This window comes from Leucopleurus acutus (assembly GCF_964270905.1).
Source record: "Leucopleurus acutus genome assembly, chromosome: X".
NCBI classification, from domain to species: domain Eukaryota; kingdom Metazoa; phylum Chordata; class Mammalia; order Artiodactyla; family Delphinidae; genus Leucopleurus; species Leucopleurus acutus.
In genome coordinates, this window is record NC_139148.1 from 61,862,635 (window position 1) to 62,134,093 (window position 271,459).

The 271,459-nt window shown below is 39.9% G+C and overlaps 3 protein-coding genes and 1 pseudogene across 5 annotated transcripts in view; all 4 read right to left on the reverse strand.

Moving 5' to 3' along the window:
* Positions 1 to 23,941: 23,941 nt before the first annotated feature.
* HDAC8 (histone deacetylase 8) lies at positions 23,942 to 243,552 on the reverse strand. Its single transcript, XM_082864933.1, has 10 exons — positions 243,322 to 243,552; positions 242,749 to 242,801; positions 240,045 to 240,175; positions 237,720 to 237,861; positions 164,326 to 164,438; positions 160,472 to 160,549; positions 159,775 to 159,883; positions 138,486 to 138,658; positions 135,873 to 135,967; positions 23,942 to 24,130 (listed from the first exon to the last, which is right to left on the reverse strand). The coding sequence occupies exons 1-10, from the start codon at positions 243,544 to 243,546 to the stop codon at positions 23,972 to 23,974; spliced, it is 1,278 nt and encodes a 425-aa protein (XP_082721059.1). The 5' UTR covers positions 243,547 to 243,552; the 3' UTR covers positions 23,942 to 23,971.
* LOC309978307 (eukaryotic translation initiation factor 1-like) lies at positions 86,655 to 86,996 on the reverse strand (annotated as a pseudogene). The gene has a single exon. The product of its transcript is annotated as a eukaryotic translation initiation factor 1-like (transcript).
* On the reverse strand, positions 100,299 to 101,558 carry LOC309977924 (ADP-ribosylation factor-like protein 4A; the record flags this gene model as incomplete). Its single annotated transcript, XM_082864295.1, is given in 2 exon segments — positions 100,299 to 101,357; positions 101,359 to 101,558. Coding segments are annotated over 2 exon segments (600 nt in total). The 3' UTR covers positions 100,299 to 100,957.
* Positions 243,553 to 248,903: 5,351 nt separating the features above from the next.
* PHKA1 (phosphorylase kinase regulatory subunit alpha 1) overlaps positions 248,904 to 271,459 on the reverse strand; it is a 130,676-nt gene continuing 108,120 nt past the window's right edge. The window contains exons 22-32 of one of the 2 annotated variants that reach the window (XM_082864922.1): positions 270,657 to 270,813; positions 270,103 to 270,182; positions 268,856 to 268,934; positions 268,586 to 268,715; positions 265,424 to 265,525; positions 264,387 to 264,502; positions 264,210 to 264,257; positions 256,780 to 256,950; positions 254,568 to 254,621; positions 252,653 to 252,853; positions 248,904 to 251,446 (exon numbers count right to left, since the gene is read on the reverse strand). In XM_082864922.1, the coding sequence (XP_082721048.1) occupies positions 251,273 to 251,446; positions 252,653 to 252,853; positions 254,568 to 254,621; positions 256,780 to 256,950; positions 264,210 to 264,257; positions 264,387 to 264,502; positions 265,424 to 265,525; positions 268,586 to 268,715; positions 268,856 to 268,934; positions 270,103 to 270,182; positions 270,657 to 270,813 (1,312 nt within the window). In that variant the 3' untranslated portion in view covers positions 248,904 to 251,272. The remainder of the gene's footprint in view (positions 251,447 to 252,652; positions 252,854 to 254,567; positions 254,622 to 256,779; positions 256,951 to 264,209; positions 264,258 to 264,386; positions 264,503 to 265,423; positions 265,526 to 268,585; positions 268,716 to 268,855; positions 268,935 to 270,102; positions 270,183 to 270,656; positions 270,814 to 271,459) is intronic. The other variant, XM_082864921.1, reaches the window with a different exon arrangement.

Consider the following 271,459-nt stretch of genomic DNA (forward strand, 5'->3'; position numbering starts at 1 on the left):
TAGATCCGCAATCCTGAAAACAACACGGGTGGGTTTCTCCCCACCTCCCAGTCTGCTGACCAGCCCCCCTCCCCCACCCCCCGAGGCTCCACCTGGATGGTCCTGAGGCCCAAACCCTGCCTGTCAGCTCCCCCCGCCCCACAAACTGGCAATCAAATCTCCATGATTTCCTCCAGCTTCTGATCTGTCTCCTTTAAGAAAATAAAAATACCCCCTCCCCAACTTGCTTAAAAATAATTTTCAAAGATTAAAAACGGCATCTGTGTGTTTTTAAAAAATAAACACTTTAAGTGTTGGAAATCTTTGTCTTCCCCTAGGTCTAGTTGAGGCCTCTGGGGTGCCTGCCTGCCTCACCCCAGGAGGCCAGCTGCCACTTGGTGCCCCTTGGAAATTTTCAGGAAGTAAAATTCCTCCAAATTTCCCCTGCAGTCACAAATTCCACACACTGCTCCCATAAACACGCTGTCTTCATTACAGGCACTGCTCCTCAGCTCTGGAAACCTGATCTCTTTTTGTCAACTAGACCACATGCTTCAGATTCCCTACAAACAGGAGAGAAAACAAAAATCAAATTCAGGTAACATATGTGAATTATACCTCAATAAAGCTGCTAAGAAAAGGCACTTTCATTTTGGGGCTAGTTCTTTTGCTGCCCTTGGGAACCCTGAGACCCCCAACATATGAACAAGCTCAGGCTAGACTGCTGGATGGTGAGAGATATCTGGCCCAGTTATGCCAGCAACCACCAGCCACCCACCAGACATGTGAGTGAGGCCTTTGACAGCTGGCTGACTGCAGTGCTGGGTGAACCCAGCCAAAACCAGCAGAAGAACCACTCAGCTGAACCCAGCCCTGATTGTTTTAAGCCACACACACACACACACACACACACACACACACACACACACACACACTCCAGCAACACTTTTCAGAGTTCGCATCTCACTAACTGCATCAGATCTTCCCCTGCCCCCAACCTTTCTTCCCCCCCACCCCCACCCCCCACCCCCCACCCCCGCTTAGCAAGGCACAACCCTCCTAGCATTTTCTCTCATGAGTACCTGTGAAATACGAATTGGGGATTTCCCCCAGCCCTCAGGTCTAAGAATCTTGGAAAAGCAATCACTTGAAATCCTACAGGACTGGGCTCTAGGAAGGAAAAGTTTGCTCCCTTGGTCCCTCCACAGTCTTCTCCTTGTCCCACTTCCCCAAGCAGAAATACTGGGCTCCAAACCCTACTGACCACTTCTCCTCTAAAACAGGAAGGATGTTCTATGAGGGCAGGGACATGGGCTGCCTTACTCTTGGTTGATCTCCAAAGTCTAGCACAGTGTTTCACACATAGTAGGTGCTCAATAAATGGCTGAATAAATGGCTGAATGGAACAAAGGAAGGAAAGAGAAACAAATCAGCACCCACATGTCTATCTGGTTTAATTTTTTTTTTCTTTTTTTGCGCGGTACGCGGGCCTCTCACCGCTGCGGCCTCTCCCGTTGCAGAGTACAGGCTCCGGACGCGCAGGCTCAGCGGCCATGGCTCACGGGCCCAGCCGCTCCGCGGCATGTGGGATCTTCCTGGACCGGGGCACGAACCCGTGTCCCCTGCATCGGCAGGCGGACTCTCAACCACTGCACCACCAGGGAAGCCCTATCTGATTTAATTTTTAATTTTAAATTGACATACAGTGGAATTGACTGTTTCTGGTATGTGCAGTTCTGTGATTTTTAACACACGTAAAGATTCATGAAACAGACTGGTCCCATTACCCACCAAAATTCCCTGCAGTCACATCCTCCCCTCCCCCTCTTACCACCTGGCAACCACTGACCTATTCTCCATCACTATAAGTGTTGTCTTTTCCAGAATGTCATATAAATGGAATCAAACAGTATGTGACCTTTTAAGACTGGCTTCTTTCAAGCAGCATAATGCCTTTGAGTTTCATGCAAATTTTTAGGTTCATGCAAATTTTTCAGTGTATCAGTAGTTCATTCTTTTTTGGTACCCTTCACCAAGTTTCTCCAAGTGGCAACATCTTACATAATTATTATTTAATATAAAAAACAGGAAATTGACACCGGTATAATTCACAGACCATATTTAGGTTTCACCAGTTTTATATGCACTCATGTGTGTGTGTGTGTGTGTGTGTGTGTGTGTGTGTGTATGAGTGTTTGTGTGTAAGAGTATATTCTATGAAATTTTATCACATGTATAGGTTCGTGTAACCCCCACCACAAGAAGATACAGAAATATTCCATCACCACAAAGATCTCAACGCTACCTTGTTAACTCCCCTCCACCCCCTATTTGTAAGCCTGACAACCATTAATCTGGTCCCGAGGTCTATAATTTTGTCATTTCAAGAATGTTATCTAAATGGAATCATACAGTATATAATCCATTTTGAGATTTTTTTTTCTCTCACTCAGCACACTGCCCTTAAAGATCTATCCAGGTTATTGGGTGCATTAAGTTCCTTCCTTTTTGTTGCTGAGTATTGTTCCATGGTATGGACATGGCACAGTTTGTTTAACCACTCACCCACTGAAGGACATCTGGGCTGTTTCCAGTTTTTGGCTATTACACAAAAAGCTGCTATGAACATTCACGTACAAGTTTTTGTGTAAACACAGTTTTCATTTCTCTGGGATAAATGTCCAAGAGTGCAATTGCTGGGTCCTATGGTAGTTGCATGTTTAATTTTATAACGAACTGACAAACTGTTTTCCAGAGTGGCCATACCATTTTGCATTCCCACCAGCAATGTATGAAAGATCTAGTTTCTCAGCATTCTTGTCAGCATTTAGTGGTGTCACTAGGTTTTATTTTAGCCATTCTGATAGGTGTGTAAGGATCTCTTATTGTGGTCTCAATTTGCATTTTCTTAATGGTCAATAATGTCGAATGTCCTTTCATGCACTTATTTGCTGTCTGTATATCCTCTTCATGTTGTTTGTTAATTGAATTTTTTTTACAGTTGAGTTTGGAGAGTTCTTTATATATTCTAGATAAAAATCTGCTGTTGCACATATGATTTGCAAATATTCTATCTCAGTATATAACTTGTCTTTTCATCCTTTTTTTTTGGCTGCAAACCGTGTGGTTTGCAGGATCTTAGTTCCCTGACTAGGGACTGAACCTGGGCCCTCGGCAGTGAAAGCACAGAGTCCTAACCACTGGACCACCAGGGAATTCCCTGTCTTTTCATTCTTCTAACTCTTGCAAAGCTAAAGTTAATTTTTTGGATCATGGTTTGGGTGTCTTCAACCTTTCAGCTCACAATCTCTGGATAATCTTTGATTCTTCATCTCTTAGTTCAAGCTCCCTTCACATTTTATGAGTTGCCAAGCCTAACCTCAAGATGTCTCCCAAATCTATCCTCTCCTTTCTGTTCCCCTGTCTCCACCTTATTAACAGTTGTCATCACTCAGGTCACTGCAACAGCCTCTTAACTGGTGCTCGCACCTCTGGAGCTGTCCCCTGCACAATTCTAGCTGTGACCACGTGCCTCCTCTGCTCTGAAATAACTTTAGCAGCTCCCGACCACCTATGAATGAAGTTTAACACCTTAGCTTACATGTGCCCCATCCATACTTTCCCATCTCCATGTGGGCCTGTATATCTTGTACATCAGAGATAGGGTGACGATATAATTTATTGTTGAAACCAAGATACTTGAGAATGAAATGAGGTGCCATGGGTGTAAAGCAGAGCTGTCCCAGAGATCACAAACTGGGAGCCCGTGACCACATCTTGCTTCCAAAATTGTTTTGTTTAGCTCCACATATTGACGTGCCACATGATATTCTTTAAAAATTTAAAGTAAGTGTCTACAATGCGGTATCACCTCACACCGGTCAGAATGGCCATCATCAAAAAATCTACAAACAATAAATGCTGGAGAGGGTGTGGAGAAAAGGGAACCCTCTTGCACTGTTGGTGGGAATGTAAATTGGTACAGCCACTATGGAGAACAGTATGGAGGTTCCTTAAAAAACGAAAAAATAGAACTACCATACGACCCAGCAATACCACTTCTGGGCATATACCCTGAGAAAACCGTAATTCAAAAAGAGACATGTACAACAATGTTCATTGCAGCACTATTTACAATAGCCAGGACATGGAAGCAACCTACGTGTCCATCAACAGATGAATGGATAAGGAAGATGTGGCACATATATACAATGGAATATTACTCAGCCATAAAAAGAAACGAAATTGAGTTATTTGTAGTGAGGTGGATGGACCTAGAGTCTGTCATACAGAGTGAAGTAAGTCAGAAAGAGAAAGACAAATACCGTTTGCTAACACATATATATGGAATCTAAGAAAAAAAATGTCATGAAGAACCTAGGGGTAAGACAGGAATAAAGACACACACCTACTAGAGAACGGACTTGAGGATATGGGGAGGGGGAAGGGTGAGCTGTGACAAAGCGAGAGAGAGGCATGGACATATATACACTACCAAACGTAAGGTAGATAGCTAGTGGGAAGCAGCCGCATAGCACAGGGAGATCAGCTCGGTGCTTTGTGACCGCCTGGAGGGATGGGATAGGGAGGGTGGGAGGGAGGGAGATGCAAGAGGGAAGAAATATGGGGATATATGTATATGTATAACTGATTCACTTTGTTATAAAGCAGAAACTAACACACTATTGTAAAGCAATTATACCCCAGTAAAGATGTTAAAAAAAAAAAAAAAGAAGAAGGAGCACTGAATTGGGACCCAGGAGGCTTGGGTTCTATTGATTCATTGACTGACTGACTCATTTATTCATCCACTTATTCAATCAACACTTATGGAGTGTCTATTCTTTGCCAGTACTAGCTGCTGGTGAGCACTCTAGTCTTTTGTTGTTGTTGTTGTTGCTATTTTTTTCTTAAATTTATTTATTTATTTTGGCTGCACCGGGTCTTAGTTGCAGCATGCGGGATCTTTTAGTTGTGGCATGCGGGATCTTTTAGTTGCAGAATGTGGACTCTTAGTTGCATAATGCGAACTCTTAGTTGCAGCATGCGAACTCTTTAGTTGCGGCATGCCTGTGGGACCTAGTTCCCCTACCAGGGATCAAACCTGGGCCCCCTGCATTGGGAGCCCGCAGTCTTACCCACTGGACCACCAGGGAAGTCCCTGTTGCTAATTAATAGACTTTATTTTTGCTAATTAATAGACTTTATTTTTGGAGCAGTTTTAGGTTTACAGAAAAACTGAGCAGAAAGTACAGAGAGCTCTCATACCCCCCTGTCCCCCTCCTCCCCTCAGAGGCAATTTCCCCTATTATTAACATCTTTCATTAGAATGTACATTTGTTACAGTTGAATGAATGTTTATACATTATTATTAAGTACAGTCCATAGTTTACATTAGGGTTCACTCTTGGTGTTATACAGGTCTATGAGTTTTGAAAAGTGTATAATGTTACATGTCCACCATTACAGTATCATATGGAATAGTTTCACTGCCCTAAAAATCCTGTTCTTCACCTATTCATCCCTCCCTCCCTTTCCCTAAAGTCTTGGCAGCCACTGATCTTTTTACTGTCTCTATAGTTTTGCCTTTTCCAGAATGTCATATGGTTAAAATCATACAGCATGTAGCCTTTTCAGACTGGCTTCCTTCACTTAGCAATACACATTTAACGTTCTTCTACATCTTGTTACTTAATAGCTCATTTCTTTTTAGCAGTGAAAAATATTCCATTGTCTGGATGTACCATAGTTTGTTTATCCATTCAACTGCTGTAGGACATCTTGGTTGCTTCCAAGTTTTGGCAATTATGAATAAAGCTGCTATAAACATTCATGTGCAGGTTTTTGTGTGGACATGAGTTTTCATCTTATTTGAATAAATAGCAAGGAGCATAATTGCTGGACTGTATGTTAAAACTATGTTTAGTTTTGGAAGAAACTGCCAAACTGTCTTCCAAAGTGGCCGTACCATTTTGCATTCCCAACAGCAGTGAATGAGAGTTCCTGTTGCTCCAACATCCTTGTCAACATTTGGTGGTGTCAGTGTTTTGATTTTAGCTCTTCATAGGTATGTAGTGGAACTCATTGTTTTAATTTGCAATTCCTTAGTGAATGATAGTGAGCATATTTTCATACACTTAATTGCAACCTGTACAGCTTCTTTGGTGAGGCGTGTGTTAAGAGCACTGGCCCATTTTTTTGATTGGGTTGTTTTCTTATTGTTGAGTTTTAAGAGTTCTTTGTATATTTTGGCTAACAGTCCTTTACTGGATATGTGTTTTGCAAGAATTTCTCCCAATCTGTGGCTTGTCTTTTTATTCTTGTAATCTTTTGTCTTTTTAATGTAGAGTGGCATTGTCCAATAGAACTTTCTGGGATGATGGAAATGTTCTATATCTATGCTGCCCAATATGGTAGCCACTAGTTACCTGTGGCTACTGAGCACTTGAAATGTGGTTAGTGCAAGTGAGAAACTGAATTTTAAATTTAATTTTAATAACTTAAATGTAAATGGCCACACGTTGCCAGTGGTGACCATATTGGACAGTACAGATATAGAACAGTTCCCTTTTGCTTTTTATTTTCTTCATGACATTGACTGGGGTCATTCTTATTTGCTCTTTCATTTACAACCTCCCTATCGATCCATTAGCAAGTCCTGTCAATTCTACCTCCACAATATTTTCCAAATCCACCCACTTCCCTTCAACCTTCACTGCTATAACTTTACTCTAAGCCACTGTCACCCCTTGCATGGACAACTCTAATAGCCTCAACATTGGTCTCCTTGCTTTCATCCTTGTTGCCTACACCTTTTTCTCTATGTAGCAGCCTGAGTATTTCGTTAAAACTTAGGTCAAACCACGTTACTCCTTTGCTCAAAACCCTCTATGGCTTCCAATCACACCTGGAATAAAATCCAAACTACTTAGCCACCAAGCTCTGCAGGGTCTGACCCCGTCTCTGGTCTCCTGTCTGCCACCACCTTCTTTGCTCACTCTGCCCTGGCCACACGGGGCTTCTTTATGTTGCTGGAACACACAAATCATTTTTCCCTCTTAGGGCTCCCCCTTCTTGTCACGTGTTATTCCTTCCACCTGGCATGCTCTGTTCCTGGATATTGTCATTCCTGACTCTTCTCATCACTCAGGTCTCAATCCAAAAGTCACCTCTGAGGGGCCTGATGACTACCCAGTCTAAGTGGCCACCCCCAGTCACTCATTTTCTGTCACATCATCCTGCTCTATTTTCTTCAGTATCCTTAGCACACTGAACATATCCTGTGTGCTTATTTGCTAACTTGTCTGTCTCCCCTCACAATCTCCATGCGGGCAGGGACGTGTCTGTCTTGCTTATCACTACTGTTAGCCCCCTCAGCAGCGCTCAGGAATTGATCAATCAATATTCACTGAAGGAATGAACATCTCTAGAGCTACAGGGCAGCTGATAAAGCACTATCCCATTTAGGCCACAGAGGCTTAAAGCTTGCCCATTGCTCTTAAAGCCCTTAGAAACATGGTTGAGGTAAGCTGACATATGCTTACAAAAAGAGCCTCAATGCCACCAGGCTAAGTGGCAAATAAGTTCTGAAGATTGTCAGCATCACAGCAGTTTGGAGGAATGTTGGGGGCGACCCCAGAACCCTTGGAGGCTGAGTGGCACCATAGAGGAACAGAGATGTGAATTTAGGACTGCTGAAAAGTGTTCCAACTTTCATTATAGGAGTACCCCTTTCAGGAATGTTGTCATATTGACTTAACATCTGTATTCATAGTAACTCTTTTTCTTTATATCAACTTACTTTAAACATTTTAATACTTATTTTGGCCTCATTTATCCTAAGTAATGATAACAATAATGATAACAACAATAATGTTGTGCTTAGATTTTAAAACATACATTAAAATAAATATGACTATTAAATGAAAAATGTCTTTGTGTCACCTCAAATTGTCTCTCACGCAGAGGTATATGAGGCACATTTTGGGAAAAATTATAAAAGGGATCACTTCTGGCCAGCTGGTGCTTGGGCTGCTTTGCTGCCATGAGCCTTTAGTATCTGCAGATCTTGGATGTGGCACCCCCTCCCCATGTCTACAGTGGGCTGGGCCCTATGCTGGGTGCTGGGGCCACAGAGGAGAACAAGACACAATTCTTGCCCTCAAGGAGCGCTCAGTCTAGCAAGGAAGGCATATATGGAGACAAACACATCATAGTCCATAGCAACAAGCCCATATAATACCAGTCTGTACAGAGTGCTGAGGGCATACAAAGAGAGGGCATGGAAGGCTTCACGGAGGAGGTGGCATCTTGAAGGGCAAAGGGAGAGAGAATGTTCCAGGCAGCAGGAACAGAGCAGGATGTATAAAGGCACCTGCAAAGTTTTTGTGGCCAGAGCACAGGATGAGGGTCAGGGACAGGGGTGGGAGGTGTGCTATGAAGCTGCAGAGATGGTCAGAGGCCAGATTATCAAGAGCCTAGAAGACCATGGTCTTACCCTAGAGGCCATGGGGAGCCTCTGAACAATTTTAAGATGGGGAGGAGGCCCATCTAGTGTGATCTAAGGCTAGAGCAAGTTCCCCAGCTGCTGCCCCATCACACCGGGCTTCAGGGTCCCACTCTTTACCTGGGAACAATGGCAGAACAAAGGATTTCTATGAAGCCTTGGGCATGTGCTGAAATGGATCGCTGACTTTAGTTTTTAGCTCTAAATTGTCAACTATATTGTTTTTCTTGGAATATAGATCCCCCCTGTTATCAGAAAGCCTTTCAATGACAATTAAGTATAACCACTAATTACCACTTTCCTGCTTCTGACCTGAATTAGAACCTGAGGCTGTGAATTAATCCCCCAGGCTTCTGGCATTTATAGGATGTCAGCACTTAAAGGATGTTACCCTGATGTTTCGGGTGCTCTGGTCTTAACTTGCAAGGGACTACTGCAGTCTCAAACGGAATCGAAGCGATTTCTAAAATAGCCTATGATTCATTTTTTCTCCCCTCCTGTGCCTAAATCTGCTGGCTCCATGTGGAGGGATAGGCACAAGTAACTGGAGAGGTGACATCACAGGAGTGTGCTGCATGCCTGCCAGCCAGCCAGCTCGTGGAGCTCAGCCTCGAGCAGTCTATCTGCCGGTCTGGGCGATGCCTCCTAGCCGCTTTGGAGTCACAGCTCCAGGTTCTTTGGTCCATGAGCTTTCTCCACATTTCTTTTTCAGACAAAAATTCTGGGCCGGGAAATCCAGGGTAATGGGAATAGCAGCAGTAGGAAGAATAATACAGCCTTACATCTGTATAATGATTTAGAGTTGTGAAAGCCATTTGCTCCATTTTCCTCCACCCAAACACCAGTGGGAAATGGAAGCTGGGATTTTAGGCCTGCACTGGAGACAAACTCTCGCTCTCTTACACAAAAGAGCGAAGTGCTAACATTCCCTGTTCCCCTCAAAGTACATCCTGATTGGGCCTTGGATGCCACCAGAAGGTCATAGAGATTCCTTTCAGCTTCTAGGTGCTTCCTGGAAGAGAAATTCTCCAGGACAAATTTGCCTGGCAGGCACAATCTATGAACCATGCCATCCTGATGTAGCTAGCAAGTAGTGCCAGTCCCAGCACTGCCAACTTGTTCTGCACACCCTGGCTTACAGTCCCTATGGTCCCGAAGACCTTTACTGGAGCCAAAGGCATAGCCTCTAACTGTGGAGCCCCGAAGGTAGGGTGTGTCATGAACATCTGGAAGTGCCAACAGCTGCCACGGTAGCTCAAGGTCCCGTGAAAGGAAAAAAACACCACTGTATCAGCCATCATTGTGGATCCTGCAGTGAAGCGCCACTGAGCCCACCCGTGAACAGCCGAGGAGTGGGGTGGAGGGATTCCTTCCTTGGAGGAGCCATAAAAATAGTTCTGCAGTGGTTTCACGTTGGCTCTGTGATATTCAAGCACCTGGTCTCAGCATAGCTTGGTGTCCCCAATGCTCTATCGCTACTGCCAGCATAAGAAGTCTCCCAGCCTGGCTTCCTTCCCCTGCTCCTCCCTAGCATTGTGGCTGCCAGGCTGGACACCAAAGGGGTGGCATACTCTTGCTTGGCCTTCTTGGTTAAATTTCCGTGTCACTTCTGTGTGTGTGTGTGTGTGTGTGTGTGTGTGTGTGTGTGGTGATGGTGGTGGTGGTGCGCCCGGAGTGGGGGTGGAACATGATGATAGAAGCAATGACCCACAGATGCTTAGCAGTATTGCGAGAGTGGCAGGTGCTGTGGCTGCTGTAGCTGCCACTACCACCACCACTACGTGAATTCAGAATGACCCAGTGCAAGACCATAGGTGCCGGTTAGTGCCATGAAAACGTCATCTTGGTAAATCAAGATGCTGTACTCATGCAATTCTGTCTGTTGGAAACCTTGGCGGGGTATAAAAGTGATCCTTTGGAAAGTTGAATCGGTAAACCTATATGTGGAAAGTGACGGCAGAGCAGAACATCATCACCTCCAAAGCGGAGAGGCCTCCCAGAACTTGTTTTCCAGCTCATGGGGGATATGTGCACCTATGAAAATAAAGGATCACCGCCTCAGCCTGTTTTAGAGATGTGAATAAAAATCTTGGCTGGGGACCACCTCCTCTCTGGTTGACTGATTTTCCAATTGATTTGTATTTATTAGCTAATGAAATTAAAGTTGTAAAAATGATAACAGAAACATAATAAATCTCTCCCACAACTGGCTGTTTCTATGTCACTATGGTGCATTCCTCACTTTGATTACTTCAAAGTCTATTATTTTGTTCTCAATTATTCTGTTTTTCTGGCACTGGAGAAAATCAATTTGTTTTATTTTCTCTTATTCATGCACTCAATTATGCTCTTTGGGCACATTTAATCACTTTGATGTTTTCATTTTATGGCCCGTCTCTAGGCACTTCAGCTGCATTGCTGCCAACGGGCAAGCAGGACTAATTTGCATGTCACAATAGACTTGAAATTCTAACTCAATTTAGAAATCTTTATGAAATCTCCCTCCAAAATATGCTTGGAGCTTCAAAGAGGGAGAAGGATGTGGGTAAACCAGGAGCCTATAAAGATGCTTTCTTTTCTCAAACACTGAGATCTCTTTGGTGTCCTGACTGTAGCTTGGGGATGTCCCTGTCCAGGTACAGCAGAGCAGTCCATGGGATGGGATGTCTGCAGAGTTTCCTCTGGAATTCTGTGGTGAGAATCTTGCAAAGGCTGTCCCTTGGCAGCAAGGCCAGGGAGGTTGGGCCTGCTTACTCTGGCATACACTGCCCCTCAGCACTGCTGGATTTGGCGGCAGTGCTAAAGACAGCACCTGAATTTCAGTTGGTTAAAGTGCCTCCGGGTAGATGGAGACAATTGTCAACAGTTAGTCATTCCAGAACCCTGAGTGGTTTACCTTATTTTCTCTAATAAGTTCCAACACCCCTTTTGCCCCTTGATTATTTTAGAGCTAAAGGCTGGAGAGGACTAAAGTGATATAATTGCTTTAGGCATGAACTTTGGACAAACAGGAAAAAAAAGCTTAATTAAACACATTAGAGGCCTCCAACTATTCTTCAAAAGTTTTTGGTTTGTTGCATACAACAACCATCAGCTCTACCTGGCAGAAAGAAAATTCTGTATTTCTTCTTCTGAACTTTGGGTATGATCTTCAGTTTCCCATGTGGAATTCCAGCTCCCTTCCTTACTTGCTGTGTGACCCTGTACAAGCTAATCAACCTCCCTAAGTTCTTTTCTATGTTAAATGGGGCTAATAATTTTATCCACTTCAGGGATAGGTTTGTTTCCTAAACTTCAGTACTGTTAAGAATTTCACCATGTTCACATATCACTTATGTGGAAACCTCTCTTACACTGTTAAAAAAAAAACTTAAATTCATCCTAAGCAAGGTGTCTGTGAAATCAAAGTGTTTGATGTGGTAGTTATATTGATATTTCTTTTTTTTTTTTTCTTTTTTGCGGTACGCGGGCCTCTCACTGTTGTGGCCTCTCCCGTTGCGGAGCACAGGCTCCGGACGTGCAGGCTCAGCGGACATGGCTCACGGGCCCAGCCGCTCTGCGGCATGTGGGATCTTCCCGGACCGGGGCATGAACCCATGTCCCCTGCATCGGCAGGCGGACTCTCAACCACTGCGCCACCAGGGACGCCCCAATATTTCTTTTTAATACACATTAAAACATACATACATGAAATACACCAAATTCATTCCTGCTTAAGAAGCTTTGATCCTGCTCTCCCCTTCATCTAGAATGTTCTTCATCCCAATTTTTGCAAAACTCCTCCCCTTACTGCATTAAACTCTATTCCCAAATGTCACCTCCTCAGGGAGGCCTTTACTGGCTATCCTATCTAAAATAGCACTCTTTCCAAATTTATCAGTAACCAACCACTAAATATTTATTTATTTGCTCACTGTCTATCTCCCCCATTAGAATGTAAGCTCCGTGATGGGCAAGGCCTTCACCTGTCCTCTTTACATCTCTATCATGTAGAACAGTGCCTAGCACATATTAATACCAATTACATGTTTGCTGAATGAATGAAACATAAAAATTAAAAATCAGCCTAGTGGTAACCAGGCTTCCCTTCCACCCCATGAGGGTGGTGTCAGAAAAGGAAGAGTGAAAAACCACGACTTTCATCCCTGCTCAATGGCAAGGAGGCCCACCCACCACTGTGTCAGTGGAGGCCACATGGGGAGCAGTAACAAGGTGCCACTGCCATCCCTGGCCAGGGTGGTACCTTGAGGTCGAGTGAGGACCCTGAATTTCCACCCCTGCCCAGTAGTAATGAAGTGCCCCTCCTTCCCCCAGACTGTCAATGACAGCTGAGTGGGGAACCTAGACTTTTACCCCCACCTGGAGGTAATGGGGTGGTGCTTCCCTTCCCTGCCAGCATGGTGTCAGAGGAAGCCTGCTGAAACAAGATTTAAATAAGGTGCAGGATTTCATAAAAATATCTAAAGTGTTCAGGATATAATAGAAAATCACTCATACCAACAACCGAAAACTCTTAACTTGAAAGAGAAAAAGGAAAACAAGAGAGGCCAACATAAAATGACAGCAATGTTGGAAATATCCGACAAGTAGTTTAAAGCAGGCATCATAAAAATACTTCAACAGGCAATTATAGACATGTTTGAAACAAATGAAAAAAAATGTCTCAGCAAGGAAGTAGAAGAAATAAAGAAAAACTAAATGGAGATTTTAGAACTGAAAAATTCAATAAGTGAAATAAAAAAAACAGATGGGCTCAACAGCAAAACAGAGAGGGCAGAGGAAGAATCAGTAAACTGGAATATATAGAACAATAGAAATTACCTAATTTGAACAAAAGACAAAAAATAGTAAAAAAAAATGAGCAGAACCTCAGGGATCACATGGGACTATGATAAAAGATCTAACCATCATGTCACCAAGGTCCCAGAGGAAGAGGAGAAAGAAGGTGGGACTGCAAGAGTATTTGAAGAAATAATGGCTAAAGATTTCCCAAATTTGGCAAAAGATAGAACCCTGCAGATTAAAGAAGCTGACTGAATTCCAAACTGCCTAAACTCAAAGATCCAAACCAAGATCTATCATAATCAAATCCCTGAAAACTAAAGTAAAAGAGAAAATCTGGAAAGCTGAAAAACAAAAACAAAGGCTTACCTATAAGGGAAACATAATTCAAATGACAGTGGTTTTCTCATCAAAAACCATGGAGGCCAGAAGGAGGTGGTTCAGCATTTTTCAGGTGCTGAAAGAAAATAAATGTCAACCCAGAATTCTACATCCAGTGAAAATGTCCTTCAGGAATGAAGGGGAAATGAAAATATTCTCAGAGGAAGGCAAACTAAGAGAATTTGTTGCTACTAGACCCACCCTAAATGACTAGCTAAAGGAAGTTTTTGACATGGAAAGGAAATGATGAAAGAAGAAATACTGGGACTTCCCAGGTGGTGCAGTGGTTAAGAAGCTGCCTGCCAATGCAGGGGACACGGGTTCGATCCCTGCTCCGAGAAGATCTCACATGCTGCGGAGCAACTAAACGCATGCACCGCAACTACTGAGCCTGTGCTCTAGAGCCTGCGAGCCACAACTACTGAAGCCCACGAGCCTAGAGCCCATGCTCTGCAACAAGAGAAGCCACCGCAATGAGAAGCCCACACACTGCAACGAAGAGTAGCCCCCACTTGCCACAACTAGAGAAAGCCCGCATGCAGCAACAAAGACCTAATGCAGCCAAAAATAAATAAATACATACATAAAATTAAGAAAAAAAAGAAATCTTGAAGGAAGAAAGAAGGAACTATGCAAAGGGTAAAAATATGGGTAAATATCATAGATTTTTCTTCTCCTCTTGAGTTTTCTAAATTATGTTTGATGATTGAAGGAAAAATTAGAACATTCTCTGATGTAGTTCTGAATATATATAGAGGAAATATCACTAGATTATATAATAACACAATTAGATTACAAATTGGGGAGGGGAAAGGGACTTAAAAGTAGGTAAAGTTTCTACACTTCACTCAAACTGGTAAAATGGCAATACCAGTAGACTGTGATATGCTACGTATGTATAATATATACCCAGAGCAACCACTCAAAAGCCTATACAAACATATACAGTCAAAATTACTGCAGATAAATCAAAATGGAATTTGAACAAAGGTATAAGTCGCCAACAGTAAAGGTAAAGAAAACAGAGAAACAAAGAATAGAGGGAACAAAGAGAAAACACAAAATAAAATGGCAGATTTAATCCCTAATATCAAAATTGCATTGAATATAAAAGATCTAAATACACCAATTAAAAGACAAAGATTGGCAGAGTGGCTAAAAAAATGACCCAATTACATGCTGTCTACAAGAAACTCACTTCAAATATAAGTAGGTTGAGAGTAAAAGGATAGAATAATATATGCCATGAAACATTAGTAAAAAAAGGAGGAGTGGCTATATTGATATTAGATAAAGTAGACCTCAGAACAACAAAAAAATTACCATGGACAAAGAAGGACATTACCTAATGGTAAAAGGGTCAATCTACCAGGAAGATACAGCAATCCTAAATGTGCATGCACCAAACAACAGAGCATTAGAGTACCTGAAGCAAAACCTGATACAGCTATAAGGAAAAACAGATAGATCCACAATTAGAATTAGAGAATTCAACATCACTCTCTTAGAAATTGATAATAGAACAACTAGACAGAAAATTAGCAAGGATATAGAATAACTCAACAATACTACCAACCAACAGGATCTAAGTGACATTGATCAAATAATCCACCAAACAACAGCAGAATATATTACATTCTTTTCAAGCACTCACAGAACACATGCCAAGATAGACCATACACTGAGTCATAAAACAAGCCTCAACAAATTGAAAATATTTGAAATTATACAGAACATGTTTTCTGACCACAGTGGTATCAAAGTAGAAATAAAAAAAAAACCTCCTGAAAAAAAACCTTCAGGTCCAGATGGTCTCATTGGAGAATTCTACTAAAGATGAGAATTAACATCAATTCTATACTCTCTCTTGCAGAAAACAGAAGAGGAGGTAACACTTCTGAACTCATTTTTATAGGGCTAGTATTGCTCTGATACTGAAAGCAAATGATGGTGTCACAAAAAAGAAAACTACAGACTAATATCCCTTATGAATATAGATGTAAAGTCCTCAACAAAATATTAGCAAATAGAATTCTTAGCAGTGAATTCTTAGAATTAGCAAACAGTTCCTAGAATTAGCAAATATATGTATATATATGTATGTATGTGTGTGTATATATATATATATATATATATTTTACACCATGAACAAGTGGGGTTTATCCCAGGTATACAAAGCTGGTTCAGTATTTGAAAATCAATCAATGTAACCTACCATATTAAAAGGCTAAAAAGAAAAATTACATATATACTGGTATTAGCGTCAACTGATGCAAAAACAGCATTAAATAAAATTCAGCATCCATTTATGACATAAAGTCTCAGAAAACTAGGAATATAGCAGGGTACTGCCTCAACTTTTAAGGAAAATCTACAAAACCTATAGCTAACATCATGCTTAATGGTAAAAGACAATGTTTTCCCTCTAAGTTCTGGAACAAGGCAAGGATGTCTGTCCTCACTGCTCTTATTCAACATAACACTGGAAGTCTAATCCAGTGTAATAAGGCAAGAAAAGGAAACAAAAAGCATATAGATCAGACAGGAAGAAATAAAACTGTCTCTATTTGCAGATGGTGATCTATGTAGAAAATCTTAAGGAGTCTACAAGAAAACAGCCAGAAATAATAAATGAGTTCAGGAAGGTCACAAGATACAAGAACAATATACAAAAATTGTATTTCTATATACTAGCAATGAACACATCGAAACCAAAATGAAAAACATAATAAATCAATAAAAGAAAAACTTAGGTATAAAACCTGTTAAGGATGTGTATGCTGGAAATGACAAAATGCTAATGAAGGAAATCAAAGAAGATCTAAATAAATGGAGAGACATACCATGTTCATGGATTGGAATTCTCTCTAAATTGATATATAGGTTAAACACAATTCCTAACAAAATCACATCAAGTTTTTTTTTTTAAAGATATAGACAAGGTTATTCTAAAGGTTATATGGAAAGGCAAAGAAACTAGTATAGCTAAAACAAGTTTGAAAAAGAAAGGGGAATCACTCTACCTGATTTATTATATAGCTACTACAGTAATCAAGACAGGAATAGGTACATAGATCAATGGCGCAGAAGAGAAAACCCAGAAAAAAGACTGAGACAGTTGCCTTGGAGTGAATGACAGTTTTGGAAAGGGAGGTGGTCCTAGGGAGCTATCTGGATTTTCAGCCCTTCTACTAGATTGAAGAGGCTTTACATCATGACATGCTTTTCAAGACAAATGGAAGCACCCTAGAATTACTAGAGGTACCTAAGAAAGGAATCAGTACCTCAAACATGTAAAATAGTCCATCTCCAGTCCCTAATTTTTCCAGCTATGTGCAGGTACAGTGACCAGATTTTGTAAACCAAAAACTGGGACATAAGGTCTGATAAAAGATTATTGTCTTAAAAAGCTCCAACATGTATTTCTTTTTTTCTGACTATAAAAGCAATACACGTTCATGCTAGAAATTTTGAAAAATACAGAAAAAGAATACAGAACAAGTAAAATATTACCCATAATTTCAATCTTACCATCAAAGATAACTACTGTTAGCACTTTTGGTATATTTCCTTCTAGTGTTTTTCTATGCATATCCACACACTCACTCACACACACATTATGTATATTTACAAAATTGAGACTATATGGTATTAAATCATTTCATATCTTTTTTCACTTAAGATTGTTACCATGAGCATTATTCTCTTGTCATCAAATTATCTTTAAAACTTTATTTTTAATTGGCTGCAACAAATTCTTCCATGTAGTTATACTGATATTGTATCATACCTCAAACTCAATGTATTGAAAGAGAACACATCAAGTATATGTTTCTGTAAAACTATCCCCCACCCTCAATGGCTCCCCATCCCAGTTGGTATCCAGGCTGGAAACCTCAGAGTCATCTTTACTCCTTCCTTTCTCCTTGATCCCCTATAAATGACATACCTCTAAGTGCTGTTGATACTCTCTTCTTAACAGCTCTCAGCTATTCGGGAGGAATAGGATAGGGAGTAGCCTACCACCACTGTTCTGGTCCAGGTCTTTGCAGGCTCACCCTTGGAATACCACCATGATCCATCCAAACATCACTGCATCATGGCATGTCCTAATTCCAGAACCTAGAATGGCTCCCAATTTATTGTATCTGATATGGACAATTCAGCCTGAAATTCAAGGAAACCTGCCAACTGCCCCGGGCTCCCACCTATCCAAGTTTCCGCTGCATATGAGCACTTCCCTATTCTATCTATTCAAAACATCCCAGCCTTCTGAAAGCACTCTCCTTCTCTTCTCACTTCTCTTCTTCTTCTACCTTGCACCAGCCCTTATTATGTCCTGATCTGTCTAAGGGGGTTAGTTTTGTCTCCTCACCTAGACTTCTCAGCTGTTTTTTAGAAGCAGGGTTCATGTCTTAAACTTCTCTTATATCTCCCATGACACCAAGCACACGGGAAGTTCCAAAAAATATTCATTGATTGATTTAGCTGGGCTTTAAAGTGGAGACACAATGATACTTCTTAAAATTGACCTCATTCAGAACCTCACTTTGGGAGACATTGCAAGGTGGGAAGGGTTTACTAGGGGCGACTGGAAAGAGCGGACAGGGATGATGAGTAGACTTGACTGAGCAATAGTGCCAAGAAGAGGAGGGGCACCAGGCCTAGATTCAAATCCTGATGTCACCACTTACTTGTTACGTGACTGTGGGCATGTTACATTAGCTCTGCGGGCACCAGTTTCCTACCTCATGAGGTAATAGTGAGGATGAAATGTAAAGAATCCAGCATGGTGACCCACAGTAGGCTTTCAATAATGGGAGTTCCCACCTCCTGGATTTAGGTAGGTATTTCAAGTCTTCAAAAGTAACCTGCCAAGGGTTTTCATCCTTTGTTAAAAGCCGCCGTCAAAGTTACTAGAACTTTGGGGAGCAGCCTTCATTTTAATTTTAGAATTTCTAAAATTTTCAGCATGATATATTTACAACTTTTTTGCTTAACAATGACAGTAACAACAACAATAACCAACCTTTCCAATTCTTACACACTTTAGTGAAGCAAGCGAGGCTCCTGGAAGAGACCACAGGGGGCTGAAGAGGGATGAAGAAAGGATAGGGGATGGCAAAGGGAGATAAGGGATGGACATCACAGAGATCCTCACCTGAAGTCATGCAAATTGGCTCAGAGTAGCCTCCACAATCCTGCTCCAAAGTCCTTCCAAGAAGCCCTAAAGCAAATGGTCAGTCTGTCTTGGGACCAACCCTGACTTTCAATTTACCCTCATGGCTTCTCAGGAAGCAAGAGAAGGTGTGGAAGTAAGCCGAGTTTCCATGGTGTAGAGTCCCACAGGGCAGGAGCACTGCTTCAAGCTGGGGGCTCCAGCAGGCCTTGGACATGCCCAGACCTGATGCCCCAATTGCTAGTCCCTAGAAGAATGTCAATCCCAGACTTCAGGCTGCTAGAGGAGATGCTGCTTACATTCAGCACAGTGGTTCTCCAAAGAATATTACCGGTAGATGTGCAAAGGGTCTCAGCTTGGGGCTGTGGAACTGTAAATAGACTGGGCCTGGTGACCACAGCACACTTCAGGCAGCAGGAGTCACGTGGTCTGGCTTCTTCCACCTTCTGTCCTTCTCTTTTACTTCTCTACTCATCTCAAAATGGAGTGGAAGTTTCAATTACAGTATGGTGGGGTGAGAGGGGCATGGCTAAAAGACCTAGGTCAGGGACCAGAATTTCAAATGTTGTCCATGGCTGATTTCCTCCCATTTCCAGAGAGACATCAGATTTCAGGTGCTTTGGATCAGCCACAAGGAAGGAGCTGGGTGTGTAGTACAAGGTGGGAGGGGTTTACCAGGGGTGATTGGAAAAAGCAGATGATGAGTAGCCTTGATAGGGCAACACTGCAAAGGGAGGAGGGGCACTGGAAAGGCCAAACAGCCTGACTCCAAAGTCTCAATTCAGACAGACCCGGGTTCAAATGTCTGCTCCAACACCTATTAGCACAGTGTGTGGCATAGAGTAGGTGCTTAGTAATTCCTTGCTGAATGACTGAATAAAGGTGACCTTGGCCAAGTCATTTATCCTCTCTGAGACTCTCTGAATTCCTCATCTGTAAGATAAATAGTAGCTATTACTCTTATTATTTCTCCTGTGGTGTCTCTCCCCACACCCATATCAGTTTGCTGGCCCATCTCCCCAACCCAGCACCATAGAGGCTGCCATACTAAGCCTCCTTCATTAAGGGTCAGAAAGGGCAGATGGGCACAAGGCCTGCTCTTTCCTCTTGTGTCCTCCCCCCACCTCCTCCTCTCCTCCTGCTTCTTTCCTCCTGGTCTCATTTGTTTACTTTTCTAACTTAGGCAAACTTGGGGTAGAATCTGGGAACACAGAGCCAAGTGTAGAAACCTCCAGTTACAACTGCAACACATACTCACATATGTACAACTCACCTTCCCCTCCCCCTCCCCCACCAGGTCGGGCCTGGGCTGCAACATGAAGCTTTTGGCCCCCTAGGGACTTTTACTTGATTCAAATGTCATCAGTACCAGGGATTAGAAAACCTCTACCCCTGTTTCCCCATGCAGAGCTAGGCAGGCTCAGGGAGCTAGCTGCCTCTGGGGATTGATCACATCAGCACTGTTCCAACTCTGGAAGGTTCACTGTGAGCCAACTCCTCTGGAGTACGTCAACCAGAGAGGAAAGACAAACAAGTCTGAGCACATGAAGATGGTGTGAGGGTGATTTTACAGTAGTGGTCATGAGCTGGGCTGAGCGATCCACTCTGTAACCCACACTTCCTTGTGAACAATGACACATATCTTCAAGATTCATTGGCACGAGAAGAACGATTTGTGGGAGCAACACATAGCTTTTCTCTGTATAAAGCTAACAGCTTGAATGGACTCTCCATAGCTTTATTTTTGTCGTTTTTCTCTCTTAGAAAGTCTAATGGGCAGTAAAGATGGGATAAGGTGAGGTCCAAATCTGCCTGTGCCTCCAGTCATCCTGTGGCATATGGAATGCATCTCTATACGATGAACCTCCTCAGGTTTCATCTCCAATAGGTTAAAAATCCCACCTTTTGTGCTTCTAAGGGATGTGAGAAAGAGAGAAAGCCCAAGCTCAAAGGTTAAACAAATTCAACCAGATATGCTGGTGAACCTCCTTCCCATAGAGTGGAGCTTAATCCATCCACTCCCTCATTGCCATCCACCTCCCCCAAATAATCCTTGCCTCTGCCCCACTACCTTTGTGTTTAATGGGGGGTGGGAATGAGTGGGGGGAGGGAGGCACTGAGAGAAATGGCCAGCCTCACAGAGGTTTTATATGCAAGAACAAATGATAGTCTTGTAGGCAGGTTCAGGAAAATCTTTCAGAATGCAGAAAATTCAGCAGCCTTTCCACACTGACCATTGTCATGGCAACACACTATCTGATGGCAGCATGCGTCACCAGGCTGGAGGGGCACGGTCTCAGTATAGCAGGTTAGCCTGGCCATTTTTAGCAACATTTGGACTTCTTTCTAGCCTCATTTCTTCTAGGTTCAACTGAATTTCTTTTCGCTTCTGGACTTATGTGCTCTGCTCATTTGCATGGCTAGAACACAAGACTTTATCAATATGAAAGGGATGGCTAAATGGAAAAATCTGAAGATTCCTAGTATTCTATAGCCCTTCTACTTGCTGTCCTGGCTCCCCACCCACTCTCAGCCATCTAGTTTCTTTTCTTCTCCTCATCAATTCTTTCCTATACACAGCATTACCTCCCCCGTGCCCCCCCCAACTGTGACTCATCTACCAACCCCTGCACTCTCATCATCTTCTTTTTATTGTTTTTCTATTTTCTCATTTTAATGTACAGCATCCTAGAATCTTAGGATTGGAAGGAACATTGACAATAACCTAGTATAATCACCCTCCTCCAAATGCAGGAGTCTGTCTACGATATGACAGTCAAGTGACTGTCTTGTCTCTGTTTGCATGTCTCCAGCAATAGAGACCTCATTCCTTTCTGGGCAGTCTGTTCCACTTTGGACAGCTCTAATCGTTAGAAAATTCTTCTTCCTCTTGAATGAAAATCTGCCTTTTAATAATATCTACACATGGATCCTAGATCTGTGCCCTGTGACCACATAGACTCTGTCTATGCCCTCTGCTCTGTGACAGCCTCTCAGAGATATAGGACCACATCCCCTTGGGTCTTCTTTTCTCCAAAAGCCCAGCTCCTCCAACAAGATCTCTTGGAGCCTGGGCTCCAGTCCTCTCCCCATCCTAACTGACCTCCTGGAGCATACGCTCCTATTTGTCTCCAGTTCTTTTAAAGTGAGGCCGATACTGCATTAGCATCTCTGGAGGCCACCTTGCCCTGGTGACTCACACTGACGAAACTCCCTAACTCTCTTGCAGACAAAATGCTGCAAAGCCATGTTTCCCATCTTGTGTGTGTCCAGTTGCTTTTGAGGACCCAATTCCTAGTCCATATATTTCCTCCCAGTTTAATTTCATGGCGTTGCAGCCAGAATATTGCTTTAACCTATTAGGATCTTTTAAAAAATCTTGACTTCCATGTAACTTACATATCCTCTAAGACTTTCTATTATTATTATTGCTATTTTTTAACCAACCCTCAAACTAATCCTTTATTTCAAGTCTTTTCAAAATTTATTCTTCTTTTGGGTTTCTTAACCTTTCCTAGTTCTCTTCCCTTTGAATTACCTTCCTTACGTCTTCTCTCACTTGTCATTTCCATTTCCTCAATAGCAAGATGTCACCAGTCTCTGGAGATAAGTGCTTGGGTATGTGCGCAGAAAAGCATGAGAGCATACAGATATCTGCACATACCTAGGTTTGAGCAAGTAGCTGCAGAGCCTTGTTTAGTTTCTCTGTTTCTATTGCTTTGTCTGTGCTCTACCAGGATTTAGAGGCTGGATGAGGGGAAAATGGCAAGGTAGAAGGAAAAGGGGTAAGAGAAGTTGGTCCAGGATCTGAGAAGGGCAGTAGGAAACTAGGGTGGGAGCACGAGTGTTAATTGGGGCTGCAGTGCAGTGAGAAGGGCTGAAGAAGGGCCAGGAAAAGAAGGATTTTAAAGGCCTTAAAAAGGTTGGAGGAGGGAGGAGGATTTGGTTAGGAAGTGAGGACTTCTGAGGCTGGTAGCCATTGAGAGGCCAGAGGCAGGTGGCTTGAAACTGCAGGGTCAAGGAAAGGCTGAGGGATGTGGGACACCTGAGAGGGGCAATAAGCATTGCTATGAGCACAACCTTATGAGTCTATGACTCTTGAGCTTAGAAACTTTTCTCTGGTCAAAGGAGCCTGGGACGTGGAGTCCCTGTGTATGGACTCAGCTGTTGTCACAGACTTGGCTGCACTAGAGGATGAGGCCTTAATATCACCATCGGCAAAGACGCCCAGGATACAACGTGTTCCCTCAGACTAACTCTGACACAGAATAGGCCTCCCTTTCATGCTAGATTCTATTCCAATGAGGGAGCCAAAGTTAGGAGAACTGGTGCTATCTTGGTTGTTAGATGAATAAACATGGGAATTTCACTCTCCAGGATAGGCAATGTGATACCTTTGGCCTCTTAACTTTGCAAATAATTAGGATCCAAAAAAATATGCACACGTACACACATTCAATTAAACAGGAATGTGGGTGCCAAAATGACTTTTAAAAAATGGTAGATGAAGTGAGTTGAGTTGAGAAGCAGCAGCTGGGGTTGGGAGGGGGGCTCTACCAATAGTGTCCCCAAACAGCTAGTGGACAGTGTGATCAAGAGGGTGATAACCCGATGACTGCCATTTTCCCTCTGTCCAGAGGCCAGAATAATTGGAGGCCAGCCTCAGGGAAGGGAAGAGTAGGGCAGCAGCCACATCTCCAGTGCTCTAAGTGAGACTGGGGAACCCACTCCCAGGGCTTCAGAATCACTGACTACTCACTGTGGGCTCACAGTCACTCGAGGCTCTACTGAACCAAGGAAACGCATTGGAACAGAATGTCTGTGAGCACCCTTCACCCCTACCCCCAACCCCAAGGCTGAATTGACTTGATTTTCCCTCATCTTAGAGAGGATTTTACTGTTGCCCTTTTCAAAGGGAGAGTTCCAGGGCACACTTTAGAACTGGCTTTCCACTGGAGGTGCCTAAAGTTGAACCTTTTGTTCCCCTGAAGGTGACATTAGCTGGCCAAATGACAATCCCAACCAGAGTGACCAGTGCGGAATTCCAACAAGCTCTCAGGCCAAGAAGAGGTTTCCCTTCCAAGTCGGTGTAAAGATTAGCCACCAAATGACAAATGGTATTGGGGGAAGCCCCCACTGATGGGTCACCACAAGCTGGGTGGAATGAGGAGGGCAGGACTCGAGGGGTGGTGCTCACCTTTGATGTAGTTCAGGATTTGCTGGACTCGGTGGGGCTCATTGCGGTCTGGCCGGCAGCTTGGCGTGATTTCCAGCACATAATCAGGACCATATGCTGTGAAAAACTGTAAGGAAAAGTGAAAGGCCAAAAAACAAACTAAACCACAGAAAACCTCCAAACCAAACCACATACAAACAGAACAATCAAGAGAAATCCACCGCTACTGACAAGGTAAGGGAGGCCCAGGTGGGCAGGGCAGGAGGATGCAGCAGGAAACCGTTCCCCATTTTCCAACCTCCCATGACAGTCCACTGTGAAATTCTTTGGCTTGGTGTTCAAGGTCCTCTCTGCTCATGTCTCAACTTTTCTCTCCAGCCTCTCTATCCCCCTGCTCTCTAGCCACACTTGTCTGCTCCGGGCTCTCCCAAATGAGACCGGGCTTCGTTCCCCCACCCCCTGCCTCCCCCCCCGAGGATCTTTGCCATTGCTCTTTCCTGGGGTCTGCAAAGGCCCTCCCCCAACCCCTGCTGCCTGTGAAAAACCTCCCCATCCTTCTAGGCACAGCTCAAATGTCGCCTCCTTCACAAAGCTGTCCCTCATTCTCCACCAACCCCCAGAGTGTTCTGTTGGTACATCTCTTATGGCCCTTGTTCAACAAATCGACAGTGCTTGCCGGCATGTCACATACAGGTCACTGTGCCTGCTGCTGCGGGGGCTGTGAAGATGGACAAACCCTCCTCTGGGGTCCTCTGGGTGTTCCCAAGCACGTTCTGCAGTGTGTAGAGATTTTTCAACAGCGACCTGATCTCCCTGCACTGGATTATCAACTCCTTGAAGGCAGGCAGCACCTGTGCCTTAGTCACCTCCTTGGTCCTCACAGACCAAGGCAGCTGCCTGTTAGTTTTGGTTGTCTTGAATTCCCTGACCCGGGAATGTCAAATGAGCCTGGTTTCTCTAGTTTTTCTTTCTCCGTAGTAGAGTTTATTTGTTTTTAAATTCAGGGAATCAAAATAAAGGTCTTTGGATTCTATTTCTAGTTCACTAGATGATTCCTTGTGACCTTTGGTAAGTCACAATATCTGATTCAGCTCCTCTATTAGGGCCCGCTTGGGGAAAAACACCCCATGACAAAGGGAATCATTCAATTGGGATAAGCCTTTGAATGGGAAATATGCAAAGCTACTATTTCTGTTTAGTTTTTAACAGAAATAGTATTTGTGCACACTCTCTGGAGAGAGAGCATATGGTCCTTAACATTATGTGCTTTCAATAGTGATATTGTTAGGTGGTAAGTAAGCCAGGGAAATTCAAATTCTGTGGAAAAAAATGGTACAGAGGGCATGAGCAAAAGGGATCTTGCTGTGTGTCATGAATTTGATGTCATTCAAAGAGCCTCTAAGAAAATAATCCAGGGTGATTGCCATTGCCACCAAATTATCCTCGTTAAGAGTCTGGATGTACATTCTGGATGTACATCTGGCACCATGGGAGAGGTTGTGGAACAATCTCTAGGGATTCTAACAGCGTCTTTGTGGAATCTATGGGAGTAATTTGATGGGGAGATGGCTTTTGCACATCCATGACAGAAGACTCCACACATCTAATTAAAAGAAAAATGACCAAGACTGTGCCAATGCTTATAATGCTTTTTTCTTTTTTGGTCTGAACTAAAAAGGAAAGAGGGGTCTAGTTCCTTCCTGCTGGGGTTATTACTCTCTGATGCCTGAAGCCCCGAATTCTGTAGATTAGAGATCATCTTTACCACATCCATATATGGAATGGACAAGAGGGGTTACCTGGGGGACACATCCAGAAACGAACTCTCCCATTCTGATCAAAGAAACCTGAGAGGTTTGTATTTTTAGCCAAGGAGGGCCCCTCAGTCCAAGCCCGAGAACCTCGTGGGCTTGACTCTGGAAGAGAAGGCTTCAAACAGGTGTGGCCCTCTCTCCTTGGACGGCCTCTCCTCCTCCAGAAGGTGTCAAGTAGTACACTCATTTCACGGGTATGGAAAGACAGGTTTAGAGAGAGCAATAGAAGAAAGGCAGCTGCAACGAAGAAGCCACTCTGGGGGACCCAAACCCGTGGCATCAAAGTGCTATAAAAATCAGAGTCAGGGGGCCTTGCTGAGGTCTCGGAGGAGGGAATGTTCTGTCTCCATCTACGAAGATAACACTGCTGATCCTCTGTCAGCAAGGCATGTTGTGAGCTATCTGTTTCGGGCTGAGCGTCTGGAACAACGTGTCCTCATTGTGAGGGCCTGCCGCACGCTCAGCCGCGTTCTCCGGCTTTAGCCCCCTCTTGGGCCAAGAGCACATGGTTGCAAGACGGTCAGCTGGGGCCAGAACTGACTGCCACGTGAGAGCTCAGCTTGACTGGGATCAAGGCTCCTGTCCTGGCTGCATGAGCACCTGGCTTTAACTAACCCATAAATAACCCATTCTTTGCTGAAGCAGGCTGGCTGCAGGTAAGCGTGGGCTCCTAAACTTCTTCCCACCTTTGCCAATCAAATATTATCCCCAGGTCCTGCTTATTCGCACTATTCTTAGGCTAGGGGACCCAGATGATTTAAGAAAGTCCTTGTTTTGTGATCCAGTTCCACATGGCAGCTGACTGGTCCTAGCCTTGGGAGGCTCTGCTTGGGGCTGAGGGAAGTGACAGGCACCGGGAAGGCAGAGGCTGTATCTAAGGCAAAGGTGGTGCGGTGCCCTCTTCCCCTCTCTGGCTCTCTCGTGGTATTTCTGTTTCTGTGTTATATTAGGCTTTTAGTTTTGCACTCGTTAACTCCTTTCTACGGGACCATGAACTCTGCAAAGGCAGAAACTTCTGTCGCATTCTCTTTGTGGAGCCTGTAGAGTTGAATTTCCTTCAACCTTTACTTTAAAATTATGTTGAATTACATTAATTCACAAAAGATTTAGCTGGTCGTTCAGTTAATTCTGTGGAATAATGCAAAGAGCCAATTTATGGCATGAACAGTTTTTCGGCTCTTGAGGAAGCATGAGGAAGCATGATGAGGCGGCAAGAGCCCCGGCCTCGGAGTTAGGCAGAGCTGGATTTTCATACCCAATAGAGCTGTGTGCCTCAGGCGAGCTTCGTAATCTCTTTCAGTCCTTGCTACCAGAGGAATGATAAATCCTGACCTGGCTGGGTTGTTAGGAATCACAGAGATAATATACATTAAAGGGCCGACCACAGGGCCCAGCACAGGGTAGGATGTCAGTACATGTGAATTCCCTTCTTCTGAGGCAAGAAGCTATTGCCTAACCAGTGCCTCACCCAGACCCTGGGGGATGTTGGGCCAAGCACTGGGGGCCCCCCACGATGCAGAAAGAAGAGCCTGTTCCTCCTGCCAGACAAAGCCCAGCAGTCCCAGTGGCTTCCCGCTTGTTTAAACCATGAGCTCCGCCTAGAGCCGGTGGAGAAACTGACTTCTCTCATAGTTTCCTGCCCTGTGCTCAGCCACTTGTTACTTACTGGCAAGGTGGAAAGGAAATCTGATCAATAAGACAAAGATGTTGGGGTGGAGGGATTTGGCCAGCAGTAGAAATAGCTCAAAGCCCCACCCTGAAATTGCCCTCCAGTGTTGAAGAGGAAAGGAAACAGGCAAGCGGCGATGCCATTCCCAGACAGGTGGAGCAGGGTATGAAAGAGCCCAGGGGGCTGGCAAGTGCAAACGGCTGGCTTTGATCTCAGCAAAGGAAGAAGGGAGGTGCTAACCCTTCTCCACCCCTTCCCCTTTTTCCTCAGTGCTCCTTTTGCTTTCTGGGTTTCCATTTATGCGTGTTTGAGGGGAACATGGTAGCAGGAATGGGGCAAATGGAAAGGATGAGGTGGGGCTGAAGGATGGGAGTGGAAGGGAATAGCACTTGAGGGGAGCTGGTCCCTTCTCGACCCAAGAGTCAATGAATAAAGAAAGGAAAATAGCTCAGTCTTGCTCGGTTCAGGCCAGCTCAATGTGCCTTTCTTGCTCACTCCCCTCCAGCTCTTGCTCATGCAATGCAAACAGCATACGCTTAGATATTTGGTCAAGAAGATATTCATAAGAAGCCTTAATGTTGTTGTTATTCCTTCCTAATCCTATGTGGTCACAGGAAACCAAACCACAAACCCGGCACAGCCAATCCTTTTATCCTTCCTTCAACATTTATTAAGTACCTACTAGGTAGGTACTTAATAGATACTTTATTAAGTACCTAACCTGATTAGGTTAGTCACTGGGGTGCAAAGATTGTAAGATATGCTTAGTAGGAGGGGTCAGTATGATGAGAACAGTATGATGAGAGGTATAACAATAATACTAAAGTCACAACAGTTAATGTTTTTTCTCTTTTTAAAAATTGAAGTATAGTTGATTTACAATGTCGTGTTAGTTTCTGATGTACAGCAAACTGATTCAGTTATACGTATATATGTATATATATATTCTTTTTCAGATTCTTTTCCCTTATAGATTATTACAAGATATTGAGTATAGTTCCCTGTGCTATACAGTAGGTCCTTGTTGGTTATCTATTTTATATACAGTAGTGTGTATATGTTAATTCCAAACTCCTAATTTATCCCCCTCTTCCCCCTTTGGTGACCATAAGTTTGTTTTCTATGTCAATAACAGTTAACAGTTAATATTGATTAAAGGCTTCTTATGTGTCAGGCACTTAAAGTGTCTGCGCACTTTTTATGGACTGACAATTCTCACAACCAACTCATGTGGAGGTTCTAGAATTACTTCCATTTTAAGATGAGAATCTGAAGCACAGAATAGTCAGATAACTTGACAGAGGTCACACAGCTAGCACGTGTGGTGTGAGATTTGAACCCAGGTCATTCTGGAGATCAGCACTACCCATAGGAGCCTCTAAACTACCCCAGAGGAAGTGACTGTGTAGGGCGGGGTCTGCAAAGGGGGCCTGGTGGGTGGGAGGGAGGCATTCCCAAGAGAGCCTGGGCAAGAGCAGGGACTGTGGAATGGAACAGCATATTTAGCACAATTTGATGTTGCTCGAGGGTAGGGCATAAGGAGGATCAGGACACGAGGCTGGGGAGGCAGCATGAGTTTCACGGTAGGCGCTGCGTGTTCCCCACACTAAGGCATTTGGCCTGATCCCAGACTAGAAGGTCCACGAGGGCCGAACACTCTTTTGCTCCCCAATGTCAGTGCCAGTTCCCAAAACAGTGCTTGTCCCTAGGAGGTGGCAAGTAACTATTTGTGGCATAAGTGAATGGAAACTTGGGGGAGCTTGGAAATGAGGGGATGAACAGGTCAGCTGGGCACTTGAGAGGACTCAATGGCTACAGTGTAGAGAATGGAATGGAATCTGAGGGGAGGAATGCAAATAGGGAGACCAGTGACAAGGTTGGTGCTAGAGCCATGTTGAGTGGTAACAGGGCCTGAGCCAGAACAGTTGTGGGAGGAACCGAGAGTGAAAAACTTAAAAGATAGCATCAATAGGACTAAAGAATGAGTTGGATGTGGGAAGTAAGGCAGAAGAGAGAGTCAAGGATTTCCCACGGTGTAGGAGGTACAGTGACAGGATGAGGAATACAAGCAGAGGACAAGGGTTTGTGGTGGGGTGTATATGTGTGAGGGGGGTTCAACGGGGAGCATGTTTAGGGTCAGAATTGTGATGATACAGTGGTCTGTAATTCAGGTGAGAGGTTGGGCCTAAGATACAGAATATGTGTTATAGATTTGGGAGTTATCAATGACATAAAGGAATTGGATGAGAATTGCCAAGGAATTGCCTTGGCCAGCATGGGAGGCTTCCTATAGAGTAAGAGAAGAGAAGAGAGGTGAGGAAAGAATCATGGGGAACAGCCAACACTTCAGAGGTGGACAGAGGGAGAGGAAACAGTTCTGGTGATGATTTGAGATGTTGCAGACAGCTGAAATAAAAGGAGGGTGGTCTTCCGATTTGTCCATGGGAAGATCTTTGCTGCAGCAAAGTCAGTGGAGGGTGTGGACAAGGCCTGACTGGAGGGGGCTGAAGAGTTGATGGGAAGAAGTAGAGGTAAGAATGATGGGGACCTCCCTGGTGGTCCAGTGGTTAAGACTCCGCCCTTCCAATGCAGGGGGTGTGGGTTCGATCCCTGGTGAGGGAACTAGGATCTCACATGCCATGTGGTGTGGCCAAAAATATATAAATAAATAAAAATTAAAAAAAAAAGAATGACGGTAAGAATACACACATACACTCTCCTTTTTTTAAGAGTTTGGTACAGGGGTGGGACTGGAGTAGGGTGGTATTTTAAGATGGGAGGGTCTTAAAAGTATATTTATAGGCTGAGGGGAAGAGCCCACAGGATGGGAGTCAGAGGCAGCCTGATAGGGATTTTGAGTTGTTTATATCTGTCTTTCTAGCTCCTTAGCCAGAGTGCCACAAGGGAAGAATACTGTTGTATTCATATTTCTATTACCTACAGCTCCTAGCATAGGGCTTGGAAAATAATAGGTACTCAATTCATGTTTGTTGAAGGAATGAGATTCTGAAGACATGCACATCCAGTAGGGAGAATCAGGGTCTTGAAGGATGGGCGATTGCAAATAGGCAGGGATGGGGTGGGGTTGGAGGGTAGTTAGTGGAGGCAGGACAAGTCTGGGAAGTTGGCTAAAGTTCTAGAAGGAGAGCAAGGGAAGCCTTGAACCCCAGGTTGAGGAGACAGGACTTGATGTGACAGGCATATCAGGACTGGAGCTGTGCCTTAGGACACCTGGGAGCAGTATACAAAGGCTGGATGACCAGTGTGGAGGCCACTGCCATAGTTCAAGGGGGAGATAGCAAGGGCTTGAACAAGAGTGATTGCTGTGGGGATGGAGAGGATGGGAAAGAGACATTATGAAGGTAGACTTCCGAGGACTTTGGTAAGTGGTTGGCTGTGGAGGAAAGAGAGCAGGGGAGGTCAAAGTTGACTCCTAGGTTGTCGGGGTAAGTAGGAGAATCAGTGCCACTGATAGAGCTGGGATAAAGTAGTAGGAAGAGCTAGTCTGGCTCAGGGAAGGGGATGGGCTTGGGTTTCGTGGGTTTGAGATGACAGTAGGATATGTGGGTCACTCCGTCTAGCAGGCAGCTGGAGATGTGATGATGGTGTGTGGAAGTGAGGTCATGGCTGAGGACTAATGTAGTAGGGGGATAAAAAGAGCCAGTGACTAGGCAGAAAAAGAGCAACCAGAGAAGAAGAAACAGAATGGTAAAGTAAAATCTCTTAGAGCCTTAGGGATGACATTCAGCATGAGAAAGATGCCTAAAGGAATACACTTGCCACACTGGCAATAGACTCCTGCGGCTAAACTAACATCCCTCCCTCCTAGTCAGTATAAAAAGCCAGACCCCTTTTTATAATATTCCAAAAAACTCTCAAAATTTTTATTGCTAACTCAAGGTTTACCCCTTCCTAGAAGTTAGACTTGATCCTATCAGGGTAAGCCCAAGGTTGATGCCAATCCCTCTTACAGACCCCTGAGGCTTTGCTCTGTCATCAGCTAGGGAGGTCGTGCTGGTGATTGTGATGTGGGCCCTGGCCAGGAAGAGCATTTCTTGTCTTGACTCACCCTGGGAACAGAACTCATCACAACAAGAGTGACAGAGCATCAGCACTTTGAACCATAACATGGTCTTGTAAGATGCTTCTCAACCTTTCTTATGTCACCAATTACTCCATCAAAGAACCTGGGCCCAACCATGATGGAAACAAAAAAGCCCTCTTTTCCCCAGAAAAACATTTCTATTTACAGGAAATTCAGTTATTACATATATCACTTATGGTACATTTTAAGGACACAAAATTGCAGTGGTATTATTGGGAGTAAATTTTATTGCCATGGCTTTACAACACAAACAAACAAAAATAATAACCCCGTTAGTCGTTGGACTGAACTGGCAGGAAGCAGCACATCAAAGGCGATTGCTTGTAGGCAGGGGAACGGGGAATTAGGATTGTCCAGAGCATGACTGAGAGGTCAGGGAGATGTGGGCTACTGGAGACAAGATGTTACATGTGGAGTGGACACGAGGATGGAAACCCAGAGCCCTATCTAGACTGTATCTGTATCCCACCTGTGGAGCTCATCTCACAACTTGAACAGGGTCCCTACTTAAGAAGGGCTTCATGGTGAGGCTCATACACCAGTGCCAAGAACTGTTTGAATGAATAAGTGAATGAATGAATAAGGCATGGAAATAGTTTCATTATCCAGAAGTTTTAATGGTATTTTAACTATTGGTATAAAAAATTTTATTAAGCAAAATAATCAGGTAAACCTGGGAACTCTTAGCTCATATGAGCACCGATTATATTTAAATGAAGAATATGCCCAGTATTAACTAGTCTTATCTCATTAGCTAAAGTACTTAGAGGCTTCATGAACACACACACATATATAGCCCTTTAGTGTACTGTGTATTCAGTAAGGTTCCTATGTTAGTTAACCCACAGTAGTGTGTGTGTGTGTGTGTGTGTGTGTGTGTGTGTGTACACGCACATGTTCTATTAGGTGCTGAACATTATTCTAGGTTCTTGAGGGGAAGCTGAGTACAAACAAAGAATAAGTTCTGGTGACTGCTCTTCAGGAGATGAAGATCTAAATGAGAAAGATAATTACAGGAAGGGCAGAGGAATAAATCTAAGCTTAAGTGTGTGGTACTGGCTAGAGTACAGTAAACTGTCCTCACACGTGTGGGTCACTGGACAAGTGAGGTGACTTGTAGAAAATCACAGTGCTAAAGTAACAGATGTGAACTTGAACCCATGGCTTAGGACTTTCAGTCCAGTGGGCTTTCCATCACAACAGGAAGCAAAAAGCATAGTGGTTAAAGAATGAGATTTCTGGAGTCATAGGGGATGAGCCCTAAATCTTTGCTCCACCATTTACTAGCTGTGTGACCTTAGGCAAGTTACTTAACTGTTCTGTGCCCTGGTTTTCTTTGTAAAATGGGGATAATAAGAGAAGGTACTTGTAGAGTTGGTGTGACAGTAAGTTAATTCATGTAAAGCACATAGAACAGTGCCTGGAGCATAGTAAGTGCTCAGTAAATGTTATTATTAAATGATAGATATTATTATTATTACTTATTGTGCTTTATCAACTGTACAAAGAAACAGGAGTTCTACATATAATGGATAGTAGCAAAACTGGATTTCTTTACTAATGTCCATTCAGAGTGAATGAGGGCGAACTTGTGAAGAGCTTACCCCGTATTCCAAAACTCTGAAGCCAGAAAGAGGGTAGAGAGAACAAGAAGAGAAGGATCCAAATGAATGAGACTAAGAAAAATGGAAGAGGACTTCTCTGGTGGTCAGTGGACTCCACGCTTCCAATGCAGGGGATGCAGGTTCGATCCCTGGTCAGGGAACTAAGATCCCACATGCCGCACAGCCAAAAAAAATAAGCAAATTGCAGAAAAAAAAAAAAAAAAAAAAAAAAGAGAGAGAGAGAGACATGGAAGAGAGGAGGAGGGAATGGGAACTTGGAAGTGGCAGGAAAGAGGCAGGGGGACAGAGGTGATAGAAAGGAGAGGAGATACAAACGTGTGTATGGGGTAAATTGGCAAGGAAGGGGAGGCACAGAGGAGGTGGCAGAGGAGACAAGGGCAGGGTGGCTGCCACTTCACTAGGGGGACTCCCTGCAGGCCAAGGCTTTCCTTCAGGGTGTGGTTTCAAGGGGTTTGGGGGAAGGGCCCTGGCCAAGACTAATATCTTCCCCACATTACGGCTGATCCTCAAATTTCCACTATTAGAGAGAATTCCTCCTTCATAAATATGTGCAGGGCCAACTCTGGTTATACCATATGTCTCTGTTGATCAAATGAATATTTTGGAAACAAGCCTACACACAAAGCTTTTTTACATCAATTTTTCCTTTAGCCAAGGGTGGGGATAGAAGAAGGAAGAGTACAGGGATATTGCTTTACCTGGCTTGCTGCTGGACAAGTACTAAGATGACCTGAAGAAAATGGATTCTGGGACTTCCCTGTGGTCCAGCGGTTAAGATTCTGCGCTTCCACTGCAGGGGGCGCAGGTTTGATCCCTGGTCGGGGAGCTAAGATCCTGCATGCCGCGGGGTGCGGCCTTAAAAAAAAAAAAAGGAATGGATTCTACTAGAGGATTGTAAGTGCTGCCTTGGCCCGATCCTTACACTACTTCAAGCAACTGCCCTCTCTGTTCCTTCACTGCTAAACTTCTTAAGATCTCTTTTTTCTTCAGCGCCTTGACCTCTTCATTTCTCAGACACTCCAACATGCTGCTGTCTGAATTCTTCCCCACACCTCCACTGAACTGTTTTCTAGAAGAATGGCAAAGAGATTTTAGCTTGTTGGCAACTCTGATTGATTGGTAGTAGCTGCTTGGGGGTACTATGTTGAGAAGGATTCTGAGGCTGTGTCTAGGTTCAGCAGGAAAATGTGCCCAAATCAGTTTGTCAAGTAATTCATGGGAATACATGGTAGGCAGGGTGGAGGCTGGAGGGATGTAGTCATACGTGCCCTATATTTGCTATTCCTGCCTTAGGAGACCAAGAGCGACCCCCTAATTACCCAACCTAATGTCTTCTTTTCAGTGATCGCTCACCCTATTTGATCTCTCTGCAGCACCTGTCATCAACTACTGCCTCATCTTTGGCACTGTCTTCTCTCTCATCACCACTCCTCTCTCTGTTCCTTGTCAGTCTCCTTCCCTGGATCATTTTCCTTTACCTATCTCTTAAACGTAGGTGCCCTCAGGTTGTCCTCTCAGCTCTTTTCTCTCTCTCTGCAAGCGTTTACACTCTCTGCTGTGGTTTAAATCACTTCCATGCAGAGATCCTAAATTTTTGGGTTCAGTGTTTATCCCTGGCCTCTGACTTGAATTTATAATTGTCTGCCGGACATTTCTACCTGGAAAACTTGAATTCTTGGTACCTGATGCTTACTGTGTTCTAAGTTGAGCTAATTCAGTATAACTCCTTCAAAGAGAATGTTCACCTTCTCTTTTTGTTCACTCAGCACCATAGGTGAGACCCATCATACGATAAGCTACTCAGCAAAGATTTGAATTTATGACCCTGAATGGATCAGTGTGCTTATGTTTTGTTTAGAGGCACTGGATTTTGTGCTTTCAAAATACCCCAAATGATATGGGATTAGGGGATAGAGATTAGGGGATTTCTATCTCTGGGAGATATTCCCATTGTTTGATGAACAATGATTTTTCTTCTGCCATTTGTCAGATGAAGAAAAACATATCTCACTGGGTGCAAGAAGATAGAGAGAGGCATAGGGTACTCCCAAGACTGGCACTATCTCTAAGGGTACAGCCAGACAGCATGCAATATGCTTGGGGTATTATTTGAAAACACTCACTGGTTATCTTCTGAGGCAGGATGCAGGGTGGGGAGATGCTAGGGAGACAGTGATGAAGCAGACAATCCCTGGCCTTGAGGAGCCTGCAGTCTAGTAGAGAAGGCAGAGAGGTGCAGGAAGAACTATGATGAGATGAACACTACAGGTGAGTCATTTCTCTGGAGCTATGGGAACTCAAGTGGGAATTCTGAGTGTGGGGCTGGGTGATGCGTGATGGGAAGCAACTGAACTGGCCTCGAAGGACGAACGAGATTTAAATAGGAAGGGAGAGAAGGTAAGAAAGGCAGAAGGAGCAGAATGAAGACAATGAAGATACGTTCTAAACAAGTCATCAAAAATTAATTTATGAGAAAGAACAGAGTACAGGGTCATAAGTAGCACCAGCACAGCTCTGTAAGCAACTTTCTTGTCTTCTCTGAATAGCACATCCTTCCTTTGTGATGGACAATGATAGGTTGATGGGCTTGGCAGAGGCAGAGGAAAAGTCATGGATGGACTTGATATTCTATCAGAGTAGGATTTCTGTCTGATATATCCATCACAGTGGTTAATTGGGAGCAAATCAGAGTTGAACTTGCTTATATCCTATTGATTCATTTGTTCCCTCATTCGCTTGATCCCAATGTCTCCCAAGGACTCCTGTGTACCAGGCTCTGGGTGCGAAGAGATGACTGAGACTCAGCCCCTGCCCCCAAGGAGTGGATGGGGAGGCAGCTGTGCAAACAAGCAGCTCTAACGCTCTGCGGTAAGTGCCATAATAGACATGCAGGCAAGAGCTCCTGGAGTCCAGGGGGAAGATAAAGCAAAGCTGTGCTCTCTGAGTCAGCCTCTAACCGATTTCCCTGTCTCCCCTCCCTCCCTGAGTTTTCCGTCCGAAATTCAGATCTGATCATGTCATTCCCCCTGCTTAAAAACCGTGGTTGGCTCCCCACGGACTGTAGGACCCAGTCCAAACTCTCAGGCAGGACATACAAAGGCCTTCACAGTCTGGCGCAACTGACTCCTCCAGTCTTATCTCACACCACGGGCCAGGCTCTGGCCTCCACACTGTAGCCACACTGCACTGGAGTGTCTCTCCTACTCCTCCTTATCTGGTCAAGTCTTCTGCTTCCCTTGCACTCCTGCTAAATGTTGCTTCTCGGCTGCACTGGCCCCAACCGCCCCCGATGGAGAAAGTTCCTCCTCTGCTTTCCCACAGCTTGCTGTCAACCTCTCTATTCTAGTACTTATCACACCATAGTGTAATTGTTTCTCTATGTGCCCATCTCCCCCACCAGGCCATGGTCTCCTCAAGGTTGGGAACTGGGCATTATTCTTTTTCTTATCCTTGAGATTTTGTCCGGGCCTGGCATATAGTAGGTGCTCCATCCATCTTGGATGAGTGAATGAATGACTCTGACACTGGCCACTTGGGTCTGGTCATTGTCAGCAGCTAGCATTACTTAACATGAGAGATGCATAAAAATATGAAGGGCAGCCAGAGTAGCTAAAAAACAGGCGGCTCTAGTCACATCATGAAAAAAACAAGAGATGGAGGAGACAATGCTCCCACTCAGGCTTTAACTAATGACTCTCCCTTCTGAGCAGCCCCTTCTTGTCTGCCCTCCCGTTCACTTTCAAAAACCCAGTGATTGAAATGATTCTAATTATTCATGGTCGGTGGCATATCCAGGAAACAGTTTACAAGCAATTAAAATACGCCAAAATAGATTTATGCAGGTTGAACCTGATCCTGCTGGTAAAAAGGGAGTAAATGACTTACATCTTGGAGGGGTATTTGCTTCCTGAGGTTGCTCTTTATCGCTCTTTACTGTACTAGCGTGGGACTAACACGGGAAACATTTGGAGGTCCTTCTTAAGGAGAGTGTGCAGTGAACGGTGCAGGGAGTGTGTAGACTGCATGCATGATGGCAGCTAGCTGTCCTGTAAATGTGGGAGCGCTGCCTCTGCCCACATTCCATCCCCCCCGCCTCCCCCCAGCCATGGGGGGAGGATGGCTCAGCAGCAGGTAGCTCGTGGTAGTAGGAAAGCTCCCAGCACCGTGATCATGACGGTTCCAATAACGTTGGAACCACTTGGGATCATTTAACCCCACAAGGTTCAATCTCCCAGTTGGTAAAATAGGGACACAGATCTCCACCCTCCCAACTTTAAAGGGTTGTTTATGAGGATCAATGGAAGAAATGTTGTGAAAAGCTCTAGAGGCTACAGAAATGGTGGCGGGGGGGTCACTTTCATTACAAAAACTCTAACTCGTGGGCCCTTTCAATGCTCTAGAAGTGGCTAATGCTCATCAGCAGATTAGTAAAGGTGTACTGGGGCAAGTCCCCTAATAGTTTACTTAAGAGTCCACACAAGAACTATTCATTACCTTGCTACACTCAAACCAAGTGTTTTAATGTCCCTTTAATGAAGACAGCAGTCAGCAGCTAAGCAAACAGGCCATTTGGTTGAGAATAGACATGGGGCAGCAGAGGCCTAGCACATGGAGTCCAGGGGTCTCCAGAGATTTTGTGCCATCCCTCCCCATGGCAGGCAGGCTCTGCTTCCTTGGGATTGACTCTAGAGAAAAACAGCCTCCTTTTGCTTCTCCGAGAAATCTAGAACATATAGCTAAGCCATTCAGTGGGCCAATGTGATTGGTGCAAAATTTAGAATGAACAAATTGAAATGGCATGTTTCACCACCAGCTTTTGAGCTAAGTGCAGAGGACTGCAGAAAGGCCAAAAGGCTGGCACAGAAGCAGAGGCGGGGGTGGTGGTGGGGTGGGGAAGCAAAGGCCATGGAAAATCAGTAAACTGGAGTGATAGTTTACCCGGAAGTCTAACTTTAAATTATTAAGCCCTTGAGATACCGTAATGGAAAGTTATATAGCTTACATCTGCAAAAGGATCCTGGGTTTCTTCATGCTCTGTCACACTTCCCTGCCTTTCCACTCACCATTCCTTGTGCAGAGAATGCCCGGCCCTCCCTTCTTACTCATCTTTCAAGACCCAGCTCCAATGTAACCTCTTTGAAGTCTTTGCCGACTCCCCAAAAGCGAGATCCTTGCTCCCTGTGCCGTCACAAGGTCTTTTACAGCCCTAAGGCCCACTCTGACACATTTGTTTACACACCCTTCTTCCCCATTCGGCCAGGAGTGTAGCTCTCAGAAGCAAAGACCAGATGGTAGCTTTACCTAGCACAGAGCAGGAACAAAGATGGGCCTCACTCAAGGCCAGCTGAATGAATGAGCATTTGAGCATACGTGAGCCGGCCACATTTATCAGGTCTGCAGAGGACCCAAAAGGAAGGCTCATTTGGCAATGATTTGATATGGTAGACATGCTTCTTCCACACTGGTTTACCTGATTAGTGACTGCCTCGGTGCTGGCAAGCAGCAAGAAACCTGCCAGCAGAGGCAGCCTGACAATGTACCTATGAGGCAAGGTATGGTCCTGGCTATTAGCTTGGTTCCCACAACTTGTAAACGTGAGCTGGAAAAGTGCTGCCCTCCCCCCCACTCAACTCTCAGGTGCCTGCTTCTCAAGAAGTTGCCCAGCAGCACAGACAGCATCATCTTGTACATCTGAAAACTGAAAATGCATCTTTACCATAGAGGAAGGCCTAATGGACAGAGCCTGACCCAGCCTCGGCTCCCACAGAAGCTCCGGCTCAGCAGCCACAGCCTCCAGTTCTCCTTCTGGTTCTGCTAATGATGAACTCGATGACTTTGGACACATCGGCTCATCTCACATTCTCCATTCCCCCCAGTGGGCAGAATAATGAAGATGTTGCACGGATTGAGTCAATAAGAAGCTTGACTGAGATCCCTGTGGACGGGGGAATCAGCAGTTGATGCTGGCAGAGCCTGCAGAGTTCTGTTGTTTTCGGTATTTCTGTTTGTAAGTGAATCATTCTGCCTTGAGCCCAGATGTGCAGCCCGTGGAGAGGAAGAGAGGAAGGGCAGGCGGGCTGGCACCTCCGGCCTAAGCTGCAGCAGTCAGAGCACACGGAAGTGGACGGGACTGGACGGGACAGGATGGGATGGGATGGGATGGGATGGGAGGGATAGGACAGGACGGGAAAGGATGCTCAGCTGCTGGCTTGCCAACAACTGGTCCCCTGCTCCCTGATGGGGACCAGAAGCAATAAGCTCTGAAGGCTGTGTATACTGAAGCAGTTTTGTATTGAAATCAAATCAAACTCATGGCAAAGTCAATCTGACACATCTTTAATGATAAACATAATGATTATTGTGCTGTACTGTAATTAGGCATAATGGTAAGCAGCTCTCAGGAATGACTGCAATTACGATTACTTTTACACGGCTGAACCAAATATTTCTGAGGTCTGCCAGGATGGGGGTGGAGACTGGGGGGTCTGGATAGGAGGCAGAGCAGAAATCTAGTTGCGAGGCATTTCTCTGGTTCTCCCCTCCCCATCCCACCCTGAGGCAACAATCCCTCCATCCCTTATTGGGAAACAGAAAAAAGATCTGATGAAGGGTTGGATGGCTAGCTCCTTTCTCCAGCTAGGGAGAGGCCACACTGAAGTTCCTAGGGTTAGAGAATCTGGAATGTTCAGAGGTGCTTTGAGGTGATTTCCCATGAGGCTTGAAATTCTACCAAGTGGCCTTAAGCCTAAATAGTATATGCCTAATGTGTAAACCATGTTTGGATCCTGGTTTGAACAAGTCCATGCAGAAAGATATTTTTGAGACAACTGGGTAAAACTTAACAGTGACTGGTATTAGATGGTATTAAGGAATTATTAATTTGCCAGCTTTGATCATGGTATTGTGGTTATTTAAGAAAAGGTCCTTATCTGTTGGAGAAACTTACTGAAATATTTATAGTCCAGCAACTGTGGAATGGTACGGTCCCTGGGATTTGCTTTCAACTACTTCAAGAAAAAAATGAGGAACAGAAGAAATAAGAAGGGCAGAATGTCGGTAATTGTTGAAGCTGGGTGATGGGTACATGCGGGTTCATCATACTCTTGTCTCTGCTGTGTATATATTTGAAAGTTTCCATAACAAAAAGTTAAAAAATTCATATACCCTAGACTGCTCTGACAGTGATGCATACATTAGTGAAAATTATTTTGATCATGCTAACAACACCTAGTAGATGCAGACAGATCTCAGGACTGGGATTTGGGATGGGCAGAGCCAGGAGGGTGGGCAGTTTGGGGCATGGGCCACCGTCAGGGAGTGCAAAGTCCTGGCTGGGGTGGAGAAATGTGTGTGAGGGAAGAGGAAATTTGAATGGACAGGGGGTAGTCTGAAAGTTCTGGGAGAGAAGGCAGGAAGTGTAGGAAGAGAGGAGACAGAGTGTAATAGGGGCTCACGTCCACCACCTGTTAGGCCCCCTCTAGTCTGTAAGCTCCTAGATGTTGAGTCTGTATCGTAATGCTCTCTATCTTACCTAGAGCCCTCAGGACATGAGTTTCTGCATTTTATTTCACTCATTCCCTTGAGAATATTTATTGCATGCCTACGGTAGCCAGGCAATACAAACATGTGCCTGTGGTAGGCAAAGGAGATGGAGCAGAGAACAAACGTGAACAAAACCAAGTCTCAGTCCTCAGGGAGCTCACATCCCAGTGGGAAGAGACACAGTAAATAAACAGCAAGGATGTACATCAGACAGTGATACGTGTGGCAAAGAAAATAATGTCGGGTAAGGTGGAGAGGGAATGCTGAGTAGTTGCTCAAGACCAAACTTGCATGGCACTTAGGCCCTTATGAGCTTTTCCAGGTCCCCCCTGCAGCCTGGCTTTTGGTCATGTTGGACCCTGTGCCTGGGGGTTTTGCCAAGGGCTCCTGGGCCTCTCGGCCTGTGTATACACTTTAACCTCATTCTTGACTTAATTGTCCCCTCCTACTCCTGATTACCCCACATTCCTCTCTAGGTACCACTTCCCCAGGAAGCTCTCACAGGTCCTTCCTTCCTCCCACCTCCACACTCTGCCCTTGGTCTTCTCCACTTCCACAGCATCCTTTAACGAATCTCTACTACAGCCCTTACCACCTGGATTATGATTCTCTTCCCGTCTAGACTTTGTGCTCCTTGAGGACAGAGAATCTGTCTTTTTTTTTTAACATCTTTACTGTAGTATAATTGCTTTACAATGGTGTGTTAGTTTCTGCTTTATAACAAAGTGAATAAGCGACACATATACATATATCCCCATATCTCCTCCCTCTTGCATTTCCCTCCCACCCACCCTATCCCACCACTCTAGGTGGTCACAAACCACCGGGCTGATCTCTCTGTGCTATGTGGCTGCTTCCCACTAGCTATCTATTTTACGTTTGGTAGTGTATATATGTCCATGACCTCTTTTTATATTTATATGGCACAGGGCCTAGAACACAGTAGGCCAGATACTATGCATGTTTAATGAATACACGAATGAATGGACGGATGAAAGAATGAACATGCTCCCTAGCAGAACACTGGAGGCTTGGGAAGCATCCTCACCCTAAATCAAATGCTAGGGAAGCAGAGGTGCTAATATGTGCTCAGATACCAAAGGGAGAAATGGGATCAGTACACTTGGATATGTATTAAACTCAATGATGATTTTTTATAACTATATATATATATATATATTAAAATTTATTTATTTTTATTTATTCATTTTATTTTTGGCTGTGTTGGGTCTTCGTTGCCGTGCACAGGCTTTCTCTAGTTGCAACGAGCAGGGGCTACTCTTTGTTGCAGTGCACGGGCTTCTCATTATGGTGGCTTCTCCTGTTGCGGAGCACCAGCTCTAGGCGCACGCGGGCTTCAGTAGTTGTGGCTCGTGGGCTCAGTAGTGGTGGCTCGCAGGCTTAGTAGCTCCGTTGCATGTAGGATCCTCCCGGACCAGGGCTCAAACCCGTGTCCCCTGCATTGGCAGGTGGATTCCCAACCACTGCACCACCAGGGAAGCCCTCGATGATGATTATAATCATGTTCACACTCAACATTTATTGCATGGACTCTGGACCAGATCACCTGGGTTTTAATTTTGTCTCTATCACTTCCTAGCTGTGTGATTTTGGGCAGGTTATCTATACTATCTGTGCCTCAGAGTTACTGTACATATCACCATTATATAAAGATAAGTGAGGGTTAAAGCTGTTAAGTAACTTGTTCTAGGTCACAGAGCTCATAAATTGAAAATTAGGATTCTATATCTAGTCTGTGTGACTCTAAAAATCACTGCTCTAGACCAGGACTTGACAAACTATGGCCCATGGATCAAATTTGTCCCTCTGTCTATTTTTTTCCCTTGCGGATATAATTCACCCTTTTAGAGTACACAATTCAGATATTCACAAGTAGTATGCATTTACAAGGTTGTGCAACCATCACCACTGTCTATTCCAGAACATTTTCATCAGTCCAGAGAAAACCGAATACCCATTAAGTATTAATTTCCCCACCCTTCAGCACCCTAGCAACCACTAATTTCCTTTCTGTCTCTATGGATTTGCCTATTCTGGATAGTTAACATAAGTAGAATCATATACTATGTAGTCTTTAGTATCTGGCTTTTTTCACTTAGCATGTTTTCAAGGTTCATCCATGTTGTAGCATGTATCAGTACTTTATTCCATTTTATGGCTGAATAATATTCCATTGTATATATATACCAGATTTTGTTTATCCGGTCATCAGCTGATGAACATTTGGGTTGTTTCTACTTTTTTGGCTATTATGAATAATGTTGCTATGAAATTATGTGTACAAGTATTCTTCTTCTAAGGGTATTATAGTTTTAGCTCTTACATTTAGGTCTTTGATCCATTTTGAGTTAATTTTGGTATATGGTGTGAGAAAAGGGCCCAACTTCATGATCTTTCACATGTGGATATCCAGTTGTCCTAGTAGCATTTGTTGAAAAGATCATTCTTTTCCCATTCAGTAGTATTGACATTCATGTCAAAAATCAATTGGCCACAGATATATAGGTGTATTTCTGGACTTTCATTTCTATTCCATTGATCTATATAGGTCTCTGTATGCCAGTACCACTGTCTTGACTATTGTAGCTCTATAGTAAAATTTAAAATCAGGAAGTGTGAGTTCTCCAACTTGGTTCTTTTTCAAGATTGTTTTGGATATTCTGGGTCCCTTGCACTTCCATATGAATATTAGGATCCGTTTGTCAGTTTCTTAAAAAAAGGAAAAACTAGCTGGGATTTTGATAGGAATTATGTTGAATTGGTAAATCAATGTTGGGAACATTGCCATTTTAAGAATAGTAAATCTTCCAATCCATAAACACGAGATGTATTTCCATACGTATAGGTCTTTACTTTCTTGCAACAATTTCCAGTAGTTTTCAGTGTACAACTCTTGCACTCCTTCTTTTAAATTTATTTATAAGCATTTCACTCTTTTTGATGGTATTGCAATAGGATTTTTTTCTTAATTACATTTTTGGATTGCTCATTGCTAATGTATTAAAATACAGTTGATTTTTGTATATCGATCTTGTATCCAGCAAACTTGCTGAACTCATTTTTTGAAAAGACTTATTTTTTTAGAGCAGTTTTAGGCTCACGGCAAAATTGAGGAGATACAGAGATTTCCCATATACCCCCTGTTTTCACACATGCATAGCTTCCCTCATTAATGTCATTCCCCACTAGAGTGGTACATTTGTTACAATTGATGAACCTACACTGACACATTACTATCACCCAATGTCCATAGTTTACCCTATGGACAGTCCATAGGTTTGGACAAATGTATAATGACATATCATTATAGTATCACACAGAGTATTTTCAATGACCTAAATATCCTCTATTCTCTACCTATTCATCTCTCTATCCATCCTCGACCCCTGATCTTTTTATTGTCTTCATAGATTTTCCTTTTCCAGAATGTCATATAGTTAGAATCATATGGTATGTAGCCTTTTCAGACTCCTTCTTTCACTTAGTAATATGTGTTTAAGGCTCCTCCAAGTTTTTCATGGTTTGACAGCTCATTTTGTTTTAGTGCTGAATAATATTCCATTGTCTGGATGTACCACAGTTTGTTTATCCATTCACCTACTTAAGGACATCTTGGTTGCTTCCAAGTTTTGGCAATAATGAGTAAAGCTGCTCTCAACATCCATGTGCAGGTTTTAATGTTGACGTAAGTTTTTGACTCCTTTGGGTAAATACCAAGGAGTGCAATTGCTGGATCCTGTGGTAAGAGAATGTTTAATTTTGTAAGAAACCACCAAACTGTCTTCCAAAGTGGCTGTACCATTTTGCATTCCCACCAGCAATGAATGAGAATTCCTGTTGTTCCACTCCTTGCCAGCATTTGATGTTCTGGATTTTGGCCATGTGAACTCATTTTTTAAGTCTAATAATATTTTTGTATGGATACCTTAGGAGTTCTATATACAAAATCATGTCATCTGAAAATAGTGGCAGCTTTACTTTTTTTTTCTTATCTGCATGCCTTTTATTTCTTTTTCTCCAATTGCCCTGGCTAGAGCTTCCAGCACAGTGTTGAATAGAAGTGGCAAGAGTGCACATCCTTGTCTTGCTCCTGATCTTAGGAGAAAAGCTTTCAGTCTTTTACCATTAAGTATGATATTAGATGTAGAGTTTTCATAGATCCCCCCCTTTATCAAGTTGAAGTTCCCTTCTTTTCCTAATTTGTTGAGTGTTATTTACTATGAAAAGGTATAGAATTTTGTCAAATAATTTTACTGTGTCTATTGAGATGATCATGTTTTTGTTTTTATTTTATTGATATGGTTTATTTCATTAATTGATTTTCAGATGTTACAACAACTTTGCATTCATGAGATAAATCCTATTTGGTCATGGTGTATGGTCCTTTTTACGTGTTGCTGGATTTGGTTTGCTAGTATTTTGTTGAGGACTTTTGTGCCCATATTCATAAGAGATGCTGGTCTGTAGTTTTCTTGTGATGTTTTTGTCTAGTTTTGGTATCAGGGTAATACTGACTCATAGAATGCATTGGGAAGTGTTACCTCCTCTTCCATTTTTTAAAATGAAAGGATTAGTGTTAAGTCTTTAAATGTTTGGTAGAATTAACCAGTAAAACCCCATATGTACCTGGGGTTTCCTTTGTGGGATTAAAAAAATATTAATTAAATCTCTTTTACTTGTCATAGGTCTAGTCAGATTTTCTATTTTTTCTTGAGTTAGTTTTTGTAGTGTGTGTCTTTCTAGGAATATGTCCATTACATCTAGGTTATGCAATTTGTTGACATACAGTTGTTCATAGTATTCTCTTATGCTCCTTTTTTAAAAAAATATTTACTTATTTTTGGCTGCACTGGGTCCCCACCACTGCTTGCGGTCTTTCTCTAGTGTCAGAGAGCAGGGGCCACTCTTCATTGTGGTACGCAGGGCTCCCACTGCGATGGCCTCTCCCATTGTGGAGCACGGGCTCCAGCCACACGGGCTCCAGTAGTTGTGGCCCACAAGCCTAGTTGCTCCGCGGCATGTGGGATCCTCCTGGACCAGGGATCGAACCCATGTCCCCTGCATTGGCAGGTGGACTCCCAACCACTGCGCCACCAGGGAAGCCCTATGCTCCTTTTTATTTCTGTAAGGTTGGTAGAAATGTTCCCACTCTCATTTCTGCTTTTAGTAATTTGAATCTTTTCTCCTTTTTTTTCCCCCTTTGTCAGTCTACCTAAAGGTTTGTCAATTTTGTCGATCTTTTCAAAGAATCAGCTTTTGGGGCTTTCCTGGTGGTGCAGTGGTTAAGAATCCGCCTGCCAATCCAGGGGATACGGGCTCGATCCCTGGCCCGGGAAGATCCCACGTGCCACGGAGCAACTAAGCCCGTGAGCCACAACTACTGAGCCCGTGTGCCACAGCTACTGAAGCCCACGCGCCTTGAGCCCGTGCTCAGCAACATGAGAAGCCACCGCAATGAGAAGCCTGTGCACTGCAACGAAGACCCAAAGCAGCAATAAATAAATACATTAAAAAAAAAGAAGTCTGAGGCCATTCTGATCCATGATCTTTCCTATCAAATCTATATAAAAAAAAAAGAATCAGCTTTTGGTTTCATTGATTTTTCTCTATTGCTTTCCTATTCTCTTTTTCACTTATTTTCCTCTAATTTGTATTGTTTCTTTCCTTCTGATTGTTTTGGGCTTAGTTTGCTCTTCTTTTCTAGTTTCTTAAGGTGGAACATTAGGTTATTGATTTGTGATCTTTCTTCTTTTTAAATATAGGCATTTGCAAGCTAAAAATTTCCCTCTAAGCACTGCTTTCACTACATGTAATAAGCTTTGGCATGTTTTGATTTGGCTTTCATCCATCTCAAAGTCTTTTCTAACATTCTTTGTGATATCTTCTTTAACCCTTTGGTCATTTAGGAGTGGGTTATTTAATTTACACATATTTGTGAACTTCCCAATTTTCCTTCTTTTATTGATCTCTAATTTCATTCCTTTCCATCTAATTTCATTCCAAAGTACTTTGTATGATTTCAATCCTTTTAAATTTATTGAGACTTGTTTTATAGTATAACATACATTCTATTCTGGAAAATGTTCTATGTGCACTTAATGTGCATTCTGCTGTTGTTGGGAGGCATGTTCTACAGACGTCTGTCAGGTCTAGCTGGTTTATAGTGTTGTTCAAGTCTTTGATTTCCTTGTTGATCTGTCTAGTTGTTTTACCCATTATTGAAAGTGGGCTATTGATGTCTCCAACTATTACTGTTGAATTGTTTATTTCTCCCTTCAATTCTGTAGTTTTTATTTCACGTACTTTGGGCCTCTGTTGTTAGGTGCATATATATTTATAATTGTTATATTTTCCTGATGCCTGACACTTTTATCATCATAAATGTCCTTCATTGTCTCTAGTAATAGTTTTTGTTTTATAGTCTATTTTGTTTAATATTAGTATGGCCACCCAGCTCTCTTTTGGTTACTGTGTGCATGATATATCTTTTGCCATCTTTTTACTTTCAACCTATGTGTGACTTTGAATTTAAAGTATTTCTCTTTATGGACAACATATAGTTGGAGTATGTTTTGTTAATTTATTTTGCAAATTTCTGACTTAATGGGAGTGTTTAATTGATTAACATTTAATGTAATTACTGATGAAGTATGGTTTACATATGCCACATTGCTATTTGCTTTCTACATCTTATACTTTTTTGTTCTTCTATTCCTCCATTACCACCTTTTAAAAACTAAATAGATAACTTCTAGTGTACCATTTAAATTCCCTTGTTACTTTAAATATATTTAAATGTATTACATATAAATATATATGTGTGTATATATGCGTGTAGTTTTTGCCTTAGTGGTTGACCTGGAGATTACAATTAACATCTTAACTTTTAACAATCTAGTTTGGATTAATACCAACTTAACTTCAACATTATGCAAATACTTTGCTATTACTGATATATAGCTCCATTCCTGCACCCCTCCTTTATGCTTTTATTGTCATACAAATTACATCTTTATACATGGCACACTTACCAAAGAAGATTTATAATTATTACTTTATGCAGGTGTGTTTTAAATCATGTAGGAGAAAACAAGTTACAAAGAAAAATAGGCTTGTACTTTTATATGTACCTATGTAGTGACTCTTACTGGTGGTCTTAATTTCTTTATATAGATTCAAATTATTGTCCAGTGTCCTTTCATTTCAGCCTTAAGGATTCCCTTCAGTATTTCTTATAGCATTAAATTCTGTCAGTGTTTATCTGTGTCTCAATTTCCCCTTCATTTTTTAAAAATAAATTTATTTATTTCATTTATTTATTTTTGGCTGCATTGTGTCTTCGCTGCTGCATGCAGGCTTTCTCTAGCTGCAGTGAGCAGGGGCTACTCTTTGTTGCAGTGTGCATGCTTCTCACTGTGGTGGCTTCTCTTGTTGTGAGGCATGGGCTCTAGGCATGCAGGCTTCAGTAGTTGTGGCACATGGGCTCGGTAGTTGTGGCTCGCGGGCTCTAGAGCACAGGCTCAGTAGTTGTGACGCACAGGCTTAGTTGCTCCACGGCATGTGGGATCTTCCCAGACCAGGGATTGAACCCGTGTCCCCTGCATTGGCAGGCAGATTCTTAACCACTGAGCCACCAGGGAAGTCCCTCCCCTTCATTTCTGATGAATAGTTTTGCCAGTTTTAGAATTCTTGGTTGACTTTGTTTTCTTTCAGCACTTTGAATATCTGGTTTCTGGTTTCTGATCAAAAGTCAGTTAATTTTATTGAGGATTCCTTGTATGTGATGAGTTTTCTCTTGTTGCCTTCAAGTTCTCTCTTTGTCTTTTGGCAGTTTATGATGTGTTGCAGTGTGGATCTTTTTGTTTTATCCTCCTTTGAGTTTGTTGAGCTTCTTGGATGTGTAGATCAATGTCTTTATCAAATTTGGTAAGTTTTGTTCAAATTATTATTTGAACAAAATAATATTATTTTTTCTTCAAATACTCTTTTTGTTCCTTTCTCTCTCTTCTCTCCTTCTGGGACTCCCATTATATGTATGTTGGTACACACAGGTGGTACACCTGTGTGATATTGTCACACAGGTCTCTGAAGTTCTGTTCATTTTTCTTCATTATTTTTACTTTCTGCTCCTTAGACTGGATGATATCAATTGACCTATTTTCAAGTTTACTTCTTTCTTCTGCCTACTCAAATTTGCGGTTGAGCTCCTCTAGTGAATATTTCATTTCAATTATTTTACTTTTAGACTCCAGAATTTGTGTTTGCTATTTTATTTTATTTTATAACTTTTGCCTCTTTATTGATATTCTTTATTTGGTGAGAAACTGTTCTCATAATTTTCTTTAATTCCTTGTGCATATTTAAAATAGCTGATTTTAAGTCCTTGTTGAGTAAGTCCAATGCCTAGATGTCCTCAGGGACAGTTTATATTGATTAATGTTTTCCCGTATATTGACCATACTTTCTCATTTCTTTGCATGTCTTATAATTTTTGTTGAAAAGTGGACATTTAAAATTACATAATGATAGGAAAATAATTTGAAAAAGAATAGATGCATGTATATGTATAACTGAATCACTTTGCTGTACATCTGAAACTAACACAACACTGTTACTCAACTCTACTCCAATATAAAATAAAATTAAAAAATATATATATAATGAGTTAACTCTGGAAATCAGATTCTCTCCCTCCCCAGGGTTTATTGTTAATGCTGGTAGTGTTTGTTTAGTGACTTTTCTGAAATAATTTTGTAAAGTCTGTATTCTTGTCAAGTGTGGCTACTGTAGTCTCTATGTGGTTAACTTTTTTTTTTGCCACACTGTGCAGCATGCAGGATCTTAGTTCCCTGACCAGGGATCCAACCTGTGCCCCTTCCAGTGGAAGTGCAGAGTCTTAGCCACTGGACCACCAGGGAGTTCCCTCTACTTGGTTAGCTTAGTGATCAGCTAATGGTTGGACAGGGGTGTCCTTAAATGCCTGGAACTTGTAAGTTTCCCAGTCTTTGCCAAGAGGTTCTGTGTGCATGGTGGGGGCACATCATCAACGTTCAGCCAGGCAGTTGATAACTCTTTACATTTCACTTGTGCACAGCTTGAAGGTCAGCCAGAGGTGAGAGCTTAGGCCTTTCTCAGGTCTCTTCTGAGCACGCACATAGCTCTGGGCATGCACATAGCCCTGTGCATGCATGTGTCCCTCTAGATTCCCAGGAATATGTTGAAGCTTTTCAAAGACCCTATAGACATCTCATTCCCTAGCTTTTCCTTTTGAGTGTTTTGGTTAGCCTACTGTTTGCCCCAACTGTTATCCACTGCCTCAGGCAGCTGTGAAGTCAATCATTTGCCTCTAATTGTTTCTGACAAATGCCCCAGAGGAAAAGTTTTGCACACTGAATGAGCCCTTGAGTCAGGTCTAATAAAGACAGTCTTGCAAGTGGGGTCTTCCAGGGAACCACCAGACAGGTCAAATAATAATTCTCTGGGAATGAGGCTTTGAAGGAGCTCCAACACTGTTCAGCCCCCTCTGGTGGCTGCTAGGCTGATGGTTTTCACCATGATTGTGGGCAGTCAGTTTCCAAGGCTACTACCTCTACCTGTTTGAGTAAATAAAGTTTTATTGGAACTCAACCATGCTCATTCATTTATGTATTCTCTAAGGCTGCTTTTGTGCTTACAACAGTAGAGTTGAATAGTGGGACAGAGAGAACATAGGGCTTAAAAGGCCTAAAATATTTACCATCTGGCCCTTTACTGAAAGTTTTCTGACCTCTGCTCTAGACTAATGCTGGTTAGTAGAAATATAATGTGAGCCACATATATAATATATATAATTTAAAAATTTTTGAGTAGCCACATTAAAAAAGTAAAAAGAAACAGGTGAAACTAATTTTAGGAACATATTTTATTTAACTCAATATATTCAAAATATTACTTCAATATATAGTCAATATAAAATTATTAGTAAGATATTTTACATTTTTTCTTACTAAGTCTTTGAAACCTGATGTGCATTTTACACTTACAGCACATCTCAATTTGTACTAGCCATGTTCCAGGTGCTAGTGGTTACCATATTGGACAACATAGCTCTAGATCCTTGCTACTCAAAAGTGTGATCCCTGGATAGGCAGCATTGTATCACCTGGGAGCTTGCAAGAAAGGCACAATCTCAGGCTCCACCCTGGACTTACTGAATCAGAATTTGCATTTAACAAGACCTAGGTAATTCACATGCATACTGAAGTTTGAGAAGTAAAGTTCTAATTCACTATACTACCTTTCTTTGGGATTAAAAACCCAGTGTCCCCAAGGTATGATTCTAATAGAAAATGTAACTCTCTGGTTCAGTTGTCATTCTATTCAATAGATCATGGTTGAATTGTCTGAAAATCAGTCACGTAAGGTGACTGTGTGTCAGACGCTATACTTGGCACTGTGGGATTTGCTGAGCTGAAGAGGATATTGTTCCTGCTTTCAGGGAACTTACAACTGCCAAAGGATGCCTGGAGAATAATACAAGAAATCCAGTCTTCCACACTAAATCCTCTAAATAACTTCTCCGTCTCAAACGTAAATGTGGCAACTAGGCACTGGATTGCTCAAGCAGGCATTCAACTCAAGAGGTTCATGGGACAGAAACAAAACAGTTTCACTCCATTTGAAATTGGCTCACGGCAACGGTCTGAAGCAAACACTCAGGCTTTAGGACATGAACTCAATGGGTTCTTCTGAAAGGGTAGCAACCCTGTGTTTGTATAACAGGAAAGTTATAACATTCATCATGTTCAGATTCAGGAACTGTGCACTCAACTCAAGAGAAACCTGACAGTCTGATTTCCAGGTTCCAGTGACTTAGAATAGGAATTCCCATTTAAAGCAAAGAAAATAAGAAAAGAGGAAGTGCCAGTCCTTGTTTCTCTGTGTAGGTGTTGACAAACTATTAAATCATTAGGCTGTCCCTTGCCAGAAGCAGCAGAATAAATCTTGGAAGCTGACAAATGGTCAGCAGCTCTGTGTGTGCCTGCACACTCAGAGGCACACACAAAGGGCACACTGTTTCCCTTGGTTTATCTCCTGGCTGTGTAAATATTTCATGTGACATTTGGATTGGATTCTGAGCTAGTTTCCCACCAAGCTGATGGTTTTTTAATCTGCTTTCATCAGCCTACAATAAACTGTCTAACCTGTCTGCACAGTGCAGTGTACTCTGCCCACTGGCAAACAGAACAAATGGAACCAGGAGATCCCCGACATACTTTTCTCAGATGTCTGAAGGTGAGGAATTGCACCCAAGCTCTGCCCAAGCCAGAAACACAAGCTATGAGGCACTTGCCTCATCCCGTTATACCAGCACCCATGAGACCTTCCCAGACTAGACCAGTGCCAACGGGAGGTCACAACACATAACTCTGGCCTGCCATCCCGTTAAGACAGATCTTTGGCTCAACGTAATTGTGCCACTGCCAAAGATGAGGATGGCCGTAATCTCATTCATTCTGGCTTGTATTCATGCTGGCTTCTCTTCAGTTTCAGATGAATTCCTTTAGTTGTCCAAAATGCAGGAAATGCTGTGATAACCTAAACCACAAATTACTGGTTCAGAAAGCTCCTATATGGTAAGAAAAAAAAAAAGAAAGGAAGTACTGATACACGCTGCAATGTGATGACCCTTGAAAACTATGCTAAGTGAAAGAAGCCAGTGATAAAAGAACACATATTGTAGAATTCCATTCATAGGAAATGTCCAGAATAGGCAAATCTATAGAGACAGAAAGTAGATTAATTGTTGCTAGGGTTGTGAGGAGAGCAATGCAGATTGACTGCTAGTGGGTATGGGATTTCTTTTAGGGGGGACAAAAATGTTCTGGAATTAGATAGTGGCAATGATTGCACAACTTTGTGAATATACTAAATACCACTGAGTTTCACACTTTAAATGGGTGAATTTTGTGGTATGAGAATTATACCTCGATAAAGCTGTTTTTTAACAAAATTAAGGCTCATTAAATGATTTCTTCCATCTTCCACCCCCAAGCTCCTAGAGACCAATCTTCTTAGCCTTGCTATTCTGTATTCTACTTATAGGAGAAATAAGCAAAAGCAAGACATGCAAGATGGCACTAGGAAAGCTAAAGTATCAGAAGAGTCTATCTACTCTACTGCCACAGTTCTCTACCATCCATCCATCCACCCACCTATCCATCCATTCATCCACTGAAAGTCTGCTATGTACTAGGCACTGAGGGTAGATAGAGCATGAGTAAACCCTGCCCTTTCTATTAGGAGCTCATGATAAAAATGTTCTTTTTATTTATTTATTTTTTGGCCACGCCATGCGGCTTGTGGGATTTTAGTTCCCCGACCAGGGATCAAACCTGGGCTCTCATCAGTGAGAGCTCGGAGTCCTAACTGCTGGACTGCCAGGGAATTCCCGATAATGATGTTCTTAACATTGACCATGACACACCCTGGATTCATGAATTGCCTTTTGAATCATCAAAGATTAAAATATGTTAATTGCAATGTTAGTGTTATTCATATTCCAATTGTTTTGGAAACTGGGAATTTACAGATGATACTCTTCTTTAGAAGTTTCAATATCTGAAGTATAAGTTATACTGGGCAATTTATACTAATAGTAAAGCAAAATATTTAAAGAACGAGGAAGGATGCAAACTTCCTGTTTCCCCAAGATGTTGTTAGCAAGAGTACTTAATGAAAATAGCCAAACCAGAAAGGTGACAGCATGTATTTCAAGGTTTCCTCCTTTAAAAGGAATTGCTTTTAAATTTCTGAATCTACAGAATTTCTTAAGAGGTGGCCTTTTCCTTGTTGTTTCAAGGTAAATGAAGACGTATATCTGCTGGTAATACTTCTGGTGTTAGTGTGGGGAAAGCTGGTACAAAGGAACTCAATTGTTCATTTCTTCAGGCAGTGTGTCACACGGAGAAATAACAGTTGACCTTTGGAGCCAGGCAGGCCAGGGTTCAAATCCTAGCTCACACTTCTTTTTTTAAACATCTTTATTGGAGCATAATTGCTTTACAGTGGTGTGTTAGTTTCTGCTTTATAACAAAGTGAATCAGCTATACATACATATATATCCCCATATCTCCTCCCTCTTGCATCTCCCTCCCACCCCTCTAGGTGGTCACAAAGCACCATTAGCTCACACTTTTAATTCAGGCCTTCATCATCTTTTAGCTTCTCAGCTGTTCTTCCTATCTCTCAAAGTCATCCTTTGTACAGCAGCCCATGTAAACTTTCAAAAATTGGATCTTTTTACTACTCCCTTACTGAAAACCCTTTAGTGATACCACATCTATGATAGGAGGGTCTAAGCTCCTTAGCATGACCCATAAAACACTGGCTTCATAGCCTGGCCTCTAGCTACATCTTCTACCATTCTCCACCTTACATTTTTCACATAGCTGTTTGTAGTTGCACATAGAGAGACACACACAGGCACCCACTCCTCTACTCAGGCTGTTATGCTCTCCAAGAACCACTTTCCATCCTTTGGTGCCTGGATAATGGAATCATTTTTGCATTGGGGGTGGGGCGGCAGCATAGCTGTTATGAGTACATGCTCTCAAGCCAGATGCCAGGGCAAGTCAGGGCCCTGATCTAACCTCTTCCCCTAACTTTGGAAGCTAGATTAAAGGCAGTTGAGGAGATATTGACAATTGTGAAAAGCCCATTAAATTCTAGCATAAGCTACTTAAAATTTTTTATTTAAAAAAATCTGAGTAATAGATGCATACAGTATAAAATTCCAAAGGTAGGAAACAGTAGTTAGTAAAAGAATAAGTCTTTGTCATGCCCTAGACACCCAGTTACCTTACCAGCATTTTTGTAACTCTTTCAAGAGATAGACTGAATATGTCAGCATAAAAATATAATTTTGACACAGTATGGTAACATACTTTATACATTAGCCTGAATGTGTCCTTTTTATTTAATCATTATCTTGGAGTTCATTTCACAATGACCAAGCCTCTATTGATAAGCATTTAGATTGTTTCTAAATCGTTACAAAACTACTCCTTGAGAATTCTTTTACTATTCTTGCAGTGCCCTGCTCACCAGAAGAGAAATTCTTTTTTTTAAAAAAAATTTTTAATTAAAAAAACATTTATTTATTTCTTTGGCTGCGCCAGGTCTTAGCTGTGGCACGTGGGAATCTTCATTGCAGCATGCAGCTTCGTTAGTTGCGGGATGTGGGATCTTTTTAGTTGCCAGTATGCGGGATCTAGTTCCCTGACCAGGGATCAAACCCGGGCCCCCTACATTGGGAGCATGGAGTCTTAACCACTGGACCACCACGTAAGTCCCTTCTTCTTTTTTTTAAAAAATTCAATTCCTTTATATTCTTTTTCATTAAAAATTGCATTTACTGTGATTTTGTTTTCTAATCTCAAAGGTACTACTTTTCATTTGTAGAAAACTTGGAAGACATAAAAAAGCACACAGGAAAAAATCACTCATTTCTAATGCCAGTTATTTTAATGAATGTCCTCTAGTATTTTTTTCTATTCACCTATCTGTACTTTATTTTTTATTATTTTTTAAAAATTTTATTTATTTTTATTTTTGGCTGCGTTGGGTCTTCGTTGCTGTGTGCGGGCTTTCTCTGGTTGCGGCATGAGGGGACTACTCTTCATTGTGGTGCACGGGCTTCTCATTGCAGTGGCTTCTCTTATTGTGGAGCATGGGCTCTAGATGTGTGTGCTTCAGTAGTTGTGGCACACGGGCTCAGTAGTTGTGGCATGCGAGCTCTAGAGCACAGGCTCAGTAGTTGTGGTGCAGTCTTCGTTGCTGTGTGTGGGCTTTCTCTGGTTGCGGTCAGTGGGGGCTACTCTTCGTTGTGGAGCACGGGCTTCTCACTGCAGTGGCTTCTCTTGTTGTGGAGCACGGGCTCTAGGCACGCAGGCTTCAGTAGTTGTGATACGTGGGTTCAGTAGTTGTGGCATGTGAGCTCTAGAATGCAGGCTCAGTAGTTGTGGCACATGGGCTTAGTTACTCCTCAGTATGTGGGATCTTCCCGGGCCAGGGCTCAAACTCATGTCCCCTGCATTGGCAGGCAGATTCTTAACCACTGCACCACCAGGGAAGCCCCATATCTGTACTTTATAAAAGGTCTATTCTTATATTTGAGGGGAAAATATGTGATAAAAAATAGTAAAAAAGAATAATAGCTTGCCATGTTTTAGTCACTAAAGCACCTTAAATTTAATGCACACAACAACCTTATGAGGTATGTACTATTCTCATTTTACAAATAGGGAAACCGAGGCACAAAGAACTATCCAGAGTCACACATTTTAGGAAGTAATAGAGCTGGGATCCGAGCCTAGATCCATTGGACCCCAGGTCATACTCTTACTCACTGTATCCTATTGCCTCTGCCAGTCTGCAGTGTCTAGAAAAATTGAAGATAGATAGATCCTATGACCCAGCAATTCCATTTGCAGTTCTGTGCTCTACAGAAACTTGCCCATGTGCCCAAGGAGACAAGTATAAGAATGGTCACTGCAATTGGCTGAATTCAGTGGCAAAAAATCAGGACTGATCCAAAATGTCCATTCAGATGTGAATGGATAAATAAAACAGAAGAGCCATACAACGAGATACAATAGAGCAGTTAAATGGACTAAACTAGATCTATGTGAATAGATCTCAAAAAAACATTGAATGAAAACAGCAGGTTGCAAAATGATATGCACGTTATAGTACCTTTTGTGTAAAAAAACCCAAACATACCACTCACCAACCCCTCCCTTCCCCTGATACCATATCTTATTTCTGATTACTGTGAAAATGGACTGGGAAGATACACATCAAATTCATGATGATGGATGCCTTTGGGGAGTTGGAAGTACAATAGGACTGGGATGAGGGTCACAGAATATTCAACTTATCTGTAAATATTTTTAAGAAAAGACATACAGCTAAGATAAAATCTTAACCAATTTCATTTCTGAATGGTGGGAATATGTGCATTTGTTATATTCTTCTCTGCTACCATACTGTTTTTAAAAATAATATTAGCTAATGTTTACTGAGCCCTTACTATGTACCAGGTATAGTTCTAAGTGTTTCACATGGGTTGGTTCATTATATCCTTACAAACACCCTAAGAAGTAGGTACTATATTAGCTCCATTTTACAGATGAGGAAATTGAGGCACAGAGAGATTAAATAACTTCCTCAGGTCACACAGTAAGTGATGGGTATATCTGGCTCCAGGAACCATGCTTTTACCCTATTATCACCTTTTCCCTTCTAAGAATTCTCAAAATCTAAAAAAAAAAGCACAAAATCAAGTTCCTAAATGCTGAAGGAATGCAAAGTGGGGGAATAAACACAACTGTGCCATTGTTACCTTGCCTGCCACCTTCTGTTTGTATGTGCTATCTCAGTCTGGGAGGTGGTGGTGAGGGCTCCACTCTAGCACTAGCTCATAGTAGAACGGCAGGGATCTCTTCCTCACGAGGGAATCAAAACCAAAAATTCCACTGGGCCTCAAAACCAAAACTAAAATAACCAAAATATCGGGCAGAGCAAAATGAGATAGGCCAGTTGGGGGCATTACAGGGCACACACTCAATTTGAGCCTGTGTGTGAACTAGAGTTCACAGGAGTTAGCTAAGCCTAGTTTCTAGACTACAAAATGTTGGGCAGGGAGGAGACGGCAGCTAAGTAGGTAGAAAAATGAGACTGGGAGGAAAGAGGAAAACCCTTTGGCTTCTTCCTACGGCAGAAGAAAACAGCCATCTGGTGCTTGAGCAGTGGGGTAGTAGGAAAAAGGGGAAGGATGGAGGGGGTGGGCAGGTGTTTCTCTAGCTCTCTTCCTGCTGTAGCCTCTGGTTTTAGTAGAGAAGTCCCCTTACTTCCTGGTGTAAGGGGAAGCAGCTCCCAGGCTCCAACTAAATAATAGGTAGGGAAACGGTGGAGTGGGAGGAGATGAAGACTGCCCTGCTGGAAAGAGAGTCTAAAGAACAGCAGTGAACAACCCAAACACTGGGAGGCTGTACAGTGCAGCGGGGAAGAGCTTAGACTCCAGAGCCAGCCTGCCTGGGTCTGAATCCTGGATCTGCCACTTATTCATTCTGCCAACTTGGGCAAGCCACCTGTGAAATGGGGCTATAATAGAATTGTTGACACTACAGATGTGCGAATGCATCTAAAGCACTTAGAACAGTGCCAGGCACGTAGTAATCACCCTATGAGTGTTTGCTATTATTATTATCATCATTATATATGAGTACCTACTTGTTTCCAGGCACTGTGGTAGGAATTGCGGATGGAGAGAAGCATCACAGGTTTTGATGTCTTTTTGAAAAAGATACAGTTTTTGCCCTTGCATTTAGTTTAGTTGGAGGAAACAGCTGAGTAAATGAATTACAATGCCATATGATAAGGTCTCAGATAACTACAGATCTTCCTCAACTTACGATGGGGTTACATCCTGATAAATCCATTGTAAGTTGAAAATACGTTAAGTCAAAAATGCATTTAATACACCTATTGAACATAGCTTAGCCTTGCCTACCTTAACCATGCTCAGAACACTTACATTAACCTACAGTTCGGCAAAACCATCTAACGCAAAGTATATTTTATAATAAAGTGTTAAATATCTCATGTAATTTATTGAATACTGTACTGAAAAACAGAATGGGTGTATGGGTACAGAATGGTTATAAGTGTGTCAGTTGTTTACTCTTGTGATCGCATGGCTGACTGGGAGCTGTGGCTTGCTGCCACTGACCAGCATCACAAGAGACTATTGCACCGCATGTTGCTAGCCTGGGAAAAGATCAAAATTCAAAATTTGAAGTATGGTTTCTACTGATTGTGTATCACCTTCACACCATAATAAAGTTAAAAAATTGTAAATTGAACCATCGTAAGTCAGGGACTGTTAGTATGTGTCAGGTGCTATAGGATCCCAGAGAAAGAAGTGATTGACTATGGAGGGGAGGGGTGGCCTGGGAGGACTTCACAGACAAATGACATGGGAGTTGGAGCTTGAAGGAAGAGTAGGATTTTATCAGGCAGTCACGTGGGAGGAGGGACGTTCCTGGTATAGGAATATCTCGGTCAAAGGCATGGCTGGAACCATGTTCAGGGCAGTGGGAAAAACAGATTAGGGTACAATCTAGAAGGATCCTGTGTACTCTACTAAGGGGAATTTTGGATCTGTAAGCTCTGGGACGGTGAGGGTGTGTGTGTGTGTGTGTGTGTGTGTGTGTGTGTGTATTTGAAACAGGGGGATAAATGATTAAAGATGCATTGCTCAAAAATAACTGATATGGGAGATTGGTTCAAGATGGTGGAGTAGAAGGACGTGCACTCACTCCCTCTTGCGAGAGCACCAGAATCACAACTAACTGTTGAACAGTCATTGACAGGAAGACAATGGAACTGACCAAAAAAGATACCCCCCATCCAAAGACAAAGGAGAAGCCACAACGAGATGGTAGGAGGGGCGCAATCACAATAAAAACAAATCCCATAACTGCTGGGTGGGTGACTCACAAACTAGTGAATACTTATACCACAGAAGTCCACCCACTGGAGTGAAGGTTCTGAGCCCCACGTCAGGCTTCCCAACCTGGGGATCTGGCAATGGGAGGAGGAATTCCTAGAGAATCAGACTTTGAAGGCTAGTGGGATTTGATTGCAGGACTTTGAAAGGACTGGGGGAAACAGAGACTCTACCCTTGGAGGGCACACACAAAGTAGAGTGAGCATCGAGACCCAGGGAAGGAGCAGTGACCCCATAGGAAACTGAACCAGACCTACCTGCTAGTGTTGGAGGGTCTCCTGCAGAGGTAGGAGGTGGCTGTGGCTCACCATGGGGACAAGGACACTGGCAGCAGAAGTTCTGGGAAGTACTCCTTAGTGCGAGCCCTCCCAGAATCTGCCATTAGCCCCACCAAAGAGCCAGGTAGGCTCCAGTGTTGGGTCACCTCAGGCCAAACAACCAACAGGGAGGGAACCCAGCCCCATGCATCAGCAGACAAACGGATTAAAGTTTTACTGAGCTCTGCCCACCAGAGCAACAGTCAGCTCTACCCACCAACAGTCCCTCCCATCAGGAAGCTTGCACAAGCCTCTTAGACAGCCTCATCCACCAGAGGGCAGACAGCAGAAGCAAGAAGAACTACACTTCTGCAACCTGTGGAAGGAAAACCACATTCACAGAAAGATAGACAAAATGAAAAGGCAGAGGACTTTGTACCAGACGAAGGAACAAGATAAAACCCCAGAGAAACAACTAAATGAAGTGGAGACAGGCAACCTTCCAGAAAAAGAATTCAGAATAGTGATAGTGAAGATGATCCAGGACCTCGAAAAAAGAATGGAGGCAAAGATTGAGAAGATGCAAGAAATGTTTCACAAAGCCCCAGAAGAATTAAAGGAGAAACATCTAGAAGAATTAAAGAACAAACAGAAATGACCAATACAGTAACTGAAATGAAAAGTACACTAGAAGGAATCAATAGCAGAATAACTGAGGCAGAAGAATGGAGAAGTGACCTGGAAGACAGAATGGTGGAATTCACTGCTGCGGAACAGAATAAAGAAAAAAGAATGAAAAGAAATGAAGACAGCCTGGGAGACCTGAAGACCTGAAGACCTCTGGGACAACATTAAACACAATAACATTCACATGATAGGGGTCCCAGGAGGAGAAGAGAGAGAGAAAGCACCCGAGAAAAAATTTGAAGAGATTATAGCCGAAAACTTCCCTAACATGGGAAGGGAAATAGCCACCCAAGTCCAGGAAGCACAGAGTCCCAGGCAGGCTAGACCCAAGGAGAAACACGCCGAGACACATAGTAATCAAATTGACAAAAATTAAACACAAAGAAAAATTATTGAAAGTACCATGGGAAAAATGACAAATAACATACAACGGAACTCCCATAAGGTTAACAGCTGATTTCTCAGCAGAAACTAACTCTACAAGCCAGAAGGGAGTGGCATGATATATTTAAAGTAATGAAAGGGAAGAACCTACAACCAAGATTACTCTACCGGGCAAGGATCTCATTCAGATTCGATGGAGAAATCAAAAGCTTTACAGACACGCAAAGGCTAAGAGAATTCACTATGACCAAACAAGCTCTACAAGAAATGCTAGGAACTTCTCTAAGTGGGAAACACAGAGAAGAAAAGGACCTACAAAAAAAACCCTATAACAATTAAGAAAATGGTAATAGGAACATACATATTGATAATTACCTTAAACGTGAATGGATTTAATGCTCCAACAAAAAGATACAGGCTCGCTGAATGGATACAAAAACAAGACCCATATATATGCTGTCTACAACAGGCCCGCTTCAGACCTAGGGACACATACAGACTGAAAGTGAAGGGACGGGAAAAGATATTCCATGCAAATGGAAATCAAAAGAAAGCTGGAGTAGCACTACTCATACCAGATAAAATAGACTTTAAAATAAAGAATGTTACAAGAGACAAGGAAGGACACTACATAATGATCAAGAGATCAATCCAAGAAGAAGATATAACAATTATAAATATATATGCACCCAACATAGGAGCACTTCAATACATAAGGCAACTGCTAACAGCTCTAAAAGAGGAAATCGACAGTAACACAATAGTAGTGGGGAACTTTAACAGCTCAATTACACCAATGGACAGATCATCCAAAATGAAAATTAATAAGGAAACATAAGCTTTAAATGACACAATAGACCAGATAGATTTAATTGATATTTATAGGACATTCCATCCAAAAACAGCAGATTACACTTTCTTCTCAAGTGCACATGGAACATTCTCCAAGATAGATCACATCTTGGGTCACAAATCAAGCCTCAGTAAATTTAAGAAAACTGAAATCATATCAATCATCTTTTCCGACCACAATGCTATGAGATTAGAAATCAATTACAGGGAAAAAAACGTAAAAAAAACAAACACATGGAGGCTAAACAATACCTTACTAAATAACCAAGAAATCACTGAAGAAATCAAAGAGGAAATAAAAAAAAACCTAGAGACAAATTACAACAAAAACACGACGATCCAAAACCTATGGGATGCAGCAAAAACAGTTCTAAGAGGGACGTTTATAGCAATACAAGCTTACCTCAAGAAACAAGGAAAATCTCAAATAAACAATCTAACTTTACACCTAAAGGAACTAGAGAAAGAGAACAAACAAAACCCAAAGTTAGTATAAGGAAAGAAATCATGAAGTAGAAATAAAAAAACAATAGCAAAGATTAATAAAACTAAAAGCTAAAACTAAAAGCTGGTTCTTTGAGAAGATAAACAAAATTGATAAACCTTTAGCCAGACTCATCAAGAAAAAGAGGGAGAGGACTCAAACCACTAAAATTAGAAATGAAAAAGGAGAAGTTACAATGGACACCGCAGAAATACAAAGCATCACAAGAGACTACTACAAGCAACTCTATGCCAATAAAATAGACAACCTGGAAGAAATGGACAAATTCTTAGAAAGGTATAACCTTCCAAGACTGAACCAGGAAGAAATAGAAAATACGAACAGACCAATCACAAGTAGTGAAATTGGAACTGTGATTAAAAATCTTCCAACAAACAAAAGTTCAGGACCAGATGGCTTCACAGGTGAATTCTATCAAACATTCAGAGAAGAGCTAACACCCATCCTTCTCAAACTCTTCCAAAAAATTTCAGAGGAAGGAACACTCCCAAACTCATTCTATGAGGCCACAATTACCCTGATACCAAAACCAGACAAAGATACTACAAAAAAAGAAAATTACAGACCAATATCCCTGATGAATATAGAAGCAAAAATCCTCAACAAAATACTAGCAAACAGAATCCAACAGCACATTGAAAGGATCATACACCACGAGCAAGTGGGATTTTTCCCAGGGAGTAAGGATTCTTCAATATATACAAATCAATCAATGTGATACACCATATTAAAAAACTGAAGAATAAAAACCATATGATCATCTCAATAGATACAGAAAAAGCTTTTGACAAAATTCAACACCCATTTATGAGAAAAACTCTCCAGAAAGTGGGCATAGAGGGAACCTACCTCAACATAATAAAGGCCATATATGACAAACCCACAGCAAACATCATTCTCAATGGTGAAAAACTGAAAGCATTACCTCTAAGATCAGGAAGAAGACAAGGATGTCCACTCTCACCACTATTATTCAACATAGTTTTGGAAGTCCTAGCCATGGCAATCAGAGAAGAAAAAGAAATAAAAGGAATACAAATTGGAAAAGAAGAAGTAAAACGTCACTGTTTGCAGATGACATGACACTATACATAGAGAATCCTAAAGATGCCACCAGAAAACTACTAGAGGTAATCAATGAATTTGGTGAAGTTGCAGGATACAAAATTAATGCATAGAAATCTCTTGCATTCCTATACACTAATGATGAAAAATCTGAAAGAGAAATTAAGGAAACACTCCCATTTACCATTGCAACATAAAGAATAAAATACCTAGGAATAAACCTACCTAGGGAGACAAAAGAACTGTATGCAGAAAACTATAGGACACTGATGAAAGAAATTAAAGATGATACCAACAGATGGAGAGATATACCATGTTCCTGGACTGGAATAATGGATATTGTGAAAATGACTATACCACCCAAAGCAATCTACAGATTCAATGCAATCCCTATCAAATTACCAGTGGCATTTTTTACAGAAATAAAACAAAAAAAATCTTAAAATTTGTATGGAGACAAAAAAGACCCCGAATAGCCAAAGCAGTCTTGAGGGAAACAAATGGAGCTGGAGGAATCAGACTCCCTGACTTCAGAATATACTACAAAGCTACAGTAATCGAGACAATATCGTACTGGCACAAAAACAGAAATATAGATCAATGGAACAGGATGGAAATCCCAGAGATAAACCCACACCTATGGTCAACTAATCTATAACAAAGGAGGCAAGGATATACAATGGAGAAAAGACAGCCTCTTCAAGAAGTGGTGCTGGGAAAACTGGACAGCTACATGTAAAAGAATGAAATTAGAACACTCCCTAACACCATACACAAAAATAAACTCAAAATGGATTAGAGAGTTAAATGTAAGACTGGACACTATAAAACTCTTAGAGGAAAACGTAGGAAGAACACTCTGATGTAAATCACAGCAAGATCTTTTTTGATTCACCTCCTAGAGTAATGGAAATAAAAGCAAAAATAAACAAATGGGGCCTAATGAAACTTGAAAGCTTTTGCAAAGCAAAGGAAACTACAAACAAGATGAAAGGACAACCCTCAGAATGGCAGAAAATATTTGCAAATGAATCAACGGACAAAGGATTAATCTCCAAAATATATAAACAGGTCATGCAGCTCAATATTAAAAAAACAAACAACCCAATAAAAAAATGGGCAGAAGACCTAAATAGACATTTTTTCCACAGAAGATATACAGATGGCCAACAAGCACATGAAAAGCTGCTCAACATCACTAATTCTTAGAAAAATGCAAATCAAAACTACAATGAGGTATCACCTCACACCAGTTGGAATGGGCATCATCAGAAAATCTACAAACAACAAATGCTGGAGAGGGTGTGGAGAAAAGGGAACCCTCCTGCACTGTTTTTGGGAATGTAAATTGATACAGCCACTATAGAGAACAGTATGGAGGTTCCTTAAAAAACTAAAAATAAAATTACCATATGACCCAGCAATCCCATTACTGGGCATATACCCAGAGAAAACCATAATTCAAAAAGACACATGCACCCCAATGTTCATTGCGGCACTATTTATAATAGCCAGGTCATGGAAGCAACCTAAATGCTCATCGACAGATGAATGGATAAAGTAGATGTGGTACATATATACAATGGAATATTACTCAGCCATAAAAAAGAATGAAATTGGGTCATTTGTAGAGACGTGGATGGATCTAGAGACTGTCATACAGAGTGAAGTAAGTCAGAAAGAGAAAAACAAATATCATATGTTAACGCATATTTATGGAACCTAGAAAAATAGTACAGATGAACCGGTTTGCAGGGCAGAAATAGAGATACAGATGTAGAGAACAAACGTGTGGTCACCAAGGGGGGAATGTGGCAGGGGGATGGTGGTGGTGGTGGGATGAATTGGGAGATTAGGATTGACATATATACACTAATATGTATAAAATAGATAACTAATAAGAACCTGCTGTATAAAAAAATAAAGAAAATAAAATTCAAAATAAAACTGATATGAAACACACACACATAACACACTGCTACAGGCTAAATTCAACATGTTTTGAATCCTTAACCTTCAATGTGACAATATGTAGAATAAGGAAATAATTAAGGTTATAGGGGTAAGGCCCTGATCCCATAGGATTAGTGCCCTTATAAGAAGAGACATCAGAGCTTGATCCCATTCTCTCTCTCCCTCCCGCATTCCCCCTCTCTTTTCCTCTCTTTCCTTCTCCCTCTCCCTGTTCCTTTCCCCTCTTTGTGCATGTACTGAGGAAAGGCAATGTGTGGACACAGCAAGAAAGTGGCTGTCTGCAAGCCAGGAAGAAAGTTCTTTCCAGGAACTGACCCTGCTGGACTTTGATCTGGGAAAACTAGCCTCCAGAACTGTGAGAAAATAAATTTCTATTGTTTAAGTTACCCAGTCTGTGGGATTTTGTTATAGCAGCCAGAGAAGACTAATACATACATGTGCACATCTTGGTTTTCCCTTGCTTAAGACACTTCAACAGCTGCCCATTACTTGGTGCTCTTAAGTCTTAAGTCTTTGCCATGGCCTACAAGGTCCTATAATAACCAGTTCCACGTCTATCTCTCCAACTTCACCTACTCTCCCTGGACTTCCCAGCTCTGGCCTTACTGCCTCTCATTCAGCTCGTCAAAGAAGCACTGCTCTATTCTCTCCTAGGGCCTTCATACATGGTGTTTCCTCTGCCAGGAAAGCTCTTCTTCCAAGATCTTGCCTTGTTGCCTCTACTTGGTCTTCAGAGCTCAGCTTTAATCTCATTGCAGTGAATCTGATGCTTCCCAAGATTAGAGAACCTTTTCATGTCATATGCTCTCAACTTCCTCTACTTCTACTTGGTAGCACTCATCTCAGTTGGATTTAAATAATTAATTTGGTAAGTGAGTTTTAAATGTTGTCCCCGTGGCTGAAATATAAGCACCTAAAGGCAGGATTCACACCAAGCTTCTTAAGCACTGGATTCCCGAGTGTGTAGCACAGAGTAAGCATGCTACTTGTTGAATGAATGAATGAATGAATGAGACTATTGCAATAGTACAGGCAGGAGTTGATATGGGTACAAACCATAGCAGTGACACTACAGTGACTAGGATACACCTTGTTTAAAAAAAAGCCTTAATGACTACACTATGCATTAACATTTTGAAATGTTAGTAGTGTTAGTAAAAATTTTAATTAAACAAAGAGAAGTCATGCCCTCATGGTTATAACACTTAGTGCTATAGACTGAACCGTGTCCCTCCCAAATTCATATGTTGAAGTCCTAATCCCCTTGTGTGACTGTACTTGGAGATGGAGTCTTTGGCAGATAATTATGTTTATATGAAGTCATGAAGGTGGAGCCCTCATGATGGGATTAGTGCCCTTATAAGAAGAGACACCAGCGAGCTTACTCTCTCTCCCTCCCATGTGAGGACACAGAGAGAAGGCAGCCATCTATGAACCAGGAAGAGAGCACTCATCAGAAACCTACCATGCTGGCATCTTGATCTTGGACTTCTAGCCTCTAGACTGTGAGAAAATAATTTCTGTTATTTAAGCTACCCAGTCTATGGTATTTTGTTATGGCAATCCAAGCTGACTGATAAACTTAACTTTGGCTATAGTACTGGTCCTTATTTATATGCCATCTTAAGCAATTTTTCTCTAATTGTTTGTTGGGTATAGCTTCTGCCTCCCCACTAGGCTATAACTTCCTATAAGTCATAGATCATGTCTTTTAAATCACCAGAAGCACCTACAACCAAGTTGGGCACATGGTGGTAGTCAAAAAATCCTTATAGAAGGATACAACTGCACAAGGAGAGATGCTGAGTGTTCATAGCTAGAAAAGGACACTGAGACTCTGGAATTAGTGTCAGCTTTGTCACAGATGTCCTAAGTGTCTCTAAACAAATTAGCATATTTCTTCCTTTCTATCCATTTGCTTCTTCAGCTGTGGTATTTCTTCCTTCCCTTATGGAGTTTTGGTGAGACTTAAATATAAGCCAGTATTTTCAGACCCTTTGTAAGGAAGCGGAGAGACTAGGTTTCTGAGTCAGAAAAACTTGGGTTCAAAATCTAGTTTTCTCACTTACTAACATGGATTGGAGCACCAACCTTGTGTGAGGTGCTTCATACAAATGGACTCCTTCAGTCTTCACAATCACATTGCATAGTGCGTATGAGAAAACTGAGCTTCTGAGACACTGGGTAAATTACCCAGGTCCCACTGCTAGTTAGAGGATCAGAATCCCAAACTGGCTCAAAATCCCACATTCTTTCTACCATACTACAGGCTCCAAAAGAGGATAAAGGTTAACGTCTAGAAAGAATAACCTCCTACACTGGATTTCATGACTCCATTCAACAGGGACAAAAGTTTTTGCTTTTCTTTGGGAAAACAGGAAGCTGCCACCTTAATATTTAAGTAATGTAGTAAGGCCAGTTGGAATCAGATTTTCAAAAGGACTATGACCCAAAAGAGGATACGAGCCATTTCACTAGCCTTAGGGCGCCATGGGGGCAGGGATGCGGTTGTCTTATTTACTTCTGTATTCTTAGAACCCAGCACTGTGCCTGGCTCTAGGAAGCACTCAATGACTATTTGTGGAAAGTATTTACCTAGTGCAATGGAGGGGCTGAAAGAGAGTACATTCTGTGGCCTGGTATTGTGGCTTCTAGAAAGGTGTAGCTATAGAGATTAGGCCTGAAAGAGCCAGTCACATGGCTGCTAAGGCTTGGAACTGAAGTATTTTTCTCATACATTTTAGATTCACAATGAAACAAGATTCACTGGTGGGAATTTTCCCAAAGACTGGATCCAGACACCCAATAAAAGGGTTACAAGTGTACTTGCATATAATTTGCAAATGGTTTATATCTAACTACATTCTCTGTCATCTATTCCCTGGTGATTTTCAAGGCAAAAATTTATTGCTATCCTAAAGATTATTGTTTTTTTTTTTTTTTTTGCGGTATGCGGGCCTCTCACTGTTGTGGCCTCTCCCGTTGCGGAGCACAGGCTCTCGATGTGCAGGCTCAGTGGCCGTGGCTCACGGGCCCAGCCGCTCCGCAGCATGTGGGATCTTCCTGCACCAGGGCACGAACCCGTGTCCCCAGCATCAGCAGGCAGACTCTCAACCACTGCGCCACCAGGGAAGCCCGTATTGCATAATTTATAAAAATAATAAAAATTTATCTTCTCTTTTTAAGCAAAAAAGAATAGACAGTACCACGTTACGCTGTCAAGGCTGTTCAGTGCAGACAAGTCACATCTTTATTACTGCCATATAAATTGTTTGATCAATCATGTTTAGGTTCTATTATAAAATTTAAAATGTGAGGTGTACCTGTCCATATTAGCTATTATCACGACTGTTTCTAGTATAGCAATCCCCTATGTCATCAACACGAGCACTGCCCCATTCAAAAGGCATTTTGGAGGGATTTCAATTAGATAGAGGCCCTCCAAGTAGAAATCTGTGTTACTGAGGTTTCAAAGCAAGGGCAGTTTTCCCTACCACTCACCAACACAATTAAGGTTCAGTTGCAGAGACATACTTCTCAAGGGTAGAGGAGGCTGAGGTGACAGAGAGCAGAACTATGAACATCCATTCCTAAGTCACAGGCAGAAGTTTTGCTCTGTAAGCTGATTCTTGATAGAGTAGTAATTTATAAATGGAAAGAGATATGGGATTTATCATTCAGTAAGCATTTATTGAGGGCCTGCTATGTGCAAGATACTACATAAGCATCACAGCTTAATAAGGAGAACTTTCAAATCTATCAGGTCTTTTCTTGTCATTACCTTAAAATATCATGTCCTGTACTTAAAAATGGCAATGTAATCATGAGAAAAAAATCCAAGCTCAACATTAGAACAACTTACATTTGCCCTCTCAAGTGATGATAAAAAGAACAGTCTAATGTGCTTTAACAAGCTTTTGCACATGCTGTTCCCTCTGCTTGGAATTCTCTTTCCCCCTCTCCTGTCTGCCTGGTGAAATCCTACCCATCCTTCAGGATATCAGCTGAAATATCATCTCCTTGGTAAGCCCTTCTGATGTCCTCCTGAGAGAATCATTCCTTTCTCTACACTCACAAAGCTCTTTGCATAGAACTTCCACTCTCATACTCCATTGTAATTTTTTCTTTCTCACACTGTACTCTGAGCTCCATAAGTCAGGGAACACCTCTGATTCATCTTGGTATCCCCAGCACAACGCCTGCATATAGTAGTCAGTAAATGATTGATGAAATTCCCTGACCACTTTGGAAAATAAATCTAGTAACACATTACAGAGAGTGTTACAGAAACCTAACAAGGCTTTGCACATAGTATGTGCTTAATGAAGGTTTGCTGACATTGAATGTGGTACAAATGGTGCTTCTCTTAGGTCAAGGCTATAGACAGCAATTCTTGCTAGCCCCTTTATGGCACCACACAGCAGGCACAAGCCCTTCACAGACAGACATCCTTGTGATGTTCCAGTCACTGAATGGTACATGTGCCCCAAACCATCACCCCCACTGGCTTGCCAGAGGGCATGAAATGGTCCATTATTAGTTAATTCTTGGGGTTAAGGCATTTGCTACAGAAGTTCCCTGCTGGATTGCTTTCAGACAGAGGAAAAATTCATCAGAAGCCACCTGAAAGATTTTGCACCTCTTAGAAGACCTGTAGATCATTCATGCCCCTCTCCTTCTAATTACAATCTGCAGTCCAGAGAAAATTCAGAACACAGGAAAAGGTCCTTAAAGAGTCAAGATCTCACACAGCTTAAATTGTACCTTATAATCACAGTAGACAATCCCTGTCAGCTTAGAGTTACAAATTTTGCTGTTTACAAAGTCCTGTGAGGCACAAATCTAAAGAAGGTAAAAAACCCACAAAAACCGAGTCAACATTATTAACCTTTTTTGTATCAAAGCACTAAAAATGTCTAAACTTTGGCTTTTAATCATAGCCATTTGCAAGATCCTACTAATTTTTCTCTGGTTGTTGGGGAATAAAACCCTTTTTCTGTTTCTGATGACGGTTGTGTAGAAGGAAACTCACTTTATAGTTTGCAAATGCTACTTTCATTGGAAATACACCTATCTTGTAGACCTTTAGTATATAATCACCAAATATCAATACTATACATATATATATTTTTTGGTCAATACAGGCACAAAATGGTCAATCACTCCTGTGTTACCTAGAAACCAGTTAGGCCAACTCCACATTTTCTGAGCATTCTAGTTAAGAGTAACTGAGGGGACTTCCCTGGCGGTCCAGTGGTTAGGACTCTGTGCTTCCACTGCAGGGGGCACGGTTTCCACCCCTGGTCAGGGAACTAAGATACTGCATGCCACATGGCATGGCCAAAAAAAAGAAAAATTGAGATCATCTTTCCCTAATTTTGAAAATCAGGAGGTTTTGTGACTCATTGATTACTTAGGGAGTTCTTATTCAGCATTGGTAGTTGAACATATTTAGTAGAAGGCCAAAGCTAAACTCTGTTGTATTTAGCTGGAACAAAGACCAGTCTTGCTTTCAAATCTTTGTTAGCACTGTTTGAACAGTAAAATAATCAAAAGCCCAGAGATAAGCCAAGTTTCTCAGCATAATCCTCTTCCACGTCTGTTAGCTTGGGGAGGGATGGGTGAGAGACGGACAATGCCAACACAAATGGAAGTGTACAGCGAAGAAAGAAAAGGAGGGCCAGAACAGTGGGTGAAAAGTTAACTTACTTCACTTAGACCACCATATGAAAACCAGATGTGTCGAAAATGTTGGATGAGAAAAACTGGTGTTACTGATATAGCGTGAACAAACCCTTTGTGCTTTCCTCCCAACACAGTATCATTACAGGGTGCCAGAGGTGTCATTTTATTTCATTTCACATGTAGCACATTCTCAACAAGTTAAACCGTTTCTAATCTTGTGTAATTAGATAGGTCTCGCTACATCCCTCAGTTGAAGGATTTTATAGGCTGCCTTGTTCTGTCTCCTTTTTGTGACAGCTTCTTTGGGGCTGGAAACTAACATTTGCTAACATTTCTTCCCTTCTGGCACCTGTCAGCTGGATGGGCTCTGGGAAAAGGAGGATGGGGAGGGAAGGAATGCAACCTTCCTCCCCCCCACACACACCACTGCCCTGGTATTAGAGCCATCTTTGTCTCTACATAGGGATTACTCTGTTCTGGAAAGTGCTGTTAAGTACACACTCAAAATAAACAATGGGCAGATGGGTGAATGGAATGATAAAGTTCTTGTTTTTTAATTTAATTTTATTACAAATTTCAAGTTCCTTTGTTTACTAAATATAGAGTCTGGGTGAGGTTCTAGCCAGAGATGGAATCCTTTAATACAGTCCAAGGAGTCACCAGTCCATGAAGTGGATGGGCCTTGGCTCTTTGATCTTACCATCTGGTTACTGTGGGCAGAGCCTCCCACTGGAGACAGCGACCACGTCACGACTGCCTTCTCTCCACCTCAAAGCAAAGTTGTGAGGAGTCATCAGATATTTGACATTGGAACCAAAGGCTATACGAACACCAGGGCTTTTACTTCAATGCAGGAGTAATAATAGCATCTTGAAATTGAGAGTTTTTCCTTCAAGACGCTTTAAAGCTATCTCCCCACAAAAAGCTTTCTTAGGGTCATTCCTTGACCATTCTATGACGTCTTTGTGAGGTTGCTGGCTGGCAAATGCTCTCCATGTGTAGACTAGGAAATCCAGAATTAAGGCCTATTTATGCTTCTATGCCTTGGGACTTGTGCATGATTGATTATATGCAGGGCCTGACCTCTCACCACAAAATTCTGTGGTTTTTGTCCAATAATGAGAAAAGACAACTGAAGGAGTGCAGTATACAAGAGAATGGGTGAGTGACAGGGCCACCTGACGTCCCCTGGTACTTTACAGTTTATAAATCGCTTTCAGAGTGGTCCTTTCATGGAGAGGCAGTGTACACTCCTATTTCACCAAAGCAACTGGACTGCAGAAATAAGAGCCAGGGTGCTGGCACAGTCCTGGAGGCCCTAGATTTCTCACGCTGGGGGTGGGGCAGTGTGTGGGTAAGCACTTTGCCTTCCAGGAATAGTACTGCTCTGAGACTCCTCTGTAGACTGACTGGAACGGAGATTAAGCCCAGGGTTCTCTTTGCATTCCATTTAGCAGTTTGCTCATGCTTTTACTACAGATCAGCCTCAAGAATTCTTCTGCCAGCTGAGAATCTGAAATGTTGCCTTGGCTGTAAAACAGTATCTTATTTATTCACATAAATCCCCTCCCCCTCTTGTCCATGATTATTTTCACCCTAAAATGGAAAGAGGGGCAAATTATGTGAGCGTTTGGGTGCTGGACTGCAGCCACCCTTGGCAATCTTCGTTAATCTTTGAGATTCTCACCAGCATTGACTAAAGAACAGTGACTCACCCAGAGTAACACATAGTCTCTCTTTCCTTTAGAAAAGCAGTTCCTCAAAAGTGCTGCTAAGAAAAACAAAACAAAAAAACTACAGTTCAAGGGAAAGAAAAAAGCGCTAAGAGCAAAAGATGGCTTTAAACAAGCCTAGAAGATTTTGAAGGAGGGGAAGGTGATTATCTACAAGGGATGGAAAAGTGGCTTGTACATTTTCAATTTCCTTTTCAGTTCCAAGTTTGAGACCTAAACATCTTTTGTCTAGGGGAAGTTATGACAGGAGGACGTTAGGTTCCCTTAGCCCCAGCTCACTACTTGAAACTTCCCAGTAGCTCGGGGAGGCTTGCTGCTCAGCAGCCCTGGCCAGAGGGGTGGAAGGGAGACAAACAGCAGGAAGGAATAAAAGTAAGAAGCAGCTGGCACAAATGCGGCCGAGCCCTCCCCTCATTCTAGCCAGTTGTATAGACAGCTGTCTCTTTAATTTAACCCTTAGTCCAACCTCCAAATGACAAAGCTCATTTTACTCATACAAGTCGCTTCTGGTAGAGATGGTGGTTGGTTTAAAACGAGGAAAAATGTAGAGGTAAGGGAGGTTAAGTGGGGAAAACTTGACAAAGACAAAGACGGGAGTTTTTTCCCCCCTCAAAACATGCATGTGGGGAAGAACGCCAAAGGAAGGCTGTGAACGAAGAGACAGAAACCTCTGTTGTCAAAGGCAGTCTGGAGGAGGGAGGACAGGCTTGCACAGGCTTGGGGACAGTTTTGCTTCTACTTCTATTTATATTCTCAAGGCTAATTGTGTAAATGGGAGTTTCTTACTCCAGAATGGCCATTTGTAGCTGCACGTGGGTTTGTTTTTCCACACTATCAGACAGCCAACTCAGCATTACTGTCAGCAGCTCTGATCAATAGAGAGAAGCTTAATTATTCACCAATCTGGAGACTAGGAGTGTAAATGTGCAAACGTTTTCCCCTCAAGTGGCCTTAGAATTGGAATCCTTGGGTGTTCGGGCTGGAAGCAACTTTATAAAGTATGTTCCAGTTAAACCCCGAAGAAGACTGGGGAGGAATTGGAGCCTGGAGAAGGGAAGTGAATTGCCCAGGGTCACACGAGCCATTGAAAGCAGCCTGACCTCTCTCTACTGGCTCCATGTTTCCTGTCTGCTCTCCCACCCCCACCTTCAGAGACCCTCAAATGTATCTGCCTTGGCAAAGTCTGTGTGTTTTCCTCCTGGCTGTTTCAATTGCTATCCCATGACAATGTTGGCAGGCCCAGTGACTGAGCACAGCCTTAATTATGAGAGAGGGAGTGCTTATTCCTGTACTCCTGACCCAGCTGGGAAAGGGCCATCCTGCCATTTGCAGCCTACCTTTGGTTCCAAGGCCCGCAGGACGAGGAGACCGGGGAGCACTGTGCCCCCAAAGGCAACACTGCTGCTGTGAACAGAGGCAACTGCTTAAAAGAGTTTTTTTCTCTTCTGCAGCTTGTAGCCTGAAAGTTTCAGAAGGAGCGGGAGAATCCCCTCCTTCTCCAGCCTTCATTTAAAGAAATGATGCAATTGATATATACACAAAATGCTTAATATATGTAAATCATATTTGTATGTAATTTCTACCTGAAATATACTTAATATATAAATCATGAAGCATAATAATAGAATCAACACCTGTGAGCCCACCATCTGCCTTAACAGAACATTACCAGCGCCACTGCGGCTCCCTGCAGGCTCCTCTGCAGCCCATCACCCTGCCTTTCTCCCAGAGGTACCCACGATCATGAACTTAAGTCACTCCCTTGCATTTCTTCATCGTCTTCCTACATATACAGGTATCCCTAAGCAACAAACTCTTTAGTTTTGCTTGCTTTCAAACTGTAAATATTGGTATCATGCTAAATTTTTTTGCAATTTGTTTTTGCTCAGAATCGTGCCTGAGAACCTCTCCCATGGTTATCTGCAGTGGTGTTTTATTCCTTTTCATTGCTGCCTAGTATTTCACCGTTAAGTCTACTACAAGAGAGACACACTACTGTTGATGAACATCTGTTGTTTCTAGTTTTTTTTTTCTCCTATTCTAAACATTGCTATAAACTTTCTTTACAGTACACTTGCCCAAGTTTCTCTAAGGTCTGTTTCTAGGAGTGGAATCAGTCAGTTGTAAAGTACACACATGTTAAAATTTGTTAGATAATGCCAAATTGTTTCCTGAAGAGGTCTTTCAATACATACTCCCACCAGAAGTGTAAGTGTTCCACATCCTCACTAACGGCTCCACATCCTCACTAACACTTAGGATTATTTAACTTACATCATTTTTTGCAATCTGGTGGATCAAAATGGAATTTCATGATGTTCTTTTTTGGTCATTCCTTTTTTTTTTAATTGAAGTATAGTTGACTTACAATGTTGTGTTAATTCCTTGTGGTTTTATTTTGCATTTCCCTGATTACTAATGAGGTTGAGCACCTTTTCATGTCTCTTGGCATTCAGATATCCTCCTCTGTGAAAGGCTTGTTTATATCTTTTGCTCATTTTTCTTCCAGATTTTCTTTCTTATGTATTGGTATATGAAATTTGTATATTTCAAATACTAAGACATTGTCAGTTATATGAGCACTAAATATGGTGTTCCACGTTGTGCCTTTTCACTTTCTGGGGTTTTTTTGGTGAAAAGAGGCACTTCATTTTAATGTCACTGAATTTATTACTTTCTCCCTTTTTTTTTTTTTTTTTTTTTTTTTGCGGTATGTGGGCCTCTCACTGTTGTGGCCTCTCCCGTTGCGGAGCAACAGGCTCCGGACGCGCAGGCTCAGCGGTCATGGCTCACGGGCCCAGCCGCTCCGCGGCATGTGGGATCTTCCCGGACCGGGGCACGAACCTGTGTCCCCTGCATCAGCAGGCGGACTCTCAATCACTGTGCCACCAGGGAAGCCCACTTTCTCCCTTTATGGTTGGTGCTTTTTGTATTTCTTTAAAGAAATTCTCCCCTATCCCAATATCACAGAAAATTTCTCCTATCATGTTTCTTTGTGACCAAGAGTTTACTGGCATTTGGGGCAGGGCACTTATTCTTTATGTGGGGCTGGCTCTTACATTGCAGGACACTTTAGCATCCCTGGACCCTGGGTACCAAATGCCTTTAGCACTATTCCTGTCATTATAACAATCCCAAACACTCCCATACATTTTCAAATGTTCCCTGGGTGGAGGTACTACCAGTTGAGAACCTCTGAATTATATTTTCTTCTAAAAGTTTAAAGTATTTAGTATACCCAGAATTGATTTTTGTGTTTGATGTGAGATGGGAATCTAATTTTATTACTTCTTTATGGCTAACCAATTTTCCCAACACTAGTTATTATAGAATTAATCATTTCCCCCACTGATCTGCAATGCTACCTGTCATACATCAAATTTTCAAACAGGTATAAGTCTATTTTTGAGTTTTTTATTCTGTTCCATTGGCCTATTTGTCAAACCTCTTTACTTACACTCTTAAGTACTATAGCTGTATGATAAATCTTAATATCTGAGAGAGTAAGTTTTTCTACCTTGTTCTTCAAGAATGCCTTGGCTTTTCTTTGCACTCCCATATAAATTGTAGAACCAACTTGTCACATTCCATGAAAAACCCTATTGGGATTTTGATTGGAATTATACTATGATTGACTCAGGGAAAAGGATATCTTTACAATATTGATTAGCCCTACCTGTACAGAACATGGCTCTCTATTTCAATAAAGTTTTATAATTTTCTCCATAGAGGATCTCTGACACATCCTTTGTTAGATTTTCTACATAGATACCTTATATTTTTATTGCTACAGTATCTTTTTAAAAAATTGCAGTTTTGATTCTTGTTGTTGGTTTATAGAAATGACTTATCTCCTTATATTCTCTCTTAAATGTATTCCAATCAGACTTTTTCACTTAGTTACATCAAAATTGTTCCTGGCAAGGTCACCCATGACTATACAGCTACTAAGTCCAATGGTCACATCTCAGTCCTCATCTCATTTGATTTCTCAGCAGCATATGACATAGTTGGTCACTCCCTCCTCCTCAAAACACTTCTTCACTTGGCTTCCAGGACAGCACACACTTTTGATTTTCCTCTTACCTCACTGGTTATTCCCTCTCAGTCTTCTTTGCTGGTTCTTCCTCATTTCCCCAACATTTTAATGTTGGACTGTTCCAGGGGCCAGTGCTTAGACCTCTTCTCTTCACTAGCTATCCACACTCCCTTGGTGATCACATCCATTCTCATGGTTTTAAATTCTATCCATATGCTAACACCCTATTTTGCAATGCTAGTTCAACTCACTCTCTGGAGCTATCATGCGTGTGTGTGTGTGTGTGCGTGCGTGTGTGTGTGTGTGTGTGTGTGTAAGGAAGGAATATATATATTCCTTCCTCCTGCTTGACATCTCCAACTCAATATGTCCAAACTGAACTCTTATTACCCGAAACTGAGCTTCCCACAGTCTCTCTCTCAGTTGCTCACTCCATCATTCCAGTTGCTCAGAGCAAAATCTTTGAGCCCTTGCTTTCTCTCACAGCACTCACAATATGTCAGAAAATCCTCCTCTACCTTCAAAATATATACAGATTCTTATCACTCCGCACAGTCTACACTGATACCACACTAGTTCAAACCACCATTATCTCTTTAAGAAACAGCTTTATTGAGATGTAATCTACATACCATACAATTTAACTATTCATAGTATATAATTCAATATATTTTAGTGTATTCATGAGTGGTGTGACCATCACTACAATCTACTTTTATAATATTTTTGTTCCCCCTAAAAGAAAACAGTACTCATTAGCAGTCATTCTCCATCCCCTCACTTCATGTTGCCCTAGGCAACCACTAATCTACTTTTTGTCTCTATACATTTGCCTATTCTGGACATTTCATATGAATGGAATCATAGAATTTGTGGTCTTCAGGTACTTCATTCCTCTTTATTGACAAATAATATTCCATTGTATGACTATACAACATTTTACTTATATATTGATCAGTTGATGGACATCTGGGTTGTCTCTACTTTTTGGGCCAATATGAACAATGCTATGAACATTTGTGTCCAAGTTTTTGTGTGGACATATGTTTTCATTGGGTGTACAGGAGTGGAATTGCTGAGTCATAATGTAACTCTATGTTTTAGCTTTTGAAGAACTACCAGCCTGTCTTCCAAAACAGCTGTACCATTTTACATTCCCACTAGTAGGTAGTGTGTGAGGGTTCCATTTCTCCACATCTTGTTACCACTTATTGTTATCTGTCATTTTGATTCTAGCCATCCTAGTGAGTGGGAAATTGTTATCTCATTGTGTTTTTGATTTACATTTCCATGACGACTAATATTGTTGGACATCTTTTCACGTCCTTGTTGGTTATTTGTATATCTTCTTTGGAGAAATGTTTATTCAGATCCTCTGCCTATTTTTAAATTGTTATTTGTCTTTTATTATTGAGTTGTAAGAGTTCTTTATATATTCTAGATACAAGTCCCATATCAGATATATGATTTGCAAATATTTTCTCTACTTCTATGAGCTGTCTTTCCACTTACTTGAAGATATTGCTAGTAACAGAAAGGAATTTCAATGAATTCCAATGTATGTATTTAATTTTGATGAAGTCCAATTTATCTATTTTTTTCCTTTTGTTGCTTACGTTCTTGGTGTTGTACCTAAGGAACCATTGCCTAATACAAGGTCATGAAGATTTACACCAACGTTTTCTATGAGTTTTATAGTTTCAGCACTACATTTACATCTTTGATGTGTTTTAAGTTTTTTATACATGTTGTTAGGTAGAGGCCCAACTTCATTCTTTTGCATGTAGACAACCATTTCTGAAAAGACTATTCTTTCCCCCACTGAATTTTCTTGGCACCCTTGCCAAAAATCAATTGACCATAAATATGAGGGTTTATTTCTGGACTCTCAATTCTATTCCATTGATCTATATCTCTACCCTTATGTCAATACCACACTGTTTTGATTAGTTTCGCTTTGTAAAAAGTTTTGAAATCTGAAGTAATTATGACCTCATAAAATTGTTAGGAAATGTTCCCTTATTTTCTATTTTTTGGAAGAGTTTGGAAGGATTGCTTTTGATTCTTCTTTAAACATTTGGTAGAATTTACCAGTGAAGCCATCTGGTCCTGGACCTCTCTTTGGTGGGAAGTTTTTGATTACTAATCCAATCTGTTTAATTGATACAGGTCTATGCAGATTTTCTATTTCTTCTTGAATCTTAAGTTTTGGCAGTTTGTACCTTTATAGGAATTTTCCTATTTCATCTACATTATATAATTTGCTGGCATAAAATTATTCATAGTATTCCTCTTATAACCCTTTTTTTTAACATAGTTACAACATTTTTTTCCTGCAGTGAGGACTTTTAAGACCTACTTTCTTAGCAACTTTCAAATATGCAATACAGTGTTATTAATTATAGTCATCATGCTATACTTTACAGCCTCATGACTTATTTTATAACTGGAAATTTGTACTTTTTCACTCTCCTCACCCATTTCATCTATGCCAATCCCCCAGCCCCCCTCCTCTGGCAAGCAGCAATTTGTTCTCTGTATCTATGAGCTTGGTTATTTTTTGTTTGTTTTTGTTTTTTAGATTCCACATATGAGATCATGTGATATTTGTCTTTCTATGACTTATTTCACTTAGCACAATGCCCTCCAGGCCCGTCCAGGGTGTCACAAATGGCAAGATTTCCTGCTCTTTATGGTGGAATAGTACTCCATTGTATACACAGTCAGCCCTCTGTATCACTGGGTTCCACATCCACAGATTCAACCAACCATGGATCAAAAATATTAGAAATATTTTTATTCCATAAAGTTCCAAAAAGCAAAACTTGAATTTGCTGCATGCTAGCAACTATTTACATAGCATTGACACTGTATTAAGTATTACAAGTAATCTAAAAATGATTTAAAGTATACAGGAGGATGTGCATAGGTTATATGCAAATATTATGCCTTTTTATATAAGGGATTTGAGCATTCGTGGATTTTTGTACCTGTGGGGTGTCCTGGAACCAATCCCCTAAGGAGACTGAGGGATGACTGTATATACCACATCTTCATCCACTGATGAACATTTGGGTTGTTTCTATATCTTGGCTATTGTAAATAATGCTGCAGTGAACATGGGGGTGTATATATCTTTCTGAATTAGTGTTTTCATTTTTTTTGGTAAATACCCAGAAGTGGAATTGTTGGATCATATGGTAGCTCTATTTTTAATTTCTTGAGGAATCTCCATAATGGCTTTCCATAATGGCTGCACCAATTTACAATCCAACCAACAGTGTATAAGTGTTCCCCTTTCTCTACATCCTCTCCAACATTAGTCGTTTTGGTAATAGCCATTCTAACAGGTGTGAGGTGTTATCTCATTGTGGTTTTGATTTGCATTTCCCTGATGATTAGTGATGTTGGGCAACTTTTCATGTATCTGTTGGCCATCTGTATGTCTTCTTTGAAAAAATGTCTGTTCAGATTCTCTGCCCATTTTTAAATTGGATTTTATTTTTTTGCTATTGAGTTGTAGTATAATCCTTTTTATTTCTGTAAAATTGGTAGTAATGCTTCCACTTTCATTTCTGATTTAAGTTATTTGAGTCTTACTTCTTTTTTCTTAGTCATTTTAGCTAAAAGCTTGTCAATTTTGTTGACATTTTCAAAAAACAAGTTTTGGTTTCATTGATTTTCTATTTTTTCTTTTTCATGTATTCCCTCTCTAATCTTTGTTATTTCCTTCCTTATCCTTGCTCTGGATTTAGTTAGCTCTTCTTTCTCAGATTTCATAAGATGAAAGGTTGGGTATTGAGTTGAGATCTTTCTTTTTAACATAGGTGTTTACAGCCACAAATTTCCCTCTGAGCACTGCTTTAGCTACATCTCATACATTTTGGTATGTTGTTTCTTCATTTTCCTTCATCACAAATTATTTTCTGTTTTCCTTTGTGGTTTTTTTTTAAATATAAAATTTTTCTTTTGGCTGCGTTGGGTCTTCATTGCTGTGCATGGGCTTCCTCTAGTTGCGGGAGCGGGGGCTACTCTTCGATGTAGTGCGCGGGCTTCTCATTGCGGTGGCTTCTCTTGCTGCAGAGCACAGGCTCTAGGCACATGGGCTTCAGTAGTTGTGGTGCGCAGGCTCAGTAGTTGTGGCTCATGGGCTCTAGAGTACAGGCTCAGTAGTTGTGGTGCACGGGCTTAGTTGTTCTGCAGCATGTGGGATCTTCCTGGACCAGGGATTGAACCTGTGTCCCCTGAATTGGCACATGGATTCTCAACCACTGCGCCACCAGGGAAGTCCCTCCCTTGTGGTTTTTTCTATGACCCACTGGTCATTTTAGGAATGTGCTTTTTAATTTCCACATATTTGTGAATTTCCCAAATTTCCCTGTTATTGATTTCTACTTTCATCTCATTGTGGTCAGAAAACATACTTTGTATGATTTCACTCCTTCTATGCTCTATGGCCTAGCCTATGGTCTATTCTGGAGACTGTTCCATGTGCATTTGAGAAGAATGTTTATCCTGTTGTTTTCCAGTGTAGTGTTTCATAGATCTATGTCAGGTCTAGTTTAGGTCAAGTCTTCTATTCCCTTGATCTTCTGCCTAGTTGTTCTATCCATTATGGAAAGTGGGCATTGAATTCTCAAACTATTATTGTTTGTCTATTTCTCTCTTCCACTCTGTCCAGTCTGTCAATTATTGTTTCATGTATTTTGGGACTCTGTTGTTAGGTACATATACGTTTATAATTCTATCTTCCTGATGGATTGACCCTTCTATCATTATGAAATGTCCCTATTCATCTCTAGTAATTTTTTTTTGTTATAAAGTCTCTATTTTTTTTCCTTTTTTTTTTTTGGCCACATCGTGTGGCATGTGGGATCTTAGTTCCTTGACCAGGGATTGAACCCATGCCCCCTGCAGTGGAAGCATGGAGTCCTAACCACTGGACAGCCAGGGAATTCCCTATAAAGTCTATATTTTGATATTAGTTTAGCCACTCCAGCTTTTTAGGGTTGTTGTTTGCATGGAATATCATTTTTGATCCTTTTACTTTCAACCTATTTGTGCCTTTGGATGAAAAGTGTGCCTCCTGTAGACAGCATATTGTTGGACCTTGTCTTTTTTTAAAATCCAGTCTGATAATATCTTTCTTTTGATTGGATTGTTTAATTCAGTCACATTTATTGTTATTATTTATATGCTTGGATTTACATCACCATTTTGGTTTTTGTTTTCTATATGTCACATGTCTATATTTGTTATCTTACTTAGTATTAGGTGGATATTTTCTCATGTAACATTTTAATTCCTTTAATGAATTTTAAAATTATTTATTTTTGAGTTATTTTCATTGTGGTTTTTCTAGGGCTTATAATATACATCTTATTAGAATCTACTTCAGATTTATACTGACTTAGTTCTAGTGAAATACAGACATTTTATATAGCTTCATTGCCTCCCCCTTTTTGATATTATTGTCATACATACATATACATTTATATATGTAATAAATCCAACAATATATGGCTGTAATTATTACTTTATATAATTTTATGTCTTTTAAAACGGCTGAGAGGAGTTCCCTGATGGCCTAGTGGTTAGGATTTGGCCCTTATACTGCAGAGGTCCAGATTTGATCCCTGGTCAGGGAACCATCCCTCATGCTTCACAGTGCAGCCAAAATACAATAAATAAATAAACGAATAAATAAATAAATAAAGACTGAGAATAAATATATATTTATAGTGTTCACTAACATTCTTACTCTTCTGGTTCTTTCCATTTCTTTCTGTGGATTGGAATTACCATTATTGTCATTTCCTTATTTCAGTACAGCTTTCTTCCCATTCCCTTCTGTTGTGCTGTTATTGTCAAATATGTTATGTTTCTATATATTATAGTCCCAATAATACGATCATATTCATATTGCTTTATGTAATTGATTTTTAAATCAGTCAAGAGGGGAAAGGGGAAGAAATATGCAATTACACTGCCTTTTCTAATTACCCACATAATTACCTTCATAAGCATTCCTTGTTTTTCATGTGCATTCAAATTATTGTCTGACATCACGTGCTTCCAGCCTGAAGAACCTCACTTAGTATTTCTTTTAAGAAAGGTATCTGGGCTTCCCTGGTGGCGCAGTGGTTGAGAATCTGCCTGCCAATGCAGGGGACACGGGTTCGAGCCCTGGTCTGGGAAGATCCTACATGCCATGGAGCAACTGGGACCGTGAGCCACAACTACTGAGCCTGCACATCTGGAGCCTGTGCTCCTCAACAAGAGAAGCCGCGATAGTGAGAGGCCCGTGCACAGCGATGAAGAGTGGCTCCCGCTTGCCACAACTAGAGAAAGCCCTCGCACAGAAACAAAGACCCAACACAGCCAAAATAATAAAAATATACATAAAAAAGGTACCCTATTCCCGTCTTACCTCTAGGTTCTTCATGACCTTTTTTTCCCCTTAGATTCCATATATATGTGTTAGCATACAGTATTTGTTCTTCTCTTTCTGACTTACTTCACTCTGTATGACAGGCTCTAGGTCCATCCACCTCACTAGAGAATGGACTTGAGGATATGGGGAGGGGGAAGGGTAAGCTGTGACAAAGTGAGAGTGGCATGGACATATATACACTACCAAACGTAAGGTAGATAGCTAGTGGGAAGCAGCCGCATGGCACAGGAAGATGAGCTCGGTGCTTTATGACCACCTAGAGGGGTGGGATAGGGAGGGTGGGAGGGAGGGAGATGCAAGAGGGAAGACATATGGGAACATATGTATATGTATAACTTATCAATAAAGAAATCGATTCACTTTGTTATAAAGCAGAAACTAACACACCATTGTAAAGCAATTATACTCCAAAATAATAAATAAATAATACACTAAGTCAAAAAAAAAGAAAGGTATCCTAGCAATGAATTCTCTGGGTTTTTTTTTCCATCTGCGAATGTCTTTAATTCACCTTCATTTTTCCCAGATATATGATTCTTGGTGTTTTTTTTTTTAACTGTCAGTAGTCTGACTATATCATCCTTCTTGACTCCATTGCTTCTGATGGGAAGTCAGCTGTTAATCTTATGGGGGTTCCCCTGTATGTGATGTGTTTTTTTTCTCTTCCTGCTTTCAAGATTTTCTTTTTGTTTTTCAACATTTTACTATGATGATACTGGGTATGATCTCTTTGGGTTTACTTAGAATTAATTGAGTTTCTTGGGCGTGTAAAGTTTTTTTAATCAAATTTGAGAAATTTTGGAATTCCCTGGTGGTCCAGTGTTTAGGACTCTGTGGTTTCACTGCTGGGGCCCAGGTTTGATCCTTGGTCAGGGAACTAAGATCCTGTGAGCCGTGCAGGCAGTGTGGCCAAAATAAGGAAAAAAAAAAAAAAGGAGAAAATAAGAAATTTGAAGAGTTTTCAGCAATCTTTTTGAATATCTTTTTCTGTCCTTTTAATGCTCTCCTCTCTTTTTAGTACTCCAAGTATTCATATATTGATGCACTTATTTATATCCCACATTTCGCTGAGGCTCTGTTCATCTTCAGTTTTCCTCTCTGTTCTTCAGATTGCATAATATCTATTGTTATATCCTCAAGTGGACTGATTCTTTCTTCCGCCAACTCAAATCTACTGTAGAGCCCCTTCTAGCAAATTTTTCATTTGTTTCTATACTTTTCAACTCCAGAATATACATTTGGTTCTTTTTTATAATTTCCATTTCTTTCCTTTTTTAAAAAAATAAATTTATTTATTTTATTTTTGGCTGCATTGGGTCTTTGTTACTGTGTGTGGGCTTTCTCTAGCTGCAGTGAGCAGGGGCCACTCTTTGTTGTGGTGCATGGGCTTCTCATTGTGGTGGCTTTTCTTGTTGCAGAGCACAGGCTCTAGGTGCACAGGCTTCAGTAGTTGTGGCTCATGGGTTCTACAGCGCAGGGTCAGTAGTTCTGGCGCATGGGCTTAGTTGCTCCGTGGCACGTGGGATCTTCCTGGACCAGGGCTTGAACCCGTGTCCCCTGCATTGGCAGGCAGATTCTTAACCACTGTGCCACCAGGGAAGCCCTATTTCGATTTCTTTATTGATAATTTATATTTATTGAGACATTGCCATCACACATTCCTTTACTTCTTTTAAGCAAACTTTAGTTCTTTGAGCATACTTATAACAATCGTTTTGAAATCTCTGTCTGCTACATCCTCCACTTGAGCCTCTTTAAAGAGAGTATTTTTATTGCTTTTCTTTTCTTTTTTTTTCCTTCTGTGTATGGGTCATATTTTCCTGTTTTTTGGAGGAGGGGCAGGAAAAAATTACTTTTCTCATAATTTTTTTGTTGAAATCTGAACATTGTAGACAATATATGGTAGGAACTATGGGATACTGATTCCCCACCCCACCCCAGGCTGGTGGCTTTTAATTTCTTGGTTATTTGTTTGATACCTTGAATGAAAATTGTAAAGTTTATCCTCTCTATAGTATAAAGCTTGATGTCCCTGCTCTGATTTTTTCCCCTTGTTTTAAATTTTTTGCTTGACTACCTAGGGGTTACTCCTGGGTTGGCACAAGCCATTTATTGTCAAGGTTGTGCTTAAGCCTCCCAAGTCAGTTAGATTTTTAACCTTTATTGTTGGATATCTTTGTGGTTTGGAGGCTACTATCACAGTTCAGGGTTTATATTGGGTTGGCCAAAAAGTTTTGCCCAGGTTAGAGTGGGAGCTGGGTGGAGGAAAAGAGATCTGGTTTTCTTGACCATGCCTGCTTGGACTTGAGTTTCTGCAACATGGAGCTGGGAGAGATGAAAAATTCCAGCAGCCTGCCCTTCCCTTGGTGAGATCATAACCCCAGACTGGGTACTGCAGGGGGAAGGAACGTCCATCCTCTTGGCTGCATCTGCCCAGAGTAGTGAGTTTGGGGTAGAGATTCTGCAAAGCAGAGGTGGGGTGGGGGGAGTTGTGATAAGGGAGTGAGTCATGGCTCAAATGCCATAGACTCTTGCTATTCTTGGCTTTGGTGATCTTCTCTACTTTGTTTTATATTTTAATAATTTTTGCTTTTGTGTCTATTATTTCCTTCCTTCTGCTTTCTTTGGATTTATTCTATTGTTTATTATCTAACTTCTTAAGTTGAATGCTTAGCTCATTAACTTTCAGCCTTTCTTCCTTTTTTTTTTGGTCGCACTGAACAGCTTGTGGGATCTCAGTTCCCTGACCAGGGATCGAACATCGGCCATGGCAGTGAAAGCCTGGCCACCACAGAACTCCCTCTTCCTTTTTAATATACTCTCCTAAGGCTATAAACAGCCCTGTAACCACCACTTTAGTTGCAACATACAAGCTCATTTCTAAACATTTTCTAATTTCCATTAAGATTTCTTCTTTGACCTAAAGAGTTATTTAAAAGTGTTTTTAAATTTCCAAAACTGTATTTTAAGAAAAAGACTGTATATTTGGATTTATTTATATTGTCTTATTTTATTCCATGAGTTCCATTTTTGCTGTGTTTTTTCCTCTTTTGAATCAATTGATTTTTTCTTGTTCCACTTTTCCACTTCTATTACTTTGGAAGATATTCATTCTTTTTCTCTTCTTTTAGTGGCTATCTTTGAAATTCTAACATGCTTACTTAATTCAATAAAACCTAGAGTTAATTAACATATGTACCCTCTTCTTGAAGGGACCCCTAAAATGTTTTGACTCTAATCCTCAACAACATGAGTTGCTATTGTGAAGCCTTTAAATTCTGTGTTTTTTGTCTTCTTTTAATCCCACAAATTATAAATTACTAATATTACCCACAGGTTTAACTTTTGTTTTCTACTTAAAGTTCTTTTGTATATCTCGGAACTTCTTTTTTGGATAATTTTCCTTATTCAGTGACAAATGTTGGTGGTAAATGCTTTAAATTTTTTTTATATTAAAATGCCTTTATGTTGCCTTTATTCTCTGAAGACAGTTTCACAGTATATATAATTTTTTTGGCTCTTTTCAGTTTATTGCATGAAGAAGTTACACTAGTCCAAGTTAAAAGCAGACCCCAAATGGTTACATTATACAAGCTGTGAGGTTTTTAAACTTGTGACAAGGGACAGAAGGAAAATTTTGCTCATTGCAAGGAAATCCTCACGTAAGCTTCAGTGAGCCAGAAGCATTTAAAACCTATGAACCTTCAGCTGATTGTCCTTAGCCAGTCCAGTCTCTACGAGGAACTGGCATATGTTCTAGCGCTGGTCACCCTGTAGCTGAATTACTTCTCCATATTCTGGATGCTCAAGTACAGTACCATTGCAGGCAAATTTCTTCTTAAACGCCTTCACTAGTTTCTTTTTATCGTAATCATCAGTGATCCCTTGGACAGTAGTAAGGGTCTTCCTGCTGTTTCTCTGTTGAATTCTTATATGGATATAATCCTCAGTGCCAGCAGGAAGCAGATCATCACCCTTACTTGCATCAGCAAAGGGGTCGAAAGAGTGGAGGTTCTGGATAGCGGACATACGATATGATTCCTTTTCCTCGGTGGAAATGGCCTGCAGAAGGTGGCAGCTGGAAAAGGCGGGTGGGGGGGACAGAGCGTCAGGAAGCGAGGGGGCTCGAGGGGGAAGCTGCTGAGTCCTCAGTGGCGGCTCAGTGAGTGGGCCACAGTATATATAATTTTAAGATGAAAATTATTTTCTCGAAGCACTTTCAACATTATATTCTAATATGGCTTCCAATGTTGCTGTTGAGAAGTCACCTATTGGTCTAATTGTTCTTTTGTATGTGATCAGTCTTTTCCTTGTAGCTTGTTTTAAGATCTTATCTTTGTCTCTGGTGTTCTGCAGTTGACTGTGATGCATGTAGATATTAATTTCTTTTTATTTATCTTGCCTGGAATTTCTTAGTTTTCCCGAACCTGCAGATTTTTGTTTTTTCAAAATTCTGGAAACTTTCCAGCTATGGTTTATCTGAATGGTTCTCCCCCTTTTCTATTATTTCTTTGTAGAATTCTAAAGAGATTAATATTGGGCCTTTTTGCTTTATCCTCCATATCTCTTAAGCACTCATATTTTCCATCACTTTGTACCTCTTTTTTGAATTTTGTGTGGTTTTTTCAGATGTATTTTCCAGTTTCCTAATTTCTCATCAACTGATGCATAAAACTTCATCAAGGTTTTTAATAACAATTATTATATTTTTCATTTCTAGGTATTCTATTTAGTTCTTTTTCAAACCTAGCAGGTCATTTTTTTTTAACATCTTTATTGGAGTATAATTGCTTTACAATGGTGTGTTAGTTTCTGCTTTATAACAAAGTGAATCAGTTATACATATACATATATCCCCATATCTCTTCCCTGTTGCATCTCCCTCCCTCCCACCCTCCCTATCCCACCCCTCTAGGTGGTCACAAAGCACCGAGCTGATCTCCCTGTGCTATGCGGTAGCAGGTCATTTTTGATAGTCTCTTGCTCTGTACTTTTTTATTTCCTTAAATGTATTTAACATATCTATTTAATATCCTGTATACGATAATGTAAATATCTAAAATCTTTGTGGGTCTAGTTATGTTTTACCTTTTTTTTTTTTCCCTGTTGTCTGCTTCCTCCTGGAAGTTGGTTTTCTTGTGTAAATTGTGACTTTTGATTGTGAAGGACTTTGTTAGAACTCTCTGTGGGATTTCCATGTGGCCCGAGAGTAACAGTGTTCTCCCATGAAAGCTTTCAATTTGATTTTCCCTGGTGTTTGAGGCATCACAAACCTAGGTCCACTTTAAATTAAAAATCGTGGCCTGTGATTTTTTTGTGCCATTCACATAATATATTCACATAATCTCCAAACCAGGTGTTATAAAATCTCAGGGAGGTATTTAAAAAAAAATTCTACTCAAAGTTAAAACTTAGACAAAAAAATTTTCCTTACTGTCTGTCCCTTCCCCCAGCTGTAGGCCTCTGTTGTCCAATACTAACCACTTAGCCACATGTGGCTATTAAATGTAAATTAGTGAAAATAAAATAAAATAAAATGAAAAATGTAGTTCGTCCGTCCCACTAGCCACATTTCAAGTGCTCAATAACCACATGTGGCTACCGTATTGGTCAGTGCAGATATAGAACATTTCCATCATTGTGAAAGTTTTATTGGATAGTGCTGCTCTAGAACATTTGAATCTACACATGTCTCCAGGGTGTGTGGTGTCTTCAGAACTAGGTTACACCTTTGAACAAACCCTTGTCAATCTGTGTCTTAGTCTGTATGCTTTCTCCCTGAAGATGTGCAAGTCGTAATACCCAGAATCTGTGAATATGCTAACTTACATGGCCAAAGGGACTTTGCAGACATGATTAACAATCTTGAGATGGGGAGATTATCCTGGATTATATGGGTGAACTCAATGTAATTACAAGGATCTTCATAAGGGAAACAGGAAAGCAGGAAATACACAGTCAGAGAGGTGATGTGGTGACAGAAGCAGAGGTTGGAGTGATGTACTTTGAAGATGGAGGAAGGAACCATGAACCAAGGCAGGCAGGAGACCTCTAGAAGCTGGAAAAGGCAACGAAACAGATTCTTCCCTAGAACCTCCAGAAGGAATATAGTCCTGTGACCCATTTTAGACTTTTTTTTTTCTTTTTTGCGGTACGTGGGCCTCTCACTGCTGTGGCCTCTCCTGTTGCGGAGCACAGGCTCCGGACGTGCAGGCTCAGCGGCCATGGCTCACGGGCCTAGCCGCTCCACGGCATGTGGGATCTTCCCGGACGGGGGCACGAACCCGTGTCCTCCGCATCGGCTGGCGGACTCTCAACCACTGCGCCACCAGGGAAGCCCCATTTTAGACTTTTAACCTCCAGAACTGTATGAGAATAAATTTGTGCTGTTTTAAGCTACTAAGTTCGTGGTAATTTGCTACAGTAGCAATAAGTCATACAAACTATGAAAGGAGCCCGTTAAGAAAGGCTTTATTTTAATATACCAGAAATGTGTGGCTGCCAAATGGCATTAAGTTATTCTTATATCTACTCATTTCCTCTTCCTATATTTCTATTTGGCCCTGAGGGTACAAGGCCCATGCAAACAAAAATTTTAGAAGGGAGACTGATGCAGGAACCTATACTCTCATTCATTTATTCAACAAATATAAATATATACTGAGTGTTTATCATGCTCCAAGCACTGTTTTAGGTGCTTGACATATATTAGTGAATAAAAGAAAAAAATCTCTGCCCTCAAGAAGCTTACATTCTAGAGGAGAGACAGAGTTGATAAACAATAAACATAATACATAAGTAAATTACACTGTATGTTAGCAGATGATTAGTGCTATTGGTGAAAAAAAAGTGTGAGTGGTCAAGGAGTGGGGATGGGCAACTATAGTATTAAATATGGTGGTCAGGGTAAGTCTCATTGAAAAAGTTGCAACTGAGCAAAGACTTGAAGGAGTTAGTCATGTGATCATCCACAGTAAAGCATTCTAAGCAGAGGAAACATCCAGTGCAAAATATTGAAGTGGGAGTGTGCCTTGTGCCTGATACCTTCTAAGAACAGCAAGCAGGACAGTGTGGTGGAGGACAGAGCAGTAGGAAATGAGGTCAGAGAGGTGATAGAGGGCAGACCATGCTGGGTCTTGTAGGCTACTGCAAGGACATAAGCTTCATACTGAGGAGGACCCCTGACTTTTAGGGTAGACAAGTGTACAATTAGCATAACACTCAGAATACACAGGAAGAGATATAGCGCTTAGAGAATGGATGAACTTTTAGATGCTGTGAGTGGCAAGCTTTCTTCTGAGCACCACACTTTTGTACCCATTTGCTTCCTGGACTTTTCTACTTGTATGCTGATTGGTGACTCAAACTCAGATTGCTCCAAATAAACTCGTGATCTTCTGTCTTAAACCCTTTCTCCTCTTCTGTTCTCTATCCCACTTAATGGTATCCTGTTAGAAATCTTGGAGTCATCTCCTGATTCTGCTTTTTCCCACTCCACTATGTCCAATCAGACTCCCAACCCTGTCAGTCTTAGTGTGTAGATATGTCCTCTTCTCTGTTCCCTCTGCCTTCACCTTGGTTGAAGCTTTCATCTCTCACGTGACCTCTGTAATCACCTCCATGGTTCTATAACCTGTGTACCAACTGTAGCTGCCACAGTTCCAAAACTGATCATGCCATTCCCTCTTTTTTTTTTTTTTTTTTGTGGTACGCAGGCCTCTCACTGTTGTGGCCTCTCCCATTGTGGAGCACAGGCTCCGGACGCACAGGCTCAGCGGCCATGGCTCACGGGCCTAGTTGCTCCACAGCATGTGGGATCTTCCCGGACTGGGGCACGAACCCGTGTCCCCTGCATTGGCAGGCGGACTCTCAACCACTGCGCCACCAGGGAAGCCTGCCACTCCCTCTTTTAAAGATCTCTCCTGGGGACTTCCCTGGTGGTGTAGTGGTTAAGAATCTGTCTGCCAATGCAGGGGACATGGGTTCGAGCCCTGGTCCAGGAAGATCCCACATGCTGCAGAGCAACTAAGCCCATGCGCCACAACTACTGAGCCTGTGCTCTACAGCCCGTGAGCCACAACTACTGAAGCCCGCATGCCTAGAGCCTGTGCTCTGAAACAAGAGGAGCCACCACAATGAGAAGCCCATGCATCACAACGAAGAGTAGCTCCCACTCGCTGCAACTAGAGAAAGCCTGCACACAACAATGAAGACCCAACACAGCCAAAAAAAAAAAAAAAAAAATCTCTCCTGGCTCCTACTGCTTGTAGAATCTTGTCCCAATCTCTCCTTCTATCCTCATTTTCCAATATGCTTTTTTATGTCTCCCATGCTCTAGCCGTACTGAACCTGTCACTATAATCCCAGCATATGCCACCCTATCACAAGTATATATATATACCTGAAAAAGCAGTACCTGCTAGCTATTATGATTATCAAATAACAACGGATTCTTTCTTCCAGAAATGCCCTTACTCTTTCTCTTCACCTTCAAAAATACTTATATACCTTTCTACTCAATTCAAATGCCACCTCCTCTGTGAAGCCTTTCTTGTTTCCCTCAGTAGAGTTTGTTGCTACTTCTTGTGTGTAGCTCCAGCATTCTGTATCTATAGCCCCTGGGCCACTTAATACAACACATCGTGATTATTTGATTACAGATCTGCCTCCCCCAACAGACTCCAAGCTGCTTGAGGGCAGGTACCATCTCTACTGATTTTTTCATGCCTAGTAGCTAGTAGTGTCGGGCCCAAAGGAGGTACTCAATTATTATTTGGTGAAATAAAGAATGAATGACTGAAATGATTCAGGAAAAATCTATGACTTGCTAGTCAAGAAGAAAGAGCAAAAGAGGGGAATTTCATACACAAAGCAGCTGGCCTAATAGCTCAGAGCTGGGAGGGGTAGCCACAAAAAGACTAAAATTGAAGATGCGGGCTGGGTTATAATGGGAGACGAGAGCAAACAGGAAGGGTTGGGTGGACCTAGCTGGGGAAGTGCTATGAAGCCACTGCCCAAAGTCTGGATTTTCATTTGAATGAGTAGGGAGTTGCTGGAGAGTTATTAGAGACATGGTTGAAGCGAAGCCATGAAAAATGACCTGCACTGCAAGGCTGGAAGGAGGCAGCAAGGCCAGCCAGAAGGCAGTCACAATAACCCAGAGCAGAATGGGCATGGCAAGTGCAGGCAGGAGATTCAGGGGGCACAGAAAAGGAGGGGGCTGGATTTGGTGAATGATTGCATTTGGGAGGAGACACAAAGGTAGTGAGAATTGCTGAAGATTATGAAAAGCAGAGTAGTGCACAGAAAGAACACGAGACCAGCAGTTAGGAAATCAGGGTTCAGTTACAGCACAAAAATTATTCCCTATTAACTTAGTCTTCCTGTGCCTTACCTTCCTAAAGAGTAAAACAAAGAGGTTCCCCATTCAAATTATCGGCAAATCCAGAATCCTTCAATTCTACTTCAAAAATATTTCTTGAATCACACCATCTTCACTGCCACCACCCTAGTCCAGGCCCCAGCAGTCCTCAGCTGGACCAGTCTATTAGCCTGGACAGTGGTCTCTGCACCCTCTCTTGTCCCCACACTATGTGGTCTCCACACAGCAGTCAGCACCATCTTCTAAAAATGTCAATTCGCTTACGTTACTCCTCTGCTTAAAAACTCTTTGACCCCCACTACAATTAGAGTCAGATTACACTCCTTACCTCAGCCTACAAGTCTCCTACATAGTGTGGCTCCTGCCTGCCTCTCTGACCTCATCCCACCCCCCTCACCTCACTCAATACACCCCAGTCGCACAACCTTTCTGCTTTTTCTTGAGCATATCCAGCTCTTTCCTACCTTTTCACATGCTGTTCCCTGAAATGCAGCTTTGTCTGGCTGGGTTCTTCATGGCTTTGGTACTTCAGACCTAGATTTGATCCCCTCAGAGAGGTCAGTCCTGATCTCGGTATCATCTGTTTATTTCCTTAGCACTTATCACAATCTGTAATTATTTTATTACTTGTTTACTGCTGATCTCCCAGGAGACTACAAGTTCTAAAAGGTAGGGCCCCTCTGTCTACTTCACTGGGCATTTGTGAGTGAGTGAATGAGTGAATGAATGAATGAAAGGGGTGATGGAAGCAGAGTTCACCAAAAATGGAGTTGTGAAGAAAAATGGAGGAAAAGATTTTGAAAAGAGTTCCGTGGAATCTTGAGGATAGCATAACTAGTTTCACCCAGCTCGTAGTAAAAACTGTTAAAAGGAATTGAGACAGGAGACAGAGAGCTCAGGCAAAAAATCATGGAGAATCACAGAAACTGCAGCTAATGGAACTCAGTTCAAATTACCAGAAATTTGTTGAGTACTTACTATATGCCAGACTCTACGCTGGGCCTCACTGTGAGACGTATAAAGATGAGTGAGTGGACACTTCAAGAGTTTATATTCAGGAGGCCAGAAATAGGAAAGAAGGAAGTGCAAGTGATAATAAAAGGCAGAATTTAATCAAAGGGCGCTGGGGCTAAGAAGAAGGGGCTCAGGGAAGGCTTCAGAGAAAGTTACTCTGACGCTGAAGTCAACAAGTTCCAGTCTACAATGAAATACGAGCAGATGCTTCTCTCTGCTCTTCCCCACAAAATACTTCTGAAAAGTAGGATGGAAAGCAAAATATTTTTCAAGATGACTTTTGAGGCACTGTGTTAGTGGGGAAACAACTACGTGAGTTTTGGCCCTACCACTCACTATTTGGGAGACCTTGGACAATTTGCTCATTTCTTTTTCCTAACTATTATTGAGGGCCTGCGCTAGGCACTTTCATATATACTATTTTATTGAATCATTTATCTTTTCTAAGCTTCAGGTTTCTCCATTCCCTTTGAACTTTAGCAGACTAGATTTCTGGTTCCCAGTTGGTGCTGGGTACAGACCTGCAGGTATTCCTTTTTGCCTTCAGGTAGCACCCACACTTTTGCACCAAAGCAACAGACTGGCTTTTGGTAATATCCTAAAGGCACTAGAGTGCACTTTGGCTATTTGGCAGATGGGGAAAAAGATGAAAAAGTTTAAGAAGTGAAGCATAAGTTTCTTTGTGGCACTGTTGGATGAGCACATTTTGAAGTGGTAAACAATGGGGACTGCCTGCCATGGTAACCTGTTGTATATTGCAAAACAGAGATATTAAGGTGTCAAGAAATGACCACCCTAAAATGTTACTAATGTTAAGGTAAACTGTAATGTCAAAAATTGTAACATGATTGTCTCGAGGTAATGCTGTAAAGACAGGTACTTAGATGACTGGCAAAGTGAGATGGGTGAACAAGAGAAAATCTGTCAGTGCATCTCCAGGAACGACCATGGAGAGGACTGTCTATTTTTGGACAATGGCGTCTTTGCTTCTGTAGACAGAACTATTCCTAGTATGGAGAAGGGCAATTTCTCAGGTACCTAGGCTTGATTAAAAGAAGAACAAAACTCTGGAGACTATCCAATTCCTTTTGTTCTAATTAGGTGTTTGCTGAGCAGCTTTATGGTGTATAACTGGTTTCTTGACTGGGACGACCCACCAGCCAGGAGGGCCTTTATGCTGTTGATCAAAGTCTTGTCTTGCCTAATATACTGCTCATTATAAATGACCACCTTGAGGTCTGCTTTATAAATCAGTCTCTGTGGCTTTGGCAGCATGATTCATTCCCCAGAGACTTAATCATCATGTGACTGAAAATGGGAGAGAAATGTGAGGTGGAAAAACTACAGAGCAGACTGGCTGGAGTATCCTCAAGTGCTCCTCTCCTATGAGGGCTGGCCTGAAGCAGCCAGTGGCTTTACCTATTAAATTACAGCAATAATCATCTCTTATACTTGTTCAGTGCTTTTAACTTTCAAAGCACTTTCATATATATATATAAAATCTAATTTTATCATTTCATCTATTATACCTTCTTTAGCTCATACTGTTTGCAAAAATACATTTGTAGAGCAGTGGCAAAGACACCAAAAGAAGCAGTAATATTGTCAACACCTTGAAAACAAATCTGTCTATGATGGGACCTTGGCAAAATAAATCAAACTAAAGAAATAAGTGTAGTCAGAGTCTAGGCTGCAGTAAGGTGACCCGGGAATTTGGAGATAGGCTCAGAATGATTCTGAGAGTGAAATAACACAAAGACATGGTTGTAGATGTGTTGCTGATGGAGACCTGGGAAATATCCAAGTGTAATCAAGGTGATCAGGGCATATCTGCAAGACTGGAATGTACTCGAAGAAAGCTGCAATCTAATCAGTTTTACTGTAAACTCTCTGAAGAATAAGGTGCTACAGAGAGGTGGTGTACGAGTTATTTGAAAAAGAGGGATTAGAGAGTGAAGATATGTTACTGTTTGTCCAGCACCCCCCACTCCTCACTATGCAGAGGGACAGGAAGGGATGGGAGAGGGAAGTGTGTACATTTGTGCAGTGGCTGGAGAGCAGAGGGAGCTGGGTAGACCACGTATATGACAGACACACATATTGTGGTCCCTAAGGATGTAGACTCAATTATGAAACAGTCACTTCCTTCACTCTGATTCCATGCTCATCAAGTAACCTTCTGACTTACTAATTCAGTTTCCTAGGTCCCTTGATCCTGGGAAAGAAATGCCCTTGGAGTAGATAAGACTATTGTGGTTACCCAACAGGTATATCTTCCACTGTAAATAAATATAATTGCAATATATTTTATATGTCTCTTCCCCAATTTTTTTATTTTGAAAATTTTCAAATCTAAAGAGAAGCTGCAAAAACAGTAAAATAGATTTCTACTTTTTCTTAAACTAAATTTACCAATTTGCTGATGGAAGTTCAACTGCACCAGTACTATTTATTGAAAAGGCTGTCTTTCCTCCATTGAATTGCTTTTGGACCTTAGTCAAAAATCAGTTGGCTGTATTTGTGCGGGTCTGTTTCTGGGATCTCTATTCTGCTCTTTGATGTGTTTATTCCTTTGCCAATACCACACAGTCTTGATTACTGTACCTATATATTAAATCTCAAAATTGGTAAAGTGATTCCTCCCACTTCATCCTTCTTTTATAAAATTGTTTTAGCTATTCTAGTTCCTTTGTTTTTCCATATAAATTTAATAATAATCTTGTCTATATTTTCAAAAAACATACTGGAATTTTGATAGGAATTATTTTAAACTTGTACATAAATCTGGAAAGAATTGACATCTTTACTACGTGGAGTCTTCTAATCCATGAACACGGTATGTCTTCGCATGAATGTAGATCTTTGATATCTTTCATCAGGGTTTTGTAGTTTTAACATACAAGTCTGGTATGTGTGTATATATATATATACATATATATATATATATATATATGTATATATATTGCAATACGCGAGCCTCTCAGTGTTGTGGCCTCTCCCATTGCGGAGCACAGGCTCCGGACGCGCAGGCTCAGTGGCCATGGCTCACGGGCCCAGCTGCTCCACGGCATGTGGGATCTTCCCGGACTGGGGCACGAACCCGTGTCCCCTGCATCGGCAGGCGGACTCTCAACCACTGTGCCACCAGGGAAGCCCTGGTATATTCTTTGTTAGATTTACACCTAAGTATTTCATTTTTTAAAAGCTGATTATAAATTGCATTGTATTTTAAATTTTGGTTTCCATGTGCTCATGGATAGTACATAGAAATACAATTGATTTTTGTATGTCAATCTTGTATCCTGAGACCTTGTTGAAAACATTTATTAGTTCTAGGAGGTTTTTGTAGATTCCTTGGGATTGTATTATAGACAATAATGTCATTTGCAAATAGGGACAGTTTTATTTTTTCCTTTTTTGTTTTGTATGCTCCTCAGATGCTGCTTGTTATGTCTTTCAGCTATGGAATGCACAGAGCAGAGATACTGGTCTGTAGTTTTCCTTTTTTTGTACTGTCCTTGTCTGGTTTTGTTATCAGGATAACACTGGTTTAATGAAATGAGTTGTGAAGTGTTTCTTCCTCTTCTATTTTCTGGAAAGATTTAGATTTGGTTTGAATTCTTCTTTAAACATTTGGTAGAATCCTCCAGTGAAACCATCTAGGCCTGGAGCGTTCTTTTTGGGAGTTTTCAAATACAAATTCAATTTCCTTAATAGTTATAGGTTATTCAAATAATTTCATATTTGGCGAGTTGCAGTAGTATGTGGTTTTTGAGGAAGCAGTTCATTTTATTTAACTTGTCAAGTTTATGTGTGTAGAGTTGTTAGATGTATTCTGTTATTACCCTTTTGATGTCTGTAGGGTTTGTGGTGATACCCCACTTCACTCTTGATGTTGGCAATTTATGTCTTCTCCGTTTTTAAATTTGTCAGTCCTGCTAGAGATCTGTCAATTTTACAGAACCACCTTTCTGTTTCATTTTCTATATTATTATTGTTTTCAGTTTCATTTAATTTGCTCTACCTAGTATGTTAAGGTGGCAACTTAAATTATTGATTTGAGATTATCTTTTTTTTTAGGATTTGGTACTGTAAATTCCCCTCTCAGCACTGATTTAGCTGTGTCCCACAAATTTTGATATGTTGTATTTTCATTTTAAATCATTTAAATGTAATTTGTGATTCTCCATGAAATTTGCTTTTTGACAAATGGATTATTCAGGAGTGTGTTCTTTAAGTATCTAAATGTTTGGAGATTATCCTATTATCCTTTATTAATTTGTTTGATTCTATTTTGGTCAGAAAATATACCCTGTTTGATTTCCTTCTTTTAAATTTGCTGAGATTTCTTTGTGGTCCACGATGTGGTCTATCTTTATTTTTAAAATTTTAATATCATTGTGATAAAGTATACAAAACATAAAATATGCCATTGCAACCATTTTAAGTATAATATTCAGTGTATTAAGTACATTCACAGTATTGTGCAATCATCACCACTATCTATTCCAAAACTTTTCTATCACCCCAAATAGAAATTCTGTACCCATTAAGCAATAACTCCCCATTCCCCCTTCCCCCAATCCCTGGTAACTTCTAACCTACTTTCTGTCTATATGAATTTGCCTATTGTAGATATTTTGTGTAAGTGGAACTATATAATATTTGTCCTTTTGTGCCTGGATTATTTCACTTGGCATAACGCTTTCAAGGTTCATCCATGTCATAGCTTATATCAGAACATCATTTCTTTCTATGGCCAAATAGTATTTCATTGTATGGATATACCACGTTTTGTTTATCCATTCACCTACTGATGGACATTTGAGCTATTTCACCTTTTGCCTATTGTGAATAATGCTACAGTAAACACCGAATACAAGTATCTGTTTAAGTCCCTGTTTTCAGTTCTTTTGGGTATATAACTTGGAGTGTAACTGCTGGGTCATATGGTAATTCTATACTGAACTTTTTGAGGAACCACCAAACTGTTATCCACAGTGGCTGTGCCATTTTACATTCCCAGTGGCAATTTACAAGAGTTCCAATTTCTCCACATCCCCAGTAACACCTGCTATTTTCATTTAAAAAATTATAGTTATCCCAGTAAAGTGGTTTCTCATTGAGGTTTTGATTTGCAGTTCCCTAATAACTAATGATGTTGAGCATCTTTTCATGAGCTCATTGGCCATTTGTAAATCTTCTCTGGAGAAATGTCTATTTAATTCCTTTGCCAATTTTTTTTAAACATCTTTATTGGAGTATAATTGCTTTACAATGGTATGTTAGTTTCTGCTTTATAACAAAGAGAATCAGCTATACATATACATATATCCCCATATCTCCTCCCTCTTGCGTCTCCTTCCCTCCCACCCTCCCTATCCCACCCCTCTAGGTGGTCACAAAGCACTGAGCTGATCTCCCTGTGCTATGTGGCTGCTTCCCACTAGTTATCTATTTTACATTTGGTAGTATATATAAGTCCATGCCACTCTCTCACTTCGCCCTGGCTTACCCTTCCCCCTCCCCATGTCCTCAAGTCCATTCTCTACATCTGTGTCTTCATTCCTGTCCTGCCCCTAGGTTCTTCAGAACCATTTTTTTTTCAGATTCCATATATATGTGCTAGCATACGGTATTTGTTTTTCTCTTTCTGACTTACTTCACTCTGTATGACAGACACTAGGTCCATCCACGTCACTACAAATAACTCAATTTCGTTTCCTTTTATGGCTGAGTAATATTCCATTGTATACATGTGCCACATCTTCTTTATCCATTCATCTGTCAACTGACACTTAGGTTGTTTCCATGGCCTGGCTGTTGTAAAAAGAGCTGCAGTGAACATTGTGGTACATGCCTCTTTTTGAATTATGGTTTTCTCAGGGTATATGCCCAGTAGTGGGATTGCTGGGTCGTATGGTAGTTCTATTTTTAGTTTTTTAAGGAACCTCCCTACTGTTCTCCATAGTGGCTGTATCAATTTACATTCCCACCAACAGTGCAAGAGGGTTCCCTTTTCTCCACACCCTCTCCAGCATTTATTGTTTACAGATTTTTTGATGATGGCCATTATGATTGGTGTGAGGTGATACCTCACTGTAGTTTTGACTTGCATTTCTCTAATGATTAATGATGTTGAGCATTCTTTCATGTGCTTGTTGGCTATCTGTATATCTTCTTTGGAGAAATGTCTATTTAGGTCTTCTGCCCATTTTTGGATTGGGTTGTTTGTTTTTTTGATATTGAGCTGCATGAGTTGCTTGTAAATTTTGGAGATTAATCCTTTGTCAGTTGCTTCATTTGCAAATATTTTCTCCCATTCTGAGGGTTGTCTTTTCGTCTTGTTTATGGTTTCCTTTGCTGTGCAAAAGGTGTTAAGTTTCATTAGGTCCCATTTGTTTATTTTTGTTTTTATTTCCATTGCTCTAGGAGGTGGGTCAAAAAGGATCTTGCTGTGATTTATGTCATAGAGTGTTCTTCCTATGTTTTCCTCTAAGAGTTTAATACTTTCTGGCCTTACCTTTAGGTCTTTAACCCATTTTCAGTTTACTTTTGTGTATGGTGTTAGGGAGTGTTCTAACTTCATTATTTTACATGTAGCTGTCCAGTTTTCCCAACACCACTTATTGAAGAGGCTGTCTTTTCTCCATTGTATATTCTGGCCTCCTTTATCAAAAATAAGGTGACCATATGTGCGTGGGTTTATCTCTGGGCTTTCTATCCTGTTCCATTGATCTATATTTCTGTTTTTGTGCCAGTACTATACTGTCTTGATTACTGTAGCTTTGTAGTATAGTCTGAAGTCAGGAAGCCTGATTCTTCCAGCTCCATTTTTGTTTCTCAAGATTGCTTTTGCTATTCGGGGTCTTTTGTGTTTCCATACAAATTGTGAAACTTTTGTTCTAGTTCTATGAAAAATGCCATTGGTAGTTTGATAGGGATTGCATTGAATCTGTAGATTGCTTTGGGTAGTATAGTCATTTTCACAATGTTGATTCTTCCAAGCCAAGAACATGGTATATCTCTTGATCTGTTTGTATCATCTTTAATTTCTTTCATCAGTGTCTTAGTTTTCTGCGTACAGGTCTTTTGTCTCCTTAGGTAGGTTTATTCCTAGGTATTTTTTTCTCTTTGTGGCAATGGTATATGTGAGTGTTTCCTTAATTTCTCTTTCAGATTTTTCATCATTAGTGTATAGGAATGCAAGAGATTTCTGTGCATTGCCAATTTTTTTTTTTTTTTTTTTTTTTTTTTTTTTTTTTTTAGGCAGACACTCTTCAAAGTTTTATTTCACTGACTTCAGGTCAAATTTCCACAGCTGTTTTCTGGTCAATTTTATATCTTTGCTTGGCTTCCCAAAATGGTAGTACCAAAAGATTTGTGGGGTAGGGAGAAGAGGCCATTTTAAGAAGCACTGTATTTACTCATCTTCCACAAGGCAACAGAGTTGGACATCTTATTGTCCAACCAAACAAAGCTTTAACAGCATCCAGGAGGGCAGGCATGCAAACCAGGCTGTCGACACTCTTCCATTTGTCAAAATCAGACCACAGAAAACCTACTCCACATAGACCTAAAAGGTTATCACCATTCATCTTTTCTTTTTCTGCTGCTGCAACATTTTTCTTCTTTTAATTATCATATCATGTAGTTTCTCAAGTCCTTCCTTCAGTCCATCACCTATGATTGCACAGGTGGGCTGAAAATGCCAGGGAGTTGATGAGCTCAGTTCACTCATTGCTAACAATTTCTCAATTTCTGAGAGAGATAATGAGTTCCTCAGGTCTTGTTTTTTAGCAACTATAAGCACAGGAACTCCTTGATTTTCTGATATCCTAGTTATTTTATGAAGTTCAGTTTTGGCTTCTTCCATCCTTTCAACATCAACAGAGTCCACAACAAACACAATGCCATCTGCGCATCTGGTATATGACTTCCACAGTGGCCTTAATTTCTCCTGACCACCTACATCCCAGAAGTGAAAAGTTACTTTTAGAATTTCCCAAGGTTACCTTAATTTTTTCCATGTTAAATCCTTTGGTAGGTACGGTATTTACAATTTCATTGAACTGTAGCCTGTATAACACAGTTGTCTTTCCAGCAGAGTCCAAACCCATAATGACAATGTGGAAGGACTGAAATGAAGGCAGGCTGGACAGGATCAAAGTCTGGTCTGACAGTCCATTCCCCATTTCCATCTGCAAAGAAGTGTTCCAAACTGAAAGGCTTTCTTCTTACTGCTTGAGAACTTTTCTTCCTAGGGGATCCAGCTACCAGACTCCCGAATTGGAGCCTAGATCCAAATGAGAAAGCATTGGTAGGCTTTTCTACGTGGGGGCAGAGAAGCACCCCACCGCCACTCAGCTCAGCTCTCCACGCAACTCTGGTGGTTGCCTCACTAGAAACCGTGGCTCCAAACTATGACCACACCCACTCCACGTGGCCCACCCCTGAGCCCCAATCCCATTGGTCACCTGTGTCAGCGCGTCCATGCCACACGCGCCCCCGCGCCCTAATTGGTGAGAGTAACTGCCGCTCCCAGCATGGCAGAGCCAGGCTCTCCCTCGGTCCACAGACACCACCTTTTGCCTTCAAGTTAGAAAAGAGGGCGCCTGTGGAGGAGCCGAGCGACCCCTGCAGGGGAAGGGGAGCCTCGGCCTGTCGGTCACGTCACCGCCAGCCAGCTCGCTCTGCCCACCCGGGTGCACCTGCAGTGGGGACACCGTGCCGAGGTTCTCACATCCAGCCCGCGGTCACCACTGGTGTGTTTAACCCTTTGTCCACTGGCCAGAGGTTGCTCCCTGTGGCTGCGCCAGCCCACAGGAGTGAATGATCTGACCTGCGGCAGCTGCCGGGGAAGGCCTGCTGTCCCTGCAGCACGATCCCTTCACCTCACCGCTCCGCACCCAGCCTGCCAATTTTTCAAATGGGTTATTTGTCTTCTTGTTGAGCTTAGGAGTTCTTTATATATTATGAATATTAAATCCTTATTAGATGATTTGCAAATATTTTCTCCCATTCTATAGTTTTCTTTCCACTTTCTTGATAATGTATTTTGATCCACAATAGTTTTAAATTTTTATAAGTCAAATTCATCTATTTTTTCTCTTGTTGTCATGTCTAAGAATCCACTGCCAATTCCAAGGTCATGAAGATTTATGTTTTCTTCAAGAATTTTATGGTTTTAGGTCTTATATTTAGACTGGTGATCTATTTTGAGTTAATTTTTGCATATGGTGTGTGGTAGGGAGTCCAACTTCATTGTCTTGCATGTGGATATCCAGTTGTCCAAGCACCATTTGTTGAAGAGATAATTCTTTCCCCATTAAATGAATTTGGCACCTTTGTTGAAAATCAATTGGCCATAGATGTATGGGTTTATTTCTGGACTTACAATTCTATATCATTGGTCTATATGCCTGTCCTTCTGCCAATACCACACTGTTTTGATTACTGTAGCATTGTAGTAAGTTTTGAAATTGGGAAGTGAGTCCTCTAACTTTGTTCTTTTTCAAGATTGTTTTGGTTATTTGGGGCCTCTTGAGATTCCATATGAATTTGAGGATTGGCCTTTTCATTTCTGCAAAAAAAAAAGGCTGTTGAGATTTTGACAGGCATTACAGTGAATCTATAGGCTGCTTTGGGCAGTACTGACATATTAACAATATTAAGTCTTATAATCTGTGAATACAGGATGCTGTTCCATTTATTTAGGTCTTCCTTAATTTCCTTCAGCAAATATTTTGTAATTTTCAGTGTACCAGTCATTCACCTCCTTGGTTAAATTTATTCTTGGGTACTTTATTCTTTGGGATGCTATATGGAATTGCTTTCTTAAAAATTTTTGGATTGTTTATTGCTGGTGTATAAAAACACATTTGATTTTGTGTGTGTATTGTAGCCAGCAAAATTGCTGAGTTTGTTCATTAGCTCTAGTAGCTTTCATGTGGATTCTTTGGAATCTTCTATATGTATGATCATGTCATCTGTGAATAGGGAGAGTTTTATTACTTGCATTCCAATCTTAATGCGTTTTATTTCCTGTTTTCTTGTCTAATTGCTCTGGCTAGAAATTCTAGTATAATAGCAGTGGTAAAAGTGGGTGTCTTGTCTTAATTCCTGATCTTAGTGGGAAAGAGTTCATCTTTTATCATTGACTATGTTAGCTGTAGGTTTTTCGTAAATGCCCTTTATCATGTTGAGGAGTTTCTGTTTATTCCTGGCATTCTGAATGCTTTTATCATAAGTGGGTGTTGGATTTTGTCAAATGCCTTTTCTGCATCAATTGAGATGATCATGTAGCTTTTCCCCTTTGTTATATTAATGTGATGTATTATATTGATTGATTTTCTTACGTTGAACCATCCTTGCACACCTGGGTTAAATTCCCCTTGGTCATTTTAATATGCAGTTGAATTCAGTTTCCTAGTATTTTGTTAAAGGACTTTTGCATCTATAATCATAAGATATTTGGGGCTGTAATTTTCTTTTCTTGTTAGGTCTTTATCTGGCTTTGGTATCAGGGCAATGGTGGCCTCCTAGCATGAGTTGGGAAGTGTTCAATCTTATTCAGTTATCTGGAAGAGTTTGAGGCAAATTGGTATTAATTCTTTAAATGTTTTGTAAAACTCACCAGTGAAGCCATCTGGTTGTGACTTTTCTTTGTTGGGAGGTTCTTCATTACTAATTCAATTTAAATATTTTACTTGTTACAGATCTATTGAGATGCTATATTTCTTCTTGAGTCAGTTCTGGTAACTTTTTTATTTCTAGAATTTGTCCATATCATCTAGGTAATCTAATTTGTTAGCATACAATTGTTAGTTGCATTCTCTTATAATCTTAAAACATATCTCTGTAAGTTTGGCAATAATGTCCTCCATTTATTTATTTATGTATTTGTTTGTTTATTTATTTATTTATGGCTGCACTGGGTCTTAGTTGCCGCATGTGGGATCTTTCGTTGAGGTGTGTGGGCTCTTTGTTGTGGTTCACGGGCTTCTCTCTAGTTGTGGCATGCGGGGCTTCTCTCTAGTTGTGGCACATGGGCTCCAGAGTGTGTGGGTCTAGTAGTTGTGACATGCGTGCTCTCTAGTTGTGGCGTGTGGGCTCCAGAGCGTGTGGGCTCTGTAGTTGTGGCATGTGGGCTCTCTAGTTGTGGTACATGGGCTCAGTAGTTGTGATGCTTGGGCCTAGTTGCCCCACGGCCTGTGGGATCTTAGTTCCCTGACCAGGGATTGAACCTGCGTCCCCTGCATTGTAAGGCAGATTCTTAACCACTGGACCACCAGGGAAGTCCCAATGTCCTTCCGTTGATTTCTGAATTTAGTTATTTGTGTCTTCTCTCTCTCTCTCTTTTTTCTTTATCAGTCTAGCTAAAGGTTTGTCAATTTTGTTGCTCTTTTTTTTAAAAAAAAGATTATTCATTTATTTAGTTTTGGCTGCATTGCTGTGCGTGGGCTTCCTCTAGTTGTAGTGAACGGGGGCTACTCTTTGTTGCAGTGTGTGGGCTTCTCATTGCGGTGGCTTCTCTTGCTGCAGAGCACAGGCTCTATGTGCACGGGCTTCAGTAGTTGTGGCACATGGGCTCAGTAGTTATGGCCCATGGGCTATAGAGCACAGGCTCAGTAGTTGTGGTGCATGGGCTTTGCTGCTCTGCAGCATGTGGGATCTTCCCGTACCAGGGTTTGAACCCATGTCCCCTGCATTGGCAGGCGGATTCTCAACCACTGCACCACCAGGTAAGTCATTGTTCCTCTTTTCAAAGAACCAACTTTTGGGTTTGTTCATTCTCTGTACTGTTTTTCTATTCTCTATTTAATTTATTTCTATTCTAATCTTTGTTGTTTCCTTTCTTCTGCTAGCTTTGGATTTAGTTATTTCTTCTTTTTCCAGTTCCTCAAGATGTAAAAGTAGTTTATTGATTTGAGATCTTCTTTTAATGTAGGCATTTACAGGTATAAATTTCCCTCTTATTATGGCTCTTGCTGCATCTCATGAGTTTTATATGTTGCATTTTCATTTTCTTTCATTGCAAAGTATTTTCTCATTTCCACTGTGTTTTCTTCTTTGATCCATTAGTTGTTTTAAGAGTGTGTTGCTTAATTTCCACATATTTTTGAACTTCTCACTTTCCCCTCTGTTGTTGTTTCTTTTAGCTTTATTCCATTGTGGTTAGAAAAGACAGTTTGAATGATTTCAATCTTCTTAAATGTATCGAAACTTGTTTTGTGGCCTAACATATGGTCAATCCTGGGGAATGTTCTATGTCCACTTGAAAAGAATGTGCATTCTGCTGTTGTTGGGGGGAATGTTCTCTCTACGTATCCTTCTGGTCTAATTGGTTTATAATGCTATTCAAGTTCTCTATTTCCTTATTGCCCTTATGTCTAGATGTTCTAACTATTATCGAAAGTGGTATTTGAAGTCTCCAACTATTACAGTAGAACTGTCTATTTTTCTTCTCAATTCTGTAAATGTTTGCTTTCTACACTTTGGGGTTCTGTTGTATAGTATAAATAGGTTTATAATTGTTATATATTCCTGATGAATTGATCCTTTTATCAATATATAATGTCTTTGTCTCTTGTAACACTTTTTGATATAAAGTCGATTTTGTCTGATATTAGTATAAGCCAACCTCAGCTCTTTTTGGTTACCATTTGCATGGAATATTTTTTTCCATCCTTTCTTTCACTTTCAACCTACTTATTTCTTTGGATCTAAAGTAAATTTCTCATAGACAGCATACAGTTGCACCGTGGTTTCTTTTTTTAATTCACTCTGCCCAATCTCTGCCTTTAATTGGACACTTTAATTAATTTACATTTAATGTGTTTGCTAATAAGGAAGGCTTTCTGCCATTTCTTATACTATCTTTGTCCCTCATTTATTACATTAATGTCTTCTTTTGTATTTAGTTGATTATTTGTAGTGAACCTTTTTGATTCTCTTCTCATTTCCATTTGTACATTAAAAGAACATTTATTTTGTAGTTACCATGGGAATTACATTTAACATCCTAAATTTATTATAATATAGTTTGAATTGATACCAACTTAACTTCAATAGCATATAAAAACTCTGCTATTATTCAGTTCCATCCCTTCCTTATGTTGTTGTTGTCACAAATTACATCTTTAGATATTGTGTGCCCAATAACAGATTTATAATTATTCTTATGCGTTTGTTTTTTATGTCATGTAGAAAAGAAAGAGTGGAGTTACAAACCAAAAGTGCAATACTAGCTTTTATGTTTGCCCATGTAGTTCTCTTTACCAGAGAACTTTATTTCTTTATTTCTTCATATAGCTTCACGTTATTGTCTAGTGTCCTTTCATTTCAACTTGAAGGACTTCTTTTTGCCCCATTTTTTCTCAGGTAGGTCTAGTGTTAACAAACTCCCTCAACTTTTGTTTATCTGGGAATGTCTTAATTTCTCCCTCAATTTTGAAGAAGAATTTTGCCGAATATAGAATTCTTAGTTGACAGGTTTTTTTTCAGTGCTTTAAATATGTCATCCAACCACCTTCTGGCCTACATGGTCTCTGATGAGAAATCAGCTTTTAATCTTATTGAGGATCCCTTGTATGTGACTAGTTGCTTCTCTTTTGCTGCTTTCAAGATTCTGTTTGTTTGTCTTTCAAGAGTTTGATTGTAATGAGTGTTGGTGTGGATTGCATCTATCCTCCTTGGAATTCATTGAGCTTCTTGGATGCGTAGATAATGTCTTTCATCAAATTTGGGAAGCTTTCGGCCTTTACTTCTTTAAACATTCTTTCTGACTTTCTCTCTCTCTTTTTCTTCTGTGACTCCCATAATGGTGTCCCATGGGTCCCTTAGGCTCTGTTCTCCTTTCTTCATTCTTGTTTTCTTTCTGTCCCTTGGACTGGGTAATTTTAATTTTCTTATCTTCAAATTCACTGATCTTGTGCCTGAAGCTTCTAGTGAACTGCTAGCATTTTGACAGATTTCCTTGAATGTCAGGAGTTTTTTAAAATGACAAAAAACACCTCTTCCAGTCTTTAAGGTCTTCTCAGGTCTTTTCTGAGCATGCTATATGCCCTGGGCATTTCCCCATATACACAGGTGCTTTTGACTGCCTTCATTTTCCAAAGAAATACTCTCTCTGGCTTTTCCTCCCAGGCCTTAGGTTGTCTATTTTATGTCTAAACTGCAATCTTTTGCCTCAGGAATCTGTGGGTTGTTCATCTACCTTACGATGTTTTCAAGCAATGCTCACCACTTTTATGACCTAGTTGAGTTTCAAGTTAGGTGTAACAGAGATGAGTACCCTGCATCTGTCATCCAGGTAGCCCCTGACAGGTTAGAATAAATCTACACAGTAATTTTCAAATAAGGTCTACTCTCTTCCCTCTTGAACCATGGTCTAGGGTTCTACACTAGGAATATATTTTCGAGAGTGCTGCCCAGTTGGGATGGGAGTAGGACAAGGGCAAGTAAAAATGCCATAAAGCTCTCCTACCATTAAAAAGCTAGGTACCTTTTTACTTGTACCATGAGCTGTTATTTTCCTTTAACAGTTTATTCCAGGGGGCATTGCATTTGAACTAGGATTACATGGTACACCTTGATATGACCCTTAACTTTTATTTATTTCATTTGTATTTTGATCAAAGTAATAGTTTAATAACATGCACATAGTTTACAAAGTTAAACATTACCTAAGTCTTACGATGACACACAGCAGTTCTCTAACTTATCCCTTCACGTTTCCAATTTCTATTTCCAACAAACAGCCACATTTCATTCTTTTAGTCACTTCTAGTACTTCTCTGTATATATTCAAATAAAATGAGAAGATTGGTAGTTGTTTTTCAATATTTGATATGCTCTACTGACTTCCTTCTATGGAAGATTATAATTGAGTCCTACTACTATCTCCCACATCCATCTACACACACATTTCACCTTGTCTCATACTCCACATTTAATTATCCCAGAATTGTTGGCCAAATTAACATTCAGTGTTTAAAGTTATGGTGACAACAAATACTGTTCACAGCTGAGCCAGCTGCTATATAGTATGGCTACTTTTCCTTCCTTGGAAATTTTTTTCCTGGAATTAATAATTACCTCACCTTATATATGTTGTCTAGCTTTCTATGTACTTATCATTAATGCATATCAATTCCTATGTATTTATCACTAACTCATGCCACACTCTTTGACAAAACTGTAATATTCTCAGTATTGTCAACCACACCAGGCAATCTGTGAATTCCATCTTCTCCTCAGAACCTTTCCCTGAAGCTCTCCAGTTTGGACTGTTTGATTTCTAGGCCTCTGTACAGCTGGTATATGGGACCTTCTCCTCACTGCCATCCTGAGAAATCCCTGCTGTTTTCTCCTGCATTGGATCCTCTGTTTCCTGGATCATATGTCTTCTGCTTTCTGGATTTACTGCCCTCGTTTTCTTGGGTACCTACTCCAAGATTCCTGAACTTGCATGCCTGAAAATGTCTGTATTCTATCCTTGCAATTGATTGGTAGTTTGGCTGCATATGGAATTCAAGGCCCAATGTCTTCAAGCTTTCAGTATTGTTGATAAGAAGTCCAAAGCCATTCTGATTTTAGAACCTTTTTGTGTGACCCCAAATTTTCCTCCCTAGAAGCTTTATAGCTTTTAGAATAATTTCTTTTCCCCTTTGCTCTAAAGTTTTATGATATGACTTGAGGTGTGTTTTTCCTTTATGGTGCTGGGCAACCAGTGGGCCCTGTCAGTCTGGAAATTAATGTCCTTAGGTTTGGGGGAGATTTTCTTTTATTATTTATTTGATAATTTCCTCTCCTTAATTTTCTTCTCAAGAATTATTTTTATTGGATGTTGGACCTCATGGATTAATTGTTTAATTTTCTTATTTTTCCCTTTTCCATTTCTCATCTCTCTACCTATTAATTCTTAGAGATTTCTCCAACTATATCTTCCAACACCTTGTTGAAAAAAAATTTTTAAACCACTTTAGTCATTTCTAAGCGTTCAGTTCAGTGGCATTAAGTACATTCACAAAACTGCAACCATCATCACTATGCATTTGCAGAACTTTTTTTTTTGCAGAACTTTTTAATCATCTTAAACATAAGCTACAAACCCATTAAACAATAACTCCCTATTCTTCCCTCTCCCTAACCCCTGGTAAACTCTAAATCTACTTTCTGTCTCTATGAATTTGCCTATTCGAAGTACCTCCTATAAGTGGAATCATACATTGTTTGCCATTTTGTGTCTGGCTTATTTCACTTAGCATACTGTTTTTAAGGTTCATCCATATTGTAGTATGTATTAGAATTCCATTCCTTTTAAAGGCTGAGTAATATTCCATTGTATGTTAATACCATATTTGTTTTTCCATTCTTCTTTTGATGTATATTTGGGTTGTTCCCACCTTTTGGTTTTTAAAAATAATGCTGTAATTACAGTGATATACAAGTGTCTGCTTTCAATTCTTTGGGGAATATACCTAGAGGAAGAATTGCTGGGTCATATGGTAATTCTGTGTTTAACTTTTGGGGGAACTGTCAAGCTGTTTTCCACAGTAGCTGCACAATTTTACATTCCCACCAATAAGGCACAAGGGTTCCAATTTTTCCATGTCCTTACCAACACTTGCTATTTTCCATTTAAAAAATAATATCCATCTTAACAGGTATGAAGTGATAACTCACTGTGGTTTCTTACCATTGTAAAGTTGACTTTTCCTTGATTTGGCATTTTCTTGATTGCTGTAAACCTTTGACTGTTTTCCAGAGTTTTGACAAGTTGTTTCTGACAGTTTCTGTTTGTTTTTCTATGCTTCTGTGGAGTGATGGTAGCTCGGCATTGCCTACTCCATCATTTTTATATGGTATATCTTGGTATATGTTCCATGGGTGCTTGAGAAGAATGTATATTCTGCTGTTATTGGGTGAAGTGTCCTATAAATGTCAGTTAGATCCTCTTGGTTGATGGTTGTGTTGAGTTCTTCTTTATCTTTCCTGATTTCCTGTCTAGTTGTTGTATCACACCCATAACAGGAACGGATAAAACTAACTTCTTCCTCCCAATGAAGGTAAGAGAACTTAAGGTAGCTTAGGGAAGAATATAAGCGAGAGTTTCCATGACTTTCTAAGAGCCTGATGTCTTTCAATTGCAGGTCTGCCTCTGCTGCTTCATCTCCCACTATTTCCTCAGATACCCTACATACATAGTAAACTATTTATAGTTCCCCAAGACCATGTGCTCTTTTACCTTTCTCTGGCTTTGTACCTGCAATCACTTTTCCTGAAATGTCCTCCCCTTGAGTATCTTTAAAGATTCAGCTCATATATTACCTCCCTTATGAAACTTTTGCTGATCACTTAGAGCAACTTGAATATATCTTTCTTTGGATGCTAATTTACAATGAAGCTAATCATAAATCTTCAAAGTCCCTCACTTGGACAGACACTTTCCAAGGTCCTGGGAGGAGCCCTAACATTATTTTACAAGGGTATATATATATATATATATATATATATACCCTTGTAAAATAATATATACATTATATAAAATAAAATTAAAAAAATATATATAATCTAATTTGCAAAGTAAGATATTTAACCATATTCAGTTAAGACTTTTCTCCAGTCTGACTTTTCCTCCATCAGACATCCCCCTTGTGTTGGGTGGCACTGGAGTGGCTAAGAGGAAATTGAGTTGTGGATAGATTTAGTTTGGGTTTAATGGGATATATTTATGTGGTTTGCAATGACTTATGTGTATAGTTAATTTATTGCTAATGGTGTAGGAATGGCTTCAGGAATGCTCCCATAACCTGATGTCTTGACTCACCCAGCATCTTTACACAAAACAGAGAGAGCCAGAGGTATTATAGCCATACGAATGTATCCTATAGTGCCCTGTCTTAGACATGTTGGGGAGCAGAGGAGAAACAAAGCTTGAAATGTACAAAGCCCAAAGTTAGTCTGTGGAAAATTCTTCTAATCATCACATTTAAATTTTAAGTGAAGGATTTTTTTGTTTTGTTTTGTTTTGTTTTTGTGGTACGTGGGCCTCTCACTGTTGTGGCCTCTCCTGTTGCGGAGCACAGGCTCCGGACATGCAGGCTCAGTGGCCATGGCTCACAGGCCCAGCTGCTCTGCAGCATGTGGGATCTTCCCAGACCAGGGCACGAACCCGTGTCCCCTGCATCGGCAGGCGGACTCTCAACCACTGCGCCACCAGGGAAGCCCCAGGATTTGTATTTTTAATGATACTTAGTCAAAATGAAAGTTTCCTCCTTTCAAAACTATAGTCAATTCAGCATGTACAACTATAAATAAATCATAATACTTTTTTCATGGAAATTGTACAAAATAGAATTTATCAAAATTCCTGTTTTTCTTTCTTTTGTTTTTAAAAGCATTTTTTTTTTGTTTTTGGCTGTGCCACACATCTTATGGGATCTTAGTTCCCTGACCAGGGATTGAAACCGGGCCCCTGGCAGTGAAAGCGTAGAGTTCTAACCACTGGACTGCCAGGGAATTCCCCAAATTCCTGTTTTTGAAGAACCCAAACCTCCTAGCAGTATTACAAACAGCAAGTACAGCTTTGTGTACAGTCACATATTTTATGCATCTCATCTGCTATGTACTGAATTGTGTCCCCCCAACTCCCCCAACTTCATGTGCTGAAGCCCTAACACCCAATGTGTCTGTATTTGGAGACAGGGCATTTAGAAGGTTATTAAGGCTAAATGAGGTCATAAGTGTGGGGCCCTGATCTTCTTGGATTGGTGGCTTTATAAGAAGCAATGACTGAGTCTTAAAAGAAACCAATCCACTCGTTTCAAAATGGGGTAAGAGGGGTCTATTCTCTTGCCCAAGTATCTTTGCGGATTTTCCCTTACTCTTCTCTACTACTCACTCACTAGTTGTGTGACCTTGGGACCAACCAGCTAACTCTTTAAGACACAGTTTTCTCTTCTATAATGTAGATAAACACCTCACAAGGTTGTTGTGAAGATTAAATGAAATAAGGCCTGTGAAAGCATCTATCACAGTACTTGGCATACAGTAGGTGCTCAATTAAGGTTAGTTTTCTTTCTTTTATGCTTCTTTTCAGTGAGGTCTGCTCATTCTCTTTAAAGAAGCAGAGTCTCTTCATCTTCCTGGGCTCTCATCCCTCTGTAGTATTCCTCTGAGGAGAAATTGTTTTCTTCATTATCTTGGAAGAAACTCTATCTCCTTATGGGGATACTCATCCTCCCCTGGAATTTTTTCCTGGTTATAAAAAAAGTCCTAAAGTTTACAAGGCCAATGCGTGATCTAGCAGGAAATGTAGACATTTTTCATGTTAATAGTAAAAGGACAAGGAGACCGTTTCCAATTTGTACAGACATTTTGTTACCGTGGCATGTGCTTAGAGCAGAAGCAAGAAAGCAGCAATTAATTGAAGGTCTCTACAATGCAGAGTTTTAATTAATTCATCTGATTTTATTAAATGGTGTAATTTGAAGAGGTATTAGGCATAAAGCAGTTGGTAAATTCCCAGTGCCTAAGTCTACCCCCTACCATGCTCCTCATGGGGCTAGGCAGAGATGCTAGCTCCATGTCACTGCCAGCAAGTCTCATTTCAGAAGGTCTACTTCCTGCAGGTGCATGCCAGGGAAGTAACTGTGGGATATTATCCCAGAAAGGGAGAGTTGGTGGTTGCAAAGGTCAGGAGAGAGCGTGATGCAGCCAAATGTTTTTGGGTCCATTAAGTCAGCACAGCTGCCACATGGGCTGCCAATTCTATTCAGAAGTGGGCAAAATTCAGGTTGGAAAATTGCTTCATGTGGTATGCTCATGTGTGGATTGGAGCAAATAAAGATTAGAGTGGGCAATAGGGACTCATATAGTAAGCAGTTAAGAACTGAAGGTGAAAGCAAGTGAGAGAAGGTGGCCGCTCCCTGCCACTGTCCTCTCCTGCTGCCGCAGCTGCCAGCACCCCCTTTGCCCAGGTGCAGAGGGGAGGGCTTGGAGGCTCTTTATTTCTGTTGCTTCCATTTCACCAACAGTTGGCAGCTCTATCCGTTGTAGGGATTAGCTCCTCAAATTTGTTGTGAATATATTAAGGAAATATTCTTGGTTTATAAAAACCAAGAAAAATTGCATACAGCTAGAATGCAATTTCCAGAAATGGACTTCTTTCCTCTTTTTAGATGTAAATTATCTTTGTCTATTTGTATCTTTTTTTTCTTTCCCCTCAATTTGTTTTGGCCACGCCATGCAGCTTGTGGGATCTAAGTTCCCTGACCAGGGACTGAACCCGGGCCACCTGCAGTGGAAGCGTGGAGTCCTAACCACTGGACGGCCAGGGAAGTCCCCCGTCTTTCCCCTCAATGTTAGAGAAAGGATTATTTTGTATCCTGTTTAGGAGTAAACTCCTAACCTGGGCTCCAGATTTTACCTCCCCTGTAACCTTAAACTCTTAATTACTGCCTTTCCTCTCAATCGTTTTAAATGCCTCTCACTTCATTCCATACTTCTCCTCAGTAACAGACCCCCACAGGTCATTTTCCTTAAACAAACACCTTCTCTTGAAACTGTTGCCCCTTGGAACACTGTCTAGGAAAATAAAAGCAAAAGCTTCTCAGCTGTTCGCCCTTAAAGAGTCATCTCCCCATTTCCTGCTACTTTCTTTCAAGCTACATTAGAACTAAAAATTGGGCTGAACAGCTTTGCAGGGAAGTCTTCCCTCATTCCATTAGGCACTATTAGTCACACCTGCAATGCATTCCCACAGCACTGTGTTCATCCTGCTATTATTGTACTTGGCAACTAGAACTGTAATTTATCTGTTTACACTGTATTGTTATTTACCTCCTTGTATTTGTGTCACTTTTCCTAATCCATAAGTCCCTAAAAGGAAGTGAAGTGACCTTTATCTTGGTGTCCCCAGAAAAGAATGTTTCATAATCGGTGCCCAGTAAGTGTTGAGTGGGAGACATGACGGGGGGGGGGGGTGCTAACAGCTATCGGACCATGACCATGTGCCAGTTTTTCTGTGAGACAGGGGTCATTATACTTTCTTTGCACATAAGAAAATTGAAGTTTATAGAGTTCAAGGAGCTTGCCTAAAGTCATATAGCTATTCAATATTAGAGCTGTAATTCAAATTCCAGTATGTCTGATTTTAAAATCTATGCCCTTTCTATCATGTTGCCTCCAATATCTTACACTGAGTCCAAGTTCTGGTCCTACCAATTCTCTTGTGTCTTCACCCCACTCTCTGCTTTCTGACCTCACAAAGACACCCCAGTGCCCTGATCCCTATTTTCTCCTGGTTTGCCTGCCCGCTTTTGACTCCACATCCAGCCTAGACCACATGACTATACTCTTGAGCCCTCTTTCACCATCACCTTCAACCTCTGTCCCTTTGCCCCATCTGCCTGGAATAATCATCACTCCAGGTCAGCCCCCGCAATGTGCCTTCTCTGTTCTGCCACTATTGCAGAAAACTGCACCAAGGGACAGACTGGTATCACCAATCTGGTTTCCAACTGCACATACACTTTGTGGGCTTCTTCATGATCCTTTCACTCATCTCTGGTGAGCTTCTTCTCCTATTCTTCTCAATTACTGTTCCAATATTTACCACTTTCCCTAACCCCACTATGGACATCCTATCTCTTCCTTCTTGAACATTTAGGACAGTTCTGTGGTTTTGCTATCATACAAAAAAGCTAAGGTGAGCATCCTTATACATATTTCTTTCTTCACTTGAGATTTTTGTCTTAAATGGCAAGCTTCTTGAAAGAGTTAGCCCTACCCATTGCTGTCATTTCATTTCCTTTACCTTCTATTCACCACTCAACCTACAGTTGTCTGGCCTCTATCCCTTCCACTCACTGACTCTCTTCTTTTTTTTTGGTTGCCCCATGCGGCACGTGGGATCTTAGTTTCCCGACCAGGGATCGAAACCGGGCCCCCTGCAGTGGAAGTGTGGAGTCTTAATCATTGGGCCACCAGGGAAGTCCCCTGACATTTTTTTTTAATTGAAGTATAGTTGATTTAAAATGCTGTGTCAGTTTCAGCTGTACGGCAAAGTGATTCAGTTATACATATATATATATATATATATATATTCAGATTCTTTTCCATTATAGGTTATTACAAGATATTGAATATAGTTCCCTGTGTTATATAGTAAGTCCTTGTTGTTTATCTATTTTATATACCTGTTTGTATACGTTAATCCCAACTCCTCTAATTTATCCTCCACCCTTTCCCCTTTGGTAACCATAGTTTATTTTCTCTGTCTGTGAGTCTGTTTGTTTTGTATAAGTTCATTTGTATCCTTTTTTTTAAGATTCCACATATAATTGACATTTTTCTCATCGAGGTAACCAGTAGCCTCCATTTTGCCAAATTCTACTTCATACTTGTAGGTCTATAGCTTATTGGACCTCTCAGCTATATCTGACACATCTGAGAATTCTCTTCATCTTAAACTTTCAACTTCTGTTTTCCATAATCCTACTCTGCTTTTCTTCCTAGTAAGTATTAGCTAATAATTACTGTGTGTTTATCAGGCACTATTCTAAGGGCTTTACATTAATTACATGTACATTTAATTCTCAAACAATTGAGGCTTAGAGGTGAAGTAACTTGCCAAAAGTCACACAGCTGGCATGTGGCAGAGCCTAGAGAATAAAAAATCATACAGACTGGATCCAGAGTCCATGATTTTAATCACTGTGCTATACTGCTTATCCTTAACATACTTTTTCAGTCTCCTTTGTAAGCTCATTTTTTATTTATTTATTTATTTTGTTTGCGGTACACGGGCCTCTCACTGTTGTGGCCTCTCCCGTTGCGGAACACAGGCTCCGGACACGCAGGCTCAGCAGCCATGGCTCACAGGCCCAGCCGCTCCGCGGCATGTGGGATCTTCCCGGACCGGGGCATGAACCCATGTCCCCTGAATCGGCAGGCGGACTCTCAACCACTCCGCCACCAGGGAAGCCCTGTAAGCTCATTTTTACTGGTCTTTTAAACACTGAATTTCTTCAAGACCCCCTCCTTGGCTCTATGGTCTCCTTCTTACACACTCTCCACAGGTAATCTCTTTATTCTCACGGTTTGAATCACACGCTCTTGATACTCAGATCTATATCCAGTTGAATATATCCCCTGAACTTCAGACTCTTAAATCCAACTGCATCTTGGTCAGATCCACTTGGGTGTTCTACTGGCACCTGGTACTCAACGTAAAAACTGGCTCACTTGTAGTGCTCCTCCTCCTGTATTCATCATGCAGTAACGTCATCCAGTCATCAAAACCACGGTGACATCCTAGATTTCTCCTCCTTTACCTTCAGAATCCAATTAATCACCAGGTTGTGCTAATTCTGTCTCTTAAACATTTTTTAAATCTTTCCATTGTCTTCATCCCTACTTTAAACTCTCTTCATCACTTGCCTGACATATTGCAACAGTCTCCAGCCTGGTCTCTCTTAAATCTATCCTGAATCATCTCAGCAAAACACAGATCTGACCATGTCACTGCCCTTCCATGACTCAGTACTGCCTGTTGGCAGTACCTGTTGGTACATTCTCAGTTCTTCAGCATGACACAGCTTTCTGTGGTTAAAAGCATGGGCTCTGGAGTTAAACTGCCTGCTTTGAATCTCAGCTCTGATGGTGTGCCACGTTGGGCAAGGTACCCAATCTCCTTCTGTCTCAGTTTCCATATTGGTATTATGATTGTGAGAATTACATGACATATCCATGTAAGGCACTTAGAACACTGCCTGGCATATAATAAGTGCGCAATAACTGTTTGCTACTGTCAATGTTATTATCTAGTCTCATCTCCTCTCATTCCTTGCCTTCAAGCTTATGTTCTGGTAATACTGCACTGTTTATAATTCCCTAAAGGCATCATGCTGTTTCACGGCTGTGTGCCTTTCTACTGCTGTTTCCTTAACCTTCTATACTTTCACACACTTATCTGCCTGGCTAATCCTCGGCTCAGTCCTTAGCCAGACATCATCTTCAGGATATCTTCCTTGACTCCCATGCCTCTGACACAGTCTGAGTAATTTGCTTTCTTCTATGACCTTATAGACTCTGTACATGCCTCTAACGGCGTTTAACACAGCGAACTGAAGTTGCCTATGTATGTCTGTCTCCCCTGCTGGACTGTAAGCTCTGTGAGCAAAGGGATACGTCTTTTACTTCTTTGTACCTTCAGCACTTAGCATTGTGCCCATATAGTAGGTGCCTGTTGAACTGAACTGCCTCCCTTTTCATGGAAAAGTTAGGTATCCGCATTTGTGGCTCACTTGACTAGGAAAAGAATGTCTCTATCTTTTGCCAAGCTGGTCTTTCCCATTTCAATACATTCCACCACTGAAATGTTTGAGTCAGAAACTTTGATTCCTCCATTTCCCTCACCCTCACCCTGACATATTATGTCAGTTCTATCTCCAAAATATGTCATTATTCTCATTTCCACTGCTACCACCACCATCTCTCAACTGGCACCTGGCCTCCTAACTGGTCTCTATACTTCCATTCACACCACCCACCCTCCATTCCATACCGCAGCCAGAGTTGTTTTAAAATGTACATCAAAGCATGGTACCTCTCCTAGTTAAAAGCCTTCAGTGCCTTCTCACTCTATTAAGAATGCGATCCAACTCTTCACCATGGGCTACAGAGCCCTGCAGGGTCTGGCCCCTTGCCCCTTACTCACTAGCGCTAGTCATAGTAGCCTTCTTCCAATACCCAGAACACACCAAGCTCTTTCTTGCTTCAGGGTCTTTCCACATGGTTGCCTACTCTGCCTGGAACATTTGCCCTCTAATTGATTTTTTTTGAACCTGGCTGGCACTTCTCACCCTTTGAGTTCTAGCCTAAAATATCACATCTTTAGAGTGTCTTTCCTAGTGAGCCTATCTAAGTCCCTCTGTTAGTCGCTACCTCTGTATTTTGTGTGCTTCCATCATGGCTCTTACCACAGTTTATAAATATCTTCACTTATTTTTTACTTGCCCTGTAGTCTGTCTTCCTCACCAGGTTGCACACTCCGTGATGCAGTGACCATATCTACACTGGTCACCATTGTAGCCCCAGCACCTGGCACAGTGTCTGGCACCTTGTTAGCATTCAATAAGTATTCCTTGAATGACTGAGTGACTTGATAAGTCAATCATTCAATCAGTAAAGCAGGGTGGCTATGTGAAGTTCCTTTTGGTCCCTTCTTTAAGAAAAGCTTTACAACTTCAGGTAGCAATTTAATTGGGAGATGAATCATCTTGCTTAACCCAGTTGAGAAGTATTGTAGGAGATCTTAATCAAGCAAGAAAAGGAAATACTTTTTAAAAGTCTGGATGTTAGGCCCTTTATCCTTGTGAGTGACTCAGGAGTGACGACTGTAATTACTACAAACCAGCAGTTCTCAACAGGGGGTGATTTTGCCTCTTCCCAGGGGACATTTGTTAATGTCTGGGTACATTCTTGGTTGTCAAAACTGGGAGATGCAGGGAGTGTGCTCCTGGCATCTAGTGAGTAGAGGGCAGGGGTGCTGCTCAGCATCCTATAACACATAGATCAGCACCCCAACACCCCCCAACAAAGAATTATACCACCAGAAAGGTTAATAGTGCCAAGGCTCAAAAATCAAAAGAGAAACAGGACTCATATCTACTTTGTGAAACATAATAGAATGGTCAAATATAGGTGGTTAGTGTTCTAGAGGATTTGTAAAACTCAATAATTGAAGCATTAATAAGCTCTCTTGTTTCCTAAGATTTATTTCTGTTCTTTAGAGTGGGTTTCTGTTTGTTTGTTTTAAACAAAGAGTCCATTGACAGGCTTTAGGAAATTTTTGAATGTTCTGAAATTGTATCCAAAATTGTGTAATTGTAAGCATTTATATGGGAGGAGGGGCCGTCAGATTCTCAAAGGGGTCCATGACCACCAAAAGATTAAAAAGCAACTCGTATGGAAAGACCTTTGTGTTACCTGGACTGTACTTTAAAAACTCATTATTTTGTGGAATATAGGTTCTGCAAAATGTTTGGGAACATGCATCCTGGAGGGATGTCTTTTAGAGCTGCCTCGGGAGGCAGGCAAGTGTGAAGGAAGCTCAGCCTACTTTCTTCCTAGCTTGGGGGCAATACAGGTTTCACTGGGCTGTTAGGAGACCATGTGAGGGAACTTACATAAGCCCTACTGAAGTGTTAGGCACAACAAGTGCTCAACAAATCTTAGTTTTCTTTCTTCCTTTCTCATTACTGTAAGGATCGAATAAAATAATGCTTTGAGAACTAAATGAAATAATGCATGTGGCATGTTGTGTGGTCAGAAGTAGATGTTTAATAAATGCTTATTTTTCTCCCATGTATTGTTTATACTAAAACCCTGGGTCTTATTCTTTAAAGTAGAGGAGGATAAGCCCCAAATTAAAAAAATTTGAGTTTCAGTCTTGGCTCTGCTGTTTCATTACTAGCCAAGTTAGTTGGTGAGTCTTATTTTTCTCATAGGGGGATAATGCTTACCTCCCAGGGTTGCTAAGAGACATAAATGAGATAATTTATGTAAAGGACCTGGCATATGGATATACTTACATGGGATATAATTGGTACTTAATAAATGTTAAATTCTTTTCTCATTCAAAAGTTCCTAGATTCTACTTCTATGAAGCTTTTCTGCAATAGAATGACAGTTTGCTGAATGCCTGGTACTATAACCTCATCTAAATATAAAACAAATATAAAATTTGTAGTATTTGTATTTATTCATACTCACATTTGTTCATATAAAATGATAATATTTCATTTAAATATGTTTTAAATATTTTGTTCTATGAGCTCCGTGTCAGCAAGGGCTGTTAGGCTAAATCCACATAGCATCCAATACAGCAGCACTATGTTCAGTTTTTTTAATGTTTAAGCACTTACTGGGTACCAAATTCTCAGCATTGAGGATAAGAAGAAACATGTCCCTGTTTGTGAGTAGTTTTACCAATATTTCAAACGTCAAAAGGTATTTCAAATATTACCAATATTACCAAAAATATTTCAAATATTACCAATATTTCAAAACGTCAAAAGGTACCAAAAGGTATACAATGAAAAGTAAGTCCTGACTTCTGTATTCTGGTAATGATAGAGTAGCTTCTACCAGAGTAACAATCATGATAAGTTGAAGGTAGTATAGAACATCCAAAACCAGGTAGAAACTAGAGGAAATTCAACCCTTGAAAGAAGGGAACTATGCTGGGTAAGGCTCATTAGTTATATATATTTTACCATTAGTGGTATATGGTAGAGCTCAAGAAGAAAGCTGCAGGTTTATTAGAGTACAGAGTTCAGAGTTCCCAGAGTCTCATAATATAAGATCCAAAATATCCAAGTTCAAATAAAAACTCACTCATCATACCAAGAATCAGGAAAATCTCAAATTGAATGAGAAAAGACAATCAACAAATGTTAACACCAAGATGACACATGTCAGAATTACCTGATAAGGATTTTAAGGTACCTGTCATAACAATGTTTCAGAAGCAATTAGAAGCATTCAGAAGCATGCCAGAAACAAAGTGAAAAAATAGAAAGTATCAACAAGGAAACAGAAGACATAAAGAATGGACATTTTAGAACTGAAAAATACAATAATCAAAACAAAAAAACTTACTGATGGGCTTAATAGGAAAATGGGGATGACAGAGAAAAGAATTAGTGAATTTGAAAGTAGAGCAATAGAAATTACCCAATCTGAAAAACAGAGAGAGAGAATAGACCAAAAAATAATGAAGAGAGACTTAGGGTCCTGTTGGACAAGACAAAAGATCAAACATTTGTGTCATCAGAGCCCCAGGAGGTGAAGATAAATAAGATGGAATTTTAAAAATATTCAAAGAAATAATGGCTGAAACATCCCCAAGTTGGGTGAAAGATATAATCCTACAGATTCAAGAAGCTGAATGAACCTAAACAGGACAAACACAAAGAAATCCACTACAAGTAACATTACAATCAAATATTCGAAAAATAAAGACAAAAGAGCAAAACCAAAACCTTGAAAGCAGATAGAGAGAAATGATGCATCATTTTACATTTCCACCATTATGGAAACAATGATTTGAATGACAGTGGATTTCTCATCAGAAACCATGGAAGCCAGAAGAAAAAGGCACATTTTTTAAGTGCTGAAAGAAAATAACTGCCAACTCAGAATTCTATACTTGGTGAAAATATCCTTCAGGAGTGAAAGACAAATCAGGACATTCTCAGATGAAGGAAAACAAAAAGAATTTATCTTCATCTGACATACCCTAAGAGAATGGGCAAAGGAAGTTCTCCAAACAGAAAGGAAATGATAAAAGAAGAAATCTTAGAGCATCAAGAAGGAAGGGAGGACAACAGAAAGAGTAAAAATATGGGTAAATAGAGCAGTTTCCTTCTCCTCTTGAGTTTTAAAAATTAAGTTTGATGGTTGAAACAAAAACTATAACATTGTCTGATGTGGTTCTCAGTGCATGTAGAGGAAAAATTGAAGATATATTAGAGAGGAAGGTAAAGGGAAATAAAGGCAGGTAAGGCTTCTATAGCTCACTCAAAGTAGCAAAATGTTGATACCAATAGACTGTGGTAAGTTACATATATATAATTTAATACCTAAAGCAATCACTAAAAAATCTATATGAAACACTGAAAAACACTATAGATAAATAAAAGTGACATTCTTAAAAAATGTTCAAGTAATAGGCAGGAGGAAAATAGGGAACAAACAGAAAACAAACAATAAACTGGCAGACTTAAGCCCTAACTTATCAATAACTACATTAAAGGCAAATGGTCTAAACACACCAATTAAAAGACTGAGATTGGCCAAATGGATTAAAAACATGACCCAATAATAGCCTGTCTACAAGAGAGTCACTTTAAATATAATGATATAGAGAAGTTGAAATAAAAGTGATGGAAAAAGATATACTGTGTAAACAGTAATAAAAAGAAAGCACAAATGTCAGTTTCTTAAATAAGCAAACCTATACACACCATAAGATCCAGCAATTGTATTCCTGGGCATTGATCCCAGAGATATGGAAAATTACATTCAAACAAAAACTATACATGAATGCTTAATTTTAATAGCCATAAATTGGAAACAACTCAAATGTTCTTCAGTGAATAAATGGTTAAACAGCTATGGTATATCTATACCATGGAATATTATTTAGCAATAAAAGGGAATGAATTATTTATTTATGAAATAATTTGGACAGATCTCAAGGGATTACAGAGTGAAAAAGCCAATCTCAAGAGGTCACATACTACATAATTCCATTTATATCACGTTCTCTAAATGAAAAAAACTGTTGACATGAAGAACAGATTAGTGGCTTACAGGGATTAGGAATGGGGTGGGGGAAGAGAAGAAGGCAGCAGCAGTTATAAAAGAGTAGCACAAGGCATGAGTCTTTGTAGTGATGGAACAGTTTTGTATCCTGACTGTGGTAGTGGTTACATCAATCTATATATGTGATAGAACTGCAAAGGAGTAAATACACACACACACACACACACACACACACACACACACTCTCTCTCTCTCTCTCTCTCTCTCTCTCTCACACACACACACACACACACACACACACACACACACGTGAGTGCATGTAAAGCTTGTCAAATCTGAATAAGGTCTGTGTATTGTACCAATGTCAATTTCCTGGTTTTGATATTGTACCACAGTTATATATTACCATTGGGAGAAACTGAGTGAAGGGTACATGGGACCTTGCTGTACTATGCAACTCTCTGGATCTAAAACATTTCAAAGTGAAGAAGTTTAAAAAAATCATTGGGTGAGATGGGATAAAAAATTCATTGGATGGGATTAATAGCAGATTGAATACTAAAGAAGAAAGAATTAGTAACCTGAAGATAGATCAATGGAAATCAAGCAAACTGAAGCATAGAGAAAAAATATTGGAAGAAAAATGAGAGTTTCAGTGACTTGTAGGACACTATCAATCAATCCAACACACGTGTAACTGGTGTCCCAGAAAGACAGAAGAAAGAGAACAGGGGGAAAAAAGTGAAGTACCAGCTGATAATTTTCCAAATTATATCCAAAACTGCAACCCACAGATCCAGGAACTCAGGGAATCCCAAACAGGGTAAATACAAACAAAAGTACACTAAGGCACATGGTCAAAGTTCTGAAAACCAAAGATAAATTTATAAAGGCAGCCAAAGAAATAAGACATATTATACACAGGGAAACAATGATAAGACTGACATTCCATCAGAAATAATGGAGGCCAGAAGAAAACAAAAACTGTCAATGTAGAATTTTATATCCAGAAAAAATATTCAAAAATGAAGGCAGAAAAAAAATTAAGAGCAGATAATTAAAGGGCTTCCACTTCTGGCTGTGAGGGGAAAGAAGATGTGGAATTATTTTCTCTTCGGAAACAACTGGAAAATTGACAAAATATATGAAACATTTATTTTCAGACACTGGACAAGAGGTAACACAAGACAGTGATCTGAGAGAAAAGGGATACAAATGAGGTGAGCCCTACCACCACCCCAGCTTTCTGCCTGGAGGTAATCCCTGGACTGTAGAACACGATTGCAACCCTAGCAATCTCCAAGTAGAGAAGACAGAAACTGGAGTTCTGAAAGGCCAGGGCAATTAGAAATTGTGAGAATGGAGCTAAGCCAAAAAAAGAGTAATAGAAGTATGCATAGAGGTCCCCTTGAGTCTCTTGATGAATACCAATCTGAACATGTACAGAGTAAAACTCCACAAAGACAGTCTAGAAAAACTTCCAGGGAAACAATTACTGAGAAGTTGTAAGATGAACACTTCCTAGAGTTCACACAGGACCAAAGTGGAGAGACCTCACTGAATACATGGGGCATAAGTAGAAACGTCAGAGCAGTGCCTTTAAAATGGGCTAAATTAGCCCTAGTGTAAAGGCTACTCAAGATTTACTCTAAATATGCTTAAAAACAAACCTTGAAAGGATCAAATTGATCCAAAATAACTTATCCACTTATCTGATATCCACAATATCAGAAAAAGTACAATCCTCTCTAAATCAATACAAAAAAATCCAGCACTCAACAATGCAAAATTCATGATGTTGGATATTGAATTAAAAAAATTACTAAACATTACTAAACTAAACTAAACAGCAGGAAAATGTGATCTACAACGCAGAGAAAATCAGTCAACAGAAACAGACTCAGGAATGACAGAGATAATGGAATTCTAGACAAGCACCTTAAAACAGCTATTATAAATGTGCTCCATATGTTCAAGGATGTAAAGAAAATAGGAACACAATAAGAGAAATGGAAAGATGTTATTCTTGGTTAGCTTTTTAAAAAGATTTAATTTCTTTGGAAAGTATTTTTAAAAATAGAAATTATAGAGATGAAAAGTCAAATATTTGAAAGGAAAATTTCACTGGATGGGATTAACAGCAGTTACATACTGCAGAACAAAAAATCAATAAACTTGAAGGCAAAGCAATAGAAACTCCTCAAAATGAATAGTAAAGAGAAAAAACCGACTGAAAAAAAAGGGGGTTGCACGGACTTCCCTGGTGGTGCAGTGGTTGGGAATCCGTCTGCCAATGCAGGGGACACAGTTTCGATCCCTGGTCTGGGAAGATCCCACATGCCATGGAGCAACTAAGCCCATGTGCCACAGCTACTGAGTCTGCGCTCTAGAGCCCGCAAGCCACAACTACTGAGCCCATGTGCCACAACTACCGAAGCCCGTGAGCCTAGAGCCTGTGCTCTGCAACAAGAGAAGCCACCACAATAAGCCCGTGCACTGCGACGAAGAGTAGCCCCTGCTCGCCACAACTAGAGAAAGCCCGCACGCAGCAATGAAGACCCAACACAGCCAAAAATAAATAAATAAATAAAATAAAAATTTAAAAATTAAAAAAATTTTAAAAAGGGGGTTGCAGTGACCTATGGGACAATAGAACTGATCTATCAGGTTTAATTGGAGTCCCAGAAGTAGAAGAGAAAAAGAAAGGACATAAAATAAATAATGGCTGAAATACTAAATTTGATGAAAACTATAAACCCTCAGATCCTAGAAGCTCAATGAATACCAAAACAGGATAAACACAAAGAAAACCATACCAGGACAAACTAATCAAGCTGCTGAAGTCTAGTCACAAGGAGAAAAGTTAAAAGCAGCCAGAAGGGGGAAAAAAGGCATATATTATACCAAGGAATAAAGCTAAGAATGATTACAGACTTCTCATGAGGAGATGTGCAAGCAAGAAGACAACGGAGTGATATCTTCAAAGTTCTGAAGGAAAAAAATTATCAACTTAGAACTCTATATCTAGTGAAAATATCTTTCAAAAATTAAGACAAAGTAAAGACTTTTCAAACAAAAGCCAAGAGATATTGTTGCTAGCAGACCTATACCCTGAGAAAACTTAAGTTGTTTTAGTTAAGTTAAGTTCTTTAAAAGAATGTAACTTTTACCAGATGTAAACCTGGACCTACACAAAGGATTGAAAAATGCTGCAAAGTGTAAATATAAAAGATCTTTTTTTACTCATCTTTAAATTTCTTTAAATGATAATTTAGGGCAGTGTTGAGAGAGGCAGGTCCAGTGGTGGCTGTATATTTGCTGACTGCAAAGGAGTGCCACTGAAGACCATGGAGCAGTGAGGAAGGCTGTCAGCCTGGTAGCAGAGTAAGTGGAGCAACACAGTCCAGTCAAAAGGTGGCACAGCCTAGCTGTGGATATAGGAGATGTGGTCTAGAGCTGCTAATAGATGCATTCTAGCCTGAGCATTGCATCCCTTGGCTGGTATGAGTAGTTATCTAGTCTCCCTGCATCTCCTGCTGGGGTCCATACAGCAGGTGCCCCTACTATGAGATCGCTTGCCTCATTGGGCTCTGGGTCTTTTCTTCCATCCCTTCATTTAAGCTTCTCAGTTCTCCCCTCTGAAGTACTGGCACCATGACCAGTACCTGGACTCCCTAACCATAAGAAGGACATGGAAAATGTGCCCTTAGCCATACCTGCTATAATCTCTGTAACTATTTTTATTTAGAAAACCATTATTTTGAAATCCTAGAATTTTACTTCCACCTAGATAGAACACAACAAGAATATAGATTGTTGGCTTAATAAAGGAGATTAGAAGACTTGCTTTCTCAAACCTAAGCTGCACTATCTATGTTTGAAGATGCTGAAAAAGATGAAACTGCAGTATTGGTGAGGGCTCTGACTCATGGAAGGAAGATATTTACTTCATAAACATGTGGTGAAATTGTAAGTAATGAATGAAAACATGATTACAATTATCTTTATATATGTCATTAATTTACCTTGCAGTGTCTTAGCCACAGAACACTTTCATATAGTTTCAAAATAATTCATTATTTAAGTTGTGGCATCATTTTCAGACCATTCATTCATTGTGAAAGGGAAAGAAATTGAATATTTTAAGTGTAGACATGATGAGCTTATTAAAAACCAAAAATTGTTTGTTAGAGCTTTTCAAACTAGAAATGAAAAAGCCACTGAAGCATCTTATGCATAAGTTATTGCACTGCATGGGCTGGAGAAATTCACATAATAGCTTAGAGATCAGTGAAGCCTTAGACAGTTGACATTGCTCAATGCCCACTGGATGAAAGGTTAGTAAAATAACTCATAGCACTGCCTGTTTTCAATGGCACAGTAACTTATTTATTTAAACATTTAGCTCTAAACATGGAGATTTAGTTATTTTTTCTTTTACTTTTTATTGTGTTGCTTATTTTCTTAATATTGCATTTGAGAGTTATTTATGTATTCTGGATATATCTCCTTTTTATTGGATTATTAGTTGTAAGTATTTTACCCCAGTCTGTGGCCTGTCCTTTCATTCTCTTAACATTAATTTCCATCTCCATTTGTTCATTGCTAGTATATTGAAATATCGTTGATTTTTATGTATTGATCTTATATCCTTCAACTGTGCTAAATTCATCTTTTGATTTAGTATTTTCTTCTTTGGGTTTTCTTCTTATGTGACATTTTCTCCCATAGGTGACATGTTTACAATATTGACTCTCCACTCCATTTATATAGTATCTCTCAATTTATTTAGATCTTCTATGATTTCTTTCATTAGTTTTCAGGGAAAGACTTAATTATTATCTCATTTGTGGAACTGTACTTTCACCTTAAAAACAGACAAGTCTATAAATGTGGCTAGACTTACTGTTCTGCTTGTAGTCATATGGTATCAGCACTAATCTTTGAAGAAGACCTTTTTTATGTGAACGGTTAGCAACAATCACAAGTGGTACTAAAATATTGAAGTGCTGAATAACTTGTTTCAATCTCATCATTTATCCTGGAGCAACTTATATGTTTTATATTATATATTTATGCATATATATGTTTATGGTATATAATTTTGGTTATGGTATATATGATATATATATATGAATATAAAATATGGTTTATGCCAGAGCAACTATATTCGTATGAATGTGCAAAAGCAATGGTGGGTAAAACTGCTGGAACCATGGTATATAAATTAAGGGAGTAGTACCAAAGTATACCAGCATTTATTGTATTCTTTGTTGCCGTGTACACACAGTAAAAAGAAAAAACCCCGTTTCACTGAAGAATGGCTTTGGCGAAGCACTAAAAATTATCAAATCTTGATCCTGGATTTAATATTCTGTGTGATAAAATAGGAAGTTGTCTTGAGGAAAAGCATATCTGTGATTAAGTTGTGACCTAAACAGCTACTTTTCATGGAATATCATTTTTGTGAGGAAGAATAACTAAGGGAGAAACCATGATTAAATACTCGGATGTTTGGCAGATATGTTCTCAAAAATGAAGTGAGCCTACCAATTTAGGTTAAATATCAATAACTGACACTATTTTTTGCCAATGATAATATACACTTTGGTTTTTTTGGCCATGCCACACAGCATGTGGAATCTTAGTTCCCCGACCAGGGATTGAACCTGTGCACCTTGCAGTGAAGTGTGGAGTCTTAACCACTGGACTGCCAGGGAAGTCCCTCACAGGTTTTTGAATGAAAATCAGAATTTTGAAAAACTTCACTCTGCCACTATAAGCTTGACAGTTTCCCCAAACTTAAGCTTTGTTCCAATGAAATCAGCATTCATATCAGTTTAATGTGATTTCTGATACTGCATAAAGTGTTTCAACATTTGTAATATTTGTATAACTTAGTGAACCGATATTTTCCAAATAATCAATATGAATAAGATGGGTCAAATATCCCTTCAGAGTACAAGATGATCAATGAATTTTGATGTAACAGTACATACAAAGTTCACTGATACGTTTTCAGATTCCACACAGCATTAACCTTTAAGAAACTACCATGGAGTTTTTGTGTAGTATCAAAGAAGAATATCCATAATGACCTGTAAAAGTTATTAAAATACACTTCCCTTTTCCATCTACAGATCTATGTGAAGTTGGATCTTCTCCATATACATTAACAAAAATAATATCAAAACACATTGAATGTAGAAGCAGGTATGAGAAGTCAGCTGTCATCTATTAAGCCAGATGTTATAGAGTTGTGCAAAAATGTATAGCATTACCATTCTTCTCATGAGATTTCTTTTTGTCTTGGAAAATACAGTTTTTAAAAAAAATTACAACATGTTATTTGTGCTAACATGCACAGGCAATATTAGTCTTATTTTAAATGAATTAATAAATATTTTAAAAATTTAAAATATATAATTGACAGTTTAAAAGATAATAACAGTGTATCATGGGGTTTATAACATACGCAAAAGTAAAATATATGACTACAATAGCACATGGAAGTAAAAGGGAAAAATGGAAGAATACTGTCACAAGGGTGCTATATTACACATGAAGTAGTGTAATACTATTTGAAGGTAGACTATGATAAGTTGAAAATGCATACTGTAAACCCTAGAGCAACCACAAAAATTTAAAACAGAGTTATAGCTAATAAGCAAATACAGAAAATAAATGGAATCCTTAAAAAATTCATTTAATTCAAAAGAAGGCAGGAAAATAGAAAATAAGAAATAAACAACAGAGGGGACAAATAGAAAACAAATAGGAAGATGGACTTAAACCTGAAGGTATAAATAACTAATTTAAAGATAAGTGGTCTGGGCATGCCAACTAAAAGGCAGAGATTGTCAGGCTGGACAAGAAAATCACGACCCAACTTTATGCTGTCTACAAGAAATCCATTGTAAATATGAAGACATAAATAGCTTAAAAGTAAAAGGACAGAAAAAGATGTACCATACAAATAATAATCATAATGAAGCATGTACAACAATAATAAAATCAGACAATGTAGACTTTAGATCAAGGAATATTATCAGAAATAAAGATGGATATTTCTTAATAATAAAGGGGTCAATTCATCAAGAATATATAACAATCCTAAGTGTGTATACATCTAATAACAAAGCCTCAAAAATACATAAAGCCAAAACAGACACAACTAAAAGGAAAAATAGCCAAATCCAAAATCATGGTTGAGATTTCAACTCTCTCAGTAACTGGCAGAACAAGCAGACAAAATATCAGTAGGGATATAGATGACATAACACTCTCAACCAACCTGACCTAATTGATAATGATAGAAAATACTATCCAGCAGCAGCAAAATACACATTCTTTACAAATTGCATGACACATTCACCAAGATAGATCATATGCTGGACCATAAAACAAATTGCAATAAATATAAAAGGACTGAAATCATGCAAAGTATGTTCTCTGAGCACAACAAAATGAAAGTTAATATTAATAGAAAAATATCTGGAAAGTCCTCAAATATTTGGAAATAAATTTTTAAAAACCCACACTTATAAATAACACATCAGTCAAAGAAGAAAATTAGAAACTATTTTGAACCAAATGGAAATGAAGAGAATATCAAAATTTGTGGGATGCAGCTAAAGCAGTGTTTAGATGCAAATTTGCAGCATAAAATACTTATATTAAAAAAGAAGAAAGGCTTGAAATCAATGAACTAAGTTTCTACCATAAGAAACTAGAAAAAGAACTAAAAATCAATGCAAAATAAGTAGAAGGAAGGACAACAAAGATATGAGCAGAAATAATGAAATAGAAAAGAGAAAAATAAAGTCAATGAAACTAAAAGCTGGTTCTCTGAAAAAAATACAGTTCACTAAATCTGTTAAACCATAAGCTAAAATGATCAAGAAAAAAGGGAAGAAATTAGCAATACTAGGAATTAAAGAGGGGACATCACTATAGTCCTATAGACCTATAGACTTTAAAAGAACAATAAGGGAAAATTATGAGTGAATAAGCAAATTCCTTGAAGACAAATTATCAACATGGAAGCAAGAAGAAATAGAAAGTCTGACTTGCCATGTAACTATTAAAGAAATAGAATTCATAATTAAAAACCTTCCCACAAACAAAACTCCAGGCTCAAATATTTTCACTAACAAATTCTATCAAACATTTAAGTAAGACACAGTATCAATTTTACATAAACTCTTTCAGAAAACAGCAGACTTGGGGATACTGCTCAAGTCATTTTATAAGATCAGCATAGCCCTGATATCAAAATCAGACAAAGATATTACAAGGAAAGAAAAGAAAAGAAAAAAGAGGTCAATGTCCCTCATTAACATAGACACAAATATCCTTGACAAAATTTCAACAAACTGAATCCAGCAATATATAAAAAGGGTAATATACCATGACAAAGTAGGGTTTATCTCAGGACTGCTAGGTTAGTTTAACATAAAAAAAGCAACAGTGAATGCAATTTACTGTATTAACAGAATAAGAGGACACCACATGACCATTTCAATAGATGAAGAAAAAGCGTCTGACAAAATTCAACACTCATTTGTGAGGAAAATTCTCAGTAAATTAGGAATAGAAAGGAACTTCCTCAACCTAATAAAGGATATTAAAAAAAATCCCTGCCACTAACTTCATACTTCATAGTGAAAGATTAAGTGCTTTCCCCCACTGATCAGGAACAAGACAAAGATGTTCATTCTCACCACTTCTATTCAACATTGCATTGGAGGTCCCAACCAGTGTAATAAAGCAAGAAAAAGAAATAAAAGGCATGAAGATTGTAAAGGAATAAGTAAAAGTCTCTTTATTCACAGATGACATGTTGGTATACATGGAACATGCTAAAGAATCTACAAAAAAGTTACTAGAGCTAATGTTTAGCAATGTTACATTATTCAAAATAAATATAAAAAAATCAATTGTACTTGTATTTCTATATTCTAGCAACAAACAATTAGAAATTGAAATTAAAAATACCATTTATAACAACATCAAAGTCATGAAATATTTAGGGATAAATTTAACAAAATTTGTGCAAGACCTGTTCACTGAAAAGTATAAATTAAAATTTGAAATTAAAGACTTAAGTAAATGGAAAGAGATAGCAAATTCATGTACTGAAAGAGTAAATATTAAGATATTATTTTGCCCCAAATCAATCTATGAATTCACTGAAACCTACAGACTGCAATGCAAGACTGTTTTACATTAGTAACATACACTTGTATATAAATCAGCTTAATTCTTTTCAATGGCTATATATATTCCCTCATATGAATGAGGCATAACTTGTCTAACCAGTCCATCAAAAGGAGTCTATTTAAATAAATATTTTTTGTTCACTAAATTTTGTTTAAAGATCTACTTTATGATTCAGGTATGTACACATACCTGATATATCTGTATACATATACGTATAAATGAATATAACTGTCTATAATATAACTGTCTTATTCTATCCTAGATCATAGGATCCAAATAGTATTACTGGATTACACAACATTCTTATATAATAGTCCATAAGCCTTATTACATGTAGTGGGTGATTTGCTAAATTAGCCACATACTGGTCTTTTTATGGGACCCCATGTCACCTTTGGGCTTTCCCTATGGTAGAGATACTTGGGCCAGTCATACGGGCAGGGTCCATTCCTCTCACCTTCCCTGCTGGGCCCAACTCTTCTTCCAGTGGGATTGCCTCCTTATTCCACGCCTGGCTGGCCAACCTGGCTCCCCGATTCCTGGGCTGGAACTAACTCCTTGATCAATGGCTTTAGGGCATGATTGGTTTTGTATCTCATGAGGGTTATGCCTGAAATTTCACCACTAATCACTTCCAATACTTGCCTTCCCAACTCTCTTCCTTCCATTGGTGATCTAGTGTTTTCCCATGGATACATCTATTTCCTACTGGGATAGCTGGTACTTCTTGCAAAGAATGGGTAGTTGCTACTGGGGTTAAATAGTTTCCAGAAAAAGGCTAGATTATGCTTCCAATTCTTCCATCTTAAAAATATAAGTTTTCCAGTATGAATGTTGAGACACTTATTATTCAAACACTCATTGATTCAATTGTTCATTCAGTGAATGAACATCAACTTGGTGGGTGTTAACACTCTGATGAGCACTAAAGGGGAATGCAGACAACCGAAACCACAGATGACCAAAGGAATGGTACAGACTTGAGCGTGATAGGAGTGTCCTTGAACCTCTTAACAGGTTTGACTTTCTCAGCTCTCTCCCTTTTGCAATGTATCTTCCATGCTCTATCAAGTGAGCTTTCTAAAGACCAAAGCTCATCTGTTTTCACAGAAGAAAGTGCAAGCTCTTTAGTGCATCATTCAAGGCTCTTCATAATCTGGCTCCAATTTCCATTCAAGCCTTAATCCTTCTCTCTCTCTCATAAACACTGTGTTCCACTATATCAAACTTCTCCCTGGTCACACAAGGCACCAGGTCCTTTCCAATTTCTATTCCTTCTGCCCAGAATGCCTTTCCATCTTCTTCACCTGGCAAACTCCCAGTCAACCTCCAATATTCAATTTAAAGTCTTGGTGAAACATTTCCTCTACGCTCCTCATCTGTCCTGGGTTGAGCACATTGTTCTGTCCCCTCTATTAGATGATGAGATTTTTTAGAGCACTGGGCTTATCTTGTTAATCTTTGTATCCCTGTATCAGGTCTGAATAGGGCCTGGCAAGCAGTATGGGCCCAACGAATATTTGGTAAAGGAATGAAAAGAACAAATGAACATGAAGGAAGAGCTCAAAGGGCCTTGGTATATTTAGGTAAGGGATTTTTAAAGGCATAGGGCTTTAAGCTGGACTGAGGAAGATCATAGAGAGATGGGGAAAGGGCATCTGGAGGAGGAGGATTATTATCCTAGGAGACAGAAGAACAAAAGCCGAGACTGAGAGGGAAGACAGTGAGGGGGTTAGCCAGCAGACTGTGGCTGCCTGCAGCACTGTCCTGACCTTTTCACCGATTAGATTTCTCAATTACATTTTCAGCTCATGGAGGGCAGGGTATTTTGTGCACTCCTTTATATCCCCTTTATATTTGAGGCACATATCCATAGCCATTGTTCCTATAGTCTTGTGGCTCTTATTCTGCTGTGTAATATATTTATTTATGTATCTACATATCTCCTCAGCACTCATACCCCCCTTTATCCCAGGCTGTTTGAGGTAGGGGATGATGTCTTAGTGTCTTTGTATCTTCCAAGACACCTAGTATAGTGCCTGGCACACAACGGGCGCTCAGTAAATATTTTTTGAGCCACCATTTGTTGATCTGATTACAGAGGACTGCAAGGATATTTGTGTGCAACTGTGTATTGTGGCACAAAACTTACATATGCCTTTACACTGTGTGGGCTATTTTTGGCAATTTTCATTAAAATGTTATCTTATTGTACCTGGAAGACTGTCATTTCAATTTTCTTCTTTGTTCCCTCTTGGATGACTCACATCTCTTATACCAGAAGGATATGACAGAAGGGATTCGAAAAGGTTTGGACAAATTTATGAATGACAAAGTCATAAATGTCTGGGTATCAGAAGTTGTTAGGTGCATACAAAGGGGAAGGAGAAAACTTGCATTTCAAAAATGCCTGTTGTGTGCCAAGAACTGTGTGTTAGGCACCTGACGTACATTATATCTCATTTAATCTAGCAGGCTGTATCAGTATAAAGACAGGACATGTCTATCTAGAAGGCCAAGTCCACAACCAGCCAGGCGTCTCCAGGTACCAGAGGCAGTATTCACCTTTATTAAAATTTTATCAACCTTTTAAGATAGATGAATCTATAGATTTGCATTGTTTCCTAGGAACAGAACACTCATTCTCAATTCAGGCTTCTACATCTTAAAACTACTTTTTCACATAACTTGATCAGTTTTTAAAGTCTCAGCGCTTTAAATTGCAATGCAATCTGAGATATTCCCACGGCAATAACAGCGATTATATTTGTTCACAAATGTAATTTGTTCGCTTACCTTTATATTTCATAAAGCTTCCAAATACTGAATAAAGGTAAGTCAAGTCAAGAAAAGAGACTTCTATTAACCTTGACACCAGCAAATTGTCTGAAATTATAGAGTGCCTTCTATTTGTATTCTAGACACATAGAGTGGTTTTTCTGAGATACATATTATACCTCACCTGTGGTTAGAAGAAAATTGGAAGATTAGTTTGTTTCTAGTTTTTAAAAAATAATAGTAACTTGTAAAAGCATAATGCTCCCAAGTGTACAGCTTCTGCATCGAGCAGGAATCGAAATGTTATAACCCAAGTACCATCTCGACTCCTTGGGAGATGGCTTGAGAAGGTGGGGTTGCAGCCACTGATTCATTATTATAAGTCACAGTCTAAAGCCTGCAGCTACACATCCTGATCTATGATAACACACTTCCCACCAGGTGTCAGGGTGGGTGGGAAGAGAAGGGGTACACCTTCAGATAAAGGGGATCATCAGCACACTCACAGCTCTCAGAGAGCTTTCTATGACACCTGTTTTGAGAAAACTAGAACAGACATCTATGCCTTGGAAAACATAAAGCCCATCTCATATGACTAAAGAAAATGGCAAAGGTTCAAATGACATGTTTCACATTTTGGATGGTCCTGCCCCAACTTTTGTGCACCACTAATCGCTGGAAAAATACCAGACCTGTCTTGGTGGTGATTGTGTGTTTTTTAAATTTTACATCAGCCAAAGAAAATTGAGAGACCAGGACTACCACCAAAGAACAGAGGTTTGACATACCACCAATAGGACTTTTTAAAGATAGAGGAGAACCCAGCTTCTACATTTAAAAAAAATTGCCCCTTCTTTTTTGAGTCTAGGGGATGAAAATATGCACATATCCCAAAGAGTTCTTTGTGTGAACAGGTGACCCCTTCCCACAGTCTCTGTAATTAATTGAGAAATTAAAGTTGGTTGGCCTTTGAGATCTCTTGTAAAAAAAGGCAGAAGGTCTTGGATATTTTGGAACAAGAGTCCACTATTCTGCCAAGACAGTGTGTTATTGTTATTGGAGTGTCTCTCAACAAAACGGTATTGAGTGGTGAGGACGTGATTTTGATTAGGTGGAATGACTCAGCTCTTCCCCTTAAAGAAGAGAGGACTTGTCAGAGCCTTACTTACCTCATGATCTGGGATCTCAGAGGATAGTGTTTTCCCTAGGATGACCCCGGTCAAGTATGTCCAGCATCGAGCCGTGTTGGCAAGGTTATAGCCTCCTGTCTCCATCAAGAATTGTGAAGTTAGGAAAGAATAGTCACAGAACAGCAGGAGAGGGAAGGGGGGTAAGGAAGGAGAGAAAAATGTTTTAACAAAAGGGCTAGAAAGATAATTCTAACTTGCAGAATTTCACCTAAACATCCCTTTATGATATTTTTGAACCACTTAGTAGGCAGTCTTTAGTGAAGCAGTCAGACCATGCACAATGTGGAACTGGGAAGTCCAAGGCCTACAAAGATTAAAAAGGCCCTCATCTCAGAACAAATATGCACCCGAGGACTCCAAAGTCCTCAATTCCACCAAGAGTCATTGGTAAGACTGAGATCCCTGGAACCCAGATCTTCTGAGGTGACCTACTCAAAGTGAAGGTTTCTGTGATGAATTCTGTAACAATTCTATAAAATGACTGCTGGATGTGACTTGTATATTAAAGCTATTGGCAGATATAGCCCTGAAAACCTCCAGGAAAGAGAAAAGGAAAATGCTGACAGAAACAGACTTCTTTCTTTTCATTTCAGCATTCCTTTTCTCCACAAAATACAGGCCTAGTGGCAGAGATCAAAGAGAATGAGATGAGAAAAGGACTGCTGATTGACGCTCTGACTCACCTCGTCAGGTCCTGTCACAGTCACCCAGCAGCCATATTATACTGGCTAATAATCAGCATATTTTTGTGCTGAATAGATGTGTTCTGCCATGCAAGCACTAGAACATTTGGCTTTTAACTAAATTCCAAGAGTGTAAGGATAAAATGGAAAGATTTCCTAACCTCAGTGCAGCCTGAGGGAAATAGAATCTGGTCTATTTTAGGTAGGGTGACCGTATCATTTATCATCCACAATGGTACACTTTTAAGAGTAAAAAAGGGACACTATTAATAATTACACTGGAATAACATGTATAGATTGAGACATATGGTGCCCTTTTCTTAAGCCTTTCTATTCCTTGAAAGGTCAGGGATGCTGGGGCTTCTACAATGTGTCTTTTTGGCCTCAATGGGATCCACTGAAGTTTGGGCACGTGGCCATCTCTGCCAATTGTCTATGTGTTACTGGGGGTTGAGAATTGAAGTGAAATAGTACAGGTATTACTTTAAACACTCCTGACATGGAAAATCTGAATTTATCTGATCAAATTATTGGGTATGATTATTTGATTTCAAAAAGAATCCCCATAGGTTTTAAGTAGCAAGCTCTCTCTGGCATACATACAGTATGATTTGATTTGCAAAAATTCCATTTATGCACAGGTATTTTCAGGAATACACATATTACATAAGAAGAGTTATATATTCAAAAGCCAAGACTTGGGGCTGAGAAAGCCAAGAGGCTTTGAAAGTGCTAAGTAAAGGCTGTAGCCTTAAACAAAAGTCGGATTCACACAGATGTATATTGAGGAAAGGGCTTTTCTTCTTCCTCCTGGCCCTACCTGTGTCATAATCACTGTCTTTAGTGCCGTCAAGGAAAGTAATATGTCCGCGGCACCTATCAATTTTATCTTTTCCTTGAGTTGAAGTTAATACATTTCTCGCCAGCTTTTCATAAGAGGTTGTCTCTTGTAAGCACCTTTAATTTCGATCCCTCTAGGGTTTGAGGCTGCCCAAGGACCAGGCTTGTGTATTTGTGTTGAATGCTCACTCATTTTCATAAGGCCTTCCCACAATCTCCTCTAATTTGGTTTTTACAACAGTTTGACAAACAACAAACTATTAGCGCTTCCATAATACATACATTTTAAGCTCAATCTGCTTGACCATGTTATTTTAACACACCAGTCCATTCATCTAATGGAATAAAGATTGTGCCTGATAGACAGAAGATTCTAAGCAAGGCAGCTTCAAAGGTAGTTGAGGTTTGTGAAAGGTTCCTTTCACAAATGTGTAAATGCTTCTATTGAATAGACCCAGCTTTCTGATGGTTAAGTAATACAAAACACTGAAGGCAAAGTGTTTTGTGCACAAGGTACACTCTGAAGGCAAAAATGCCTAAGAGACACTTTAGATCTCTCAATTTTGCTTTATTGTAACAAATCCATGCTTTTTTAGTGGGGGAGAAGTTGTTCTTGAATTCAGCTTAGATATTCAATTAATTCATGCATTTACTACTTATATGTGAGTAGGGTTAGAATTTTAGTGGTATGTTTCCAAAAGATAATGATTAGAACTGGGACTCAAAGGCTATACTGAGAGAAGATGGATCAAAGTCCACTGGGGTTAACATTCTCTATTCTTAATAAGATCTGATGTCACCTTTAACCAAAGCACCTTTGCTTCAGGAATGGAAACTTAGACTTCAGAGTGCCAAGGAGTCAATGCACATGCCAGGCTGAGGAGGAGAAGTGTGTCAGAATACTTCCTTATGCTGAACTGTGAAGGTGGCAGGTTCATTGACTCAGGCTTCTGGACCATGGGCAGGTTGGTATTATCCAATCTTAGAAAGCCAAGTTTTCCTCAGTGTCAATGGACAAAACATGGGGGAAGGTCAACAAATTCTCGTGGTGACCTTCCTTTGTACTCACCTCCTCCCAAAATGAGCGTTGCCAATTGCCACTGAAGGATGTACTTAAGACACTTGCCAATTCCCACCGGAGTCATGTTAAAGGAGCACATGGGATCCCCAGCTATTGTATCAGCTCCCAGCTGTAAGACCACTGCTTTGGGATTAAAGGCTATGTACACCTCCTTTAGTACACTGGAAAAGAAAAAGGAGACAAAATGTCAGAAAAAGATAGGGCAGTTTGGTCTAAGGGTGGTTGTGGAGGGTAGTGGGAGGTATAGTTGAATCAGCAAATAGTGAAGGGAAAAAATCCAACTTGTCAGACTCATCAAACTTTCTATCTAAAAAGGGGTAAATCAGACTGCATGTAAATTGTAGCTCAGAAAACCTGACTTACAAAAAAATTTCCCCCTACCTCCATCCTCACCAAGGACCAAATTTGCTTTTCTGTTTTAGAACTCAGACTTCCTTTAAATATTCATATCAATTTAACTTCAACAGCCATAGGACTGGTTTAGTATACATTTACTCCATTTTATAATCTGTGAAAATAGGACAATACACTGAATTAAGGATTATTTCTGATAAGTTAAGATCGTCAACATACTTGGAGTTCACCACCTAGTTATCAATGAGGGTTGGTGAAGAGAATTAAACGCTTTGAAAGCATAGATGTTATCAGCTTACTTTGTATTAGGCTAAAAGACTTCTGGGTTATGAAATGCAGGCTTCCCAAACTTGGATGTAACCAGGGTATTATAGGGAAGGGAACCATAATAACTGATCCAAAATTATAAATCTGAAAGCACTCTAAAGAACAAATTGTAGTGGGTAATAATGAGCATAATTTTGGGTAGAATCATTCAATGTTATCAAATCAACCTAAGAGCTTTTCCTGACAGTTAGAAGCCTTAGAGATGAAAAGGAAGTTGTTATTGTGACAGATGACCTTAGGCAAGTTTCTAGTATTATCATTAATTGAATGTTGACAATGTCCAGGATGCATTCCTAGGAGTTATAAGGTCCCTGCTCTCAAGGGGCTTACAATCTAGCTCCCAGACAAAACATATACCAGTCCTCTAGGGCTTGAGTAACTCTTACAGAGACATATAAACAAGTGCAAATTAACATACTTCAGAGTTGAGAAAATGCAGAGTCAAAAAGTGATAAAAAATGTTTGGGGTTAATGACCCCTTCATAATCAACATGTCAAATTATACCAGTTCAGCAAAAATAGAAAAATTCCAGATCCTTCTGAAACTGCAAAAGGAATGCAGGGATATGAAATGCTGTCCTCCAAAATTCATATGTAACCAGGGTATTGAAACTATTGAAAAGTGCTCAGTTGCAGAGGCATTCTTTGACTCAAAAGACCGTTTTGTTTTGATTTCTCATCTACACAGACAAATATTCAGTGATTGTGGAGATTATAAGATATTATAAAACTTATGACATATGATCTTTAATACAGGAATACTCAGGCCTATTCTCTCTTTCATGTGCTTATCTCCTGGGTGCAGAGGGAAGATAAGCCACCTGAATAGTTAGCCAACATTTATTGAGCAGCTACACATACAGAGCACCCTATTAGCTGCTGCTGGGAGACACAGAGGAAGGTGTGATTTCTGTTTTAAAAAGGTTTACAGCTTAACGAGGAGGAGGGGGAGGCAAGCAAGACTAACGTTTTTTCCATTTTCATTCTTTCCCTTACTTTGCACACATTTACTGAGTGCCCTCTGTGTGTCCAGTATGTAACTGTATCAGATGCTGCAGGGAAAAAAAATGACGAATATGGCACAGCTCTTTATCTTCACGTAGCTCAGAACAGAGGGGAAGACTCGGACTATATCGATAAATAATTAAAACACAATGATAAATGAAATATCAGTGATGGCACAGAGGAGGAAGTAGAGTAACTCTTGTCAGGTTTTAAAAGATGAGAAGTACAGTGAGCCACCTATCAAAGTGGCTAAAATGAAAAACAGTGAAAATATCAATTGCTGGTGAGGATGTGGAGAAACTCGATCACACAGACCTTTTGGGTGGGAATATAGAATGGTACAGACACTCTGGAAAATAATTTGGCAGTTCCTGTCAAAACTAAAAATGGACTTGGCATACAATCTAAAAATTGCACTCTTGGACATTTATTCCAGAGAAGTTAAGACTTATTTTCATATAGGAACTTGTACATGAATGTTCATAGTAGCTTTATTTTTAACAACCCAAACTGGAAACAACTCAGATGTACTTCAACAAGTGAATGGTTAAACAAATTGCAGTACACCCATACCATTGGAATACTGCTAATCAATAAAAAGAAATAACTCTTGATACCTGCAAAAAACTTGGATGGATCTCAAGAGAATGATGCTGGGTGAATAAGGCCAATCTCAAAATCTGTACTGCATGATTCCACTTATATACCATTGGTGAAACAATTAGAGAGATGGAGAAGAGATTAGCAGTTGCCAGGGGTTAGGGATGAATGTGGCTATAAAAGGGTAGCATGAGAGAGCCTTGTGGTGATGGTACAGTTCTGTACCTTGACTGTGCTGGTGGTTGTGGTTATGCAAAGCTATGCACACACACACACACACACAGACTGAATAAGCCCTATAGATTGTACCAATGTCAACTTCTTGATTTTGATGTTATACTATAATTGTACAAGATGGCAACATTGGAGGAGGCTGTAGGAAGAAGAGACTTCCCCGTACATTTCATTACAACTTTCTGTGAATGCATGATTATCTTGAAATAAAAAGTAAAAAAAAAAAAAGGGTTTCCCTGGTGGCGCAGTGGCTGAGAGTCCGCCTGCCGATGCAGGGGACACGGGTTCGTGCCCCGGTCCGGGAAGATCCCACATGCCATGGAGCCGCTAGGCCCGTGAGCCATGGCCGCTGAGCCTGCGTGTTCAGAGCCTGTGCTCTGCAACGGGAGAGGCCACAAAAGTGAGAGACCCGCGTACCGCAAAAAAATAAAAATAAAAAATTAGGAGAAGTTTACAGGCACATGGGGGTGAAGGTATGGAAAATGGAAGCAGGGAGGGTTGTGGGGGTTATGGGTAAGGGACTAGGTTTACAGAAGGAACTGCACACACCAGAGCATAAAAGCTTGGAGCAGGGAGTGGTGGGAGTGAGGCTGGTGAAGTAAACGTGGGTTAGAGCACAAAGGGCCAGATAGGCCAGGCAGTTTGGACTTTTACTTAAAGGCTATGAAATGTCTCTAAATCATACCAATGCTTTCCTTAGGTCAGTCTCCCAAGGCAATAGAAATAAAAGCAAAAATAAACAAATGGGACGGAATCAAACTTAATAAGCTTTTACACAGCAAAGGAAACCATAAACAAAAAGAAAAGACAACCTATGGAATGGGAGAAAATATTTGCAAATGATGGACTGACAAGGGCTTAATTTCCAAAATATACAAACAGCTCATATAGTTTAATATCAAAAAAGCCAAACAACTCAATCAAAAAATGGGCAGAAGACCTAAACAGACATTTCTCCAAAGAAGACATACAGATGGCCAAGAGGCACATGAAAACATGCTCAACATCACTAATTACTAGAGAAATGCAAATCAAAACTGCCTCACACTGGTCAGAATGGCCATCATTAAAAAGTCTACATATAACAAATGCTGGAGAGGGTGTGGAAGAAAGGGAACCCTCCTACACTGTTGGTGGGAACGTAAACTGGTACAGCCACTGTGGAGAACACTATGGACGTTCCTTAAAAAACTAAAAATAGGGCTACCATATGACCTAGCAATCCCACTCCTGGGCATATATACAGAGAAAACTCTAATTTGAAAAGATACATGCATTCCCAGTGTTCACAGCCAAGACATGGAAACAACCTTAATGTCCACTGACAGATGAATGGTAAAGAAGACATGGTATGTATGTATGTATATATGTATGTGTGTGTGTGTGTATATATATATATATGTATATATATATATAACTGGAATACTACTCAGCCATAAGAAAGAATGAAATCATGCCATTTGCAGCAACATGGATGGACCTAGAGATTATCATACTAAGTGAAGTAAGTCAGACAGAGAAAGGCAAATATCATATAATATCAGTTATATGTGGAATCTAAAATATGACACAAATGAATTTATTTACAAAACAGTAATAGACTCACAGACATAGAAAACTTACAATTACCAAAAGGGAAAGGGAGTTGGGGAAGGATAAATTAGGAGTTTGGGATTAGCAGATACAAACTACCATATATAAAACAGATAAATAGCAAGGTCCTACTGTATAGCACAGGGAACTATATTCAATATCCTGTAATAAACCACAATGGAAAAGAATATGAAAAAGAATATATAAATCACTTTGCTGTACATCAGAAACTAACACAACATTGTAAATCAACTATACTTCAATAGAAAAGAATTCATTAAAGGGTATGAAATGTCTCAAACGTGTGTGCACGTGCGTGTGCACCACATGCACAAGGCATGATTAAATTTACATTTTGAAAAGATCCTCTGATTACAGCGTAGGATACAGTGAAGGTTATCAAGAGGGTTTTTTTTTTCTTTTTTTTTTGCGGTACATGGGCCTCTCACTGTTGTGGCCTCTCCCTTTGCGGAGCACAGGCTCCAGACGCGCAGGCTCAGCAGCCATGGCTCACGGGCCTAGCCGCTCCACGGCATGTGGGATCTTCCCGGACAGGGGCACGAACCCGTGTCCCCTGCATCGGCAGGCAGACTCTCAACCACTGCGCCACCAGGGAAGCCCATCAAGAGGGTTTTTGCAACCATCCAGGCCAGTGGCAGCAAGGGTCGGGAGGAAGAGATGGATTTAGGAGATATTCCTATGGTAGAATTGATAGGGCAATACACACTGACAGACAAGAAAAGCATATACATATGACAGTCATGAATATGTGGTACTGGGAGGGAGGAAAGGATAAAGGAAGGCAGGTGTTTCTGGGAGAGTTGTTTTAATGATAACCAGGAAGGGAAAATGAGTCCTCAGGGAGTTCTGATGAAGAGGGCTTCAGATGGGTAGAGAAAAGGGTAATTAGAAGCTTTGAAAAAGGTAGGGTATTTTGTACACAGTGTAATTTGGCAGTTCCTTTGCTTCACCTCCAATTGGTAAACAACTACATTTCTTGCAGCATCTAGTCTGATTTTTTAAAAATACAAATATAATGAATACATTCTTCATGCTAAAAAATCAAACATAAAAGTCTATCAAATAAAAGGGAAAAAAACCTCCTTTTCTCCATCTCTACTCCCTCTCTAGAGGTAACTCCTGATTCATTACACATAGTTTCAATCAGCTCAGTCAACGATGAGAAACAGTTTGAGGTGTATCTTTCAAGATCAAACTTTTTCTGCCTCATGCTTGAGTGAGCTGGTTGAAGCTATGTCTAATAAATGCCTTCTTTTACCTCTTTTCTTTACCTGAAAATGTCTTCCCTTGTATTCCTTCTCTTCCTTGAGGCTAATTTCACCAGCTGGGCACTAGATTCTCTTTCCTGTTGCTCTAAGGGCCATGTATCAGCAATGAGCTCTTTCTTACATCTTTAGTCTCTGTCTTCCTACTGATTCAGTTCCTTTAGGTTACAAGTTGTCCATCTCTTCATCCCCTTTTCAACACTGCCAAATTTGTCTACTTATTGGCCACCTCTACACACTTCTTGTAATCCAGTTTTTGATCTCACTGCTCTCCTGAAACTGCTTTCTTGAAGGGAGAGAGACCTCTGTGTCATGATATCCAAAAGCTTTTTCTCTGTTATCTTTATCAATTTCTCAGAAGCAATTGATGGTGGATACTACTCAGAAATCTGCAGCTGGTCATCATCACTGGCTACGGCTCCATTAAAAAATCTTTTTTTAAAATATTTTTTTTAAAAACAACTTTATCAATATTCACATACCATACAATCCCCCCATTTAAAGTGTACAACTCAACAGCTTTTAGTATACTCACAGAGTTGTGCAACCGTCACCACAATGAATTTTAGAACATTTTTTTTTTACTGCATCACGTGGTTTGTGGGATCTTAGTTCCCCAACCAGGGATTGAACCTAGGTCCTCGGCAGTGAGAGCACGGAGTCCTAACCACTGGACAACCAGGGAATTCCCTAGAACATTTTCATCATCCCCCAAAGAAACACTGTACCCAATAGCAGTTACTACCTATTCCCACCACTCTTCGACCTCCAGCCCCTGGCAACCACTAACCTACTTTCTGTCTCTATGGATTTATCTAATTTTGACCTTTCATATAAATGGAATTATATAATATGTGGTCTTTTGTGACTGGCTTCTTTCATTTCATTTAGCATAATGTTTTCAAGGTTCATCCATGTATTACTACCTCATTCCTTTTTATGGCCAAATAATACTCCATTGTTTGTATATACCACATTTTCTTTATTCTCCACTCATCTGTTGATAGACATTTGGGTTATTTCTATAATTTTTGGCTAATATGAGAAATGCTGCTGTGGACATGTTTTCATTTTTCTAATATACCTAGGAGTAGAATTGCTGGGTCATATGGTAACTCTCTGTTTAACCTTTTTTTTTTTTTTTTTTTGCGGTACGCAGGCCTCTCACTGTTGTGGCCTCTCCCGTTGCGGAGCACAGGCTCCGGACGCGCAGGCTCAGCGGCCATGGCTCATGGGCCTAGCCGCTCATGGCATGTGGGATCTTCCCGGACCGGGGCATGAACCCGTGTCCCCTGCATCGGCAGGCGGACTCTCAACCACTGTGCCACCAGGGAAGCCCTGTGTTTAACCTTTTGAGGGAACTGCCTGACCGTTTTCCACAGGGGCTGCACCATTTTACATTCCCCCCAGCAATGTGTAACAGATGAGAGTTCCAATTCTTCCACATCTTCACCAACCCTTACTATTTTCTGTTTTTTTTAAAATTATGATATCCATCCTAGTGGGTATAAAGTGGTATCTCATTGTGGTTTTGATTTGCATTTCACTGATGATTAATGATGTTGAGTATCTTTTCATGTGCTTTTTGGCCATTTGTATATCTTCTTTAGAGCAAGGTCTATGCCCATTTTCAAAATGAGCCATTTTTCTTTTTAATATTGATTTGTAAGTGTTGATATATTATAAATACAAGTCCCTTATCAGATACATGACTTGCAAAACTTTTCTCCCATTCTATGGGTTGTCTTTCACTTTCTTGATAGTGTCATTTGAAGCACAAAAGTTTTAAATTTTGATGCAGTCCAATTTATCTATATTTATTCTGCTGCTTGTGCTTTTGGTGTCATGTCTAAGAGAGCAATATCTAATTCAAGGTCATGAACATTTACATCTATGTTTTCTTTTAAGTGTTTTATAGTTTAAGCTCTTACATTTAGACCGTTTAGGCTATATGGACTTAACTTTTGTATATGGTATGAGGTATGGGTCCAAAACCACTTTTTTTTGCATGAGATCCAGTCGTCCCAGCACCATTTGTTGAAAAGACTATTCTTTTCCCATTGAATTGTCTTGGCACTCTTTGAGTAAAATGAATTGACTGTACACATTTCTGGACTCTGAACTTTATTCCATTGCTCTATATGTCTAGCCTCATTGCCAGCACCACACTGTCTTGATTACAGTAGCTTTGTAGTAAGTTTTAAAGCTGGGAAGTGCTCCAACCTTGTTCTTCCTTTTCAAGATTTTTTTTGGTTATTCCGGATTGAATTTCTGTATAAATTTTAGGATCAGCTTGTCAATTTCTACAGTCATCTGTGATTTAAAGCTCCATTTTGACCGTGCTGAACCTATCATCTTACCTCTTCTTCAATTCTTTGTCTCTAACAATACCCCATCCTTTCAGTAATCTGTGTTCAAAACTCTGAGGCCCTTTGTGATTCCTCCCTTTCCCTGCTCCTCTTCAGTTACCAGACTTGCACCAATCCCTCTCCTATTCCGTCCTTTCCACTCTCATGCTCTCATGGCAGTACTCTAATCTAGCACTTATGACCTCCTTGTGGATTACACCAATAGCTTCCTAATTAATTTCTCTGCCTCAAGTCTCTTACCTCTCTAATCCAACACCCCCCCCACACACACACCGCCATCAGATTAATTTTCCTTAGGGAAGGTTTTGATCAAGTCACTTCCTTATTCAAAAACGTTCAATATCTCTCCATTGTCTTTAGATGATGCTTAAAATTCTTAGCTTATGATTCAAAGTCCTTCATGATATGATTCCAGCCTACCTTTTGAATCTTATTTTCTAATAACTCCTTAACCTACGTTATTCTGTAGGCAAACTGAACCGTCCATGGTTCACCCCACTCACCTTGCACTTCCTTTTTGTCATGCACTTCCTTGTGCCTGAAAGTCACCTTTCTACATCGTATCTATTTTTTAAAGGCTCACTCAAATTCCATCTCCTTCATGAATAAAAAATGATAATAATATCAGCTAACATGTATCGAGTACTTTATTAAAAACTGAGCACTGTTCTATGCACTTTATATGTATTAGCTCATGTGACTCATAACAATTTATAAAATAGGTGTTATCATTAATCCTATTCTATAATGGGGAAACAGCAGCATAGAGAGGTTAAGAAATCTGTACAAGATCACACAGCTATTAAGTGGCAAGCTGGCTTTTGAACCCAGGCCTCCTGGCACCAGTCCATGTTCTAAATCACCACAATATACCGGCATCATGATTTACCGTGCATCAGGTGCTTGTTCCAGCCACTTCACACATTATTTTGTATAACAGCAGTAGCAGGCACTGCATTATTATTTTTCGAGTGTTAACCTTAGCTCTAATTATACTATACCCTCATTCTAAAACCTTCGGCAGTTCCCCAAATGCTTGCAGAACATGGTACAAATTTTCATTGCCAAGAATTCCAGGTCCCGCGTGAGGTGATTCCCACCCACTTTTCCAATCTTTGCAAATTGTTCTTCTCATGCACTTGACAGTCCAGACAAACTAAACCATTGCTATTCTCTGTACAGAGCTCAGCCTTTCTGACTTTGATCTTGCTGTACCCTCTGCATAGAGCATCTTCCCCTGCAATCTCATACATTTAAACTTGACCCAGATTTCATAAACACATACACATTTACACACTTTGTAAAGATATAATAATTAGCTACCCTTTAGAAGCCAGATCAAATGTTACCTCCTCAATTAAGCCCTTTTCTGAAGTATCTTCTCCGTTTGAGTGCCCACTGCATTTTATCTCTTATGGTTCTTATAACTTTCCATGTTTCATTTTATTAGACTGTGTATGAATGTGAATATATATGTATATCTCTCTGTGTATCTATAATTTAAAAATTTCCACCAGCTTCCTTGAGGGTAGGCTTAATACTTTATACATAGGAGGCATTCAATAAATAGTTATTAAATGAATAAATGAATGAAATAGCATTCCAGATTGCTTTTGGGAAAGCTTCCCTAACCACTGTAACAGTACTATCTGCTACACTGCAATCATTAATTTTAGGTTTTGGGAAAGTATAAAATCGCTTACCCAGAAAGGAGGGGGAGGACAGGCATCTCATTATACTACATTAGTAACTTCCCTATAAACACATAAGATATTCATTTGAAATAGCAATTTTCTTGATGAGAAACCGGATCCCTCAGTATTGAGCAGTCTGCTCTTCAGACAAGGCTATGCAAATGAGGATGAGAGGCTGTGGCAGCTGTTTCTACAGGCATTGATTTGGGGAAGGTGACTGGTGCCGGAGGTTGATAAAAGCCAGGGGTGATGACGTTAATGATGCTTTTAGATAAAAGGAAAAGCCCAAGAACCAAATTGTAGCATTATCCCCTTTTCTTTTATTCCATCAGGGTAGACCACAGCTTCTATGGTGTACCCTTGGGATCATTCACTGGTGCCACTTTACCTCTAATACGAGTGGTGGAACCTGGTTTTGTTTTGTTTGTTTTTAAATACATGAAGTTCTAAAAGATTCCTCTCAGGGAAATGGAATGCCAGAAAGATGGTGTGACAATTATCCTTAATCAATGTTGGTGATAGATTTGGTAACCCAGACTTGCCCCTCTATAGCTAGACCACTGATTGGTGCATGCTCCTAGCAGGTTTGTCTCCTAACTGCTCGCTTGCAAATCAGCCTTGACCAGCCTTATCATCTTTGTATTTTCCAACAAGCACCCTCAGCACCCTCTAGAGACTTCCTCAACAGAGATTAAAGAAATGAGGAATTCAAAGTTGAAAAACCAAGAAGGGCAGGAAATGGAGAGAAGAGAGAAATATTTGCTACTAACACTGTGAGCTTCCAAAGTCAACGTGAGAAAATTTATTGCCAACAGCAAAACCCTTTCTATGATAAACATTTTAAACCTATTGCATTGTATGGGATTCAGAGGGGGGATTGCGTTAAGGACTCAAAGATGGCTAATCAGTCTCAAATGGGAGCTTGTCAACTTTTCACAGGTATTGTCTTCTCTAAATTCCCTCAGTCATATCTCAACTCAGGTACCGCTGACTCATTCTGCAAAAACTCAACCTGTGGGGGATGCAGCATATGGTAAATGCCTCGGGGATTCCTGAATATCTGTTACAAATGGTTCAGGGATGCAGGGAACTGGAGTGGGGGGGCTCCCTGAGGTGAGGATGATGTGTCATTTTGTTTGGGGCCATGGGTGCCTCTTGGACATATCCAGAAGACATTTAATTTCCTATAAGTCTCTCTTTCTGCTTTTAGCATCAGACAAGGTGTACTGATTCCATTAACATCTTTAGGATAAAACAAAACAAAACACCCAAAGCTATAAAAGAAAAACAAACAAACCAACCTCAAACCTCTAAACCCCCAACCTTCCCAAACAATCCTCAGATTGCTTTTGCTGTTTTATTTTTTAAGATGTAGTTTCTTAATATTTTACAGGGGCATCTTTTCTCTCATTGCTGAGTCCATTATACAGAAACACAGATTCTAATTGGCATCCCTTTCTGACATGCTTTGTAGTAAGTAATTCCACTCATCAATTATGTCACCTTGGCAACAAAAAGGCTGTGCACTATTTTTAGTTTATTATTACTTATCTCTTTACCTCTTTGAAGTACACCATTCTCATTCACACAGGGGAAAGTGAGTCATCTAGAATTAAAGGGCGGTAGGCCTAGAGTGAATGTCGGAGCTAGAATTAGAACACTAATTCTAATTCAAATCTAGTGCTCTTTTCACTAAACCCCAGTGCTCTTTGGCTCTCCGCATTCTGAAAGGCCCAAGGCCCTAGGAAACAGAATATATATTATCTGCGCAGGGGGTGGGGTAGGTGGAGAGGCAGGCTGGTTTGGAGAGCTAAACCGAAACAAACCAACCAAACCAAAACCAAACCAAAAAACCCCAAAATGGAAGAGGGCTTAAAGAATATGAATCCTAAGTCTAGCTATACTAATGACTCTTTATTTGACCTGGGGTAGGTCATTTTACTGCTCTATAACCACCAGGACCCCTCACACAAGCCCAGATTACATTTTGCTATGCATCACATTATTTGGGCATGTCTCATCCACCCCCTTTGCAGCCTCCACAGCATGGAGTTCAGGGAGAACACTGGACTTGGGGGTCAGACAAAGTTGGATCCAGTGCTTGCAATAGCAACTTGGACAAATCACTTCTCTGAACTGTCTCTGTAAAACAAGAATATTCTCTCCCTCACAGGGTTATTATGAGGATTAAATGATATAACATTTGCAAAAGTCTTCTCCCAGCACCAGGCACATGGTAAGCACTCCCTAATGTTGAATGAATAAATGAATGGCCTTAAGTCAGGCCCTTCGAGTGCTATGTTAATTCCTTCAGCCCACTAGGATATTGTTGAGTTCAGCACAGCACACCGTAGCAGTGACTTCCTGAATGGTACTCTAATGTTCCCCAAAGGCAGAGAGAAATTTCAGAGTGTCACTGCCTGGTTATACCTGTTCTGGGAATACAGTAATTCCTTTTCCAGTGCTGCCAATCTATTACCTTTCACCAAACACAAAATTCACTTTAAGAAGGGGCAGAAACACAAGTGCCTTTCTGTTAGATAGAGGTTGGGAGAATATATTATTAAAATTGAAACTGACTTCTCTGATTTCTTAGCAAAAAATCAGATTGGAAGCCAAACAGCTATTTGGCCTTTGCAGACCCTGGATAGTGATGCCCTTGGGGGAAAGGAGAGAGTTGGAGTCATTCCAAACTGTAGTTACAACATTTGTGTGTATATTTACTGCTTGTGCTTACGCTCTCCGCACTTAGTTTTTACTCTCTAAGCCTTGAAGAATTCACAGTTTACCTAGAGCACAGTTTTAATACATACGGGTAGAAATATAGGCCTATATCTCTGTTTCTCATTTCCTAATCATATTTTCTACACTCCCTATATACCTGATACTTCTTCTTTTTCAATTCACTTGCTCTGATTTTTGAACTTAGGTAGATAATAATGATTTGCTAACAATAAACATGACCCTAGCCCTTCCCTCACCCTTCTTTACCCAGGAGGCCTCCCTAAGATTCAAAGTCGAAATCCTGCCATATAGTTAGCACCTGGTGCAGCTCATCAAAATATAATATCCTTTCCCAGATGATTGGAAATCTCTGCCATGCCGTCACACAATGAGGTGTGCAAGAAAAGAGTTTGGGGATTGATTTTCATCATTAACTTGATATTGCATGGTTTTTGTGGGACTTAAAAATAAATGCATTTTTATTACTTTTAAGTACTGCACATAGACTAACTCCAACTCATCATATTTTAGCAGTTATTTTTCTGGGGCAGGATGTATTTTAAACATGCCTATGTTAGAGTGTCTGGTGGATCATTTAGGATCAGTGTCCTGTTGCTTGATGAAATCCAGATCACTCCAATGAAATCCAGATGGGGAAATTGGGTCTCTGGCAACGGCTGCCAGATCTTCTCCATATGAAATCTCTCTAGTCTGTATGCAAATTCAAAACTCCATATCCTGGAAATCCCAAACCAATCAAGTGGCGCTCCGCTTCTTAGTTACTGGACTAAACATAGGGAAGCGATTCATTCTTCCCTGAGGAAATAAGCATGTCTTACATACATCTATCTTGGCACAAAAAGGGCTGGCTAAGCAAATTAATAGTGTAAACAGGACTGTGCTGGGGAATGTTTGTCCTACTTAAGAGAATAAACTTTTTATGCACTTTTTGCACATCCACTTGTATACAAATAATTGATATGCTAATTACAAATGATTCTTAAAGCCCTTTCCCTGAGGTACTGTACGATGCTTTAGTCTAGTTTGAATTACTAGTGTGTCCAGTGCTTGAAAATAATAAAAATGTATTTAAAAATATTCCATAATTCAGACTGGCTTTCCTCTTATTAGGCTGAGTTAGTGAGGCTTGCCTATAATTAAATAGGATAGATGTTTTTCTACTTTCATCCCTAATATATTTAAGGTGTTCCCCCTACCACCCTGCCCCAACCCCAGCATCCCTCACCTTCCTCTGCAGGATTCTCCTGCCCAGGGCGAGCATATACAAACCCCTTTGCATCCAGCTCACTCCTCAGCAGCACTTGCACAGTCTCTAGGCAAATGCACATACCCTTTCGCTTTTTAACTTGTTAGCTGATTATTTGATATGGCTTTCTTTGAGGTGTCTTTTCTTTGGTCCCGCTTTAAGTACCAATGGGTATGGCTCTTTCCTGATGGTTCAGTGGGTAACAGCACATGGAGAGCAAAGCCCGGCCAAACTTAGCATTGGGCCTTTTTGTCAGGTGGGGGACATCAGATTTAACTAAATCTCTGTACAGCCTATGTCAACAGGATACAACAAAGCAGGCAGCTCATCAGTGCCGGCTGCTGCCGGGTGAATGACAGTGTCAGGCAGTCATTCAGAGCTGTAACCTGTGAGAGTGGAGCGTAAAGGGCAGGTTTTTTAGGCTAGAGCGAGGGGACAGAGCAGTGATGAAAGAACACGAGAGGGGAGAGAATTAGGAAGGGGGAGGGGGTACATGGTGGAGAGAAGCTAAGAGGAGTAATATGAATTTTGATGTTAGAATGTCCCACCAAGCACAGACATATTCAAATTTAGGATTCTTTTCAGGGCAGCCCTACGTTAGAGGGTGTAATTCTCAAGTTTTCCATTTATGAGTCAGGTCTTCCTGCCTCTGGGTAGTTTCAGAGCATGTTCTAGCCTCAGAACCTATTACTGCTGTGGAAGAAGAATCAGGTCACTTTCTCCAGGGGGCAGGGATCATTTAGCACTAAGAAGAGAGCAGAGAAGGTACACATCATAGTGACAGAACAAACCCACCGAATTCCAGGAGATGGTCCTCCTGGACTTACATGAAAAAAAAATAAATCGCCTAGGAAGACTGCTTAGGGGTAGGGGCTGTCATGGTGTCAGGGCTACTTGGTGCAGGAGTTTAGGAACTTGTCATGAAAGCCACTGGTCGAGCGAGGAAGAAGGATATAAGAACTGTCCTTCTCAGCCACATAGCACAAGGAGATCAGCTCGGTGCTTTGTGACCACCTAGAGGGGTAGGATAGGGAGGATGGGAGGGAGGGAGATGCAAGAGGGAAGAGATATGGGGATATATGTATAGCTGATTCACTTTGTTATAAAGCAGAAACTAACACACCATTGTAAAGCAATTATACCCCAATAAAGATGTTAAAAAAAAAACAAAACTGTCTTTCTAACCACCTGGATATAAAGCTCAAAGGATCAGGTGAGGGAAAAAAAACCAGTTCTCCACTGCCACCCTAACCAAGTACGGGGGGACAAGGCAGGCTCACTGATGGAGGGTTCAGGACAACACAGTTAATTAAGCACAGTAGCCTCCCCCCCTCCAAATTATCCTATACTCTTAGGCACTTAATGTCTTTTGAATTTAATATTATATTTTAAAAGACACATCAAATTAGGAACATTAAATGAATGGCCCGCTTTGGTCTCATTTCCACCTGTGCCTAATGTTAACAGTGAATTTAATTAGTGTCTGAGTCATCCATTTTCCAGAAACAACAGGCAATTTGCATCTGCCATACCACACAGAGGCAGAATAGAAGTTTATCAAACAGAACAAAAGCATTGACTACAAATATCTTACTTATGGAGGGCTGAGTTCGACGTTCCAGGCTCATACAAGGAAGTAGCAGCTTCCATGACCTTTATCACTGGGCCATAGTGACCTAGTAATGATCAAGGTGGTATAGGTGTGACCCGACTGAAGAGAGGTAATTTTTTTTTTTTTTTTTGCGGTACGCGGGCCTCTCACCGTTGTGGCCTCTCCCGTTGCGGAGCACAGGCTCCGGACGCGCAGGCCCAGCGGCCATGGCCCACGGGCCCAGCCGCTCTGCGGCATGTGGGATGTTCCCGGACCGGGGCACGAACCCGTGTCCCCCGCCTCGGCAGGCGGACTCCCAACCACTGCACCACCAGGGAAGCCCCAAAGAGAGGTAATTTTGTAAAGAATTTTCACCAGCTCTCAGAGTGTAATGAAAATGGGGATGAAGATGGAAGTAAGGCTATATAATTTTTTGTTCTCAAATGCAAATTTCTAAAGAGTTCTTCCCTTCTCATCAGATGAAAGAGAATTTTGAAAAAATTTGTATTGCTTAAAATATTTATGTATGATTATGTGTTCTTATAGGATTTGCCACATCACCAAGCTGAAATGATTAGGCTATAATCGTTGGGTTCTCTTTCACTGAGGATCTATCTACCTGCTTCTAAAACTGAATGATAAGGAATCTGGAGTCCCAAGTGGAAGATAAATTCAAGATGACATCATTATAATGAAAGAAAAACCTATCATCATTAAAACATCTCTTCTTTAAATATAACATTAAAATTCAATAGGGAAAGAAAACATTTCACTTAAATATCCTTTAGTGATGTCCCTTGGTTCTCATTTTATTCCATTGGTATTGGATGAACAAATTATAGCATGGATGGAGAATCTCTACCCTATATGTAGATATGGCCTGCTAGGACCAAGAGATGATATAAATTATGCCTACAGTTGCAAAAATGCATAATGTTAAAAGTCTTCAGCAATACTAGTCCCCCAAAAAACACATGAAAAGAACTGTGTGAGGAGACCTCTATATAATGACATGTGACACTATTCACTTTCTAAAGAAGGAAGTCAGGATTTTCTCCGTTGAAAATAAAGGAAAAAGCAGATTTACAGAATCTCCATGTTTCCAAACTTTAATCAGAAATTTAAAACCTAAGAAGTAAAATCTCACAATATTTATTCTTGTTTTTGATGCATAAAATTACAAATTAAATCCTTAGGATTAAGAGCTTTTTTTTTAATTGGCAAAAATCTAAATTGTACTTTCACAAACATAAGCACAATGGATTGTGTATACTACAGGTTTTGTGGTTCATTTGCATAATCTTAAATGGTTTTTTTTTTTTTTAGGACTTTTCTGCAATCCCCGGAGATAAAAATTTCCAAGAAGTCTTGGGGGGTGGTATTTTTTCCTTGTGAAAACATTTCATACTTCCATGTGATACTTTGGGGACAATGTAGCCGATGGTTAACGCTAGCTGTGTGACCTTAAACAAATCAACCTTTCTAAGCTCCAGTTTTCTCATTTATAAGATGGGAATAAGAATACCTACCTTTGCAGGTATTATAGATTGTATATTGCTATAAGTATCAAATGGAAAAAATCAAATAAATGATTAGTACAATTCCTGGCACAGGCAAGTCCTCCCTAGGAGCTAAGCTCCAGGGTGTGGGAGCCTCATCTGTTTTGTTTACCACCACCAGTACCTACGTACAGGGCGGGCATGAAGCAGACACTCAATAAATATTTGTCGAATGAATGAATAAAATAGTGTCATTATACTAAAATATAAACAAATCCCCTATGTTGTTGTATTTTGCTCCCCCTTTATTCTTGTTAATTAATGTTTTAAAAATCCTATAAGGTGACTTGAGGCACTTGATTCTTTTGTAGGAAGGTCAGAGTGGCTTCAGAGAGGTGAATTTTGGCCCCAGACCCACAAGGAATGAATCCTGTGCTTAAAACACTACTGACTTGTATTTCAGGGGCCATGTCAGGCTCTAAGGAAAATTCTCACACAATAAATATAAACCACAGAGACACTATATGGTTTTTTTTCTCTTCCTCATTGAATAGCAGCAGAGCTCAGTATAGATGGAAGAAGGAATTCCCCACAGGAATAAAAGCTTGGGTTTAAATGAGCTATTCCTTTAATGAGCTTGCTGTTGTCCTAGAGAACAAGTTCTTTCTGAGTAGGCTATCCTGGTTATCCCAAGCACAGTAGAATCATTTGAAAAAAACAGTTGAAGGGCTATAAAAATTATTTAAAATAGAAAAGTATAATATTTCTCTCATAAAAGAAAGGAGGCAAAAATATTATTTTTGTTGTTGTTGCTTCTTTTAACTTCCGGAGTCCCTGAAGTTTTTTTTAGGTCAATGGTCTTTGATGGCAAAAAAAGGTTTCTTTTAATTTTGAGTTACAGAATATAAGCCATAGGACTCAAGGTAAACAGGCCAAATACAGGAAGATTCTTATTTTAATAACTACTACTGTGAACCCTAGTTCACTAGAATAAGATTATTTCTTTGGTTGGACTGATAGCTCTTACTAGCAAAGTTTTGCATATGTGGATATAAAGACTACTATTGATTGAGAAGCCCTGCTTAATAGGGCCTTTCATAAGTCCTATTCATTGAGAAGCCTGTTTAACAATGTGTTTTCCTTTTGGTGAAATATTTATGCAGTGTCTGTACTTAATTATTTTATAAAGTTGAATAGCTGAATATTCTTAACGAAATGTGAGGTTTTTTCCCCCAAATATTGTGTCAACTTTAGTATGCTTTGTATCCATACATACCATAAGTACCATATATATAGCTTTCCTATGAGATATATCCCAATAACTGGGCATTTAGTAAAGAATGCTTTCTGGCTGTTAGGGCTGTAAAATTATAGGTAGGATACAAACTAAGAAGTTTGGACACAACTCTGAAATTCTTCTTCAAGTTATGCATATGTCATGACAGCTCACAGTGGGCAAGTAGTTTGGTCATCCTGCAAGATTTAAGGGTTCAGAGAGGTACCCCTCTTGAACCAACCGCAAGAAGTACTGGTTATTTGTCCTTTTCTCCTAGACTCCTTAACTATAAATGTTCCCAAAGTCATCAACACAGCCTTCTGGGTAGTAGCTTAAACATTATTAAGATTATCTCATATTGCATTCAAATACAATTAGAGAGCAAACAGGTTAAACAAAGGCAGAGCAGTATTTTCTCTATCAGATGACAGAGCCTGGGAATTAGCAAACGGTCCTTTTGGCAAAACAGCTTTCCTCTCCCATCAAACTTTGCCTGTATATAAATTATGGGAAGCTTTTGGGAATTGTGACCCTTGCCCTTCTAAATTAGCATGGAATGACCTAGGGAGCTCTCACTGTGAAATTGTCTTTTTCATAAAATGGAGCTTTTAGTGCTGAAAACCTTCAGGTAAAGATTCCATTTCCAGTCTATTAAAAAGGAAACCCTAAGACATTTTTTTAAAATAAAGAGAGTATATTCAACCTTAAGATGAAACCATTAAGTTCCTGCCTAGCTGGCAAACTGAAAAAAGGCTACAGCAGAGGAAAAAGACATAAGGAAAAAAGGAAGAAAAGAAGGAAGGAAGGGAAAGAAAAAGGGCTCCTGAATCCCACAGGGAGATGTAGTTCAGGAGCAAATTAATGGCAAACGAAAATTAGAGCATCTTGTAAGTGAACCAGCAATAAGAGGTCCTTTATTTATCACAGGTAAGAAGTGAGCCAGGAAACCAGTGGGCTCATAGAACAAAAAGGATGAAAAAGAGATTGCAGATGAACTGAATGACCTTTTTACACAAGTGAGCTATTTCCGTCTACTCTGTCTTTTGAGGTAGGCAGATGAGCCAGATGTCATAATGGTAAATGAACAAGACATTCTGGTTCTAAGCAACAAACTAGAAATAGTCAAAAACATAATGACTGGGACTAAGCGATACAGTTACTAGGGCTGACCCTCTGCAAAACTATTTAGGTGGCAAAGATTGTTTTGTTGTTTGTGCCCCTTTCCCATTACTGCTTCTCTGAATGCTCAGGGTGCTCACACTCTAACCCTTTCAAAATCTGCTGTCAAGAAAAGCTCTGTGGAACCGTACATCCATGGCAGAGTTAGGGTAAGGAGGAGAGGTTCCATTTTAAGGCCTATTTCTAATTGTAGAATAAAAGTATGTTTCCTGTTAAAGGAATTTCAGATATTAGTCCAACAGATGGGAGAGATGTTTGGGTCAGAAAGCCTTCTTGGCACCCTTGGAATCAGAACTGCCTTCATGCAACACCCTGACCACATGACTTCTGAAAGAAGTCAAAGGGAAAAATGATTGTCCCTCTAATCAAAACCTGGAGCCTGTTATTCTAGGTGATCGCTGTGAGGTTTGCCGGTGCGGCTCCACAGGTAAAACGGGCCCTGGGAACTATAAACTGACGAGTGTCTGGTACTCTGGTAGGCAAGCTAGAAGAATCTTTAATAAACGCTGGCTATCTGAACACTGGGGTGGAGGCGGCAACATGGTTTCTGTAAAGGGAAATCATGTGTGATCCTCCACGGAGCTTTTCCTTGGGGCTAAACTCACTTTTAAAATGTTTAATTAAGTTTGATACCAAGGCTGTTTTTAAACATGAAATTCTATGGGATTACAGTTTTTAAAAATCATGTAGTAGGAACTGGTTTAGAGAGAGAAAGGAAATTTAGGGGAGAAACAGACATTTTTCTGATTGAAGAAGGGTAAGTAGTAGACTGGCTTGGGGGTGGGCACTGGGAAATCCTCAAGTCTGCAGATGATACTCAGCTTTTCTGGGCAGTGAAATGCCAAGGTGATGGGGAGAAAGGAAGACCTCAGGAGGTTTTATGACTGGCAGATGAGCTTCAATAGGGGCACATGTAAGGTAATCCATTTAGGGAAGGCCAGAGATTACAAACTACACTTGCAGGATGATGAGTGCTGACCTTTCAATTAAGGCCCAGGAAAAAGCTCTAGGAAACCCCGTGGACAGAGCACTGAAGAGAACAACCTATTTTCCTGATATGGCAAAAAAAAAAAAAAAAAAAAAAGGTAACAAAATGTTGGGCACTGTCAATAAGGGGATTAAAAGAAAAACAAAATAATTCTCCTTTTACATAGAACTACAGGACATTTTTGGTAAAGTTACGTAAGCAGCTCTGATCTGCACATATCAAGAAGGACAGAACACAGCCCAAGAGGAACAAAGAAGGGCAATTAAAACCATCAATGGCAGGCTCAAAAAAATAAAAGAAAAAGAGGCCTTTTCAGTCTGACAATGCAGAGGTAGCCAGGGGACATGATCAAAATATGAAGAGGCTAGGGCTGCTGCTGATGACCCAGCTTGCCAAAACTCTTGAGCTAAGAGGCATCTTTGAGGCATAAAGTTTTTATTTTTTAATACTTCTACTTTGTTTATACAACTGCCAGTGATGACGGCCAGTGCAGGCTCCTTGGGGAAGTCCCTGTTTCCACCAGAAGGTTGGGAGAAATCTGAGCCGAGTGGGAGAGGGATCAAAAGCACCTCAATCCCCTCAACCTTAAGTAATGTTGACTTGCTGACTTCTAGTCAGACTCACTTTCTCTACTGCCAATGTCAGCAGTGAATTTGTACCTGACCAATCTCAATTTTCACAAATATGAGTTTAGCCACCCTCTTCCCCATTCCGTAGGGCTTTTCAGCCCCAATGGTCTGATCTACACAGTGGCACCAAACTGTCTGCCTACAAGTGGCTGTAATGTAATCCTTAACCATAGCGCAAAAAGAACAGATTTCTGACTCCAATTTTAATACAACGGATAGAACTCAAGAACTCGTAATAAAGAACTCTCTAATATTCACACCAGTGGATGGAAGCAGATCTCCATAACAGAAAGCCGAAACTGACCCTCCCAGGCTAATGAAATCATATTATATGCAGGTTTTAGCTAAGAAACTAGTAGGCAAGGGATTCCCCAGGACAGTCGAGAAGCTCTGCTCTTGGGAAGGCCTTAATCATACAGAGTGGCAGGTAAGATCAAACTGAGAGTGTGGCTCTGGTCCAAACACTCTGCTCTCCCAGACAGGGGATGGTTACCTGATCAAATAAGCATAGTGAGCAGTGTACAAAAGCTACGTGAGTATATAGTAGCTTTTTAATTTTTTTTCAAATGGTTCTTTGAAAACAAGAATTCTGTGGGATTGGGGGCCATTGCATCCTACAGAAAAGTAATGCACTTGTTACTGGCTCAGCACTGCAGCTATACCTTTCGCAGATGTGGTAATACTTCTCATCCTGTATGCCATCCTGAATGGGCACATTTACACTGTAGTACCGTCCCTTCCCTAGGCCGACATCAGACACATCACCTGTTCCTGTCAAAGAGAGGAACACGGAGAACAGTTTTAAGAACATGAGAATTAGAAAACTTGAAGGCTTCTCTGATAGCAATTCAGAAAATCAAAAGGTCAATTAGCAGAACAATCTTGAATGAATGATGGTTTCTAAGGGAATGAAATTAAAAAAAAACTGTTGTAAACAGTATTGGGGAAGTAGGAAAACTGTAAGAAAATGGGAAAACCTTAGTCTCCATCTTGCTGGATCAAATGAACAAAAAAAATAGAGATTAACTTCTTCACTAGATTTTTCATACGTCTCAGATTGACATAATACTAATATATCATCGCACTTATCAGGATGTTGAGGGTTACACAGGCTACCTGATAGTACTGTAAGTGTAAGTGAGCTGTCTATCGACAGTCCATGAAAATCATCTGGAAAAAGCAGCAGCATTACATTCCTTTTATCGCTGTCACCTGAAATGACCTATGTTAAATGTTTTGCATGGAGTAGCACCAATATGGCATTCACAGCATGCAGCTATCGAAATACAAGATATAAGAAATGTATAGAACTGCAGTATTTATTCCTCAAATGTAATACTGAGCACACAGATCACTTGCCTGGGAAAAATCCTGGGGAGAATTTGTGCAGGGACACCGTCATGACTTTGGAGGTGAAACTGAAGGCATCTTCTACACCTACCAGAGAAAGAAATGGCAGAAGAATCACTTCATATATACAAATCTCTGTTTTCAACAACTGAAACTCTAGAAAGCAGCTGTGGGAAGGAAGAGAGAGGAGAAGGTAGCAATAATAAAGCTAGCAAGCTGAGGAATAAAAGTAACAAAACTCTGGTCTTGGATCTCTGTCATTACAAGATGAGGTAGAACTCTGGCCTCAAGCGAAGTTTGGGGTTCCTTTTCAAATTCACTCAAGTTAAAGCTGGACATTTCCAAGCAATGGGGATGCGCAGGCTCTCTTTGACAACCTGTTCTAAAAGGTGGGGAAGGGCTGGAGCTCATAATTGAGGCATTGTCAACAGAGCTGCATAAAGGAAACTGGCACCATCTTGGAAGTATTATGTTTTGTTTCAGTGGTTCTAAGTTAAATTCTTGGGATTTTTTTCAAAGAAGTACAATGTGGCAACCCTTTGAAAAACATGACCAATACGAACATTAGGCATTACATAGTGAAAACCTAATTATAAAATGCCTCTCTATAATACAGATTTGGTTATAAATGCAGTTCACCCAAAGTTCCGTGTGTACTAAGTAACTTATAGTACATGTTTCTGGCTAAAACATGGAAGTAGCCCTTAATAGCAGCTTGAATGACAGCTTTTTAAAGCCTGGAGAAAGACAGGAGGAAAAACTTCTAGAAAGGAGTCTCCTTTCCATTTTAACAGTCAGAAAATGAAGAGAGGCCTGGGAGATAGAAGATGTCTCTAACAAGCCACTACTTATTCAGATAAACATGCTGCCCACCTCTACACTTTTCCTCCCAGAACCACATACTGTATTCAGATAATCCGTTTGTAAAATGGAAGAACTCTTAGCAAATTCATGTATTACCCTCTTTGATACTTTGAAAAAAGAAATTGTCTCTGTTTACTTAATGCTTTCAGTCTTCATTAGAGGCCAACAGAGACCTTAAAAAAATATTGACTCTATTTGTATATCACAGGTATGTTTGAATTTCCCAAGCCTTATGTTTTGCCCTGGGGAGGCAGTTAAAACCAGTTAAAGGCTCCAGGAACAAGGCATTAGGTAAACAAAATAAAACAAAAGAAAATAAATTAAAATAGCATTTTAACTTAGAAACGGAAGTATAGACAAGGATAATTCATGAAAATCCTGATTATTTATCCATCCAGAAAGGTGGTACAAATTTATACTTCTCTCAATGGTGTGTAAGAGTTCCCGTTTTCTGACATCATGACTGACACTGGGTATCATTATTCTTTTTAATCTTAGGCAGAAAGAACCGTCTTGTTCTAATTTGCATTTCTCTGAGTCTTATGGTGTTGAGTACCTTTTCATATGTTTAGTAGCCATTTGTATCACTTCTCATGGGAGATGCCATTAGGTGTTGTTAGAAAATCATACTTTAAGAAAGGACATAGACAAAGAGGAGGGTATGGGGCTCGCTGTGAAAGCGAAGAGTGGTTAGGTAGCTGAAAGAAGGTGAAGATGGGGTAGGGGTGCTGCTGAGGCCACCGCAGGATGCCAGTTATGGAATCATGGGAGATTTAAAATAAACCAAATGTGTAAGAGTTTGGAGGTGGGGCAGGGGTCACTGGAAGGGAGGTGCTGAAGAGGGGAAATAAACCGAAATGAAACACACCATAAAAGTTGGCTAAAACAGGAAACTATAAATGGTATAGAAATAAGATTGCAAATGGAAAGAATGGTTTCAGGTGACAGTCTTCTTTCATTCTTACATGGTTCAATAGACTTGATTCTATTCTTGAACTCTGATACTAAGAGTTTGAATTTCATAATCACTCATTCATTCAACAAATATTTTACTGAACCACTACTATAGGCATAGGTCTATTTGTCCTGCATAGGACAGAAAGAAGTAAATAACTTGATTTCTGCTCTGGAGGAACTGAAAGTTTCTATGGGAGGAGAAGCCATATACACATTAAAGAATTCGCTCACAATATAAGACAATATATAATTAAATATCAAATCAGTGATAGAAACAATACAGGACAATACAGTGAACAGGGGGAGAGACCACTTGGGCTGGAGTCGTTGGGACAGATCTGCTACCAACTTGAGCTCTTGGGTAGAACCTGAAGATGCAAAAGGGGAAAAGAATACAAAACTAAGTTAGGAAAAAGTACCGCAAAGTCAGGGAGGAGGGAACAGTGAGACGTGTCTGGGCATCATTGAATAGAGTAGCCTGGACAGCAAGTAGTAAGAGAGAAGGCTGGAGACAGGAGGTGAGGCCTCTTTGAGGCAGGCCTTGAAAGACAGGGCAAATAATGTGGACTTTACCTTGAAGAACACTGGTTTTCAAAGTGTAGCCTGTGGAACAACTGGGGTGATATTAATATGGAGATTTCCAGGTTCCATACCAGACCTACTAAATCTGAATATCTGGTGGATGTGGCCAAGGAATCTGCATTTTAAAACAAGCTCTCCCCACCACCAGGTCATCCTAATCAACATTCAAGTTTGAGAACCATTGCTATAGGCCGAGGTTTAGCAAACCAAGTGGCTACATAGTAAATATTTTAGGCTTTGAAAACTACATGGTCTTTATTGTATTTTTTTCTGCTCTACAACCTTGTAAAATGTAAAAAACCTTTCTTAGCTCTCTGGTCATACAAAAACAAGCCACCGGCCAAATGTTACCCTTGTTATAGGCAATAAGAGCCTCTGAAGGGTTTTGAGCAAGGCTGGATTCTGCATTGGCTAAGTATTCAGATATTAATTGGACATGGTTCTCAAAGTAGTGTGTTGGTTGTTTTAACCCTTCTCACTTCTCTCTGTTACCTTTAATTTTCTGTCACCATTCCATGGAAGCGTCCATCTAGCTGAACTCCCTGGGAGGTCTCTCCCACAATTTCTTCCTTTTTCTGTTTTGGCAGCAGAGCTGACCCTAGCTTCCATCACATACTATTCTTTTCATCTCTTATGCCTTGGTTTTGTTAGTTTGTCTCAAAAGATCCCTGGAAACAGGGAAGCAGGAATCACTGATATGGGGGCAGGGAAGGAATATCCTTAACTAATTTGACTGGATAAGTGTCCTAGATCGATGGAAATATGTGTCATACACAGGCTATAGTAAAGAAACAGAATGAGGGTGACTGTCACTGCAGTTCTACGTTCTAGATGAAAAGTACACAGGAGGGCTTAATACATCCTTTTAGTGAAGTCTTCTAAGAGAGGATTAATGGGGTTAAGGCAAAATGTTAGAGTCTGCTGCTATTTAAAGTTAGAGAAGGTGCCCTGAGTTTGTGCAGGACTAAATATTTTAGCAATACAAAGCAAGAAGCACAGATTCTGATCTCTGCATGAGTTGGTATCCCTATTGGTGAAAAATTCAGAATGTTAGTCCACCATGCACCTCTTCTATTTTAAGAGAAGCATCAGGACTCTCAGCTCTGACTGCAGATTTCATTTAGAACCTATGGAAGTGGACTGAGGGAGGTCACTAAGCACTGGAGTAAACACTAGGAAATCTTACCCTGATTTCCACTTCTTAAAGTTCTCTACTGGAGAGCTTTGCTACTGGAGGAGAGGGGAGGAGAAATTACAAGAATCTTGTATTTTAAAGCAGCTTGGTCAGCACAGGAGGCATTGCATCAGTTAAAAGAATCTCTACCTACTTGAGGATTCTGGATTTAGGAAAATTTCAATTGCAAGAGGCATTTCTCCTGTTACCAGTTGCCTAGAAGCAGCTTTACTGATAAAAACCTGCAGTCCTAGCAGCGAAGCACCTTTGAAAGTGAAGGGCTTACCATCTCCATGGTGCAGATCCAAATCCACATAGAGAATACGGTCAAATTTCCGTCGTAATCGTAATATTCCCAGGACAGCATCATTGAGATAACAAAAACCAGATGCTTCATCTCTGCAAGAAAACAAGTTGCTACAGCCAACAGCCACAAGCAATCCAAGGGAGTCTTTAGCCAAGGATCTAACCCTTGAGATCTATTCCCTTACAATTTCCCCTTCCTTTAAGAAAAACAAAAATCTACCTAAGAACATTATATGGTAAACGGCCCAGAATGATCAGGGAATGAAGTGTTTTGGTAAAGTAAATATTCAGGTTGATTGGTAATATTTCCTATTCGGGATCCCTGATTTTCAAAGATTTAAAATGTCATAACTATATCGAACAAAACAGAACCTTTCTCTAATGATTCAGAAATCATTTTTAAAAATTGTAGTATCCTGGGGTCATCATGATGAACACTGATGACTACTTATAGGAGTTTAAGAAAGCTAGACTCTAGAAGGGGCTTTAAAGACTATCTTGCTCAGCCATATGTAGAAGATGTTGGTGACTTGATTTCTCCGTACTGACCCTATGACATAACCTAGAAATTTTTTTTTGTGTGTGTGAGTAAGTCTTGGCACTCGCTGCTCATAAAAGCTGAGTGGAGAATGTACAAATGCATGACCTCCTGAGCAGTGCAGTGTGGTTGCCTTTCCGTATATGCAATTATTACAATGGTGATTGAAGCAGCCTCTTCTAAAGTTATTTTGATTCCTTCACTAAAGTTGTCTTCACTGACTTCACTGATGTCCTTTACCGTTTTTGCTATCACTGATACTGTGTCGCTTTAAACTCTTGTCAACATTAGCCTAGTCTTTTATTGCGCTTCCATTAAGCCTTGTTGAGTAGATGTAAAAGAACATTATCATCAAACGTGTTATAATTTGTTTTTAAGGCCTCATCTTAAATGCTTCAGTTTCTTTTGCTTCCACAGACACTTTGAACATTCAGCCCATTTTTTCCTGTGTTCTCCCTGATATTTTATTTGAAACAGAATTCTAGGCATGAGCATCATTTAAAATGGCATCTTTGTTACTATGAGATTGTAAGGTCTTTTTATTGCCTACACAATGCATAAACTCCTTCATGAAATCTCTTCCATAATATTTCATATTCTGAACAATGCCCTGGTTCACAAGCTGAGTCAATGAGACAGGTACACCAGACAGCAGGAAGTTGGTAAAAATACCAGTAGACACAGACTTTGCTCATGAAGGTGAACTCAGCGATCACCTAAGCAAAAGAATAGGTTGGCATTATGTATGCAAGCAGAAAGAAACCAATTAGAGAAAAAGGTTTGTCCATCCCTGAATTCCCTGTAAACAAGAGTTAAATATGTAACTTTAAAAGTTCTTGGATGCTTATTTCCAATTATGAAAAGCTTACAATTTATATATCTACTTACTATCTTAGCACATCAAAAAAGAAATAATGTCTTTCTACTGAAGTCAATAACTTTTGGGTTGTTGGGATGGAACACTGTTAGGCAAAAAGAGGGGGGCATTGGGGAAGAGGAGAAATACAAATCAATATAAGACATCCTTCCTTCCCTCAGAGAGCCTACAATTAAGTTAGGGAACCAAGTCATAAGCACAGAAAAACAAAAGCAAAAAACAAACAAAAAAGGCAAGCAGAAATAGTATGGCATACAAAAGAGAATACAGAGAAATTCCACAGACGAAACTGACAAAGCAGAGTCATGTCATTGACAGTATTGAACTTTGAGCCCCATGCTTCTAGAAATCAGCATTGGTAGGAAACCCCTCACCCTTTTGTGTTCTGAGAAACAGTTAACTGCAAAAGACCACACTGTCCTGGCATATTCCAGAAAGAACCATTTTCAGGGGGGACCTTCAAGAGGCGGAAGAATAAGATGTGGAGATCACTTTCTTCCCCACAAAGACATCAAAAATACATCTACATGTGGAACAACTCCGACAGAACACTTACTGAATGCTAGCAGAAGACCTCAGACTTCCCAAAAGGCAAGAAACTCCCCATGTACTTGGGTAGGGCAAAAGAAAAAAGAGAGACAAAAGAATAGGGATGGGACCTGCACCTCTGGGAGGGAGCTGTGAAGGAGGAGAAGTTTCCACACATTAGGGAGACCCTTCACTGGAGGAGACGGGGGTGGGCGGTGGCGGGGCGGGGGGGAAGCTTCAGAGCCACGGAGGAGAGAGCAGCAACAGGGGTGCAGAGGACAAGTGGAGAGATTCCCACACAGAGAATGGGTGCCGACCAGCACTCACCAGCCTGAGAGGCTTGTCTGCTCACCGCTGTGGCGGGTGGGGGCTGGGAGCTGAGGCTCAGCCTTCGGAGTTCAGATCCCAGGGAGAGGACTGGGGTTGGCTGCGTGAACACAGCCTGAAGGGGGCTAGTGCACCAAAGCTAGCCAGGAGGGAGTCCGGGGAAAAAGTCTGCACCTGCCTAAGAGGCAAGAGACCATTGTTTCAGGGTGTGCAAGGAGAGGGGATTCCTTTCCTGTCTGCCCACAGAAGGCAGAGCACCGCTTAAATGAGCTCCAGAGATGGGCGTGAGCCATGGCTATAAGCTCGGACCCCAGAGACGAGCATGAAATGTTAATGCTGCTGCTGCAGCCACCAAGAATCCTGTGTGCAAGCACATGTCACTACCCACAACACCCCCGCTGCCCCACGAGCCTGTGCAGCCCGCCAATGCCAGGGTCCCATGATCCAGGGACAACTTCCCCAGGACAACACATGGCACACCTCAGGCAGCTGCAACGTCATGCTGGCCTCTGCCACCACAGGCTCGCCTGGCATTCCAATTATAACTACTGTACCCCTCCCTCCCCCAGGCCTGAATGAACAAGAGCCCCCTAATCAGCCGCTGCGTTAACCCCATCCTGTCTGGGTGGGGACAGATGCCTGAGGACGGCCTACATGCAGAGATGGGGCCAAAACCAAAGCTGAACCCCAGGAGCTGTGTGAACAAAGAAGAGAAATGGAAATTTCTCCATGCAGCCTCAGGAGCAGTGGATTAAATCCCCACAATCAACTTGATTTACCGTGCATCTGTGGAATACCTGAATTGACAATGAAACATCCCAAAATTGAGGCGGTGGACTTTGGGAGAAACTGTAGATGTGGGGATTGCTGTCTGTCACTGATTTGTTTCTGATTTTTATGTTTATCTTAGTTTAGTTTTTAGCGCTTGCTATTATTGGTGGATTTCTTTATTGGTTTGGTTGCTCTCTTCTTTTTTATTATAATTATAATTTTTATTTAAATAATTTTAAAAAATTATCATTATTATTTTTTCTTTCTTTTTTTTCTCCCTTTTTTTCTGAGCCATGTGGCTAATAGGATCCTGGTACTCGGGCTTGGTGTCAGGACTGAGCCTCTGCAGTAGGAGAGCCAAGTTCAGGACATTGGACCACCAGAGACCTCCTGGCCCCATGTAATATCAATTGGTGATAGCTCCATCTCAATGCTAAGACCCAGCGCCACCCAACGGCCAGCAAGCTCCAGTGCTGGATGCCCCACGCCAAACAACTAAAAGACAGGAACACAACCCCACCCATTAGCAGAGAGGCTGCCTAAAATCATAATAAGTCCACAGACACCCCAAAACACACCACCAGACATGTCCCTGCCCACCAGAAAGACAAGATCCAGCCTCATCCACCAGAACACAGGCACTAGTCCCCTCCACCAGGAAGCCTACACAACCCACTGAACCAAACTTAGCCACTGGGGGCAGACACCAATAACAACGGGAACTACGAACCTGCAGCTTGAGAAAAGGAGACCACAAACACAGTAAGTTAAGCAAAATGAGAAGACAGAGAAATATGCAGCAGATGAAGGAGCAAGGTAAAAACACACCAGACCAAACAAATGAAGAGGAAATAGGCAGTCTACCGGAAAAAGAATTCAGAGTAATGATAGTAAAGAGGATCCAAAATCTTGGAAATAGAATGTAGAAAATACAAGAAACGTTTAACAAGGAACTAGAAGAACTAAAGAGCAAACAAACAATGATGAACGACACAATAAAAAAAATTTAAACTTCTCTAGCAGGAATCAATAGCAGAAAAACTGAGGTAGAAGAATGGATAAGTGACCTGGAAGATAAAATAGTGGAAATAACTACTGCAGAGCAGAATAAAGAAAAAAGAACAAAAAGAAGACAGTCTCAGAGAACTCTGGAACAACATTAAACACACCAACATTCGAATAATAGGGGTCCCAGAAGAAGAGAAAAAGAAAGGGTCTGAGAAAATATTTGAAGAGATTATAGTTGAAAATTTCCCTAACATGGGAAAGGAATAGTCAATCAAGTCCAGGAAGTGCAGAGAGTCCCATACAGGATAAATCCGAGGAGAAATACACCAAGACACATATTAATCAAACTATCAAAAATTAAATACAAAGAAAAAATACTAAAAGCAGCAAAGGAAAAGCAACATATAACATACAAGTGAACCCCCATAAGGTCAACAGTGGATCTCTCAGCAGAAACTCTGCAAGCCAGAAGGGACTGGCAGGACATATTTAAAGTGATGAAGGAGAAAAACCTACAACCAAGATTACTCTACGCAGCAAGGATCTCATTCAGATTTGCTGGAGAAATTAAAAGCTTTACAGACAAGCAAAAGCTAAGAGAATTCAGCACTACCAAACCAGCTTTACAACAAATGCTAAAGGAACTTCTCCAGGCAGGAAACACAAGAGAAGGAAAAGACGTACAACAACAAACCCAAAACAATTAAGAACATGGTAATAGGAGCATACATATCAATAATTACCTTAAATGTAAATGGATTAAATGCTGCAACCAAAAGACACAGACTGGCTGAATGGATACAAAAATAGGACCCATATATATGCTGTCTACAAGAGGCCCATTTCAGACCTGGGGACACATACAGACTGAAAGTGAGGGGATGGAAACATATTCCATGAAAATGGAAAGCAAAAGAAAGCTGGAGTAGCAATTCTCATATCAGACAAAATAGACTTTAAAATAAAGACTATTACAAGAGACAGAGAAGGACACTACATAAAGATCAAGGGATCAATCCAAAAAGAAGATATAACAACTGTAAATATTTATGCACCCAACATAGGAGCACCTCATACATAAGGCAAATACTAACAGCCACAAAAGGGGAAATCAACGGGAACAAAATCATAGGAGGGGACTTTAACACCCCACTTTCACCAATGGACATATCATCCAAAATGAAAATAAATAAGGAAACACAAGCTTTAAATGACACATTAAACAAGATGGACTTAACTGATATTTATAGGACATTCCATCCAAAAACAACAGAATACACATTCCTCTCAAGTGCTCATGAAACATTCTCCAGGATAGATCATATCTTGGGTCACAAATCAAGCCTTGGTAAATTTAAGAAAACTGAAATCGTATCAAGTATCTTTTCCGACCACAACGCTATGAGACTAGATATCAATTACAGGAAAAAAACCGTAAAAAATACAAACACAGGGAGGCTAACCCATACCTTACTAAATAACCAAGAGATCACTGAAGAAATCAAAGAGGATACTAAAAAACACCTAGAAACAAATGACAATGCAAACACGATGACCCAAAACCTATGGGATGCAGCAAAAGCAGTTCTAAGAGGGAAGTTTATAGCAATACACTCTTACCTCGGAAACAAGAAAAATCTCAAATAAACAACCTAACCTTAACCTAAATCAATTAGACAAAGAAGAACAAAAAACCCCCAAAGTTAGCAGAAGGAAAGAAATCATAAAGATCAGATCAGAAATAAATGAAAAAGAAATGAAGGAAACAATAGCAAAGATCAATAAAACTAAAAGATGGTTCATTGAGAAGATAAACAAAATTGATAAACCATTAGCCAGCCTCATCAAGAAAAAAAGGGAGAAAACTCAAAGCAATAGAATTAGAAATGAAAAAGAAGTAACATGTGACACTGCAGAAATACAAAGGATCATGAGAGATTACTACAAGCAACTCTATGCCAATAAAATGGACAACCTGGAAGAAATGGACAAATTTATAGAAAAGCACAACCTTCCGAGACTGAACCAGGAAGAAGAAAAGATAAACAGACCAATCACAACCACTGAAATTGAAACTGTGATTAAAAATCTCCCAACAAACAAAAGCCCAGGACCAGATGGCTTCACAGGCGAATTCTATCAAGCATTTAGAGAAGAGCTATAAATTACCCTTCTCAAACTCTTCCAAAATATAGCAGAGGAAGGAACACTCCCAAACACATTCTACGAGGCCACCATCACCTTGATACCAAAAGCATACAAGGACGTCAAAAAAAAGAAAACTACAGGCCAATATCACTGATTAACAGAGATGCAAAAATTCTCAAAAAATACTAGCAAACAGAATCCAACAGCACATTAGAAGGATGATACACCATGATCAAGTGGGGTTTATCACAGGAATGCAAGGATTCTTCAATACATGCAAATCAATCAACGTGATACACCATATTAAAATACTGAAGGATAAAAACCATATGATTATCTCAAGAGATGCAGAAAAAGCTTTAGACAAAATTCAACACCAATTTATGATAAAAACCCTCCAGAAAGTAGGCATAGAGGGAATCTACCTCAACATAATAAAGGCCATATATGACAATCCCAAAGCCAACATCATTCTCAATGCTGAAAAACTGAAATCATTTCCTCTAAGATCGAGAACAAGACAAGGTTGCCCACTCTCACCACTATTAATCAACATAGTTTTGGAAGTTTTAGCCACAGCAATCAGAGAAGGAAAAGAAATGAATGGAATCCAAATTGGAAAAGAAGAAGTAGAACTGTCACTGTTTGCAGATGACATGATACTGTACATAGAGAATCCTAAAGATACTACTGGAAAAACTACTAGAGCTAATCAATGAATTTGATAAAGCAGCAGGATACAAAATTAATGCACAGGAATCTCTTGCATTCCTACACACTAATGATGAAAAATTTGAAAGAGAAATTAAGGAAACACACCCATTTTACCACTGCAACAAAAAGAATAACATACCTGGCATAAAACTACCTAAGGAGACAAAAGACCTGTATGATGAAAACTATAAGACACTGAGGAAGGAAGTTAAAGACGACAGAAACAGATGTAGAGATATACCATGTTCTTGGATTGGAAGAATTAACATTGTGAAAATGACTTTACTACCCAAAGCAATCTACAGATTCAATGCTATCCCTATCAAACTACCAATGGCATTTTTCACAGAACCAGAACAAAAAATTTCACAATTTGTATGGAAACAGAAAAGACCACAAATAGCCAAAGTAATCTTGAGAAAGAAAACCAGAGCTGGAGGAATCAGGTTCCCTGACTTCAGACTATACTACAAAGCTACAGTAATCAAGACAGTATGGTACTGGCACAAAAACAGAAATATAGATCAATGGAACAGGATAGAAAGCCCAGAGATAAACCGACACACATATGTAACCTTACCTTTGATAAAGGAGGCAAGAATATACAATGGAGAAAAGACCGCATCTTCAATAAGTGGTGCTGGGAAAATTGGACAGTTATATGTAGAAGAATGAAACCAGAACACGCCCTAACACGATACACAAAAACAAACTCAAAATGGTTTAAAGACCTAAATGTAAGGCCAGAAAGTATAAACTCTTAGAGGAAAGCATAGGCAGAACACTCTATGACATACATCACAGCAAGATTCTTGTTGACACACCTCCTAGAGAAATGGAAATAAAAGCAAAGATAAACAAATGGGACCTAATAAAAGTTAAAAGCTTTTGCACAGCAAAGGAAACCATAAATAAGACGAAAAGACAACCCTCAGAATGGGAGAAAATATTTGCAAATGAAGAAACTGACAAAGGATCAATCTCCAAAATATACAAGCAGCTCATGTAGCTCAATATCTAAAATGCAAACAACCCAAACCAAAAATAGTCAGAAGACCCAAATAGACATTTCTCCAAAGAATATATACAGATTGCCAACAAACACATGAAAGAATGCTCAAGATCACTAATCATGAGAGAACTGCAAATCAAAACTACAATGAGGTATCACCTCACACCAGTCAGAATGGCCATCATCAATAAATCTACAGTTCATGCAGCTTAATAACAAAAAAACAAACAACCCAATCCAAAAATGGGCAGAAGACCTAAGTAGACATTTCTCCAAAGAAGATATACAGACTGCCAACAAACACATGAAAGAATGCTCAACATCACTAATCATTTGAGAAATGCAAATCAAAACTACAATGAGATATCGTCTCACACCGGTCAGAATGGCCATCATCAAAAAATCTGTAAACAATAAATGCTGGAGAGGGTGTGAAGAAAAGGGAACCCTCTTGCACTGTTGGTGGGAATGTAAATTGATACAGCCACTGTGGAGAACAGTATGGAGGTTCCTTAAAAAACTACAAATAGAACTACCCTATGACCCAGCAATCCCACTACTGGGCATATACCCTGAGAAAACCATATTCAAAAAGAGTCATGTACCAAAATGTTCATTGCAGCTCTATTTACAATAGCCTGGAGATGGAAACAACCTAAGTGTCCATCATCGGATGAATGGATAAAGAAGATGTGGCACATATATACAATGGAATATTACTCAGCCATAAAAAGAAATGAAATTGAGCTATTTGTAATGAGGTGGATAGACCTACAGTCTGTCATACAGAGTGAAGTAAGTCAGAAAGAGAGAGACAAATACCGTGTCCTAACATATATATGGAATTTAAGAAAAAAATGTCATGAAGAACCTAGGGGTAAAACAGGAATAAAGGCACAGACCTACTAGAGAATGGACTTGAGGATATGGGGAGGGGGAAGGGTAAGCTGTGACAAAGTGAGAGAGAGGCATGGACATATATACACTACCAAATGTAAGGTAGATAGCTAGTGGGAAGCAGGAGTACGGGAAAGGGAGATCTTCTCGGTGCTTTGTGTCCACCTAGAGGGGTGGGATAGGGAGGGTGGGAGGGAGGGAGACGCAAGAGGGAAGAGATATGGGAACATATGTATATATATATAACTGATTCATTTTGTTGTAAAGCAGAAACTAACATACCACTGTAAAGCAATTATACTCCAATAAAGATGTTAAAAGAAAACTGTAAAAAAAAATCTACAAACAATAAATGCTGGAGAGGGTGTGGAGAAAAGGGAACCCTCTTGCACTGTTGGTGGGAATGTAAATTGATACAGCCACTATGGAGAACAATTTGGAGGTTCCTTAAGAAACTGAAAATAGAATTACCATATGACCAAGCATACGCAGTACAGGGCATATACCCTGAGAAAACCATAATTCAAAAATAGCCATGTACCACAATGTTCATTGCAGCACTATTTACAATAGCCAGGACACTGAAGCAACCTAAGTGTCCATTGACAGATGAATGGATAAAGATGATGTGGCACATATTTCCATGGACTATTACTGAGCCATAAAAAGAAATGCAATTGAGTTATCTGCAGTGAGGTGGATAGAACTAGAGACTGTCATACAGAGTGAAGTAAGGCAGAAAGAGGAAAAAAAATACTGTATACTAACACACACATATGGAATGTAAGAAAAAAAAAACTGGTTTTGAAGAACCGAGGGGTAGGACAGGAAAAAGACGCAGATGTAGAGAATGGACTTGAGGACATGGGGAGGGCGAGGGGTAAGCTGGGACGGAGTGAGAGAGTGGCGTGGACATATATACACTACAAAATGTAAAATAGATAGCTAGTGGGAAGCAGGAGTACGGGAAAGGGAGATCTTCTCGGTGCTTTGTGTCCACCTAGAGGGGTGGGAGGGAGACACAAGAGGCAGGAGAAATGGGGATATATGTATAGCTGATTCACTTTGTTATACAGCAGAAACTAACACACCATTGTAAAGCAATTATTCTCGGATAAAGATGTTAAAATTAATTAATTACTTTTTTAAAAAAAGCACAACTTTCCGAGACTGAACCAGGAAGAAATAGAAAATATAAACAGGGCTTCCCTGGTGGTGCAGTGGTTGAGAGTCCACCTTCCAATGCAGGGGACACGGGTTCGTGCCCCGGTCTGGGAAGATCCCACATGCCGCGGAGCGGCTGGGCCCATGAGTCATGGCTGCTGAGCCTGCGCGTCCAGAGCCTGTGCTCCGCAATGGGAGAGGCCACAACAGTGAGAGGCCCACGTACCACAAAAAAAAAAAAAAAAAGAAAAAAGAAAATATAAACAGACCAATCACAAGCATTGAAATTGAAACTGTGATTAAAAATCTTTAACAAACAAAAGTCCAGGACCAGATGGCTTCACAGGTAAATTCTATCAAACATTTAGAGAGGAGCTAACACCGATCCTTCTCAAACTCTTCCAAAATAGGGCAGAGGGAAGAACACTCCCAATCTCATTCTACGAGGCTACCATCACCCTGATACCAAAACCAGAAAAAGATGTCACAAAAAAAGAGAACCACAGGCCAGTATCACTGATGAACAGAGATGCAAAAATCCTCAACAAAATACTAGCAAACAGAATCCAACAGCACATTAAAAGTATCATACACCATGATCAAGTGGGGTTGATTCCAGGAATGCAAGGATTCTTCAACATAGGCAAATCAATCAGTGTGATACACCATATTAACAGACTGAAGGATAAAAACCATACGATAATCTCAATAGATGCAGGAAAAGCTTTTGACAAAATTCAACACCCATTTATGATAAAAACTGCAGAAAGTAGGCATAGAGGGAACCTACCTCAACATAATAAAGGCCATATATGACAAACCCAGAGCCAACATCATTCTCAATGGTAAAAAACTGAAACCATTTCCGCTAATATCAGGAACAAGACAAGGTGGCACACTCTCTCTGCTATTATTCAACATAGTTTTGGAAATTTTAGCCACAGCAATCAGAGAAGAAAAAGAAATAAAAGGAATCCAAATTGGAAAAGAAGTAAAACTGTCAATATCTGCATATGACATGATACTGTACATAGAGAATCCTAAAGATGGTACCAGCAAACTACTAGAGCTAATCAATGAATTTGGTAAAGTAGCAGGATACAAAATTAATGCACAGTAATCTCTTGCATTCCTACACACTAATGATGAAAAATCTGAAAGAGAAATTAAGGAAACATTCCCATTTACCACTGCAACAAAAAGAATAAAATACCTAGGCATAAAACTACCTAAGGAGAGAAAGGACCTGTATGCAGAAAACTGTAAGACACTGATGAAAGAAGTTAAAGACGATAGAAACAGATGTAGAGATATACCATGTTCTTTGATTGGAACAACCAACACTGTGAAAATGACTGTACTACCCAAAGCAATCTACAGATTCAATGCAATCCTTATCAAACTACCAATGGCATCTTTCACAGAACTAGAACAAAAAATTTCACAATTTGTATGGAAACACAAAAGATCCCGAATAGCCAAAGCAATCTTGAGAACGAAAAACAGAGCTGGAGGCATCAGGCTCCTGGACTTCACACTATACTACAAAGCTACCCTAGGCAAAACAGTACAGTACTGGCACAGAAACAGAAATATAGTTCAATGGAACAGGATAGAAAGCCCAGAGATAAACCCACGCACATATGGTCACCTTATTTTTGATAAAGGAGGCAAGAATATACAATGGAGAAAAAACAGCCTCTTCAATAACTGGTGCTGGGCAAACTTGACAGCTACATGTAAAATAATGAAATTAGAACACTCCCTAACACCATACACAAACATAAAATCAAAATGGATTAAAGACCTAAATGTAAGGCCGGACACTATAAAACTCTTAAGAGGAAAACATAGGCACAACACTCTGTGACATAAATCACAGCAAGATCCTTTTTGACCCACCTCCTAGGGAAATGGAAATAAAAACAAAAATAAACAAATGGGACCTAATGAAACTTCAAAGCTTTTAGGCAGCAAAGGAAACCATAACCAAGACGAAAGGACAACCCTCAGAATGGGAGAGGATAGTTGCAAACGAAGCAATTGACAAAGGATTAATCTCCAAAATATACAAGCAGATCATGCATCTCAATATCAAAACAACAAACAACCCAATCCAAAAATGGGCAGAAAACCCAAATAGACATTTCTCCAAAGAAGATATACAGATTGCCAACAAACACATGAAAGGATGCTCAACATCACTAATTATTAGAGAAATGCAAATCAAAACTACAATGAGGTATCACCTCACACCGTTCAGAATGGCCATCATTAAAAAATCTACAAACTATAGGGCTTCCCTGGTGGCGCAGTGGTTAAGAGTCAGCCTGCCGATGCAGGGGACGCGGGTTCATGCCCTGGTCTGGGAAGATCCCACATGCCGCGGAGCCCCTGGGCCGGTGAGCCATGGCCGCTGAGCCTGTGCGTCCGGAGCCTGTGCTCCGCAACGGGAGAGGCCACAACAGTGAGAGGCCCGCGTACCGAAAAAGAAAAAAAAAAATCTACAAACTATAAATGCTGGAGAGGGTGTGGAGCAAAGGGAACCCTCTTGCACTGTTGGTGGGAATGTAAATTGATACAGCCACTATGGAGAACAGTATGGAGGTTCCTTAAAAAACTAAAAAGTGAACTACCATACGACCCAGCAATCCCACTACTGGGCATATACCCTGAGAAAACCATAATTCAGAAAGAGTTATGTACCAGTGTTCATTGCAGCACTATTTACAATAGCCAGGTTATTGAAGCAGCCTAAGTGTCCATTGACAGATGAATGGATAAAGAAGATGTGGCACATATACACAATGGAATATTACTCAGCCATTATAAAGAAACAAAATTGAGTTATTTGTAGTGAGGTGGATGGACCTAGAGTCTGTCATACAGAGTGTAGTTTCTCAGAAAGAGAAAAACAAATACCATATGCTAACACATATATATGGAATGTAAAAAAGAAAAGAAAAAGGTTCTGATGAACCCAGGGGCAGGACAGAAATAAAGACACAGATGAAGATAATGGACTTGAAGACATGGGGAGGGGGAAGGGTAAGCTGGGACGAAGTGAGAGAGTGGCATGGACTTATATACATTACCAAATGTAAAATAGATAGCTAGTAGAAAACAGCTGCTTGCACGGGAGAACAGTTCAGTGCTTTGTGACCACCTAGAGGGGTGGGATAGGGAGGGTGGAAGGGAAATGCAAGAGGGAGGAGATATGGGGACATATGCATACGTATAGTTGATTCACTTTGTTATACAGCAGAAACTAACACAACATTGTAAAGCAATTATAGTCCAATAAAGATGTTAAAAAAAAAAAGGGAACCATTTTCGTGTTTCCCCATGATGCCCATTAGAGTCACAGATGACCCTCCTGTTTACCTTACTCTATAAAACTCCTGGCTCCCCTTTCTTTTCTGAGATGTTCCTTATTGATGAACGTTTCCCCATGACAATTGACTGAATAATAATGATGATGACGTCTGTAATTCCAAAAGGCTTTGTCAGTGTGTAATATTCTCCTAATATTTTCTTAAATTAAAAGAGCTCTATTCTCATTGGTTTATGGAAATAAATAAGTGCTTAGATAAACAGAATATTCCTAAAATTCCCAGAAAATAAGGAAATTGAACTTGCAAGACCTTTAATGTGCTAAAAAAGGATTCTTATAAAAACAAGCTCAAATGTTTTAAGAATTTAAGTTTGTATAATTTATGTAAATCTTTGGGAAACAAGACTAATTTAATAATTTTGGTTTACTAAAATCAGCTGTTTTTTCTTTATCAGTGTTAAGTATAATATACTTGAAGATTTTTATTGTACTTGGGTATATTCTTCCTAAATTTGTACAGGTTTACTGATTGAATGAGCCAATATTACTTCTACTAAATGTCTGAGATTATGACAAATGTTAGTTTGTTTAACCAAATTGAGTCATTATCCTGACAAACTTTATTTCAACAGTAATTATGTTTTGTAGTACGTCAGCCTGAAGATAATTTATAAGATCTTTAGGTAAAATAAAATAAAAATAAAAGATCTTTAGGTAACTGAAGACTGTGGGCTGATACTAAATTGAGTTACTTAATGGATATTCATTAGGTATCTCGATCATTTCTAGGTAAGAGAATGCATTAATTACTAAGCATAATTTTGGGGTTTATATACTTTTGTTTCTTATTTTTACATGCTACAGAGAGGTTATATGTATTTGGGTCTGTTAATGAACATGTTCTTTTTTGCCAGTTTGAGAAGTTGTACTATAAGGGATGTGTATGGATATAGAAAGTTTTTTTTTTTTTTGAAAATCAAACGGCCAAGATTTATTTGTTTCTTTCACAGAAAATACAAGTATGTAATGTAGATACTGACGTGAAAAATAAAGTACAAGGATCAGGAAGACAAATGAAGTGAACATTACTCTTGCTTCAACACTGTACTGCTTCCTGATTTCACTTGCAGCATGAATCACATGGTTATATATATTATATATTGGAAAAATTAAAGGTAATATTCATTTAGATTTACCAAAACACCAGAGAGCCTCTGAAATCCAAAGAGGATTTTATTTGTTGGGGTCAAAGTTAGCTAAGGTTTGATGGGGCTTATTTACAAGATTTCCAAAAAGAACTTTAGTATCAAGTATTATAGCGATGCAAAACTAGATTTTGATTTTCTCTCTGCTAAAGTGACAAATTTTTTGGATTGACTTCCTTCTTTTAATAACAGGTTGTAAAGGTTTTGCTTTTTTGTCTAAGTAATCTTCCTCGATAACAAAGATTCTGTCTTATCAGAATAGCCTTCTATGGTTTATGTTGTCTTTATTACGTCCTTGATTATTTAAGAAAGCAAAGTCTTTTCATTTACAAGAGATGAGATTCTTTATAATCATATTACCTCCTATGCTCACTTCTAAAATCTTTTATTGTCATTGAGAACCAAGTATTGTTTTTCAGTAATCCATTATCCTATGTTAATCAAATCCAGAGGCCCTCTGTGAAATCACAAAGGATTTGTTCTTCTACCTTAGAAAATAAGAGGTGCTAGAAATAATTAGGTTTATTTGATACATTACTATTGATGACATGCATGAGAAGTTGCCAAACCAGAAGAGATGCTTAGCCTTCCATAAGTTAAATTGGTATAGGCAAAATGTTATTAATATAAATATGTGAGGAATTGTATGCTGTATAGGAAGTGCCTAGAGATTCATTAATGCCCTCACTGGCCATTATATGTTTTATTTGTCAGAGTCCCTGTGCCTGAGCCCTCCAGGATTTGGAAACTCTTACCTTATTTTTATTTTCACAGCAATATAATTACCTGTATAGGTTCAATGAGAATCTGTCTGTCCTACTTGTTATCAGGACATGACTGGAAGCATTGGTTATGTAACCAGGGCCTTGCCTGGAATGTCATATTTGTGAAAGATGCTTGTTGAACCGGATTTAATCTGACATTTTTAATGAGCTAAGGTTGACTTTATTGAGCCAATACATACAAAACTCTCTTGGGAAATCTAGCCTGGTACCTGGCTTATAGTGTTCCCAGCCTTACAAGGGAGTAAGGAAGGTTACTTCCTGGCAGGCTCTGGAACCTTAGAATATTTGTGGTAACGTAAGAAGAGAGAAATTCTTCCAAATTTATAGGTAATGCAGGTAAACTCATTTCAGTTTGGCTTCCTAGCCTTAATAGGCTTTTAAATTTTCAAAATGAGATTTCTTATGAAAAATTCCAACAAAGCAAGCTTAAGGTGTATATGGTAAATTACCATTTTTGCTGCACCTATATAAGTGATCAGGCTCTCTAATAAGGCCTAATTTTTATTTTTAAATATTTTTTAATTGAGGTAAAAGTCACATAATACAAAAATAACAATTTTAAAGCATACAATTCAGTGGCATTTAGTACATTTCTAACATTGCACAATCTCCACCTCAATCTACTCCCAAAACATTTTCACACCTCAGAAGAAAACCCTGCACTAATCAAACAGTTGTTCCCCTATTCTTCCCTCCCGCTAGTCTCTGACAACCACCAATCTGCATTCTGTCTCTACAGATTTACCTATTCTGGATATTACATATAAGTGGCACCAAAGAATAATATGTGATCTTCTGTCTGCTTTTTTTTTTTAAACATCTTTATTGGAGTATAATTGCTTTACAATGGCGTGTTAGTTTCTGCTTTATAACAAAGTGAATCAGTTATACATATACACACATCTCCATATCTCCTCCCTCCTTTTTTTTTTTTTTTTTTTGTGTGTGTGTGTGTGGTACACGGGCCTCTCACTGTTGTGGCCTCTCCCGTTGCGGAGCACAGGCTCCGGATGCCCAGGCTCAGCAGCCATGGCTCACGGGCCTAGCTGCTCCACGGCATGTGGGATCTTCCTGGACCGGGGCACGAACCCACATCCCCTGCATCGGCAGGCGGACTCTCAACCACTGCACCACCAGGGAAGCCCTCTCCTCCCTCTTGTGTCTCGCTCCCACCCTCGCTATCCCACCCCTCTAGGTGGTCACAGAGCACCAGGCTGATTTCCCTGTGCTACGCGGCTGCTTCCCACTAGCTATCTATTTTACATTTGGTAGTGAATATATGTCCATGCCACTCTCTCACTTCGTCCCAGCTTCCCCTTTCCCTTCCCCGTGTCCTCAAGTCCATTCTCTACATCTGCGTCTTTATTCCTGTCCTGCCCCTAGGTTCTTCAGAACGTTTTTTTTTTTTTAGATTCCAGATATATGGGTTAGCATACGGTATTTGTTTTTCTCTTTCTGACTTACTTCACTCTGTATGACAGACTCTAGGTCCCTCCACCTCACTACAAATAACTCAATTTCATTTCTTTTTATGGCTGAGTAATATTCCATTGTATATATGTGCCACATCTTCTTTATCCATTCACCTGTTGATGGACACTTAGGTTGCTTCCACGTCCTGGCTATTGTAAATAGTGCTGCAATGAACATTGTGGCACATGACTCTTTCTGAATTATGGTTTTCTCAAGGTATATGCCCAGTAGTGGGACTGCTGGGTTGTATGGTAGTTCTATTTTTAGTTTTTTAAGGACCCTCCATACTGTTCTCCATAGTGGCTGAATCAATTTACATTCCCACCAACAGTGCAAGAGGGTTCCCTTTGCTCCACACCTTCTCCAGCATTTACTGTTTGTAGATTTTTTGATTATGGCCATTCTGACTGGTGTGATACCTCATTGTAGTTTTGATTTGCATTTCTGTAATGATTAGTGATGTTGAGTATCCTTTCATGTGTCTGTTGGCAATCTGTATATCTTCTTTGGAGAAATGTCTGTTTAGGTTTTCTGCCCATTTTTGGGTTGGGTTGTTTGTTTTTTATCATATTTAGCTGCATGAGCTGCTTGTAAATTTTGGAGATTAATCCTTTGTCCATTGCTTCATTTGCAAATATTTTCTCCCATTCTGAGGGTTGTCTTTTCATCTTGTTTATGGTTTCCTTTGCTGTGCAAAAGCTTTGAAGTTTCATTAGGTCCCATTTGTTTATTTTTGTTTTTATTTCCATTTCTCTAGGAGGTGGGTCAAAAAGGATCTTGCTGTGATTTACGTCAGAGTGTTCTGCCTATGTTTTCCTCTAAGAGTTTTATAGTGTCTGGCCTTACATTTAGGTCTTTAATCCATTTTGATTTTATTTTTGTGTATAGTGTTAGGGAGTGTTCTAATTTCATTATTTTACATGCAGCTGTCCAGTTTTCCCAGCACCACTTACTGAAGAGGCTGTCTTTTCTCCATTGTATATTCTTGCCTCCTTTATCAAAAATAAGGTGACCATATGTACATGGGTTTATCTCTGGGCTTTCTATCCTGTTCCATTGATCTATACTTCTGTTTTTGGGCCAGTACCATACTATCTTGATTACTGTAGTTTTGGAGTATAGTCTGAAGTCTGGGAGCCTGATTCCTCCATCTCCGTTTTTCTTTCTCAAGGTTGCTTTGGCTATTTGGGGTCTTTTGTGTTTCCATACAAATTGTGAAATTTTTTGTTCTAGTTCTGTGAAAAATGCCATTGGTAGTTTGATAGGGATTGCATTGAGTCTGTAGATTGCTTTGGGTAGTATAGTCATTTTCACAATGTTGATTCTTCCAATCCAAGAACATGGTATATCTCTCCATCTGTTTGTATCATCTTTAATTTATTTCATCAGTGTCTTATAGTTTTTTGCATACAGGTCTTTTGTCTCCTTAGGTAGGTTTATTCCTAGGTATTTTATTCTTTTTGTTGCAATGGTAAATGGGAGTGTTTCCTTAATTTCTCTTTCAGGTTGTCTGCTTCTTTTACTTAGCATGTGTTTGAGGTTCATTCATGTTATAGCAATCATCAGTACTTCACTCCTTTTTATGAGTAACATTCCATTGTATGCATATACCACTTTTGTTTATACATTCATCTGTTGATGGAAATTTGGGTTGTTTCCACCATTTGACTATTGTGAATATTGCTGCTATGAACATTTGTGTACAAGTATTTTTCTGAGTACCTGTTTTTAATCCTTTTGGATACAAACCTAGGAGTGGAATTGCTAGGACATATGGTAATTCTATGTTTAACTTTTGAGGAATAACCAAGCTGTTTTCTACAGGGGCTGCATTTTATATTCTAACTAGCAATGTATAAGGGTTCTAATTTTCCACATCCTCACCAGTACTTGTTGTTTTCTGTTGTTGCTGTTTTTTTTTAATGTAGCCATCCTAGTGGGCATGAAGTGGTGTCTCATTGTGGATTTGATTTACATTTCCCTGATGACTGATGATGTCAAACATTGTTTTGTGTGCTTATTAGCCATTTGATATCTTCTTTGCAGACACGTCTATTCAAGTCCTTTGCCAATTTTTACATTGGGTTGTTTGTCTTTTTGTTGTTGAGTTGTATGAGTTCTTTATATCCTGGATACCAGACTCTCATCACATATATGATTTGTAAATATTTTCCTTTATTCTGTAGGTTGTCTTTTTACTTTCTTGATGATGTCCTTTGATGTACAAAAGTTTTAAAGTTTTACCACGTCCAATTATTCTATTTTTTTCTTTTGTTGCTTGTGGGATCAGTCTTATTTTGAGTTTAAGAATAATCTTTCTGGGCTTCCCTGGTGGCACAGTGGTTGAGAGTCAGGGGACGCGGGTTTGTGCTCCAGTCTGGGAGGATCCCACATGCCGCGGAGCGGCTGGGCCCATGAGCCATGGCCGCTGAGCCTGCGCTTCCGGAGCCTGTGCTCCACAACGGGAGAGGCCACAACAGTGAGAGGCCTGTGTACCGCAAAAAAAAAAAAAGAAAAAAAAAAGAATAATCTTTCTTTGAGATTATCTTTGATCAAAAGAAGGTGACTATATAGAGAAATTTTTTGTTTCATAGGAAAACTCTGCTTTATCTATAGCACAACATACCAGGGTATCAGAATCTAGTTACTGTCTTTGAACAATTTTGCATCTCTTTATAAACCGTAGGCTGCTGATGAGTATGCAAACTTTGTTTTCTGTGGTAGAGATATAATTGACTTCCATCCCTGTGTGGAAAAACCAGTTTTGGTACCTATTTTGAAATTGGGCTGGACCCTATAACCCTGCCCAAATTGTTGATGCTTACCAACTTTTCAATTTTTCCGGTTTTCTTCAATATCCGGCTAATGTCCTCAAAACTAACTTTTCCAAAAAAAAAAAACTAACTTTTCCAAATTTTCTTCCTGCTGCCTAACTTGGAGACACCAAGAACTAATACCTGACTGCCCAAATCCCTATTGGGACCCTATGTTTCCTTACAGCTTTCTCTCTTCTCTGGGATATGAGGCAGCCTTGCAAACTAAAGCCCCATGACTTGAAATAAACCTGGAAGAACTCATCACTGCAGCAGACCATGCATGACTGGAATTCTTGAACAAGCTGCTCCCTGGACCACTAAGGAAGTCTGGAGAAATGTTCAGGTCATACACATCCATATATGAGAGGTAACCTAGACTTTGGACATTGTCACCAAGAGTACTTATATCCTAGTTCCATAAATGGTGCTGCAAAATGGATTTTCCTCCACTTAAGTCTTAAAATTCACTTGACTGGTTACCTTCATGGTCCAATTCTTGGCTCCTTACTATAATATAATCTTTTTCATTACTATTTCTTGTTTTTCAGTTTATTCTTCCCCCTTTTAAGATGCCTGATCTCCAAGACCATAAAACTGACTTTTGCCACCACCTCTCAACAGATGGTTTTATAGGAATAACACCAAGAGTCCTCACGAGACTATTTCTTAGACGCTTGTTTACCCTACTCAGGTGGTTTATGATTGCCTCTGAATTATTTGGTGATGGATGATGTTTGTCTTAAACAAAAGGAGGAAATTACAATGTTGAAGTTTATCTGAGTCCTGTTCTCCCCAGAAAGCAGTGATGGTTAAGAACCCCCACCCCTACTCTTTTGTTTTCCAGGAAAAGGCTAACTGCAAGGGACCATCCTACCCTGGCCTATTATTCTGAGATAAGACCTGTCTCCATCCTTCCTAATGATTCCTATAAAACTTGCAGATGACTCTCTTATTTACCTGCCTCTATAAAACCCCAGGCCCCCCTTCCTTACTTATTAATCAATGTTCTCCCTCTTCCAATAGCTGGATAAAATCATTTCCTCAAGTACATTTTGTCTTTCATATCATCAACACAAATGTATTCAGAGGATAGATCAGGTTCAACAAACACATTTCTGAAAACTTTGAGAAATGTGTCTGCAGCTTTGTGGTGAGGCAATTTTTTTTCTCTTTACCAGAAACATCTAGCTTCTTATTGCCCTGGTGAACTGTAAACCACAAAGTCAATCTTTAAGAAAAAGCACAGGGCCCAGTCAACTGCATTTGCTAATATGCATTTGCTGTTTTCATGTCCATGAGGCCAGAGATCAGGGATTCTTTGATCATGACATCAAGATATTTATGTAAAACATCAGGTGGCTACCTCACCCAGGCAGAGCCAGATACCTGCACTATTCAAAACAGCTTAATTGTTACTGGCAAAGATTTTGCAACAGTCATCTCCCAGTCCTGGTATCAAAAGTCAGCAATATAGATTTTCAGTGTTTCCTTATTTGAACCTTCCTAAGACTTGCTCAGATATCTATTTTCTCGTTTAGTGTTAGCATAACTCTTCTAATTCTTTTCCTTCATTATAGCTATTTTGGAACCCGCTGGTAGTATGGTTTGACTTTTCTCTCTTGTTGGCATATAATAAAAATAATAGCCAACATTTACTGAGTGCTTACCCTGTGCCAGGAACTATACTAGGTGCTTTCAATATGTTAACTCAATCAATTTTCTCAATAACCCTGTGAGGTAGGTACTATTATTATTTCCATTTTACAAATGAGGAAACTAAAATACAGGGAGATTAAGTAACTTGTCCGAGGTCATACAGTTAGGAAGTGGCTGATCTTGAATTTGAATTTAGGCAGCCTCGGGCTCCTCAGCCCACAAGCTTCATCAGTTTGCTGAACAGTTTTGATATCATTCTATCAACATCTATTGCTTATCCTCTTTCTCGTAATTTCCTCTACTTCTCCTTCATGTCTATTCCCCTTTCACCATTTCAATTTTTAAAATATCTTTATTGGGGTATAATTGCTTTACAATGTTGTGTTAGTTTCTGCTGTAAAATAAAGTGAATCAGCTGTATGTATACATATATCCCCATATCCCCGCCCTCTTGTGTCTCCCTCCCACCCTCCCTATCCCACCCCTCTAGGTCGTCTCAAAGCATAAAGCTGATCTCCATGTGCTATGCAACAGCTTCCCACTAGCCATCCATTTTACATTTGGTAGTGTATATATGTCAATGCTACTCTCTCACTTCGTCCCAGCTTCCCCTTCCCCCCCTGTATCCTCAAGTCCGTTCTCTACGTCTGCATCTTTATTCCTGTCTTACCCCTAGGTTCTTCATGATATTTGTTTTTCTTAAATTCCATATATATGTGTTAGCATACGGTATTTGTCTCTCTCTTTCTGACTTACTTCACTCAGTATGACAGACTCTAGGTCCATCCACCACATTACAAATAACTCAATTTTGTTTCTTTTTATGGCTGAGTAATATTCCATTGTATATATGTGCCACATCTTCTTTATCCATTCATCTGTCGATGGACATTTAGGTTGCTTCCATGTCCTTACCATTTCAATTTTGTAACATTGGTGAAATGAGTCTATTTTGTCAGTTTTCTCCTACCTGTTTACTTGTCTTTCCCAATTTACCATTTCACTACTTTTTCTGGCGGCTTCTATCCCCTTTGCCATTTTCTGATTTGGATTTAAGAACCTTTTGGTTAAAAAATGAACCATGAGTAGTAGAGATGGCGGAAGAGTAAGACACGGAGATCACCTTCCTCCCCACATATACACCAGAAATACATCTACACGTGGAGCAACTCCTACAGAACACCTACTGAATGCTGGCAGAAGACCTCAGACCTCCCAAAAGGCAAGAAACTCCCCACGTACCTGGGTAGGGCAAAAGAAAAACAGAAAAAACAGACAAAAGAATAGGGACGGGACCTGCACCAGTGGGAGGGAGCTGTGAAGGAGGAAAGGTTTCCACACACTAGGAAGCCCCTTCGCGGGTGGAGACTGCGGGAGGCAGAGGGGGGAGCTTCGGAGCCGTGGAGGAGAGCACAGCAAGAGGGGTGCGGAGGGCAAAGTGGGGAGATTCCCGCATAGAGAGGATAGGTGCCGACCAGCACTCACCAGACCGAGAGGCTTGTCTGCTCACCCGCCAGGGCGGGTGGGGCTGCGAGCTGAGGCTCGGGCTTTGGTCGGAGCGCAGGGAGAGGACTGGGGTTGGCGGCTTGAACATAGCCTGAAGGGGTTGGTGCACCACGGCTAGCCAGGAGGGAGTCCGGGAAAAGGTCTGGAGCTGCTGAAGAGGCAAGAGACTTTTTCTTCCCTCTTTGTTTCCTGGTGCGCGAGGAGAGGGGTTTAAGAGAGCTGCTTAAAGGAAAGACAGGCGGGAGCCGCGGTTAAAAACGCGGACCCCAGAGACGGGCGCGAGCCGTGGCTAAAAGCGCGGACCCCAGAGATGGGCACGAGCCGCGGCTAAAAGCACGGATCCCAGAGACGGGCGGGAGATGCTAAGGCTGCTGCTGCCGCCACCAAGGGGCCTGTGTGCACGCACAGCTCACTATCCACACTCCACACCCACTTCCGGGAGGCTGTGCAGCCCGCCACTGCCAGGTTCCCGGGATCCAGGGACAACTTTCCTGGGAGAACGCATGGCGGGCCTCAGGCTGGTGCAATGTCACGCCGGCCTCTGCCGCCGCAGGCTCGCCCCGCACTCCGCGCCCCTCCCTCCCCCCCGGCCTGAGTGAGCCAGAGCCCCAGAATCAGCGGCTCCTTTAACCCCGTCCTGTCTGAGCAAAACACAGACGCCCTCCAGCGACCTATACGCAGAGGTGGGGCCTAATCCAAAGCTGAGCCCCTGTGAGCTGTGAGAACAAAGAAGAGAAAGGGAAATCTCTCCCAGCAGCCTCAGAAGCAGCGGATTAAAGCTCCACAATCAACTTGATGTACCCTGCATATGTGGAATACATCAATAGACAACACATCATCCCAAATTGAGGAGGTGGACTTTGACAGCCAGATTTATGATTTTTTCCCCTTTTCCTCTTTTTGTGAGGGTGTATGTGTATGCTTCTGTGTGAGATTTTGTCTGTATAGCTTTGCTTCCACCATTTGTCCTAAGGTTCTAACCGTCCTTTTTTTCCCTAAATAATTATTTTTTAATTTAATAACTTTATTATACTTTATTTTACTGTATCTCCTTTCTTTCTTTCTTTTTTCCTTCCTTCCCTCCTCCCTCCCTCCTTTCTTTCCTTCTTTTCTATTTCCTTTCTTCCTTCCTTCCTTCCCTCCTTTCTTTCTTTCTTCCTACTTCTACTAATTCTTTCTCTCTACTTTTTCTCCCTTTTATTCTGAGCTGTGTGGATGAAAGGCTCTTGGTGCTGTAGCCAGGAGTCAGAGCTGTGCCTCTGAGGTGGGAGAGCCAACTTCAGCACGCTGGTCAACAAGAGACCTCCCAGCTCCACATAATATCAAACGGCGAAAATCTCCCAGAGATCTCCATCTCAACACCAGCACCCAGCTTCACACAACGACCAGTAAGCTACAGTGCTGGACAACCTATGCCAAACAAATAGCAAAACAGGAACACAACCCCACCCATTAGCAGAGAGGCTGCCTAAAATCATAATAAGTCCACAGACACCCCAAAACACACCACCAAACGTGGACCTGCCCACTAGAGAGACAAGATGCAGCCTCATCCACCAGAACACAGGCACTAGTCCCCTCCACCAGGAAGCCTACATAACCCACTGAACCAACCTTAGCCACTGGGGACAGACACCAAAAACAACGGGAACGACGAACCAGCAGCCTGCAAAAAGGAGATCCCAAACACAGTAAGATAAGCAAAATGAGAAGACAGAAAAACACACCGCAGATGAAGGAGCATGATAAAAACGCACCAGACCTAACAAATGAAGAGGAAATAGGCAGACTACCTGAAAAAGAATTCAGAATAATGATAGTAAAGAGGATCCAAAATCTTGGAAATAGAGTGGAGAAAATGCAAGAAACATTTAACAAGGACCTAGAAGAACTAAAGATGAAACAAACAATGATGAACAACACAATAAATGAAATGAAAAATAATCTAGATGGGATCAACAGCAGAATAACTGAGGCAGAAGAACAGATAAGTGAGCTGGAAGATAAGATAGTGGAAATAACCACTGCAGAGCAGAATAAAGAAAAAAGAATGAAAAGAACCGAGGACAGTCTTAGAGACCTCTCGGACAACATTAAACGCACCAACAATCGAATTATACGGGTTCCAGAAGAAGAAGAGAAAAAGAAAGGGACTGAGAAAATATTTGAAGAGATTATAGTTGAAAACTTCCCTAATATGGGAAAGGAAATAGTTAATCAAGTCCAGGAAGCACAGAGAGTCCCATACAGGATAAATCCAAGGAGAAATACGCCAAGACACATATTAATCAAACTGTCCAAAATTAAATACAAAGAAAGCACAATAAAAGCAGCAAGGGGAAAACAACAAATAACATACAAGGGAATCCCCATAAGGTTAACAGCTGATCTCTCAGCAGAAACTCTGCAAGCCAGAAGGGAGTGGCAAGACATACTGAAAGTGATGAAGGAGAAAAACCTGCAACCAAGATTACTCTACGCAGCAAGGATCTCATTCAGATTTGCTGGAGAAATTAAAAGCTTTACAGACAAGCAAAAGCTAAGAGAATTCAGCACTACCAAACCAACTTTACAACAAATGCTAAAGGAACTTCTCCAGGCAGGAAACACAAGAGAAGGAAAAGACGTACAACAACAAACCCAAAACAATTTAGAAAATGGGAATAGGAACATACATATCGATAATTACCTTAAATGTAAATGGACTAAATGCTCCCACCAAAAGACACAGATTGGCTGAATGGAAACAAAAACAAGACCCATACATATGCTGTCTACAAGAGACCCACTTCAGACCTAGACACACATACAGACTGAAAGTAAGGGGATGGAAAAAGATATTCCATGCAAATGGAAACCAAAAGAAAGCTGGAGTAGCAATTCTCATATCAGACAAAATAGACTTTAAAATAAAGACTATTAGAAGAGACAAAGGAGGACACTACATAATGATCAAGGGATCGATCCAAGAAGAAGATATAACAATTGTAAATATTTATGCACACCACATAGGAGCACCTCAATACATAAGGCAAATACTAACAGCCATAAAAGGGGAAATCGACAGTAACACATTCATAGTAGGGGACTTTAATACCCCACTTTCACCAATGGACAGATCATCCAAAATGAAAATAAATAAGGAAACACAAGCTTTAAATGATACATTCAACAAGATGGACTTAATTGATATTTATAGGACACTCCATCCAAAAACAACAAAATACACATTTTTCTCATGTGCTCATGGAACATTCTCCAGGATAGATCATATATATTGGGTCACAAATCAAGCCTTGGTAAATTTCAGAAAATTCAAATTGTATCAAGTATCTTTTCCGACCACAATGCCATGAGACTAGATATCAATTACAGGAAAAGATCTGTAAAAATTACAAACACATGGAGGCTAAACAATACACTACTTAATAATGAAGTGATCACTGAAGAAATCAAAGAGGAAATAAAAAAATACCTAGAAACAAATGACAATGGAGACACAACGACCCAAAACCTATGGAATGCAGCAAAAGCAGTTCTAAGAGGGAAGTTTATAGCAATACAAGCCCACCTTAAGAAGCAGGAAATATCTTGAATAAACAACCTAACCTTGCACCTAAAGCAATTAGAGAAAGAAGAGCAAAAAACCCCCAAAGTTAGCAGAAGGAAAGAAATCATAAAAATAGATCAGAAATAAATGAAAAAGAAATGAAGGAAACAATAGCAAAGATCAATAAAACTAAAAGCTGGTTCTTTGAGAAGATAAACAAAATAGATAAACCATTAGCCAGCCTCATCAAGAAAAAACAGGGAGAAGACTCAAATCAATAGAATTAGAAATGAAAAAGGAGAAGTAACAACTGACACTGCAGAAACACAAAAGATCATGAGAGATTACTACAAGCAACTCTATGCCAATAAAATGGACAACTTGGAAGAAATGGACAAATTCTTAGAAATGCACAACCTGCCAAGACTGAATCAGGAAGAAATAGAAAATATGAACAGACCAATCACAAGCACTGAAATTGAAACTGTGATTAAAAATCTTCCAACAAAAAAAAGCCCAGGACCAGATGGCTTCACAGGCGAATTCTATCAAACATTTAGAGAAGAGCTAACACCTATCCTTCTTAAACTCTTCCAAAATATAACAGAGGGAGGAACACTCCCAAATTCCTTCTACGAGGCCACCATCACCTTGATACCAAAACCAGACAAGGATGTCACAAAGAAAGAAAACTACAGGCCAATATCACTGATGAACATAGATGCAAAAATCCTCAACAAAATAGTAGCAAACAGAATCCAACAGCACATTAAAAGGATCATACGCCATGATCAAGTGGGGTTTATTCCAGGAATGCAAGGATTCTTCAAAATACGCAAATCTATCAATGTGTTAAACCATATTATCAAATTGAAGGAGAAAAACCATATGATCATCTCACTAGAAGCAGAGAAAGCTTTTGACAAAACTCAACACACATTTATGATAAAAATCCTGCAGAAAGTAGGCATAGAGGGAACTTTCCTCAACATAATAAAGGCCATATATGACAAGCCCACAGCCAATATCATCCTCAATGGTGAAAAACTGAAAGCATTTCCACTAAGATCAGGAACAAGACAAGGTTGCCCACTCTCACCACTGTTATTCAACATAGTTTTGGAAGTTTTAGCCACAGCAATCACAGAAGAAAAGGAAATAAAAGGAATCCAAATTGGAAAAGAAGAAGTAAAGCTGTCACTGTTTACAGATGACTTGAGACTATACACAGAGAATCCTAAAGATGCTACTAGAAAACTACTAGAGCTAATCAATGAATTTGGTAAAGTAGCAGGATACAAAATTAATGCACAGAAATCTCTTGCATTCCTATACACTAATGATGAAAAATCTTAAAGTGAAATCAGAAAACACTCCCATTTACCACTGCAACAAAAAGAATAAAATATCTAGGCATAAAACTACCTAAGGAGACAAAAGACCTGTATGCAGAAAATTATAAGACACTGATGAAAGAAATTAAAGATGATACAAATAGATGGAGAGATATACCATGTTCTTGGATTGGAAGAATCAACATTGTGAAAATGACTCTACTACCAAAAGCAATCTATAGATTCAATGCAATCCCTATCAAACTACCACTGGCATTTTCCACAGAACTAGAACAAAAAATTCCACAATTTGTACGGAAACACAAAAGACCCCGAATAGCCAAAGCAATCTTGAGAACGAAAAACGGAGCTGGAGGAATCAGGCTCCCTGACTTCAGACTATACTACAAAGCTACAGTAATCAAGACAGTATGGTACTGGCACAAAAACAGAAAGATAGATCAATGGAACACGATAGAAAGCCCAGAGATAAACCCACGCACGTATGGTCACCTTATCTTTGATAAAGGAGGCAGGAATGTACAGTGGAGAAAGGACAGCCTCTTCAATAAGTGGTGCTGGGAAAACTGGACAGGTACATGTAAAAGTATGAGATTAGATCACTCCCTAACAGCATACGCAAAAGTAACCTCAAAATGGTTCAAAGACCTAAATGCAAGGCCAGAAGCTATCCAACTGTTAGAGGAAAACATAGGCAGAACACTCTAGGACATAAATCACAGCAAGATCCTTTTTGACCCACCTCCTAGAGAAATGGAAATAAAAACAAAAATAAACAAATGGGACCTAATGAAACTTCAAAGCTTTTGCACAGCAAAGGAAACCATAAACAAGACCAAAAGACAACCCTCAGAATGGGAGAAGATATTTGCAAATGTAGCAACTGACAAAGGATTAATTTCCAAAATTTACAAGCAGCTCATGCAGCTCAATAACAAAAAAACAAACAACCCAATCCGAAAATGGGCAGAAGACCTAAATAGACATTTCTCCAAAGAAGATATACAGACTGCCAACAAACACATGAAAGAATGCTCAACTTCATTAATCATTAGAGAAATGCAAATCAAAACTACAATGAGATATCATCTCACACCAGTCAGAATGGCCATCATCAAAAAATCTAGAAACAATAAATGCTGGAAAGGGTGTGGAGAAAAGGGAACACTCTTGCACTGCTGGTGGGAATGTGAATTGGTTCAGCCACTATGGAGAACAGTATGGAGGTTCCTTAGAAAACTACAAATAGAACTACCATATGACACAGCAATCCCACTACTGGGCATATACCCTGAGAAAACCATAATTCAAAAGGGTCATGTACCAAAATGTTCATTGCAGCTCTATTCACAATAGCCCGGAGATGGAAACAACCTAAGTGCCCATCAACAGATGAATGGATAAAGAAGATGTGGCACATATATACAATGGAATATTACTCAGCCATAAAAAGAAACGAAATTGAGCTATTTGTAATGAGGTGGATAGATCTAGAGTCTGTCATACAGAGTGAAGTAAGTCAGAAAGAGAAAGACAAATACCGTATGCTAACACGTATATATGGAATTTAAGAAAGAAAAAAAAATGTCATGAAGAACCTAGGGGTAAGACAGGAATAAAGACACAGACCTACTGGAGAACAGACTTGAGGATACGGGGAGAGGGAAGGTGATCTGTGACAAAGCGAGAGAGAGGCATGGACATATATACACTAACAAACGTAAGGTAGGTAGCTAGTGGGAAGCAGCCGCACAGCACAGGGATATCAGCTCGATGCTTTGTGACCGCCTGGAGGAGTGGGATAGGGAGGGTGGGAGGGAGGGAGACGCAAGAGGGAAGAGATATGGGAACATATGTATATTTATAACTGATTCACTTTGTTATAAAGCAGAAACTAACACACCATTGTAAAGCAATTATACCGCAATAAAGATGTTAAAAAAAAATGAACCATGAGAGATCCTTCTAGGAGCAACTTTTCTCTCCAGATGTTTCCTACAATAACCCAGCAAACTTTAATCATTTCAATTTTCAGGTTATTTGGATTTGGGATAAATGAGTTTTTAAACACCCCCCTCCAAAAAGAAGGCAAGTAAATGACCCAGGGTCAAATTTGCACAAATTGACTTTGCGGTGGTTCTTTCCTCTATAAACCCAATTTAGCTACTAAGCTAGCACCTTTGGATTTAGAATTTATACAGGAATATGTGTGAAAAAGGATTAGGTCAAGAAGGCCCTACTTGTTAACAGAAACAAATCCATTAACTGTGTGACAAAACCGAAAATGTTATCCAGGAAATAAATGTGACAGCAACATAATTCTACACAGTTCTCACTCTCTACACACCATTTGGCATGATAAGCAGTCACTACTGAAGACAAATGAAGGCTTGGGAGAGTAGAAATAGGTAATATTTGTTTTAAAATGAATCAAGAAAAGCAAATATGAATTCATTATGTTGAAAAGTGCCAGAAGGCCACTTTTAGAATCCACAGACCATATTTCCCTTTGGATAATTATACAGTCCAAGGTAAACTAACGGAAAAAGTGCAAAGCAGTACGATTAACCACCAAGAATCTTAGGTAGTTTATAAACAGAACCTAACATTTGCACTACAGAAGAATCAAGGTGGTGAGTGGGTCCCTGAAAATTGCTGTAAGATTAACTCAGCTAGGGAATAAACTGAATAGACAGGTCATGATGAACTGAATTCACTTGTTGTTTCCTTTGGACATACAAAGTCTCATTTCTCTGGATCTCAGCTTCTTTAGCACATTTTTCTCAGATGACACAGGTGGAATTTTCCTGCTCTAAAATATGTTTTTATTCAGTAAAGTATAGATTAGCAAATCAAAGTCTTCACTTGGCTAGTGAATTTTTCTTTCATACAGTTTGCATTTAGGGAAGGAAGTAAATGAGAAGAAGCCAAACAAGTTTCCAAAAGCAATTTCCCAGCGTGTACCCCAGGTTCAGCCCAGATTTCGTCAATATCTGCTACCTCCAATGATCTTAGCCAATTAGAATCTAGAGCGTAGAAACACCAGGTAACTCTAAGTGATAGCAGTAAGATTCAACCAGCTCCAGTCTACTGCGTTTACTAAGGCATAAATATACAGATAAAGTTTTTAAAGAGGTTAAAGAATATGTATAAAACAACAAAAAAAGTGTGGTGTAACTTTTTCCTGAACCAGAAAATTTAATTAACCAGAATATTCCCTCCCTGAGCATTCTGGTTAATCAAAAACATCATTTTTTACTTTAAACTCTCATTTAATGAACTTAAAAACCTCAATGGTTTAGACATCAATACTGGGTTGAGGAGTTAAATGTACTCTCTTCCTCCACAAGAAAAATAACATATTAGGTATAATTGATGGAAATCGTGCCTGTTCAACCTTTTCTAGTTAAACAGAAAAAACACAAAAGCACTGGCAAAGCAGCTGGCCCACGCTTAATATATATGTATTTGTATTTCTGCACCTGGTCCTGGCACACAAGACGAGTATCTCAAGAGCCAAAGAATTTATGTGCTTGCATCCCCAACCTACGTAATAGACCCCATTAAATTGGCTGGAGTTTCTATTAGGTGTGGGTAGGAGGAAATGCCATTGTGTTCAGTGAACTGATCACAACCTCTGTCGAATCAGGAGAGAGAGGAGGGTGCTTGCTTTAAAATTGCAGGGAATGCTTTCAGACTCTCTGGCTTCTGCTGATGCAAATCTAGGGTAATTTTTGACATACAAGAAAAAATATGGATGTTCCTCAAATATCCTTTTGGCCATCGGATGAAGCCCCTGCACACAATTTGACTATGTATTACCGACACTGTTTAAAACTTGGATTAAAAACATCTAGAGTGTTGTCATGTTATGTCTACGTTAATTATAAATACCCGAAAGGATATAAAATTCTGAGCATTCTTTTTTTTTTTTTTTTTTTTTTTTGCAGTACGCGGGCCTCTCACTGCTGTGGCCTCTCCCGTTGCGGAGCACAGGCTCCGGACGTGCAGGCTCAGCGGCCATGGCTCACGGGCCTAGCCACTCTGCAGCATGTGAGATCTTCCAGGACCAGGGCACGAACCCGTGTCCCCTGCATCGGCAAGCGGACTCTCAACCACTGTGCCACCAGGGAAGCCCCTGAACATTCTTTTTACACCTTTACTGCAAACAAAGGACTAGTTAAATTCTGAAATATTATTCACAATTATTATATACATATACTCTACTCAACATCTTTCACTTGTAGATTGTGACTTCCTAGTGAAATGGTAATTATTTCTATTTCATAAAAAGTGAACTTCCATGATTTATGTCTTATATTTAATAAGGAGCTGTCATGCCCAAGGCAGGAAGTAAACGGCCTTCCTGGCACACATAGGCCTGGTTGAACAAGGCTTGGAATCTTTGTGGTCACCCCTAGAGAAAGAGCCCTGAAATATAACATCACTACTGGTTCCCACTAGTCCTGTGGCCTTCCTCGGATGCCTCAGTCTCAGGTAGTTCACGTTAAGACGGGACACTGTATGGGATCAAACTGCAGGTAGGTGCTGGGGACTCATTCTGTGCTCTGTCTCTGTACGAGGGGTTGTAGCCGATGCAAGATATCATGGACCCTGCCCTTGAAGAGCTTATGACTGAGTTGAATTGAGTTGTAAGAAAAGACTAATACACATATTAAAAAATATGTAAGATGTGCATGAGTAAGTGTTAAAAGTATATGGTGTAGACTATGCTTGTCTCGACTTCCAACCACCTAGCCCTAATCTGGAAGCTTTTTTCTAAGGGGCTCAGGGGACTTATGAACTCATTTACTCTCATCAGCTCCATGTGAAGTTGGAAAAAATGGCTAGTCCTCTTTCACAGTTGAGAAACAAAAATGATTTACATCCTAGGGTACTTAAGGAATTGGCTGCATGCTCCAGAGCCTCTAGCAGTGCTGTATTCCTCCCATAGTTCCCTCCTCGATTGCACCTTTTACACTGCTCATTACGGCATCCTAAAACATGATTCGGACAATATCAGTACCCTGCTTAAAAAACCCTCAATGAGGCCCTGTGCCCACAGGAAAAAAAGATCCTTTCTTTACCATAGGACGCAAGGCCCTTCATAATTTTGTCCCTGCCTGTTTCTCAGGCCTCATCTCATCATCCCCCTCAAGTATCCAACACTTAACTGCATCAGACTTTCCCCCTATTTTAAACATACTATATTCTGCAAGTGTCTGGGGGCTTTGCATATATGTCATCTTGGACATAGAATGACTTCCATCTCCTCTGCCTAACAACCTCCTACCCATCCTTTAAGATCTAGGTGTGAAGATGTCCCGAAGTTCCACCTTCTTTTCCCAGGCAGAGAAAGTTGATTCCTATTTTTGTATTCTAGTAGCTTCTTCAAACTTCTACCATAGTGCTTAGCAAACCGGCTTGCAACGATTACTTCCTGTACCTGCCTCCTCTATTACGCTATAAACACTCTGCGAGCAAGGACTGTACCTTATTCATCTTTATACTGTCAGTACCTAGCACAGTACTTGGCACATGATAGGCCCTGGAGAAAGCTTTTTTTTTTTAATTTTAAAGAATTGATAGGAATGGTGAAATATCTAAAAAATGGAGAAAAAGATTCTTATTATTTACCTTGAATAAAGAGAAAAATAAACTTCAGATTATACATTTACAAATTCAAACATGATAAACTAGAAAAACATGTGAACAGATCACTAAAAGACTGGTCAGTACCCAAATCAGGAAACTTTAAGGGCCCATGACTCATCGCCCAACATCCCTCTTAAAACATACAAACAAATAAACAAAGCATGGGTTTTCATAAGGCTGGTCCTAGATGTAGAGACATGTCATTAGCTTTTTTTTTTAAATGTGTGATAGAATAGGGAGCTTTGCATTAAATATGTCCCAAAATAAAGTTAGACGTGGCAGTGTTGTTTGACAGACACACTTAAAATTGAAATGACTTGAATCAATTGGCAAAGTGGGTGGATATCACTAGGGTGAAATGAAATATTGAAGGTAATTCACTAATGTGAGACAAAAAAAGAGGGTGGAAGATATGCTGGAAGGTCATTTTTGAAGTGGCTCTGAGTATTGCAGCATAGCTGTAGGCCACTGGTAGACTTAATCTGGGAAATAAACGGCTTCTTCAACTCATGGCTACTCCCTCAAACCAATGGTCAGGCTTTAAATGGAGAAAGAACCATTTGGGGCACATTTGTCTTTGTAGTGACAAGCACATGCATAAGTGGTAATTGCTGTCAGTAGCAGCATCTTTAAATATTGAAGACAGAGATGTGGAAACAGCATGAAGGAATATCAAGATGGCGAGTTCCTAGTGGGTGTGCATGCTTGGGCAGAGGTCGGATCAGTAGTTTTTAAACGTTTCTTAAGCAGCAGAATGTCTTTTTCAAATGAAATTTTATGTGGAATCCCAACATATAAAACAAACAAAATCAGCACTGCTCTGGTTAAAGTGTGAGTAGGGGATGGACATTTGGGGGTCCAGAACCCTATACATTTAGCAGTCCCTCTACTTCCTGTAGCTGCTACTGAAGCACCTTTAAGGAATTCCTGGGATAGATGCTGTGGAAAAGGTTTCTACGTGGAAAGAGAGGTTAGAATAGGTGACTTCTAGTTCTCTCTGACTCTGAAAGTCTACAATGTGATAGTCTTCCTTATTTGTAATAACCTATAAGGAAAAAGAATCTGAAAAAAATTACATATATATAGGAATATGTATAATGCGTTACTTTGCTGTACACCTGAAACTAACCCATTGTAAATCAACTATGCCTCAATAAAAATAAATTAAAAAAATTTAAATGATAATCCTCTTTCTAATATTCAAGATCAGTCAGGAAATCAGGATTTTATCCCACTTACAAAAAAAGTCCAGTAGAGGGCAACACAAATAACTAAGGGTTTGAGCAATAATATTGTTTTCCAGAACTGTATCTCTTTTTTAATTTTATTTTTTTCATTAAGACAGTTTTTGTAGTACTTTAACATTCACAGCAAAATTGAGGGGAGAGTACAAAGATTTTCCCCACGGCCCTTGCCCTCACACATGCATAGCCCTACCTCTATCAACATCTCCCACCAGAGTGGTGTGTTTGTTACAACTGATGAACCCACATAGACACATCATAATTACCCAAAGTCCACGGTTTACGTTAAGGTTCATTCTTGATGTACACGCTGTGGATTTGGAAAAATGTAGAATACTAAGCATTCATCATTATGGCATCAAACAGAATATTTTCATTGCTTTAAACATCTTGAAGAATAATCTTAATGAGGGATTACTTACTGGGCACAAGTCACAAATGAGGCTTCTCCCTTCCTTCCTCCCTCAACACACACATTTGTATTGAACACTCACTCTGTTCTATATTCTGAGAATAATGATGAACAGATAATATAGATAACAGCTTATTCTCAAGGATCTTGCAGTGTCTGGGGGTAGGGGGTGTGGAAGCAGATGGAAAAATACAAAAACAAACAAGAAAACAATATATTGTGACAAGCGATATTACAAAAATAACACAGTAATGTGATAGAGAGTAATGGGGTCTGGGTGGGGGCTACTTCATATAGGTTGGTCAGGAAAGCTTCTCTGAATGGGTGATGTTTAAACAGAGACCTGAAAAGTGAAAAGAAACTCACCCATACTGAGATGGAGAAGTCTTCCAGGCAGAAAGAACAGCATTGCAAAAGCTCTGAGGCAGGAAAGAACTCCCTTGGCCTATTTGAGAAGCAGAAAGGCCAGTGTGGCTGGAACACAGTTAATGAGGGAGAGTGGTACAAGATGAGTTCTGATGGGACCAAATCACAGGGGCCATCACACAGAGTCTGGACTTTATTCTCAATGAGATGAGAAGCCATTGGAGGGTTTTGAGCAGAGGAGGTATAGCATCTGATTTGAGCTCTCTTTTCTTCTATGAAGAGATATTGTATGTGAGCATTAGCACAAGGCCGAATGGGCGAAATTTGGCAAGACATGATGAAATTCGGAAGAATTGTTGCCAAGAAAGGTTCAAGAGTTTTATTTAATGGCACAAAGTGAATTTCTTGGAATGATTTACCCAAGAAAGATGACTTCTTTAGCCTTCTTATAGCTGGCAGCTTTGACAGTTTACCCTTTGTGTCACAGTCACTGGGAGAGCTAAGGCTCATGTTTACGTCTTCTGACTCTTAATGTTCTTTTCACTAAATTAATTGCTTCTAATTGCTTAGAGCAAAGCAGTGAAAGAAGGCAAAAGGCAGAAATACAGTATTTCCTTCCCTAAGGGCTCCTGGAAATTCAATTTTTCTCTGTAAGAACCTACCTGAGCACGCACTTAGGAATTAGTTTACCCTGGTAAACCACCTTAGCCAGTTTCCTTCTAGCACCTGAACTTCAAATCCCAACCTTAAATCAGTCTGACCACTTGAATGTTTATTCTGCTCCCAAAGCGAGGATGGTCAAGTGCTGTTGGAATAAACTGTGTAACTGCAGATGTACACGATTACACATTTATGGTTCCCAGTCACAGGTGGGCCTTCAAGGCTGCTCAGTCATCGTTGACTTCTAATTGTCTCTTTCTCACTCCTTACAATGGATACTACAAACTCACTAAGTCCCAAGAATCCCTGCTCAGAAGTCCATCCCGTTCACAATAAAATCCAAAGTCCTACCGTGGTGTCCACAAGGTCTTGCATGATGGAGCCCCTGTCAACTTCTCTGTCCTCTCCTGACACTGTCCCCACTACTCTCTTTGCTCTAGCCACACTGGCCTTGTTATTCCTAAGAAACATCAAATGGATAATGGTGTGCATGGTTACATGCAGTTATATGGTTTGCTTCTGAGGACCTGCCAAACTGTTTTCCAAATTGGCTGCACCATTTTACATTCCCACCAGCAATGTATGAGGGTTCTCATTTCTACCTGTCCTCACTTGCATTTGTTATTATCTATCCTTTTGACTTTAGCCATCCTAGTGGGTGTGAAGTGGTATCTCATTGAGGTTTTGGTTTGCATCTCTCTAATGAGCAATGATATAAGAGTTTTATAGTTTAGTTTTTAGGTCTATAATCCATTTTGAGTTAATTTTTATGTATAGTATGAAGCAGAGGTCCAAATTCATTCTTTTGCATGTGGATCCAGTTGTCCCAGCACCATTTGCTGAAAAAACTGCTCTTTCCCTATTGAATTGTCTTAGTATCTTTGTCAAAAATCAATTGACCATAAATGTGAGGGTTTATTTCTGAACTCTCAATTCTATTCCATTGATCAATATGCCTATTCTATGCCAGTATCACACTGTCTTGATTACAGTGTGAATCCTCCAACTTTGTTCCTTTTCAAGATTTGGCTATTTTAGGTCTCTTGCATTTCCACAAGAATTTTAGGATCAGCTTGTCAATTTCTACAAAAAGCCAGCTGGGATTTTGGCAGAGATTGTGTTGAATCTGTAGATCCACTTGGGAGTACTGTCATCCAAACAATAATATTAAGTTTTCTGATCAATGAACATGGAATCTCACTATACATTATTTATATGATTCACAGTTATAAGGAACTAATGTATAACGAACAGTTTTAAGTTGTGAGATCAAATGCATACCTTTACAATTTTATCAAGGTATAATTTAGATACCATAAAATTCACCCATATTAAGTATACAATGCAATGATTTTTAATAAATTTACTGAGTTGGGCAACCATTACCATAATCCACTTTTAGAACATTTTCATCCCTCCAATAAGACTCCTCATGCCTATTTATAGCTGATCCCTGTTTCTACCCCCAGACCCAGTCAAGCACTAATCTACTTTCTGTCTCTATAGATTTGCCTTTCTGGACATTTTACATAAATAGAAGCATACATATGTGGTCTTTTCTATCTGGCTTCTTTTACTTAGCATAATGTTTTTTTTAATTAATAGTTTTTTTTTAAGAAGTTTTGGTTTTACAGAAAAATAGAACAGATAGGACAGAGAATTCCCATATACCCTCTCCCCTGCATACAGTTTCCCCTATTAACATCTTGCATTAACATGCTACATTTGTTACAATATTGATATATTACTATGAACTGAAATATATAGCTTACATTAGGGTTCACTCAGTGTTGTACAGTCATGTGAGTTTTGACAAACATATGATGTCATGTATTCACCATTACAGAATCACATCATAGTTTCACTGCCCTAAAAATCCCCTGTTCCACCTAATTATTCCTCCCCTCTCCTCCAAGCCCACGGCAATCACCTATCTTTTTTTTTTTTTTTACTGCCTCTATAGTTTTGCCTTTTCCAGAATGTCATATAGTTGGAATCATATAGTATGTAGTCTTTTCAGATTGGCTTATGTCACTTAGCAATATGCATTTAAATTTTCTACATGTCTTTTCATGGCTTGATAGGTCATTTAAAATATCAGCTTTACTGAGGTATAACTAACATAGAATTGTAAGATATTTAAAGTGTACATCTTGGTGATCTGATATACATGTACATTGTGAAAGGACTGCTCCCACCTAATTAATTAGCACATCTGTCACCTCACGTATTTATCTTTTTTATTTTTTGGTGAGAATATTTGTTATACTCTTAGCTAATTTCAATTATACAATACATAGTAGCTCATTTGTTATAGCTGATGATATTCCATTGCATGGATGTAAGAGTTTGCTTATCCATTTACCTATTGATGGACTTCTTAGTTGCTTCTAGATTTTGGCAATTATGAATACAGCTGCTATGAACATTTGTGTGCAGGTTTTTGTATGGACATTAAGCTTTCAACTCAGTTGGGTAAATGCCTGTGAGCATGATTGCTGAGCATGTTTTTGAGGTTCATTCACATTGTAGCTTGTATCAGTTTTTCCTTCCTTTTTTAAATCCCTGAATAGTATTATTATATAGATATACCACATTTTGTTTATCCATGCACTAGCAGATGGACATTTGGGTTGTTCTCACTTTTTGGTCATTATTAATAACCAAACAGAACAGAATAGAATAGAGCTGCTATGAACATTCACATGTAAGTCTTTTTGTAGATATATGTTTTTATTTCTACTGGGAGTGGAACTGCTGGGATGTATGATAAATTTATATTTAACTTCTTAAGAAAGTGTTAAACTGTTCTCCAAAGTGTCTGCACCACTCTACATTCCTACCAGCAATGTATGAGGGTTCCAGTTTCTTAACATTTACTATCTGTCTTTTTGTTACAGTCATTCTTGTGGGTGTATAATAGTATCTCATTTTGATTCTAATTTGCATTTCCCTAATGATTAGTGATACTGCGCATCTTCTCATGTGTTTATTAACTGTTCATATATCTTTTTGGTGAAATGTCTATTCAAATCTTTTGCCTATTTTTAAATTGGGTTGTCTGTCTTATTATTATTGAATTGTAAGAGTTCTTTGTATATTATGGATATGAGACCTTTATCAGATATGTAATTTGCAAATTATTTTTCCCAGTTTATGACTTGTATTTTCATTTTCATAATGATGTCTTTTGAAGTATAAGTTTTTAATTTTGATGAAGTCCAGTTTATCAATTTTTTGTTTTATGGATCATGCTTTTGTTGTTGCATCTAAGAAATCGTTGCCTTACCAAAGTCTCAAAGATTTTCTCCTGTTTTCTTCCAAAAGTTTTATAATTTTAGCTCTTACATTTAGGTCTCATCCATTTTGAGATAATTTTTGTGTATGGTATGAGGCAAGGGTCTAATGTTATCTTTTTGCATCTGTGGATCCAACTGTCTCAGCACCACTTGTTCAATTTCAACCATACATTTTCAAAGGTTTTAAAAAGAAGTGTTTCTCTAACTCTTTATTTCAAAAACTTTCAAACCTATAGAACAGCTGAAAGAATAGGACAAGCAATCATGTATCTTTCACCTAGATTCACAAATTGCTACTAGTTTCCACATTTGTTCTCTCTTCAAACACAAACATGCAAGCACGCATGCACACGTGCACATATATGCAGCTCTCTCTCTCTCTCCCCCCCCTCCACTTATTGCTGACCCATTTGAAAGTAAGACACAAATATGAGGATACTGCACTCCTAAATACTTCAGCATGCATCTCCTAAGAAAGTCTTCCACATTATCATACCCAAGAAAAATCAACATTAATTCAATAATATCATCTAAAGTATATTACATACTTAAATTTACCAAATTATTCCAAAAACATCCTTCATAGCTGTTTGTGATCCACCCCACCCCTCATTCAGAATCCATTCAAGGTTGACACGCTGCCTTTGATTGTTAGAGCTCATTGTTCTCTTTATTCTAGAACAATTCCTTAACCTTCTTTTGTTTTTCATGATAATGGCTTTTTGGAGAGTCCAGGCCAGTTGACTTACTGTATGTCCCACATTCTGGGTTTGTCTAAGTGTTTCTGCATATTTAGATTCAGGTTAAACATTTTTGGCAAGAATATTTCATAAGTGGTGTTCTGTACTTCTTATTACATTACATCGGGAGGCATAATGTCAGGTTGTCCTGGTATTGACAATGCTGGGTTTAATCACTTGTTTAACCTAGTGACTGCCAGATTTTCCCATTGTAAATGTACATTTGTAATTATCAAGGAATCTGTGGGGTGATAATTTGAGACTGTGTGAATATGCTGTTCCCCAAGAACTTTTTACCCAATGGTTTTACCAGCAATTTGATGATCTTTGCCAAAATCAATTATTATACTGGGGGCTGCAAAACAGTGATTTTCTATTCTATCTTCCTTCTACGTTTATTAGCTAGTATTCTTCTGGAAAGAAGATCTCCCCCCACCCCCCCACCCCCTGCTTCAGAATATCGCTTTGGACTAATGGATTATTACTTTTATAACATCTTTATTGGAGTATAATTGCTTTACAATGGTGTGTTAGTTTCTGCTGTATAACAAACTGAATCAGCTATAGGTATACATATATCCCCATATCCCCTCCCTCTTGCATCTCCCTCCCACCCTCCCTATCCCACCCCTCTAGGTGGTCACAAAGCACGGAGCTGATCTCCCTGTGTGATGCAGTTGCTTCCCACTAGCTACCTATTTTACATTTGGTAGTGCATATATGTCCATGAGACTCTCTCACTTCGTCCCAGCTTAACCTTCACCCTCCCCGTCGGACTAATGGATTATTATTATCATTATCATTATTATTTTACCACTATAATCCATTTCCATTAATACTTTCACAATTTCTAAAAAATATATTTCCTAGCCCAGTCTACAGAAAAGGCCTAAAAGCAGTGCACATCAGTAGCACTGAGCATACCTAATGCCTAGACTGTGGTACTGAAATACCATTTCCTATTCTCAGGAACCAGAGCTCCTGAGAGAACTGGCTGGTTCCAGTGTGAATTGGGGAAACACTGTTCACCAGAAAGCAAAGATGCACTAAAGAACTGATGGGGTCATGTGAAAAACACATAGGAGCTGGCTTGAAGGGGCTCTATTGGCCAAATTTGGGATAATTTGAGCATTACAAAGAAGTGCTTTAAAAATTATCCATATTTTACTAAGCCTCATCTATAATTCCCCTTCTCTCTCTCTCAACCTGTCTCCTTCTCCACTGCCTTTATTTTCTCATCGTTCATTTGCTCTTCAGTCTTCTCTTTTTACAGCACTGAAAATTATACCAGTAATCATTTGATTGCCAAATCCCACAGACGCTTCTCAGTCCTCAACAGACTCAACTTCATTGTCACTAGTAACCCTTGCCCTCCCATGCTAGACTTTCTTCTCCTCTCCTCCAAAGCAGGGACAAACAATCCATATGCAGGTTCATGGCTTACCATGGCCTACCGAAGGTGAGCAGAAAAAGAACCTAAAACCATAGGAGAGGAAGACCCAGGTTGAAGAAGGGTTGGGGTATAAGTGTTAGTGGCCACATTTTCTCCATCTTGGTATTTTCAGGGCTTAACCAGTGGGTGGACTCCAACAGGCATACACAAATATGGCTCACTCTCTGTGACACTTGAGGCAAGGCACTTCCCCTTTCTGAGCCTCAGGTTCCCCACACACAACACAGGAATGATAACACCAACTCTAAGGGTTGTTTCAAGAACATTCATGTGCACACTGTGAACTCTAAAGGTTATTCAAAAGTAAGAAATGAAAAAGTTCTTACTTCTCCTGTTTGGTATTTCTTCCCAAACCTCCCCCCACCCTGCCCAATTAAACTTTCCTTGATTATCTCCCTCAAGTGACTATTTCTTTCCTTTGGTTTTCTACAAAATTGCTTGCTTTCTCCACTTCCTTCTTTCCCATTTACTCTGCAACTGTCTGTTCCACTTACACCCCTTTTAACACGTTCACCAGTGACAAGTAATGTTTAATCTTCAACTTATTTGATCAGCATCTGACACTAGTAAACATACCCTGATTCTTTCCTTTGTTTGAAATAGAGTTATTGTCAGTGTTGTGTCATAGTCAGCTAGTGAGATCTGACTATTTAATATTCAGGAATTTTGCAAGCCCTTGGGATTATTTATATCACTGAAATTAGCAAATGCTACAAATTTAGGGCTTCACTTTTTTTCAGAGATCTGATTTACCAGCACACTACTTGTTACTGTTTCTATAAATGACACATGCTCAATAAAATATGTTCAACTATTTAAACTTTAACAAAAAGTGCAATGACCTGAAATCTCACTACCAGGGAAAAAACCCAAAACCACCGTTTGCTAGGAAGCAAAGTTTTATTTAATGAAGAAAATGTTACATTGCTGCTTTATAACCTTCCATAATATGTCATGGACATCTTTCCATGTCAATAAGTGTAGAGCTATGTCATAACTTTTAATGGCTGAATACTATTCCACTGTGTGTATCTGCCATAATAATTCTCCTACTGTTGAATATTTTAGATTGTTTCTGCTATCATGATGCTGGGAACAATGTTGTTACATGTGTTTTAAAAATCCATTTGTACAATTTTCTATCTCCTTTGGGGTAAATTCCCAGAAGTAAGATTGCTGTCTCATAGAATGTGCTTATTTTTCATTTTGATACATATTGTTAAAGTGTCCTCTGGGAAGTCCAAAAAAATTTACATTCCCAGCAGTAAGTACACAGGAGTGTCTGTTTCCCCACAGCCTTCGTAACACTGTTCAATCTTTTAAATCTTTGCCAATCTCACAGACGAACAACAAAAACACACAATTTTGCTTTCATGTCTTTGATTACCAGTGAAGATGAACAACTTTTTATATGTTTATTGCCTCTTTATATGTCTTTGGATAACTGCCTTTTCATGTCCTTTGCTCACTTTTCTAATGTGGACGACATTTGCCTCTCATCCCTTTCTTAAAAGAGTTTCCTTCCTTAGATTCCTGTACACTACTTCTTTCTGAGTCCCGTTCTACCATGCTGCCGTTTCTTCTCTGGCTTCTTCCTCTCTATTTGCCCCTTAAATGTTGATGCTCTCTCTTCACTCTGCCCCACACACTTTTCCTCAGTGATCTTATCCATTCTTATGATCGTAATTGAAATCTCTAACAACATGAACAATCGCGATAGTAATAATGATATGAATAATTGCAAACATTTATTGAGCATTTACCATGTGCCAGGTACTGTAATTAGTGCTGCTATGGAATAGCTCCGTTAAGTTATTCCTCACAGGAAGCACATAAGGCAGGTACTAGCATGAAGCTCTATTTTATAGAGGGGGAAACAGAGTCAGGAAAGTTTAACTGACTTGTCCAAAGTCACAAAATTAGTATGTACAGAGTTGGGGCTGAAACCCAAGTCTTGTCTGGTGCCAACTAGACTATATTACATCCTGTGACTGTATGCTGTATATCGTCTACATTACAGCCCACAAGCCAAATCCAGCTTGATGTGTTTTTGTTAATAAAGGTTTATCAGAACACAGCCATACCTACTCACTTAAATATTGTCTATGCTAGCTCTGAAGCTAAAACAGCAAAGTTGAATAGGTACAACAGACACCTTGTGGCCTGCAAAGTCTAAAATACTTACTATCTGGACCATTACAGGAAAAGTTTATCTGCTTCTGCTCTGCTCACAGATAACTCCAAAAATCTACATCTTCATCACTGACCTATCTTCTGAGTTCTCTATCTACCAATCAGCTGAACACCTCTAGCTCATAAGTACTTCAATTTCAGCAGTCTCGAAACAGGACTCTAAGATACCAGTTCCTGCCATTCCCAACTTCCTACCCTCTAGCCCAGGGATGTGACATGCATACTTGCCATTCCTCTTTTCTTCACCCATGGCAGACATTGCTAATTGATCACATTACTTTTTCCCATTAAGCCCCGATGGGGCCTCAGAATCTTTCTTAATACAACCCTTTATGAAGGCCTGGCCTGAGATTGGCAGTGGGGGGTACAAAGAAGGGGTTGGAGTCAAGAAACATTTAGGAGGTAGAATCAGCATTATGTGCAGTTAGCACATGAGGTAAAACTTATTTGTCATCCCTGTAGCAGAGCCACACCCAGCTTCTCACTGGTCCTGGAACCTGACCAAACCCTTTCATACTTCTACATACCCGCACGTGATTCTTCACCCCAAATTCCATACTCTCCCTGCTCTGCCTGGCAGGACCCTTTTCCGTGTCTGACAACCAGGTCGAATGTCACAACCATGAAGCCTTTCCCCATATGGGTTAGCCATTTCCACATGGTGCCCCACCAGTCCAGAACTCTATCATAGGATGAATACATAATACATACATTGTACCATATCTATCTTTCCACAGGTTGGTCTGTCTACCCCACTAAACTGAAAGCTTCCTAAGAGCAGGGCATATATCTTAATTATCTTTGCATTCCTGGCATCTAGAAGTATCCAGGACACAGCAGACCGTCAGTATGTTAAATAAAAGGAGGATAAAATCATTGCAGGTGTCACCATCTACCTACAAAGCTTAGTACATAGTTCTTGACTCCAGCACCTTCTTTGCATCTCCCATTGCCAACCTCAGGCCAGGCCTTCATCATTTACACTCTGGATTATTGGATTATTGTCACAACCTCCCTGCCTTTAATCTTGGCCCCTCACATTGATGCTCTATGTTAATTCCCTCATTCAACAAATACCTACTGAGTGTCTGCTAGATGCTCTCTATTCTAGGCACTGAGACAAAAATCTTTGTCCTCATGGAGCTTGTATTCTAGGGGAGGAAACACAATCATCAGAGTGAACCACTTGTATGCAGCTGTGACCATGTCATTCTCCTTAGAACCTACACTGGTTCCCCATTGCTGATAGTCCAAACTACCTGAACATGGCAGGTAAGGGCTTCCATGACCCAGCCCTTATGTACTCTAGTTTCATCTCTGCTATTTCGTACTCTAGCAATACTGAAATGTATACACTGCATTTTTTCCCCACCTCCCTGACTTTGATTTTGCTGTCCCCTTTGCCCAGACCCTTCCCTCTTTCTTTGTATGGTTAACTCCTGTTTTTCAAGATTCAGCTGAGACAGCACTTAAATCTAGGAGGCCTTCCCTCTTCTCCCTCAGGTTAGGTGCTTCTTGTCAGTGCTCCCGAAACAACATCCTGTGCAGACCTCTACTGTTACCTTATCGTTGTTTGTTTCTACATCTGTTTTCCTGACGAGGCAGGGCTCTTGGAGGGCAGAGACTGTCTTACTCTTCTTTGTAACCCCAGGAAACTCAAGAACCTCCTCCCGTGTATAAGACATTTAGGCACTCAATAAATATTTGTTGAATTAAGGACTGTTGCTTCCACATGCCATTCTCATTCAGGGCCAGATCACTCTGCTGCACTCCAGACTCTGCTTACCAGACATCGTGCTGCCTCTCAGGTACCCCAGAGCAGAGACGCCACGACCAACAATGAATTCATCATCACTCCTGAAACCCACTTTTCCTCCTGTAATCCTACTATCATTTTTAAAACTGGCAACCCTACTGACAGTTTTGATTATTCTGTCTTCCTCTCCCTGATGATTCTATTTCAGAAATCCTCCTTCTGGCTCCTCCTTCCTGTTTCCTCTGCCACTGCCCTCATTATCACCCCCCTGGATGACTGCACCAGCCTTCTAACCCATCTTCCTGCCTTTACTCTCATCCCCTGGATTTAATCCTCCACACTGTGGCCAGAGTTATCTTTGTCAAAGAAAAATCTGATTCTGTCACTTCCCTGCTTAATGATCTTTTCTGTCTCCCCACTGCCTTCAGGATAAAGCCCAAACACTTCAGTATAGTACACAAGGTCCTTAAGGATCTGGCCTCATATCAGTTCCCAGCCTCACCTCCTGCCACTGGCCCATACCAACTTCCTGACTCAGCCATACTCAACTTTTGCCAACTCTCCTCACAAATCTTATTCTCTCATGCCTTCCCACCTCTGCATGTTCAGTTCCCTTTTCCTTATCCTTTTCCCTTGTATCTGCCTGGCTTACACTTTTTTGCCCCTGAACACTCAGCTCAAGCATCACAACAGACTCAATACTTCAACAAAGCCTACTCTGAACACAGTACCTCCCCACAGCCCCGCTGAGCTTGGTGTCTTAGTTTACGCTTCCCTAGTACCCTGTGCCTAGTACAACCATTAACCACATTAAGTCAGAATGCTAGTTTACTTGTCAGTATCTCCCAGTTCACCACAAGCTTCTTGAAGTCAGGGACAGTGTCTGTATCTCTATATCTTCAGAGCCTAGCATCTTTGCCTGGAATACAGTAAAAATTCAACAACCAAAACAAATGTTTAAATAAGTGAAGGCCTACTTGACTTTGCAAATGTTGATCCTTTTTCCTGGCGTACTCTGCCTGGTAAATTCCTAGGTCATTATTGTATCCCTAGCACCTAGCAGAGTACCTGATGTACGGTAGGTATTCAATAAATACTGAGTGAATGGATGAGACCAAGCTCAAAAAGCACCTTCCTGACCTCTTAAGAGCCCTGGGTGTAGCTGGTTGGTCTCCAGCCCCAAACCCCACAGCCCATTGTATCTCCTTCTGCCAGAACACTTGCCCTGTCACACTATTCACATGGCTGCCTCCCGGCTAGACTGGGCACTCCTTGAGGACAGACTTTTGTTACACTTGTGTCTGTATCTCCAGTGCCTAGCACAGTGGCAGGCACACAAGAGATGTTCAGAGCGTTTTTAAAAATATTTATTTATTTGGTTGTGCTGGGTCTTAGTTGCGGGAGGCGGGCTCCTTTTAGTTGCGGCTCAAGGGATCACTTAGTTGCAGCTTGAGAACTCTTACTCGCGGCATGTGCGTGGGATCTAGTTCCCTGACCAGGGATCGAACCTGGGCCCTCTGCATTGGGAGCACGGAGTCTTAACCACTGGACCACCAGGGAAGTCCCCAGAGAGCATCTGTTGACTGAATAAACGGATGAATAAGAAGATAAGACTTAGGGGAGTCTCTACAAATATCTGAAAGGCTGTGCTGGACTAAGAAAGCAGACTATTCTATGTGGTTGCAGGAGGCAGAAGAGCTGGGAAAAGCATTATTTTAGCTCAAGGGCAGAAAGAATTTTAACTTTTAGAATGGCTTGAGGGTCAAATGGGCTGCTGCTGGGGAAAGTGAACTCCCTGTGATGAGAGGTGTGCAATGAGGCTGGGGAATGCTAGGCAGTGATGCTGGAGAGGGAATTTCAACAGCAGACAGGGAGGTGAAGGTGGGGTGTTGATTGGGGGTGATGGTGGTGGTGGTGCTAGATGATCCCTGGGGTTCCTTCTGGATGGGGCATCCACTAACCTGCACCCCTCAAAGGTGCCCGTGGACTGGGACATGGCTTCTCCACCAACCAGACCTTTCTTAGCCAGCCCAGGCACATTTAGCTGCTCACTATTTCTCCTCAGGGGCAGGATAGCCTTATTCCTATCCTTATCTTTAAAAACCAGCAAGGTATCGGGCTCATAGTAGGAGCTCAACAACTGTTTGCTGAATTGTACCTGACTATTCTGATATCAAAGACCACTCCCCTCTCTGACTCAATAAACATTTTTTGAATGAAATTAATTTAAATTCGACTATGTGACAGTACGTGGCTCATATCATTCATTAATCATCATTTACTGGGTGTCTATATAATATTACAAACAAGGCCACATGCTAAGCATTGTGAGAGGGGAAGCAATAGGACTCTCTCTTCCAGGAGTTTACAGTGTGGCAGGAGAGAGAAACTATGATACAATAAGTGTAGCAGAGGTATAAAGTGCCTAGCACAGTGCTGGCTATGTAGTAGTTACTCATGGAAGAATGAATAATGGTCCTCAAAGTTGTCCACGTTTTAATGCCCAGATGCAAGTAAGTTAAGGATTTGAGATGGGGAGATTATCCAGGATTATCTGGGTATGCCCTTAATGTGATCATAAGTGTCCTTATAAGAGGGAGGCAGAGGGAGAGTTGACACAAAAGAGAAGGCCACACAGTGGAAGCAGAGTCAGAAAGAAGAAGCTGAGCTGCTGGCTTTGAAGATGGAGGAAGGGACCATGAGCGAGGAATATAGCTCTAGACACCAGGCAAGGAAACAGATTTTTCCCTTAGAGCCTCCAGAGGGAGCGTGGCCCTGCTGACATGCTGATTTTAGCTGTGTAAGACTCATTTTGGACTTCTGGCTGTCAGAACTGTAAGGGAATAAACTCCTGTTGTTTTAAGCCACTAAATGGGTGATAATGTTAGAGCAGCAATAGGAAACTAATATAGCACTTGATAAATACTTGGGAATAAGTGGATTTTTAAAAAAGTTCTGTAAAAGAGATAAAGATACAGGGATTCCCTACTGAGTAGAAGAGAGCCTAAAAGCTTTAGAAATGCTCCAAGGAGCCATGACTTGCTTTTCCCTTGACTAGGCCAGCTTGGGGATTATTTGTGCAGCTTACTGCTTGCCCACCATGGTGCTGGTAGCTGTTAGCTTCCGGTTGCCATTTTGGAAATCTACTTAGGGGGCACTTCTAGGGCCCTCAGTTGCCTGAAATGCTGTGCCCTGAAGCCCTATTACCTGAGAGTGGGAACAAAATATAGTCTCTTTTTCACTGAACTCTGATGGCAATTATAATCTGCTCTAAACTGCTGAACACTCTATTATATGCTATTTTATGTTGTTTTCTAGTTACATCACACATCTGAATCTTATCTGTTCAATTACGTAAGATCCTTAAGGGCAGGGATCATGATTTTTACATATATTTAGTTCTTCCATGATACTAGACACTCCAGAGTGACTCAGGTAATACTTACGTATTGCTGATAATCAAGAAGCTGGGTAGGGAAGACTGTTATTTTATGCTTCATTTTCTAGACCACAACCAGCAAGCTGACTCAATTTATCTATCGATCTGCCTATCTATCTATCCATCCATCCAACATTATTTTCTTACCATGGGCCAGGCATATACTTGGTACATTCAGTGGATACAGAAGTAACACTTGGTTTCTGTTATTGAAGGCTTAGCTGTCAAAGACTGCTAAACTAACACATTATAACACGATATGCTAGAGGCAAAAACAAAATACCATTAAAACAGAGGCAAGAGCAATTAATTCTGTCTATGGGAGTCAGGAAGAACTCTAGGAAGGTGACAATTAAGCTGTGTCTTGAAGGAGAAGTAGTTTTCCAGGAAGAGAAGAGGTGTGTAGGACATTCTAGACAGAGGGAGCACATAGAAAGGCACAGAGGAGTTGTGAAAAAAAAAGAACTGGCTAGAGCAGGGAGTGGTAGGTGATGAGGCTAGAAAGATAGGCTAAGGCCGGACTTTTAAAGCCATCCTGGCAAGTGTCTGGACTTGTGTTTTATATATGAAGGGTAACCAATGTCTTTGATTTCTATTTCATGTGAAAAGCACCCACAATAGAATGTCTGTACTGCAGAGAGGATGTTTTAACTGTGGATTGCTACATAAAATCTATATTATTTAAACGAGTAAAACAATGATCAGAATTCTGAGTCTGAGGAATCTCTGAGTTAATCCCTCAGTTTCTTTATCCATTTTTTCCACTGAACAGAAAAATAGAAGGTTGATTATTCAGAAAAAATTTCTTTTCTGGTCACTAAAATACATAACAAGTCTACTATAAACCCCAGAAGCTCTGCTTCTTCCTCTTCTTAAAAAAAACAAAAACAGCTTTAGTGAGCTATATATCACATGCCATACAATTTACCCATTGAATGGCTTTTAGTATGTTCACCTCACCACAATCAATTTTAGAACATTTTTATCACTCGAAAAAGAAACCCTGTACTCATTAGCAGTCACTGCTCCTCATTTTTCTTGAAAGCTCCTGGGCCCTGGCAACCACTAATCTACATTCTGTCTCTATAGATGTACCTACTCTGAATATTTCATACAAATGGAGTATAAAATATGTGGTCTTTTGTGACTAGCTTCATTAACTTGGCATAATGTTTTCAGTTTCATCCATACTTAGCATAATGTTTTCAAGTTTCATCCATATTTTACCCTCTATCAGTACTTCCTTTCTTTTTATTGTCAAACAATATCCCATTGTATGGATATACCACATTTTACATTTATCAGTTAATGGACATTTGATTTTTCCCTACCTTTTGGCTATAGTGAATAATGCTGCAATGAACATTAGCATACAAATTCTTGTGTGGACATACGTTTTCAATTCTCTTGGGTATATACTTAGGAGTAGAAGTTCTGGGTCACATATTTTAATTCTATGTTTAACTATGAGGAACTGCCAAACTGTTTTCCAAAATGGCTGTACCGTTTTAGAGTCCTACTAGCAGTGTATAGGGGCTCTAATTTCTTTATATCCTCTCGAATACCTTCTATTGTTCATCTTTTTGATGACAGCCATTCTAGTGGGTATGAAGTGGTATCTCATTGCAGATTTGACTTGCATTTCCCTAATGACTAATGATGTTGAACATCTTTTAATGTCTTTATTGGCCATTTGTACATCTTCTTTGAAGAATTGTCTATTCAAATCCTTTGCATGTTTTTCATTTGGGTTATTGGTCTTTTTATTGCTAAGTTGTAAGAGTTTTATGTATATTTTGGATACAAGATTCTTATCAGATATGTGATTTGCAAATATTTTGTTACATTCTATAGGTTGTCGTTCTACTTACTTGCAGATATCATTTGCAGCACAAATGTTTTTAATTTTAATGAAGTCCAGTTCATTTTTTCTTTTGTCACTCGTGCTTTTGGTGTTGTATCTAAGAAACCACTGCCTAACCCAAGGTCACAAAGATTTACTCCTAAGTTTTCTTCAAAGAGTTTTATGTCTTACATTTAGGTCTTTGATCTATTTTGAGTTATTTTTTCTGTATGGTGTGAAGCAAAGCTCCAAATTCATTCTTTTTCATGTGGTTATCCAGTTATCCCAGGACCATTTGCTGAAGAGACTATTCTTTCCCCATCATATGGTCTTGGTATCCTTGTCCAAAACTGACCATGGATGTATGGGTTTATTTCTCAACTCTCAATTCTATTCTTTTACCTATATGCCTTTCCTTATGCCAGTAACAGACTGTTTTGATTATTGTAGCTTTGTAGAAAATTTTGAAATTGGGAAGTGTGAGTCCTCCAACTTTGTTCTTCTTATTTTAGAATTGTTTTGGCTATTCTGGGTCCCTTGCAATTCCATATGCATTTTAGGGTCATCGTGTAAATTTCTGTAAAAAAGCCCAGGCCCAGATGGTTTCACCAGTGAATTCTACCAAATATTTAAGGAATAAATAATACCAATTACCTGTAATGTTTTCCAGAAAATAGAAGCAGAGGGAACAGTTCTCATTTTATGAGGCTAGTATGACATCTGGTATACAGAAAATCCTAAGGATTCTACTAAAAACCGTTAGAAGTAATAAATGAGTTTTAGCAAGACTGCAGGATACAAGATCGAAATACAAAAATCAATTGTATCTCTATACCATAACAATGACCAATACAAAGATGGAATTAAGAAAATTCTACTTATATATTATAGCATCAAAAAGAATAAACATCTAGGAATAAATTTAACAAAAGAAGGGCAAGAAAAATATATTTGTATTTGGAAAATAATGTATACTGAAAACTACAAAAACATTATTGAGAGAAATTAAAGAATATCTAAAGAAATGGAAAGAAGGTATGATTCTTGAAATGTACATTTTCAAGAGGCCTGTCCTAGTAGAGCTAGAGATGGTAGTTTCAGAACTTGAAATATGCTGATTGTTACGTGAAGGATGAAGGAAACAGCTGAGGGCTTCCCTGGTGGCGCAGTGGTTGAGAGCCCGCCTGCCGATGCAGGGGACATGGGTTCGTGCCCTGGTCCAGGAAGATCCCACATGCCGTGAAGCGGCTAGGCCCGTGAGCCATGGCCGCTGAGCCTGTGCGTCCGGAGGCTGTGCTCCGCAACGGGAGAGGCCACAACAGTGAGAGGCCCACGTACCGCAAAAAAAAAAAAAAAAAAAAAAAGAAAACAGCTGATGCTTTTTTTGGATGTGGGGAGATGCCCTTTAGAAATTTATTTATTTCATATATTTTGGGTGTTTAACTGCAATTTGCTAGAAGTTCTGAAAAGTTTTTACAATTTTGTCCATCTTCTACAGTGCTGCAGTTGTTGGAACTTCTGCAAATTTCCATGGTTGTTGGTAATTCAGGACAAGGGCAGTCTTTCTAGCTGTAACTTTGGCATTTAAGGGCACCCCCACCCAAGCCTATAGCCTTTATGATCCAGCACAAATCAACTTTGTGCTTAACAAAGTTGCATTCTTACTTTCAAATAAGGTACTTTTCCCCTTATTTCCAGTACTTGCTAATCAAACCTCTTAATCATTCCAGGAATGTGCCATTGGTGCTTCTACTGTTGCTTCATTAAATGATGCTATCTGTACTGTCATGGATAATTTCTATGTTTAAGAGCTGAAATGTTTATAGGAGATCAGCAGGAGAGAAAAATTAAACTAACTGGTCAGAGGTGAGAGGTACACCAGAGATGGAAAGCAAGGTGGCTATCGCAGAAATCAAAACTGGCCAAAAATTTCAAGTGTTTTTTTCCTTTTTGTATCTCTTGCCCATCTAATTCTAATCCTCTCTTGGTATTAGCATGTCTCTCCTTCTCTCTAGACAGTACTCATAATCCTGCTTTTATGCCTTGACCCACCTGTAAACCTACACAGGTCATATGGTATTACGAAAAATCAGGAAAATAAAATTCTTGAAATCTGTTCTTTATGTTGGTACACAGACTATGTATTGTAAAATATACATATTTTACAAATAGTATTACTAAAGTAAACCTGTGGCAGACACACTTCTAAAAAGTTATGTGATAACTGACTCTGCATATCAAATCTTGAATTCACCAGAGGAGTTAATTTAAGGAACTCAGTGGATGAATTCTGTCATAGTGAAGGCTCCTTCTATAAAATGAATTCTCCATCCAACCTCTGTATCTATCCATTTGGCAACATGCATGTTTTTTATTCCCTGAGTTTTCTTAAATTGGAGCACACCTATACTTGGATCTTTAAGACAGTGCTGAAATCACTATTAGAACACAGCTTTCTTTTCCTCTCTGCTGAGTATAATGATCTAGGGAAGGAAAAGTGAACTAACAAATCCTAGCTTGTGTCATTATAGCTTATGACTGGTTAACATATATATATATTTTTTTAAAAAAAAATTTATTTATTTATTTATTTTATTTTTGGCTGCATTGGGTCTTTGTTGCTGTGAACGGGCTTTCTCTAGTTGCAGCGAGCGGGGGCTACTCTTCATTGCGGTGCGCAGGCTGCTCATTGTGGTGGCTTCTCTCGTTGCGGAGCACGGGCTCTAGGTGTGCGGGCTTCAGTAGTTGTGGCACATGGGCTCAGTAGTTCTGGCTCGTGGGCTCTAGAACACAGGCTCAGTAGTTGTGGTGCACGGGCTTAGTTGCTCTGTGGCACGGGGATCTTCCCAGACCAGGGCTCAAACCCATGTCCCCTGCATTGGCAGGCGGATTCTTAACCACTGTACGAAGCCCTGGTTAACATATAATAGGGTATTTCCATGCCTAATGTACAAGCCTCGTCAGGTCTTCTGTGGGCTCCCTTTTCTAACACCCTGTTTACTACCCCTGCGGCCAGTTCATGTCACTGTCTCTTGTGAGAATTGACTCAATGACTTTTACAGATCAAGAGTTTCTGTATTTATTTATAATACCATTGTTTCCTCTGTCAAAGAGGGAGACTGAAAAACCAGAAATCTTCTGTAATTTGATTTCATAGTTACGTCCAGCAAGTCCTTTTAGAGATTTACATGTTCCAATGATAGAAACTGAGGTAGGACCTTGTGTCTCTCTGCTTCAGTTTTTTGACTTATCAAAAAGTTCCTACCATACCCCACCTCCTTGACAGAAATGTTATCATGATAAGTTTAAATAAAGGCATGCATAAAAAATCCAAAGTACTGTCCTAATTATCTAACTCACAATTTTTCTCTCATTAAGACCCCAATTTTAATTTGACAGAGCTAAATAAATCAGCTTTATGCACACCTGCTTCTTTCCACATAAAAAACGCACACAAAATACATGCACCTGATTGTGGGAAACCAGAAATTAGTCCCACATGACGGATTTTCTTTTAACCACCCACTTTACATTTATAGTCCACTTTAAGGGCTCTGTGCCTGGAGTTGGCAGCTCTAAGAACAGTGAGATCAGTTTGTCTACAGTTGTTCCCAACCTTTTTTGGCTCTGGTACACCTACACTTGCTTCCAAAAATATACCCCCCAGTCTGGTGCTCAATGGAATGAAAATCTTTCCTGAGTTAATAGAATATAAAACAGAAAAGGCAATGGACATAGTTCTGCATTTTAGAGTACTCATAACAACACAGTGAGGCAAACCCGTGCAAATGACGCAATTGACCCTGCATCAAGAGAAACAGAGCTTTGGGCTGTTCTTTCAAAGGTGGTAAAGATTTACACTTCTCAGTCTGCATCTCCCAGCTTGGCCTCCCTTGCTTTTGAAGAGATGGTCAACCAAGGTAAATGGTGTGGCCAATAGCACTGGAATCAGTGGAAACTAACTGGTTTGTACAAGGACGAAAATCATGGTCTTGGTCCTATTAGCACTATGTTCTAAATGCCTGAGCTAACTAGCCACTGATATTGCCTGTGAGAAAACCAACCTTCATCAGAAACAGAAATGTGCTTGAGTACTAACACATAAATTAATAGCTCAGTCTCCAGGACTTGAATTCAACATGAAGCCTATTCCAAAGTTGCCATTTAATATGGTGGAAAAACCCCTATTTACCTGAACAATTTTCAAAGTTTCACAATTTGTATTATTCCCCCCAATAATTAACTTTATTTCAAGTAAAAGGCTTGAATTCCAACCATTTACACCACATTTCCTAAAATTAGCATGCATTTCTGAGAAATTTTTACTAGACATTGATATTATTTATATGAAATAAGCCTTGAAAGGCAAGTCTCTAAAGTTAATTGGGGCACCTTCTTTACAGGTATCTATTTCTCCTATAGGAAATTCACAGGTAGGAATTCCTGGTCAAGGCATTAATAAGAGCTTAACAACCTTCAAGATACCTCCTAATGGAAACTATAATAATCTCTTAAAGAAGTTTTGTTAGTTGTCTGGAATAAAGTCCATAATTACCCCTTGACTCAATCCACCTTGTATGATCTATAATTACTGTTATATTAAAGTACATCAGGCAAGATTAGTGATTTCAACTCCTCTCTGCTTATACCTTACCCTGATTTGCCCCCAGTCTCCAGAAGAGCTTAAAGAGCCATTTTTTACTAAATTCCAAAGACAAGATATAAAAGGCATGGGGAAAAAAAAGTTTCTCAGAAGAAAAATCCACTGAATTCTAGTAAAGACCAGCTAGGAAGTGAATGTCGCTTACTAGCATTCCAACTAAATTTAGTGGTATCGATTGTATACGAATGTGTGTGGGTCGCACATATGGTCACCTTATTTTTGATAAAGGAGGTCAGAATATACAATGGAGAAAAGACAGCCTCTTCAATAAGTGGTGCTGGGAAAACTGGACAGCTACATGTAAAATAATGAAATTAGAACACTCCCTAACACCATACACAAAAATAAAATCAAAATGGATTAAAGACCTAAATGTAAGGCCAGACACTATAAAACTCTCAGAGGAAAACATAAGAAGAACACTCTAGGACATAAATCACAGCAAGATCCTTTTTGACCCACCTCCTAGAGAAGTGGAAATAAAAACAAAAATAAACAAATGGGACCTAATGAAACTTAAAAGCTTTTGCACAGCAAAGAAAACCATAAAGAAGACCAAAAGACAGCCCTCAGAATGGGAGAAAATATTTGCAAATGAAACAACTGACAAAGGATTAATCTCCAAAATTTACAAGCAGCTCATGCAGCTCAATATCAAAAAAATGAACAACCCAGTCCAAAAATGGGCAGAAGACCTAAACAGACATTTCTCCAAAGAAGATATATAGACTGCCAACAAACACATGAAAGGATGCTCAACATCATTAATCATTAGAGAAATGCAAATCAAAACTACAATGAGATATCATCTCACACCAGTCAGAATGGCCATCATCAAAAAATCAAGAAACAATAAATGCTAGAGAGGGTGTGGAGAAAAGGGAACACTCTTGCACTGCTGGTGGGAATGTGAATTGGTACAGCCACTATGGAGAACAGTATGGAGGTTCCTTTAAAAATTACAAATGGAACTACCATACAACCCAGCAATCCCACTACTGGGCATATACCCTGAGAAAACCATAATTCAAAAAGAGTCATGTACCAAAATGTTCATTGCAGTTCTATTTACAATAGCCAGGACATGGAAGCAACCTAAGTGTCCATAATCGGATGAATGGATAAAGAAGATGTAGCACATATATACAATGGAATATTACTCAGCTATAAAAAGAAAGAAAATTGAGTTATTTGAGGTGAGGTGGATGGACCTAGAGTCTGTCATACAGAGTGAAGTAAGTCAGAAAGAGTAAAATAAATACCGTATGCTAACACATACATATGAAATCTAAAAAAAAATTGGTCCTGAAGAACCTAGGAGCAGGACAGGAATAAAGACGCAGACGTAGAGAATGGACTTGAGGACACGGGGAGGAGGAAGGGTAAGCTGGGACAAAGTGAGAGAGTGGCATGGACATATATACACTACCAAATGTAAAATAGATAACTAGTGGGAAGCAGCTGCATAGCACAGGGAGATCAGCTCGGTGCTTTGTGACCACCTAGAGCGGGGGATAGGGAGGGTGGGAGGGAGATGCAAGAGGGAGGAGATATGGGGATATATGTATATGTATAGCTGATTCACTTTGTTATACAGCAGAAACTAACACACCATTGTAAAGCAATTATACTACAGTAAAGATGTCAAAAAGAAAAAAAGAATGTGTGTGGGTAGTTGGATTAAATATTTGAAAATGCGTTGAAAAAAGAAAAAGAAAGTTGAGTTTTATCTTAGTGATAATACAGTTCGTATTAAAGACAGGTTGGGGTGGAAAATTAAATGAAGGTAAAACTGTAGAATCACACGTGGCTCTATCCAACTCTCATTCCTTCTTCTCTTTTTCCACAGAATTCTTGGTTCTTATATTTAAACAGCAAAACTGAGGAAACAAAGACTCTCACTACAATTCAGACATTAGAAAAAAACAGAAAGTCAGACCAATTAATTCTATAGATACACATTTTGAATTTGCACCTTCAATTTTCATTTAAGTTTTCTGAGAAAAGATGATACCAGCACGGGTTTGGTGACTATGGACAATAAATTGCAAGGTTTACTCAAAGTGCACACTGTTGTAGAACAATTCACCAATGCTGTAGATACTTGCCCTGCTCTAGCAAGGACCAGCTTCAGGAACTGTTCAGATTTATTATAAAAACAGGTACTGGGAAGAACAATAAAGAAAGGTTGTATGTCTCAGACTATTTGAAATGATTCCATTAAATAGACTGAAAAACACATTAAAATACCTAAAATAGACTGAAAAAGGCATACTACTGAATATTATGACTAGCACTTCTCAAAACCGTCCAGGTCATCAAAAACAAGGAAAGCCTGAGAAAATGTCACAGCCCAGAGGAGCTTAAGGAGACATGACAACTAAATGTAACGTAGTATCATTACACGTGGATGGGATCCTGGGACAGAAAAACAGTATTAGGTGAAGTCTGAATAAACTATGAACTATATCAATATTGGTTCATTAATTTTAACAAATGTATTATATTCATGTAAGATGTTAATAATAGGAGAAACTGGGTATGGGATACATTGGGACTCTCTGTACTATCTGCTCAATTTTTCTGTAAATGAAAAACTATTCTTAAAAAATAAAGTTTATTAAAAGTGGGTTCTATTTCTCAGGCTATTTGAAATGATTACACTAGTGAAAAAGATCTAATACTTGAGGGCCTAGCTCACGGGCCTGGATCAAGGGCACTCAGAGACTTCAGCCATCAGATGAGAACAGGACAAGGACTCCATACCCCCATAGTAATCCAGCTCAGAAAGCCACAAATCCAGGCACCCAAAATCCCTTCAGAGAATTTCAGTGGGAACAGTTGATAATTAAGATAATAAGCAAAGCCTATTTAACTTTCTTCATCCCAAACAACCCTACATCTTGAAAACACATTGTAGGCAGCAGGTTTCAAAAGCAGTGAAATCCCCATTTGCAGAAGTCAAACTAACAATTGGGGGGGTGGGGTGGGGGACAAGCCATCCCTGGTGACTTGCATCCTCCATCAGCTGCCAGCCCCTCCTGATGGAGAGAGGAGCTGGTATGGGAGCAGAGGCAGCCTGGGCCTTTAGCAACTCCTACCTCAGGCACTACGATGTTGATGTTGTCTAACACTATCGCTTACACAGACAAAGCACCCAAACTCCAAGTCAGACTCTTGCCCTCCTCTTGCCTAAGGATTCAGTAAGCACCAAGGACCATGGGAGCTCTATTCGTCAGTCAGGTTATGAACGCTGAAGGATAGTTTCTTAATGGAAATACTGATCATGGTTAATTAGTAAAACACAAATTTCAAGGTAAAAATCTCTTGATTCTATATATTCATTCTTTCATTCAAAGTATATATATTTATTAAAGAAGTATTATGAGCCAGATACTGGGCTCATGAAAGAAATCAGCTCAAGAGAACACTCTGAACTGATGAAACAGTTTAGATGAACATCAGATCAATAAATATAAATGTGGATGACGTTAATAGAATCTCATCAAGCAGAGAACATTCTTGATTTAACCTCGCACGCCCTCTATTGGTCTCTTGGTTAAAATGCAAAGCTTATATAACCCACAGTTTGGTAGGTCATGTTCAATATGCTGGAAATCTGACGTGCTGACTGCTCATTGGACTTCGTGAACACTCAGACCTCTGACTGCTATGTGGAATCTCCTCTCTCTCCTTCTCTCTCTCTCCCCGCTCCCTCTCTCTCTCCCTCTCCCTCTCTCTAATTTCATAATACCTGTTACGATACTACCATTGATTCATTCAACCAATATCTATTGAAGTCCTACCCTGAGAAGGCACTAACTCATCTTTCCAATTTAAATAACTTTATTCTTTATTTTTCAAACATATTGACATTCCATAAGTCAACTGGTAGTACCAGGAGAGACACTCCCCCAAAGGGTTGGGAATCAATGTTTCCCACTCATCTCTCTCTGCCCATCCATTCCAACTTTCATACTCGATCATTCACCCAACGAAAATTTTTTAAGTTTTCTATGTGCCAGGTAGAGTTCTAGGCAGTGAAGCTACAGTAATAAACAAAACAAATAAAAATCCCTACCCCCTATGAAGTTTATATTCTAGTGGGAAGGGGTGTAAGGCATGAAATAAATAATGAATAAGTAAATTAAATAATTTTTTAGACAATCAATAGTATGGAGAACAATAGAACAGGGAAAGGGCAATGGGAGGCTTTTTTGCAGTGCAAATTTAAAAATGTGGTCAGGGAAGGCCTTACTGAGAAAGTGATATTTGAGCAAAGACTTGAAGGAGGTAAAGGGTCATTAATTGGGAGAAGGATATTTCAGGCAGTGAGAACAGGAAGGGCAAAGGCCTGGAGGTGGGAACATGCCTGGTATGTTCAAGGGAAAAGAGGAGTCCAGTGGCCAGATAATAGCGAGGAAAAGAACAGTAGTTCTACAGGGGGGGAAGGAGAAATAGGGGGAATGCACAGGGCTTTGTAGGCCATGGTAGGCACTTCAGCTTTTACTCAGTGAAACAGGGAGCCAAGGCAGTGTTTTGAACAGAGGAGTAATAGGATCTGACTTCTGTTTTAATAGGATCACTATGTCCGCTGTGTGGAGAATAGACCTAACAGGGGCAAGGCCAGAAGCAGGAACACTAGTTGGGAGGTGGTTGCAATAATCCGAGAGAGATGAACTAGGGTTATAGTGCTGGAGGCAGTGAGAAGTGGTCAGATTCTGGATATATTTTAAAGATGGAGTTGGGATTTTTTACAGACTGAACATGGGGTGTGAAAGAAAAGGAGTCAAGGATGATTCCAACATGTTTGGTTTCAACAACTGGAAGAGTAGGGCTGCCATATGAGGGGGGATTAGGAGTTAGCTTTTGGACATATATTAAGTTTGGGATGTCAACCAGACACCCACCAATCAATCTACTCTCTACCATCTCCTACCTAGCTATCCATTTACCCACTCAGATTTCTCTATGTCACAAATCCCTTGACATCTCTGTATGTCTTTCGGTGTGCCACTTCCAATTTTACTAACAATACTGCCTCCTACTTTGGCAAAAAACTGGGTATTTTTGATGTCTCCCTTCACCTTACCCCCAAGAGCTAACTGATCACCAAGTTCTGTCAGTTATGCCTCTAAAATCACTCTCAAGTGCTCTTCTTCCTTTTCACATCCACTGTCACCACCTTTGTTCATACTTTCAAGATCTCTCCCCTGGTTTTTGAGCATAGCAATTTGATCTTTTCCTTTACTAGTGAGACTGGGTAGACGGGTCCAGTGGATCTGGGGTCAGGAGGTGGAGGCAAGGGGCAGGGCATAAGTAAGAGGGTCATTTACTCCCTTCCCTGGTACCTAGACCTGAAAGCGAATGCCAGAATTACATTTAAGAGAGAATGCTAGGGCTTCCCTGGTGGCGCAGTGGTTGAGAATCGGCCTGCCAATGCAGGGGACAAGGGTTTGAGCCCTGGTGCAGGAAGATCCCACATGCCGCAGAGCAACTAAGCCCGTGCGCCACTACTGAAGCCCGCGCACCTACAGCCCATGCTCCGCAACAAGAGAAGCCACTGCAAAGAGAAGTCTGTGCACCGCAACGAAGAGTAGCCCCCCCCACCCCGCCGCAACTAGAGATAGCCCGCGTGCAGCAACAAAGACCCAACACAGCCAAAAGTAAATAAATTTAAAAAAAAGAGAGAGAATGCTGAGGTTGAGCTGGGAAAGCATACCTATAATAAGATTATGAGATCAAGGTTGCCTTGAGTGCCCCCCCGCAAATACTTCCTGATCAACAACCTTCCAGTGAATCAGACAGTGGGCCAACCACGATGCCACTGGAAAGCTAACACCTCTTTCATGATGAAACTGGTCTCTCAGCCTTAGATTGCTGGAGATAATTGCAGGGTACAAGGTAGACAAGTGCATCGGGGAGTAGCAAGACTGGATGAGTGATCATGGAGTGAGAAGGGCATGAAGTTCTACGGGCTGCTGATGTAGGAGGTGTGTGGGCGGATGACTGAATTTCACTTCAAAGGTTTCCAGGTAAGAGTCCTTCAATTTCTGCCATGGCAGATGTGGCTGTGCCAAAAGGAAATCACACCTGAATGATCCAGTTAGTGTAATTCATATATGGCAAACACTTTCTGGTGCTTAGTATGGGCCAAGTATTAGTCTATGTACTTTACACACATTAGTTCGTGTAATACAACTGCTTTGTGAGGTAGGTACTATTATTATCTCCATTTTATAGGTGAGGAAATCAAGGAACAGAGTTTAAGCAGGTTGTTCAAGATCACATAGGAAGCGGCAGTGCTGGGATTCAAACCCAGGCAGTGTGACTTGAGTCCCTGTTCTTACCCCCTCTGCCATGTTGTATGGTGAAAGCTAACAGAATGTGCCCTTGGGTGGTCCATACTTGGGTAGTCAAGATATTGACCAGACTCAGGGATGTCAGTGGTTCTAGCAAATAGCCAGGGTGAGAGTGGGCTGGAAATAATTAATGCCATGAAGGGAAGAGGTCTGGATGGAGGGGTATAGTGGATTAGAAATGAATTCTGAGGAGGCTGGAGGTGGAGAACCAATCGTATTATGTATCAGAGGTGTAGCAGTACTGCTGCTCCGCCAGGACCTGGTCAATCCATATGGCCTGGAAGGTTGTCTGCTGGTAGTGGTATGGTGGAGAGGTAAATGTGGGGGAGGAGGACTTTGAATGGCATTCTCCAAAACTAGTATATGAACTGGAGGCTGTGGTTGGAGAGCAGATGGCTATGGAACTTGTGAAAGTGGAAGGCCTTTTAGATGCATGGGCAGCAATGGCTGGGAAAGAGGGATCCACCACTAAGAAGGCGTTACAGATGTGCGAGGAGGAAAAATCTGCACTGAAGTTCATTGGAATGATATCCCAAGGACCTGAAGGTTACCTTGGTGTGTCTTTGTCTCAACTGTAGGATCACAGAGGTATACCAGAGGTTAGGTCAGATATGGGGCAACTAGAAGAACCCTTAGTCCAGGAGTTCTCAAACTGTGTTGTGCATCAGAATCACCTTAGGGAGACACTGGTTAAAAAAAAAAAAAAAAGAATATTCTTGGGCTTTACCCCTAGTGGGTCTGATTTAGGAATCTTCATTTTAGAATTAAGATGCAGGTGGGCTGCAGGCCACATTACGAAACACACTCCATGAGATTATATGCAAGTCTGAATAGGCTATGTTGGCCCACTGGAGGGGTGCCCTTGGGCACAGGCAACCCCCGATCCTAACAGAATGGGGCATCTTGGAACAACATAAACCTCTGGGCTGCCCCAGGATGGACCTGGATCTTTACGTTCTACACTCGCTGCCCCGGCTCCTCTGCGCTACAACAATTTGAGCTCATGATCACAAACTGCTTGTCCCTCTCAAAGGAAGTGTCTCCCTATCTTGAAGGTGGCCTTGAAGAGCTCTCATTCCCACTTGGGGTAACTGGCCTTGTTTAGGGCCAGCTTAGGTCCAGAGATCAAAAGTACCTAGGTCCTCCTGTGACAGGACAATACTCCCCACCCATCACCCCCTCCTCACCCACACCCCTGTACCTGGATGTTGAAGGCATTAGTCAGTGGTATAGACCAGGGCTGGGGTAGAAGGCCTTCAGCTACGGGAAGGTCATTTTTGTGTCTGGGGACCAAATTCCTTTCTCCTTAAGAGAAAGGATACTGGGGAAGTGAAGATGCAGAGGTAGTAGATGAACTGTGGGCAGTATCAAGGGGTTGCTGACGTCTTCAATCATTTTAGGGACTTCATTTTAGAAAAATGTACATCTTATCCAGCACTATGTAAACTCTGCCCAGAAATATCACTTTCACACTTTGGGGCTTGGCCTGGGGATAGTGCTACTGTAATCATTCAACTACCACGCAGCTCAGACATTCTGTGACACCTCATTAAGTGAATTTATCAAAATATTGCCCAGGTAAATATTCTAGGAGGTGGTGTGTGATCTCATTTGCTGGAAGCAAGTGGGGACACTGCACAGGAATCCTCCATTCATTACCTTTCTTGATCCAGATGAGGTTGTCGGTGCCCCTAGGGGATACATAACCCTGTGAAGGCCAGAGCCTTATGGAATTGAGCTAGAAGGTTCTGGGGTAACAGAAAGGATTTTGAATAGTGATTACACTGAGGACAGAATAATCTTGACAAGAAGAACTCCCTGCTTTTTATTTTCAGAAAGGGTCTCAAGGTTAATGTGGAAGAGATGGAGAATCTGATGAATCCTGCTGCCAGCTGCTGTCCAGAGTTTTTATTTTATAGAAGGCCTTGATTTTAGATTCAGAGAGCACCTGCTCCTTAGGAAGAAGAAAAGTCCTGGATATCAGCACTACAGCACAGTCACCCTTGCCAATTAGGGGTGGTCCCACCGTCTCTTGGTAAGGAGTATCCTCATTTGCCTTATGAGTATGGGCTGGACCTAGTAGTGGAGGTCGAACAGTGAATTCATGTGATGTTTGGGAGGAGTAGGGGTATAGGGAAGGCTGGCAGTGAAACTTTGACAAAGCAAAGGGCCTGAGTCTTTAAGCCGATCGTGAATAGTCTACTTTCAGCCAGGAGCTTACAGGCAAAGGGGACGTGGAAGTGCAGTGGGTGACAAACAGTACCAGGGCTCACTTTAGCTGGACAGGCAGTGGGACCCCACTGGACCAGAGACTTGCCTGAGAGGCTACCTAAGACCCCCTGAGTGTAACCCAATCTGGATATAAGTGACTTTCATCAAACACTTACTATGTGCCAGGCTCTTTGCTAGGCTCTTTAATACAATGATCAGATTTAAGCCCCATCACCCTATAAGGTGGGTACTATTATTATCCCTAATTTACAACTGAGGATACTGAGGCACAGAGAGGTTTTGCAGCTAGTAACTGATGGAGCTGGAATTCCCTGTGCAACACTGAACCACTGTATTAGACTATCTTCCCTAGATCTCATCTGATCTGGGCTATTATGGGAAAGGTTTGTTCATTTTGTCTCATGATGGGTCTGTTCTGCAGGTGCCAGGATGGAATGGGTGTAAAGAGGAAGTGATAAGGACATGTGCTCCATGGCTGAAGGAGGAGTCTGCCTTGGTGCTGAGGCGACGTGGCTGACCCTGAATCCAGGTTTCCATTTTCATGCAGTGATCTATTGGTTTGGAAAGGCTGGAGGTGGGATGGTGTCAGTAGAGGAGGGGGTTCTGGCTGCTTGGTTAATGAGTTATACTGCACATACAGCACTCTGGAGAACTGGAACTGGAATGCAATCCACTGTCATTCACTCTGTGCATAAAGAGCTGGAGCTCTTGAGAACAGAGCTCTAGTAGCTTTGATCCCAACTGCTAGCTGGACGGTAACTAAGAGCTGGAGGTCTCATTCTATATTCTTCTTGTTGAGTTTGCCAAGACACAAGGCAGAGTTATATGGCTCTATCATTCACTGCCCCCAGGTGGAAGTCCCAGAAACCAATGGCATTCTAGGGCAATAATCTCTCCTCTCCTAGCAGCGAAGCAGGCAGAGGGGGCCCAGCTGGCACAGATCCCGTGTCACCAGGTGGAAGGCTGAAATGTCATGGGATAAGATGGCAAATAACAGAATTGTGGCAAGAAGAAGGGCAGGTTGAGCTAGAGATGGAAATAAGTCTTAAATGGATTATCAGAATGAGATAAAGGAAAATACTGGGAGCTGTAATGCAGAGTCAAACAGGAAGAGGTGAGGATGAGAAACAGCCAGTCAAAGTGGACAAAGAAGATGCGATCTCGGCAAATTCTGGAGGTTAGGAGTCACTGTCCCATGCTGGGTTTTAATACCTCCTAGTACATGTTTACATGGAAAGAGTGAGTCCCATTTAAGGGGATCTAGATGGGACAAGATGGCTTCTTAAGAGACTGACTACAAAAAGCAGAATCAAAGAATTCAAAGAGGCCTGTGAGCAAGTGATAGAAGTGGACAAGAGTCATTTCATGGAGAAAGTAGAGGCCATGGGGCCAGCACTCACTAGTAGGCAACCCAGATACTTCTCTGCTATACCCTCCTTGACTCCTTTTGCTCTGGCTTCAGAAGAGGTGGGTCTCCTCCTCCCAAAGCCATTCCTCTCATCCTCTCCTGCCTCCTCCGAGACTTTGCTCCATTTCTTATCCTTCTCATATTTCCGTTATTTCCCTTTCAGTCTACAAATGTTCTCAAAGCTCTTCAAACAAACGCAACAAGTCAGCCCTCAACCCTGTTTCCCTTGGCCACTGCCCTCCTCTCCTTTCTTTCTCATTTGAACTTTTGGACAGATTAATGTTCCTTTCTTGTCCATTTCTTTAGTTCCTGCTCACCCCTCAACAGTTTGTATTCCCATCACTCTCCAGAAAGTTCTCTTACCAAGGTCATTAATGACTATATTAATTGCCAAATATGACTGACACTTCAGTACTGCCCTGGATTGTTGAGAGCTCTTTTCTTCTTTAAACTCTTCTGCTCCCTTGGTATTCTATGGTCCCTTTCTATTTCGACTACCTGGCCAGTCCTGATTGCTGCTTTTCAGCTGAACTCACTGGGGCTTCTTCTTATACTTGCCCATTACAAGTTGGTATTTCCTGGGGTTCTAGGCTCTATTTTCTTTTTCTCCTCACTCTCTGCCTTTTCCCTAAGTAATCACACCCATTTTCCTGGTTTGTGCTACCATTTCATATACAGGCAACACATCTGCTTCTAGTTCCAGCTTCCACCTCCACCTCCAAATCTCAGAATCCAATTTCCCTGGGTACTACCTCTGCTGCATACCACCACCTACTCCCATGTACTGAGGTAGTATAATTCAGGGGTTAAGTACACAGGTTGAAGAGTTAGATTGCCTGGGTTTGACTCTCATTGCTCTGCCTTAGTTCAGGTCCTCATCACTTGTCAGTGAGAGTGCCGATACCCAATTCAGTCCCTCGACCTATAGTCTACACCTCCTTCAATCCATCCTCTATAACTACAGTCAGTTTCCTAAAACACAAATCTAACCACGTTACTACCTAACATAATATTTCAGTGCCCCCCATTTCCTACTGAAGAGTTTCTCAAAGTGTGTGCATCAGAATCACCCCTAGATTTTGAAAGTGCAGGTTCTGATGCCCCAGTCCAAACCTACCTGATCAAGATCTCTGAGAGGTCTAGAAATCTGCATTTTTCAACTGAGTGACTCCGACATACATGAAGCCCTTCATGAGCCATTTCCTACTTTTCTACCTCATCTGCTGCCATTATCTACTTTGAACCTTAACCCTCCAGCAATGTGTGTAGTTCCCCCAATCCGCCAAGCTATTTCACAGTGCTGCTTCTGCAAGGCCCTTCACCTACTTGTCTCCCCAGCACATTCCTCTCCATCCTTTGAAGTCTTCTTAACCACAACCTCCTTACTGAGAAATCTTACTTTCCTTCTGTACAGCTGTTTCTCAACCATTTTTTCATTATCATTCCCTCACCCAAGGAGCCTTTTTAGACACCTTTTTCTAATTGACCTCTCCGCGAAATTTTATATCACAGAGGTACTGTACATCTGTTATGTACTGTGACCCTTTGGAAAACCATAAACTATGTAACATCTAAGTTTCTTGCCGCCCCCGCTTCCCTACCACCTGCCCCGGCAAGAATCAATTTTTGCTCCCTTGGGGGCAGTATCACTCCCATTGAGAATACACGCTCTGCAGCAGCAGAAGACACTGCTATCCAAACCGGTCTTCTTGAGGTTCACCTTTGGTTTCTCTGATAAGTCTTTTCTGATTCTCCTCCTATCTCTCTCACCACTCCTTCTCAAGACTCAACTTTGTAGGTCTTTCTTCTCTTGCCTGCCTTGTAAACACTGGCATTCCACAAGGCTCATTATTTGAGTTTTTTCCCCTGTATTATTTTACACATGCTTCCCAGGTTAGTTTGTCTATTTCCTTAATTTTAATTACCACCTATCATGCTGGCTCCCAAATCTGTATCTTCAGTGAAGATGATTCTCCTGAGCTCCAGCCTCTTGCTAGTCTAAGTACGGGCCACAAATTGGCAGCCTTTAGTATTGCCTGGGAGTTTGTTAGGAATGCAGATTCTCAGGTTCCCCCAAGACCTGAACCAGAATCTCCAATTTAATAAGATCCCTGGGTATTTTGTATGCACATTAAAGTTGAGAAGTCATAGGCTGGACCCCATTGCCGACTCTGTAATAGACATCTCTAATTAGATGCTCCATAGGCAGAGCAGTCCCCATCACCTACTCTTCTTGGTTAAAGGTAACACAATTACTCAGTCATCTACACAAGAAATCTAGATCACTCCTTCCTTATCATTTATATCAAACTGGTTACCATTCCTACCTATTCTAGCTACTAAATGGCTCCTGAATTTATTCTCTCATCTATGCTCATCACCACAGCTTTCACCTCCTTTAGGATAGATTATTATCACAGTAAAGGTCCTAACAGATTTCTCTGTCAACATTCTGGCCCCCAACACTCACCAATTTATCTACCAACTATTGCCAGAATCATATTCCTAAAATGCAAATCTGATCATGTTACCTCTTCCTGGCTAAAGATTCCTTCAGTGATTCTTTACTCTTTTAAACCAAGGTTCTTAACCAGGGATCCACACATGGGCTGTAGGAGATCCTTAGACTTTCTGAAACTATAAGGAAAAATTTGTGTATGTACATTTTTCTAGGGACAGTGTTATATAGCTTTCATCAGATTTTCGGAGGGGTCCATGACCAAAATAGGTCAAGAACCACTGACCTGAAGGATCAAGTCCAAGCTGTTCAGCTTGGCAAACAGGACCCTTCATACCTCTCCCACCTCACCTCCAGCCACTTGCCTATAGGAGCCCTTGGTTTCAGCTTTAATTATAGACCTGGAAGTGCCCTCAGCTTTCACACCTCTGTGCCTCTGCACATGCTGTTCCTGAAATAACCCCAAGGTCACATACACAACTAGTAAGTGGTGCATTCCACTCTTTCTGGACACCCCACTACCTTGTGCCTAACTCTAGCATACACCGACCATATCATGCCTCTATTGTAACAGCTTCCCACTTTGTTCCAAGCAGATTTTATTATAAAAAGTTTTATTAATAAAAGTAATATAATCATATTAGAGAAAATATATGAAAATATATAAAACAGAGAAAAGGTACATGTATGTATCTGTGTGTGTGCATACCCACATATACATATAGTATATATATATAGTGTGTGTATGTATATATATTATATATATATATATCATACTATCATCATCGTCACAAAGTCACTGGTATCATTTTGTTGTATTTCCTTCTAGAAATTCTTTTCATATGCAGATATTTTTTTACATATCTCTAATCAGAGTGAATATATGATGCTGTAGCTACCTGCCCTTTAAAAGCAAAGCCAACAATATACGATATGCATTTTTTCTTGTTATGCAGTTGTCCTAACCACCATTTTTAATAGTTATATAGTAGCCCATCAAGTGGATATGTTGCAGTATACTACGTAACCATCCCACTGTTGTTGAATATTTAGGTCTCCTTCCCTCCTTTTTTCTTGGCTATTATACGTGAAAGAGAAATTACCATCTTCATATACACAGCTTTTCCATATTTTGGATTGGCTTATTTCCTTAGATTACCAAGAGTAATAGATGTATGAGTTAAGATCTTTCTTCCTTTGGTTCAAATTTGGTAGAAGTAAAATATATACATGTATATATAATGTTTCAATTTTTCTTCCTCTAATTATTAGCGATACTAAATATTTTTTCATGTTTATTTACTATTTGTTTCCTCTTTTGTAAATTGTTCATGTCTTTTACTAATTTATCTGAATATTAGTGTTTTAAAAAATCAGTTAGAATAGTTAATGATTTTAACCCTTTGTTAATATTTGCTGTAACTATTTTTTTGCCTCTTTTTATTTTGGTAAAATTTTAGCTGCAAAAGTTAGAAAAAATCTCATTACTGAAATTTTGAAAACTAGAAAAACACATTAAAAAAATCATTTTAATTCTGTCACCCTAACGTAACCACTACTATCATTCCCACTAATTTTTTTAAAAAAATGCATGTATTAAAAAAAAATGCATGTATTTTACAAAGTTGTAACTGCAGTGTGCAAACAATTTTAAAACCTGTTTTATTAACCCAGAAGTATTTTTCTGAAATGCCCCATAGTCTTCATAATCATCATTTAAAATAATAGCATAATATTCCATGGAATGGATTCACCCTTTCCTTATTGCTAGATATTCATGTTATATCTAATTTTAAAAAATAAATAACACTGGTAAATATCTTCAGGTTTCTTTTCCATATTTTGAATTATTTTCTTAGGAAACATTCTCAGAAGTAGATTACTAGATAAAAGGGCATTAATACATGCTGGCTACCAAACTGTTTTCTTAAGGGGTTGACCCAAACCACACTATTACTAGCAAACTCAGTACCATTTTTTTTCAGTTCTATTAAAGATAGGCTACGTAAAGAGGTTACCTACTTATCTGCATTTCTTTGATTAGTAGTGATGAACATTGTCCCATGTTTTCCAGTTGTGCTTAAAACTCCTTTGTAAATTGTCTATTCATGTTCTTTGCCCATATTTCTTCTTATACATCATACTGTATGAATGTCTGAGAAAATGCAAACCTGTCACATTTTGTCATATTTATGTCAAATATGCCTTTCTAGTCTGTGTTTAGATTTTATTTTTGAAATGGCCATAAAAGTTATTTTGGTTTTAAAATTTTATACAAATATGTTGATCTTTTCCTTTGTTTTTCTTCTATTCTTTCCTAAGCTTAGAAAACTATTCCCCTTTAGAAGCCTGATGAATATTCATTCATTCTAGGGTTTTTTTCCTAATTTGCTTTTTTATATTTAACTCTTCAATCCAGCTGCCACTTATTTTAGTTTATTACAGGAGATGAGAGTATAAATGCTACAAGCTGTCACAACATCATTTACTGAACAATCCTTTCCAATCACTTGGCAACACATCCTTTATAACTGATTGAATTCTTATATGCAACAGTCTCTTTGGGGAGTATACTATAACATCATTTGTCTAATCTTATACCAGTGGTACCAGTGTTTTCATTATCACAGTTTTTTATGTTTAATATCTAATAGCATTAGTCTCTCATTACTCTTCTTTTGCAGAATTTTCTTTGAAAATCACTCTTCTTTGGCTTTCAGATGCAATTATTTGCTGTCTTACCTCTAAGAGATAAACTTCTTGAGGGCAGAATTGGTTTATTTCCTTAGAATATTGCTGGGAATAATAGTACTGGGTCAACAGGTACAAACATTTTCCCCACTCTTAACATTTCCAACGTTTTCAAAGAGTGTGCCAATTTCACTGTAATCCTGCCAGCACCTGGATATTTTGAAATAAAAGATTTCTTTTTCAAAATTGGTAGGGGAAAAATGTGCCATGCTTCAATTTCTGTATCTCTGCTTATTAGTAATGATAAAAATATGCTTGACACTATGTAGGTGCTTAATCAATGCATGTTGAATGAATAAATGGCATGTATGAACCTGTACATGTATTTGGGGATACGGGGGTTTAAACAGATATTGTGGTTATAAGAGATAAATGCCCGCTAGATGTAAGTTTGTGGGCTAAATGCCTGTATTCCATCTGCAGAGGTTCTAGAGGCGCCAAGAACGCCTTGGAATTTGGACCTGAATTGGGGCAATCTCTAGAGACTCTTGGTAATTTATATTTACCACAGGCATGTCTGTTTCCAGGTAGGATCAGCTGCAAGCTGTCTGAAACAGTTAAGATAATGGCATGTGGGTATGCCCACGCCTGCATACAGCCCAGAGGCAGCCATAATTGGCTGGAGATAGAGTTTGCTTCCTTTGGCAGCAAAACAGTAATAAGAAGTGGCAGGTACCTGGGTATTCCACTGCAAACTGACCCAGGCCCTAGGAGGCCTTAAGTGGTGAATTTAAATATATAAGCTGCTCCAGTGCCACATGCAGAAACTAGAGCTGACTTGTAGGACTGGGCATTTCCCATGAAACCACACTACTTTTCTTTTCAACTTGCTAAGCATGAGAAGGCAGAGAAGTCCTTGGTTCAGAGAAGCTTGGTTTTGTCCCTTTTATCTATAGCTTGAAGCAGACAGGGTCATTTTTCCCTCCTAGAGATCACTGTCTTGATTTTGAATTTTTTTAATAGAGCAAAAACTAACAAAAGGCAGGTGTTTCTCTTTGTTTTTAAGACCATGTAAAACTCATTACTAAACACAGCTTCTGTATGCTCCACCACCTCAGTTGTAGATTCTAGTAGTAAACTTACTCAAGGATTTCCTTGGTCATGAAATCTATCCATTTGATGAAAAGAATTCCATATTATTACCTTAATCTGCATATGCTGAAATTGTGCTCAAGATTTTATTCTGAAAAATAAAGTGCTGTTTTCTCTAGACTCAAGAGCACTAGAGTATCAAGGTCATGGCAGATAGTATGAACAACTGGTGTGTGAATGATGCATTGGCAGTTCCTACCACTGCTGCTTTATTTCACTCAAATAGCACATTGATAAATTCAGTTTTTAAATTCCCTCTCCTCTGGAGGGGAGATAAATTAGGAGTTTGGGGTTAACAGATACACACTACTATATATAGAATAGGTAAACAACAAGGACCTACTATATAGCACAGGGAACTATACTCAGCGTCTTGTAATAACCTATAATGGAAAAGAATCTGAAAAGTATAACTGAACCACTTTGCTGTACAGCTGAAACTAACACAACTTTGCAAATTAACTATACTTCAATAAAAATAAATAAATCAATAAATAAAATCCTTCTCCTCCAACATGTACTACAGCCATCTTAAGCAAGATACCAAATGCTGAATAAGGCTCAGCAGTCCCTGTCAGACACAGAGTATAGCTGTTTGAAATGTTAACATCAAACTCAAAAAGGACTTTTCCTGTAACTCCAAGTAGCATCCAATAGCTGTTGCACAAGCCCTTTCTCCTTAGGGTAACACCTCTAAGTTGCCACTTTGCTGCTTAGAGATGGCAGCATAAGCCTCTTTTTAAAAAAAATTTATTTATTTTATTTATTTATTTTTGGCTGCATTGGGTCTTTGTTGCTGTGCGCAGGCTTTCTCTAGTTGTGGCGAGTGGGGGCTACTCTTCATTGCGTTGCGCGGGCTTCTCATTGCGGTGGTTTCTCTTGTTGCGGAGCACGGGCTCTAGGCACGCAGGCTTCAGTAGTTGTGGCACATGGGCTCAGTAGTTGTGGCGCATGGGCTTAATTGCTCTGTGGCATGTGGGATCTTCCCAGACCAGGGCTTGAACCCGTGTCCCCTGCATTGGCAGGTGGACTCTTAACCACTGCGCCACCAGGGAAGCCCTAAGTCTCCTTTTTGATTCTTCAGCCTTTTGTTTTAAATCTGTTCTCATCAATTCTCCATCTATTCAAAAATCTGTTTGCCACTCCTTTCAAGAACTAGCTCCAAAATTCACCTCTTCCAAGACTTCCATGATTAACTGCTCCTTATTGCTAAATCTCTTCATCTCATACATATATTCAATTGGTACCAAAATTGATGTTGCTCCCTAATTATTCTAGTTTTAATAATGTTTCTAGAGTATAAGTTCCTTGAAGACAGGAATTTCCAGAAAGCTTAAAAGGAATTTCGAGATTGTCTAGATATCTAGATTAATATCCTTTGCTCTGCCCATTTTCCTGATGAAGAGACTGAGACCGAGAGAGGTTAATCTGTCCAAGTCAGTCAGCCAAGTTTGTAGAAAAAGTAGGCATAAAGCCCAGGTGTCCTAACTTTCAATAGTACACTTTCCACTATATTATGTCATCTTTTATTTTACTTGTATCTCTTCAGAAGGTGTAGTAAAGTGTCATACACACACACCCCCCACGTCTCTCAATAACTGCCAATACAATAAACATAAGAGTTTACATAAACAAGAAACTGACTCAAGGAAAGAGATAGAAAGCAGAAAGGTCATTTTCTTACTTCTTTGCATGATGCCACCCTCCAGACCAGTTGATCGCTACTTTGCACATTCCATCAATCAGGCACTGGGCAGCTGTGATTGTAGCCCCTCCTACAGCTGCTGCATAGTCAAATATTCCTTCAGTGGCTGGGCAGTCATAACCTTCAGGCAAACATCAGAAGAGCTTGTTAAAAGATAAGCTGGATAAAGAGGGGTGTGATATTATGACTTATAATAAAGAATATATAGTTAACCCTTGAACAACATGGGTTTGAACAGCGCAGGCCTACTTACAGGTGGATTTTTTTCAGCAGTAAATACTACAGTACTACACCATTAGCAGTAGGTTGAATCCGCGGATGCGCAACTGCAGATGTGGAGGGCTAACTATAAGTCATACTCAGGTTTTCGACTGCACGGAGGGTGGGTGCCCCTAACCCATGCGCTGTTTAAGGATCAACTGTATTTCTTCCCAGTTTGTGGCAGAGTTCCTAAAATTCTTGGAATTCCTAAATGATGAGTTATAGATGTGTCTTGGTTGTATTAATGAGGTAACTTGTGGACCACATCTAAGGATGGGGGTTGGTTGCCAGTAGAATTATGAGGGTTGGAACTATCAGTTCCATCCCCCTGACCTCCTGTGTGAGGCCAGAGGAACTGGTGATTGAGTTTGTAAAAAATGAATAAACAGAAACTTAAATTAAATAGTCAGGAGACCAGAAGGGGGCGCTCTCACACCCTGAAACAATAACCAAGTTTAACAAGAAGAAAGACTTCTCTTCTTTCCTGGCAAGGACTCAATGAAAAAGCCATGGACTCTTTTTTTTTTTTTAAACCATAGCTCTCCCAAGTTCCTTTCCCTCTCTGTAAAAGTGTTCTCCTTCCCTTGCCATGGCTTGCCATGGTTGCAGACCCCAAATTGCAATTCTCTGCTGATCCCAAACAAACCCATCTTTGATGGAGAAATATCTGGCAGCCTACTTGTTTAGGTCAACAAGTTTAATCACCACTTGGCCAATGACTTAATCATTCATGCCTATGTAATGAAGCCTCCATAAAAACCCCAAAGGAGAGGGTTTGGAGAGCTTCTGGGTTCGTGAACACGTAGAGATTTGGGGAGAGTGGCACACCTGGAGAGGGCATGGAAACTCCATGCCCTTTCCCCTTATGTTGCCTTTATGCACCTCTTCCATCTGGCTGTTCCTGAGTTATATCCTTTAATGATTAACTGGTAATCTAGTGAATATATGGGTTTCCTGGGTTCTGTGAGCCGCTCTAGCAAATTAATTAAATTCAAGGAGGGGGTCATGGGAATTTCTGATTTATAGAGAGTTGGTCAGAAGTACAGGTAACAACTTGGACTTGTGCTTGGCATTCTGAGTTGGTGAGGTTGCTAGAACCTCCAATTTGCAGCCTGTCAGCCAGAGCACAGGTAACAGCTTGGGTTTGCAACTGATGTCTGATGTGGAGAGAAGTCTTGTGGGACTGAGCACTTCACCTGTGGAATCTGATGCTCTCTCCGGGTAGAGAGTGTCAGAACTGAGTTGAATTGTAGGACACCAAGCTGGTGTCCTGAGCATTGTTTGGTGGTGTGGGGGGAAATTCCCCCCTCCACACATTGGAATTGGGTCCAGTACCCTATTAGGAGGAGTAGATTGAGGTATGACAACAACATACCCTACCAGAAAGCTACTGTGCTAACAACAGCTCCAAAATGAGAGCTAAACACCTTCAATGTCGGGGAAGGAATTATTCAGTATTACAGCTAGAAAGACTAAACCTTGAAGATTAACTAGTCACATCCTATAGATGGAGAAACTGAGGACTGAGAGGTGATATGTCCTATCTGTGATGACACAGAGCCAGGTCTGGGACCCCCTGGTGTCTTAAGCCCGCACCCCCGCCCTATACACATACCTCCAGTCCAGTGTTCTTCTATTAAATCATGTTGTTTCTCTAGACTATCCTATTGGCCACTTATGGCTTTTAAAAATGCAGCTGTTTAATGAGAGATAAGGCATCAAACTTAGCAAGAATATAAATATACACTGAAGTTAAAATATAAGGTCACAGGACAGTTAAATCAGTGTACATACAGCCAGACCCAATCTGGGCACTGCTATTAGGGCGCCAAGCAACTGAAAGGTTTTCCTCCATTTGATCCAGCATTAATTTTGCTCAATTCATATGGGAGTGTGGTTAAAGGAAGATTAATATTGTGGTTAACACATTAGTTGTTAATTTAAAAGTATTAAAGACCATCATGCAAGTTATAAAAGATTAAGTAGTTATGATCTATAGATGGAGGTCATCTATCTCCCATCATTGCCTAGTAATGACTTTACCTAGTCCATATTCTATGGAGTCTGGATGATCATCATCTCCTTCCTGGCTGACCTTCTGGAGATGCTGCAGATAGGCATCGGTGTGGAAAGTGGCCATCTCCTCCATGGAGGCCACTTTGGGCTTAACTATCCTAATAATAACAGGGAACAAAGAAAGGTGAGTGAGTCAGATCCAGAGTATGCCAGAACCTGGAAGCAGGAGCCAGCAGTTGGAGTGAAAATACAACTTCCAGCTTCTGGTTCCAGGAGGCTGAAGCAATAAACACGTTCTGTTCCTCCACTGCAATACAGTCTTCATTTCCTCACATCTACATGTTGACTCCATTAAAAAGGGGTGAGAGGATAGATATCTCCCTTGAGTTTATAGGCAGGTTAAAAAAAAGAGTTATTATATTTAAGTTAAATAATCAGGTATTAGACAAATTTTGCTCTGTGAGTTACAACTTTCATGACAAACCAGTAGGAAGAGATATTTTCATTTGAATCAGTTTTCCTAATTGGGCAAATACAATCCTTTCAATTACATTTTTACTTTAATAGGCAGCTGTATTGTCATGAATTTTGAATCTGGAGTCAGAGAACTGGCTTCCCGTCCTAATTACCAGCTCTATAACCTCAGATAAGCTGACTGTTCTGTAGTTCAGTTTCCTCATCTGTAAAGTAGGGATATCTTATGGGACTTAGGTGAAGATTAAATGATAACATACATGAAAATGCCTTGTGGATAACTGTCATTATTATTAATATTAAAGGATTAAAAAATAGGCAACCAAAAAATGTGAAAGTTTCTATAATTGGTCCCTCACATCTGCCTCTGAGAGGAAGGAGAGAAGGAGCAAACAGGCTAGAACTGGGCTTTGCTCAGAAGCTCTCAACCCACTGTTCACAAGAAGTGAAAATAGGAGTGACGGAGAGAATACAGGGTGCTAACCTAACAACAGGACTTAATCACCTCTAACTTCTAGCTGCCTAGTCCCCATATCCTCTTCCTGACTCTGCCACTGCCACTACTGCTCTCTAGCCCTCACCACTCAAAGGGTGGTCTATGGACCAGCAGCAGCATCACCTGGGAGCTTGTTAGAATGGCAGAATTTCAGCCTCCCCTCAGACCTACTGAATCAGAATTTGTACTTCAGTGCTCACTTCAGCAGCAGATATACTAAAATTGGAATGATACAGAGATTAGCAAGGCCCCTATGCAAGGATGACACTCAAATTTGTGAAACATTCCATATATTTTGGATTGGGAGTTTGGGCTTAGCAGATGCAAACTATTATATAGAAAATGGAAAGACAACAAGGTCCTATTGTATAGCACAGGGAACTATATTCAATATCCTGTGATAAACCATAATGGAAAAGAATATGAAAAAGAATATATATATATATATATATATATATCACTTTGCTGTACACCAAAAACTAAACAACATTGTAAATCAACTATACAATTAAAAAAAAGAATCTGTATTTTAACAAGGTGATTCATATGCACATTCAAGTTTAAAAAGCATGACCCAGGCCACAGGGAGGCATTAGTGTTTTTTTTGTTTGCTGAAGGGCAACATGCCCATGAGTTTCTCCTGAATTAATATGGTTATACAGGCTACTACCATCACCAAGCAAGCTCAGCCTCAAAAAGTAAATATATATAGCTAAGATCCAAGGAGTCTTGCTTCTTCTTCAAGAAAACATGTCTACACCCTCAGAAGTGATAACTCTGCCCATTAAAATAAAAATTTTACAGTTTCTTGTACCATGTTTCCCGGCCCTAATTGCTCCCTCTTTTAATACCCTTCCTCTTCCTTAACAAATCCTTACTGAGAGCCTCCCTACTTAACAGCAAGGAAATTAGACAGTTTTGCTTTGCTTTGATTTCTTGTTTGTCAAAGTAATTTTTTGAACTGTTAAATAACTTTAACGGAAAGCATGTAGTTTTTCTGTTTACCAAACCTATGGGTTAAAAAACGGTTGAAAAACATTCATAAAGAAGATACTCAATAAATGATTTTGTTAATAATAAGGATAAAATTTACACTACCTTCTGGGAGATAAATGAAGCATATCACACTAGCCAGCATAGACAGATGTTCACCCAATTGGCCAGAAAATGTCACAAATAATCCTACAAGTGTCAGGGTTCTAATATTTACTCTTATAACAACAAACAGCAACTTCATTTTTTTGTTTTTTTTTAAAGAAGCACTTAGCTCTGTGCTGAGTTATGGCCTTGGCTCCAGGAGTTTCCTTTGGTCTTGACTGTCTCCAGGCTCATCATTAAAGTTTAGTGGTGGTAATGGTGTATCTAAAAGTCTTAAGTTGAACCCATACTCTCAGAGCTGGCTTAGGAAAGACAAAAAACAAACAACCCCAAAACCAGAACACCTCCCAGCTGAACATCTTTTTTTCTATCAGATAGGTTTTAGTACCCAAAAGTACTCACCCCGAAACCTCCACAAAACACCTATCCCTAGGATACTTCCCTTCCAGCAATAAAGTCCTATTTCTTAACTGCTTCATGTACTTTTTTCGAGTTTTCTTAATTCTTCAAGAGCTTTTACTAGGTTACAGGCAGATTACCAACACTGTGAATCACAAAAAACTTTTAAAAAAGGACCATTCTCTCCCTAATTAGCCCCACTGTGAAGCAGGAAGTTAAGGCTATGAACACCTGGGTTCAGGGCTCTGTTCAAGCACAACTTACCTCATTTGCTTATGCAGTGCATATGCTTCAATCAAGGAATGTACCATACTGGCCTAAAAACATCAGCAAAAAAGGAAGAAAAAAAAGGCAGAAAATAGTCTCAAATGTTTAATTCAGAGAAATTCCATCGACTTCATCATCCTGAACAAAGGAACTAACTTTTAACTCCCCTCCCTTTTTACTTAACAGTTACAAAGCACTTTAGACAATATAAAGTATCTAAATCGCTAAGGAGCAAGCTATCGGGCCTTACGGAGGTGTTGGAACACTTTTCTCCTGCAGCTTCTTCTCCACTTCGGGGATCCCTGGCAGTAGAGACACCATCCCCTCCATGCCATCCCTTCCCCCTCCCCCGCACCTCCACCCCACCCCCACCTGTCCGTTGGACGCCCCGCTGCGCTCTCAGGAAACTCTCTAAGGGAACACTTCCTCCATCACCTGGTACAGCCGCCCAAATTTCTGCTGAAGATTTCCCCCAGCCCTGTATCCTCTTCGCTTCCTAATGCCCTCCCGTCCACCGGCCCCCCACCCACACCCCCAAAACCCACGGTCTTTCATCCCAACCTTTCTTACCCGTTTGGGGACTTTGGCCAGGGAGTCGCACATGCTAACATACTCGGGGCTGTAAATGTAAACCGGGGGCAGCGACTGCCCACCGTCCGCCGGTTCCTCCGGCTCCTCCATCTTCCACTTACAGCCGTTCCGGAGCCACCGTCCGGATCCGGCTTTTTTCGGACTCAGCCCGGGCTCCGGTTCCTGCTCCTCTGATCGGCCGCAGCGGTGCTCCCTGGTCAACATTCCCTCCTAGTTTCGAGATCGCCGGTGACACTGTCCCTGCTCCCCATCCAATTGAAGAAATGCATGGGCCTTGTCAGGCCAGAACCCCTACATTTAGTGACTACGGTTCAAAAACGGAGGTCGGCAGATATAAAAGCCCAAATAGCTGCCAATTAGGATCGATATTTTATAGCACAAATAAGCACAGTCAAAACTAACCATTGTTGCCCTACGGGGCCATTTGAGATGAAGTCAGACCAGCTTCAGAGCATGCTGGGAGATGTAGTTTCGAGGGATTTGAGTAGCGGAAGAGTCAGGGCTAATTACTAAAATAGCCGCGAATTTGAGTTTTAGCGCTAAAAAAAAAAAAAGGATCACCGTCAACGCTTTATGAATTGTCTCAATCTGCAAACACACCCATATAAATATCTAAAGACAGACACAGCGTGGCCACTAAGAGCCCAGCACCACCCAACACATCAGACGGGCTCTTTTTGATGGGGGATTAATTAATGGTACAAACTGTTTGAAAAGTTTACACAGTCAATTCTGTGCTGCAACTTAGTTCACTGCTTTTCATCATTAACTATCCATGTCCATATAAGAGTTAACAATCTCAATAATTCACTCTGGCAAAGCTGGTACCACTTTCCCAAGACGCTGGCTGGTACTCTGTAAATTGCTTCGTAGATTCCAGTCAAGCAATGATGTCAAATCACTCCTTGAAAATTCACTTGGAGTTAAGTGTGTAAGCAGATACTTTCAGTGATGTTTGGAAACTGCAGCTCTTCTTCCTTCCCTCCTTTTTTTCTCTGCAGCTATACAAGAGTTAGGGAAATATTTTAGGTTTAGTGTGAGGGTTCATATTAAAGAGTATCCTGGAGCAGTTTTAGAATTACCATCAGTATTTCCAGGTTCCTGGGGGCCCCTATGATCTGACACAAACTAGCCAATGCCCAAGGCCCCAACTCTCACATCAACATGAATTAACCTCTCAGACAATCCAATATTCTAGTTTGCTTTTTTCCCCTACTCTTTAAACATTTATGGAGTATTGTGATATGCACTTGGATATACTATCTCATTTCATCCTTGCAACAGTCCTATAAAGGAGGTTGTAATACACCCATTTTACAGATGCAGTTTAGAGAAAATAACTGTTCAAAGTCACACACACAAACAGAAAAGCAGGAATTCAAAACCAGGTCTGCATGACACTGAAGTTTTTGAACATTCCCTTTACTATATAAACTTGATTCCTCCAGGATGACTTTGTGTTAAATCTAACCTTGTTCAACCCTCCATTTAGTATCTCCTCAATACTTAGTATTCTGGATTTTTTTTTTCTCCTGCGATGTGTTTCTTTAGCTAGAATGTAAGCTCTCATGCTCCTTTTGTATCTTCCCATAGCAATTAGCTCAAAGTTCTGCCATCATTCAATCATTCATCAAACTTTATCTGACATCAACTAAGTGTACAGTACAGCTGAGGATTCAATCCTCAAGATGAATTACAGTCTGATCTCTGCTCTCAGGGAATTTGCATTCTTGTAGATGAGACGGATACACAAGAAGCAGAGTCAGATAATGAATGTAGGATGCTTGTTTAAGAACTAAGCATTAAGTACTTAATAACTGGTACTTAGTAAATGGCAACTAGGGTTCTTATTCAGTGACATCTGAGAGGGTCCTAGTGGATAGATGGGATTTTACCTGGTGAAGAAGGGAGCCAGGGGAGGGCATGCTGACTAGAATCAACAGCATAAGCAAAAACAAAAAGGAGAACATTTCTAGGCTAGTTTAGTTGAAGGGGCTGGCTCATGAAGTGTTTTGAATACTAGACTAAAGAGAATAGACTTCACCCTGTGGCAAATGGGGAGACATATAAACAGAAATCTTAAAATAAAAGATTTCTACAGCAGTAGTGTGTAGGGAAGATTAACTATCGAAAGACTACAAGCAGTGAGAGTGCTGCAATGGATCAGATAAGAAATAATGATCATTTATGGTTTTGTTTTGTTTTTTTGTTCTTTTGGCTGTGCCGCGTGGCATGCGGGATCCCGACCAGGGTTAGAACTCGTGCCCCCTGCAGTGGAAGCATGGAGTCCTAACCACTGGACCGCCAGGGAATTCCAAAGCGATGATGATTTAAACTAGGGTAGGGACAATGGAAACAGAGAGGGAGAAACAATGCACAGGGTAGGTTCAACAGGACTTCCTTACTACTAGTACTTGAATATTGGTGAGAGCAGATGGAGAAGTTATTGAAAATTCTTAAAGTCTGTGTGAAGAGAAGGCCAGCAGTATCAATATAAGGAAGACGGAAATGAGAAGGAAGAACTCAGAGGGTAAGGCAGGTGCTTAACCCAGTTTATTTCCCCACATAGATAAGAGATAGCTAAAGTCATAACAGTGGGTGATATAGTCAAGGGAACATGGCTGTCTCCACTGCGATGTCTAATCATATCTAACTTAACATTTTCAAACCAAACTCCTGATTTTCCTATCCAAGTCTTTGCCACCCCTTCCCCATCTTTCATAGCTCAGTAGAGATACCAAAGTCTATCCAGTTGCCTAAGCCAGAAACCTGGGAGTTATTTGTATTCCCCCCTTTTCTTTCACTCCCAAATCTAATCCATCAATTTCCATTGGTTTCACCTCCAAGACGTGTCTTAACTACCTCCACTTCTCTCCTCTGCACTGTCGCCACCCCAGTCCTGGCACTGTCATCTCTCACTTGGACTTCCTGCAATACCTAGCTGGCTTCTACTTCCACTCTTGTTGACTTACAATCCATTCTTTTTGTAGCCGCAGAGTGAGCTTCTTAAAAAATGTAAATCAGATCATGTCACTTTTTAAAACCTGCCCCACGCCATGGTGAGAATCTTTGAGCTAGGAAGAAGAGAGTGATTTGGGAGAATGCCGTTTGTGGGAGTTGGGAGAGAAAGATGCCAAAAAGGAGACAAAAAAGGAATAGTTGGGTGAGAACTGGTACAGTTTCACAGAAATCAAGGGATGAGAGGTTTACAAGAAGGGAGAGGTAGTAACAATGTCATGTATTGCAAAAGGGTCAGAAACCCCTTTTGCCATTAGGAGTTCGCTGGTGCTCTATGAAAAACACATGAGGCAAGGGAGGAAGCCAGATTGCAAGGGGTTAATGAGTGAAGCCAATGCTGTCAAGTGTAACTTCCTTTTTGAAGAAATTTGACTGTGAAAGGAAGGAATTATTATAGTATATCAACCTAGGGGGATGTCAGAGCCCAGGAATATTTTTTTAGAATAAGAGAGAAATGCACATGTTTACAGAGGGGAAGGAGTCTATGGGGCTGTAGGAGTTGACTAAAAGGTGAGATCATGACAAGTTGGCAATATAAGGAGGAAACAGGACTTGTCTAGGGCTTTTCATGGATAGACAGTGGAGAAGGAGGGCAGGATACAGACTGGCCAACTGAGACTCTAAAGTCTGGACTCTGATGTGAAAATTGATTTTTCCATGTGTTCTTTCAGTTCTAGCAACAGGTAGCTGAACACTTCAACATGGGGAGCATTGCTTTTAAACTGGAAACAGTATCCTCATTTGGCATACAATGTGGCAAGATGATTCAACTATGGAAAAAGATAAATTGTTGCACAAGGATCTGCAACAGCAAATCCCACAGGGAGGCTGCACCCTTATTCATGATTAAGATAGAGCACAAACCATGCCACAGGTCCCAACCTCAACTTTCCACAAGCTTAATACCCATACTATCCTTAACTTGGGAAGAAAACCTTTCTCAAAGCACCAGATTTGCAGTCAGAGGACTTGAAGTCAGAGGAAATAGGTTGAATCTTGGCTCCAAAGTTTACTAGTGTGGTGACCCTGGACAAGTTCTTGGCCTCACTTTCCTTAGCCATTTTTGCTAAAGGTAGTTTTTGAACCAGCAAGGTCAGGATGGGCTATGCCACTTCTTTTGATGATCTCCTCTGCCTTCACTTGTTGGCAGAAGCAGGCAGAAGGGAAAGCAAACACATTAAGAAGTCACCACTCCTCTGGCCACCTTCTTTGTGCATTTTACAATATGCCCACTGATATCTCAACTGTAGTGAACCAACTGACCCTTGTTTTCACACCACTTCCTAATGTCTTTTCCTTGGAGAGTGTCATTGTTGAGAATGTGAACTCTATAGAGTCAAACTGCTTGAGCTCAGATCCAAGCTCTACCACTTCCTGGCTGTCTGATTTTCAACAATTTGCTTATAATGCTTAGTGCCTCAGTTCCCTCATATGGAAGATGGGGATGACAACAGTAATTAACTCACATGGTGACTGTGAAAACAGAATAAGATGGTCATACCAAGTGCCTGTATAACAATGTCGGGCATTTGGTAAGCACTCAAATATTGATTATCATTTAAGAGCTATTATGCCAAATATTCCTTAATTTGGGGGAAAGTCTCCACCTCATTGTTATCCTCACCCACATACCGTTACTGCAAGAGTACTGTTACTGGTTTGAGAACAGGTCCTTTGCTTTTAGGCCTAGCCTTAAAAGAAATCAGACTTCTGCTAAATAGAGGGTGACCATACCATCCAAACTGGGACACTTTTGAGTGACAGAGAGTGCTATTAATAATTATGCCAGGACAACAGGCATAAACGGGGACTGTCCTGGGCAAACCAAGACCTAAGGTCACTCAAGTTTAATAGGAAATGAAGACTAAGTGTGGAAGACACTATATTTATCTCCATTGCATTAGTACAGGTACTAGGTATTTGGTAAGTAGAAAAGGGTCAGAGTAAGAATAACTTTGGACCCATCAGCTGCATAAAATTCTCAGAATGTAGTATAACCTAATTAACCAGGATGGGACTGCAGAGACTGTTCATCCTTGCTGGATAAACCCTCTCTTGTTACACAAAAGGCTAATGAGTAGTAGAACAAGATTCTGCCGAATAGTTATAACACTTAGGAGAACGAACTGTTTTTAGGTACCCTCCAGTTGTGCAGGAGCACCACCTGCAAACAATTATAATGCTGACCAAAAATCAGTCTTATTCATTCATCAGAACAGGCTCCCGACAGATGTCAATAAGCTAGTTGGAATTCAGTGAGCCTAGTTTGAGCAGTCATGCACTTGAATGATAAAACTGCATTTCTTTACATATATTACATACCATATTATATAATGTATAAAATATGATTTATGTATTAATATTATTCTACTTTGACCCAATTATGAGCTTTGACTGTACCGCATAATTAGAGTATGTAAAATAGAGCCATGAAATAAACTCCAATCACAGAAACACATATAAAGTTTTGCACATTGGCACCAGACATGATTTAATTGGAAATTCTAATTTTTTATTCTCTTTTCAAAACATAAGTGCTTAAAAAGTGTCCAATGTGTTTTTTAGTACCACATGCTTAAAATGAACAAAATATGAATCAAGTTTTCTAAACAGTTGCTTTAAAAGTGAAGTAGCTGTGTGTGGGAAGCATAGTGATAGATAACTTCATAAACCCAGAGAAATGTAGCCATCAGGGTCAGTTCAGGTAAATTTGTGTGGGAGGGAGTGGTGGCTTTCAACTGTGCCACTCCAGATGTACTCTCTGTGGCTGGGGTACACTTGCAGCCAGTGAAAAGACAGTTTCAGAACAGGGTGTAAATTTTCTTTATATGTGACCAGAAAATCACGTAATCAGAAAGCTTACTGTGTGTTTCCATTTCCTATAAGAGAGGTACTGAAAAGTTTGGCCATCCTTTCTTTGTTTCCACTATCTGTTTTCTATCACCCTACTATGCTCATTTATTCATGTGTACTCATAATATTGTCACTGGTTCTGTTACAATTATTTAGAGAGTCCCCCATCCCCATTCTTGGAGAAAAACCTGAAAAAATCTGAAGGAAAATAGGGGATTGAAGTAGGAAGTTATCTGAGTATAAACAGGGAAATTAGTAGAGTCTTAACAGGAGAAGGAAAATGCTATGGACTGAATGTTCGCATCCCTCCAAAATTCATATCTTGAAGCCTTAATCCCCAATGTGAAAGTATTTGGAGGTGGGAGCCTTTGGGAGATAATCAGGTAGAGTCCCCATGGTAGGATTAGTGCCCTGAGAAAAAGAGGAAGAGCTGAGAGCTCACTCTCTCTGTGCCATGTAAGGATACAGCAAGAAGGCAGCTATCTACAAACCAGAAAGAGGGCTGTCACCAGACACTGAATCTGTTGGTACTTTGATCTTGTATCTCTCAGCCTTCAGAACTGTGAGAAATAAATGTTTGCTGTTTAAGCTACCCTGTCTATGGTATTTTGTTATAGTGGCCTGGAACTAAGACAGAAAGTTAGGAGAAACATTCTTCAATTGGCTACCTAAACATGAGACTAGGAAAGAGGACTCAAGGAATCCTCCACTATCTTTTGCGTATCAGCCTGAGGCCATAGTCACACCCCTCTCCCACACACAACGCTCATATTTACATACTTAACTCAGTTTGTCAAATGTAGATAAAGACAGATATACAGACATGTCAAAACTACTTAACATTCAGAAAAATTCCCACGTGTGCTTAGACACACATACAAATGCAGGTGTTTACGAGAGACAGATACATGCCTGCAGATATCAAGATATACATAGATATGAACACAGAGAATCAGGAAGTAAAAATGTAAATGAATGAGTTTAAAAGTAGATAGGAGGGCAGGGAATTGGAGGGGTGGATGCTATAGAGAGTGAATAGGTGAGTGAGACGGAGACCAGGTGAGCACAAAGAAAGAGTGCTCAGTAAAGCAGCTATAGACTGGACTGCTATATGCCTGTTCGCCAAAGACAGAGGCTTCAATTATTCTCTGTATTGTATGCTGGCCCACTCTTCAGAGCCATGGATTAGTGTACAAGGCTCTCTTCCGGGCACTAACCCATCTCTAATTCCTTCTCTGTTTCCTAGGTGTAAGACTCTACCCAGACATCTTCTCTTCTGCCCCCCTCCTTTCTGGAATTGGGATCCTGGCTCCATTTCTCTGGGTTATTCTGCATTTTCTACTACAAATACATCTTTGAGTACCAGCAATCTTCATAAAATGTGATTTTAAGTGTTAATACTGAAATCCTTAAATATGCACACTGCACTTGCATTTTTTTGATATTTCATCAAAGGGAGAGTAAGAATTATGTGTGCCGATATAGAGAAGGCAAAAGCAGAGACAGTAAGTTCTGCACAGAAAGGAGTTCATCATTCAGTGTGAGGCAGCATGTGAGTAAAGAAGAAAACCATGATCTGGTACTCTTTTCCCAAGAAAAGGCACTTAGGATAGACATTTCCAATTTATAGCAGCATAAAGTCCAACAATTTAGGGTTTACTCACTTGAAATAATGTTCCAAAGCACCCACTACTCGTTCACACAATGAACCAAACATAAGAAAAATCAAACTTTAGGAATAAGTTATTATTAACACCTGCTCCCCAAACAGGAGTTAGAAAACTAAGTTTGTAACAGATCTAGAGAATAAAAACACATGCAAACTTTTATGAACCATGAAAGAATTAAGGCACTGAAAAGCCTGGGTGAGCAGATGCCTCCAGGCAAGGGTTCACGTCTTCTACACCAGTTAGTTTATCAGAAAAGTTCGCTCTTCTTGGGAGGGATGGGTTGGAAAGGGGCACGGTCGGGAGTGATCAGGCCATCACATTTCAGTTCCATGCACAATGAGGCAGGAGCCAGCTGTCAAAAGGCTCCCAGCAGCCAGGGCCTAGAGGCCTCACTGCATGGCACAGATGCTGTGAGGCAGGAACTCCTGCACGTAGGTGGCAGCTGCCTTGGAGAGGTAGGTCATGGTGCCAAACCTGCCACTGGGTGCACTGTCATACAGAAGAGTACAGATGCCAGATGCAGGATCCTTGGCCAACATGATATCATCTGCGCCGAGGGTTTTCTGTTTGGTTTTTAAGGGTGGGAGAACACAGGGGAAAGGAAAAATTACTAATCCTACTAATTAAAGTCCTGATTAGAATAACTCAGAGCCTCCTCCCCATCACCAACTAGTTGGATCTTAGGCTGTTTAGACAGGAAGGGATCAGGGTTATGCACAAAATGGTGACTATGAGTTTCTATATATGCATTTTTCACTAGATCCTAAAATCACATGAAATTATTTTTAAAGCATTAATTGTTTTGGATTTTTGAAAGTTAAATATAATAGGTAATTAGAGTTGTGTTTGTTAAAGATTCAAATGTTAATACTTACAAATCACCCTAGAGGGACTTTGGTCTGAATCCTTCTAGTACCACTGATTTCAGCATGTATTATTTTATCTTGCATTTCATCATTATTTCTTTCTAAGTCGATTTAATTCAAATAGACCTCAAGCTTTCCAATCTAGAGTCTATGCCTAAAAGGGATCACATTTTCTGCTACAACGAACTAAGAGCAATCAGAATATTTAAAATTAGGACTGTCCTAGAAAATCCTTGAAAAGTCCTAGAGAAACTTTTAATTTCCTTTGCATTCCCCCCCAGGGCCTAATAGAATGAAACACTGATTACATGTTTTGGAGACTGTTCTATTAACAGCAGTGCATGTCCTTCACTTTATGTGGTCCTACTCTTAATCTAAGAAATATTTGGAAAGCTTTCAATAGTTTGCATTTTTAAAATGTGCTTAATTTCCTGGAATAAGATTTATTAAGAAAATAAGGAAATGTAGAATTAAAAGTTTCACTTTAATATTTTCCTACAGGTAAGAGAGAAAAACAAAACCAAAACAAAACCAAAATCAAATCTTCTCTTTTCCTTAATAGTCCAGAAAGGATATACTACCCAATAGTTTCTTATTAAGTCCTTATCGCTACGAAAAGTAGTGTGATAAAAGTAGTCTGAAATATGACGAAAAGCATAAAAGTCTCCTGAGTTCCAGGCAACTTTACCATGTAACACAACCACAAAACTCATGGTAAAAGACAGAGGTCATCCCGCAGCTTACTTCTTTTACAGATAGAGCTCAGAGCCACTACAAAGGGGGCCTAGAAAAGAGCTATGAGGAAGAGGACACAAGAAAGTGACCTTGGCTTCTTGAAGAGCTCTGAATGCAGTCAGGTTAGTATCAGACATTCCTCTTTGAGAAAACAACAGGTTTGCCTACCTGTTCTTGAAGAAACAAGTCATTGGCAATATGCACTATTTTTTCCACAGCAATGATGCTTCCAATACTATGAATTTCAATGTCTGACATCATGGTGAGGACAAGGATGGCTTCAACCAGAAGCTGGCGGTACTCCGGCTGAGGTACACGATTCAGGACAGACTCCACGTGAACAGAGAATTTAATCTCACCTGGAGTCATCTGTGACAGAGAAGAAGAAAATCACTTCCTAAGAGCCCATCATGCAGGAGACATCAATTACCTATTCTGAAAGGCAGAAGAAATACTGTAGCCAAGAGTACTGCTTCAGTCTCCTTTAATATAATTGAGTGAGTACATAGGTTCAATCTTGTTTTTGAAGGCAATCTGGCAAGCATAACAAGAGTCATAAAAGTATCAATGCCCTCTAACCCATAATCCTCCTTCTGGAAGTTCATCCTAAGGAAATAATTCAAGAGAGGAGAAAAGCCCTATGTGCAAGAGTGTTTTATAGCAGCATTAGTCACAAGTGGAAAACTAGAAGTAATCTAAACATGGGAATGGTTGTGTAAATAATGGCATATCATGGTACAGCAACTTCATGAGTTTCTATAGAATCATTAAAAGAATAAATAAGATGACTGTGGATAAAGGAAAAATCTAAATAGAAACTAAAATTGTATATACGTGATGATGAGGATTATGTAAAATATTTATATACTGTTAGATTAAAAAGGGCATGAAGAAATATGAAGTTATTTTAGGGTGAAGGGGATTGAGGGCTAATTTTTGGTAAAACTGTATTAAGTATATACTTTAGGGTGGCAATGTAGATTTGAAGTCTAAAGACCTGGGTTCAAGTCCTGTCTTTGTCAGTTACTGGTTCTATGACCTTGGACAATTCACTTCTCTAAATTTGTATGCTTATCTGTGAACTAGGAACTACAATCCCTTCCTTAGCTATCTCACATAGTTGTGCTGAAGATCAAATTAAAGACTGTGTAAAGGTGTTTTGGAGACTCTTAAAGGTACATTCAGGTATGTATTATTATTAATTCTGTTAACATTTCAATCTTGCTTAAAGGCAGAGAGAAGACCAAGAGAGGACACAGTGTTCTTTACTAGGGAAGAGGCTTCTAGGAAGGAGTGGAGCCCTGAAACACAGCATTAACTTTCTGTACCCACCCTTGCAGCCATGATCTACAAGAACTCCAGAGTTTTTGAGAATTTTCTACTATCCAGTCTTAGCTTCCCAATTCTCAGCTTCCCAATTCTCAGCTTCCCAATTCTCACTCCTTTGTTGATTTTGTATAAAAGCTATTTCTTTATAATTTCAGTGTGACTGGGCAAAAAGCAAAATATAAAAGCACCTCTTAATCTATGTCTGTGGTTCATGGCAATGTTTTCCAACCATGGTGATATATCAGGATTATTCTAAGGATTTTTTTTTTAAAGTACAGGTGCTCATGCCCCATCCCTGGAGAGTCTAATCCACTGAATTGGAGATAGGAGCTCAGGTTACTGTGATATATAGTTAGAGCTAAGGACCATTGGTTTATGATCACTGGTTTATAGTCTACAAACATGTTAGTAGAGAAAGGTAGGGATGAGCAGGATGGGGACATGAGAAGTCATTCATTCATTCATTCTTAGATTTCTATCTCATCTGCCATTTCTAACTCTGGCAACACTCACATAAATCAGCTTAACTTAATCAACCATTAAAAGAAACTGCCTTTATATAATTAATGTAATACATAATTATTCTCTAATATTCCCATTCTATTTTTTAAGAACATTCTCTCCTTTCTTCCAATGCATTTCTTGTTCAGTTGATTTATAAAAGCATAGATTTGTTATTTTGAAAAGAGATCACTGAAATACTTTAGCCAGACAAGCTATCAATCAAATAAATGTGAAAGACACAGAATCTTACCTCTCTAGTGGTTGAAGAAGGAAGAACAAAACCTTCCACAGAAAGTCCATGACACTGCAAAACAGCAAAAACGTCACCCAGGATATGCTGACAACTGGGAGACTGTAAGGAGACACTCAGTATTTCTAAGTGTGTTCCCCTGGGTAGATGCTGAGTAATCACAGGCCAGGGAAAGGCCCTGCACCCCACGGGTCTTTGCCAAGGGGTTACGCTTACTGTGTGGCAAGAAGCAGGGTTGGACTATAGGGAACTCAAGCTTCATCCTCTACTTAGGGGAGTGGAAGGGTCGGGAAGGTCTACCTGCTGAGATAGTCTAGCCCTAAAGATTCAGAGACTATCTGAGAGGATACCACGGTAGGTCCCAGAGCCATCACAAATAGACTTTCATAAAGATTTTTTTGGGCTGAAGAGAAAAAACTCAAGATATGCATTTACCAGACATACATAGTTACATTTTCTAGTTAAGCATCCCCCATCAGCACTCCTGATCCCCTCACTCTGCTCTACTTTCTCTACAGTATGTCATCTTTCAACATTCTGTATAATTTACTTATTTATTGTGTTTCTTATTTATTGTCTCTCCTTAGTAGAATGTAAGTTCCATAAGGACAGAGATCGTCGTCTGTTTTGTTTTCTGTTGTATTCCTGTGAGCACCTAGGACATTGCCTAGTGCATGGCAGATGCTCAAGAAATACTGTATGAACGAATGATATTTTATCTTCCCCCCACCATCAATTCAATTATTAAAAAGCAGTGGGAATTAATGACTTGCCATTTTAGATTTTAAATAAATCAAAACATTATATATTAAACCACAGATAAATATTCCAATCCAAAAAGTTTATCGACCCTACCAGACACTTCCATCCCATGTTCCATATGCCAAATAACAATCTTTGAGAATTACCAGCCTTGAAACATATGTGCAGAGTGATTATGTTACATTCATACTCTGAAAGGAATGGAATGAAAATAAAAACAGACGGCATTTGTTTTTCCCCTTTACATTAGGATTTCAAATTCATGCTTTGATTCTGCCACAAAATACCCAATTTTCCCAGTCAGACTTGAATGTTCCTTCCCTTGTATTCTCACAGCCTTCTGGTTTTGCACTTTCATCATAACACTTTTGGCCTTGCATTACAGCTGCTATGTAAGAAGATAACTATGGATTAAACTCTTTGATGACAAGAACAGACACTTTCCATGGTATCTGGGTAGAAGAGCACCTACTACATGTAGTCTGTGAAACTGAATTGCCATAAGCCAGGCAGAGCTGGAGAGATACAGCACATATCTGTTACCACTGTGCTATAGCAGTTAAATGGAAGGAAAATAACTGATAGGTACTCTTTGAAAGGAAGATCGCCAGAGTTGATAGTTCGAGGAATCAAATTTCACCTTTCCAAAGGATCCCCTGATTCTGTCCCTGGAATATCAGTGTGCTAAGGGGAGAAACATAACTAAAGGTTTTGAAGTCCTGGTTGAAGTGTTCTTCAGGTCATTACCAAGGGCAATGAAGCAAAAAGTGGCACCTATGAGACTATGAATGAGATCTATGAATGAGTACAATAGTCTTCTTGGCCTTCTAAATCTGTCACAATCATAATGGTGTGATGTCCCCTTGAATGTCTTTGGCAAACTAGGCCTTTGACAGAAAAACAAAAATTGGTCACACCAGTAGAGTCTCTGGACTATTAGCATCACTATGACTGCATTTATTTAGTAGTGTTCATCCAAGAAAAAAAATAGGTAAGAGCGTCTCATAAAGCTTCCCAGATGCCACAGTTGTTTTACTGTAGTAACATTTGTTATTAACAGCACATTGCTACAAATAACATTTCTACTCTACAATAGCTACAAAGAAAGTGAGTCTTTATCACCACATTCATTTGATTAGCAGTAAATGTATCACAATGTCCCACAATATCCAACCATGGCCAAAAAGCAGAGAAGTGATGATTTTTGAAATCTCATTTATAAACACTGCAACAGTAACAGTTATGGAGAGAGACTAAATTATCAGTAATGTCAAAATAACAAATCAACTGTTTCATTTTAATGTTTTCTTCTAGGTTTTATCCATAAGAGCACATGACTTTTATATAATTGCAGTGATATCATAGCCATGTCATATCTCAGACAAGGAGACTGATAATTTCATGGGGGGGTGTGTGAAATAAAGAGACATCTACAGTGTATTATGCTCACCTTCTGCAAAACTTTCCATACTTTTTGATAAAATCCAATTGGGACTCTGTTTAGTGCTCCATCCAGCCTTCTTCGGCGTTGCCATTGACCTTGACGACTATCTTTAGATGTCTGTTGACCACATGCACTAGGGAAGGACCCAATACTTGGACTCATAGAGGTTCCAGGTGACTTGGGGGAAAAGTAGAGGAAAGAACATAAATCAAGAGTTATCTGTTTCTATGATTAAAGTATTATAGCACAATGAATAATAAACACACTCAGCAGAATTATAAACCACAAATTAAGTGTAACACCCAAGACAAAAAGGTTATAGAGAAGCTAGAAGACTTATGAGTAGCTAGCAGCAATGTAAACAGGTATGAGCCTTTCAGAAAGCATCTAGTGATACATAAGAAAAGCCATAAAAATACTGATGACATGGGAGGTTCTTCACTGTCTCTTTGCCAGGTTATTTCTGTTAAACTTCTAACTGGTCTATGGCTTGGTTTGTTGCTCCTGTAGGCTATAACACAAGCCTCAATTTAAAAGAATTGAAATAAGACACAAAGTATATTATCTTACTACAATGAAATTAAATTAGAAATCAGTAACAAAAGGAAATTTGGGAAATTTACAAATATGTGGAAATTAGACAACACATTCCTAAATAACCAGTGGGTTAAGAAAGAAATCACAAGGAAAATTAGAAAACACTCTGAGATGAATGAAAATGGAAACACAACATACCAAAACTTATGGGATGCAGCTAAAACAGTGCTTAAAGAGAAGTTTATTTTATAAATGCTTGTATTAAAAAAGAAGAAAGATCTCAAATCAATAACCAAACCTTCTACCTTAAGACAATGAAAAAAAGAAGAAAAGAAGAGCAAATTAAACTGAAAGCAAAGAGAAGAAAATAACAAAGACTGTAACAGAAAGAAAAATAGAGAACCAAAAATAATAGAAAAAAATCAATGAAACCAAAAATTTGTTTCTTTGAAAATAAACATCAAAAAAATTGACAAATATTTAGCTAGACATACCCAAAAAATAAAAAAAGGAAATGTATTAAAGTCAGGATAGAAAGAGAGGACATCACTTCCAACCTTAAAGAAACAGAAAGGATTATAAGGACATACCATTGGCAGTCACATGTCAACAAATTATTGATATATAACTTAGGTGAAAACCACAAGTTCCTAGAAAGACACAAACTATCCAAATGGACTCCAGAAGAAACAAAATCCAAATAGATTTATAACAAAGAGATATAACTAGTAATTACAAAACTTTCACAGAGAAAAGTCCAGGTACAGGTGGCTTCACTGGTTAATACTACCAAACATCTGAAGAAGAATTAATATCACTTCTTCACAAACACTTCCAAAAAAGAGAAAAGGAAGGAACTTCCCAACTCATTCTATGAGGCCAGTATTAGCCTTACACCAAAATCAGACAAAGACATCACAAGAAAACTACAGATCAATACCCCTTATGAACAGAGGTACAAAGATCCTCAACAAAACACTAGCAAACCTAAAAATTCAGCAACATATAAAAAAGATGATACACCTTTTAATACACACAATGAAGTAGAATTTATTCCAGGAGTTCAACGTTGTTTTAACATCTGGACATCAATCAATGTAATACACCCTATCAACAGAATAAAGGATAAAACCCATATCATCCTAATAGATGCAGAAAAAGCATTTAATAAATTCTAACACCGCTTCAATGATAAAAAACACTCAACAAACTGGGAACAAAGGGGTTCTTCCTAAATCTAATAGAGGGCATCTACAAAAAACCCACAGCTGACATCATAATGAATGGTTGATGACTGAATGTTTTCCCTCCTAAGATCAGAACAAGACAAATATGTTCAATCTTGCTACTTCTATTCAGTATTGTACTGGAGGCTCTATCCAGGGCTATTAAGAAGGAAAATAAAAGTCATTCAGAGTGGAAAGTCATTTGCAGATGACATGATCTTGTATATAAGGAATTCACTAAAAAACAATTAGAACTAATAAATGAGTTCAGTGAGGCTGCACGATATAAGATCAATATACAAAAATTAATTGTATTTCTAAACAGTAGCAATCAACAATCTGAAAATGAAATTAAGAAAACAATTTTGTTTAAGACAGCATTAAAAAGAATAAAATACTTAGGAATAAATTTAATGAAAGAAGTGTAAAACATACACTCTGAAAACTACAAAACCTGTTGAAAGAAATTAAAGACCTAAATAAATAGAGATCCTATTTTCATGGATCAGAAGACTTAATATTGTTAAAATGGTAATACTCTCAAAACTGATCTATAGATTGAACACAATCTTTATCAAAATCCCATTGGGTTCTTTGCAGAAATTGACAAGCTTATCCTAACATTCATGTGAAAATTCAAGGGACCCATGATAGCTAACACAATCTTTAAAAAGATCAAAGTTGGAGGACTCACAATTCCCAACTTCAAAATTTATTATAAAGCTACAATAATCAAGACTGTGTCAAGAGACACTGCTTTGGGAAAACAAGTGTTCTCCTTACTTGCTGCAAGTAATAAATCCTTCCTTCTCTGGAAAAAAAAAAAGGCTGCGTCATACAGGCATAGGCTAGGCATGTAGATCAGTGAAATAAAATTGGGAGTTCAGAAATAAACCACTGCATTTTTGTCAGTTTTTAACAAGGGTGTCAAGAAAAGTAAATGGAGGAAAGACAGTCTTCTATCTAAGAGATAGTGCTAGAACAACTGGATAGTCACATTCAAAAGAATGAAGTTGGACCCCCTACTACACACCATACACAAAAATTAAGTCCAAATGGGTTACTGTGCAAAAAAGAGTTAATATAGAAGGTCAGAAATGCTATTCTTGGAAAGGCCTGATTATAAGATTGGCCCTTGGTTGGCATTTGGAGAGCTGGATTTTGGGAGGGTTTCCACCATTCTCAGAATTGATTAACAGTGGCTTATTGTGCCTAAACTGTTTGTGGAAACTCTATGGTTTATGTTGAACATTTGCTTTCCCTCTGGGAGTCTAGAGTTTTGGTACATGCCAGACAGAGGCTGTTTATGTGACCAGCCCCCAGTAAAAACCCTGGGTGCTGAGTCTTAAATGAGCTTCCCTGGTTGGCAATATTTCATACATGTTGTCACAACTCATTGCACGGGGAGTTGCATCCTGTGTGACTTTACTGGGAGAGCACTCCGGAAGCTGGTGCCTGTTTTCCCTGGACTTTGTCCAATGCACCTTTTCCCTTTGCTGACTTTGTTTAGTATTCATTTGCTGTAATAAGTCATAGCTTTGAGTATGCTTAGTCCTGTGAGTCCTCCTAGTGAATCACTGAACCCGAGAGGTGGTCTTGGGGACCCATAAACATAATCATAGACCTAATTGTAAGAGCTAAAACTACAAAACTCTTAAAAAATAGGAATAAATCTTTGTGACCTTGGGCTAGGCAACGCCTTCTTAGATAGGACACTAAAAGAAAAATTAGATGAATTGGACTTCACCCGAACTAAAAACTTCTGTTCTTCAAATGACACTATCAAGAAAGTAAATTGCGTGGTTGATATGCTTCAGAGAAAAAAAAAAGTGAAAAGCAACACACAGAATGGGAAAAACTATGTGCCAATCACATATCTGATAAGGGACTTGTATCCAGAATACATAAAGAACCTTTAGGGACCTGTATCCAGAATATATAAAGAATCTTTACAACTCAACAATAAAAAGACAAATAACCCAATTAACAAATGGGTAAAGGATCTGAATGGACATTTCTCCAAAAGAAGATAAACAAACAGTCAATTGGCACATGAAAAGATGTTTAATATCATAAGCCTTAGGGAACTGCAAATCAAAACCACAATGAGATACCATTTCATACCCACTAAAATGGCTAGAATCAAAAAGATGGACAATAGCAAGGATTGGTGTGGATATGAAGAAATTGGAACCCTCAGACATTGCCAGTGGGAATGTAAAATGGTACAGTCCCCTTTGGAAAACAATTTGGCAGTTCCTCATGCTAACCATAGTTACCAAATGACCCAGCACTTCTCCTAGATGTATATCCAAGAGAAATAAAAACATATGTCCACACAAAAACTTGTACATGAAGGTTCATAGCAGCGTTATTCATAACAGTCAAAACCCAGAAACAACTCAGATGTTCATCAACTGATAAATGGATAAATAAAATGTGGTGTATATCAATACAGTAAGGTATTGTTCAGCAATATAAAGGAATGAAGTATTGGTACATGCTACAACATAAAACTTATAAAAGTAAAGGATAAAATACATTGGGGAAAGTGTTTCTTTGACAGTTTAGATTCAGAAATAAATATAAAATAAAAAGAAGGTAATAGAAATATTTTCTGAGAAAAGAACTTCTTACATTTTAATTTGGATCAAATGCCTATATCACCACTGCTATGTAAAAGAGAAAAGTGCCCTAAGGCACTTCTATTGGCCAGTGACTATCACACTGATGCACCAAGTAGATGAACTCCATTTGATTTATCTTCATTGTCTTCGTCTCTACCATCAAGATCCTAGGCTGGGCTTCCCTGGTGGCGCAGTGGTTGAGAGTCCGCCTGCCGATGCAGGGGACACGGGTTTGTGCCCCTGTCCAGGAAGATCCCACATGCCGCGGAGCGGCTGTGCCTGTGAGCCATGGCTGCTGAGCCTGCGCGTCCCAAGCCTGTTGCTCCGTAACGGGAGAGGCCACAACAGTGAGAGGCCCGCGTCCAAATATCAATAGTTCTGAGCTTTTAGATTAACTCCTCCTCTATGCCTCTGTCTTCCTTTATTAATGTAGATATGACAAAGTTGGCCAAGTCATACTACACTAATTCCATACAGGGTATATACTTGGTTAAAGTCAACAGAAATACCAATATTGTTTCCAAATTGTTTTCCATTTTTTGTTTGGTTGTCATCTGGCCTTAATCTCTTCAGCCTAAGAAATCTGAAATCATAGGCCATTATGGATTATTGATTTAAACCAAGGAAACTAAATCAGAGATCAGTCTTCCTAAACTGTAAGCGTCATGAGGGCAAGGACCACATCTGTTTTGTTCACTATTGTATTTCCAGTGCCTGGCACAAAATTGGCACTCAATTAATATTTACAAATGAATAAACAATAAGAATAGGTAACCCAGTGATTTTCAAACTTAAAAGTGCATCAGAATCACCTAGAAAGCTTATTAAAACACAGATTGCTGGGCCTCACCTCAGTCTTTCTGATTCAGTAGGCCTAGGATGAGAACAATATTTCACATCTCTAACAAGTTCCCAGCGGATACCGATGCTTTCCAGTGCCTGGCACATAGCAGGCATTTAATTAATTATATTAGTCAAAAGAATAAATGACTGAACAGATACTTAACAAATAAATACTTATTAAATTGAATTTTGTTTTCTGAAATGGAAAAGAGGTTGGAGTTGAACCCCCTCACCTGCCTTTTTGGAAGAGAAATGGAAAGATATCACCCTGCATGAAGCTGATTTATAAGTATAAATTTTACTTTTTGATTCTTTTTTTTTTTTTTTTGCAGCATGCGGGCCTCTCACTGTTGTGGCCTCTCCCGTTGCAGAGCACAGGCTCCGGACGCGTGGCCTCAACGGCCTATGGCTCACGGGCCCAGCCGCTCTGCGGCATGTGGGATCTTCCCAGACCGGGGCACGAACCCGTGTCCCCTGCATCGGCAGGCGGACTCTCAACCACTGCGCCACCAGGGAAGCCTGATTCATTTTTTTTCAGTCAATCTGATTGTCATATAATACAAGATAACAGCAGTTACCAGAAAAAAACAGTGACATCAAATCTACACCCAGGGGATGACTACCATTGGGCTATAAAAAATATTTGAGAAAATAAATTTTTAAAGGGGATGAGGCAAGGCAAACATTATGTGTTTTTAAAAGTTATTAGTAGAGTAAAATTACAGACTATTCAAGTAACTAGCCAGCATGTTATCATTAGAAAAGCTGATGAAATAGCCTGACTCTAAAAGTCATGGTAAAGGGTAAAATAAATAAAACTACCTTTACAAGTATTTTTTCTATAATCAGAAAAGAGGGCATTGGTGAGTGGCAGAGAAAAGGGCTTAGAACAATACAAAATACCAGACAGGCAGGTGAGGATGGAAATCGGTATTTAGAAGAAAGAAAGTAATGAAAATTTAGAGCTCTCAATCCTCTAAATTACAGTCCTAATGATTTTGGCTTTCTTAAAGTCCTATAGGTAGTGTATGTGTAAAAAAAATTAAATGATATAGCTGGGTGGGTAGGTCAAGTCCTTAATATCATACTAATCTAGCTGGGAACATGGACTTCAAGTTCTAAATATATAACGAACATGTAAGTAATACTCTGTGACTATAAACAACCATGAAGTATTTAGCCAATCACTCTCAACCAAAACAAGAACTGTTTACCAGGAACATCACTTTAACTCTTCAGTATGAAATGTAGTTCTTTAACCTTTCAGATAGGAAAATGGTCATATTATACAAATTGTCTAGGAAAAAATCCTGTAAAGTGAACACTTTTCTATCACAAGGCCCTTTCTTATTCCATTCTGGTCTTGTACTTGCATAATATAAACGTAAAAGGGTATCTGATAGGTATACCTAAATTAAGTTTACTTCAAGTTAAACATCAAGCATTGGCTCTTTATTTTCCTAAATGGTTTCTGACTCCTAAAACAAACAGACACACAAGCACACAAACAAGCAAAATTTCCATTTTGCCTTTCCTCTTCTGGACGTGTTTTAATATCGTAAGCTAGCATAAGTCTATTTTGGAAGTAGAAGGAGTTGTTTTAAGCTTTTCATAAAAGACTTTGAAATCACACCATTTCCCAGAGTTCTGAAAAGCACTATGGAAGTTTGTGTTAATTATTTCTTTGTATAACACAATAACTCATCTATTCTCATCTTCAAGGAAAAAATTAGTAACAGCCTACAGTATGATGTTTGGTGACTCCCACCAACTCTCAGATTGATTTATATGTTTTTCCTCTATGTGTTCACAACACCTTTCATATACCTCTATCATGACAATGATAAAAATCTAATTTCTGGACAATAACTGAAAATAGATGTTTAAAAAAGCCCTTACCTAGTCTGGTTCTTAAAAGCAAGAAATGTAAGTCTACTTTCATAAAATTAATTCCAAAATTATGTATTAATCCTAACAAGAGGAATTCAAGGTTTCAATTTCTTGCTATCAGAAACAAGTTACTTTCCTCTTAAAATCAGCAAGATAGTTTGGCCCAGAAAAATGAAAGCTATCTGCAGAAAGATTGCTAAAAAGGAGAATCAAACAAGCTACTCTGTGGCTTATCTTATTTGTAAAAAAGCCATAAGCTCATGCATGTTTTATAGAACTAAAGGCAGGTTAATCTATATTAAAGGATCCCTACTTGTTTCACCTGACTCTCAGTTGAGATAGACAGTCTACGAAAGTCCACCTGAAAAATAAATGGCTCAAATTAAACTCAGAATATGAAACAAAATACATGATCTTAACAAAGTCTGAGTCCAAAAGAATGTTCTTAAATATGAAAGTATCCCAGCTCAGTTCCCAAGTAGTATCTTACCTGCTTTATCTCACTTTTTAACTGCATAATCCCAGTTCGTTCTGGTTTGGTTGCTCCAACAGCACCAATCTCACGGATAGAAATAGCAGGGCTGATATTTGAATCAGTGAGACGAACTATATAGCATGACAGATTAAAGAGAAAGAGGGAGGATAACCAGGTTCAAATTTTTTTCTCCACCACATTTAAAAGACTTAGATGTATGTCCTCCTTTTATGTTAATAATAATAAAAACCAAACAACCAACTAAACCTTGCTATTCAAAGTGTGGTCCACAGGCCTGCAGCATTAGTTTCACCTAGAAGCTTGTTAGAATTTTAGGCCCAACTCTAGCATTAAAGCCTGCAGTTTAGCAAGATACCCAGGTGATTCTTATGAACAGTAAGGCTTGAGGAACACTGCTTTATAACTAGCTAAGGTCTAGTATCCATCCATCTGACATTATATATTTATTTATTCTAAGTCTAAAAGTTAAGCATGAGAGATAACTCTTTTAATTTGCTCTGATGTTTTAGGTACTTGATATCAAATACCACTACCAAACCACCAAGTGCAGGTGTAAGGTTAATTTGTGATAGACCCCTAAACGTATTTGAATTTAAAAATGAAAGGATGTATCAGGTGCACTGTAGCAGCTACACACACACACACACACACACACACACACACACACACACACACACACACCCCCCACTATAAGTGCTACTGAATTATTGCCAACTGGAATACAAGAAAGTTTCAGATGATACAAGTTGCTAGTTGTCCTAAAGTAGAGTCTTAAGATAATGTAAGGGAATGTATAAAACAGTTCAAAACAAAATATGCTAGTAATCTACTTAACTGACATATCATTTAAGGGAAAAAAAGACACAGTGGTTTCCAAATCTTGTTCCAGAAGACAGCTTTGGTTTTAACTTTCATATACTGGGGTCCTATTTATTTGGGAGAAAAGTTCCACTGATAAAAGAAACACTTTAAAATCAATGAGACATTTAAAACAAACATTCTGAAATAGAAATGCAGTGATTCAACCTTACCGCTTCGTTCCACGCCAAACTCCTTGCCACTGAGAATGTGATGCAGGAGGTTCTTCATGGCTGAAGGACTGAGATTCATCAGGCCATCTGTGGCTTCCTCAGCTACTCAGCAGAAATGTTAGAACAGAGGGATTTCTAATTGACCTGCCACTCTCACCCTATTTTTTCTCTATTTCCTTTCTTGCTTAGAATTTCTAAGTCCCTTGATTGGAAGAAAAAGATGCAGACGTAGAGAATGGACTTGAGGACACAGGGAGAGGGAAGGGTAAGCTGGGATGAAGTGAGAGAGTAGCATTGACATATATACAGTACTGAATGTAAAATAGATAGCTAATGGGAAGCAGCTGCATAGCACAGGGAGATCAGCTCGGTGCTTTGTGACCACTTAGAGGGGTGGGATAGGGAGGGTGGGAGGGAGACACAAGACGGAGGGGATGTGCGGATATATGTATACACATAGCTGATTCACTTTGTTATACAGCAGAAACTAACACAACATTGTAAAGCAATTATACTCCAATAAAGATGTTAAAGAAAATAAATTTCCAGCACCATACTGCCTAGGTATTCATCCTCCAACAGATTCTTAATAATTTAAGGACTGATTATCCAGTTTATGAATTAACTAGGCCCTTGATTTCTTCTTCACCCCTCTTCCACATCATTAGGATACTCAGTAGAATCTTTATTTGAAAGTGGGAAGAATGAAAGGAGTACAATGGAACTGGAAACCAGTCGGAGAAAGCAATGATTGTATCTATGAAGATGGGCTAAAATAATTAAAACTTCTCTCTATCTGGAAATATGGGGATTTAAAAAGAGAATAGATATGAATCTATGAAATTATGAAGAATATTGAGAATATAACTTGAATTTGTTCATCAACATCAGACACCTATTATGAGTTTACTACATGTAGGTCATGATTTTAAACAATGTTAGTACAAACAGGTATGACATGGTACTTGACCTTGTGAGGCTGACCAACTATTTGGGAAAGACTGGACATGTAAACAAGATAAACAACGGTAAAACATGGCATGGCTATACTAAGTGTCAAATGAGAGGTAGAGACAATAAATGCTTTGGAAATAAGAGGAGACATCAATCTCCAAGGATGGGGACTAATAAAATTAGTGGGAAGTACTGTTGAAGTGGGAAGTAGAGGCCAGACTGTTGAGGGTCTTGAATATCAGACCCAGGGATCTTGACTTTATCCTAGAAGAAATAAATAGCCATGGTTTGATGAATCCACAGGAAAAAAAAATCTGTAATGGGCAATTAAGGAAAAGTGAAGAATGTTTGCGGATTTATCCCTTCTTGAGGTTTATTATTGAATAATCAGACTCTCATAAAACATCACTTGATACCAAAGCTTGAGAAAAAAAATATATATATACATGTAATCTTATAACAATGTGCTGAACTGGCGATCATTTGGAATCAGGCAGACTTGGACTCAAATTTCACTATTTACCAGTTATGTAACTTCGTGCAAGTTATTAACCTGAGTTTCATTTTTTAAAAATTGCTCATTAGCTTTATTTAAAGAATTTAAAATTTTTATACAATTTTAAAGGTTACTTTCCATTTACAGTTATTACAAAATATTGGCTATATTCCCTGTGTTGTACAATACATTCTTTTTTTTTTAACATCTTTATTGGGGTATAATTGCTTTACAATGGTGTGTTAGTTTCTGCTTTATAACAAAGTGAATCAGTTATACATATACATATGTTCCCATATCTCTTCCCTCTGGCATCTCCCTCCCTCCCACCCTCCCTATCCCACCCCTCCAGGCGGTCACAAAGCACCAAGCTGATCTCCCTGTGCTATGCGGCTGCTTCCTACTAGCTATCTACCTTACGTTTGGTAGTGTATATATGTCCATGCCTCTCTCTCGCTTTGTCACAGCTCACCCTTCCCCCTCCCCATATCCTCAAGTTCGTTCTCTAGTAGGTCTGTGTCTTTATTCCTGTCTTACCCCTAGGTTCTTCATGACATTTTTTTTCTTAAATTCCATATATATATGTGTTAGCATATGGTATTTGTCTTTCTCTTCCTGACTTACTTCACTCTGTATGATAGACTCTAGGTCTATCCACCTCATTACAAATAGCTCAATTTCGTTTCTTTTTATGGCTGAGTAATATTCCATTGTATATATGTGCCACATCTTCTTTATACAATACAGTCTTGAGCCTATTTTACATCCAATAGTTTGAGTTTCAATTCCTTTTACCATCAGTAAAAGTGAGATAAAAATACCTTCTCCAGTTGGTTGTTGTAAGGATTAAATGAGATAATATATGTAAATAAAAAGCAAAAAGTACAGTGTCTGGCATATGGTAGGTATAAAATAATCATTAGCTTTATTCCTTTAAAGGGTTATTTAAATATACATTATCTCATGTAATTTAGGTTAGATTCAAACCAATAAATTTAGCTACTTGCTAACAGCTCAATTAAAAGCCTTTTGGGGAAATTTAACTGAAACAATGGCTAAAATTGAGTTTTGCAACTGTGATTTTATCTTTCTATTCAATCCCTATCTCTATTACTTTGCCATTCTTGTTGAAATCAAATACCGAAGGAAAAAATAGTCATGTCACGGGGTCTCCCCATAATTCTGTGCTACAGCTTCCAAAGGCCCCATCTATTCTTCTAACTAAAATTGCTACCTTGCCAAATATACCTATAGCTAATATCAAAAAGAGTCTTGTCAGATAAATATGAATAGAAATATTGCCTTCCTTTATTTGATCCTGATGTTGACTAGACAGAATACTGACACTATAATCAAACTGATGTGGTGACTCAATCTGACAGCCAGAGGTGGCCATGCCTGAATCAGAATTGAACCCAGTCTATCACACTTAGTTTGATGTATGCCTCGGATCACTCTAGGAGTTAGTAGGAATGTCATTGGGAGTGCAGAGCCCCTAGGAGGTGGAATTTTGAAGTTGACAACTAATATATAAATTTGTCATAGCAGTCCCTTGACTTGTATAGAGACTGACTAACATGGGAACAAGACTGCTATATGCAGCTTCTGAGCTACCGATAAAAATCTTTTAGATTCCTTTCCCTCCTGATTCAAAACTCAATAGAACTCTATTAAAAGTGAATTCTGCCTCAAACAGTTACTTAATTGAATACCTGAGCATCGAAGGGAGTGGGCCAGTTCTGTTGCCATAACTTGTATGATCAGACCAATTCGAAGTCGAAACATTTCAGCAAAGAGGCCAGGCTGAGTTCGCATATACATGGCTAGATATACCATTATTTCCTGTGCATGGAATGAATATAGACAAAAATTATGCCCTAGATCTCACAAGGCTTATTTTGTGGTCTTCAGAAATTGCCAGATCAACTGAAAACAAACTTTTAAATATCAATCACCAGATTAGGCTTTATAATTCTGCTCACCTGTGTAAGAATTGAAATGCTCATGTCCCCTTCACTGGCTTCATCTATCAGCTGAGTGAGTACTTCATAGGGCAGAGGTCTAAGGAAGAGGACAGTGAAGAAAGACAAAATTCTGCAACTACTTAAAGCTAAATTTATTGAGAAAATAAAAAAGCTCCTCCCAAGTCCAAGTCAGTGTCTCAACATCTCATCATTACTGGTAGCATTCTGGTTCTTTCAGTCTTCAAAGTTCACTGCCTCCCCAAAGCACTCTGGCCCATATCAACTCAGGAGAGCTCTGCTCTCCCGTCTCTAAGCCTGGATTGCCCTTCTCCCTCCAAATTGTATTTAAAACTCACCCCATGACGTCCTTCCAGACCAGTCTTTCATGGTTAATTCTTAACATTTGACAAGTAACTATTATGGCTAAAAAGTAATAAACTAAATTTAAGCTGTGCCTTTTGGAAGACATTTTATTACTTTACAATCACACCTTATAGAGTTATACTGATTTTTTATAGTTTCATCAGTTTACACACACACACACCTTCCTACACTTCTGACTCTCCTGTTGATACTAAGCACTCTGGGGGCATGGGGCATGCCATCTTCTTTTGGATTGCCCACAGTAGCCACAAAATTGATCTGATTTGTAATAAAAGGTTCTGTTTGCCAGGAATAAGGTGCTATGGATTGAACTGTGTTCCCTCTAAGTTCCTATGTTGAAATCCTAATCCCTAGTATCTCAGAGTGTCTTTACAGAGGTAAGCTAAAGTGAGGTAATTGGGTGGGCCCTAATCTAATATGACTGGTGTCTTTTATAAGTGAGAAATTTGGACACAGAGACACACAGAGAGAGAAGAAATGTGAAGAGACATAAGGAAAAAACAGCCATCTATAAGCCAAGGAGAGAGGCCTGGAACAAAGTCTAGAGTATAGCTGATTTTTTGTGGGGGCTAATTCCAGTTGCCCTGTTTGTTTGTTTTTTGAATAAAACGTTTGGTAAAGCCAATAAGTAAAAACAAACAAACAAAAAAACCCCAAAAGAGCAAAATACATTTGAGTACTACTCCCTGTGAGCCTTCTCTTTCATTTACTCATGTCCTATCACTACCAACATTCTCACATTCACTGTCCCTGATAGAAGCTCACACACGTAGGACATTATCATCCACTTATAGATTAGGACAAGAGAATTGCAGTCAGTCCACACAGCTCCTTAAAGTCTCAGAGAAGCTTCATCAAACCCAAACAAAAACCATACTAACGCAGAGATGGTCTTCTCTCGAGGTTCTGGAGGGAGTCCCACTGTCAAATGTTTCTGGTGGGAGAGAAGGTCTGTGCAGGCCTAGGAATAAATAGTATAATAGTATTATCCTTCCCATAACACCTCACATTTCCACGAAATTTTCTGTTTTCAGCCTAGAAACCTTTGCTCCCCCTTAACTTAATGACACATCAATCTTTTCCTCAGGAAATGCGATGAAGATCAGAAAAGAGGGATTTCTAGGAAGGAACAATGAAGTATTTTTATCTCCTAAAAGGTAGGAACTTTTAGCCTAGTATAAATTCATTCTTAAGACCTAGAATCCTCATAGTTTATAACACCTCTATAAGTCTACAGTTTATATGCTTCAGTATTATATATTTGACATTCATAAACAAAAAAAGCTACCTGATAATCAGAAATGTTATGTGGGAAAAACAACATCTTAAACGGTTAGATGCTGTGGTGACTGCCTTAAAAAACAACTGCAGAAACCAATTTATAAAAAGCACCTCCATTTAGATTTGGTATAAATTCAAGAAGAATTTATAGTACCTCATCGAGTGCTTCCACCTTCTTCCTTAAGATTCCAGAGATGTATCGGATCAGGCCCCAGTGACGAATTTCTCCAACTTTGCTATAGAGCTCAGTAAGCAGCTCTCTGACTGTTGCACTCCCTTCATCATACAATCCAGTGTCCCAGTCAGGTCCTCTGGAATGTTAAAGGCAGGTCTACATTAATTATAAATAAAGCTACAGGCAACAATACTTTGTTTGTGTCATAGAGAATACGCCCGTTTTTGATAGGTTTCTCTCATTAGGAAATGAGTGTTATTTACTACAAATTCTCGTAAAACTATTTTTAAGTCGGCACTGAAAGCCGAATACCTAGACAAGAATAAGTCTTAGTTTCAGTTGTGTTTTGACAAAATACATTCTTTTACCCTCTTAATGGGCTTCAAAGTAGCTGAAATTAAAGTCAAAGATTTAATTTAACTACTGAAAGTTCAGAAAGTATGCTACACTTAGGGAACTAATGAAGAAGTAAGAAGAATGTGTGCTTATTTTTAAAAGATACATACACACACACACACACACACACACACACACACACACACACATCATATACATTATTGTTGTAAAAGTTCCTATACCACAAGTCAACTGTGAAGTACCATAAAAGATATATGAAGTGCTATGAAATTGGGGAATTTAATAGATGATAAAAGGTAGATTATTTATTAAATGATGTTAAGACAATCAAGTAGCCATCTGGATAAAACATTGAATCCATGCCTCACACTGTACACCAAAATTCCAAATGTATCAAATTTAAGTGTTAAAGTACTAAAAGAGAT

Excerpts from the sequence above, each read along its gene's own strand:
- HDAC8 (XM_082864933.1), bottom strand. The coding sequence starts at position 243,546 with ATGTTGACCAGGGAGCACCGCTGCGGCCGATCAGAGGAGCAGGAACCG. Across the intron at positions 135,968-138,485 it reads AACGCTCATTTTGGGAGGAG|GAGGCTATAACCTTGCCAAC; the intron begins GTGAGTACAAAG and ends TGATGGAGACAG. Across the intron at positions 24,131-135,872 it reads CTGAGATCCCAGATCATGAG|TTTTTCACAGCATATGGTCC; the intron begins GTAAGTAAGGCT and ends TTTTCCTTACAG.